The 243,793-nt window shown below is 44.1% G+C and overlaps 3 protein-coding genes and 1 long non-coding RNA gene across 11 annotated transcripts; 2 read left to right on the top strand and 2 right to left on the bottom strand.

Moving 5' to 3' along the window:
* Nucleotides 1–566: 566 nt before the first annotated feature.
* On the bottom strand, nucleotides 567–107,738 carry ATAD2 (ATPase family AAA domain containing 2). 3 transcript variants are annotated; one of them, XR_012637969.1, is made up of 29 exons: nucleotides 107,192–107,738; nucleotides 93,242–93,384; nucleotides 92,073–92,122; nucleotides 90,754–90,916; nucleotides 88,717–88,819; nucleotides 87,401–87,488; nucleotides 82,177–82,290; nucleotides 81,322–81,439; nucleotides 80,422–80,532; nucleotides 79,302–79,410; nucleotides 78,908–79,023; nucleotides 72,742–72,916; nucleotides 71,703–71,791; nucleotides 68,760–68,919; nucleotides 64,225–64,315; nucleotides 63,368–63,682; nucleotides 53,787–53,913; nucleotides 52,418–52,604; nucleotides 48,014–48,199; nucleotides 44,725–44,860; nucleotides 44,393–44,589; nucleotides 41,310–41,469; nucleotides 40,807–40,929; nucleotides 40,558–40,710; nucleotides 32,712–33,146; nucleotides 29,488–29,621; nucleotides 20,895–21,023; nucleotides 7,346–7,457; nucleotides 567–705 (listed from the first exon to the last, which is right to left on the bottom strand). XR_012637969.1 is itself a non-coding variant. In XM_074943886.1 (28 exons), exons 1-28 carry the CDS (start codon nucleotides 107,417–107,419, stop codon nucleotides 14,232–14,234), a joined length of 4,194 nt encoding a protein of 1,397 aa, XP_074799987.1. In that variant the 5' UTR covers nucleotides 107,420–107,738; the 3' UTR covers nucleotides 14,093–14,231. The 3 variants fall into 3 exon arrangements, 2 of the variants coding, with proteins under 2 accessions (XP_074799987.1, XP_074799988.1); XM_074943886.1 differs by lacking the exons at nucleotides 567–705; nucleotides 7,346–7,457 and adding an exon at nucleotides 14,093–14,285; XM_074943887.1 differs by lacking the exons at nucleotides 567–705; nucleotides 7,346–7,457 and adding an exon at nucleotides 14,093–14,285 and having other exon boundaries at nucleotides 90,754–90,907.
* Nucleotides 9,138–19,604, top strand: LOC141982123 (uncharacterized). 2 transcript variants are annotated; one of them, XR_012637970.1, is made up of 3 exons: nucleotides 9,138–9,227; nucleotides 9,889–10,057; nucleotides 19,357–19,604. It is a non-coding gene; the product is annotated as an uncharacterized LOC141982123 (long non-coding RNA). The 2 variants fall into 2 exon arrangements; XR_012637971.1 differs by having other exon boundaries at nucleotides 9,141–9,227; nucleotides 9,996–10,057.
* A 2,488-nt stretch (nucleotides 107,739–110,226) lies between the features above and the next one.
* NTAQ1 (N-terminal glutamine amidase 1) lies at nucleotides 110,227–132,408 on the top strand. Of its 5 annotated transcripts, none has more exons than XM_074942958.1 (6): nucleotides 110,227–110,456; nucleotides 112,586–112,685; nucleotides 113,144–113,194; nucleotides 121,974–122,122; nucleotides 122,518–122,642; nucleotides 131,549–132,354. In XM_074942958.1, exons 1-6 carry the CDS (start codon nucleotides 110,368–110,370, stop codon nucleotides 131,653–131,655), a joined length of 621 nt encoding a protein of 206 aa, XP_074799059.1. In that variant the 5' UTR covers nucleotides 110,227–110,367; the 3' UTR covers nucleotides 131,656–132,354. The 5 variants fall into 5 exon arrangements, with proteins under 5 accessions (XP_074799059.1, XP_074799060.1, XP_074799063.1 ...); XM_074942959.1 differs by lacking the exon at nucleotides 131,549–132,354 and adding an exon at nucleotides 131,328–131,406; XM_074942962.1 differs by lacking the exon at nucleotides 131,549–132,354 and adding an exon at nucleotides 127,448–127,741.
* Nucleotides 132,409–170,102: 37,694 nt separating this feature from the next.
* On the bottom strand, nucleotides 170,103–201,834 carry FBXO32 (F-box protein 32). The gene is made up of 9 exons (XM_074942956.1): nucleotides 201,623–201,834; nucleotides 195,352–195,464; nucleotides 193,130–193,179; nucleotides 192,300–192,392; nucleotides 183,844–183,937; nucleotides 180,778–180,962; nucleotides 176,093–176,275; nucleotides 174,716–174,859; nucleotides 170,103–172,679 (listed from the first exon to the last, which is right to left on the bottom strand). Exons 1-9 carry the CDS (start codon nucleotides 201,736–201,738, stop codon nucleotides 172,590–172,592), a joined length of 1,068 nt encoding a protein of 355 aa, XP_074799057.1. The 5' UTR covers nucleotides 201,739–201,834; the 3' UTR covers nucleotides 170,103–172,589.
* Nucleotides 201,835–243,793: the final 41,959 nt, after the last annotated feature.

Raw genomic sequence — 243,793 nt, 5'->3', positions numbered from 1 at the left:
CAAACCTCAAATTGTATCGTATAACATCTGATGTAAAATAATCAAATCAGTTTTAATAAAAATCACCTTGTTAATGTTGATGTTTATACTTGCCTTCCAAACAGAATACACACTAAAAACATTCCATTAAATTATATATTACATTGTTGCTCCATATGTCAACATTAAAACTACTATTCTCAGTAACATAATTGAGGATTATTTTAGAATAGATGAAGCATCATTCCTATATTGGACAGGTAAATAATAATCTCAGAGTAGAGGGACAGTGTGTTTAAATCAGGGTGGATCAAAATAAAAATTAAATAAGTACATTTATTTTTAACATTTAAATTATTTTTTCCCTTAAAAGTAAACCAATTTAAAATTAAATGAGATTATAACAATTTATGTTAAGGCCTAAACTTTAAATTAATCTATTAAAATAATGTAAATTAATTAAAAAATATTCAAGCAGTACCTGTTTGCTGCTGAAATTTTGAAGTCAAACCACTGCACTGGTAGAAGTCACTGGCTAAGCACTTGAGACTGGTGTTCAAAGTGCTAAACCAGCTTTTGACAGAAGTAGCTTCTTCTGCAGACGCAGAATGAATATTTTCTTCATTTCAGTTTATTCAAGTAGTTCAGTTCAATGACTAGGTGATTCAAAGTTGAGAAACCAACTGGGAGTCGAAAAAGCAGAAAAACTCATTTTCCTCTTTCAATCTATTAAAAAAAAAGAATGTGAGAGGAGGAGATCTACTAGTTCTAAAATCTTGAAGAATACGGTGACGAAACTATCAGTTCAATTCATTAACTACAGATATTTCATTTGTTTAATACATCAGTTTTAAAAGCAAGTAATATATTGATAAACACACTTCTCTTGTGAATCCATCGTATTTAATATAGTTTTTAATTAACAAATAAAAGCAATTTTAAAATGCTGTTTTTGTGCATTTTAATTGAATTCCACTTTCTATCCAAGTGCAGCTTGACACAAATCATGAGTAAAAAAATTAATCACTTAGTAAACAAGATATGGATCATTCATCATTCTCTATCATAAAAAAAATGGAAAACTTAAGAATCTGAATAAATTTATGTTAGGCTACATAATTGCTTAAATAAATGTGTATAGATATAGTTAGGGCCCTACCAAATTCACAGCCATGAAAAACACGTCACAGACCGTGAAATCTGGTGGTCCCCTGGGAAATCTGGTCTTTTGTGTGTTTTAACCACGTATTATACAGATTTCAAGGAGGGGAGACCAGCGTTTCTCAAATTGGGGGTCCTGACCCAAAAGGGACTTGCAAGGTTATTTTGGGGGAGGACGGGGGACACACGGTATTGCCACCCTTACTTCTGTGCTGCCTTCAGAGCTAGGTGGCCGGAGAGCAGCGGCTGTTGGCTGGGCGCCCAGCTCTGAAGGCAGCGCCCTGCCAGCAGCAGATCAGAAGAAAGAGTGGCAATAGTAAGAGCGCCATCCTTACTTCTGCGCTGCTGCTGGCGGCAGCTCTCCAGCTGCCCAGCTCTGAAGGAAGCGCCGCCATCAGCAGCAGTGCAGAAGTAAGGGTAGCAGTACTCCAACCCCACCCCCAATAATTTTGTGACCCCCCCCACCCCCCACAACTCCTTTCTGGGTCAGGACTCCAACAATTACAACACCGTGAAATATCTGATTTAAATAGATGAAATCATGAAATTAATATTTTTTAAAAATCCTATGACCGTGAAATTGACCAAAATGGACCGTGAATTTGGTAGGTCCCTAGATATGGTGTATTCTTTTTGTTAGAAAAAGGAAGTACCAAATTATACCAACCAGTGAGAATCAGCCTCTCTTTGGGAAAATAATAAAAAGTACAAATGCAAAACAAGATTAAAATAGGTTATTTAAATCAAGGTTTCCTGCTTGCTGATTTAAATAATTATTTAAACAACTGATTTAAATCAGTCCACCCTGGGTTAAATGTACTTGGCAAGTTTCTATACTACTGTATTAAATAGGTGATTTTGGGGGGTGGGGGAAGAGGTGGTATGATTGGGAAAGGGAGAAGTAAGGCAGAGAAATCTAATCTCATTATTAAATCAGCCCAAGTTAAATCATTTCAGGATAAAACAGGGGTGTGGTATTCAAAGAGAACATTTAAGAGACTGTCCAAAAGTTTACCATAAGAAAACAGGCAGACTGTGGGAACCTCATGGGAATAAGATGCATCTGTTGTTGAATGTAGCCTTGCAAAATTCTACTGGCTCACTTGCCTAGGGTGAGTAATTTTTTTTTTTTTGACAGCCAAGTACAATATTAGTTTTTTCCACCATCATCAAGCTAAGGGTGGGTAAAAATATTTTGTACCTAGACTAAAAAACGTTCATGAAGATTTCGCAAGTTTGGTTTTATGGGAACAGAAACCACTTTTTTTGGGGGGGAAGGGGTTAATAAACAAAGTTTAACATCAAATGAACAAAACCTCACCTTTGTTTCAAACTGCATATTGCAGTGCTACTATTTTATATCCAATCAATACACAATTCAGAAAGATTGCTTTTAAAATTCAAAGCTATTTGCATATCCCTGCACAGCTAGGGATTTCTTGGAAAACTGAAGAAATCAAAAACTGAAATCTCAAATTTTTCTTCTTTTGTTTGAATCCTCCATTGGGGAAGGCAACACACAAAATGCTTTGAGGCAGCATGAATCATTTAAAATAAAGGGTGCCCTCTTTCCCTCATTTATATATTACATACAAAAACTGAACGCAGGACAAAGGTAAACTTTTAAGATCGACTCTGTTCTCCCGCACATGTTCACAGGGGTAATAAAAATAAGTAGTAAAATGACTTTGTAACTCCCAAACTTCCACTTGTGAAATTAAATGCAATTTTGCAAAAGCCTGGCTCTATTGGATTCTAGAGAGAAGTGTCAGATCCATCAGTGGAAACTATTGCATACTGTATGAATGAATCCTACATTTTCATTTTAATACAGCTGAAGGGGGTATTTAAATGAAATGTTCAGTAATTTCGACATAAAACAAGAAAATAAAAAGCTTACTCAAACATCTCCATGCAAAACAGCACAGAAAAGTTACTCCAGCCTAGAGTGGTCTTCAGTCCCGATCCGCCAATAAGATCAACACTGATGCAGTGGTCCATCTGCATGAAGCTCATTGCGGTATTGGGACTTAAGTGCTTACAAGCGAGGAGACAGACTGTCCCCAAAATCAGAAGTACAGTCCATTCACCAACCCAGGAGTAAAAATTGGCAAGCACCTACACTTCCCCTCTGTACCAGGTCACAGATAATTTCAGCTGGATCAAATCCATAGAAATTAAAATATTTGAAAAGCTTTACAGGTGACTGCCAAAGGGTGGGGAAAAAAAGTCCATTTTGCATCCTTCTGATGTGTGAAAAAAGTCTGAAAAAGGTTACGGGTTAAAATTTTATTTTTTTGCCTTTAAAAAAAATTAATCAGGTCTTATCTTCCTTGTTTTTGCTGGAGGACTTTGAGAACCAGAGGACTGGGGAGCAGTTTGTCAAGATTCTGAGTTAAATTTAACGCTTGTTAACTAAAAAATACAAATCCCTAAAGTTTTGAACTGCAAATCTCTTCCCCTAATAAATTGCTCAGGTTTTGATTTCTTGTGGTGCTTTATTTTCACTAGTTCTCTAGTCACCCATAGACTCCTCCAGCAAAAGCAAGATATATAAGTTATCCTATGTAAAAACAAGTTAAATATAAACATCCAGGCCGTCTTTATTTTATATTTTCGCCTTTGTAGGTCCCCTTCGGGGTGTGTGTGTCTGTCTCTCTCTCCAAATACATATACATACAGGGGACCTACAAGGGCTTAAAAAAATACACTTGTTTGTTTATGATGTATAAAGAAGGTCTGGATATTTATTTTTAACTTCCACTTGTTTTTACATATATATTCCAAGCAGATACATGTTATAGGTGCCAAACCTGCAAACTGCTCTATGTGTGAAAATCCAGATGCTCCACCCACATGGAATGGCAAGACTTCTTTGTGTGGGTAAACCTGTGTCTCCATGCAGAGTTCCACTGAGCAATTTGCAGGATCAGGGCCTAAATAAGTATCCAATCCTACTAACAGTTACCGTTGGGTTTAATACAGAGCTAGGCCAACGCTGAGTGCTTCTGAAAATCTCACCCATAGAATTTAACAAGTTATCAGTGGATGCTAATGTAATCAGTGGGCTGAGAACACAGTTGGGAGTCAGGAACGCCTGAGTTTTGATTCTGGCTTCACCTAACTAAGGCCATGTCTACACTACAAAATTATATTGACCTAACTTAAGTTGGCATACCGACACCACAGTTATTAAATCGCTTGTGTGTCTGCACAGTTGGCTCAGTGTGTCAGCGTCCTTACCAGGAGCACTTGTATCGATTGTATTGTCAGTGTGGGGCGGTTCCTGAAAGCTAGTAATAGTTCACATAAGCAACACAGTGACTCCTACATTTACACTGCATCAACCTAATTACATCAACTGTGACTCGATGCCACTCAGGCAGGTGGTGTTACTACATCAGTGTAGAGAGGCACTTACATTGGCAGAAGCCAAATTTAAGTGAAGACACTTCCACAGCGAGGTTGATGCAGGGCAGCTTACATCAACCTAACCCTGTAGCATAGGCCAGACCTCACTCTGTGATCTGTGCCAAGACATTTAACCAGTGTGCTGATCCACCTTGGGAGATGAAGAGTACCCTCAACTCAGCACCATGCATCATTAGCCCCCCCCTTGCTAGACTTTCCTCCTATTTGAACAGGAAATAGTTCCATACCTTATAGGTATTTTAAGGATTAACTGGTAATTTGTACAGGCCTTTGAAGATGTATACTGCTGCAACAAGCCTAAACTGTACAATCTTATTACTATACTACAGGCCCTTCCCTACCCCTATTCTCTCCCCATAAACCTGACTCATAGAATATAATATCAAGGTTGGAAGGGACCTCAGGAGGTCATCTAGTCCACCCCCCTGCTCAAAGCAGGACCAATCCCCAATTTTTGCCCTGATCCCTAAATGGCCCTCTCAAGGATTGAACTCACAACCCTGGGTTTAGCAGGTCAATGCTCAAACCACTGAGCTATCCCTCCCCCCTTATATGGAACATTATTTGGCCCCATTCCTGATCCCTTATGCCCATGCACGAGCCCCTGGGAACAGAGCCTTGGTTAGAAAGCTCTTTGGGGTACAGACTTTGTCTTTATTAGTTCTGTGAATCAGAGCACTTTGGGAAACTTTAACAATAAAATAATGATGAGGGTATACACAAATAGCAAAAATAAGGACATAAGGATTCAAGTTCAGGTTAATTTTTAAATATACAGAAAAAAAGTGTTCCTAATTTTCAGGTTTTACTCAAAAACTGTACCATTATTACATTTAATAACATGCTTTGTAACATGCTTTGACGATTTAGAGTGCTATGCAACTGCCAAGTATTTTTATTTCTATTATTTTGGAAGGTGTCTGAATTACTGTAATGATTATAAAGTTCCAGTTCAAAAGCCTGTTTCTACCATTCCACAAACTGTGTTAATATAGTGCTCATGACACTTGAAGAGCAACGCTGGCTATACCAAAGAAAGACAATGCTATGCAAGCTGTCTCACTCAGTTCTGTCCATCCGTATTGACAGACATTACTTCCAGTCATCCATGCCCCACGACTCTCCTGAATAGTGACTACAAGCTGTGAATTTGATCCGCAGCTTGTTCAACTCCCACTGAAATCCATAAATACGGAGAGTGATTACAGCAGATTACAAGACTGGATCCTTCATGATGCAATTTTGCAATATGAACATGAAACTAAGTTAAGATCCAAATACTTTAACTGAAGATCTTAAACAAAATTTGAATTCAGTTCTTTTGAGGGGAACGTTAACGTGGTACTTCATCGCTACTCTGAATCATAGCACATATTAAATAGACTAAAAACTGGGTAACTGACAGGTCTCAAAATGTAACTGTAAATGGGGAATCTCTTCATCATCAAGCGGGTGCGTTTCTAGAGGGATCAGTTCTTGGCCTTAGATTATTTAACATTTTTATCAATGACCTGGAAGAAACCATAAAATACTTACTGATTAAGTTTGCAGATGACACAAAGATTGGGGGAGTTATAAATAATGAAGGGTACAGGTCTCTGATACAGAGCAATCTGGATTGCTTGATAAACTGGGTACAAGCAAACAATATGTGTTTCAGTACAACAAAATGTGAAGTCATACAAAAACAAAGAATGTGTTCATACTTCCAGGATGGAAGATTCTATCCTGAGAAACAATGACTTTGAAAAAGTGGTTGGGGGTGGATCATGATGCATAATCAGCTGAATGAGCTCTCACAAAAAAGGCTAATGTGATCTATAAACAGGGGAATATCAAGTAGGGCTAGGTAGGTTATTTTACTTCTGTATTTGGCACTAATAATAATCACTATTAGATTATTGGATCCCCTTTGGGTTTCTACAATTAAAGAAGGATGTTAATAAATTGGAGAGGATTCAGAAGATCCATGCAAATTTTTAAAGAATTGGAAAACATGCCTTCTAGTGAAAGGCTCAAAGGGCTCAAGATGTTCAGTTTATCAAAGAAAAGATTAAGGGGTGATTTAAGTTAGGTCACAGTCTGTAAGTATCTACATGGGGAATGGAAGTTTGTTAATAGAAAGACCCTTCACTCTAATAGACAAAGGTATAACAAGGTCCAATGGCTAGAAGTTGAAACTAGACAAATTCAGACTGGAAGTAAGACTTAAAGTTTTTAAACAGTGAAGGTAATTAACCACTGGAATGATTTACTACGGATTATGGTGGATTCTCCATCCTTAGCAATTTCTATATTAAGCTTCGATGTTTTTTTAAAAAAAAGATACGATCTCATCCAAACAGGAATTAATTCAGAGGAGTCCTGTGGTCTATGTTGTACAGGAGGATCACAGTGGTCCCTTCTGGTCACACCTATGAATCTACTTTAAACATTATTTTTTACCATATTAGATTTTGTAAAATCCTTGTAAACAAAACAAGTTTTTGGTCTAAATGGACTGTAGTTTTAATGCCTCTTCATCACAGAGCCTTTAAAAGAAGATTTAGATTGCACTTCACAGCTTTTTTCATGAAATTCATGTTTCTGAATATCTCCAACATGCTCCCTGCGTACTGGTGCAATTATTTTTAAAATAAGGGCTATTTATTTCTGGTTGCAAATCCATTTACATCCCAGCTTCTTACGTTTTAAATGACAAACAGAGAAAGGTAAACTGTAATTGTCCTCCCAGAAAGATGAAAGTGCTCAGAGGAAAAGCATAGGTACCTACCAGTTAGTGTTCACTACTGCAGGTGTTCTGACCCCTTTCAGAGGTCCAGCACCTTTTCGAAGTATGTGGTTTATTGACGCTGCTTTGGATCTCTATTACTGTGCATCCTGATCTGGGGAAGAGTTGAAAATCAGAATGCAGAACTGGGTCCCAGAAAACAAAGTAAAAATGACATTTCACAAACTTTGCCTGCAAACATTGCTACATGTTCCATCTTTTCAAACTGAAACTCATTTTACATTTTAAGATGATTAAAGAAAGCTAAAACTAGAACTGTATGATCTGAGCCCATGACCACAATTAGTTAAATAAAAGACCCACACAGGTAAATTAAAAAACACACACATATTGGGTTCCTCAAATTTATGAAAATTTTAAGTTCATTATGCTGCTTTTCATCTGACTCGTCCAATTTTCCTCCACCATTTGCGAAAAACAAAAACATACACAAGATCCCCTCTACACAGCTGCCAAACTCTCATATTTGGAGGTGGGAGGGAAAAGTGGGGAAAGAAGAGAATCTCCCTGGTTCTTCAGCAATTTTACAGCAGTTTTAAAAGAACCAAACCAAACCAAACATTACCTCATGATGAAGGATTTTACAGCATGTTCCCAGGAGATTTAAAAATCTCATTGGCCTGGGACAGAGATCATCAGGTTTGTACATTTCAAAACTGTAATTAGTTTTTAGGTACTATTCCCTCCCCACCCAACACAGAGCCTCCCACTCTCCCAAAAAGCTGCCCCCAACAGCATTTAGGGCCTCCTCTAAATCACCATAGGGAGAACGCACAACATAGGTCTCATCAGCTGCAGACAAACAATAGGGAGGCGAAGAATACACACTCAACCCCTCCCATCGCAAAAATCTTAAAAGTATCCAAACATCTCCATGAAGACATCCCCTCTTTCCTGTCTTCGGCGGTTAGGAATAAACCAAGGGGGAGTTCTTTCTCCTTGCTTCTGGCTAAACCTTGAGGCGACGTCTCTTTCCTGTAAAATTTCCCCACACTAATCCAGGGTGTGAGGAGTTTGTTGATCCCAACACACTTCTCCCATATTATAAGTGATTGAGAACTGAAAGGGAGAATCCCTCACAAATTTCAGTTACAGAAGCAATGGCTGGAGATGTGTGAATGTGTATGTGAGAGAGAAATACCTCCCAGCTTCCACCAGAGATATTTCGCTCAAGTCTTTCTTTCACCCACTCCAATCAGCCCCTACACGCCCCCCCCCCCCAGCTGAGAAAGCAACGAATGCTAAAATCCCTACCTTGAAGTGCTGCTCTCTGCCTCTCTCCCACTCAGCCTGTGTCAGTACCTCCTCCTCTTACTGCCTCGTCGCCATCTTGCATTTAAAAAACTACTGCACTTTTTTTGGGGAGGGGTGGGTAACTGAACTTTGAACTCACACAGCACTTTAAACCTACCCACCCTAAGCACACAGACCCTGATTTTATCCCTAAATTAAAACTGAGTTTTCCCCATAACTCTGTATCTATGCTGTGATCCAGGCGTGGGAAAGCAGTGTGACAATAGGCAGAGTGTGTGTGTGTGTGTGTGTGTGTGTCTCTCTCTCTCTCAATCATACATGAATTCAGAGAGCAGGAGCAGCAGGGAGGGGAGGAGCTGCTCCAGCAGTGATACAATCTCCTCTCCTCTGCGTGTGAAGCTGGGGAGTGGTAGTTGCCACCATTTATAAAGCTGGCACAACAGAAGGCTGCCCTGTGATTGGTCCCGTAAGGTTTCATTCCAGCCATAGGGATCAGGGCAAGAGATTGGACAAGAAGGCTAGTGATCACATGGATGACTTCCACACATCTCTCACCCATGGAGCTGCTAAGCTAAGACCCCAAAGCCTATCCTGTCCCAAGGCTCTGCGTGTGCGTTTCTCTCTCTCTCTCTCTCTCTCTCTCCCTCCTAAGGTTACAATGTAGTTGTGTTAACTAAGGAAGCAGATTATTACAACTATTTTTAGTCTAATTTCCTTTTCACCATTTGTGCGGTTTGTGTCTGAAATGAATAAATGCAATCAAGCCAACTAGATAGTTTCATTTTCCAGTTTACACATTAGCTGGGTGCTGCAATGTTTGGGTTTCAAACATCTTTTTTCTTTCTGTGTTGGAAACACTGAAAAGAGTGGACACTACTCTTAAAGGTGACCTTCAAGGAGGAAAAAGAATGGGTCTGTTCTCTTTTTGTTTCTTACCAGTGGAGCTGGGAGCAACCATAGTGAATGCAAAAAGAAAAGGAGGACTTGTGGCACCTTAGAGACTAACAAATTTATTTGAGCATAAGTTTTCGTGAGCTACAGCTCACTTCATCAGATGCGAAAGCTTATGCTCAAATAAATTTGTTAGTCTCTAAGGTGCCACAAGTCCTCCTTTTCTTTTTGCAAATACAGACTAACACGGCTGTTACTCTGAAACCTATTATAAGACTGTTTTTCAGTTACTTATAATTTTAACACATTTCAGCTGGTTGGACAGAAATGTCTTATGCCCAGTGTCAGCCTCAGACGGATTTTTTTTTTTAACATTTCAGAAAAACTGGTTCAGTCGTTCTCAGAATGAGGTGAGTGATAATTTTCTGTTTCACCTTCTCTCCTCATTCATCACAAATGGGTAATGCCGGTCATCTGTGGAATTCAGAGGTGGTCCAGTATTGTTGCTGGAGGCTCCAGGACTCCGCAAGGGACTGTTTCTCCGAACAGGTACTGAGTGTGATCTTGTCCATGAATGGGTTTAGATTTGTTACTCACAACCTAAGCCTTGCTGTCTGCTAACAGCCATTTAAGACTTTGGGTGCAGCTGGTAGGGGGTGAGGGGGAAAAGGCAGTCTTGCACAGGAATTGTAAGCTCTGACAGACTCTCATTTTGTCTGGTCATATTGAGGATTGTGTTGGTTTGGGAAGAAAATGCATCAGGATTTCTTTGGCGATCCAGCTCCAGATTTTTTCTTTTGTTAGGGGATTAGTCCCTTCTTGAATACAATTGCTGTTGAGAGAGACCAACAGATTGCTATGCTGGCTTTGATAGTGAGGGATGAGGTCTCTTTGTATTCTCCACTACTAATTTCTGTGATGTTTCTCCAAACATCCTCAGACCTGTGCATTTGGATGAACAGAATATCTGGTTGTTATGACTGGTTGCTACTGATTTGTTTAACACAGCTTTCTTGTAGCCTCTGAGGTAGGAGCCATCCCCCACTGCCCATTACATCAAAGATTTTACCACAATGTGAACCTGAGGCCTGTCATATATTCCTAAATGTTAAGCCACTTGCTTGCCACCAAGTAGGTTTTCCTTACTAAGGCCATGTTTACCCTACAATCTTTGGTTGTCAGTTATGTCAGCATATGGCTGCTGAAATTTTTATAAGCACGTTTATAAGTGCTTGCTTCAGCACTGCAAGTACTCACTAGAAGTGCTTGGGTCAATGCAAAGTCGAGGCACTATGGGTAGGTATCCCAGTGTGCCATGCATTGCTGCATAGTGCAATACCTTTTGGGATAGAAATGACTTGCCCAAGGATGTCTGAGAGTAAGGGGTTAAGTTCCCAGCATGCAACTTTCTCCATCCCATAATGCCACTCACATACCATAATTACTGTGCCTTTAAAAAAAAAAAATCCACAAAATCCACCCGGCACTTTTTGGTCTCTGCCATCTCTGACAGAAGCGAGGAGCCAGCAGAGATCTGCACTACCATCATGAATGTTGCAAATACAGGATGCACAATTCTCTTGTATTTACAGACTTGCAGGAAGTACTGCAACAACAGGGGCATGCCAATTTCTTCTAGGACAGCTTGCTAAGGGACATAGCAAAAACAATACAAGGCTGTTGGTGGCGTTCATGGAGCAGTTGCAGATGACGGTGCACCACTTGTGCGTTTGAGAAATGAGCACTGCCTGGTGGGATCATACCATAATGCAGGTTTGGGATGACAGGCACTGGCTGTTGAACTTTCCAATGTGGAAGGCCATATTCCTGGATCTGTGTTCTGAGCTCGCACCAGCCCTCCACTGCAAGGACACCAGAATAAGAGCAGCATTGACAGAGGAGTGGTGATCACATCTAAATGATTTCCCACTGGCGTTGCAAGCTTCCACAGTTTGAAAATCCACAGTGGGGGCCACTGTCATGCAAATGTGTAAGGCCATTAATCTTCTCCTGCTACACAGGACAGGCAGCGTGCAAACATAGTGGATGGACTGTAGCAATGGGGTTCCCAAACTGTGGTAGGGGGATTGACAGAACACATATACCTACTTTGGGAATCAGCCCACTTTGCCACAGAGCACATAAAACAGAAAGGACTACTTTTCCATAGTTATGTAAGGGATGATGAATTGGGAATTCACCGATATCAGTGTGGACTGGTCAAGGAAGATGGATGAAACTTGTAGGTTTAAGAACAAAGCGCTGTTCAGAAAGTTGAAAGCAGGACATTCTTTCCTGACTGGCAGATTACCATTGGTATTGAAATACCAATAGTGATTCTGGGGGACCTAGCCTACCACTTGCTCATGAAGCTGTACACTGGCTACCTTGACAGCATCAAGGAAAGAGTCAGCTACCAGCTTAGCACGTGCAGAATGACCACTGAATGCATTTTTGGAAGACTAAAGGAACGCCGTCAACGTTTACTCACAAGATTGGATCTTGGTGAGAAAAACATCCCAATAGTTATAGCTGCTTGTTGCATTCTGTGTAATATCTGTCATGCAAAGGGGGAAAGCTACTGCTAGGATGGAGGTGGAGTGGCTTTGAGTAGCCAGACACAAGGGCTGTTGCAAGAACCCGACATGGAGCTATGCAGTTGACGAAGGCTTTGAAAGAGCACTTTTAACAGTCAGCCTCACTAGCGTTCTGTGCTAGACTGTTCTCTGGGCCTGAAGCTTTGGGTGCTGTTAGTAACTGAGCATTTATAAATATTAAACTGTTTTGCTGAAGCTCTGAATTGTCGTGCTTGCTGTACATGGTCAGTTGCGCATAACAAAGGAGAGCTCCTAGGTGCACTCAACAAGGTGGAAAAATGAGGAAAAAGGATTTCAAAAATACACAGGGGACTTGGGGAAATAGCTTCCAGTCTCCGTGAGCCCTGGGCAATAGAGTTTAAAATTGTGACCAGAGTGATCACTGTCGCAGGGAATGGGGACATTGTGGGACTGCTGCTACAGGGTCAACACAGGTCATGCCCTGGCTATACTCACACAGAGTTCACCTCAGTAGGTCAACCATAGCTCTATGTCATTAGGGAAGGTGCTTTTACTTTGTCACCATCATTGGGTGCTTATGCCACCCAGAGACAAATTTTAGTGCACAAGTAGGTTGATGCAAGGCGACTTACGTTGAGCCAACTTTAGAGTTTAGACCAGGCCTAAGCGTAGGAAACGGCTATAGTTGAGGCTTTGAAATTTCTGGGGGGTGTCTTCACTTTGTGTGGTCTACAGGAGTGTCTCCAAAGTGGGGTGCGCCAGACCATCTGTGGCCCTGGGGGTGTGCGATTCAAAAAGTTTGGAGACCCCTGATTTACAGGGTCTTTGGGAAATAAATCCTTTTCTGAAGGTGTGATGTCTTTCACTGGTGCAGCTACTGCTGCACCAAACTTGGGTTTCCAAAACCTAAGAAATGTTTTTTGGTTTTATGTAACGCTTTTAATATTTGGTTTTATCCAGAAATCTCTGTTTAGATCTTATAACATCCTCAAATGAGGCATGTGCAGGAAACCTTGTGTCTAAATAATGCTTGAAAAACACAGTATTTTAATTTTTTTAAAACAGAGTTCCTTGCAAACCACAGGCTTCCTGCCCTGAAGAGTCATGCAGGGTATTTTTTGGATGCTGTGTATAGGATACTTCCCTTGGTTGTTTACAGAAGAAAGGTAGCATCCCAAGCTGGCTGCCACTCATTTGAGTGCTAGAGAATCTGCATGTTTCTGCTTGAGCCTTCCCACAGTGAAGTCATGGCTCCAAGCATATGGGAGAGGTATGTCAAAGCCTCAGCAATGCCTGTCTTACTCAAAACCTCATACTCTGGTAGAGCAAGGGTCAGCAGTTTGTGGCAGCAGGCCATAGCTCACCTTCTCCCTCTAAGGCTCCTGAAGAACTGGATCCACCACATACATGCTTCCCCCGCTTCCCCCCCCTGCATCATGTCTGCTCTTTGCCACAGAATTAATTGATGTATAAGTGCTAAATAGTTATTCTAAATTGTGAATGAATCACAGGCTTATGTTTTCAGTCTTAAAGAACCGAGATTGTAACATCAATTTATCCTGTGGTTAGAGTACAGAAAAATCAACTAGATGATCCAACTTCTAATACAGCACCAAACAATACTGATCTATATTCTGTAGGGTGAACCCCCTCCCCACAAAAAAACTTCACACACATTAAGGCTGAATAATTAAGATCTCAAAATCATGAGATGCTACGTCAATTTGCAAGCAAATCTGTGACTGCCCCTTTCTGCTTGTGCATTACACAACTCCGTAGTTACATAATCAAATATTACTCAGATATTTTGCACAATTTTAAATACATTACTTTGTATTTTTTCATATTTTTTATCATAATTGTACAGTATATCTTAATTGACTTATGCAGCTCTTTGAGTGAACACGTGAGAGGGGACTGCTGGGCAGACTGATCTCAATAGACCAAAAGCCCTCCTGCTCTTCCATTTTACTATTTATCATACTAAAGGTAGCATTAAAAAAACCACAATTAGACATAAGGAGTTTAAAGACTTTACTTGATCTTGTCTCAATATAGTTTAATATATTTATACATGTATATGCACTCTGATATTGAACTATGCACAGGTAACAAAGGACCATAAAATTAAAGTAAAAGATTAGAAAAGTAGAAATCAGTTAATTTTAGATATTATCATCTTCAGTTTGCTTGAAGACTGCAATTTCTTTTTTCATTTCCTGAAAGAGAACAAAAAACAACAAGCATGAGTGGAAACTGTTATTTTATTTATATTATATAATGATTTCTATAATTTTTCAAGATTTGTAAATATCACTAACCATTGTATATATTTGACAAATTCAGCTAAAATAACTATAAGAAGAAAAAGGTTACTCACCAGTAACAGTTTTTCTCCAAATGTATTGCCTTTGCATATCTACACTGTAGAGTTATGTGCCCTGCCACGTGAGATACACAGTCCTTTCTGGACACATTCACATTCAGGATTCTAGAATCAATGGCATCAAAGCCACCTAACTGTCCTTTCCTCTCTAGCTTCAGACACATCCTTACATATCCAGAATAAAGGGAAAGATGGAGAGTCAAGGGTTGATCTGCAGAGGCAATACTTTCAGTGACCATGCAACCAACCAGTTACAGGTAGAACAGACCAGAGCTGAAGGAATTAGTCTATTCAGATAGTATCATTATTCCCAGACATTCTGCCTCGACACAAGAAGAAGACAGCTTTCTCCTTGCCTGTTCAACCACCACATTTTCCCAAATAATACTAGGGCAATCTGCACTGCCTTTCCTTCTTTGGATTAGAGGAAAACATAAAACAACCCGATAGCCCTAAACTCCAAAAGACTTGTGCATTCTGCATTCCTTGGGTTCCATGAGCCCAATGTTCTAAATGAGTTCCCCTCTCATGCTCGAACCATATCACTATGGATGGATTCTGGGTCGAGAAAGGCATCCATTTCAGGACATTGTTTGGATCCAAGGAGGCCATCTGCATTCTTGCACAATCAGAACAGAGGATCCTTTCTGATCAGACGTGGAAGACTGGATCTGGAGGACCAGTGCGTGGAGGAGGAAATCTTTCTTTTAAGAGAAGTTGTAGAAAGATCAGCAGAGCAACTGGAGCCATTCATAGATGAACAGCTCAAACACTAGGACAAACATCCATGCATTTTGGATCTAAAGACTAGATTTCAGACCACCTAAGAGTCTCAGTGTTGGAATTGCCTGATGTGGACCTTTGATGCCTCCTGAAGATTTCAGCTCAAGTCTGAACATAAACCCTCTTCATGAGAAAGAGTTTGAGAATCATGCTCTCTGCGTAGTTATTGTAAATCTGCACAGGCAGAAAACATTCTTTAAGACAGACATTAAAGATGTTCAAGCATTGGACACGTTAGCCCAAAATTGAGAGAATTTAGTGGAAAAAACGATTACCTACCTTTCGTAACTGTTGTTCTTTGAGATGTGTTGCTCATGTCCATTCCGAGTAGGTATGCACGCCGCATGCATGATTGTTGGACGGTTTTTCCCTAGTGGTACCCGTTGGTTCAGCTGTGGAGCCCCCTGGAGTGGCGCCTTCATGGCAGTGTACCTAGGTCTCTGCCAACCCGCCGCCTCTTCAGTTCTTTCTTGCCGGATACTCCGACAGAGGGGAGGCGGGTGGGTCTTGGAAAGGATATGAGCAACACGTCTTGAAGAACAGTTACGAAAGGTAGGTAGCCATTTTTTCTTCAAGTAATTGCTCATGTCATTTCCAAGTAGGTGACTTCCAACGAGTCCCCCGGAGTAGGGGTCAGAGTTCACCAATTTGCAGACTGCAGCACTGCTCTCCCAAACGTGGCATTGTCTCTAGCCTGCTGTGTGATGACATAGTGCGATGTAAAGGTGTGAACAGACTACCACGTTGCCACTCTGCAGATGATATCCTGAATGGGGACCTACACTAGGAACGCTGTAGATGAAGCTTGCACTCTCATGAGGTGCATCGTCAATGCTGGGGCTGGTATCTTTGCCAGGTCATAGCACGTCCTGATACAGGCTGTGATCCAAGAAGAGATTCATTGGGATGAGACTGGCAGTCCTTTTAATTTTTTCAGCAATGGCGAAGAAGAGTTGTGTTGACTTCCTACATAGCTTTGTCCGCTCAATGTAAAAAGCCAGTGCCCGTCTAACATCTAGGGAATGGAGCATGCGTCAGGGAAGAACACCACCGGTAGAAAGATGTCCTGATTTGCATGAAATTGTGAGACTACTTTAGGGAGAAAGGCTGGGTGCGGCTGCAACTGCTCCTTGTGCTTACAAAACAATGTGTAAGGGGGCTCAGACATTAAAGCTTTGAGCTCAGACACTCTTCTGGCTGCAGTTATAGTCACAAGAAATTCCACTTTCCAAGAGAGAAAAAGCAGAGAACAAGTTGCTAGAGGTTCAAAGGGGCGCCTATGAGCCTTGAGAGGATCAGGTTATCGGGCCGGTTGCTGCACCTGTGGGTACAGCCTGTCTAGCCCTTTAACGAAGCGTCCAACCATGGGGTTAGCAAATACTGACCGCCCTGCTGCACCCAGGTGGAAAGCAGAAATAGCAGCCAGGTGCACCTTGATTGACGAGACTGCCAGCCCTGGCTGCTTTAAGTAGAGTAAGTAGTCCAGTATAAAGGGGATTGAGGACTGCAGTGGAGAAGTGCCCTTCTGTGAGGACCAAAGAGAACCTTTTCCACTTGGCCAAATAAATGGCACAAGTGGAGGGCTTTCTACTGCCAAGGAGAACCTCTCTAACCAAATTGGAGCACTAACAAATTTAGGTCACATAGTTTCCACGTGGTGAGGTGGAGAGACCCCAGGTTGGGGAGCTGAAGGCAGCCGTGGTCCTGCGTGATGAGGTCTGGAATCATGGGCAAGGTCACTGGCGTGTCCACAGAGAGGTCCAACAGCGTGGAAAACCAGTGTTGGCGGGGCCATGCGAATCAGCGATGCCTTGTCCTGCCAGACCTTGAGGAGGACCTTGTGGATGAGAGGAAATGGTGGGAACATGTACAGCAGGCGCCCTTGTCCACAAGAGGAGAAAGGCGTCTGCAATTAAGCTGGGACTGAGATTCAGGAAGGAGCAGAACTGCTGGCACTTCCTATTGCTTCATGTCGTGAACAGGTATACCTGGGGAGATCCTCACCTCAGGAAGATATTGCTAACAACACCCGGTTTTAGAGACCATTTGTGGCCGTGGAAGGATCTGATGAGGCAATCGGCCAGTTCGTTGTGTGTGCCCAGCAGATACGACGCCTCCAACTGTATTGGGTGTGTAATGCAAAAGTCCCACAACCTGAGGGCTTCCTGGCACAGGGGAGAGGAGCGAGTACCACCCTCTTTGTTTATATAGAACATCGCTGTGGTGTTGTCCGTCAACACCGATACACATTTACTCTGAAGATGGGCACGAAACATCTGGCAAGCTAGACGCACTGCACGCAGCTCCCTGACATTGATGTGGAGCGATAGTTCCGCTTGGAACCATAGGCTTTGAGTTCTGAGGTCGCCCAGGTACGCTCCCCACCCCAGTGCCAGTGCATCTGTGACTAGCAACAGCTGAGGTTTGGAGAAGGGTAGTCCCGCACAGACTGCCTGTGGATCGAGACACCACTGGAGAGACTCGAGAACCCAAGGAGTGTGTGTGACCAGTCTGACTAGATGGTCCCAGTTCGGCCTGTACACTTGGGCCAGCCACGCCTGAAGGGGACATAGGCGCAGCCTTGCATGCTGCACTACATAAGTACACGCTGCCATATGTCTGAGCAATTTTAGGCAATTTCTGGCTGTTGTGGTGTGGAACCGGTGGAGATGGTGCTCATTGCCAGAAAATGAGACTCTTGCAGGAACACCCTGGCCTCCGTGGAGTCCAAGAGGCCCCCAATGAATTCTATTCTCTGAGTGGGAGCTACAGTTGACTTTACCACATTGAGGATGAGACAGAGTTTGAGGAACAGAAGACGTACCAGGTTCATGTGTTCCTCCACCTGGGCTCAGGACTGGCCCTTGATGAGCCAGTCATCTAGGTATGGGAAGACTTGCACCTGACTCTTTTGAAGAAAGGCCGCCATGCACTTGGTGAACACCCAAGGGGCCACCAATAGGCTGAAGGGGAGGACCGTGAACTGACAGTGTGTGCTGCTGACCACAAATCGCAGAAACTGTCTGTGGGAAGGGATTATGGAGATGTGGATGTACACGTCCTTCAAGTCAAGGGTGGCATACCAGTCCCCCAGATTCAGAGTGGGAATGATGGAAGCCAGGGAGACCATGCGGAGCTTCAATTTCTTCATGAATTTAGACTGGAGGTTTCGCAGTCTAAAATGGGCCTGAGCCCACCCTTGGCTTTGGAGATTAAGTAGTAACGGTGGTAGAATCCCCTGCCCCTGAACTCCAGAGGAACCTCCTCTACCGCCCTGAGCTGTAGAAGTGTTTGCACCTCCTGCACTAGAACTTGCTCATGAGAAGGGTCCCTGAAGAGGGATGGGGATGGGTGGGAGGGAGGGTGGAAGGAAACAGAATTGGAGAGAATATCCCAATTCTACCATCCTGAGGTTATTTGAGCCCAGGCATGCTAGAAATGGGATAGATGGTTCACAAAGGGAGGGGGAAGGATCTGGGCATTGAACTGGTGTTCCATCCTCAGGCGCACCTTCAAAAGTTTGGCTTTGAGCTCGAAGGCTGCTTAGCTGAGCCCTGGCCTTGGCTGGAAGAGGACTGAGATGGGCACCTCCTGTTACTTCTGCCCTACTTTCTGCTGTAGTCCTATCTAGGATGGGCAGAACAGAAGTGTGGAGTGGCCTGGGGCTTAAATGTTTCTTTGAGGGGCCAGCATGTGCAGCCCCAAAGACTTGAGGGTCACCCGCGAGTCCTTAAGGCTATAAAGCCTTGAGTCTGTCTGTTCCCGCTAAAGGCCAGAGCAGTAGAAAGGCAGGTCCCGGATTAGAGACAGGTGTGTGCCACAGCATCTTGGTGATATTCTGAATAATTCTGATGCGGGGCAGAGCTACCCTCGAGGGCCCTTTAAGGGACATAATATCCACCATGAGATCCATGTCCTCAGAGACCTCTTCTGCCTGCAAGTTCAGGTTCTGGGCCACCCTCCTGAGTAGGTCTTGATGGGCCCTGGTGTCCACAGCGGGCAGGTGTGGTGGAGGTGCCTGCTACCAGCTCATCTGGGGAGGACCCTCAACTAAAACTTAACTACTGTACTTATCAGTAACTATAACTTTATTACTAACTATACTTTCAAACTATTTACAGGGAGAAAAACAGAGTCCACTAGGGAATCGCTTGCTAATGCAAGAGGGAAGCTGCTCCAACGACCGTTACTGGTGGTAAGAAGGAACTGAAGAGGTGGCAGGTCAGAAGGGATCTATATACACGGCCATAAAAGCACCACTCCAGGGGGCTCCACAGCCAACTCGATGGGTACCGCTAGGAAAAAAACCTTCCGACGATCGTGCGTGCGGCGTGCACATACCTCCTTTGAATTGACATAAGCAATCACTCGAAGAACAAGAGGAGCACCCCTTTCTGCTCCATATCTAATAAGTACAGTAACTCCCCACTTAACGTCCTCTTGCTTAACGTTGTTTCGATCTTACGTCCCTGCTCCATTACAGAACATGCTCGTTTAAAGTTGTGCAACGCTCCACTATAACGTCGTTTGGCTGCCTGCTTTGTCCACAGCTGGCAGCCCCCCCATCAGCTCCCCTACGCCCCCCATCCCCCAGCGCCTCCCGCCTGCTGACAGACCCCGCAGATCAGCGCTTTCCCCCTGCTCCCCCCGCCTCCTGCCCGGAGCAATCAGCTGGTTTGCGGCATTCAGGAGGCTGCAGGGAGGAGTGAGGATGCGGCGCGCAGGCTCCCCCTCCCTCCTGAATGCCGCAAACCAGCTGATTGCTGCAGGCAGGAGGCAGGGGAGGAAGGGGGGAGGCTGTGCGCCGCATCCTCGCTCCTCCCCCCAGCCTCTTGAATGCCGCAAGACAGGTGATTGCCGCGGGCAGGAGGCGGAGGGACCAGGGGGAAGGCGCTGATCCGTCGGTGAGCAGGAGGTGCTGGGGGACAGAGGGGGAGAGGGAGGAGCTGATAGGGGGGTTGTCAATCTGTTTAATACCTGTATTAAATTGCTTGTTTAAAATGTATATAATGCCTTTTGTCTGGCAAAAAAAAAATTTCCCTGGAACCTAACCCCCCCATTTACATTAACTCTTATGGGGAAATTGGATTCGCTTAACATTGTTTCGCTTAAAGTCCATTTTTCAGGAACATAACTACGTTAAGTGAGGAGTTACTGTAGATGAATCCTTCATGAACACAAGCCTAAGCACTACACAGAAAACAAGCTTAAATGACTATACTTGCAAAAATAATAAGATCAATCCTCCACAGGGTCAGGTTGGATTATATGCCTGCACTGGCAGGCTAAAAGAGAGGAAATAACAGAGTGGGGCCCTTTTTGTTCCAAAATGCTGGCTCTGAAGAGTACATATGTGGTTTAACGTTTTGAAAAAAGTTGTGTGGGTGAGACTGTCTCCATATTCAGTCAATTTTTTTGTCTGCTGAATCTGACAACAATTGTGCCAAATATGATGGTGGTTTTGTGATATGGATACATGTCCGTTAGATGGAGATCAATAATTTATTTCAGACAGGCTACTAAGGTGTGGAGAGATTAGTGAAAATGAAACAAGATAATCTTTACATTAGGAATACTCATAAATATCAGTTGTATAAGTAGAATGCAGATTATTATCTAACATTTAAAAAAGTGATTTAATATTTAAATATATGTTTACCTGTATTAATTTGGTCTTGTCATAGTCTTTGCGATGTCGATAAATACATTGGCTGAGTATTGCATAAAGTTTTTCCAAGTGAAATATATTGTAGTCTCTACTTTTTTCGGTGACAATCTTTAACAGTTTCTGGGGGGGAAATGTATACATTTAAAATTGTGTTAAAAATCTGCATAGGCTTTTCACATGTCCAGTATCTGAACATATATAATAAAGACAAGACATTTCAATGGCAAAATAACTGGGGACTTTTGCATCATTAACAAAAAAGTAATACACAAGAGAATAGTTTTCAGAAAGAATTGAGATATGCCTGTTAGTGTTAAGCAAATAGTTAATTTTTTTATGCTTCATAGAAAAAGGAAGTCTAAAAATTCTCAGCCAGACCAGCAATAGCACAACACTGTCATGTGAAGGATTACTGTTACAAGTTAACTCTTCTCCCAGAACAGCAGGAAGTGACTCTTAAATGACTAAGCCATTCCAGCAGTAGCTACATCTTGCCTCACTTGACAAAAGGAATGGATGTTGCAATGCAGGGCCTTCAGGAGTGGGTGTCAGGCCATAAGATACCCTTAAGTCTCATTCACCCCAAGGAAATCTAGCCAGCTAACCCAGAGAGTCAGTGGGCTGGGAGCAGTTACAGCCTACAGACACTTTTCCAGCGGAAAGGGGCTAAGACAGAAGGAGCTCACTTAGGAGGTCCCATTCAGGGCTGAAGAGCCCCAGAAATTTTGGTTCCTCATAAGAGGAGCAGAAGGAGGAAAGATTCTTCTCACTGCTGCATCACCCCCAAAAAGCTTTAGAAGCTGGGATGGCAGGGGTAAGGGAGGAGTGATGAACTGCAACTCTTTGGAGACGGTGGCAGATAATCTGAGGTGAGAGCAAAGGGCATATGTCTGAAAAAGCTATGAAGAACTCCATTAAACTTTCCTTTAAGTTTCTATGACAGAATTCCCACATAAAAATGATTATAGTTCCTGAAGCACCTATGAATTGTGCCCCTTAGTAGGTCCTTAAGGTTCTAGGCCTACTATGAAAAAAAGAAATCCTCTTTCTTGGAGAGATTCACTGAATGTATTGAATAATCTGAAACAAATAAATTTGAAGGGATTTAGTCTGTTTCATATAAAAAAAAGTTATTTTACCTCTACAAATTAGGTCTGAGCCTCAAGATAGAGGAAAAGTTGTAGTAGGGTGAAAGTAAAAAGAGAAAGTTACACCACAAGGTGAGTAACAACGGTTCTTCGAGATGTGTTCCCCTATGGGTGCTCCACTGTAGGTGTATCTGTGCCCCTGCACCTCTAATTGGAGATTTTTGATAGCAGTGTTCATTCAGCCTGCACATGCGCTGTCCCTCCCTTGAGGCTATCTAGCACTGCACAGACAAACCCCCTCAGTTCCTTCTCTACCGCAGAGTCCCATATTTACTCCTCGGGGAATTCTGCGCCACTGCATAATGCAGAATTTGCACAGAATTCCATGTTTCTCATGTAGAATTGGGACCACAGAGCTTCTGGCTGCCACTAGACTCTGCAGAGCCCAGCTTGCAGTGAGCAGAGCGCCCAGCTCAGCAGGGATGAAGGCTCTGCACGCTCTGACTGCCTTGCTTGATCCTCATTCTCTGGGGGATGGGAGAGGGCCCAGGAGACGCAGCTGTGGCATGGCTACACCACACATCCCCAGGGGAGACAGTAAGGAAGCTGTGGGGGAGTAAAGGTTCTTGGGGTGCCTCACAGCTGGGCTCTGGGGGGAGAGGGGTGTAGTGTCTGGTCTTTGGGGCCAGGGAGTAACCCATAGCTGGGCTCTGGGGGAAGGTGAGTACCGGTGTCTGGACTCTGGGGGCCCACGCATCCCCTCCAGCACCCCTCAACTGGAACTGGGTTGTCATAGGGGTTTCTTTAACTCTCTACTCCTGGGGGAATCTTTTCTGTTGTGTGTATTGTTGATATACTTGTTGACAGGTATTTTGAAATAAATAACCAAAATAATTGAAACTGGAGGGATTATAGTGTTTTGACAACATATGCAGAATTTTGCAGAACTTCAAAATATATTATGTGCAAAATTTTTATTTTTTGGTGCAGAACTCCCCCAGGAGTACATATTGAGAACTCTGAAGTAGAGGGGAGGAGGGCAGGTTGTGAAGCACCCATAGGGACACGCATCTCAAAGAACCATTGTTACTGCACAGGGTGAGTTTCTTTTCTTTCCCTTTCTCTCCTTCTTCTTCTAGTAGTGTCCCTATGGGTGCTCCACTGTAGATGACTTCACAGCAGTATCCCCCATGGAAGGCTTGGGCTTTGGAATGGAGTCTGTTACTACAGAGAGTACTCAAAGGGGGGTCTAGTCAAAGCTCTAAGAATTAGGTTAAGATCCCAAGTTGGAGTATGTGGTCTCACATGTGGGAAGAGATACCCAGTGCCCTTAAGGAATGTATGTATCAATGGGTGAGTGATCACATAATATCCAGCTACTTGATGGTGGAAGGCTGTCACAGCTGTGAAGTATACCATAAGGGAGCTGGGCGAGTTTTGACTTTTTGAGGTCTAAAATCAGAGAGAGGGAGGATGAGGCTGGGTCTACGTGCTTAGAATGACACCAAATTTGGAATCATTTCCATTTTTGTAGATAAGTATGTTGAGTGGTCAACTTTCATCTGTGTAGCAACACATCTTTCACCTTGTCAGAGCACTCAACCTCTAAGTCTTGGAACCAAGAAGGAGCCAAGCATGGAAGTGGAGGATCTGCAGGTTGGGGTGAAGGATCAGGCAGTCATTTTGAGAGAGTAGGTGAAGAATGGGCCAAAGAGGAATACCGCCATCTGTGCCACGTAAGGGAACCAGACTTGTCTTGGCCAGGAGGGGACAATCAGAGTAACACTTGATTTGTCTCACTGAATTTTCAACAGGACTTTGGCTAGAAGAGGAAACCGGGGGAAAGGCATACAAGTACCACGTGTCCCGCAGGAGGATGACGGTGTCTCCCAGTGAATGGTTCCACAGACTGGACCTGGAGCAGTAACAAGGACATTTCTTGTTCTGGTAAGTAGCGAAGAGATCTGTAGTCAGGATTCCCCAAGGGGCGAATATGTTGCAAAGCACCTCTGAATTCAGTTCCCATTAGTGGTTGTGAGAAAAGTTTGGACTGAGACTGTTAGCCACCAGGGATACAGAACGTGACAGCCGATATGAGCACGTTATGAAGGATGCACCAATTCCAAAGTTTGAGTGCTTCTGTGCAGAGGGAGAGAGATCTGGCGCCCCCCGTGGAGATTTATGTAAAACATACAGATCATATTGTGTGTCATAACCTTTGTGTGGGTATTCTTGATGAATGGCAGAAAGAGTGCACAGACATTCCTGACAGTCCTCAGCTCCAAAAGACTGATATGGAGGACTGATTCTGTAGAGGACCACTTGCCCTGAACCTTGCAGTTGTGTAGGCGGGCTCCCCAGCCTATCAGGGAGGCATCTGTCATAAGAGTCAACGGTGGTGGTGGTTGCATGAATGGAACGTCTGCTCGAACATTGGATGGGTCTTTCCACCAGTCCAGGGAGTGCCATATTGTGGAGAGCATTGATAGCAGTTTGGTTAGTCTGCCTCTGTTCAGGGACTAGACAGAATGGAGCCACATCTGAAGACACCTCAAGAATAGTCGAGCATTTGGACTGACCAAGGTGCATGCTGCCATATAACCTAGCAGCTGCAGGCAGTTCCTGGCCAATGTTTGGGGGCTGGCTGGGACTGTCTCTATGAAATTCGTGAGGGTGGTTAGCCTGTGCAGCAGGAAGAATGTTCTCACTTGTACTGCGTCGAGTTTGGTACTGATAAACTCCAGTCACTGTACAGGGATCAGTGTTGATTTCTGTATGTTGAGTTGCAGGCTCGGCTGTGCAAGGTCATCTGGGTGGCTCGTACTGTGTCCTCAATGAGGAAGCCCTAAGGGAGCAGTCATCCAAATATGGGTAGGTAACAATACCCAATGTTTGCAGGCAAGCCGCCATGACAGAGAGAACCTTGGAGAATACCCTGGGTGTGGACGAGAGGCCGAATGGGAGCACTCTGTACTGATAATGATCCTGGACAGTAACGCTGTCCTTCCGAGGTGACAGACTGGGAGCCCCTGGAGTAGGGACAATGGGCCTAATGGCACATCCGCACGGTCCAGAATGGCCACTGCGCCGGCTGCAGCACCATGGGGGGGGGGGGGAGAGGGGCTTGAGCTGCCTCCTGCCTATAGTGGCACCGTTCCGACCAGTGCCGGCGGCGTCTCAATAGTAGGACTCCACCTCTGAGTCCAATGACTGAGACTCCAAGCATGGAGACTACAGCAGTGCCCAGTGGGACAGTGCTGGGGAATGGTGCCGAGGGGAAGGCGAGTGATGCTGCATCCTTGCCGGTTTGCCTCAGGACAGCACCGCGCTCACTTGAGGTGCCAGAGGTCTGTCTTGCCTGGCGGGGGACTGCTGTGCAGTCATGGCGATCAGGTCCCTGGCCGCCTTGAATGTGTCCAGGTGGAAGGGAGCTCCAACTCCTCCACTTGACACTCCTTAACAGGGGAGTCCACTGGCACTGGACTCAATGGACCCTGGTGCTGGCCTGAAGTCACCGGTGCTGCCTCCTGTGAGGTAGGGCCGGGTGCCCCTGCATGGGATGCACATCACTAGCGCTGTCTGTCCCAGCTGCTCTAATCGTGGGTGAGCGCCCTCTATCAGTCTTCTTGTGAGGCACCAGTGAGTGCCAGCCGCTGAAGATGCGAACTTCAATGCCGGGGAGTGTGTTGAGGGTTTCTATGCAAAGAGTCTTTCCTTGGTGCCGTAGCCTCTCTAAACAAGGCTGCTCCACTCTGCACGGATGTGCTGAGTGCCGGGTCCAGCTGGCTGGGGGCCGGTTGGGGGACAAAGGGCTGCCTTCATGAGGAGTTGCTTAAGCCTGAGTCCCTTTCCTTCTTGGTTCTATGGTAGAATCCCTTGCAAATCTTGCACCGATCTGTTTGATGGGATTCCCCCAGGCACTTCAAGCAGGTGTTGTGGAGACAGCCCTTTGGCATCCATTTGTGGTAGGTCACACATGGTTTAAAACCTTGGGATCGAGGCATGCCCTGAACCCCAAGAGGGGGAAACAAATGGGGGGAGGGCCCCAAACACAAACTAACTAAATGAACTACAACTAGTACTATCTAACTATTTACAGGCTGGAAGAACAGAAACCACTCGCGGAATTCTTGCCAAAGCAAGAGAAGAGATACTCAGCTCCACCGACCGTCACTGGCAGAACTGAGGAGGTGGTGGGTTGGCATATGCAGCGCCATAAAGGCGTGACTCTAGGGGTCACCTAAACCGACCCGACTGATACCACTAAGGGAAAAACCCTTCCAACAACTGTGCACATGGCACACGCGCACACACACCTACCCCCCTCTACTTGGAATGGATATGAGCAATTACACGAAGAACTACTGAAGGTTAAAACATAGACCACTCTGGTTAGCCCAGAGAAGCTGTAATGAACCTCATTGTTCAAGCTGTGTGTGTGTGTGTGTGTCTCCATCTGACCTCCTTGGCCAGATTCCAGATGAAAGCCCCAACTCCTTCCAGCAGCCAACTCTTATCCCCCACCTCTCAAGTCCTTTGTTCTCAAGCTGGTGAACGTTGCTTAGCTCCTCTGCAGAAAGAGGGTAAATCTGGGGAAATCTGAGTCACGCCTTTATGGCGCTGCATATGCCAACCCACCACCTCCTCAGTTCTGCCAGTGACGGTCGGTGGAGCTGAGTATCTCTTCTCTTGCTTTGGCAAGAATTCCGCGAGTGGTTTCTGTTCTTCCAGCCTGTAAATAGTTAGATAGTACTAGCTGTAGTTCATTTAGTTAGTTTGTGTTTGGGGCCCTCTGAGTCGTTGGTTGCTAGGTGTCTATGTACAAGTGACTGGATTTGTCATTGTCTTCTCAGATGCTCCACTGATCCGGGGACTAAGGCTCAGACAGCTAAGCAACACCCCCACCTATGTCTCTCAGCCTGCCAACAGAAAACAGCCCTTTCCTCCCTTTTAATGGGTAACAATGCAGCATATAGGGGAAACTGAGGCACACAAAATTATTATAGAAAATTCCCACTTTGTCACATTTGGCATAATTGGTAAAATCACATTTAGCTAGGAGAATCTGATAGTTTCAGATCCTGAAAAGGAGGGAGATGAAAGAGAAGACTTCTTCCCAGGAGGTTGAGCTGCTTGTGTCCCTTATTAGACAGAATAGCCTTTGGGTGTTGCTGCCTTGTTCTTTCGGTAGCCGCTTATATCACCGAAGAGTTAGGTGGTGGGTGCGAGAATAAAATGAAGTGGATGGAACAAAGTAACACTTCTCAGCCCTCTTTTTTTTTTTTTTTTTGGGGGGGGGGGGCGCGGAAGAAGCACAAGAAGCAGAACTGTGCCACACCAGCTTTGCTGGGTCCCTGATGGCCTTGTTGATTGGGAGGCTCATCCAGCTGAAAGGGACTGAAAGGCTGCACAATGTCCAGCAATTGTGCTGAGGCTCGTGAACTTCCACAAGCTGAATCTGGAGCTTGGATACCACCCTGTGCATGAGCATCTGCTACTGCCTCATCCAGTGAAAACAATTAAATCGTCCCCAGAACTAACTTGCCTTCATCTTCCATATACTCCAACGGGCTGGTTTGTGTTGGCCTGACATCAGTAAACAGGGCTCATGTATCGATCCCCAGTGTCTAGGGTAGGGCTCCCACAGCCCTCAGCAGTGCCAGTACAAGAGATCAACTGGCACAGGAGAAGGACCCCATAGCACAGGGTACCACCTGTCCCTTGCCAATCGTGTCTGGCCCAAGGCCCAGACCTTCTAAAGGCTTCTGTGCAGGGCTAACTCTACCTGCTGCTACAGAGATGCCTGAGGCACTTCCGACTCATCGGAAGAAAAGGCCGGATCCTGAGTTACTGGTGGGACTGACAGTAGCAATGTCAGCATACCAAGGCTGACAGGTGGGATGGGAGAATGACCTGCATCCTTGGGATAGCCTCTTCCTTTGGAGTAACAATGGCCCAGAACAGAGATGGTCCCAATAGGAGAGATGAATGAGGACAAGGCAGAGCAAAAATGTTCTCTGCGAGACATAGGTCTCAGGCTGCCCTGGGATGAAGGGAGAGTCCATTGGTGGACCATCAGATCTGGGGACACATTATAGGCGCCATGTTGACTCTAGATATGGAAGGGTACACCAGAGGCTGTTTGTCCTTAGCCACTGGAACCAGTGCTGGAACCGAGAGATCTGTATCCTTGAACACCACTTTCTCTCGCCAAGACGATTTACTTGTGCCGAAGTCCCTAGCGCCCATGTGCCCAGGGTCTCCTGACTTTGACATGGCCAGGAAGGGATCCTCTTTCTTCAGGGCAGTCTTTGAAGACTGTTTATCCCTATGCCTATGAACATGCCTCTTAATCTCATGGGAAGCCTTCTTTTTAGGCTTAAAAGTCTTAGCCTCCATTCCTGCACTTGTGCTTAATGAGGCACTGACTGTTTGATAAGACTAATGTACTGGGGAGAGGGGGTGGGGGGAGGAGAGGAGGCCCCGGCCCAGATCTGACTGGGGGTCTCATTGCTTTCTACATCAAGTAATTAAGCCCTGGTTCCTGACTCTCTCAAATTCTTGGAGGAAAAGGAGCAGCACACGCTGCACTTGGCTGAGACGTGCGCCTCACCTAGGCAGTAGACGCAGCATTGACATGGATAACTCAGAAAAGAAGTGAGGGCAAGAAGCACAGTTCTTGAATCCTGGAACCCTGGGCACAATCCCAGCCTTCTCAGAGGGGAGAAATTCCCCAGAGTGGGGAACAAAGGGGAAACAACACTATACCAGAAAAATATTAGCACACACTATTTATAATATATTTATAGAAATGATGCAGTAGACAGGAGATAAGTATACTGAGGATTCAGGCTCAGACCATGCAGCAGTAAGAAGGAACCGGAGAGGAATCAGCCCACTTTTTATGCGCTCAGTTTGGAGTACGAGGACAGCTATGGCGCATGTATAGACCAATGGCCACTGCTTGCCAAAAATTCAAGACTCAGGAGCACGGTACACATGCATACCCATGTGTGAAATACACATAGGGACCATCACTCGAAGAAAAATTGTAACATCATGTTTTGAAATATATCAGTTAAGTACATATTACCACCTTATCCAAACAAACTTGGTGTGAGAGATAACTGGAGCCTGAAGCTAACTTACTATGTTTTGAATGCATTCCTACCAGAAATAAGGTCTTTATATTAGGAACCTACGTTTAAAAAGACTTTCACGATCATAGTAAACACTGTATTAATAGCTAACACTACTCAGAGCTTTTAAATATGTGGTTCCAAAATTTAACAAGCCCTTTTATGAATTAAAATCTGGGCAGAAACTGATCTTTTCTAGAATTTAATGGAAAGCAGAAATAGGCCACTACCATTTTCAACAAGGAAAAAGTAAGAGCTATAATTATCTCATAATCTTCAATTAACCAATGCCAGTTATAGTAAATTATTAGCTTATTTAACCCTACTTCAGTTTCAGAAAATAGAAAGTATACATACTTTAAGATCTTCGTAGTCCACAATGAGAGGGGAAGCTGGCTCAGTGAGGATCTCTATGGCTCTCTCAGCACTGATGAGCTGCTGCTGTTCTACTTGAGAACGTCTACAACGGGTCATACGAAGTACACACACATCTAGGATGAAAAATTAAACTTTAAAATCAGGATTTCTGTCAAACTATCTGGATTAATTCATGGACCAAAGATCCAACAGTTCTGTTGAACTAGACTAGGGTATCATCTCTCTCTGGAGTGCCAAAGGCAGGATTTCAAAACGGAAATTGCATTGCCCAGTGATTTCCTGTTCTTCGCATTTCCCAGTTTGCGATGTTTGGTTTGTGCTTCTTTTCCAGTACACACAAGAGGCAGTTCAGACTTCACCATGCCATGTCCCAAAAAACCCTCTCTAGATGAAAGCATCTAAAGCTGTAATGAAATGCTAAAATCTTATTAGCTGATTAAGCATAAAATTCTTAACTGTAACATCCTACAAACTTAACTATATACATGGATTTCAAAGCAGGCAATATAAAAATCACTCAAATGGTTTCTCAGAGGGAAAAGACTGGGGAGAAAATCATAATTAGGTAACATTTATAGGCACACAGAAATTGCCATATTGAATCAGATCCACAGTCCATCTAGTCCAGTATCTAACACTGGATACTTCAGAGGAAGGTGCAAAAAACCTTACATGAGGCAGATGTGCGATAAGTTAGACCTCCCCCACCCAATTAATCCCTAGCAGTTAAAAGATTTAAATACTGGAGCGTAAGGTTTAATATCTCTTCCAAGAATTGTTAGCATTAACAACTCTGGATATTCCTATTATCCATAAGCGTGTCCAATCTCTTTGAATCTAGCTAGATTCTTGGCCTCAACAACATCCTGTGACAATGAGTTCTACAGTTTAATTGTGTACTGTTTGAAAAAGTATTTCCTTATACTAGTTTTGAATTTGCCATCTCCTGATTTTATTGAATATCTCCTTGATTTTGGGTCAAAAGCTGAAAACAGAAACTCCCACTCTACATCACCTCTTAGTCTTCTTTCAAGGTAAACAACCCCAGTCTCTTCAACTTCTCTTTATATAAGAATTTTTCCATGCCCTTACTCATTTTCATCGCCTTTTTCAGAACCCCCAGTTCTATAATTTTTTTTTTTTTTTAAAGATGGCATGACCACGACTACACACAGTATTCTAGAGCAGTGTTTCTCAACCTTTTTGATACCAGGGACCTGCTTGCTGCTTTTCTAAACAGTGTCAGGGAAATCTCAGGGACCGGTGCTGGTCTATGGACCAGTCGTTGAGAAACACTGTTCTAGAGGAGACTGCACTGCTGAGTTATATAATATTTTCCATGTTATTCTCCACCCCATTCCTAATGCATCCTAATATCTTGTTTGCTTTTCTGACTACAGCTATACATTGAGAAGAGGTCTTCACTGAGCTGTCTACAATGACGCCCAGGTCCCTTCCCAAGTTGACACAATTAATTTAGAAAACTATAAGATATACGAGTAGTTAAAAGTTTTCTCTCTGATATGCCTCAATTTGCATTTATCAACAATGAAGAATTTCATTTACCATCCTGTTGCCTACTCTCCTTGCTTGAGATGGTCCCTCTGAAGTTCCTCATAATCTATTCTCAACTTGACTAACCTAAATAACTTGTCTTATGTGAAAGATTTGCTACCTCATTGCTCACAAACATTAATAAATATATTAAATAATATGGAACCAGGATGCACCCTGCAATTAACCTTTCACCATGATGAAAGCTGACCTTTTATTCCTATTTTGTTTCTGGTCCCTTAAACAGTTTTTGATCTAGGACCATACTTTCCCGCCGACCCCCTCGCTATTTAGTTTCTTCAGTAGACTTTTGTGCGGTACCTTGTCAAAAGCCTTGGAAAATAAAAAACTACGTCAACTGGTTCCACTTTATCCACTACTTTATTGACACTATTTTTTTTTCAAATTATTTTTTCAATCGATATACCACCTATAGATCTAAGACTGGTCTGAATTCCCCAGATCACTGCTAGTGCCTCTTCAATGTAGACACCATTTGCTATCATTCTCTGGATTTTGACCAGTCAGACATCTGGGATATAGCAACCAGTTATGGACAAGAAAGCAGGGAAGGAAAAATTTTTTTAAAAAAAGAGGGAAACAGTCAGTCCCCCCTTCTTCCTAAAAATTAGTGCTGTTGCAATTATCATTTGGAACATTGTACTTCCAAGGATACTTCTGATGAGAACTGCATGCTGAGCCTGTTATATTTTGTAAAGATGTTGGTGCTGGATATATAAGAAAAATAAGGGAGGAAGTAACATATGTGGATTTTAGTTAAGCATTTAATTGAAAACTCTGAGAAACCTCTGAATTACCACCACTTGCCTGGATATGAGCAATATTGCATAAATTGGAATCTGGCTGAAGGACTACACACAAAGGACTATTACAAATGACCAGTTATCGGGATGACAGAAATGTTTCTAATGGATACTGAACCATTAGAAACTGAACCAACTTGAAGAAACACATGCAAATACATCTGAAGATGCTAATCTGATGGTAAAGAATTAAGCCGCAGAAACAGAAAAAAGAAAAAAATAAAACCGGATGCCTCATAAAAAGGCAAACTAGACAAAAGTCTAGAAAACAGTAATGTCGGGAGAGGCAGGGTAAGAGTGGATGGTAAATTAGACATGAGTTTGCACGGTGATATCACAGCATAAGAAAGGCAAGGCAAGTTTGAAAAGAATACAGAGGCATCATATCACATGACAGAGAGATAACAGTCCTATCTCTGGTACAACTCCACCTGGGTTATTTGATTTAATTCTGGGCACCGTGTTATCAGGAAAATACTAATATAGTAAAAGGAACTGAGTGAAGAGCAACAGATGATTAGGTGCAGCTAGAAGGACTGACTTAAGAGGCAAGATTTGAAAGTTAGCCAACTAAGTTTAACTTTGTTTAAGTGATGACAAGAGATTGGTCTGGTTGGAACATTTATAAAAATATTTGAAGGATATCAATATTAAGAATGGAGAAGCATTATTTAGAATAATAAAAACTATAAAATAAAATAGGATGAAATTGAGAAGTTTAAAATTAATAAATGTACAATAGAAAACAATATTTCATTAATAAGAAGAAGGGATCAATGAGCTATTAAGTCTTTTCATCTCTAGATTCTGTGATTGTCCACTTACCATTGCAATCTCTCTCTTCAGAGTTTTCCATTATTTGAGAATTGGGAATTTCTCCATTACATCCTTCACTTTCCTTTCTCAGTTCTAAAAATACAGGAATCTTATTGGTTTCCTTTTCAGATCCATGCTTAGCATTGTCACAGATGGCTCTCTCTTTCCCACCTTCTGCCTCAGATTTGTTTTCACAACCATTTGTCTGCCGTTCCTGAAGAGCAGTTTCCTCTTCTTCCACTGAAGAATCACGTGTGACCTCAGCTTCAGTTTGATCCACACTAGAATCTTGATTTTCCAGCAACACTTCTCCATCACTCTCAATTTCATCCTGCTCTTCTTCTGGAATTTTGTTCTCTTTATTGAACTGAAAAATCTTCCTCCTCTTTTTTATACGACCCAAGGACCACCTATTCTTTCTGCGAGGTTTTTTCTTTGATAAAGCTACAAAAGAGAGTTACAAAAAAACCCAGGAGTAACCCAAAAATATTTGTCAAAATCATTTTTCAAAATTTTTATCTACATCCCAAGTCTTTCTTACTTGATGAGCAAGAAAAATGACCAGAGAAAGAAGGTTACTCACCATGTGCAGTAACTGAGCGTCTTCGAGATGTCTCCCCCTATGGGTGCTCCACTGAAGGTGCGGCAGTGTTCCCTGTGTCTGGGATCAAAGAGATCTTCGGTAGCAATGCCTGTTGGGCTGCACACTTGCTCCTCCCCGTCTCGCGCTGTGGATATTATCTATATATAGCACTGCAGTCCAATTGCCCTCAGTTCCTTCTCTACCACAAAAATTATTGAGCTCTGAAGCAGAGCAGAGGAGGGCAGGTAGTGGAGCACCCATAGGGACACACAGCTTGAAGAACTTTAGTTACTACACAGGGTGAGTAACCTTCTCTTATTCTTCAAGTAATGTCCCTGTGCGTGTTCCACTGTAGGTGACTGTAGAACAATGCCACTAGATGGAAGGCTGGGGCTTCAGAGTGGCGTCCATTAAGGAGGAGAGGACAGTGCATCCTAGTGGGGTATCTGATGCTGCATCATGGGTAATTGCATAGTGTTGTCTAAAAGTGTCTGCGGATGCCCAGGTGGCCACTTTGCAAATGTCAGTAATCAGTACATTGTTGAGAAGGGCAATCTAGGTGAAGAGAGTGAGTGGAATGCGCTCAAGTTCTGGGTGGAGGTAGCTGGTTGTGCAGTTGATAACAAAAGGCGTATGCACTGAGAAATCCCCTCAGAAAGACGTTGTTGGGATACAGCAGCTCCCTTCAATCGTTTGGTGGTTGAGAGGAATAAGCATGGCGTTTGTCTGAAAGATTTTATTCTATCAATGTAAAAGGCTAATGCTTGCCTAACTTTCAAGGTGTGTAGCGTCGCTTCATGTTGATTGGTATGTGGCTTTGGGAAGAAGCAGGGAAGGTGGACAGGTTGGTTCAAATGGAAGGACGACAGCAGCTTAGGTAGGAATTTTGGATGTATGCATAATGTGACCTTGTCCTTATGAAAATGTGTGTGGATGGGGGGGTTATACCATGAGAGCATCTATTTCTCCTATTCGTCGTGATGACTACGAGAAATGCTGTTTTCATGAAAGGATGAATGTAGGTGCATGTTGCCATGGGCTCAAACAGTGGTCTGGTGAGAGTGCAAGACAAGGTTGGGATCCCAGGGTGGGACAGGATGTCATACGTGAGGGTAAAGGTTCAAAAGGCCTTTAAGGAGTCTCGTCACGAGTGCGCGCGTGTGTGAAAGAATACAGAATAGACATTATCTTGGGGTGGAATGCTGTGATGATGGCCAAATACACACAAACGGAGCTTGTAGATAGGCACAATCTTTTTAAGGTCTAGAGTATAATCTAGAATGAGAGGTAATGGGGAATTCATCACTGAGACATGATTGGCTATGCACCAGGATAGGAATCTTTCCCATTTTTGGATATAAGTAGGGCGAGTCATGTCACGTGTGCTATTTAAGATAATCTCTTACTGTCTCTGCTGAACAGGTCATATCTGAATTCCAAAACCATGAAGGAGCCATGCCTTCAGATGAAGGAGACATAGACTGGGATGGAGGATTCAGCCCATGTCCTGCAAGAGGATGTGTGGAATCAATTGCAGGGTTATCGGAGAACATACCATCATATGTAGGAGGTAAGGATACCACATTTGTTGTGGCCATGAGTATGACTCCAGCTCATTCCACCTGTATTTTGTGAAGTACCTGGAACAAGAGGGGAAAATGTGGAAAGGTGTAGAGTATTAGAGCATCCCACATAATGAGAAAGGCGTCTCCCAGAGACCCATGGCCTAGACCCGCCTATACAAAGATCTATGTGGGGAAATCCCCAGCAGTTGAATATGTGCTGAAGAACTCTTGTATCTAGGTCTCATTTGTGGTCTTGTGAGAATCCTCTGCTCAGCGAGTCTGCTGTGGTGTTCTGGTGTCCAGGCAGATACGTGGCCAAAATGTTGATGTCATGGTGGATATACCAGTTCCACAATTTCAGTGCTTCTGAGAATAGCAAGTGGGACCTCACTCCGCCTTGTCTGGGGATGTAGAACATGTAGGTGATATTCTCTGTCATTACTCTGATATTACTCTGTCATGCCCGATGTCTGATAGGGTAGGAAATGTCGGCACACATTGTGAACTGCTCGCAGTTTTAGGTTAACGTGCATGGAGGATTCTACCGGGGACCATCTTCCCTGCACTGTGGGTGTCTGAAGGTGTGCTCCCCAACCTATTAGGGAAGCATAGGTTGTTAGAATCAGGGATGGTCCAGGTTGGAGAAAAGGGACCCCTATTCAGACATTCTGGGGTTGTGCCTAGTGTAGAGTTTCCTTGGTTTTGATAAGCATGGTTAGGAGTTTGTGAAGACTGCATCTGTGAGGTACGTACACTGTGTGTAGCCACACCTGGAGACAACGCATGTGCAACCTGGTGAGTTTTACCCCGAACGTGGCTGCTGCCATATGGCTGAGCAGCTGTCTTGGCCGAGATCTGCAGGCTGTTTCTCACAATGGATACGAGGTTGACTATTGTAGAAAATCTGTGAGCTGAAAGGAAGGCTCTGGCCTGTATCGCATCCCGGTGTGCCGCAATAAACTCCAGATGTTGTACTGGTGACAGTGTCGATTTTTGTACGTTTATTTGAAGGCTGAGGTTTGAGAAAAGGTCCGTTATCTTTCACATTTCATGAATTGCGTTGGATTCGGATGAGCCTGGAGAAGACAGTCACCTAAGTATGTGAATATGATGATGCCCTGTTTGCAGAGGTAGGCCGCACTGTGAGGACTTTGGAGAATACTCGGGGGGCTGTAGAGAGTACAAAGGGTAATACAGTAGAACCTCAGAGTTACAAACACCTCGGGAAGGGAGGTTGTTAGTAACTCTGAATAAAACGTTATGGATGTTCTTTCAAAAGTTTACAATTGAACATTGATTTAATACAGCTTTTAAATTTTACTATGAAGAAAAATGCTGCTTCCCCTCCCCCTTTTTTTTGAAGTTTACTTTTAACACAATACTATTCTATATTTCTTTTATCTTTTTTGGTCTCTGCTGCTGCCTGATTGTGTACTTCCGGTTCCAGATGAGGCATGTGGTTGACTGGTCAGTTCGTAACTCTTGAGGTTCTCCTATACCTTGTATTGGAAATGATCAGTCCCCAGGATGAATCTGAGGAATAATCTGTGAGCAAGGTGTATGATGTGAAAATATATGTCTTGGAGGTGAAGGGCTGAGAATCAGTACCCCTGTTCCAGTGCTGGGATAACGGTTGATAGCGTAGCCATCTTGAAGGGTTGCAGTTTGATGAACTTGTTGAGATTTCGTAAGTCTAGGATTGGTCTCCATCCTCTGGATTTGTGTTTGATCAGAAAATAGTGGGAATAAAAACCTTTTCTATGTTGGGATGGGACTGGTTCTATGGCTCCCAGTCACAGAAGGTGATTTATTTTTTCTCGTAGAAGGTGTTTGTGAGAAGAGTACCTGAAGGAGGATGCAGAGGAGAGGTGGGAGGGATTGGAATGCATTACCCTTTGATGATTATTTCCAGGACACTTGTCCTAAGTGATTTGACACCATGATGGATAAAAAGGGGCTAAATGGTCACCAAACTGGTGGGTTATTAAAGATGGCTGCAGCAACTGGAACAGGGGAAGGCTTCTCGGGGCCTCAACCAAAACTTCAAAACTGTTGTTTAGAGAGAGGTGCATGAGAGGTAGGCCCTTGAGGCAGCATTTGTCTGCACTTCGGTGAGGGTCTCATCTTTGTTGCATGTCATACTGACGACGAGTGGTGAAAGATGGAGGTCGGGGTATGCTGGTATTCACCTGACATCTCTTCGGCGCTGATGTATATATGCCGAGAGAGTGGAGAGTCACTCTAGAGCCCTTTAGAGAATGTAGGGACTCATTCTTGCATTCGGCAAATAGCTTGGAACCCTCAAGGGTAGCTCTTCAACTGTACTCTGCACCTCTTTAGGGAATCCAAAGCGGTGAAGCCATGACGCTCTTCTTATTACCATGGCTGTTGCAATGGAGTGGGCAGCTGTGTATGCAGAATCCAGGGAAGTTTGTACTGCCATGCGGGCCAGAAGATGTCCTTCAGACATGAATGCCTGCAATTGCTCCTTCTTATGATCTGGCAGATGGAGACAGAATTCCTGTATATCAGAATAGTTCATATTATTGTATTTGGCCACGAGAGCCTCATAATGGGCAATACGAAACTGGAGTATCACAGAAGAACATGCTTTGTGACCGAACAAGTCTAGTTGCTTCCAGACCCTGTTGTGGGGGATTGTCCTGGGGTGGTGTTGGAGTCCTTTCTTGTGTATGGCATGGATGACCAGGGAGTTTGGAATAGGATAGGGAAAACGTTTCCAGATCCTTAACGGGGACATGGTATTTTTTGTCCACTCACTTGCAGGTTGATGGGATGGACACTGGAGTCTACCAGAGCACCTTGACAGGGTCCAACAGAGCCTCATTAATAGGGAGGGCTATCTTAGCCAACGTGGAGGTGTGTAGGATATTGAACAGCCTGTGTTTTTGCTTTTGACTTCCCCAGTGGGATCTGGAGATATTCTGCGATTCTGTGAAATAGTTCTTGAAAGCGTCTGAAATCATCCGCTGATGTAGAAGATGGTGGCATGATGGCCTCATCAAGGGAAGAGGAGAAGTGGAGTGGTGGTGTAAGTTCTTCCTCCGTTTCTTCCTGTTGTTCCCCCATCGGTACTGGATCAACATCACATGGTCAAGATGGATGAGAACGGCGATCGTGCATATTTCTGGCTCTGCTCTATGGGTGTTTTGGGAAACTGCGCCCTGTACATAACCCATGGGTCCCAGTAGGGCCAATGCGGAGGAACCGGCATGTGGGGTTGCATCCATGGGGGACTGTACCAGGGTCCTGGTTTGGTTTCAGGCTCTGGATAACGTGGACGAGCAGAGGATTGTCTGTGGGGGTGCTCTGGAAATGTGGGTAGAACGGAGTACTCTTCATCCTCACCTGGGAAGGGTGGTACGGTTTTTGGTGTTGAAGGGGAGTAGCGTTGTGACTCCGAGGAAGAGGCATAAACTATCAGGAGCTTGCTGTGGAGGAGCGGAAACTCAGGGAGTATCAGAGATGACTAGGTCCCATGGATATCTGTACTCCTGTGGAGCAGGCAGGAGCATCATCGGCACCGGTGGCTGTTTGGAAAGTGAAGGAACTATCAGTGCCAAGGGTGGAGTGTATTCCCTTGAGTGGCCAGTAGATGGTGTAGATGGTTTGCCCGGCGCCGAGAGCCTCATTGGTGCCAAGGATTTGGTTGGTGCTGAAGCACCCAAGGTTGTCTTGGATGAGGCACTTGGTACCGTTTCGGAAGCTCTTGCACTGTGGTTCTTGGTCCCAAGAGACAGTGTGTCCATCTGTGGTCCTGCCCATTTAGACTTGTGGTCCTGCCCTCTGGACTTCTGTTCATCTCCAGTACCAGACATACCCGGACAGTCATGGGAGCGAAGTTTCACCCCGATGATGTTGAGGCTACTGACCTCATAAGAGATGGCTTTCTCTGAGGTAGCTCCTTCGAAGGCAATATAGTGGCCTGTTTCTTCCCGTCTAAGCAGGAAAGAGGATTTCCTCTTGGATGACTGGTGAGTGGGGTTCAGTTGATGACCAAGCCAAATGAGAGAGCCATGCCAGAAAGGTATCAGGGCCGGGGCTGGGGCCTGAAGCTGGCAGGAGAGAACTTTCTATGAGGAGAAGTTTCAGTCTGAGTTCATGGTCCTTTCAGGCCCAGGTGGTCAAGCTGATGCGGTGGGTGCACTTCTGTGCGACGTGGCCCTCACCGAGGCAGTGGATGCACCACGAGTTAAACATCGCTCTGGGAAAGGTCTCCCGAAAAGAGAGGCACCTCTTGAACCTGGGAGATCCCAGCACAGTCCCAAAGGGATGGGGGAGAGCTCTCATTTGGGGAGGACGGGAAACATGGAAGCATAAGGTAATGGGGAGGGAAGAGAAAAAAAAATCTTTTAATTATTATTATTATTATTTTTTTAAGGGGAGAAAATTAATGGAAATGGCTAAACTACTAATGTAAGGTAAGTTAATGAGAGTATCTCTAAAAGTTAAGGAGGTAGAAGGGCTCTGCTCCTGATCTGGTCCCAGACCAAAGGCTGTTGAGAAGGAACTGAGGGTGGTTGGACTGCACAGTGCTATATATTGATGGCGCCCATGGTGCAAGACAGGGAAGAACCAATGCATATCCCAACGGGCACTGCTATCAAAGATCTCCAATTCCAGGCACAGAAGGTGCTGCCACACCTACAGTGGAGCACCCATAGGGACACTACTCAAAGAAGAATTTAAGTATTTTAATGCTAGACCTTGTCTTGACAAGTCACAGGTTTGCTATTAGATTTAAAAGCATTAAAAGTTAATTATGCAACAGCATTCACAAAATGTTATCAACTTAAAATTTGTGGGGAGAATTCTTATGTTATTAAATTATATATAGTGACAAAAAAACTAAGCACTTTACAAAACACTAAATAAGACCATTCTCTGGCACAGACCATTAAGCCACTGTGAAGACAAAATATTGGGACAATTATTCAGGTAATTGCAGATGTAGATAGATTGTTAACAAGACAACCAAAATCAGAACATCTCATGAAGTAGGTGGTTTTATGGGCGGATTTGAAGAAGTGACTGTAACTGTACAAGGTTTAGGAGTCCTTCTACTGGACACTTTCCAGATTGTATATGAAACTATACCCAGAGCTACTTAACTTGCATGGAATAGAGTTTGCTTATGTCTTCCACAATGGAAGGACCCTTTGTTTTGACTGAGTGCAATACCAAAGAACATGGGTGAAATCCTGGTCCTAGTGAAATGAATGGGAGTTTTGCCATTAGACTTCAGTGGGCCCAGGATTTCACAATATATCATCTAATCTGGTTTACACCTAAATTGAATTGGAAGCTAAACTTATTTGTGCTTCAAGTCCTTTTCACAGTGTAGGGAAAAGGTGGTGAATATGAAACCGTTTTCCCTTCAGATATCTACAACTTATGATCCCACATTCGTTTGCTTATTTTGCAGCTGTTTAGTCATTCTTGTTTGGAGTTACAGTAAGAAGCGGGGATTTGCATTACAAGGAGTATTATGGCTCAGATTTGGGGGAGCTTTGGGTGAGGAAGGGAGGGAAAGGTCATGGCAGGGAAGAAAAGGATTAAGGCGGTCTCCAACTGAAAGAAAGATTTGAGAAGCTAAGTCTTCAGAAACTGTTAAAATGGAAAATTTTGTTTTAAGTATTCACAACTTGACCAAGCATGTCCAAAGTCTTATTAAGAGACCACTTGCCATTAGAAAGGAAAGGTGAGCTGGAATCCACAGGCATAGCAGGTATCTTCATTTTTTCACTACACTCAAGATCCAATTTCTTACATTCAGATATAGAACTCTGCTTTGGCATCACATAATAGTAAGATGGAGCATATTTTGAAGAGCTGCAACCTTGAAATGAAAAACAGTTATACAGTAAAGGATTGTCTGTGTTTCTTGATATAGATATTTAGACAAACTTTATTATCCCTGGCATTAAACACACACCTCTTTTCTTGCGAGACTCCTGAATTTCTTCACACAGTTGTTCAAAGTCTTCATCCATTTCTTCCTTGACTATTGCATACGCTGTATCTCTCAGAGTACAGGCTCGATGTCTGATGAGACGATCTGAAAATTAATGGGCAGAACTAAATACTTTCCAACAATGTTCTTTGCTTTTATCACAGACAAAAGTTCAGCTCTTCACTATTAATTACATTTGTGTTTTGAAAAGATTGTTTCAGTTTATAATTTTAGCATAACTTATTATGAAATAGGGTGACATAGAAAGGATAGTAATAATTAAACCAGAAGAAAATGCTAAATATCAATTTAAATTAGCATCAGATAATTCAGGCCCAAAGTTTAATACAACAATACTTAAAATCTAGTGAGCAATGTTCCCTAGTGGATACTAAGTTATTTAATCCACAATATTAAAGATACAGTATTGTTACCCTATACATTTTTAAAGTTGTTTACAATAATGGAATAAAATGAATCCTCACCTCCTGGGTCTCTATCTGGATTGTACTCTAAAGCATTGCTACAAATTAGATCAATATCTCTCAGATAGTCTCTTGCAGTCAGATATTGGTGCAGGTCAATTTTACAGATAACTGTTGAAAGATCCATTGGCTGTTTGATAACCGTGACATAATCAGGTACCTACAAATGAAATATAAAAATGTGTTCAAAAGTTTTGTAATTAAACTTTCTTCACAGCTGACAAATTGAGGATCATACACCCTCAGTTAAATGAGTTGCCCCAAACAATGCTGGGTATATATGTTGTTTGCCTACAGAAGTTCTTCAGATTTATGATGAGGTTTCTTGAAAATGGAAGTTTGGATATCATGTTATATACAGTTTCCAAGTTCTTATTTACACTGAAGATGAAATCCAATGTTATTTTGCCATATATTCTTGTTATAATGGATTCCTAGTTATTTATTTCTAAATAACCTATAGCTGCTGCATCTCAATTCGATGCCATATTTAATCTGACAGATTTTATCAGACATTCAAAGTTTTAACCCTTCTCTCCCTCTAACAATATTTCTAAGTTCAATTTTCTTCTGTCAAGAGTTGCAAGTGGTTCCCATCATTTCATAAAGTAAAAAAAACAAAAAACTAAATCAATTACCTTCATGGCCCTTGAGGGAAACTAGACATTGTACTACCTAGCTCAGCAATAAGATTCTCCTCAGCTTCTCTCATAAACTCTAAGGCTAGAAAGGACCATAACGATCATTTAGGCTGATTTCCTGCACAGAACCATACCCACCCACTCTTGTAATGGAGGACTCAACCTCTGGCTGAGTTACTGAAGTCCTCAATCTATATTTGAAGATTTCAAGTTACCGAGAATCCACAATTTACTCAAGGTTAAGCCCGCAAATGACCTAGGCCCCACGCGCAAAGGAAGGTGAAACCCCCCAGGGTCTCTGCCAGTCTGACCTAGGGGGAAATTCATTCCTGACCCCAAACATGGTGATCAGTTAGACTCTGAGCATATGGGCAGGACCTACCAGCCATACACCTGGGAAAGAATACTCTATACTAACTCAGAGCCCTCCCCATCTAGTATCCCATCTCCAGCCGTTGGGGATATCAGCAGTCACAGATATGCCTACAATAGCATATGGCCTATCATCATACTATCCCCTCCATACACTCATCAAGCTGTCTTGAAACAAGTTGTTTTTTCCTCCCAATATTCCCCTTGGAAGGCTGTTTCAGGACTTCACTCTTCTGATAGTTAGAAATCTTCATCTAGTTTCAAGCCTAAACTTCTTGATGGCCAGTTTATATCCATTTGTTCTTGTGCCAACATTGACCCTTAACTTAAATAACTCCTCTCCCTCCCTGATATTTATCCATCTCATGTATTTATAGACAGCAATCATATCTTCCCCCCTCAGCCTTCATTTGCCCTCTTATAAGGCAGGTTCTCCATTCCTCTGATCAGCTAGTACCCTTTTCTGAACCTGTTTGAAGTTTGAATTCATCTTTTTTAAACATGGGAGACCACAGCTGCACACAGTATTCCAGATGAGGTATCACCAGTGCCTTGTAGAATGGTAATAACACTTCCTTATCTCTACTGGAATATCTCATCTGATGCATCCTAGGATTCCATCAGCCTTTTTCACAGCTGCATCACACTGGAGGCTCAGAGTTATTCTGTAAATCGACTAATACACCCATGTCTTTCTCCTCTGTCGCTTCCAACTGATACATCCCCAGCGTATAGTACAAATCCTTGTTGTGAGTCTCTAAGTGCATAGCCCATCTGGAACGTACTCCTGGGGGAATTCTGCACCATTATGCAATGCGGAATTTGTGCAGAAATTAATAAAAAGAAAAGGAGTACTTGTGGCACAAGTACTCCTTTTCTTTTTGCAAATACAGACTAATACGGCTGCTACTCTGAAACCTGCAGAAATTAATGTTATGTACAGAATTTCCTTTTCCTCCTGCAGAAATGGGCTGCAGAGCTGCTGGCTGCCACTAGGGGACACTGAACCAGGCAGAGCCCAGCTCATGAACAGACGACTCTGCTGGGGGCAGGGGGATGGAGCTGCAGGGTTGCCTGCAGCTGCAGTACCCCAAGCACACCCTGAAGGAAGGAGGCAGCATGCAGGAAACTCCCTACAAGCCTGGGACCCAGCATCAGGCTGTTTCTCCTTCTGGATCCTGAGCTCTGGTGGGGAGGAGGTGTGGGTGTCTGGGCTGGGGGTGGGCAGGTTGGCTCTGGGGGATGGACGGTGCAGGTGTCTGGGCTGGGAGGCACCCCACAACTGGGCTCTGGAGGGATAGGGTGTGTGCGCGCGCGCAAGTATCTGGGGTGCGGGAGGCTCCTACAGCTGGGCTCTGGGGGCAGAGGGGTGTGGATGCCTGGCCCTCCTGCTGGTCTCTGAGAGGGAGGGGCAGAGAAACAGGAACTAGGTTGTCGTAGGGGTTTCCTTAACTCTCTACTCCTGGGGGAATTTGTGTGTGTCTGTATTGTTACAGGCACAACTGCTGATAGGCATTTTTGAAGTAAATTACAAAATAATTGAAACTAGTGTGATTATAGTGTTATTTTGACAAATAAAACATGCAGTATTTTAACATTGTGCACAGAATTTCCCCAGGAGTAGGAACCATATCAAACGCCTTACTGAAATCCAGGTAGATTAGATCTATTGCATTTTATTTAGTTGTCTAGAAAATAGATTATCTTCTCAAAGGAAGATCACGTGGTCTGGCATGACCTACCTTTTGTAAAACCATGTTGTATTTTATCCTAGTTACCATTTACCTCTATGTTCTTAACTCCTTTCTCTTTTAAAATTTGTTCCAAGACCTTTCATTAGTTTGACCTGAGTTTTATGCGCCTGTAGTTTCCCATATAACTCCCCCCCCCCACCACTTTCTTAAATGTTGGTACTATATTTAAGAACAGTATTAACAACTCTCCTCTAAATAAAGAAAGCTATATTCTTTTTCTGCTTATCAAACTGTGGTTGCAACCAATTTGAATTTCAAAAAAGCAAGGAAGGGTCTTTTACTGAATGCTAAATGTTTAGATCAACCTTAACTTTACCTCATCGAGGTCAACAGGTTTTGTAAATGCTCTGAAACGTTTGTCAATGGCAAGTCTGTGTGTAACATTCCTCAAGAAAATCCTAAGTTCACGTAACGTATCCTCCTCTTGCTCCTCAAGCCGTTTCACCTCCTCTACTGTCAACTGTCGTGGCTCAGGCGGTGGTGCTATTGGAAGGACTTCTAATGCCTGCAAAACTTAAGTCAAACAGAGGATTTAAGCCAATTTACAGGGTTTAGTTTTTCAAACAAATGCATTCTACAACACTCCAATATTTATTTTAGTGATGTGAGAGCACAGCTGGTAAACTAATGTTTGTAGCACATCCTAACCTGCTTTCTTTTTTGATACAGGAGGCTTAGCAGCTTGATTCAGAATTAAATCTTCAAAAAATTTCCTTCTTTCATCATTGTTTGGCAACTGGACATTGAAAACTTCTCCATAATCATCAACAAATAATTCCTGCACCTAAAGGGGGGAAAAAGGATATTTATAAAATACACGTCACAGGATTCCTGTGATATCACACACACAAAACAAAGTGCATTTTATGTGCATTTTTATACTAAATTGAAGGACAAACTGAAGAGCACTATACAGAAGCATCAGTGATAAAAATTAACTTCTTGGCTCTAGAAAGCTAGATTTCCTTAATGACTTAAAATTAGGCCTTCATGGAAGCAGCCACATGTGGAATATGAAATAAATTCATTTCACCTGGCCCCCCAAACTGAAGACCATTGTATTAAAGTGCCTGAGTGAACTGCAGACTGCACTACACTGACAACTAAGTAGGAAACAACTGGGAATTCTGCACTAAGATAGATTTTTTTTTAAAGTTCTGATTTAAAAGAATATATAAATTAGATTTTTTTTAATTACATGTGTGACGTTGCACTCCAGAATGTTGTGTATAAATATGATGTAACCGGAATATGCTTTACGCAAAAGGTCTCTTTAAGGCATCATTACAAAGGTTATAACCTACTGAATACATTCATACAAATAGGATGAATATATCATTCTTGTATCTAAAACTAGGAATATGAAGAAGAATTCTGAGGTCCTATTGTAATTATGCAAAGTGTGGGCCATTAATGGTGGTTTAGAATCTTGATAGCTCCCATTGACTAGGAAAATTGGTTGTAAATGGTTTATTTACCTGCAAGCCTTCCTGTATATGTGCGGGCCAGCCCTGGAAGAATGGAGGGCATCTCACAGGACAAGTAAACACGTCACCTGATACTGGAATCCATCTTAAAACTGGTGCTTTTCCTTATAGAAGGAGGGTTGGGAACCCAGAGACACAAAAGATTCCCGCCTTGTGCCAAAGATATAAAAGGCGGTAGAACTGAACAAAGTGGGTCCCAGTCATGAGAAAGCCCCTGCTTTTCACCTAAGATGCCTGCTGGAACTAACAAGGACTGTACCAGGGGAAAGGATTGGGCCCAGACTAGGAAGGAGTCTAGTCTGTGAAAGAAGTCTATTGGAACATCTCTAGGGGTGAGATACACCTGTAATCAGTTACTTAATGTATTAGGCTTAGACTTGTGCGTTTTGTTTCATTTTGCTTGGTAACTTACTTTGTTCTGTCTGTTATTACTTGGAACCACTTAAATCCTACTTTTTATACTTAATGAAAATCACTTGTTTATTGATAAGCCCAGAGTAAGTGATTAATACTGGGGGAGCAAACAGGCGTGTGCATCTTTCCCTATCAGTGTTATAGAGGGCGGACATTTTATGAGTTTACCCTATATAAGCTTTATACAGAGTAAAACGCATTTATTTGGGGTTTGGATCCCATTGGGAACTGGATGTCTGGGTGCTGGAGATAGGTGACCCGCTGAGCAGTTTTTGGTTAAAGTCTGCAGCTTTGGGGGCGTGGACCAGACTTGAGTCTGTGTTGCAGCAGGCTAGCATGTCTGGCTCAACGAGACAGGGTTCTGGAGTCCCAAGCTGGCAGGGAAAATGGGCTCAGAGGTAATCTCAGCACATCAGACGACAGTCCCAAGGGGGTCTCTGTGACCGAACCCATCACAACATGTTACTAATTTTTTACTTTTTCTCCATGTCAGTCTTAAATTGCTAATGTGGACATTTTGCACTTGTTTATTTAGTTTCCTAATTTGTAGAAATGCAGATTCTACATAAAGATATTTCTTCTACTAAAGAGAGAATTCTAAGTATGAAACATTTTCGCTGAAAGACAAATCCAGGGCCTCATCATCATCTGAGAGATCACCACAAACTCAAAAAGACAACATTGATAAGCAAATGGCCTACACTATATTTGCAACCAACACCACCTTCTACAAGTCAAGAAAGCTGAAATATTTCAACAAGGCTGTAGTTTTCCATCAGGGTTTGCTGTAATAAGTAACACGATTTTTGGCCAGGATATCCACAACACTGAAACACACGCTTAACTTTAAGCACATAAGTAGTCCCCTTGAAGTTAATATGATTGTTTATATGAATAATGTTCCAAACCTGTCTGAGTGTTTTCAGGATCAGGGCCTTCCTTAATTTTCAATATTTTGGTTGTCTCCCCTATAGCAGCAGTTTTATAAAATTCAAGTAGGATACCCTACCAGTAGGGGCATAAAAACTAAAGCAGCATTTCTAATTCAGCTACTTAAATTTAAATCAAAAGTTGCAATAGCACAAATTTTCAAATTAGTTTTCACAAAACCTCAACATGATTTAAATCAATGATAAACTGCTTGTAGTTTTTCTAAAGCTTCTTGACTTAAGTCACTCTACCCTGTTTGGTATACAAGATTTGGTAGGCTTTTTGGAATTTTGTTATCCAGAAGACATTTGAGTCTTTTAGTACTGGGAAGGGGCTGCCTCTCCTTTGAACAGGGCAGATGCCACTTTAAGTTTAGCGAATGTCTGAAAAAGTTATCTTTGCCTCCTCACTAGTCCCAGACAGCAATTAGCTTCCCAATTCACTTTGTTCAACAACTTGCCACTACAGCACATCCAAGAACAATGGATAAGCACATTAGTTTGATGATTCTGGTAAAACCAGTACCAGGATAGTTTACACTGGTATTTTAAAACTGTAAGAATTCAGTGTTAACACTACATTGCGATGAATGGGAGGACTTTACTTCTCTCAGAGATACTGTTTCAGAGTATCTACAGGCTCAGGCACACTTCATTACATTTGTTAACATACAGGAGTTTTTCTTCTTAGCTTTTTAAAACACCGATTCTGGAGCACAAAGGTGTGTGTGTGTGTGTGTGTGTGTGTGTGTGTGTGTGTGTGTGTGTGTGTGTGTGTGTGTGTGTGTGTGTGTGTGTGTGTGTGTGTGTGTGTGTGTGTGTGTGTGTGTGTGTGTGTGTCCTGCAATTACGGAATTAAAAAAAATTGGAAGTGTAAACACTTAAGTCCACTTACATAACTTCTCTCCTGACATCTACCATGAAGCAGTATTTTTTTTTACAAGTGAAATCTACTGTAAGCAAGGATATTTGTATCTGCTTCTTGTTATGTTTGACCAAAAGGTCACAATCTTGACAGGTTTATAAACCACCAGAACTAGATTATTATTAAGAAGTCATTTGAATTGAAGAGATGAGGATTATATTAAATGCACTGACAAACGGTACCTCTTCTGGTAGAGCTGGATGATGTACATCTGATGTTGCAAGCAGCAGAACTGGAGCAAATGATGGAATATTCTGTAATAATGTTGTAAATGTAGCTTTCAAAGTGAATCCAACAGTCTCCCACCATAAGTGAACATGTGGAATGTATAATATACTTGGTGCTGTTCTTTTGGCTTCATGGATCAACTAGTAAAAGAAAAGTATTAATTTGGGAATACTGAGAAACACATGAATAGGTCACTAATAAATAATTAAATATCAACTAGTCACTCCTATTTCACAGTTGATATACTAAACAAGCAACAACTGGGAAAGAATAATTCTTAATACTGAGGCAAACTTCTACCTTGAGTCAACTATGAAACAAACCCAGTTATAAATTATTACAGGTGATTTTGTCTAATTTTATTAAAATTAATGTCTTGCCTAGAGTAAAAAAAAAACAAACAAAAACACACACACAACAAAAAACAGGATTGAAGCCTATTTGAATATTACTATAGGAGTGACTTTTCCAGAGAAAGGTAGAAACATTAAGAAAATGTGCATTGATGTACGTCAAGGAATTTAAAATTCCAGAAAAAAGTGTTTGTTTTAAATTACCTTCTTATTGTGCACTGTTTACCAGTGCGGACACCAAGAAAGTGGTAGGGGGGAAAAAATTAATTTTGATGGGATGAGGATAATCCCTGTTAGCCTAACAGCACAGATTCTAATGAAAGATCAATGTGTATTTTGGAAAACTGTCTCCTACCTTCCTTCTGGAAAGATAAAAAACTGGGAGCAAGAAAAGATGCATTATTTTAAGATGAGAACCTATGCTGCCAGAGATCAGACAGGGAGGAAGGATGGCCAGTTCAGTGCTGTCTTGGTCCATGGAATACCTAGGTTCAATTCCCTGCTCTGCCACAAACATCCTGTGTGATCCTGGGCAAGTAACAGTCTCTCGAGGTCTCAAGTCCCCATCTGTGAAATGGAGATAATAGTGCTTCCCTACAGAGGTAGATTAAAGATTACAAGGCACTCAGATATTACTGTGATGGGAGGGCCACCTAAGCGAAAAAACAGACATGACCACAAATTCAGTCAGCAAAAATCATGGTTTTAGATTTCTGAAAGCGGCACTTTTATAACTATACTAATAGAATTGTTGGGGAACAGCTAAACACGGTGCTACCTGAATAAGGCCCCCAAAATGCAACAGGTGAAATTGCTGATAAGGCTTGCTAAATTTTGAGCAAAAAGTCCCCTGAAAACCCACATTTGGAAAAGATAAGAACATGCTGACATTAGGTAGGGCATGGTGTTTTCTATAACTTTCCTAACTCTCATAAGCAAAATAAAGGTTATGTTACATACACCTCTACCCAGACATAACATGGTTCTCGGGAGACAAAAAAAATCTCACCGCATTACAGGTGAGACTGCGTTATATTGAACTTGCTTTGGCCCCCCATTCCTTGTTCCCTGACCACTCCCTCCAGAGACCCCCCCCCATCCCTAATCACCCCCAGGACCCCCCCCCCCGCTCCGTCCTGACTGCTCCAACCCCTATCCAAACCCCTTGGCCCCTGACAGGCACTCACTGGCAGCGGCTAGAAGTGAAGCAATGCAGTCCCAGCCCGCTCCACTCCGCCACCTCCCAGCTGCAGCGCTCTGCTTTCCGCTGCTGGTGAGTGCAGGGAGGTTGGGGAAAGGACGCCCCCTGCACTCACCAGCGGCAGGAAGTGAAGCGATGCGGCCCCAGCCTGCTCTGCTTTCCTTGCCCTGGCCCCAGCCGTGTCGTTTGGGGGAGGGGGGGAGCAGGAGAGGTGTTGGGGAAAGGTCCCGCACTCACCTGCGGCGCGAAGCAGAGCGCCACAGCTGGCAGAGTGGAGCGGGCTGGGGCTGGGCTGCTCCGCTTCCGCCGCTGCCGGTGACTGCGGGAGGGATCCCTTCTCCCAAGCCCCCTCCCCTGAGCGACATGGCCGGGGCCGGGGCGAGGGAAGCAGAGCGGGCTGCTCCCAGGCCCCCCATTAATCCCCCGGGCCACTCTGGGACTGCGGGGCCCCCAAAAGTGCCCGCCCCACAGCTCCTGCCTCCCAGACCTTCCGGGGGGGGGGGGGGGAGCCCTTGACCACCCCTGAGACCCTCTGCCCCTTATCCAACCCCTCGGCCTCGGCCCAGCACCCTTAACACGCTGCTCAGAGCAGTGTGTCGGAGCTTTACCACGTTGTATGCGAACCCACATTATATTGGGTCGCGTTATATTGGGGTAGAGGTGTATGTACTGAACCATAATATTAAAAGATAGAAAATTGCTGAATGGTTTAAAAAAAACCCAAACAAACAAACAAACAAAAAAACCGTTACTAACCTTCCATAATTGCTGTTCTTCAAGATGTGTTACTCATGTCCATTCCAAATTAGGGGTGTGCTTGCCCCAAGCACCACCAGCCAGAAAGTTTTCCCCTCAGTGGTATCTGTCAGGTTGGCTCTGGTTGCATGCTCCTGGGGTTGCACACTCACAGCACCAGTATGAAGGGTCCCACCAACCCGCAGCCCCCTCACTTCCTTCTTGCTGGCTAACTCCAACAGAGGGGTAGGTGCGGGAGGGACTTTTGGAATGGACAAAAGCAACACATCTTGAAGAACGACAGTTATGGAAGGTTAGTAACCGTTTTGTCCTCCTTCACATGTGTGCGCATAACCATTCCAAAGTAGGTGACTCCCAAGAAGCTGCGCAGATGGAGGGTTCAGATTTCATCGGCATGCTGATTGTAATACTGCTCGGTCAAAACCCATGTAATCTCTCACTTGCTGGCTGATGGCATAATGAGATGCAAAGATGTGGACTGACAACCACACTGCTGCTCTACCAATGTCCTGTATAGGAACCTGAACTACAAACGCTGCTGGAGATGCTTGAGACCTTGTGGAATGCGCCGCCAGCGCAGGAGGAGTGGGGACCTTCACCAGGTCATAGCATGTGCGGATACAGGAAATGATCCGCGAAAAAATTCTCTAAGCTGAGACTGGAAGGCTTTCATTTTGTCTGCAAAGGCTACAGAAAGCTGAGTAGATTTCCAAAATGACTTAGTCCTTTCTATGTAGAAGGCTAGTACACATTGGACATCCAGTGAGTGGAGTCTCTGTTCCTATCTGTTGGCATGTGGCTTCAAACAGAAAACAGGTAGGAAGATATTCTGGTTACTATGGAATTGTGAGACTACCTTTGGAAGGAAGGCCAATTGTGGCCACACTGGAAACTTGTTTTTGAAGCAGACTGTATAAGGTGCTTCCGACATAACGGCTTGGATCTCAGAGATCCTTCTAGCAGAAGCAACGGCCACCAGGGAGGCCACTTTCCAGGATAGTTAGAGCAGACAGCACATTACCAGTGGTTCAAATGGAAGACCTGTTAGCCTTGCCAACACCAATTTGAGGTCCCAGGGAGGGAGTGGCTGCTGTACCTGGGGGTATAATCTCCAGGCCCTTAAGGAAAGGACTACACACAGAGTTTGAGAAAACAGAACGGCCATTCACCCATAGATGGAAAGCTGAAACTGTCACCAGATGAACCCTAATACATGACAATGCTAGGCTTTGTTGTTTCAAGTGGAACAAGTAATCTAAAATGAAAGGTAGTGTCAACTGTGTAGGTGAGGCCCCTTCTGCACAGATCAGATCAAGAATCTTTTCCACTTTGCTAAGTGGCTCTAGTGGATGGTTTTCTGCTCCCTAAAAGCACTTCTTGAACCAGTACAGAGCATGCTAGCTCTGCAGTGTTGAGCCATGGAGCTTCCGGCTGTGAGATGAACGGACTTGAGGTTTGGATAACAGAAACAGTTGTGGGAGATCAAGTCTGTTTGGGAGTTTTATTAACAACTTATCAGTACAACAGGGCTTCTTTCAAATACATGGCTAGAACATGTCAAAACATAAAGACGTTTTATGTGTATTAAGGAGGAAGAGAAAAGCCGCCTTTTTCTTTGGTAAATTCAAGGGTATATTAGAATGTGTTCTCAAAACTATTCTCAATAACTGGGGTGGGGGTGGCAGGAGAGACGAGAAAGACAGAAGGAAGGGGAAAGGATTGAGAGAAAGGAGTTGCTATGATGGAAGATTAAAAAAACCCCAAAACCTCTTACTGTTCTTTTATAAACAACTTCATTGCAGAAGGCTAAAAAGGACAACGTTCCATTTTATCTGTATGATCATTACCCAAAGAAAGGAGTGGCCTTTCCAACAGAGATGAAACAGGACACACAGACAGACACAAAAAAGTTAGAAGACACCCATTAAAACTGAACCACAAGTCATAGTTTTGCTAGTCTCACTTGAATCATTTTGCTCCAAAACCACTCTGGAAAACAATGTATTATTCTTAACAGATTTAAAAAATAAATAAATAAATAAGAATACCTGTGCACATGTTTCTTCAGGTGATGTGGTACTGATTCCAAACAGAACTGAGAGATCTAACGTGTACACAGTGAACTTTTCCAAAGCATGTATTACTGCTGGTGCCAAATGAGAGCCCTGTCCAAACCCGGGCTCTCCAACTATCAAGAGCCTTGGTCTATAAGATGTTGGCTGACGACAAGCACTTCTAAAACAAGAATTGTGAAATCAGGAAGTTTTAAATAATTAAAAAAAACCCCAAAAACAAGAACTAAAAACAACACAAAATAATTTCCCATCAATGTATGAATGCATAGGTGTTGTCGCTCTCTACCATAATTTTAGAATACAAATAAAATAAATAAATAAATAAATAAAATCTGTACTGTCAACAATTCTGCTTATTCTCTTACATAAGGCATCAGATATACCAGAAAAAACAGTAAAGCTGTAGTAGTATAGGTTATGGATTACAGTAAATACATATACTTACATTACATCTACCACTGATTTGTTTTTATTTCATTCATTTCACTTGTTCAGTCTTTCCACACAGTTTGGTCGTTAATCTAATACAGTGAGCAAAGTCTTTCCAGTTTCTTAATTGTTTTGTTCTTATGAACCATGTTTCTGAGTGTAGTACTGGTTTTTGCAACCATACTATTACAATGCACTTAATGGCTAGAATCTTTGACGTGAAATAGGCGTACGTCTTTAAATTCAGTAAATTAGAACATCTCCTCAACCACCACAGTAATAGGAATTTGGCAGTATCTCTCACTGCAATAACTGGTGGTCCAACCCAAACTAAGACTCCATAAAAGTATGACTTTTCAAACAAGTTTTTGAGGATTCTCATAATAAATCAGTAAAATTTATTATTATTATTTTAAAAAGATTAACGTAGCTATTGTCAAATTAAGTAGCAAATTACATAACAGCGGGGGCGGGAATAACAATCTGTTAGTTACAATGGAATACAAGTATGTTCAAATATATAAACTTTGAAACTAAAAGTATAAAGGCATCAAAAATGTCTAAAAGAAAAATACCAATGTGATTTAGAGACAGGCCAAACTACATACTTTAGATCTCAATCCTATAAGGTGCTCTAAGGGGTGGGTGGGATGAATCTCCCAATCTCTGTGCCCCAAGCTTGAGAATCTCCTTGAAGGATTAGGGCCTTTTTCCCTAAATTTTGTCAGTTCTAATCAGATACTTTCACAACAACAATTTTATCTGCTTGTTTCTATGTTTATTTCTGGCAAAGACTGGTGCAAGAAAGCAAAACCCTTCCCTTATCCAAAAAAGGAAACAAAACCCAGAACATCTCTCTTGCACCAAAGGATCCAGCAGCCTAAATCAATTTGAAGAACAAAAAGACAAGTACCTGTTAAAATTAAGGACATTTGCTTTCTGTTTATTAGATGTTTTCTGGGAAAGTGGATTTTCAAACACTGAAGGCACTTCCTCATCACTATATGTTAAGTCACTTTCTAAAATATGACTTGCAACATCTGAAAAAACAAAAAGGTTCGTTAATTCTCCTGGGAACTTTGTATCACTCACTTGCAAAGAAAAAAAGTTTTATTTACAATTCAACACGCTAGTCTGTGGTGGTTTATTCAATCCAAAGACAATTTTAAAACACTTTAGAGAAACAGCCATTAGTCTGGGAGCACGTGTAATTCTGTGGGCAAGTCAATGATGGAAAGAAAATTAGTAAAAATCTACAGAAACAATTTCAATGGTGTCGCCCTCTGCTGCATGGCAGGCGGGGCTTGCTGCCCCCCTGGCTGCCAGCTCCAGGTCTTCTGGTTGGTGGTAATGGGTCGAGTTTCGTATCATGCAAAAACCCTTTCTACACAAAAACAATGGTACCAAACATGACAAACCTAGAACTGTGTAGATATATATTCAAAAAAAATGTTAAAAAAAATTAAAATTGTACTTTAATACAAGCCTGTCAAACATTTAGCCCTCACAAAGTTAAAATGTGGCCCTTGACTGACAGTACTGTGTTATCAGCTAATGCTCAGAATATACCCGATTAATTTTTTTTAATGATACATATTACTATAAATGGAAAGAGTGCTTCAAGGTAGGGCAGTCAAGCAATTAAAAAAACTCAATCGCAATTAATTGCGCAGTTAAACAATAACAGAATACCATTTATTTAAATATTTTTGGATGTTTTCTACATTTATGTTACAATACAGGACACAAAGTGTACAGTGCTCACTTTATATTTTTTTATTGAAAATATTTGCACTATAAAAAACAAAATACTATTTTTCCAATTCACCTAATACAAGTACTGTAGTGCAATCTCTTTATCATGAAAGTTGAATTTACAAATGTAGAATTGTGCAAAAAAATAGCTGCATTCAAAAATAAAATAATGTAAAACTTTAGAGCCTACAAGTCCACTCAGTCCTATTTCTTGTTCAGCCAATCGCTCAGACAACAAGTTCGTTTACTTTGCAGAAGAGCATGCTGCCTGCTTCTTGTTCACGTCACCTGAAAGTGAGAATAGGCGTTCGCATGGCACTGTTGTAGCCGGTGTCGCCAGATATTTACATGCCAGATACACTAAAGATTCATATATCGCTTCATCCACCGTTCAAGAGGACATGCGTTCATGCTGATGACAGGTTCTGCTCAACAGCAATCCAAAACCATGCGGACCAACGCATGTTCATTTTCATAACCTGAATCAGATGCCACCAGCAGCAGGTTGATTTTCTTTTTGGTGGTTTGGGTTCTGTAGTTTCCACATCGGAGTGTTGCTCTTTAAAGACTTCTGAAAGCATGCTCCACACCTCGTCCCTCTCAGATTTTGGAAGGCACTTCAGATTCTTAAATCTTGGGTCGAGTGCTGTAGCTATCTTTAGAAAGCTCACATTGGTACCTTCTTTGCGTTTTGTCAAATCTGTAGAGAAAGTGTTCTTAAAATGAAGAACAGCTGCTGAGTCATCATCTGAGAGTACTATAACATGAAATATATGGCAGAATGTGAGTAAAACAGAGCCGGAGACATACAATTCTCCCCCAAGGAGTTCAGTCACAAATTTAATTAATGCATTGTTTTCTTAACGAGCATCATCAACATGGAACCACGTCCTCTGAAATGGTGGCTGAAGCATGAAGGGGCATACGAATGTTTAGCGTATCTGGCACATAAATACCTTGCAATGCTGACTACAAAAGTCCCATGCAAACGCCTGTTCTCACTTAGTTGTGACACTGTAAATAAGAAGTGGGCAGCATTATCTCCCGTAAATATAAACAAACTTGTGTGTCTTACCGATTGCCTGAACAAGAAGTAGGACTGAGTGGACTTGTAGGCACTGAAGTTTTGCATTGCTGTGTTTTTGAGTGCAGTTATGTAACAACCACAACCAAAAAAAACCCTACATTTGTAACTTGCGTTTTCACGATAAAGAGATTGCACTACAGTACTTGTATGAGGTGAACTGAAAAATACTATTTCCTTTGTTTATCAATTTCACAGGGCAAATATTTGTAATCAAAAATAATATAGTGAGCAGTATACATTTTATATTCTGTGTTGTAATTGAAATCAATATATTTGAAAAAGTAGAAAACCAGCCAAAAATATTTAATAAATTTCAACTGGTATTCTATTAACAGTGTGATTAAAACTGCGATTAATCACGATTAATTTTTTTGAGTTAATCACGTGAGTTAACGGCAATTAATCGACAGCCCGACTTCAAGATGATTTGCCATTATGGCCAAAAAAAGCAGTGATTCAGGATATTGCTTACGATCTTTATTAGGTCAAGAGTTGTCATGAGGCACTGGTTAAGTAAGACATCAGCATGCAGCCTGACATTACTGGAATCCACCACAAATGGTATGCACATAGTTACATAACATAACAATTAATTACAATCCCAAAGAAATTTATAACAAATGGATGGAATGGCTAAGTAGCAGAGGCTAAGTACAGATTGGTTGGCTTTGCTTTGATTGGCACTGAAGAGGAACAAATGGCTGGCAGAAATGCTCCTAAAGCACTTATCGAAGATGAACTGTGGGACACGGATGTAGTTTTTAGTAATCCTATCTGCAACAATGAATCACCTTATGTCAAGGTTCCTTCCCCACTCTGAACTCTAGGGTACAGATGTGGGGACCTGCATGAAAAACCCCCTAAGCTTACTTTCACCAGCTTAGGTTAAAACTTCCCCAAGGTACAAACTATTTTTCCTTTTGTCCCTGGACTTTACTGCTGCCACCGCCAAGCTGCCACTAACAAATATAACAGGGAAAGAGCCCACTTGGAAACGTCTCCCCCCCCCCCCAAATCCCCCCAAGCCCTACACCCCCTTTCCTGGGGAAGGCTTGATAAAAATCCTCACCAATTTGCATAGGTGAACACAGACCCAAACCCTTAAGATCTTAAGAACAAGGAAAAGGCAATCAGGTTCTTAAAAGAAGAATTTTAATTGAAGAAAAAAAGTAAAAGAATCACCTCTGTAAAAGCAGGATGGTAAATACCTTACAGGGTAATCAGATTCAAAACATAGAGAATCCCTCTAGGCAAAACCTTAAGTTACAAAAAGACACAAAAACAGGAATATACATTCCATTCAGCACAACTTATTTTATCAGCCATTTAAACAAAACAGAATCTAATGCATATCTAACTAGATTGCTTACTGACTTTTTACAGGAGTTCTGACCTGCATTCCTGCTCTGGTCCCGGCAAAAACCCACACACACACAGAGAGAACCCTTTGTTCCCACCCCCTCCAGCTTTGAAAGTATCTGGTCTCCTCATTGGTCATTTTGGTCAGGTGCCAGCAAGGTTGTCTTAGCTTCTTAACCCTTTATAGGTGAAAGGGTTTTTTCCTCTAACCAGGAAGGATTTAAAGGTGTTTACCCTTCCCTTTATATTTATGACACCTTAAAAGCCCCAAAAACCATGGTAATGAAAGTGCTGATGTCACCAGTAATACATAGTTTTTTCCTGACAAGAGAAGACTGTTTGCAGCTACCAAATGTTTTATGGAAAAGCATTTTGTCCCGCAGTTTGTGGGAGTTTTAGGGATCCACACTGAATGCCAAGCCTGAAAAAATAAATACATTTGACCTGTACTGCTACTTTAAATGGTGCATCTGTGATTGCAGTGACTTCAGCACCTGCAAAACAGAACAGTAAGCAAGGGGAGTACAAGGGTTTCCTTTTAGCACAAAGCCTCATGCACGAGCGCTTCAGTGAAAGACAGGTTTCCAAACACACACACACACACACACACCCCCCCCCAAGGCATATGCATAATCTACCACTACAAGTGGCCATTGGTTTAACAATTAATTCCAAAACCTATAATAAATTCCTTGTGCAGTTTATGCACAGCATTGCTGTAGTCTGTGGAGGAACCAAAGTACTCTGTCTGGAGACTGCAATTGCAAATGAGGTTCTTTGCCATATGGAATTCAATGAAGGGTTGTACATTCCTCTAGACCTCATCAAGGGTAGTTTTATATTTTGTCCTGCCAATTACTTAGACTTCCTTGAAGATACAGCAGATAGCAAAGGTACCCTTCATGCTACTGTTATGATCTGCTATCAGGAGCATATTAATGGGGATCAGTCCCTCAATTTCTCTCTGAACCAGCAAAGAACCATTCCTTGAAGGAGCTTCCTGACTTCATGACTCACTCACTTTCCTATCAAGGTCCAAAAATTCTGAAATCCAAGAAGTCCAGTTTTCAATAAAGCAGCAGCTAAATCAACTACAGTAGAGCTTTCTACATTCACTAACCTTGTTAACCTTCCCAAAATTATTGCGAATGTTAGTGGGAGTGCATCCCACTAACAAAGAAGTGCTACAGTTACACCTTTTGCCCACCGGGAGTTGCTGCGGCACTAGAACAGAGAGCAGCTGTGGATAGGAAAGAGAAGAGGCTACGTTCCTCATAGCGTCTTGCCCATGGGGCCAGTAAGGAGGCACAGGACATGGGAGGAATGGACAGCATAGGACACATGGAGGAGAGGGGGAAAAGAGACAGACTGGGTGAGAACATTTCATTCTGAGGCTACAGAGAAAATACTGGACTGTGAAGAAGTCTACCTCATGTTTGATATGTATGCAGAGGAATCAATTAAAAAATATCATTAGAAAGAAGTGACTCCATGGTATTGCATCTGTCCAATACAAAAAATCAATGACTCCATGAACATTTCCAATGTCACAGTGAAGAAGCTAGTGTCTCGTACTTGCATGAAGGACGAGTTAACCACATACCTTGCAAGTAAAATGCTCCAACATGTGAAGAATTGTTTGAAAAATTGTGTCGTCACATGGCATAATGAAGGTGCTGCCTTGTGATGTTCAGTGGAGTTTCTTTGTTGGTTCCCATGAGGAGGATGACACTAAAATTTTCTTGACTGCCGTCAATGCCACAGAGAGGTGTTCTTCTAAACTCCGGATGTTTGCACAAGACAGATGTTCTAGTGCTCTCAAGACCTCTGTAAGATTCTGTTTTTGTGCTGCTGGGGAACGGAATTGCTATATATTCCTCAGATGTGTTCCTATCACTCGGACCATTGAGAGCCGCTCTTTCCAGCCAGCCTTCCAGTAGTGTCATATCCTGAAAGACCATGTTATCCTGCTGGAAAGCATTTGATTCAGCCTCTGTAGAGACTCTCCTCACTCTGAAGGTGCTTGTAATGGCAGAGACTGTCGCTGATGAAATCATAAATGCACTGGAGGAGTTCATATGCTGAGTTTATCATTTGAAGACCAACATTATGATACATGCAGAGCTACATTGATGAATGTTTTCTAAGAAGCAGACAAATGGAGAAAAACTACCCCCTACAAGAGGAGCATTAATACCTGCTGTTACAAGGGCAAATGATCAAGCAATGGAACGGCTCCGGGATGACTAAGAACATCCAAAACTATCCTCCTTTATCAGGCATGGATATGTCTGCTCACAACAGTTGTGTGTGAAATACCATGTACTCCTGGAATTAATTCTCCAGCTACTCAAATGCTTGTGTGAAAAGAACAGATGCTCACCACCCTGCAAATGTTTAGTCAGCAGCCTACCTTGTACAGAGATATAGAATCATAGAACTTGAAGGGACCACGAGAGGTCATCTAGTCCAGTACCCTGCACTCAAGGCAGGACTAAGTATTATCTAGACCGTCCCTGACAGGTGTTTGTCCAACCTGCTCTTAAAAATCCCCAATGATGGAGATTCCACAACCGCCCTAGGCAATTTATTCCAGTGTTTAACCACTCTGATGGTTAGGAAGTTTTTCCTAATGTCCAACCAAAACCTCCCCTGCTGCAATTTAAGCCCATTGCTTCTTGTCCTATCCTCAGAGGTTAAGAAGAACAATTTTTCTCCTTCCTTCTTGTAACAACCTTTTATGTACTTGAAAACTTATGTCCTTTCTCAGTCTTCTCTTCTCCAGAGTAAACAAACCCAATTTTTTTCAATCTTCCCTCACAGGTCATGTTTTCTATACCTTTAATCATTTTTGTTGCTCTTCTTTGGACTTTCTCCAATTTGTCCACATTGTTCCTGAAATGTGGCACCCAGAACTGGACACAATACTCCAGTTGAGGCCTAATCAGCGTGGAGTAGAGAGGAAGAATTACTTCTCATGTCTTGCTTACAATACTCCTGCTAATACATCACAGAATGATGTTTGCTTTTTTTTGCAACAGCGTTACACTGTTGGCTCATTTAGCTTGTGGTTCACTATGACCCCCAGATCCCTTTCCGCAGTACTCCTTCCTAGGCAGTCATTTCCCATTTTGTATGTGTACAACTGACTGTTCCTTTCGAAGTGGAGAACTTTGCATTTGTCCTTACTGAATTTCATCCTGTTTACTTCAGACCATTTCTCCAGTTTGTCCAGATCATTTTGAATTTTAATCCTATCCTCTCCTAGCTTGGTATCGTCTGCAAACTTTATAAGTGTACTCTCTATAACATGATCTATATCATTGATGAAGATATTGAACAGAATTGGACCCAGAACTGCAGGACCCACTCGTTATGCCCTTCCAGCATGACTGTGAACCACTGATAACTATTCTCTGGGAATGATTTTCCAACCAGTTATGCACCCACCTTGTAGTAGCTCCATCTAGGTTACATTTCCCTAGTTTGTTTATGAGAAGGTCATGTAAGGCAGTATCAAAAACCTTACTAAAGTCAAGATATACCACATCTACCGCTTCCACCCTATCCACAAGGCTTGTTACCCTGTCAAAGAAAGCTATCAGGTTGATTTAACACTATTTGTCCTTGACAAATCCATGCTGACTGTTATTTATCACCTTATTATCTTCTAGGTGTTTGCAAATTGATTGCTTAATTATTTGCTCCATTATCTTTCCGGGTATAGAAGTTAAACTGACTGGTCTGTAATTCCCTGGGTTGTCCTTATTTCCCTTTTTATAGATGGGCACTATATTTGCCCTTTTCCAGTCTTCTGGAATGTCACCCGTCTTCCATGGCTTTTCGAAGATAATTGCTAATGGCGCAGATATCTCAGTCAGCTCCTTGAGTATTCTAGGATGCATTTCATCAGGCCCTGGTGATTTGAAGATATCTAACTTCTGCAGTTTCCACGATATGCTATGCATCCGATGAAGTGAGCTGCAGCTCACGAAAGCTCATGCTCAAATAAACTGGTTAGTCTCTAAGGTGCCACAAGTACTCCTTTTCTTTTTTCTTTTTACGAATACAGACTAACACGGCTGTTACTCTGTAACTTGTCTAAGTAATTTTTGACTTGTTCTTTTCCTATTTTAGACTCTGATCCTACCGCTTTTTCTTTGTTTGTTTTTTGGCCAGTGAAAGAGTGCAGCACACATGAGGATCAGTGTAACAATGTGTCTAGTAGTGGTGCCCTAGACAGAGACTACTTTGATAAATAAATGTTTTCAATCCTATACATCAAGGCTAACCTTCCTAAGAGTATCAATGTCTTTTTTTTTTTTTTTAATTGTAAGCAATGCACCCCTGTGTTAAAATATAAATTTTAAAAAGTTTTAAAATAAACATTTTCTAGAATATATATCTACATAGTTGTTCTAAACTTGTCATGTTTGGTACTATTGTGTTTGTGGATGAAAGGGCTTTTGAAGGATACCCAATTTGGCTGATTTCCATGACACTATTATCAAAATTTCCACCAGCCAGTGGACCTGGAGCTCGGAGGGCAGGGAGTACTGCCTTCCCCACTCCCCACCATACCACCGAGGGTGATGCTTGTATCTTTTTACAAATTAAATGTCACCTCTCTTACTTTTCGATCACTAATTTGCCCAAGGAATGAGATTTTACTACATCATGTTCCCAGACTAAATATATAAAAGTGCAAATAATATACAGCTGTTAGAACAACATGTTTATTCTCAAGAGGCACATATAGACTATGTGAGGGATTGTCACTTACAGTGCAAATACTAAATACAATTATAAATTGGATTATAAAATTCTTCAGGGTAAAAATTCTGTTGTTTCTATGCCTGAAAAGAGCCATGCATACTTGCAGACAAGTACAACCTGTGCACTCTGCATAACATGAACTCTAATTCTGCAGGAGAGTGATGCTTAATATAATAGCTCGGAAATGCAAGTTGTAGTGTAATTATTATTTGTTTTGTATTAAATTAGATATAAATCGTAATTGTGAAATGTTTTACAGTTTACTTTATGCTTTTTTCAAATGCACTACAATTCTGTATGCTCATATTCAAGTGCAGCGTATATGTCGTAGGGCAAAACTAGAGGTTTTAGCTTCAGAAAAAAGGGCAGAAGAGGAGCTGGATATATGGCAGTTGGAAGGAAGGAATTTTCTCACCCTTAACCGCTGGTGGGCAGAGGTTTGCACATGTCAAGACACGATTGCTAGCCATGACTGAAATCAGGACTATTAATTCTCAGTAAAGACAAAGTTTTGAAGTTGTTCAGAGAGGGATTGGATATTTATGTATAAGTAGAATTTCCAGAATTATAACAGTTAATGTTAAAAAGGGGGGAGGGACATAAAATCCTCATACTTTAGGTTTTGCAACCAATCCCTACCTATTAGGGATGATGAGGAGACTTTACCGGGCATCTAGATTATTCCATGTCTGCCTACTGGGGGTTTCTTGCACCTTCTCTGAAGAATCTGGTGATGGCCGTTTTTGGAGACAAGCTACTACAGTAGATGAATCACAGGTCTGCTCCAGTATGGCAATTCCCATGTTCTCTGGGCTTTAGCATTACCACACTGAGATGAATGAGTGTAGTTCACACCTCTCAGATCTATTATTTCATGCTATCTCAGGACAAAGGAATACAATTACAGTAGAACCTCAGTTATAAACACCTCAGGAGTGGAGGTTGTTCATAACTCTGAACAAAACGTTATGGTTGTTCTTTCAAAAGTTTACAACTGAACATTGACTTAATGCAGCTTTGAAACTTTACTAAGCATTTTTCTTCTGCAGCTTTCCTTTTTTTAATAGTTTAAATTTAAACACAGTACTGTATTTGGTTGGGTTTTTTTTTTTGGTCTCTGTTGCTGCCAGATTGTGTACATCCAGTTTCATGTGAGGTGTGTGTTTGACTGATCAGTTTGTAACTCTGAGGTTCATAACTCTGAGGTTCTACTGTATGCACTATTTTACATATGGGATGTTCTTGTAAATGTAAGGAATGAAGTTAAGCCTAAATTTCTTTCAACAAAAAACTCTATCTGGGGTAGATTCCATGGCCACAGAACCATGGAAGACTCAGTCATCACAAATAACCAAAATTCTACTGTCCAAAAGTTTACATGCACACACAAAAATTGGGAAATGTAAATACATTTAGTGTGTTAACGTCACAAATTAATAAAAAGCTTTTACCGGGACAGAAATATGCAAGAATTCAAAATAAATTAATAAAATAAAAATAATAATAGAATGTTTTACCTGTCTTTTGTCCTTTTTTTATTCCAAGCTCCACATGTGGAAACACTCTTTGTAGGGCTCCTAAAATTCTGTGAAGTGTTTTTTCAAGCAGTGGTTTCGAAACGGCTGAGAGTGCTTGGCCAGGTGAAGTCACAGCTCTTTGAGAAGCTGGTATAGTCTTCTGCATAGCCACAACAAAATCCTTAGCTGTTATTTTAATAGAAGAGATATCCAACTGCAACTTCTCACTGCTAGTGTATATCTGAGGATAACGTCGGCGCAAGGCACACAAAGCAGCTTCAGAACATATGGACTTAATATCTGCACCACAATATCCTATGAACAAATAAGTGAAATTTAGTTCTTTGTCTCAGACAACCAAAAAAGGTCTAGAAGCAGCATATGCAAAGCTAGAGTATGTAACTATCTGGCCCAGCAGGAGATGAAGCCTAACAGAGGCAGCATGCTCAACCTTCTGGGAGAAAAAGGAAGGGATATAAGTAAGAAATGCCTCATACTGCTATCGCCCAACTACTCTGCTGGTGGTCTTCTCTGCCTGTGCAAAGCCTCACTGAGGTAAGTGGGGCCCTGAGCAGACTCATTACAAGATTGCGTTCTTAGTGGTCTAGATGGACTTCTAAAAGAGAAGTGCATCCAGCCCCCTTTGCCAGAAGAATGGTGAAAGTGAGAGTGTGGTTAAAAATAAATGTCTATATTCATATAAAAACAACCTCTAACAATTAGTGGATGAAAAAAAATCAAAGAAAAATAAGTATTTTAATTAAATAAGCTTAGTATTAAGCTTTTAGATGAGAATGTGCTAAACTATAAGTTAGTCACTTGTATTCTCTGATAACTCTTTTGGTTCTTAATCTTACCAACACATTTTTCTGCTAACTCTTCAAGAAACGCGTCCAATGGCTTAGGGGTCCAGTCTCTTGTGTGAATCTTGAGAATCTCTTTTCTAGCCTAGAAATAAAGACTTTTTTTTTTAAAAAAAAAAAGAGCACATCCTGTTTTTCCCTGTAAAAATCTTTAGTTTAAAAGTAAATGACAATATAATCACCTCTTTTCTTAAAAAGGAAATGTTGATATATTACCAGAATTTACTTTCCTAAAATAGTGACTATTCTTTTCAACAAATTTAAGGTTTTAGATGCTTCTTAAATTGGACACACTTCTTTTCAGGTGTTCCTTTTAACAAGGAAAGCCATTGAAAGCTTCCAGGACAAAAAGTGAGTTCTCTTAAGTTTAAGCCTAATGATCTTGGAAGAATTCTCTCCACTTCTAGCTAAGGTTGGTAACGATATATTTTTCCTAAGGAAAATTTCCCAAATTTATAGAATCACAAGTTCAAGATGGGAGACCTGTTAGTTCAGCTACCTTCCCGGTGGATTGATTTAAAATCAAGGCAATGTAAATGATTTTAATCAAGATGAAAGCCTTAATTTAAATCATTAATTTTCCATCAACTTTTCAATTTTTACTTCAGGTTTTTTTGTTTTTTTTAAAGGAAAATAAGGTGCATTCTTCTTGCTTGATATAACCATTAAACCTGTTGATTTATAGCTAAATAGAGCCATTATACTAGATTTGGTACATCTTTGTGCAACCTAGAAGGGTACACTATAAACTGTACACATTTATTTAAACAACTATATAGCTTAATATTTTCAGTTTATTAATTGTACATTTTTAGTACGCTAAAAATGATGAACAATATATTGCCTGTTTACTAGTACCATGCCATATTTATAAGGCTTGACTTCAAAAGTTAGATTTTTTCCCTCATGATTTTTTTTTGTACAGCAAAAGCAGACTTTTACTCAGTTTTGGATAGTGGCTCATGGATTCAGCATATTTAAAATGTTTTAAGAGATAATAGGAAGTTTAGGCCTTAATATATTTTGTATTAAATTCAGATTTCATTTTAAACACATTTATTTTTAAAAACAAAGTGGCCTTGGCTTTATGTTTTATGTTTAGACTAACAGTAGCAATTAAGACAAGTTTTATAATGGTAATAATTGCTATTACCTGGCCTAAACAACTGTCACTGAACCAGAAAACCTGCAAGGGATGCTCTGTCCCCATTCGGTCTTCAAAAATTGAATCTCTGGCTAAATACAATGATTCCTGAAGTATTTCCTGGCATTCAGATTAATAAATTAGATTAGGGGTTGGTAGAATTCTTCCACAGTGCGGCTCACGTAAAATAGAAATTAAATTTTAAGACCACCTCCTTTCCCATTCATAATCACACCATCTATGCAGGAACTATGGCAATTATTTTAAAGTAGTAATTATGTATTTTTACCAGTCTTTAACCCATTAACCTTTCTGGCCCTTCTCAAAAACCGTCAGTCACAGTGTATTTTTTGCTTTTGATTTCATATCCCCTCGTCTCCACTTTCTTCTCTTCTCCCCGCCCTTGCTTTGGCCACATGTTTCTCTGTTACCTGGTCTTCCACTGCACATACTTCCTTCCTCTCAGTTTGGTTCCCTTCATCCCCTGGACATTCTTCTTCCACTGCTAGTTGGTAGCCCTTGTTTACTGTTGGCTGCATTTCCTTCTCACAACCACAATTAGTGTAAGCAGATAAGCTAGCTCCTCCAATTTTGCTTCCAGTTATTTTCACAAGCCTCCAACATGCTCTTCACAATGAAAACCTTGGACACTTAAGGAAGCAGCTGGAAACTAGGATGACAACCAGCACAATATAACTAGCCATCTCTGTGCACAGAACCAGTATCTGCTTCAATGACAACAGTCTGGGAACTGCCAAGTTAGTTCAAAATAATTTTCAGTATGCAAACACTACTTTGCCTCTCACATACTACTCACTTTATCCATCTAAAAGTTTGAAGTCATTCAGTCAGCTTTATCTAGATCTGAAGTTCTCTCCTTCATAACAGAGATTCTTCTTAACACATTAATAGAATCATAGAATCATAGAATATCAGGGTTGGAAGGGACCCCAGAAGGTCATCTAGTCCAACCCCCTGCTCGAAGCAGGACCAATTCCCAGTTAAATCATCCCAGCCAGGGCTTTGTCAAGCCTGACCTTAAAAACCTCTAAGGAAGGAGATTCTACCACCTCCCTAGGTAACGCATTCCAGTGTTTCACCACCCTCTTAGTGAAAAAGTTTTTCCTAATATCCAATCTAAACCTCCCCCATTGCAACTTGAGACCATTACTCCTCGTTCTGTCATCTGCTACCATTGAGAACAGTCTAGAGCCATCCTCTTTGGAACCCCCTTTCAGGTAGTTGAAAGCAGCTATCAAATCCCCCCTCATTCTTCTCTTCTGCAGACTAAACAATCCCAGCTCCCTCAGCCTCTCTTCATAAGTCATGTGCTCTAGACCCCTAATCATTTTTGTTGCCCTTCGCTGGACTCTCTCCAATTTATCCACATCCTTCTTGTAGTGTGGGGCCCAAAACTGGACACAGTACTCCAGATGAGGCCTCACCAGTGTCGAATAGAGGGGAACGATCACATCCCTCGATCTGCTCGCTATGCCCCTACTTATACATCCCAAAATGCCATTGGCCTTCTTGGCAACAAGGGCACACTGTTGACTCATATCCAGCTTCTCGTCCACTGTCACCCCTAGGTCCTTTTCCGCAGAACTGCTGCCTAGCCATTCGGTCCCTAGTCTGTAGCGGTGCATTGGATTCTTCCATCCTAAGTGCAGGACCCTGCACTTATCCTTATTGAACCTCATCAGATTTCTTTTGGCCCAATCCTCCAATTTGTCTAGGTCCTTCTGTATCCTATCCCTCCCCTCCAGCGTATCTACCACTCCTCCCACTGATTATCTATTATCATTATTTTTTATTTTTAAGTGTTTTACAGTAGCTAGAAATTATAGAGGGGTAAGGTTAGGGTTAGAACAGTGCTGACAGCATGGCTGCAGGAGCTCCGAGCACTGCCAGTGATCCTGCAGGTGGCTGCCTGCATGGACATGGAGCCCAAGATAAAGTATGGAAGCAGAAACTCCAGGCCAGGACTGAAAGGAGAATTATGAACACTCAGCTGTGGGGTTCTACTGAACCATTCCCGCCTGGGGATGGCCCCCACATTACTGGCTGGTGGGTGAGTAAGTGGGGCCACAACAGTGGAGCTGCAGAGGGTTCTTTGCATGGCTGTGGGGTTGGTGACACCTAGTTCCCGCAGGTGTGAGAAATGCTGCGATCCTGGTGAGACAGAGCAGAGACCCTGGGCCTGGGCTGTGAGGAGGAAGACAAATCCCCGGCTTCAGGGGAAGCTGCCCCACTGCTGAATGGCTCTGTCCCCATCCAAGAGCCATTCAGCAGTGGGTGGCCTCCCCTGTGTGGCTGGAGGCTCGTTCTCCTGGCCAGGGTGTCTCTGCTCTGCCACACCAAGACTGCAGCCTTCCCTGCACCTTCTGCCTACAGGGACTGGGTGTCACTAGCTGTGCAAGAAGCCCTCTGCAGCCCCGCTGCCATGGGAGTGTGGCCGTGACAATGGAGCTTCAGAGGGCTCTCTGCACCTGCAGAAATCTAGTGTCACTGGCCCTGCAGCAGTGCAAGGAGGGTCAGGGGAGTTGCACTCCCGCTGACTGTCACCAGTCAATATTTTTTACTGACATACTTCAATTACAATAAAATGCTGCCAAGCCTAAACACAGAATGTTAATGATGAATTCAAATGTTTAAGGCACTGGTACATCGTAGCACTTTAACTTTAACTGCGCCCAACTTTACCATGTGACTATTCACACACTTAAAAGATAAACGTGTGCTTAAATACGTTACTAGATGGGGATTTAAAATACACACCCTCCCCCTTCCCCAAACCTCAAAACAGCAGAACTGATATCATATCAAAACACAAAACTTCAGACTAAAACAAGTCTAGTGGGGTTGCCCACCACCCAGATGTAAACACCACAAAATTAATTTTTCACAAAGGCAACTTTGAACCAGGCTAACATCAGAAGTGTTAAGTAAGCTGGAGCACATTTAAAATGTTAATCCAAGGGTGGCTCATAATTAAATGTAGTTATCTGTCACATATACCATTCTCTCATTTTCAGGTTCTCTCTGCTATATACACTGCCATATTTTACAGCTAATTGCAGGCCACTGTAATTGCGTCATTAAGCATCATTATTTGGGGACATTCAACTTTTCTGCATGGTCAAAGTGGAACTAGTGCTACAAAATTGATGGTCAATGAAAGGGTTTTGTACAAGTGGTGTTTTCAGTACCCTACCTACACTCCACAAGAAACAATTACCTCACCTCTTTATCACTCAAGTAGTAAAGCACAAAATCCCAACTTCACCATTCCCAAACGTCCTTCATTACTCAACAATACACGGTGGCTTATGCTATAAAGAAATAATTTGACACCTTATTGTTAAGGTTGAATCAAAGATTTTACCTCTTTATCTGGCAAGGTGAAAAGGAATTCTCTGTCAAAACGTCCAGGTCTTCGTAAAGCAGGATCTATTGAATCCAGTCTGTTGGTAGCTCCAATTACCACAATCTCTCCTCTGCTATCCAAGCCATCCATAAGTGCCAGTAGCGTAGATACAATAGAACTGACAGAGAAATGCTTTTATTCACTCAGTTTACTAAGCCTTTGTTACATTGAGCGTGACCTCTCTTCCCAAGTTTCAATCAAGAAAGGAAAAGATTTTGTTGCTGGAATTATTTTTTGGTCAGTAAAAGAGCCTTTTATGATATTCTGTGTAGAACATTCCCCCCCCCCCCCCCCCCAAGATAAGCAAACAAAGACCACAAACACACCATGACAGAATCAAAGTCTTGAACAAGCCTTTTTGAATCCAAAAGGTAAAGATCGTACTTGCAATTTAAGTAACAAGAGGATACCTACACCAAAGAGGGCATGTCTGTACAGAATCTACCACAATATGAATAGGGCCTCTTGGCACTACTCAATACAAACAATAGTATTACTTGTAATAAGCATACTATGGTCAAGCCTAACTTAAACAGCAGAGAATCCCAAGTTATGCAAATACCCCTCTCTGAGCTCTAAAGGGTTAAAATCCATTGCTGACGTAATAACCTGGTATATGGATTTGTGTACAGGCCCAAAGTCCAGAGTTTGGTCAAGAGGTCAGAGGCCTAGCAATAGCTAAGAGAAGGCAGAATAACCAAAGAAAACCTTGCTTTTGCTAAGATATGCCTGATCAGCAAAACACCAGATGTTGGGGGCAATAATTGTGTCTTATTTAAAGTTGCAAATAGAACAAAGAAGCCCTGTTTCTGTTGTGTCAGTTTCTTCTGCAGGGAGATGTTCTTCCCACACATCCAACCTTGAGTTTATGAAAGGTTCAAGTATGTCAGTATAAGATATGGCCTCCTCCCACCTCCCTTTCCCAGGGACCAATGCCTGCCTTAAAATACAAATGCACAACTTGAAAGACAATCTTTACTGCCATATACTTTCACGGTTTCTTTGGTTTTACTCCTAGATATGTATCTGTTGGACAATCAAAGGAGCTACTTCATTCCTTTGGACCCCAAATCAGAATTCAACGTATATATTTTATACTAATACATTTATTAAAGTACTAATTAAATGTTAAATTGTTAACTTGAGACCATGGGCGGAGACATTATGTAACCTTTGACCATTGGCTACTGTGCTATCATGTCTTGCTGCTAGACCTATCCAGGGAAGTGGGACTGCCTACCCTGTCACTCTCCCCCGCCCATGGAAAATCCATATATTCCATTGTGATCAATTAATTGACAGTGTCTCTGAGCCTAATAAGCAAGGTGACACTCTGTCAGTGCTGTACATAATAAACTCTCGTGCTTGAACTCTACACGGTGTGGATTTATGTCCTTCAAGCTCTCTTCTATTTATACCTGTGCTGGCCTATATGTCATCCATTGTTATTTTTTAATGTTCTTCATTTTCATACTGGCGCAAAGTTTCAATGTATTCCCAATTTCTGTACTAAAAGTGCCAAATGGTAAAGTTGTTGCAGGAAAACTAGAGATGTTGACAGCTGGAGCTTTTGGCACCCCAGAAGACCTGGGGCTTGTTTACAGTTAAAAAAGCTGTAGTGCTTCAGTGTAGACACTACCTACGCTAACAGGAGCTTCTCCCGTCAGTGTAGGTAATCCACCTCCAAGAGAGGTGGCAGCTAGGTAAACAGAAGAATTCTTCCTAGTGCCGTCTATACAAGGTGTTAGGTTGTTACAGCTACAGCTCTCAGGGGTGTGAATTTTTCACACCCCTGAGAGATGTAGCTATACCAAAGTAGAATGCTAGTGCAGACCTGGCCCTGGTGGTGCTTTTTTTTTTTTTTTTTTTTTTTTTAAAGCAACCAGGAGGCAGCTGATTCTCAGTGCTATGGTGAAGATATACCATGTCTTTCGGATTGGGGGACATGCAACTTCAGATGTGGGGGATGTAGGACTGAACTTCTCATAACTCTACCTCAGCAAGCTCTGACAGTAACTTCACGCTACCACAAAATACACCCAAGGCAAAGTACATTAACTTGATGGGTTTTGGACTTCAAAAGATGACACCCTAAGAGGTCTAAGAGGATGAATGGAAGCAAGTCACACTTCTCTCAGAGCTATGGTTTCAGGCTGCATACTGAGACAGCAGACATAACTGCACTGGTTCACACTTGGTTCTCATTTGAAGGTTCTCATTGCAACCATAAAGGCTAAAGACTTTGTTTTAAAATGAAGTTTTGGATATTGCAACAAAATTATAAGGAAAAGGAGTACTTGTGGCACCTTAGACACTAACAAAAAATTATTTATTTAACAATTATAAGGCAGATTCAAAGAGAATTTTGCAGTTCAAAGGGCAACAACTGATTTTATATATATGGCCCTGACGATGATATTGCTTGAAAAGGGTTAAATCCACAAGGAAAGCAAACAGACAGACTGGAAATATAATTTCATTTGGAGGGTTGTACAAACATAGGAGCGTGTCAGAGAAACTAAATTACAAAAAATTAAAACACCACACTGAGCTTGCATCCGATGAAGCGAGCTGTAGCTCACGAAAGCTTATGCTCAAATAAATTGATTAGTCTCTAAGGTGCCACAAGTACTCCTTTTCTTTTCACACTGAGCTTGGTATCACTACAAGATCTACTTACTTGCAACTTAATACTACTCAAGTTTAGAGAGGCCTCCCAATGCTGATGCCCATATATATATATATATAAAATAAAATAAAATAAAATAAAATAAAATACACACACACACACACACACACACACAAAAGAATAAAAGACTACTAACACTATAGCCTCCCCCTCTTACAAGGCTCAAGGAGATTTTAACTCTCTTCGACTTTTTAAAATATAAAGTGTAATACCTGTGAATTTGATCTTGTCTACTGGATCGTACAGGAGCCAAACCATCTATCTCATCAAAGAAAATAATTGAAGGACGCATCTGATAGGCCTAAAAGGAAAGGCAGACTCAGGCATATTGAAACAATAATAGATGTAAAAAATAATGCACCCAAAAAACTACATTAGAAGAACAATAAGCACTCAAAAGTTAAGAAATGCCAGAATTAATGCCACACAGATTCCTGGACGTTATTTACTTTCAAAAAATCCCCCAAAACAAAAAAAACCCTACCCTTAAAAAATAAGTTCTATCATGTACAACCATATTGACCCTCCTACCCCACATGGAGTCATCAGGAAGGTTCAGGCTTTTATAGCCACAGCACCGAACTCTACCACTTGAGGTAACTGAATAACTGGTAGCAATAGTAGGCAGTTATTTTCTATATGGACCAGCCACTATGAGCAGATGAGACACACCCCTTGCCAGTCAGTTCACAGCTATTTGCTGACGAGAGAGAAATGTAGAGACACATGACTCCTGGGGTACAGCACCAGGTCCTGGAGGTGAGCATGCCCTAGTAGATATAGGCCTGTCAGACTCCATGTTCTCAGACTGTATCCTTCTCCCTTTGCTCCCCATCCATACCAACCCAGCTCCTGCAACCCCCCTCTGCACCTTTTTATGTCCTCCCCATGTGCCTGCCAAATTTCAAGTATCTCACCAAAGCATGGAGGCACTAAAGCTTCTCAATGAAACACCTGTAAGACTAATTTTTTTTATTATATATATTAGATAAAAAGACAAAAATAAATTTCCTCCCCATCTTACCCTAATCACGTTCCCTGAAACATTTGGACAATTTTTACTAGAACTTTAAAAAATTCAGACAGGCACCACCATATAAAATTTCAGCCCCAAGAGTTAAAGCCTTGAAAAGTTATAAGCAAGTGAAAACAGAGCCTTATAATAGAAAGTGTTTGGCAACCTTAACTACAGATATCAATACCAGCTCCACATAGAATAAAAAAAAGTGTATAGTCTAATTCTAATATTACCTGATCAAATAATAAACGAAGCTGTCGTTCAGATTCTCCCACCCATTTACTGAGGCAATCAGCACCTTTTCTCATAAAGAAGGCTACTCTTCTATCACCCTGACTGCACTCATTAGCAAGTGCCCTAGCAACAAGGGTCTTTCCAGTACCAGGTGGACCGTAGAACAGACAACCCCTGTAAAATACAAGAGTTCCCATGTTTCAGTTGTGATACACTGGAAAGGAACAGTACCTGTTCCAAAGAGCTTTAGGTCTAAGAAACAAAACAGCAATATATGAAGGTTGATGAGGGTGGGGGGGTGGGGAGGGGAAGAGAATAGAGAAGGGGACATAACAGATTAAAAATCAAAATATATGTACAAATTTGATATACATATATACAATTTTATTTAACAAAAATATGTTCATGTATTTTGTTAGATACACAGATTTAAAGGCTTGAAGGGATTACTATGATCTAAGTCTAACCTCCTGCATAATAAAGGCCATAAAATTTCACCCAGTGAAGAGGAGGAGAGGTTAGTTACCTGATAGTAACTTGAGTTCTGAGATGTTTTGTCCAGACCATAGGATGTGTGTGTGCCCGTGTGCTCTCAATGGGAGACTGCAAAGTACTGTCTGCGTACCCATAACTTTGCAGAACAGCACCTTGTGCTCCAAATGAGGGCATATAGGGAGGACCAAGCTTGCCACCACTCAGTTCCTTCTCGACCATGAAGCCAGAACTCCATAACACAAGGAAAGGAGAATGGCAAGTGGAGCACCATAGAGAGACAAAACATCTTGAAGAACTCAAGTTACTGTAAACTAAGTAATCTCTACTATTTCTTATATATGTCCCTATGGGTGCTCCGCCATAGTAGACTCCCAAGGAGTAACTTAATGAGAAAGTGTGTGCTGAGGGTGTAAGTCCAGGACAGTTTGAAAGACTACATTGCCAAAGGCAGCATCATCTCTGGAAGCAGGTATGATAGTGTAATGTTTAGCAAATGTATGGATAGAAGACCAATTACCACAACTGCAGATTTCTGCTGTTGCAACGTCCTTCATTAGAGCTATAGACGTGGACTAGAGCGCTGGTGGAACGTGCTGTTACTTTGTGAGGAGACTGCTCCCCAGCATTTTCATAACAAGTCAAGATGCAACACCAAACCCACTTCGACACTCTTTGCATGGAAAACTGTTGGCCCTTCATCCTATCTGTAATTGACACAAATAGCCTGGGAGATGCCCGGAATGGTTTAGTTCTACACAGATAGGAGGCAAGGGCACTTCTGACATCCATGCATGAAAACTTTATTCTTCTCTGGGTACATGAAAGACAGACAGACGGAAAGAGGATATAACATAATTGTCTTTGTAGAAGGTGGTGTACGGTGGGTCCACCAGGAGTGCTCCCAGCTCCCCCATCTGTCTCACTAAGGTGATAGCAGTAAGGAATTAAGTTTTGAGGACATGGTGGAAGAGGGTTGCAGGTCACCATTGGTTCGAATGGGGGTTTCTCCTCAGGGTGTTTAGAACAAGGTTGAGGTCGCACTGGTGGGCTGGGTGTCAAATGGAAGGAAACAAGTTGCATAGGCCCTTAAGAAATCTGGTTGTTGTAGCATGGGCAAAAACTGAGAAGCCCTGGATGGGTGAGTGGAAGACTGTGAGGGTGATCACATGTATCCTGAAAGTTCATTGAGAAACCCTGTTTTTTTAATTCTAATAGGCAGTCCAGGATCTTAGAAAGCAGGACTCATGAGGCTCGAGACGATGGAGGGAGCTCCAGGATTGGAAGCGCTTCCACCCTTAGAGGTAGGTCTTGCAAGTACTGGGTTTCCTGTTGGATTAAAAAAAAAAAAAAAACCTGACTCAACTCAATCCAAACAGGTTAATTCCAAGCTTGAGAGCCACTGAGTGGCCATACCTTCATATTCAGAGAGGAGGGGTTTGGATGGGTGAGGGTTCCAAGCTCTGTATCGGAAGGTCCTTGTTGATAAGATGTCTGAGGGGTTATGACTCCATGAAATTCAGGAGGTTTGACTCCCATACCTGTCTAAGCATGCAATATAAAGATATGCTGAGAAGGAATGAGAGCTATCTTGAGAAGGGTCTTGAGAAGGGTCTTGAGGTACAAGTGAGTAAGCATAAAGGATACAGAGACATGGTATTATCAGGCCATCCCTGAGAGAGTTGCAACAATGACCTCCCTTGGAGCAGAACAGGTGACATTTCACCCCTTCTATACCCCACGTCTGGCAGATACTGCAGATGACAGCCTCTGATCCCCCATTCGTGATCTTGCCAGAAGTGTCTACTCAGGGAGTTTGCAGGTGTATTCTGGAGGCCTGGTAAACTGACCACTGATATTTCTTATGGGAAATGCACCAGTTCCACAGCCTTAGTGACTCTGCACATAAAGACTGGGGTCTTGCTCCTCCATGCCAGTTGACATAATACTTTGTCACCCTGATGTCCAGCATGACTGATTAACTGATCTTGCATGGCTTAAAGGAAGTGTTGGCATGCATATCATACTGCTCTCAATTCCAGAATACTGACACAGAGCGTCTACTCCTGTGTCAACCATTTGCCTTGTGCTGTCTCTCTCTGTAGGTGAGTTCCCCATCCTAACAGACACACATCTGTTGTGAGGGTCTTCAACAGCGCTGGATGCAATAATGGGGTTCTAATGCAGACCCTCCATAGGTTCTTCACCATGTAAGAGAGTCTATTACCTTCTGAGATACTGACACACATTTGGAGAGGCTGTGTCTGTTTAGGAGATATATTGTTCTTATCCATATCTTGAGGCATTTGAAGTTCATCCTCTCTGGGGAATCACATACATGGCAGGCAACATGTGGCTCAAGATCTGTAGACAAATCCTCATTGTTAGTAGGCTGCATTCTAATGTTGAGATTAGGTTGGATAGGGTGATGAATCTTTTCTTAGGTAGGCAGGTTCTTGCTGTTGTGGAGTCAAGAGTAGCTCCTATAAAGTATATTCTCTGTACTGGAGTTTGTATAGATTTTTTGAGGTTGACAGAGGCTCAGAAATTGGAATAGCATTAATGCTCTGGATGCTGCCAACTGAACTTCTTGGGGTGACCAGACCCTGCGAAGCCAGTCATCTGAATATGGAAATACTGATATTTCCCCTGATGGCACTGTGCCGCTACCACTGAGACAATCTCTGAACACCCTTGGGACACGGAGAATCCAATGTTGGTGATGTTGATAGTGATCTGTCCCTATTACGAAGCATGGAAAATGCTTGTGGGAGGAGTGGATAGATAAAAGTGTGTGGGTGCGGGCCTTCTATGTTCTGACTGGTATCGAAGTCTGGAGACTTAAGCAAGTCTCAACTTGCTGCTTTCATAGTGGTACTGGGAAGGTGGCACTGTTAGATCTTTCCAGTACTGGTGACTCAGGTTTATCAGAGATAATGAGATCCTCTGTAGGAAGGAATCTGGAACAAGGTAGAGTTCTGACAGCCTTCACACAACGTCTGGGTCAGTACCATCTGGTAAGATGGAGGTTGTTGCAGTATCACAGTGATTGTGGTGTCATCTCCTCTTTCAGAGGTATGGTGAGATGCTGGTACTAGGGCACAGATGGTAGCCCTGTGTCTCTCACAGTGCTGCAAGGTGTTAGATGGTGCCAACAACAGGCGGTAGTTGCTCTGGTGGTAGGCATCTCTGAATGGGGTTTCTTTCCTGTACTGATTTGGTGGTACTGGACTCCTACAATCAGAGGGACAAAAGGTCTCCCAACAGTGGGTCTTACAGGGTGATATACCTCTCCAAACAAGGAAATGAAGAAAAGTTGTATATTTCTTCTTCTTTAGAGTTTTGTTTGTTGCAGATGAGGCAGCAAGGGCTGTAGAGGCTGATGGGGGGAGGGAAGAAGACCTCTCTGTAGCTATGGCATGGTGCACTAATAAGAGCTTAAATCTAGTCTCCCTGTCTTTCTTGGATCTGCATTTGAAACCCTGACAGACTTTGCATTCAGAAGGGTTGTGGGAGTCTCCCAAACACTGAAGGCAGCTGGAGTGTCCACTACAGAGTGGAAAAGACCTGTGGCAAGTCTCACAGGTCTGAAATCCTGGATCATAACAAACAGTGCTCTGACATAAACAAAAAATCCCTCTTCTACCAACACAAGTGTTCTATAAAGTAAATAGGTACTGAATGAAAATAATGAAAAAAATTACTAAAAAACAAACAAAATAAAGAATTCACACTGTGAAGGCAGGAAGCTGAATACAGCAGACAGCTGACCTTTCCACCTGAAGCCGCATGCAGTTGAGAAGGAACTGAGTGGCAGTGGGCTAGCACCTTCCTATATGTCCTTGTTCGGAGCACAAAGCGCTGCACTGCACAAGGGAAGATTCCACAGATGCTGCTCTGCAGACTCTGATTGAGAGTGCACGGGCGTGTGCACATCCTACAGTGGAGTACCCATAGGATATACTCCAAGAATTATTCTTCCCTAATATGTGAGTGAACATTATTGAGTTCAATAACTTGTGATTGAACTAGATCATATCTTTTATAAAGACATTCAAATCTTCATTTAAAGACTCCAACTGATGACTAATTAACCCACTTCTCTTGGTAAGCTGTGCCAATGGTTGATTATGCTCACTGTTAGGTTCCATCTTATTTCCAATTTGACATTTTCTATCATCAAAAAATGGAAGTCTTAAGACAGGTCAGAAACTGAAGAGATTATATATAGACATGGTTTCTTGAGAAAAAGTCTAACAGCCATTTGTTTCAAGCAGTGGTGGGCAACCTGCGGCCTGCATGCGGCCCATCAGGGTAATCTGATTGTTGGCCGCGAGACATTTTGCAGACGTTGACCGTCCGCAGGCATGGCCTCCCGCAGCTCCCAGTGTCCGCAGTCCCAATGGCCTATCAATACAAATGATATTATGTGTATTAGAGTAGCTAATAGAGGCCCCACCTGAGATTAGGCTCCATTGTGTAAGGCACTGTTCATACACACAGTAGACAGTTCTTGCTCCAAAGAGATTACAACCTCATTAGATACAGGGGGGAGTGAAGTTAGAGGAAGTATTATTAGCCTAGGATAAGTGACTTGACCATGAGCAGGATATGCCCAACATTCAGTCCAACCCCATAAATCAGATCCAGATTGATTCAATTTGAGGCCCTTGTTTTCAAAGAATTACAGCTTGGTAATAAAATGATTAATTCTTCCTCCCCTAAAAGACTTAAATTTCCAGGTCCTGATTCCAGAATCTGCTGACAATTGTATCAGGAGGATGTCTGAAGGTGACCAAAAAAGCTCAACAGATTTCCAGATACTTTTAGAAGTTTTAGAGTTGGCAGTTAAGTCATTTTAAAGAGACATTCAAGAAAAACAAATAAAAAACAAAACAAAACAAAAACAAAACCAACCCAACACACACATTTGAGGTTTTTAAAAATTATGTGTGAGACTGTAGACTAAGTTATATTGTGGTAGGTTTTCATGCATTTCATTCAGCAGGGTGGTTTGTTTTTTTATTTCAATTTATTGACATTGTTTCCTGTACAAAGTAGTAACACTATATAAAAGCGGCTCCTTCTTAAATCACATCTGCTAACTGTATTTGTCTAAAGTCATATCCCAGTATTTCAGAATTGCGGAACACTTACTACTATATCTTACTATCTAAAAGTAGTCACCTTATACTGCATACCAGCTAGCAATGCATACAGCTCTCAGAGGGGAAGCTAACATTTTTATTTTGTTCCATAAATAAACAATATTGCTAGTATTCCAACTGCAGTTTCTTCAGCACTGACTTGCAGATGTCAGAAAAGTTTGCAGAGCTGGTAGCTAGAAAGTCCCTCTTCACTTGTAAACTGATCAAATTGTATATGAAATATAGAACTCAGACCGTAAAAATGCCATTTTCACTGGATCACTTTTCAGGATATACCTTTACCTTAAAGGCCAGACACTATGTCTCTGGTTTTGGCTAGACACTATATTAATCTTGAAACTCTGTACATTCTGGGTTTTGTCTGTTTAAAGTCTTTGTCTTTAACTGTTACTTCAATAAAGTTTGCATATAAATGCTTTAGGACATGAAAAAAAGATATTTAAAATGCAATATTCTTCTGTAAACAAGAGCATGAGTTTTCAAGTTGCAATACATGCCACATTACCTTGGAGGCTGAATTCTGAATCTCTCAAATACTTCTGGGTAAAGCAATGGAAAAACCACCATCTCTTTTAAAGCTGAAATATGGCTAGATAGTCCACCCACACTATCAAATCGTACCTAATTCAGAGAGAGTTAAAACAAAACCAATCACTTATGTCATACATGGTTCAAATCGGGCAGGGTCAACAACACAACTATACTGAGCATCTAATAATAGAAGACTTCATATGCAACTCCAAAAGAAAACGTATTGGCAATCATGGCAATTTTGGAACATGTTGAGGGGAGGCTTATGTGCAAAGGTAGAGGTAAACAGATTGTTAACTTAATACAGTTTTTCCATAACTCTCTTTCAATCAGTGGGTAACTGACAGTATTTGAGACAAAGAACTTACTGAAAAATCTATTTGCATTGGATCAACATCAGCCAGGCTTGCTCCAATTTTCATCCGATCCTTGTGAACTCCTTTTAATTCGTCTTTCCGAAAGTTTAGTGGAAGGCACCTGATTTGAAAGTCAAGGAAATGGGAAGACAAACACTAAAGTAAGATATAACCAGATTTTTCTTGGCAAATTATACAAACTTATGATAAGCACTCCTGCACTACCAAATCCCTCAACTGAATTAAGTTCCAATGTCCAAATATGAACAAAAGAGGGTCAGTTATCCTAAATACCACCAGCTTCCTTGGGGTGCCTACAGATCTGCGCTTCTACATACTTGGGCACTTTTGAAAATCCCACCCCAAGGAAGTCTGGCAGTATCTGGAATAATTAACCTTCTCCCTTTGTTCACTTTTGGACATTGTGAATTTAGAATGATTTTCATCCTTAAAACTAAACTTTCACAGATTGGCTATTTCTATACTCAGAATTGGAACAGCAACATGATAGGTTCGTTATTTCAATGTTTTCTGTGGATCAGGCCTGCAGTTGCTGCACCATCCCAAGTTTGTTGTGTAACAATGGACCTAAATTCTGTAGCAAATCCCCCAAAATTTATGTTACATGCTAGCTCTGTGACAGACTGAAGAATCTAATGCACACAACAATACACAATTTTCATTAAAGTAACACCATTCTACTTGGACATCACACCTGAGATCTGCCTGAAAAATCTGTACCTACGATGGTTAGAAACAGTATTTAAATAATTTAAAAAAATAATGTTCTTGATTTTTTTAAAGTTTACTTTTGCATTTTACAGTACAGTATCACTGTTTCTCTCTTGCTAAAAACACCCTTGTAAACAGGGCAGCAGAAGAACTGTATACACTACAAAATAACTTAAATTCAGTACATGCTATGTAAGACGTTCTTTAAAAAACAAATCCAGTTTCTGATAGTCAATTCCAAAAGTCAAAAATTGAGTCAAATATATCAATAGATTTGACTACAAGTTGTCACAATGCAGAGAATCTGCAGTATAAGAATTAAGAGACTAACATTTTACGTATGTGAAGATGCCATTTCTCCCAAAAGCGGGAAAGGGAGAAGCTACGTAATTACACTTACCGGCTTAATGCTCTGTTACGACTGCATTTCCTACGCCTTTCAAAGCATTGCTCATCATCAGATGAAGAGGAGGAGGATGTGGAATCACTGTTATGGATTGCATGCTTTCGTCTGTATTATAATAAAATGTTTAAAGAAAAACAGTAACAAGCTTAAGTATGTGCTCACTCTGAAAAGCTAAAGGTCAAGTTATTAACTGTTCATTCCAAATTCCACCTCAGAATTTACATAGGGTAAAGATCCATTAGGTTATCTAGTCCATTCCCTGTAAATGTAGGATTGCTTCCCTACTTGTTATTTCCCCCCCCGCCCCAGGGAAGGAAGAGAGAGAATAGGAATCCTCAGTGGAACAGAACTGGTTTTGTTGTTTGTTTGGTTTTTTTTTTTTTTTTTTTTGGGGGGGGGGGGTATATAAAAAGGTTAAATGTTTACTTAAAAAACACATGAAATTACACGGCCAAGATTTCAAATGCAACTACTGATTTTGGTTACTCAAATTGACATTTAAAACAGTGATGGGCAACCTGCGGCCCATTGGGGTAATCTGATTGTGGGCCATGAGACATTTTGCTGACGCTGACCGTCCGCAGGCACGGCCCCCGCACAGCTCTCAGTGGCCACGGTTTGCCACTCCCAGCTAAAGGCTAGATTTACTTATAAATTCTCAGAAAATTAATTCTATACCCAAGAGCAATGCTGCAAATTTGAGGAAGATAGACTGTATATTTCATATGTAACAGAGGTTGAATCCTTGCTTTACGTGCAAAATGGAAACCAGCCTTAACAGAGTCATAGCACCTCCATAATTACTACTATTCTGAAAGTCATTTTAAGCAACATTCCATGATGTGACTGCCGCCAATATGGATAAATGAGAATGATCCCCATCCATATACCAACCTGTTAATCCTTTTACAGTAGGGACTTCGTGGTCCTGCAGGGCTAAAAGGATATCTGCGTCTCACAGGAGAGGACGGACCAGTATAAAATAGGTTGGGCTTTCTTTGGTGCCTTGGCTCTGTTAAAAGCAAAAAAGTTTAATTTAAGATAGTTCTAGTATATCTTTTAATCAGAGTAAACACCACAAAGAGCAGGGAACAAGTGAAATTTTATCGGACAGATGAAAGTCATAACTAGGAATTACATTGCTTTTGTCAATGCATGCCAAATTTGTTTAGATTTAAGAAAAGTCATGAAAAACTTAATGGTTTTCAACTGCTTTTTAAATGTAACACTGAAAACTGATTGGCAAGTCATTTGTATTTGTTATTGTTTCTTCAGGACTATTTAGGGTGACTTTCTTAATGAAGATTTTAGATCAAGATCAGGAAACAGCAGGCATACGTAGAATTCATTTGTAATTTATTAGAAGTTTATAAAATTAAGTTGAAGAGCAATCGTGTTGTAAACTGGAAATACCTAAATATATAGGTTGAATTATGCAGTGATCTTAAACCACAAGATCTTTTGTAGGTTAACACCATGGAAGCGAATACTGAACAGATAATGCAGTATTTAAATCCTTTTGGGACATACTGGTGTGTCACAAGATTAAAGGACACAGAGTGGTGTGCTACTAGCCTGTTGAGTGCAAAACAGTGGAGAAGATGCAGGGGAGAATAAAAGAGGCCAGATAGCTCTGAAAAAAGGAGAGAAAGCTAAGAAAATGAAAGTTTGTTTTGCCAAAGATGGTGTTTCTGTAGCCTCTAACCACAGACAAGAAACAAGGCCACCAGAAAGATCTATACAACCTACTTTCCAATGGGGCTTGGTAACGTACAACAGTTTTCCTCTGTCTAAGGTCATAGCGCTTTTGATTATCTTCTCCATCCTCATCTTCCTGGTCTTCAGCTTCTTCTTCAGAAGACTCTATAAATTACACTTACCCTTAGTTCAATGGAAAACAACATGGTACATATACCATGAATACCACCAACCATACTTAACGTTCATAATAAACCTAGCTAACTGATATAATAGAAATGCCCTCTATATTCTGCAATGTTAAGGTTCAGAAGCCCTTTCTGTTTAAAAGATGAGCCTTCCAAGCGCTCTAAAATCCTCATGCTTATTCAGATTGCATTGAAATTTGGTGTGCCTCATGGGAGTGCCAGGTAGAGTTAGCGATGTAAATATGGGGTCATTTGCATACAGGATTCCCAAGATGCAATTTTTGGTGGGAAGCTGTATTTCTTAAGGTTGAAAGACTCTACCAACTTTTTTTGCACATGCCTGGTTGTCAAACAAGGCTCTGATCATCGCCCAAATGGTCTCAATCATTTGATTGTTATTCCAGAGAATGCATGGTACTACCTCCCTCTTTGGGGAAGCAACACTGAAAATGTTAAGGAAAGTGTTGAACTCTCTAACTTAGTATGTGGTAAACATACATTACATGGACATGTGCAGAAAGACTAAGCAGGAGGATTTCCAGCCAGACAGTTTCACTTGACCTGGGGGGCTCAAGGGGACATGCTGTGGCCATGAAATCTGAATTACACTGAGGCATCTTAAGTTTGAAGCCTCTTCTTTGCAGATATCTGAGAAAACCGTAGGCATGTTAATCAATCTGCCTCTGTCAAGGGCTTTTATTTTGGGAAAACGTAAACTGAGTACAGCAGATAATTCAGAAGGCAGTCAAACTAATTTTCAAACGAAAAATAAATTACACATGTGAATGCTATGCTGGGAACTTGGAATATGGGGAGAAGGGTTTGGGGGATTTGAGGAAAGAAGGGGAAAGGGTCTAGGGGCTCAGGCAGATTGGGAGGGCGAGATGGGGTGGATGGCCAGTCAACACCACAGTCTCCCCCCTAGGTGTGTGCCAGGATCTTGGCACTGGGGGAGGGGCGAGGGGAGAAGGACCCCTGACCCTATGGGTGGGTTGGAACTCCTCTCTCTGCTACATGGGCTCCGAGGGCTATGCCTTTCTACGGGGATCAGAGGTCCTCTCCATTCCTCCAGTGTGCGTGCTGGGCTCTAGGGAGCTCCTAAAAGTAGATCAAATTAAACTTCTGAAAAGCAGTGAATGAAGAGTTAAGGACATGCCATTCTCACACAGGGGAGAGGGGCTTGCCAAAGTGTGGGAGAAAGCAGCCAGCTTGAAGGGGGGCAGACTGGGTGGGCCTGGGGCACGGCCAGGAAGGCCTGGCTGCAGCAGGGGTGAGGATCCTGGCTGGGGTGGGACATAGTTAGGGCTTGGGGCCTAACACAGTGTGCACACAGGTAACACACAAACCTCCAGTGAGCTGCTGCCAGTGATCTGTGTGCATCAGCAGAGGGCACCAGACAACAAGCAGCAACTTTTTATGCGCAAAGGGCTTACTAGGACGGAAAGGGAAGGCTGAGCTGAGCTGAAAAGGCTGGCAAGGAGGCTATATGATACGGGAAGGGAGAGAAGAATGACGCCATGCCAGGTCTTCTCTCATGCTCTTTAAGTTACTGTTACCAACACAAAAATAAAAAATGTCAAGACTTGGAGAAACAAATTAATGTCTGTGATTTCTCTCTGACCTGTCAGCACCTCCACCCTCCAAACATTTCAAAGCACAACGATTACACCATTCCACTATAACAAACTGAACAGGAGGTTGGGAGAGCCATTAAGGAATCACCATTGTTTAATCTTTGGCTAGCCACAGTAGCACCTCAACTGCAAAAACAGTGAGAACTACAACTGCCTAAATGACCACTAACGCCTACAAAGCACACTTCTCTTTCAGTTAAAGAAAAAGAAAATTAGGAAATTCACTGACAAAAAACTTGGTTAACGAATAGTTATGGTTGCCAAGTAGTATTTCGTGCCCATCCAGAACGTTAAGTTCTGCAAAATACAAGTTAAAGGTAGATGACAATGCAACCGTAACTTTGCCCTTTTTAAGCAATGCCCCAATATGCCCATAACACATACTTACACGCTGCCTTTATAAATATTGCAGAACACTCATGTAATAGGACATGTGACCTATATCTGCCCTACTCTCAACCACTTAGCCTACTGCACAGAACCATCACCACACCTGCTAAATTTCACAACGCTGTTACCCTTTTGAAAAGAGTACCGTTTAAAATATTTTATTAAAACTAATGTTAAAAAATTATATAAGGCATAGGTTGAAAAAAATGTCTGTACATCTGGGCAGTGGTGAGCTGGAGCCGGTTCGCTGGAATCGGTTGTTAAATGTAGAAGCCCTTTTAGAACCAGTTATCCCTTGTGGGACAACCGGTTCTAAAAGGGCTTCTACATTTAACAACCTGCTAAAAGTGGTGCCTTAGGCACCAACTCCGTGGGTGCTCTGGGGCTGGAGCACCCACTGGGGAAATTTGGTGGGTGCAGAGCACCCAACGGCAGCTCCCCGCCCCACCCCCAGCTCACCTCCGCTCCGCTCCCACCCCTGAGTTATGTTCCACCCCACTCTGCTTCTCAGCCCTCCCAGGCTTCCCGTGCAAATAGCTGATTCACGGGAAGACTGGGGGCGGGGCAGAGAAGCAAGCAACGGCTTCGCGCTCAGGCCCAGGGAGGCGGAGCAAAGGTGAGCTGGGGCGGGGGGGGTGTGAGGAGGGCCGGTAACTCGGGGGAGGGGGGGAACACGCACACAGGGGAACCGCTCCCCGCCCCAGCTTGCCTCCACCTCCCTGGGCCTGAGTGCAAAGCTGATTCATGGGAAGCCGGTGGGGGGGGGGGGGGGGGCAGAGAGGCAGAGCCGGGCGGCGAGCTGCACAGAACCACAACCACACCTGTTAAATTTCACAACCCTGTTACCCTTTTTCCCCATGGGTGCTCCAACCTCGCACCCACGGAGTCGGCGCCTATGGCGCCACTTTTGATGAGATCAGTGGGAGGAGCGGCCGCTCCCTCTGTTCCCCCCCTAGCTACGCTACCCCACCCCTCCCCTAGGAGCCAGAGGAGGCTGCCGGATGCTTCCCGGGAGCCGTTCCAGGTAAGCATCGCCAGGACTCCTCCCCTTGCCCCCGAGCAGGTCCCTCTGGCTCTCAGTGGCACGGTGGGCACCCACTACGGTGGCCCACAAGGCCCTCCTGCCCGGTTCTGGGGGCAGTCAGGGGACAGGGTTGGATGGGGCAGGGGCGGGAAAGGTGTGTCAAGGAACGCGGGGGGTTGGATGGGGCAGAGGGCGGGCCACAACCACCTCGTGGGGTGAGGAGGGAACCGGTTGTTAAGATTTTGGCAGCTCATCACTGCATCTGGGTATAGTGCTTAGATTATACACAAATATAAAGTTTGTTTTAAAAAAGTCATAAGATACATGTAGTGCATAATCAGCAATAACCCAAATTTAGGTGAATAAATATAAGAATACAGTTTAGATATTGGCATTCAAGTATTTGGGTACATCCCTCATGAAAAGTTATACAGAGAGTTGGTTGTGGAAAGCAAATATAGCAATGAGTGAAGATTGTCCCTCAGTAACTGAGCATTTAGGGTAGGTTGCCCATTTAGAAAATACTATACTCCCACATACTAACATTAAACCGACAGACCATTCCTATCCTACTTCGCTCCTGACAATCCCGATGAGAAGAAAACACCCCTGTGCACTGCTAGTGACAACCTTCAGATCTCATTGCTGAAGTGAGTATAGACAGGATACACATGCACCTCTTTCCTTTGATCGCATACTGAAGTGAGGAGATGGGGTCAGGGAGAAAGGTTCTGTCTCTCTGAGAGGCAGAGTCTCCAGATCTCTTATCACAACTCAGCCAACCTGCTCAATCTAATCTATCCACAATTCAATACAGCTATATTTAATACAATGAATCCAACAGCAGGTGATGCATATAATTCCCAGGAGTTATTGCCTGTTCCAGGGAGGCAGAGTTAAAGTTGCATTTGTGCATACCTTAACTCTGTATTTCCTGGTTTTCAATCAGTTCTGCTGAACTTTACATTGCAGAAGGGCACAAGATACTACAAGGCAACCTTAACTCTGACTTAATGAAGCTTTTTGCCAGTGAATATTCAAAAACAGGCAGCAAAAGAAATGCCATCAGTTATGACAGGACTAGTTTCTATGAGTTAAAATCAATTATACTAAACCTAAACTTCTCCCTGCATAGATTTCTAAAATTGTGTTACATTCCACTACATACTGGACCTGAAAGACTGCAGACTTCCAAGAGCAATTTATGCAAGATAGTGTCCAGGGTTAGGAAATCAGTAAAGAGGGACATTCATATAGAAACAATGGGTTACATCTTGGCCTCATTAAAGTCAACAGCAAAACATGCACTGACTTCAGTAAGTCCAGGATTTCCCACACTGTTAACTGTCTCAGATGAAATGTCAATGCTATTAGAATACTTTTGCGGTGATAACTGTATTTTCTGCTTTCAGTGTTGGCCTCTGGATATTAAGAGACAAGGTGGGTGAGGTAATATCTTTTATTGAACCAACTTCTGTTGGTGAGAGAGACAAGCTAGAGCTCTTCTTAGCCATGGTATTTCCTGTTATTCCAAGACCAAACCGCAAAGAAAAAGCTCTTGTGGCTAACAAAGCTCAGGACTGGGATTCAGGAGATATAAATTATTCCTAGTTCTGCTGCAGATTATGAGCAACAATGGGCAAGTCACTAACTTCTCTATGGCTCATTTTCCTCCATACATAAAATGGGGATATCTACCTATAGGAGAGAGGCTTATTTTATTAGCCTTCGTAAAGTAGTATGTGGTAATCTGATGAAAGGCAGTAAAAGGGAAAAACCAAGTACAGTTATCTAGTATCTTATTTAAAAATATCCTCATCTTAAAAGACAAGCTTTATTTGGAACATTATTTCTACTTTGTTCAAGGGACATCTCTTGCCTCTATTAGCTTGTGACATCAAGAAAAGATAGAAGCTTGCAACTGCAAACAACACAGAGAGCCATGTTTTATGAAAAAAATTTCTGTAGTGTAGAACCCTTCAATAGACCATATTAGAAAGTTTAAATACAAAACAAAGAAAATTAAGATAAATGGTGACCTGCACTGCCATCTGGATTATCAGTGGTTTCTTCATCAGTTCTTTGCTCTCTCTTTTGCTTTCCTCGAGCGTACATATCAAGATTTTCCTAATTACGGGACAGGGAAAAACAACAAACAAAAAAACCAAAACAAAACAAAAACACACACAAAAACCACCCAATTATATAACAAATTTGCACATGCTCCAGTCCTTGCAGCATGAACATCATATATATACAGCAAATTTATCAAGGTATTGCACATGCATAAAAGGCTAAATTAAAGTGTGGTTGTACTTAGCAGAAGAACTAAAAGTGACTTTGGAAGGCCAAGTTTATTGTGTCTTAATATTCACATCAAGCATACGCCATTTCAGTTTATGTAACAAATTAAACCCAATCAGAAAACTATATATCAGAATACCTAATATTGAGCAGAATAAATGTTAAGTAATCTAAGAATTAAAAAAGGCCCATCTATTTAAAGTCAGTTCACTATCTGCTTTGCCTCTGTCTTCTCAGCTAGCACCTTCATTCACGGACAATAAAATTAGGAAGAAGGATAATCAGCACCCTGAAAACTTCTTCCAGCACCAGTGAAAAGTACGGAGCTGCACACATAAGTTGCAAGTTCCTCAACTGTATGTATCTATCTTAAAGAGACTATTTAAGGTGGTAACATATCAAGATGTAGCTGGCAAAGAGGAACTGAAACCATAGCCATAGCAACACACACACAGGAAGAAGGTGGCTTTTTAAAGCTATAAATTTTCCAGTCCAGCACCATTCTCTATGTTTGCTTTAACGAGCAAAATAGGATAGAAACTGACAGCTGAGGGTCAAAGCTACAACCAGTAAACATATTGGTTGCGCTTATGCACTGGAAGCCTGATCAGCTAGCAAATCTTTTAAAGATTTCAGTCAAGTTTATTTTCTTTTAGTAAGAATCAAAGTTTTAAAAGATTGAAACAATTGTTAGTAAATATAAAATATCCATTCAAAAGTGGTAATAAGGCTATTTAGAAGTTAGAACATAAAATACTGGCATATGGCTAACAACATCTTAGCGTGATAACATTACATTCTCTACCCCTCTCAATATAGCGAATATGAAATGTTAGACACTGTGGCTGAAAAAACAGTCTCTGGTTACTGAAGATATCATGTATTATGACCATCATTATAGAAAGCAAAAATAAAAATGGTATTGGATTATGTTATTCTCTTTGCAACACTTCAATTATATTAAAAATAAAGTACAAACAAACAAGTCATTTTGCTGCCTAAAAGACAGCCCCCTTATACATCTAAAGAAACAATATGAGTGCATATTTACTTCCTCGGCATCATTGAACACCCCAAGGTCTTCCAAGTCTATCATTCGACGTCTACGCATCTTCTTCATGTCATCCATTTTTTGTAATACTGCTTCTGCAGTGCTGATATAAAAAGTGACACATATGTAAGGTCAGACAGTATGAAAAAAATGTGTATCAGTATGAAATTTCAATATGATGTGCTTAAAGTGACACAGTCAAACTGATGCATAATCAGTTTTTAAAAAATAGGTTTTTAAGAAAAAGTTTCATGTGCTGCACCTGCCCCAACTGTTTTTGTCGATTTACAATCACATTTAAAAAAAAAAAGAAAAAAAAAAAAGGTTTTTTTCCTGTCTACTGTGTGAAAAACCCACCTAAATGGGAAAAAACAAACTATAATATAGAGAAATATTTTTCTAATGTCTTACAGTTACAGTAGTTTTTAGTGCTAATTATTCACTTAGTGCGATCACAAGTTTCAGTCAGAAGCATTATTTTAAATTGACAGTGTCCCTTTAAGAGACAACAGGACAAAATGTTTACTCACCCATAACTGTACTTCTAGACTTAGTATTGTTTTTCCATAGTTTAAATTTACTGACATGCACCCTATTGCTGTTGAGCTTTGAGAATCTTCAGGAGAGCAATGCCCACTGGGGCTGCACACGTGCCATCCTATAGCACCAAACATTCACAGGCTATAAAAGGAAGAAAACTCCAGCACTAATATAGTCACTAAGCAAACCAATTCTTTCCTCAGCCAAAAGAGAAACTCCATCACTTAACCCCCCACTTGTACATATGTGGCATGAGATCTATTTAGTATATAAGAAACTCCTGACACCAAGGAAGTTGCTGCACCAATCGATTACTGTCTGGATGAATACTTCTTTGACGCCTAAGATGGTGACAGAAACACTAGGGTCCCAGGATCAACCAACTCCTTTCTTGGAATGGTTTATCCCTAAATCAGAACAGATGCGAGACAGTATTTGGTGTTTTGGTACCATGAGACTGGCTTCCTCATAACTGGCATTTTATGAGCTGAAGAGGATAGTGGAACCAGTTGTAGATTGCAAAGCGGACTGGGGCCCTGGCTCATAAGACAAACCTCGAGCCACCTCACCTTATAAGCAAGGGTTAGAACAGTGGTCCCAAAACTTGTCATGTTGCACCCCTCCTTACCCTTGTCTGGACCCCCCCAAACGCCCAAGGTTGGGGGTGTGGGAAGAAGGGCATGTGGACAGGGTAAGGGGGCAGAGGCTGAGGCGGGACAGAGGCTGCAGCCAGGGGCCGTAGGCCAGGGGTAAGGCCAGAGCAGAGCTGGGGGAAGAGCAGGGCTGGGTGGCACACCCTTCTTGTCCCCCATGGAGGTTGGCTCGGGCCTGTTGTGCCCCCCGAAACGTTCCTCTGTGACCTCTAAGGGGTGCGCCCCCACAGTTTGGGGACCACTGGCTAGAGATAAACAGGCTTTACATCAAGCAACAATCCAGGAACAGGGTCTCCAAGGCAAATTAAACAAAAGATGTATGCATCAGATTCTAAGGACATAAACCACACCTTTGAACTCAGTCTTGGTAGACCTTTGAAGACTGGATTAGTCATAACTCTCCAGGGGCTAAAACCAGGGTCAAACTGGCCTAGCTGCAAAACAGCAAAGACTATAATAAAATATTAAATTAAAATGTCTAAAAATACTAACCTCAGGCCAAGAAAAGTTATCCCAACAGGGAAGAAAGGCCCTACCATTTACAACTGACTACAGACAGGAAGGAAACAATGGGACTGGGACCACACTGTCCTTTTATAAGCTTGGTTCTCAACACGCGGTGCCATGAGCAGGTGGTTATGCATTCCAATGGGTACTGCATTATAGAAGGCTCCTGGAACTCAGCAGTATCGTAGAAACATAGATAAAGAATTCTCATAGTTTAATCTATTTTTGGCAAATATTTTTAATAAGTTTAGCCCATATGGTACTCAAGCACATGCTTGTAAGTAAGCCTTTAAGGACCGTTTTACCATCTTTGAAGGACAGAAAAAAAAAAACTTACTTCGTTATAAGTTTGTCAAACAAAACAGACTGGTTTGTAGTACTATAACGGCTTCGCCTGATTCTGCAACTGCGACGCACCTCCACATCCCCACTCTCTCCATGGACTTGTTCAGCAGCTTTCACATCAGCTCTGGTTTTCAAAGATCTAGTGACTGGAATTACTATGTTTATAAATATACAATATTGAACATATTATTTTCCCTCAAATATGGAGAAAAAAAATCTTACAAATATCCACCAGTGTTGGACTTTTATTTAAACACATGATTATGTGAGATACTGTTATGACTGCAACTTTCAACTTTAAATTAAAATAAGTGGTAAGTACTTCTACACATTATATTCTATTCTTAGAAATATAATTTGTATCTGAGTGATTTTAACAGATTTTTAAAAATGTAACCAGCCAAGGTAAGTATGCAGTTTATATTCTAACTAAGAGCAAACTAGAATAATTATTCCTATCTTGCAAAACAGAACTGTGCACAATTTTAGTCTACATATTTTACTTTTAAGATGTTGTTTTCCTTCACTGATTTATACAAAGTTGTATCATACAAATACTTTTAAATACCAGAGGCAAGCTACTCACAAGTAACTAGCTATTTTGGGTGGGTCAATCTTTTGAGTACTCAACTTTACAGATTAAAAGGGATCAGATATACAGAGGGTCAATATTCATGCTTTCAGGAGATTTAATTTGTCTCAAGTTGCATACCCACATACAGACATATTCAGAATCTCAAGTCACTTTTGAAAAACCTGGCAAACATTTATACATGGCATCCTTAACCTCACACTAAAAAGGCGTGCTTTAAAAATAGTTACACACAGACACACAGAAACACACACACACACACACACACTCACTACTGTATCACACAGTTAAAATTGTGCACAAAACAACCACTTTGATCAAAAACACTTTACAAAACCTAAACTTGATTATAAACACACAGGTTTTAATTACAGGATTACCAATTTACTTTAAACAATGAGAAGTTGATTGAAAAACCTATAGGTTTACATATTCTAAGTGCTGTTCTTGGCTTCTATCATCATCATAAGGATGCATATAAAATTCAGACACCCTAGTACTGACCAACCAGTAACTTTCAATGACTGATGGAACACTGCATACAGTGTATTTTAGTTCTGCTATTAAAGATAGTTGCCTGAAAATGAGCTAATAACACATAATTCATTCAGCACTGCAGGTTGATTTCAAGTGAAACAATTCAAGTTAAACAAAAACACAGGCATTTTAAAACCTACCACTAACTAAAAATTGGAAAGATTTGTATTTTCTTTCTTTACCTGCTTTACAATCTTCATTTTTTTGGTCAGCCTGCAGTTTAGCCAACTGCCTATATAAAGAAAGGGGAAATATAAGAGTTATTGCACCTGCTTAATCTATTTGGGCATCAAGTTCTAGATTTCACTAGTTTAAAACACAGGCTTATGCAGACAAAAGATCTACTATTTTTATAGTGCCCAAAGATCACAAAAAGGATCGGGGTACTATATGCACATACATAGGTCTGGGAGAGCATTTGTAATTCCAGACTTGGAAAAATATCATTGATTTGCCCCACTGAAGTTTTAAAGTCAAAAAAGGACTGATATGTGAAGCAAACATATATAACTGTGGAGTTTTTCTTGGCTTGACTATGGTAGGTAAGGCAAAGAGGTAGTACACCCTCCTTATACAAGCAACAGTAGTTACAGGCAAAAAAATTTAAGTTATTCAATTGTAAGGTTATTTTTGAAGTGAACATTAAAATCCACTTGGCCATGGTACACTCATCTTTTCTATTCCCTTTTTAGTTTTAAGTGTAAAAATTTAACAAAGCATGGTTCAAGCCTTATATTGCTCCATTCCCTGGTCAAATGAAGCATAAACTGACCAGAAAGTAGATGGAAGAACCAGTTAGGCAGGAATGCATAAGCCAAGTCAACTTGCTGCTAGCGAATGGGGAAGTCTATTCTCGGCCACCGACAAGGACACAAAATGTGACTGTACTGAGAAGGCAAAAAACTTCAGCACTGAAAGTATTATCCCCCAGGAAGTTAAACATTTGACTGTTAGAATAAAAAAGTCTGCCACCTTAAAATTAAAGGGACACTATCAGCTTATATACCACTCTTATGTCTGAATAATTTGAAACAATGGTAGGTTAATTTCAGTTAATACTACCATAAGAAGATGATTTGAAAAGAGTATCTTTATTTTCTCTTGCTGTGTTCAGGATAACATTGCGTATAATTAGTTCCACCTTTCCCTGTTTGCAGAGATTCTTAACACAGCAATGGAAGACATTTCTCCCCCCACAAAAAAAGAAATGCGCTTGTAAAAGAGCAAAAATTAGGAAGACTATTTAGAAGCTGATGGAATATTTGAAGTTACTTTTACTCCTCCCCTGCTTTAAGTGACTAGATTTCAATTTAACAGTGATTATTAAGAGACATGGAAAGAGAGCACTTACCTTGTAAAGTGCCTTCCATTAACATTCTCATTTAACATTTCCATACTTTTGTCAAAGCTAGAGTCCGAAGAGTGCAGGTTACTTTTTCTCATTGGTCTTAAGGAATGTCCAGTAAAACATTCAGCTTTGCCAGAAGAAAATTCCTAGGAAGATGAAGAAAAAGAAAAATGCTCTAGTTAAAGCATGTACATTCAGTAAAATGGGAAAATTACTTCTTTCCTGCGATTTTTCATTCTAGGACCCTCCAAGTCAGAGAGTATTCACAGTGGAGTATTCTACATCGCCATGATCTTTATTCAGAGCCTGGGTTTAAGATTGCTCCTCAGGAAGAGCCCTCTAAAACGACAGTATTTTTCCATTTTGGAAGCTATGAGTATGTCACCGCTACAGCAGCGCAGCTACGGTGCTGCAGCTGTGCCATGGTAGCACTATGGCGTAAACGCTTTTTAAATTGCCAGAAAGGATTAACTCCATTGATGGAAAAATCCATGTCTCAGAGAAGCAGTAGCTAGGTAAACAGAAGAATTCTTCCATCGACCTAGCTGCATCTACACTGGGGGTTAGATGAGCAACATAGGTAGGTCAATCTAATTTTTAAAATGTAGACCAGGCATCAGAACTATTCAATTCAAACCATTTGCAGCAGAGCCTTGACTTGAAATTTAGGGATTTCCTGGAGGAACACCTTCTCCCTTTTCAAAATACTTAAAGAAGCAACAGCCAGGAGAAACCCTAGACATAATGCAATACTCTGAAGGTCAGACTGTTGGACATGGAGGCTCCTAGAATGAAAATTCACAGGTAAGACAGAATTTTCCCTTCTCTCAGTCCCCTCCATGGCATACAGTCTTCACTATGGGATGTAGAATGCAGTAGGGCATCCCAAGGGAGAATTCAATTTACCCATGCAGTTAAGGTTACTAGAATACCTTGTTTTGTAAGCGCCTTCTATAAAATGCTGCATCGGCAGGGAGGAGGATGTCTCTTGTTAGAGAAGTGTGGATGGAGGTCTCTGTGGGAGCCTTGCAGGCCTCCTCATAAGATGTGTGAGCTCTGCTCACAAAACTGCTGCTTTTTTCAGAATGCATAGTAATGTGAAGTTTTACCTGAGACGCTGAATAAATAGGTACATCTAACTTATGCACTTCTGACTGAATCCAAACATCCTCAGAAAGTAGAAGGGCAATAATACCACTTCATATTATATGACACTGTGGACACCTTGGTGATGGAGGCCTGGTTAGTTCACAGAACTACCATCTTTGACAGAAAATTTGACTGAAGTTTCATTAAGAGCATACCAAGCTCTGAAATCCCAGTTGGACAAGGAGACGGTAAGCAGGCAACTTATTTTCAGTCAGAAAGAGACTTACCACCAACGTGGTTTTATTAGGACTCACAGGCCACAGATCAAGATTATGACAGGAATATGCATATTGCCAAAGGACTGAAGAGTGGTGGTCTTCAGGAATGTGTTATGTAATAGTGATGAGGGGTTGGTTTCTTATAATGCAATATGCCTGGCTGACTTGCCCGTCTAAGAAACGTTGACCTTGAGCCCCAGGGTCAGTCCACCTTATAAAAAAACCAAACATAGAATGTCCTTTGTTTCAGCTGATTAGATGTTGGCATTACAAGGACACCAAACCTCAGATGACTCACAAAATAACGTCTGAGATGCTAGGAGGGCTTTCTATCACTTTCTCAGAACAACTACAGCTCCTTCCTCGGAGCTTCCCAGCTGATGGGTTCGTGGATACTACTTAGGATAGGTCCCTGTTGGCACTCTGTTGTGTGTGCATGGGTTTGCTGGGAGTTTGAGAGGCGGTTCCAGTTACACCTAGTTCAGGTCTGAGAACCCAGACCTGAGAGTTAATGAGAAGTTGATTATATTCACTGTGGCCTGTTCCTTCATAATCTCCTCTACCATCTTTACTCTCAGTGATTAAGGGGGGTGGGGGGGGAAGGGAGGAGAATAAAGGAGGTGGTCACAGAGTGACTGGCACTTAAGGGTGAGCTAGGGCTAAGTGCATCTGTGCCTTATTAGTACACCCCAGTTTTGTTAACTGATTGGGCCTAGGAGGAGGGCACCTGAATCTTATAACAGGATGAGTGCCTTCTAGGAAAGGGAAATGAACTCCTTCTCTGAGGAATGAAACAGAAAGAGAAATAAGCATAGCTGGGAGCTCAACAGCAGCTGGAGAGTACTCCTAGATCCAGACAGGACCAGTTCAGGGCTGACTCAGCAAAAGCTGAACTCTAGAAGAGGGACTCTGTGGAGCAGCCTGGAATTAGGTGAGACTACATGAGGAGAAGGGTGCTGCGAAGCCCCTACACCTGAAGAGTATTGTGAAATATCCAAGGAGGCTGGAGTTTACGTCCAGATGCTTAAGGAAGGCTGACCCAAAACGGAGCAAACTGCTCCCTTAAGGAGAAGCCTGCAGCTGTAAGAGAAGAGTCCTGGGAATCCTCCCATCCCTCTACAGGAAAGAGGGCTAAGGAAATAACTGAGGAGGCTGGAGTTCATATTCAGCATTGAACAACATAAGACTACCTCTGAGAAGAACTGTATTTGCCTAGAGAGGGCGAGACTGTGAAAGACAGTTTGTCACCAGCGACCTGTAGGAAATGCTGCAGAGCAGCTCCATACCCCTTGACTGAGGACTTTTTGCCAACTTCATGAGATTAGATCACCCTCTGATTTTGGGTGTCTGTCTCTCTCTCATGTAGTACCTATTGATTTTTTTCCAAGCTGGACTTAAATGTCTGTAGGTGATTAACAGGCTTTCAAACTGGTCTGTAATCCAACAAAAGGCTAAATGATCTAGACTGCATTCCCCTGGTTCTAAGTGCCTCTTGGTGAGACAGCTGGCCTGGATTTTCTTTCTTGGTGTAGAACTCTGGGGAATAGAGCATCCACTTCTGGATCGAACAAGGCTGCTTCTCGTAAGGAAGATGGTATACATACATACCATGTTCCTGAAAATTCATCTGCTGAAAGTGGAGGGGTGCACCTGACAGTTCATAGTATGAGACAGATTATACTCCATATCTACTTCTTGAGCTACATGTCCCGCCTTGCCTTGCCCCACATCATAATGGGAACCAGGTATGTTCCCCATGCACAAGGTCTGGACCCAACATCACGTAGTTGTTAAATAATTAAGAATTAATTCACCAAAGATGCTAGTACTAGACCTCTGATGAAGTTGTTTATATATTGATTTGTTGTAATTACAGGCTAGATGCAAAGCTAGAATTGTGTTGGGAATCCACACAAGGATAACCTGGAGTTGAATCTGAGCCTTTTCTCTCAGCCCTGGTATACATTAGGAGTTGAGGTTGAATTTAGCAGCGTTAAATCGATTTAACCCTGCACCCGTCCACACAACGAAGCCCCTTTTTTCGACTTAAAGGGCTCTTAAAATCGATTTCCTTACTCCACCCCTGACAAGGGGATTAGCACGGAAATCGGCCTTGCTGGGTCAAATTTGGGGTACTGTGGACACAATTAGACGGTATTGGCCTCCGGGAGCTATACCAGAGTGCTCCATTGTGACCACTCTGGACAGCACTCTCAACTCAGATGCACTGGCCAGGTAGACAGGAAAAGGCCCGCAAACTTTTGAATTTCAATTTCCTGTTTGGCCAGCGTGGCAAGCTGCAGGTGACCATGCAGAGCTCATCAGCAGAGGTGACCATGATGGAGTCCCAGAATCGCAAAAGAGCTCCAGCATGGACTGAACGGGAGGTACGGGATCTGATCGCTGTATGGGGAGAGGAATCCGTGCTATCAGAACTCCGTTCCAGTTTTCGAAATTCCAAAATCTTTGTCAAAATCTCCCAGGGCATGAAGGACAGAGGCCATAACAGGGACCCGAAGCAGTGCCACGTGAAACTTAAGGAGCTGAGGCAAGCCTACCAAAAAACCAGAGAGGCGAATGGCCGCTCCGGGTCAAAGCCCCAAACATGCCACTTCTATGATGAGCTGCATGCCCTTTTAGGGGGTTCAGCCACCACTACCACAAACACGTTGTTTGACTCCTTCAATGGAGATGGAGGCAACAAGGAAGCAGGTTTTGGGGACGAGAAAGATGACGATGAGGTTGTAGATAGCTCACAGCAAGCAAGTGGAGAAACTGGTTTTCCTGACAGCTAGGAACTGTTTCTCATCCTGGACCTGGAGCCAATACCCCCCGAACCCACCCAAGGCTGCCTCCTGGACCCGCCAGACAGAGAAGGGACCTCTGGTGAGTGTACCTTTTTAAATAGTATATATGGTTTAAAAGCAAGCGTGTTTAATGATTCATTTGCCCTGGCATTCACGGCTCTCCTGGATGTACTCCCAAAGCCTTTGCAAAAGGTTTCTGGGGAGGGCAGACTTATTCCATCCATCATGGTACGACACTTTACCACTCCACGCCAGTAGCACATACTCAGAAATCATTGTACAACAAAGCATTGCAGTGTATGTTTGCTGGCATTCAGACAACATCTGTTCTTTATCTCTCTGTGTTATCCTCAGGAGAGTGATATCATTCATGGTCACCTGGTTGAAATAGGGTGCTTTTCTTAAGGGGACATTCAGAGGTGCCCGTTCCTGCTGGGCTGTTTCCCTGTGACTGAACAGAAATGTTCCCCGCTGTTAGCCACGGGGAGGGGGGAAGAAGCAGGAGGGAGGAGCTAGCAACGCACTGGGGGGAGGCAAAATGCGACCTTGGAACGAAAGCACATGTGCTATGTATGTAATGTTAACAGCAAGGTTTACCGTGAAAGAGTGTACCCATTGTTCTATAAAATGTGTCTTTTTAAATACCACTGTCCCTTTTTTTCCTCCACCACCTGCATGTGTTTCAAGGATCACAGGATCTTCTCCTTCCCAGAGGCTAGAGAAGATCAGAAGGCGAAAAAAAATGCACTCGCAATGAAATGTTCTCTGAGCTCATGCTGTCCTCCCACACTGACAGAGCACAGATGAATGCGTGGAGGCAGACAATGTCAGAATGCAGGAAAGGACAAAATGACCGGGAGGAGAGGTGGTGGGCTGAAGCTGAAAGGTGGCGGCAGGGTGATGAGAGGAGGCAGGATTCAATGCTGAGGCTGCTGGAGGATCAAACTAATATGCTCCAGCATATGGTTGAGCTGCAGAAAAGGCAGCAGGAGCACAGACCGCCGCTACAGCCCGTGTAACCAACCACCCTCCTCCCCAAGTTCCATAGCCTCCTCACCCAGATGCCCAAGAATGCGGTGGAGGGGCCTCCGACCACCCAGCCACTCCACCCCAGAGGATTGCCCAAAAAAAAAAAAAAAAAGAAGGCTGGCATTCAATAAGTTTTAAACTTTTAAAGTGCTGTGTGGCCTTGTCCTTCTCTCCTCCACCACCCCTCCTGGACTACCCTGGTAGTTATCCCCCTATTTGTGTGATGAATTAATAAAGAATGCATGAATGTGAAGCAACAATGACTTTATTGCCTCTGCAAGCGGTGATCGAAGGGAGGAGTGGAGGGTGGTTAGCTTACAGGGAAGTAGAGTGAACCAAGGGGCGGGGGGTTTCATCAAGGAGAAACAAACAGAACTTTCACACCGTAGCCTGTCCAGTCATGAAACTGGTTTTCAAAGCTTCTCTGATGCGTACCGCGCCCTCCTGTGCTCTTCTAACCGCCCTGGTGTCTGGTTGTGCTTAACCAGCGGCCAGGCGATTTCCCTCAACCTCCCACCCCACCATAAACGTCTCTCCCTTCCTTTCAGATATTGTGGAGCGCACAGCAAGCAGTAACAACAGTGGGAATATTCGCAAAAAGAAAAGGAGAACTTGTGGCTACAGCTCACGAAACCTTATGCTCAAATAAATTTGTTAGTCTCTAAGGTGCCACAAGTACTCCTTTTCTTTTTGTGAACACAGACTAACACGGCTGCTACTCTGAAACCTGTCATTATGCAAGTAGGAATATTGGTTTCGCTGAGGTCTAACTGAGTCAGTAAACTGCGCCAGCGTGCTTTTAAACATCCAAATGCACATTCTACTTCAGCCTGTAGTTGAACAGCTCCTGACTACTGTCCAGGCTGCTTGTGTATGGCTTCATGAGCCATGGCATTAAGGGGTAGTCTGGGTCCCCAAGGATAACTACAGGCATTTCAACATCCCCAACAGTTATTTTCTGGTCTGGGAAGAAAGTCCCTTCCTGCAGCTTTTGAAACAGACCAGAGTTCCTGAAGATGCGAGTGTCATGTACCTTTCCCGGCCATCCCACGCTGATGTTGGTGAAATGTCCCTTGTGATCTGCTAGTGCTTGCAGCACTATTGAAAAGTACCCCTTGCGGTTTATGTACTCGCCGGCTTGGTGCTCCAGTGCCAAGATAGGGATATGGGTTCCGTCTATGGCCCCACCACAGTTAGGGAATCCCATTGCAGCAAAGCCATCCACTATGACCTGCACATTTCCCAGGGTCACCACCCTTGATATCAGCAGATCTTTGATTGCTTTGGCTACTTGCATCACAGCAGCCCCCACAGTAGATTTGCCCACTCCAAGTTGATACCCGACTGACCGGTAGCTGTCTGGCGTTGCAAGCTTCCACAGGGCTATTGCCACTCTCTTCTCAACTGTGAGGGCTGCTCTCACCTTGGTATTCTTGCGCCTCAGGGCAGGGGAAAGCAAGTCACAAAGTTCCATGAAAGTGCCCTTATGCATGCAAAAGTTTCGCAGCCACTGAGAATTGTCCCAGACCTGCAATACTACCTGCAACACTATGCGGTCTCACCAGTCTGCGCTTGTTTCCCGAACCCAGAATCGGCGTTCCACCACATGAACCTGCCCCATTAGCACCATGATGCCCACATTGCCAGGGCCCGTGCTTTGAGAGAAGTCTGTGTCCATGTCCTCATCACTCTCGTCACTGCGCTGACGTTGCCTACTCGCCCGGTTTCGCTTTGCCAGGTTCTGGTGCTGCATATACTGCTGGATAATGCGTGTGGTGTTTAATGTGCTCCTAATTGCCAAAGTGATCTGAGCGGGCTCCATGCTTGCCGTGGTATTGCATCTGCACAGAAAAAAGGCGCGAAACGATTGCCTGCCGTTGCCCTGACAGAGAGAGGGACGACGGACGACATGGCTTACAGGGTTGGCATACAGGGTATTAAAATCAACAAAGGGGGTGGCTTTGCGAGAAACAGAATGGCCCCCTCAAGGGCAGAACTCAAAACTAGGTTTAGCAGGCCGTTGATTTCATGGAGGGAGGGAGGAGAAAATGAATGCAAAACAAATCTGGTCTATTTCTTGTTTTGAGCCACTTCTTCTATCTTTATACATCTTGCTGGCAGCAGACTGTGCAGTACTACCACTAGCCATCGCCATCTCCTGGGTGCTTGGCAGAAGACGGTGCAGTATGACTGCTGGCCCTCGTCTTCTGCTGGCTGCTGATTAAAAGACAGTGCACTGCCGGTAGGACTGAATCGCCATGAGACGAAACTTAAAAGGGAAATGACCTGGCTGCGTCACTCCCGTTTGCCCAGGCGCCCCGACCTCATCGAGGTCAGTTAAAAGAGCACCCAGGACTACGTCGACGACGGCTACCAGTCATACTGCACTGTCTGCTGCCAAAAGGCAATAAACTGCTGCTGTGTAGCAATGCAGTACCGCATCTGCCAGCACCCAGGAGATATACGGTGATGGTTAGCTGAGCGGGCTCCATGCTTGCCGTGGTATGGTGTCTGCACAGGTAACTCAAGAAAAAAGGCGCAAAACGATTGTCTGCCCTTGCTTTCACAGAAGGAGGACCTGATGATATGTACCCAGAACCACCTGCAACAATGTTTTAGCCCCATCAGCCACTGGGATTTCTACCCAGAATTCAAATGGGCGGCGGAGACTGTGGGAACCGTGGGATAGCTATCCACAGTGCAACGCTCCGGAAGTCGACGGTTGCCTTGGTACTGTGGACACACTCTGCTGACTACATGCACTTAGAGCATTTGTATGGGGACACACACAATCTACTGTATAAAAACGCTTTCTACAAAACCGACGTCTATAAATTCAACCTAATTTTGTAGTGCAGAGGTACCCTTAGTCTGATTTGCCAAACGTTAGCACACCCTCCTATCTTCTGTCTCTCTCCTGAATTAAAGATGGTGTTGGCCAATGACTGAGCTGCTAGAATTTTGTGAGGGCTGTAACTGGCCCTTCCACTTGTTCATTCAAAGCCATGCTTCAGAAAGCTTTTAGCAATGGCTGCTGCACCCTGTAATCCAGGCAAGGACAGACACATTTCCCTTTCACTTATGGCATTCCTCAGGGACATGTATTTGGAAGTTTTAAATGCACAGCAAATCAGAAACTGGTGAAACATCAGTTCTGGAAAAGTAGGCTAGGGAAATCTAGTTTAAAGAAGATTTTATGTAGGTTTTTTTTAATGCATGCTCACGGGGGTCCCAGTTGAGCAGAGACCTCTACAATCAGATCACTGCAAATAGTCTCAGAGCTGAAACTACTCCAAAGTTTTCTCTCAGTGAAGATCTTATTCGCCTGTCTGGGGAGTTGGCAGAACACTTCAGCTGGTATAACTATGCCCTTCACTAAGGAAGCCACAGCAGGCTTAACCTTAGGTAGAAGTAGGTCTTGATAAGGAATTTCCAGTCCACCTTAATCACATCTTCAAACCAGTTGAGGAAGAATTACAGAGCTTTTCACCTTTGAGGTTTGTGTTTCATTTTCTACACATGTATCTGTAAAGTTAGCCCTTCCCCTTCATGCTCAGTGCTGAGAAACTTGGTTGAAAGTCTGAGGTATCTAGCTCAGCAGTTCTCAAACTGTGGGTTGGGACCCCAAAGTGGGTCACAACCCCATTTTAAAGAGGTCACCAGAGCTGGCTTAGACTTGCTGGGGCCCAGGGCTGAAGCCCAAGCCCCACCACCTGGGGCTAAAGCCCCAGTGCTTCAAGACTGGGCGGCAGGTCTCAGATTATAGGCCCCTTGCTGGGGCTGAAGCCCTAGAGCTTTGGCCCTGCACCCAGGGAGGCGGGGCTTGGGCGGGCTCAGGCTTCAGTCCCCCCGAATGGGGTAATATAGTAATTTTTGTTATCAGAAGGGTTCACAGTGCAATGAAGTTTGAGGAACCCCTGATCTAGCTCAAAGCCCCAGCTTTAGAGATTTCTCCTGTTCTTTAGAGCTGTCCTCCCAAACTTCTTAGTAGTGTGGCTCACTGCAACCAAGTTTTTCCCCCCCACTAAAGCAGGGCATTAGATTCAAGATACTAGAGTTTGGATGGTTTTGAGACTCACCAGGTGTCACCTGACAAAGGTATCTAAAAGTTATAAAAAGATCAGTTCGCTCCATAGATCCAGTACAGGAAGAGAAACATGCTGGAGGACTCAAGTTCAGGAGAATGGACTCTGACCAATTCTCAAAGAATGCTCAAGAGTGGTGAAGATACTGGGCAGGAATTGCATACAGAATTTTCTTATTTTACACAGATCTGTATTCCTCTCATGCTGTCTAAAGTAAAGTGTGATTGTTTTTGGAAAAGCTTGTGTCTGTTGGCTTCAACTTTCATGTCCCCCCAAAGAGGTAAACTAGAAGCCAGAGTATCCACAGGAATGGAGATCTGGAAAAGGGTGTACTAAAGTGCTGAGGTGATATCGTGGGAGGGGAGATCAGCACTGGTTCTCAGGGTCAAGGGCAGCTGGACCATGGGCTCCCACTCCTAGGGAAGGATTATGAGACAGTCTGTGTGCTGGAAATGTGCCAGAAAGTCTAGAACCAGAGTTGGTGACTTAAGCCTGTGCAGACAAAAGGGAGCCTAAGACGACTTAGGCCCTACATATGGGTCCAAACAGAGCAGCCTGGCAAGTGTCCAGCAGGGGGAACTTGACCAGGACTGAGAGAGTCTGCAAGCATGTATCCACGTGTCACCCTTACAAAAATAGTAGCCACTTCATGACCTTCTGTAGGATCACTTGAAGGGGAGAGGAGGTAGGCCTATCTAACAGGGAAGGGAATCAGGAGCATGGAGTGAAGTGATTCTGCGTGGGGATTGACTGCACAGAATGGAGTGAACCAGAGCCATTGGAGACAAATGACTCATTAGTAAGGCTGCAAGTTTGTCACGGGTTCAGTGACTTCTGCAGCAGCCGGTGCACCTGGCTCAGGGGCAGCTCAGACCACCAATGCACCAGCCGCGCCAGTCACTGCTGGGGCAGTCTCAGGCCACCGCTCCCTGCCCCAGCAGCAGAGTTAGTGTGTGGGAGGTGGCAGAGGATGGGGCACAGGCTGGGGTGAGGCGGGCTCTGGGCAGAACTTACCTGGGGGACTCCCCGGAAGCAGCAACATCCCCTTGCTCAGCTGCTAGGCAGAGGCGTGGCCAGGCAGCTCTGCGCACTGCCTCTGCCCAGAGTGCTGGCTTCACAGCTCCCACTGGCTGTGGTTCCCAGCCAATGGTGCTGCGGGGGCAGTACCTACAGGCGGAGGCGGCCATGCCTCCGCCCAGAAGCTGAGCAAGGGGATGTCGCCACTTCTGGGGAGTCCCCCAGGTAAGCACCGCCCAGAGCCCCCCTCACCCCATCCCGTGCCCCAACCCCTGCCCCCTCCCTAACTCTGCTGCTGCTTGGGGCGGGGTGGGGCGGGGAAGGTATGGAGCCATGTAGAGACCTACCAGCCCCACCAACCGCCCCTTCCCGCAGGGGTCCTTGGCAGTTGCCCCTCCCTTCCCAAGTTTTAGTCACAGATATTTTTTAGTAACAGTCATGGACAGGTCACAGGCCATGAATTTTTGTTTACTGCCCATGACCTGTCCATTACTTTTACTAAAAATACCTGTGATTGAAATGTAACCTTACTCATCAGTATCAGAAAGTTTACAGAAGCTAGCACCTTTCATGCAGCTGAGCATTTGTAGGTAAAATAGCTTGCAGAAACAGGAAATGCTTTGCAGCCTTCTCAGTAATCTCAGCATGAACATTGCCTATACAATGGCTGGAAGCAGGAATTTCTTCCTCCTGGTTGTTCTAGTGGACCTTGCCTTCCCCTGAGATTCAGGAGGCCCAGGTAAGGCTTTCCTACTTGCTCTGCAAACTGAGAGAATACAGATCCCATGTGTGGGAGGGAGGTTGTGGGAAAAAAACAAAAACCACCACCACCACCCCTCGAGTTTCATGCCACTGATAATGGCCTGGTCTCAGTGAGCACAGCTTTCATGCAACTTGCTCAACTATCTCAGCATGGATCTTGCTCCCATGCTGAGTTTTGCTGGAGCCTGGTCAACTGTCTCTGCATGGATCTTGGCTGCATGCCATCTGGAAACTGGGTTCCTGCTGTCTATGACTGCCATTTCTAAGGGGAGGAGAGGTTGTGTCTTTCTCACCCACCTCGGAAAGTTTGTGTGTGGGGGGGATTTTTTTTTAAGTTTAGAGGAGAAAAGCCTTGAAGTCACTGAAGAAACTGACAGTTTGTTAAAAGTCCTGCAAAAGCTCTGCTACAAAGGGAGACCTGAAATCTCTCGTGTGCTGCTTGGAGGCAGAGAATTCTGGAGAATTCCTCCTGAGGAACAGGACAAAGCCCAGGCTCGGAGCAAAGATCTGTTCTGCCTCCAGCTGCTATGGAGACAGGGAATGCCCCACTGAAAATTGTTTGCCACAAAGGGGACCAAGAACTTAGTTTTCAAAAGATACTCAACCACAGAGGCCTAACATTTCTCAAACTAAGTTCTGACATGCAAGTCAGAATTTCATTCGGTTGTGATGTTTTGTTAACTGGTAGCGATCATGGAATTTAGTTAGGCACTTCAAATCCCTTTGAACAGCAAACTCCCAAATGTTCCTTCTGGGCTGATCTCATACTTACTTTGCTGGGGAAAGTTTAAAATTTAGTTCTGCCTTTAAATTATGCAAATATGAAGCTTTACAACTATTTTGCAATTAACTGAAAAACCCTTTGTTTTGCACTTCAGAAGTGACATGACATTCCCACATGTATACCAGAAAGGCGTTTAGTTGTGAAGTAGTTTTGGACATTTGAATTTCATATACTGGCGTGTACCAGTGAGACACCTAATGTTCTCTCTGTGGATATGGCAACATTTAAGTGTAAATTCCTCTGGAATACGAGGAACAGATCTGGGTGGAACATTTTGACCTGGTTTAACTTCGAAACCTAGAAAGTCATTTGGTCAGAAACAGCTATATTCTGAATAACCAATAAAGAGCTTAGATATTTTATTTACGATAAACCACACACATCATTCCCCACAATAATCCCTTAACTTTTCAATTTGTTACCTGTGAAGTGGTCTCTAAGTAATAAACTCAGAACATACTGCTGCAGCAGCAGTAAAACCCCATCACAGGCTGATATGGGAGCGCAGAAGTTGCAACTGAAGTACAGTAACTCCTCGCTTAACGTTGTAGTTATGCTCCTGAAAAATGCTACTTTAAGCAAAACGATATTAAGCTAATCCAATTTCCACATAAGAATTAATTTAAATGGGGGGTGTGTGTGTGTGTTAAGGTTCCAGGAAATTCTTTTGAGCCAGACAAAAGATGTGTATACACAGCAATGATGATTGTGAAGCTTGGTTGATGATGTAGAGTCAGAGGGTGGGATATTTCCCAGGGAATGCCTTGTAGCTAAATGATGAACTAACACTGGGCTGAGCCCTCAATTGGATTAGCTTAACATCATTTTGCTTAAAGTAGCATTTTTCAGGAACATAACTACCATGTTAAGTGAAGAGTTAGAGTATACATAGAGTACAGTGTCAATTGTTTTTAACAGGTAAACCAGGATGAGCGTGGCCAGCTCTGGGATCTGAGACATAACGAGAACAGGGGTGGAGGGAAAAAGACATCTAGTGTGTGGCGGATGGGAATATTTTAATATAGTTTGTGTTCAGAGGAAGCAGGATATGCCTGTGCATTTGTCACACAGTTGGAACTGACAAGATTTACCCTTCCTAGTTTCCAAAAGTTCTCTTTTAGATAAGAGGCTCAGGTCTATTCTTAGCAGTTCCCTCCCTAGCAGGGAATCCTTCCCCACTCCCATATGCACATGAATTAAATTAAGATGGGCTCAGCAACCTGGTACTTTTTAGGCTGCTACAACTTTGTGCTCCAGCAGCTTCAGTCATTGTGTAAAATCAATGAGGGCAGATCATGTCTTATGCAAAATGTTAACTCTGAAGGCTAATGACAATTAACAACATTTTAAACTTTCATTGCTGACTACATGTTAATCTGCACAATCCACTACAGTAACATCTCACTGCAGTGGCCTTGTCTTCACTGCTAAAAGAGTTCTCATCTGGGGTGACTAACTCATGAACTAGCCTGCTGTTTAAAAAAAAAAAAAAAAAAAAGTGGAAACAAGGAGATAAACTAAGCAGGGCCAACCACAGGAGGATAGTGATGACCTCACCAAGTTTACATCGGAGTGAGACGGAAGTGCTTTATCTCCACTGTGGAGCCCATGATGTTACTCAACCGCGCGCGCACACACGCACACACACAATTAAAACTCTAAAGACAAGGCCTAAGGCTCTGACCCTCAAACGGTAGGTGCGCAGGAGGCTCTGGAGCCAGCACGTGGGGAATGAACACAGCTTCGCGGATAATCCGGTTACCTAAAGCCAGAGCAGAGCCGCCCCCAGCAAAGGGGAGCCAAGCCGGACGTGTCTCACCACAGGCTCCCGCTGTAGAGTGCCCTCAGCCCCTAGACCCCGCCACACTATGGGGATGGGCCCCGTTTTCTGGGTGGAGTTCAGAACGCCACCCCCGATTTCCCGGGGGAGGGGGGTCACCACCGCCGCTCGCCGGCGCCAGGAGGGCTCGGGCCCGCGGGCCCCGCCGCCGCAGCCCGTGGGGACAGTCACCGCCGAGGGCCGGGGGGAATCGCACTCTTCAGGCGGGCCTGGGAGAAGGCATCAGCATAGCTGTCAGCCGCAAAGCTGCCCCAGTACTCACGTTGCCCGTGGCCTCCGGCGCTCTCCCGGCTCCTCTGCTGCACTTGCTGCCGGAGGCGGCTGCGGCCGAGCGGGTGCCCATCCTGCGGCTCCGGGGCGCCGGGGAGTTCAGGGATAGGAACTCGGAGCTTGAGTCCATCAGGTCGTAAAGGGACCCCTGACCGCTCGGGGCGGTGGACGGGACGGGGCGGCCGCGCCCGCTACCCGTGTTGCTCCGTAGCATCACCATGGCCGGACCCGTTCCGGCTCAAGCGGGTGGGGGGGGGGCGGTGGCGTCTCTCCGAATTCTGGCGCCACAAACCGCGGGCTGTCGCTTCACCGCCCTGCCGTCGTATCTCTCCGCCTCCGCCCCTCAGCAGAGCCGTGGTGCGACTCCTGAGAGACAGCAGGTCGCGTGGTACCTGCTGCTCCTGTTCCCCTCAATCACTGAGCCTGCGGCCGCACCGGCGGAAATCGTTCCGCCCCCCTCGTCCTGTGGGACTCTCTTTCCCCTGGTCGGTTAGTCCCGGACAGGGTGCGGAGAGACACGTACTGGTACTGAGTCCCTTTGGAATTTTTGGCGCGTGCAAAGTTGGGGGGGGGGGGGGGAAAGTGTTTTGCCCGGCTCTGATTGGCTAAGAGAAAGGCGCTCAGCCCGCCTGCTCCGTCGCTTCCCGCGAAAAGGAGATTCAAATGCCAGTCCCTTAAAGAGCCACTGCCCGAGATCTCAGACAGCTGTTCCCCGCGGAGCCAGATCCCCGCCAGGCAGGGGCAGGTGTTGCAGGAGCCTGCCGCAAAAGGCAGGGCTCTAATTCAACGGGTCCTTGCCACCCTGTCATACCCTCCCCCCCAGGGGAGGGGCGTTCAGGGGCAGGGCCCCACACACACGCTGCACCCCAGTCAGGCACGGGGGGGGGGGGCGGGGACGTGCACACACGTTGCAGCTGGACAGGGCTCAGGCCAGAGGGATCTTACTGGCAGCAGCTGCTGTCTCAACTTGCGGATATACTTAAAAAGGCAACGTACTTAGAGTGGGGTCCGCATACGTAAAGGGGCAATGCGCACCTCTCTCTCTCATACACGATCATCATCAAGTTTCCGCAGGGAATACTTGCAGCCACTGCCATGCATCTGTTGTGTCTCCTCCCTCCATTTGTGGTGCCTTGTAGAGTGTGAGGCTACATTAACAACCATGTGTTAACCCTTGAGGGCTCAGCCGAATGCTAGTTCATCATTTAGCAGCAAGAAGGGTGGGAAATATCCCACCCTCTGATTCTACCACCTCAACCAAGCTTCACAATCATCATTGCTGTGTACAGTATTAAACTGTTTGTTTAAAACGTATACTGTGTGTCTTTTGTCTGCAAAAAAAATTTCCCTGGAACCTAACCCCCGCCCCCCATTTACATGAATTCTTATGGGGAAATTGGATTTGCTTAACATCATTTCGCTTAAAGTAGCATTTTTCAGGAACATAACTACAACATTAAGCAAGGAGTTACTGTATTTACTTAGTAGCCTATCTGTACCTTCTTATTTTAGAAAATATTCGCCTTTGGCTCTCATGGGCCCAGCTAAGATGGGGACATAACACTAATAGCCAGCACATTCCATCACAAAAAAAGTGCAATAACATTTTCATTCCAAAATAGACTGTTTAAGCAAAACAGGTTAATTTTTCATTAAAGTCCCTCCCTTGCTTCCTCTATTTTGCTTCCATCCTTCTGAGCAATAAAGCAAACTAAAGTTTCAAATATGAAGGTTTCATTCTCTCGAAAAGTTTAGCACATTTCAGTTAAAAGTCCATTGTCAGCTACAAAGGTCATATCTAAACACCGCAAATACTGGTGTATTCTCATCCACAAAAAATTGAGAGCCTGCTGTAGTTTTGATGTGACACAGCATTTTGCTCAAGTGTCATGGCCTGGAAATAAATTAAGGATTTTTTGTGATGTCTGGCACAAAAAAACAAAAAAAACCACACCCCCAAACTTTCCACACAGTCCTTCCTAATGTTAGCTCTACCCATCACCAAACTCTGGGGCAAGACATAATAGCTACTAGAGAAGTGAACAGCAATGAATACAGCTTTAAATTAAAAAAAAAAAAGTCTTTTACATGATTAAACCTCGTGACTGTGTGGTGCTACCTGTAAGCACCTTATAAAAATAAACTGTTTTGTGTATTTTATGGCCCAGGAGATGAAAGGCCCTTGTGCAGCCATTAGTTTTGCCAGGTTAAGCAAGCTTCTGCCAGTTTTCAGGGCTTAAAACTATCTCAAGAATCTCTTCCTGCTGATTTAACAAAAAGACAGCCAGAAAGAAAGGTACTGTATTTAAGTTCAAATATCTGTTTGGCCATGTACAATTCAGATGGAAAACACTTCTCTGGGGAGGTTTTCCATGCACGCTGTGAACAGTCTTCTTTTTCATCCTCAACATCTTCTTCCCTGTGGCTCAGGGCCAGTCTCTCCCACATTAACAGCTCCAGATTCCATTCCTCTGCCCTTCTTGATTAGTAGCAGCTCACCCTACCCTCTTGCTAAGGCTCAGCCTCTGTCCTGGCCTCTCCCACCCCTCCATTGTAAGCTCAGGATCTCTCCTTGGGTGACCAGATAGCTAGTGTGAAAAATCAGGAGGTGGGGATAGTAAGAGCCTAGATAAGAAAAAGCCCCAAATACGGGGACTGTCCCTATAAAATCGGGACATCTGGTCACCCTCCTGATATTATCTCTCTCCCCACTCAAGCCCTCTCTCTCCACCCCTTGTTTTGGCTCAGGATCCTCCCACCGTCTGAGCTGGGCTTAAGCTACCCGTTTTGCCCACCTTGGCTCAAACTTTGCCCTTTTTCTGGTTTGTGTTCAAAACTTCCCCTTTCCCCACTCTTCTGGCTCAACCTACCCCCTCCTTTGATGCAGCATGCTGGAGCTTAACAAAGCAATAGAAATGATCTCACTTTATATCCAAGTTAAAACGCCTCCCACCTGCCTGAGCTCCTAATAGTCATGCAATAACAGCCAGATTTCCTAGGGGAAGAAATTGCTTGTAACTCACCCATTTCCTGCACAACCCACAAACACTTCCTGAGCAAACTGCTGCTTTATACAGTTGGGGGAAGCTTTAGTGCTGCCTTCTGGTATATGAGGCTGTTAAACCCGCCCCTAGCCAGTACTCCTATACACCTGGATGAGGGTCACCTATGGAACAGCCAAGGGTAGCAGCAGCAACTGCTGGCTATCAGCCAGCTGCCCCTGCTCGGCACTCCTGTGTGTACACCAGCTGCTATTGGTAAGGAGCAATAGACATGTAAGAAATGTGGCGTGCTGGGTACATTTGCTTTCTTCTTCACTAGTCAAGTAATAAGTGCACCAAGAGAGGATGCACCGAGGACCAGGGTTCCCTATTGCCATCTCTCATGTTTCCCTTTCTCTTTAGAAATTCTGCACGTATTCTTGCAGGAGGCAAAGTGGAAGAAATGAGATCGTAAGAGCCGAGAGAGAGAGTATTCTTCTTACAATAACATTTGGTATTATAGGATAAAAGGGTGCATTGGTTAGAGAGTACTATAATTTACAGTGTCCAAATCAGGATTATTGAAGGATGATTTACTGGGGAATAACAATATACAGGGTCATTGTAGCCTCCTGGATAGTTTATCACTTGGAAAATAATTTGTGATTCCATTAGTATTTATTGTGTGTCATATGCAGTTATTGTTATCAGTGGCATTGTTTATTTGGAATTATACAGAACTATTACAATAGTAATATTAGGTAACAATGATTTTATATACAGGGACTGTTAATACTTTCTGCTAGCATCAGATAGAAGTCTATTTAAAAATTACAAATATTTTTAAAAGCTGTTACATACACTGGATAACATTTATTTTTACAGTTAAGATTTTTACAGTAACTCCTCACTTAATGTCATCCCGGTTAATGTTGTTACGTCGCTGACCTATTAGAGAACATGGTCTTTTAAAGTTGCGCAGTGCTCCCTTGTAATGTTTTTTGGCAGCTGCCTGCTTTGTCCACTGCTTGCAGGAAGAGCAGCCCGTTGGCGTTAGCTGGTGGGGGCTGGGTGGGCCAGCATTCCCCTATCAGCTCCCCTAAGTTCCCTATGAAGCAACCATGCAGCAGGCTATCAACTGCTGGGCAGTTCAGGTGTCTCTCCCCCTACTGCCATGTGCTGCTCCTGCCCTCTGCCCTGGAGTTGTTCCTGGAAGCTTCCTGATTGCTGTGCGGGGGCAAGGGGGAGATGGGTGCTGATGTCAGGGTGTGCCCCTTCCCCTGCTCCTGTACCCTGCCTTCACAGAGTGGAGGGGGGTGGGAGGGTGGACACTACAGGTCTCAGGACAGAGGGAGCTTGCTGTCAACAGCTGCTGTCTCAACTTCCTGATATACTTAAAAAGGCAGTATACTTAGAATGGGGTCAGCATACTTAAAGGGGCAATGCGCGTCTCTCTCTCTCTCTCGCTCACACACACACAAACGGTGTGTGTCTCTGTCTCATAGACACATTCACCACCCAGCACTTTGGAAAGTGGAGGGAGTGATGCACTCCAGTGGGATTGCGTGGGTTCATCCTTCTGTTCAGTTTCTGCAGGGAATGTTTGCAGCCACTGCCATGTCTCTATTGTGTCTCCTCCTGGCTCCCTCCATTCGTGCTGCCTTATAGAGTGTGAGGCTGCATTAACAACAATGTGTTAACCCTTGAGGGCTCAGCCGAGTGTTAGTTCATCATTTAGCAGTAAGGCATTCCCTGGGAAATATCCCACCCTCTGATTCCACAACCTCAACCAAGCTTCACAATTGTCATTGCTGTGTACAGTATTAAATTGTTTGTTTAAAACTTATAGTGTGTGTGTATATATAATATATATATACACACACACACACTGTCTTTTGTCTGGCAAAAAAAAAATTCCCTGGAACCTAATCCCCCTATTTACATTAATTCTTATGGGGAAATTGGATTCACTTAACATAGTTTCACTTAAAGTAGCATTTTTCAGGAACATAACTACAACCTTAAGTGAGGAGTTACTGTATTTAATATAATTTGTTGATACTTGAATCAAAACTTTGCCATAGACAATGAGGAAAAGACTAAACACTAGATACACCAGTCATTTGGTATTACAAAGCATTTCTTGACAGAGTAAACCAAATGATGCTTCCTCTTGTCTGTTAAACAGTAGTTAAGCCTAAAAGTCTATGAAGTATTTGTGGAAACATTTTTATAAGAGCTTGGACCTAAATTTTAGAGATTAAAAACAGATGTGTGAAGGGGAGTTGGGAAAAAGTCTTCAACAGAAAAATTAATCCAAAAGTGGAAAAATCACAACATCTATCCTGTTTTTATTGTATAAATCAGATATAAAACAAGAACTGTAAAAAACTTGTATTTTACAGTGAGGAAAATGTTTGGAAACTTTGTGAATACATCAGAAGTTATGATCAATACCCTTTAGAAGAATTTTATGCTGTTTTCATATCCAATGAGAGAAGGATGGTAAGTTGATGAGTTGTGATATAGAACAAAGGTCAAAACAGATTCACTGTGAAGGAAAGATGGGAAACCAGGCATATAGGTAACCTGAGCCTGGTGCTCAGCTGGGCCCCATGGTCACACAGATACTGGAAAAGATCCTAAAAGGCAGGTCTTTTAGTCATATATGGCAGTCTGGGCCTTGGAGCTGACATTTGGAGACGTATCATCTCCCTGAGGATGGCAGGGATCCATTTGCTGCTATCAATCAGCTGAGGAGACTGAATGGTCTGTGTGGTCCCCAACTAAGAGCTCAAAAAGACCAAAAGACAATCTGATAAAAGCTTAATTATTGCATTGCAGATATAATGCAAGCTGACTAATTTTATCATTCAGTGAAGACCGACCTATCTTGTATTAGACTGAAATCCTAGATATTTCTTTAGTTTACTTAAAATTAGCTTCTAACTTGTAATTTGCAGATACCGCTCTGGAAGCAGCAGTCAGGATGTGGAGATGAACCTGTGGTTTGGGTAAGACATTCTATTCTATGTAGATCCTTATAGCACGCTCATTTCCCTAGTGTATCTAGCACATTAAGCAATAAGGGGAATCAGGCCTCACCAACCTATTAGAATTCTTTGAGGGTGTCAGAAAACATATGGAGAAGGGAGATCAAGTGGATATAGTGTACCTTTCAGAAAGTCTTTGACAAGGTCCCTCACCAAAGGCTCTTAAGCAAAGTAAGGAGTAATTGGATAAAAGGGAATGTCCTCTCATGTATCAGTAACCTGGCCGCTAAGAACGCTATTGCTTGGCTTAGCAAATAGTCAAACGCTAAATAAAATAAATAGTACCTGGTTAAAAGATAGGAAACAAAAGAAAGGAATAAACAGTCAGTTTTCAAGTACAGAGAAGTAAATGGCAGGGTTCCCCAAGGATCTCTATTGGGACCAGTGCTGTTCAACATATTAATAAATTAAAAAAGGGTAAACAGTGAAGTGGCAAAGTTTGCAGACAATACAAAATTACTTAAGATAGTTAAGTTCAAAGCTGACTGTGAAGAGTTACAAAGGGATCTCACAAAACTGGGTGATTGGGCAAGAAAATGCCAGATGAAGTTCAGCATTGATAAATGCAAAGTAATGCCACTGGAAAAATGAATCCCAACTATACATACAAAATAATGGGGTCTAAATTAGCTATTACCACTCAGGAAAGAGAAATTGGAATCATTGGATAGTTCTCTGAAAACATCTACTCAATGTGCAGCAGCAGTCTAAAAAAGCTAACAGAATGATAGGAACCATTAGAAGTAAGATAGATAATAAGGCAGAAAATATCACAGTGCCACTATATAAATCCATGATACACTTACACTTTGAATACTGTGTGCGGTTCTGGCTGCCCCATCTGAAAAAAAAAATTAGAATTGGAAGAAGTACGGAGAAGGGCAACAAAAATTATTAGGGTTATGAAACACCTTTCATATGAGGAGAGAGTAAAAATACTGGAACTGTTTGGCTTAGCTAAGAGATGACTAAGGGGGGATATGATAGAGGTAAAAAAAATCATGAACTGTGTCGAGAATGTGAATAAGATAGTATTATTTACCCCTTCACATAACATATGAACAAGGGTCACTTGATGAAATTTATAGGCAGCAGGTTTAAAACAAACATACAGAAGTACTTCTTCACACAACACACAGGCAACCTGTGGAACTCATTACCAGGGCATGTTGTGAAGGCCAAAACTATAACTGGGATTAAAAAAAGAATAAGATAAGTTCATTGCAGATGGGTCCATCAATGCTATTAGTCAAGATGGTCAGGGACACAACTCCATGCTCTGCGTGTCCCTAACCCTCTAACTGCCAGACACTGGGACTGGATGACAGGGGATGGATCACTCTATGAATTGTCCTGTTCTGTTCACTCCATTTGAAGCATCTGGTAGCGGTCACTGTCAGAAGCCAGGATACTGGGTTAAATGGACCATTGTTTGACCCAGTATGGTCATTCTTAGGTTCTTAACAACATCCCATGTGTGCTTTCTAAGGTCAGGTCTACACTACAGACTTCTATTGGTATAACTACATCACGTAAGTCACTACCCGGATTGGTGGGTAGTGATCGATCTATCGGGGATCCATTTATCGCGTCTAGTGTAGACATGATAAATCAATCCCCGATCGCTCTGCTGTCGACTCCGGAACTCCACCACGGCGAGAGGCAGAAGCAGAGTTGACGGGGGAGCGGAGGCCGTCGATCCCGCGCCATGAGGACGCGAAGTAAGTGATTCTAAGTTACGTCGACTTCAGCTACGCTATTCTCGTAGCTGAAGTTGCGTATCTTAGATCGATTTCCCCCCCCCCCCCCAAGCCCCGTGTAGACCAGGCCTCAGACTTATATTGGTATAACTACATCAGGGGTGTGAAAAATCATGCCTGAGTGACATAGTTATATCGACCTAACCCCTGGTGTAAACAGCACTATGTCAGCGTGTGAGCTTTTCCCATTGATATAGCTACCACCTCTCGCAGAGGTGGATTAACTACGCCGATGGGATTCTCCCATTTGCATAGGAATGTCTTCACTTAGGCACTTCAGCGATGCAGCTGCACCAATGCAGCGTTTTAAGTGGGGTAGACCACTTATATAGTAAAAGAACAATGGAACATCCAATGAAATCAAAAGGCAACACACTTAAAACTTCTATCACAATACATAATAAACCTGTGGAACTTATTGCCACAGGATATCATTGAGGCCAAGAGCCTAGTTGGATCCAAAAAAGTGTAGATATTTACATGGATAATAAAAATATCAACATAGGATAGAAAAATGTAAGGGTTATACAGCTTCATGTGTCAGGGCATATGACCTATGGGATGGTATTAAGGGAAAATTTCTTTTTTGGACATAATTATCACTGAACTTTTCTCTGAAGTGTCCAGTACTGGAGCACTAGTCCAGTTTTGGTGCGGCAATCTTCTATTCTAGTAAGTGAAGGTTAAGATGGCACTTTCAGTATAAATGCCCTATTCAGGTACCTATAACTCTGTTTTTTTTAAAAAAAACTGGCAGATGCCAGCTTAGACTGGGAATGAATTGTTTGGGAAAATCAGAAAAAAAAAAACTGTTTGAGCCATTTTAATTATATCCTTGCATGGCCCCTTCTCCACCCTGCCCCCAAGTGTAACTCAAAAATAACTTAGTTTAAAAACAAACCAACTTTACAAATAATTAGTTTTGAATGAGATCTAAGTGGTATGAGAAGGAAGGTAGAAGAGGGATAGAGAAGGCCATTACAGATTTTAAGAGTTTTCCCACCAAAATGTATTGAATTCAAGTTTTTTTGGTAGACAATCCAACTAGAAATGCAAACTTGCATAAGCATATAGTTGGTTTCCCGGTTCTCATCGTCACTGTTCCGTCCCTTTTAAATTTTGTTGTTGCACACAGCTTCACTTCCAATACATGTATTAGTATGGCAAAATAATTTGCCTAAGAACTTTACAATTTCTTACACCAAATAGCTAGGCTTGTTTACCACTGAAAATGTTATATGAAAGCTCCTCAAACGCTTTCCATAAGTGGATTTTGTATTCACTTTACTAGGGTACAGTTATCAAACACAGCATTAAAATTACCTGGTAATCACTTCACAAAGAGGCACGTCTTTTATCTGTGCCAGCCTTTGGTTGGGATTGAGATGAACACAAAGGACATTTATCCAATTCAAATATTTTATTGTATTAGGGTGTGGAAATTAAGAAGATATCTGTATTATTTTGTATGAATACTATGTGTCTTGGTTTCCCTGTTTTGAGATTCTGTTTGACTGCCTACAGTTAAATCAAAGGGAGGGGGGAGGAAGGAGGGAGGCATTAGGCATCAGCAAACAGGAAATGAAACTGACAAAGATAAGGTATCTCTAGGGATCAGAGTAGCAGCCGTGTTAGTCTGTATTCGCAAAAAGAAAAGTAGTACTTGTGGCACCTTAGAGACTAACCAATTTATTTGAGCATAAGCTTTCGTGAGCTACAGCTCACTTCATCGGATGAATAAAGTGGAAAATGCAGTGAGGATGTTTTATACACACAGACCATGAAAAAATGGGTGTTTATCACTTCAAAAGGTTTTCTCTCCCCCCACCCCACTCTCCTGCTGGTAATAGCTTATCTAAAGTGATCACTCTCCTTACAATGTGTATGATAATCAAGGTGGGCCATTTCCAGCACAAATCCAGGGTTTAACAAGAACGTCTGAGGAAGGGGAAGGGGGGGTAGGAAAAAACAAGGGGAAATAGGTTACCTTGCATAATGACTTAGCCACTCCCAGTCTCTATTCAAGCCTAAGTTAATTGTATCCAAATTGCAAATGAATTCCAATTCAGCAGTCTCTCGCTGGAGTCTGGTTTTGAAGTTTTTCTGTTGTAATATCGCAACTTTCATGTCTGTGATTGCGTGACCAGAGAGATTGAAGTGTTCTCCGACTGGTTTATGAATGTTATAATTCTTGACATCTGATTTGTGTCCATTTATTCTTTTACGTAGAAACTGTCCAATTTGACCAATGTACATGGCAGAGGGGCATTGCTTGCACATGATGGCATATATCACAGTGGTAGATGTGCAGGTGAATGAGCCTCTGATAGTGTGGCTGATGTTATTAGGCCCTGTGATGGTGTCCACTGAATAGATATGTGGGCACAGTTGGCAACGGGCTTTGTTGCAAGGATAGGTTCCTGGGTTAGTGGTTCTGTTGTGTGGTATGTAGTTGCTGGTGAGTATTTGCTTCAGGTTGGGGAGCTGTCTGTAGGCAAGGACTGGCCTGTCTCCCAAGATTTGTGAGAGTGATGGGTCGTCCTTCAGGATAGGTTGTAGATCCTTGATAATGAGTTGGAGAGGTTTTAGTTGGGGGCTGAAAGTGACGGCTAGTGGCGTTCTGTTATTTTCTTTGTTAGGCCTGTCCTGTAGTAGGTGACTTCTGGGTACTCTTCTGGCTCCGTCAATTTGTTTCTTCACTTCAGCAGGTGGGTATTGTAGTTGTAAGAATGCTTGATAGAGATCTTGTAGGTGTTTGTCTCTGTCTGAGGGGTTGGAGCAAATGCGGTTGTATCATAGAGCTTGGCTGTAGACAATGGACTGTGTGGTGTGGTCTGGGTGAAAGCTGGAGGCATGTAGGTAGGAATAGTGGTCAGTAGGTTTCCGGTATAGGGTGGTGTTTATGTGACCATTGCTTATTAGCACTGTAGTGTCCAGGAAGTGGATCTCTTGTGGGGACTGGTCCAGGCTGAGGTTGATGGTGGGATGGAAATTGTTGAAATCATGGTGGAATTCCTCAAGGGCTTCTTTTCCATGGGTCCAGATGATGAAGATGTCATCAATATAGCACAAGTAGAGTAGGGGCATTAGGGGGCGAGAGCTGAGGAAGCGTTGTTGTAAGTCAGCCATAAAAATGTTGGCATACTGTGGGGCCATGCGGGTACCCATAGCAGTGCCGCTGATTTGAAGGTATACATTGTTCCCAAATGTGACACCATTACAATCTACATACCACACAGACTATGCTGACAGCTTGTGCCACATGCTCTCAAAGAAACTGCGGAACCGCCTGATCAATATCCTCTATAGCAAACAGGGAAAGATTAAGAATGAGCTCTCAAAACTGGATACTCTCATAAAAATCCAACCTTCCACACAAACTTCCTCGTGGCTGAACTTTACTAAAACTAGACAAGCCATTTACAACACACATTTTGCTTCTCTACAAAAGAAAAAGGACACTAAACTTTCTAAACTACTACATGCCACAAGGGGCCACAGCAATGGTTCCCTCAACCCACCCAGCAATATTGTTAATCTATCCAACTATACTCTTAGCCCAGCAGAAGAAGCTGTCCTATCTCGGGGCCTCTTCTTCTGCCCCTCCACCCCCACGAACATGATACAGTTCTGTGGTGACCTAGAATCCTATTTTCGACGTCTCCGACTCAAGGAATATTTCCAACACTCCTCTGAACAACATACTAATCCACAGAGACCTCCCTACCAACACTACCAAAAGAGGGATTCTAGGTGGACTCCTGCTGAAGGCCGAGCAGCAGACTGGACTTCTACATAGAGTGCTTCCGCCGACGTGCACAGGCTGAAATTGTGGAAAAGCAGCATCACTTGCCCCATAACCTCAGCCGTGCAGAACACAATGCCATCCACAGCCTCAGAAACAACTCTGACATCATAATCAAAAAGGCTGACAAAGGAGGTGCTGTTGTCATCATGAATAGGTCGGAATATGAACAAGAGGCTGCTCAGCAGCTCTCCAACACCACTTTCTACAAGCCATTACCCTCTGATCCTACTGAGGGTTACCAAAAGAAACTACAGAATTTGCTCAAGAAACTCCCTGAAAAAGCACAAGATCAAATCCGCACAGACACACCCGACCTGGGATATTCTATCTACTACCCAAGATCCATAAACCTGGAAATCTGGGCGCCCCATCATCTCAGGCATTGGCACCCTGACAGCAGGATTGTCTGGCTATGTAGACTCCCTCCTCAGGCCCTACGCTACCAGCACTCCCAGCTATCTTCGAGACACCACTGACTTCTTAAGGAAACTACAATCCATCGGTGATCTTCCTGAAAATACCATCCTGGCCACTATGGATGTAGAAGCCCTCTACACCAACATTCCACACAAAGATGGACTACAAGCCGTCAGGAAAACTATCCCCGATGATGTCACAGCAAACCTGGTGGCTGAACTTTGTGACTTTGTCCTCACCCATAACTATTTCACATTTGGGGACAATGTATACCTTCAAATCAGCGGCACTGTTATGGGTACCCGCATGGCCCCACAGTATGCCAACATTTTTATGGCTGACTTACAACAACGCTTCCTCAGCTCTCGTCCCCTAATGCCCCTACTCTACTTGTGCTATATTGATGACATTTTCATCATCTGGAACCCATGGAAAAGAAGCCCTTGAGGAATTCCACCATGATTTCAACAATTTCCATCCCACCATCAACCTCAGCCTGGACCAGTCCCCACAAGAGATCCACTTCCTGGACACTACAGTGCTAATAAGCAATGGTCACATAAACACCACCCTATACCGGAAACCTACTGACCACTATTCCTACCTACATGCCTCCAGCTTTCACCCAGACCACACCACACAGTCCATTGTCTACAGCCAAGCTCTATGATACAACTGCATTTGCTCCAACCCCTCAGACAGAGACAAACACCGACAAGATCTCTATCAAGCATTCTTACAACTACAATACCCACCAGCTGAAGTGAAGAAACAGATTGACAGAGTCAGAAGAGTACCCAGAAGTCACCTACTACAGGACAGGTCTAACAAAGAAAATAACAGAACGCCACTAGCCGTCACCTTCAGCCCCCAACTAAAACCTCTCCAACGCATTATCTAGGATCTACAACCTATCCTGAAGGACGACCCATCACTCTCACAAATCTTGGGAGACAGGCCAGTCCTTGCCTACAGACAGCCCCCCAACCTGAAGCAAATACTCACCAGCAACTACATACCACACAACAGAACCACTAACCCAGGAACCTATCCTTGCAACAAAGCCCGTTGCCAACTGTGCCCACATATCTATTCAGTGGACACCATCACAGGGCCTAATAACATCAGCCACACTATCAGAGGCTCGTTCACCTGCACATCTACCACTGTGATATATGCCATCATGTGCAAGCAATGCCCCTATGCCATGTACGTTGGTCAAATTGGACAGTTTCTACGTAAAAGAATAAATGGACACAAATCAGATGTCAAGAATTATAACATTCATAAACCAGTCGGAGAACACTTCAATGTCTCTGGTCACACGATTACAGACGTGAAAGTTGCGATATTACAACAGAAAAACTTCAAAACCAGACTCCAGCGAGAGACTGCTGAATTGGAATTCATTTGCAATTTGGATACAATTAACTTAGGCTTGAATAGAGACTGGGAGTGGCTAAGTCATTATGCAAGGTAACCTATTTCCCCTTGTTTTTTCCTACCCCCCCTTCCCCTTCCTCAGACGTTCTTGTTAAATCCTGGATTTGTGCTGGAAATGGCCCACCTTGATTATCATACACACTGTAAGGAGAGTGATCACTTTAGATAAGCTATTACCAGCAGGAGAGTGGGGTGGGGGGAGAGAACCTTTTGAAGTGATAAACACCCATTTTTTCATGGTCTGTGTGTATAAAACATCCTCACTGCATTTTCCACTTTATGCATCCGATGAAGTGAGCTGTAGCTCACAAAAGCTTATGCTCAAATAAATTGGTTAGTCTCTAAGGTGCCACAAGTACTCCTTTTCTTTTTATCTCTAGGGAGAATACCAAGGGACCTTAACAGAAGGAATGGGCGAGCTATTCATTGAAAATTCCTTTCCTGCCTGTGACCAGAAAGGTGACAGGCCTGCTTTTTCAAGGCCAGAGACCAAGACCAAAAAGAACACTAAGGTCCAGATCCTCAAAGGTATTTAGGTTCCTAATTCTCACTGAAATCAATGGATCTTGGCCTAAGCAATTACAACCTCAAGCCTAGAGGAAAAGGAGCGGGGAGCAGGCAGCAGCTTCTTGGGGAGACAAAACTTATTTTGGTGGTGTATTCAACAGGGCTCTGGAACTAAGGCAGGGGCTCTTCAGGCTGTGCCTGAGATAGCTCGGTTGCCTAAGCTTGAGAGAGGTGATGACTTGCAGGCAAACCTTGGGTGTGCAGGACTGTTGTAGGTTTAACCTTTTCTCCCTGTGTACTGGCTACCTTTGGGTGAATGGACACAAGCTGTTTGGAGTCACTTTAATCAGCCCTGGGTCACAGGTACCCAACGAGGAGTGTCTTGCTGGTTCCAGTTGCAGCTGGCTCTGCGTTACAGCTGGAAACAGGCAGGCTGCTACCCTGGGATCCACTCTTAGAGTGGTAAAATTGTGGGCCAGAGAGAGGTGAAGGCAGTGAAACTTGTCACCTGAGCAGCATGAGAGGCTGCTAGAGGGTATAAAGCACTGTTTGCACTGTAAGTGTGGCAGGAAGGTAGGAATAGACGGCATTTCACCCTGGTGATCCAGGCTAAAGTGGGGTAAGCTGTGGAATGCCACTTGGAAAGAGTATCCACTGGACAGACTGGGGGAGACATCACAGTCGCAGCCCATCACATATGGATTATGCTTTGGGGTGATTTCTGTCCCCTTTTCCTAATATCTCTAAGGTTTGTCTATGATCATTTACAACTGTCTTGTTAACTGTCAATGACCTTTACTCCTAGGATTACCATGTTATTTTACTTCATGTTTCAAGTGGAGACCAGAACTTCATTTACGATCTCGACACAGTGTTGCCATTTCCATGTCCATTTGACACGTACATTGAGGAGGCCTTTAAATCAGATGATATTCTTCTTCCAGGATTCAGAAGGTGAGAAAATTAAAACAAATGTGGTACAGAATATTTTACAAAAGCCAAGCCTCAACAATTGATGCAGTTGACATTTTTCTTTGTATGCATAGTCACCTATGTATAATCTGTTACTATGCAGGAAATTAAACACACCACACTGCTCTTCTAATGATCCTGACCTTAAAGGTACAATCGTTCATCCATCAATAAAACTTTCTATTTCCTTGCATTGCTTCCTGTTAGTCATTCAGCTACTTGACACTATTAATATACAACTAAACTATATGAATTTGATTTAATTGCTCAGAGTCAACACCCAATGAGGGCAGGAATAGGCTTTGGGTTAGTAATGTTTAACACAGTATTACATGACTCCATCACTTAGTATGTTCTTGAATTATATGTTTGTTTAGAAAAATCAGACTGATTCGAGCAGATTTGTATCTGAAGACATTTGCTTCTGACCGATCCCACATGAAAGATGCCAATGGACACTGGCAGAAGCCTCCTCCTTCCTACCCTTGCATTGAAACTGCAGGTAAATAGCATTCCACACCCAAAACAAAAAAATCCTGTTCCTTTTGATTCAAGAAAATGAAACAAAATAAAACCAAAGAATTGCATAAGTGATATTTATGCTTCCATAATATACTGTGAAAGCACTGCCACCTTTCCTTTCAAGACAAAGTACTTTATTATTTCATCAGAAAAAAGTATGAACTCACATCTTGCATGTACCTACTGGATTATATAATGTTCAACACCGTTTTTGGCATTTATCAAACATTAACTAGCTAATCCTCACAACACCTTGTGTGAGGTTGGCAAGTAAGCATTAATGTCCCCTCATTACAGGAGCTGATGCAGAGAAGATAAAGGGACTCATTCACAATCACATAGTGATTCTCTGATAGACTTGGGATTGGAATTTCGGAGTTCCTGGGTCTCAGACTTGTGTTCAGATTGTGCCTCTCATATGCAAGTCAGTCTTCATAAGGAGAAAGTATATGTCCATGTGATCCACAGGGCTGAGTTCAGATAACCCAGGACTGTAGGCACATCCCACATGTTGGCCCCATGGTATGGCCCTGCCTCTCCTTGGAGTGGCACAGGTATCAGAGTTAAGAAGAACAGGACAGTTCACACCTCTCAGAACCAATGTTTTAGGTTTTTCTGCCAACCAGACAGGCATCAGTTACACTCAGGTCACATCAAGCTTTTCCTTACATACATGAGGGGTAGAAACATAATTTAAAAAGAAAGCCAAGGTTCTGACCTCATCATGGGACTCCAGGAATTGGGACTTTGTGAATAAGCCTATAGTGCCTATGCTTTGATTTGGTCCTGGGGCTCAAAAAGCACAGTGGGTATTTTTTTGTTTTTGTTTTTAAAAGATCATTCAAGCCCCGATTCAGGAAAGCACTTAAACATGTACAGATGTTCATCCCTATTCAGAATGGTGCTTAAGCACATGCTTAAGTCCCACTGTCTTCAGTGAGGCTTGGCATTTAAGCATGTACTTATGTTGAGTAGGGATGCTTTATTGAATCGTATCCCATCAAGCTTGATCCTACAGGCTGCTGAGCACTCTGGCCCCACTCCAGCTAAGCACTTAAGCACATGCTTAACATTAAGCACATGAGTAGTCCTGTTGCAGTCAGTGGGATTACTAATCTGTTTAAAGTTAAGCACATGATTAAGTAGTTTGGTCCTGAACATTCTGACCCGGATCTAGTAAACACTGGATATTTTTCTTTTTTTGTTTTTCCATTCCCTTCCACTCTTCTTAAGTACCGTATATACTCGATCATTAGCCCATTCGTTTATAAGCCGACCCCCCCCCCCCCCAAGATGGATAGGTAAAAATAGTAAAAACTGTATTACCCTTTCATAAGCAGACCCTATATTTCAGGGATTGGCAAACTTTGGCTCCCGGCCCGTCAGGGTAAGCCGCTGGCAGGTCGGGACATTTTGTTTACCTGGAGCATCTGCAGGCATGGAGCCCCTCAGCTCCCAGTGGCCACGGTTCACCATTCCCAGCCAGTGGGAGCTGCGGGAAGTGGCGCCACTTCCCGCAGCTCCCATTGGCTGGGAATGGCGAACCGTGGCCTCTGGGAGCTGAGGGGCTCCATGCCTGCAGATGCTGCAGGTAAACAAAACTACAGTGTATTAGATATTCAATTCAATGATTTCATAGAGGTTTTTAAAATCATCAAATTTTGGTGTAGACCTGTTTATAAGCCGACCCCCAGTCTTTGGTGCATGACTTTTTTACCAAAAATATTCAGCTTATGACCAAGTATATATGGTATGTGCTATCCTGATACTACTTTCTTTTCCTTTCCTTTCCAGCCAGGTTCAATTTCTTCTCCTCCAGCCTTATTCCTTCATTCACTTGAGATATTCATATACATATGTGTTTGTACCTCAATAGCTACCTAATGTTCTTAAGCTTGACTTCAGTGGAACTACTCACGTGTTTAAAGTTAGCGACATGCCTAACTACCTTGAGGCCACAGTCACCAATGATTCAACCCCTAAGCTCAGCGTGAACCCTATAAATCACTAAAGTTCTACAAATAATTTGTTAGAGTTCACTGTAGCTCAAAGTTTGTACTTTGAAGATAGAAGTGGGACAAGAAACTGAACTCCTTTGCTACTGGTCAATCAGTAGGTGGCACTCTTCCCTCAGTCAGTAGTGAACTAATATTTCAGCACTGTGTTCCAAGGGAACTGTTCTTCTGGAGGGGTCTTTTTTTCCCCCCAAATGAGAAAGAAAACTGAGGGGTTTGACCTCCTGTGATCAGTAAAGAGCTAATGGGTGTTCGCCCCAGTATCCCAACCAAATTCCAGTTGCAGTAACTACATTCTCTCTGCCGAAATTCTCCATACAGTTTCAGTTAGCTATGGTATTTCACTTGCTTCGTTAAATTGCTAACACATTTCACTCTAGCATTTACTGCATTGCAGTGGTCGGCAAGTGGATCCTGCTTATTTGTTTTATATCCGTTTATTTGTAAGGAACCATACCTGTTTTTCTACTTTTTTGTATTAGTGTATTCTTTTTCATAATTTAGAGTAGTTGATTTCCTTACAAAGTCACAGAGAAGACATTTTTATATTAGTACTGTTTGCTGCATGCTCTGTATTTTCCCTTGGGATGTTACTAAAGTGAGTACCTTATATGTTTTAAAATACATTTCGAAATGTATCAATCTTTTAAATATATCAGTATTTCTAAAGCACTTATCACCATAATATTTAGGAATTGTTTATACTTATTAAAGATGAAGATCAACATAGTTTTGCTGCTCTGCTCCTACAAAACATTTGTATTTTTCAATATTAATTACATTATTGCTCCTTTCATTTTGAAGGATTCAAAAGCTTTAATAAAACTTGAAAAAGACAGGAATTTGTTTTTCCTGTTACTGAAACGTTTCCACTTTAGTGTGGAACATAGCAGCTGCTTAACGGCTCTTAGCACTTCAGAACAGGAAGTGACCCAAGAATATCAAATGGAAAAGACAGTGGAAATGTAGATACAGTAAAAGCAGTTATCCAGTTTGACTAGGCCAGGACTTTGGGACTACCACCATCACTTTTATGGAAAATGGCATGGGATTTTTAGGAGTTGTTTTCCATCTCTTCTGAATAATGATACAGTGCCTTTACCTAATGAGGCATTGGTTCAGTAATGACTCAGAAGGCAGAGGACTGCCTACAGCCATTACCAATATAACTTCCTGTACCATTTTCAGGATTGTCAACTTTCATGATTTTATCACAAGCCTCATGATATTTCAATTATAGCCCCAGCTTAATTAATTAAAGTTGGAATCAGGCAATTATATGATAATCTCACCTTCAGTTTTTAAAAATTAAAGTTTCTAATCCTGATGGTTGCACAATAAAGGCTTGAAAACATGAACAAAGTAAATTCCGAAAAGTCTCAAAGCCCAATGCAAATAAAAAGAACCCAAAATGTATTGGTTTAAAAATCATGATTTTTAAGAATGCTTCCTAATTTGGGGTGGATGGGGAAGGATAACATGATTTTTAAAAACTTGGGGTTGGCAATACTGCATTTGGGTTATCCTTTGGAGTCTATCATATATATATAATTGATCAGGCCTGATCCTGCTTAGCTTGTGAGCTCTGATACGATCATAGTTCTAACTGCAGGACAACATAAAATATATCTTCCAAAAAGCATTTCAAAATTTCCTGGACCAGATGGCTTTACTACTTACAGCTGCTACAAACAGTTGAATATTACATTGCAAACCATGGTTCAAATCTGAAGTCTTCCCAGGTGTTGGGTAGCACACCAGCAAGATTGGTGCAGCAGGTTTCTTAGTTATAGTCGCTGGGTGGTTGTAAATGATGCATTTTGTTTTCAAAAAGAGTGGATAAGACAGCTGAGAAATAAAAGCTGGAGGGCACTGTATCTGACACATCTGTTAGACATGCAGGCTGCTAGACTGAAGCTATGTAGATATCTGCAGCTTCTACCTTTGTCTTCTCACAAAAGTGGTGGTAGAATCATAGTGAACCCAACAAAGAAAGCATCAGTGAGAAAAAGAGCAGCACATACACGCTGTCTAACCTGCTGTTATTTTTATCTAAGGAAAAAAATTGTTATGAGCTTTGTGTGAACAAAGGAGAAAAACAGGATAAAAGCAACCAAGGACATAACATTAAACTTTCTTTACATGCTGTAGAGCTTATTATTAAAACTACACAGTTATAAGTTAAAGGAGACTGAAAGGTTCAGTGGTAAAAAAAACTACAAACTTCCTGGAACAAGCCCTGCTGAAGTAAACCTGAACACTGCAGGGTCAAATTTCATGTGCAGTTTAATAATTCTACACCATTATTGTTATCTAACTGCCAATTCTCTTCTCCCACTGCTCTCCTCATGTCTCCAGAGCCTCCCTTTTGAATCTCAATACTTGGCTACCCATAATCTACACACTGTAATGGTCAAGCTTCCCACTTTCAAAGTGTAACCTTTGGGTGGACTAGAGTTTACTTCATTGCCTTTCTCCTAATGCCTAAAAACAACTGCCATAGAAAAGCACATGGACACCCAGAATTCAGTGACTGAGGATTTTCAACAAGGATTGCACAAGGTCAACCTCCCCACAATCAAGTCCAAAAGAACAAAAGGAGTGAACTTAATTCTTAAGTATCAAATTTATAAAATCTTATGATAAAGAAAATAATTAATAATAACTTAATTTCTACAACATAACATGGATACTTTATAACCACATCCATTATCTTCACAGTTATACATAAATAAAGAAAAATTAAATCTAAAAAGGTCTGTCCCCACAGAAATACAGTGAGAAGAAACTCAAGAGTTCCCAAAATCTTAGGTTGAGTTCACCTGTCTCAGTTACAATCGTTGATCACCAAAATCTATACAATCGGCAGAGTCAAAAGCAATATCTTCCCTCTACTTGCTTGTAGAAATCTTCAAATGGAATCCATGCATACTCTTCCTCCTCCTCTGCTAAAATCACTCAGGTAGGTATATAGATTTTAAAATAAACCCATTACAAGAAAAATACAAAACTGAGAATAGCAAAATATAAATGACTCTTTACCCATGATCACATTTAAACAAGAGAAAAATAGGTCCATCATAGTAGTTGAGAGAACTTAACTAAAAAAACAATTTGGCTAAAATCAAGCAACATTCCAAGCATATAATTAAAATGAAGGAAATTAGTTTTCCCTCCCAAATTTCTCCTCTCTGTAATTAACCCTGCCAAGGCATCCCTGTTCGAGGGTTAAAAATATCAGTAACCTAAAAGCTTCACAGTTAGGGTAAAACAGCCTGCTTTCTGCTCCTGTGGCTCAGCTTCTCTCAACCCACAGAGGGCCCATGGCCTTTTGTAAAGTAGCTGCCTGACTGCTTGCCTTCAGGGAGTCTTGAGTCCAGCTACATCAATCCTATTGAGCATATCCAAAACTATCACACCCAATTCCAGAAACTTCTGAGTGTTGAGTGCTAATTGTACATTTGCCTAGCAACAATGACTCATTCCTACCCACTCCCCATAAATCTCTTAACGAGATATCCCTATGAAGCACATGGGTTACAAAAGCACCCAACATCTCCTTTATAGCCTACATCTAGGCTCCTTGGAAAATCACAGTCTGTCTTTGTAATTAGTATAAGGATGTACAGCACCTTGCATCCAGTGCTTGTAAATGCCTGGAATAGCTATAGCATAGGGTTGTTAAATCTGGAATAAGCTCTTTAGTTCTGGTTCAGCTGAATCATTGCAATCTACCCACTATGGACGGAAACCACAAGCAGTGCAGCTGTATCAGTTACTAACTCCATCCCACAGTGCATGGCCTAGTATTTGGAAACTACCCATAAGCCCCTGCTCATAGCAAGTGTGTCAGGCATAATGGACAAGTGCCTTAAGAGTCCCAGAATTCACAGCATGGCTGCAGTAATAAAATGTATTGTGCATGGCTCTACTAAAATGGTTCTGTCAGAAGAAGTGTTGCTATGTGGATACGCAGAAACAAGCAAATCAAACAGCCATTTCATTCAATCAGTGTCTCGGCAACAGTTTCCATCCTTAGGGCCTGGTCCTGCTCCTAAATAGGATTAGGTCCAGAATGTAAACACAATTTTGTCTTCTCTCACCCCTACTTTCTTCAGTGCCACCCCCTATGCTTGGAAGAGCCTTTCTACTTGCTCTCACTCCAGTCCCTTTTGAAAAACCAACTGGTTTGTCAGCAATAACATCTGCACTCTGTTCTTATGTGTTAGCTCTCCTGTTCCACTGTAGGCCTTAGAACCTCAGATGAAGGACTTTATCTGGATTATGATATCTTTTGCCTAGCAATTTTTTAAAGTTGTAAGGCACTATGTAAACTAACAGGCCTGTAGTTTCCCAGATCACTTTTATTTCCCCTTTCTTAAAAATAGGAACTACCTTTGTAATTCTCCAGTCATAGGGTACGACCCCCGAGTTTACAGATTCATTAAAATCCTTGCTATTGGACTGGCAATTTCATGTGCCAGTTCCTTTTAATATTCTTGGATGGAGATTATCTGAAGCCCCCAATTTAATCCTATTAAGATGTTTGAGTTTGACTTCCATGTCAGATGTGGTAATTTCCTTGTTCCCATTAGCCACCTTGCCACTACCTCTAAACTCTTCATTAGGCTTATTAAAAACAAAGGCAAAGTATTTGTTTAGGTGTTGGGCCATGCCTAGATTATCTTTAATCTCCAACCCATCTTCAGTGTTTAGCAGTCTCACTTCTTTCCTTGTTTTCTTTTTATTTATATGGCTATAGAACCTTTTGCTATTGGTTTTAATTCCCTTTGCGATGTCCAACTCTGCTTGGCTTTTGGCAGTTCTCACTTTATCCCTTTATCACTATCTGACCTCCAAGAGATAGCGTTCCTTGCTGGTCCATCCCATCTTCCATTCCTTTTAGGCTTTCTGCTTTGAGATGCTTTCTCATCTAGGTTGGTCTGCAACCCTTCCCTATGTATGTTTTCCCCTTGCTTAGGATGCAGGCTTCAGATAGTTTCTGCAACTTTGACAAAGTAATTCCAAGCCTACTCCACATTCAGATCCTTGAGTTCTTCGATCCAGTCCACTTCCCTAACTAATTCCCTTAATTTTTTTAAAGTTTGCCCTTTTGAAATCAAGGACCCTAGCTGCAGATCTATTTTTGTTTATTCTTCCATTTAGTGTAAACTGAATTAGTTCATGATCACTCAGACCAAGCTTGTCCCCTACAACCAGTTCTTCTATGAGGTCCTCACTGCTCACCAATACCAAATCTAAAATGGAATCACCTCTTGTTGGTTCAGCAACTATTTGGTTAAGAAATCTGTCAGCTATCACATGCCGGAAAATCTGGGCCCTACTATTATTAGTAGCACTTGTCCTCCAGTATATATCTGGGAAGTTAAAGTTTCCCATAATCACACAATTCTCAGTAGTATTTATTTCATTAAAACATTAAAGAGGTCCCCCTCCATATTTAAGTTGGATCCTGGGGGTCTGTAGCATACCCCAAGCACTATCCCAGGGGAACCTCTGGTAGCTTTCTCCCCCAAAGTGATTTTGGCCCAAATAGACTCTGTCTTATCCATTTCATCACTTCTAATTTGCTTACAGTCTACCTCATTATTGATATACAATGCTACACCATCACCTTTATTTCTGTCCTGAACGGCACATATCCTTCAATACCTCTACTCCAGTCATGACTACTATTCCACCATGTTTCTGTTATTCCTATAATATCTGGTTTCACTTCATGCACCAGTAGTTCTAATTCCTCCATTTTGTTACCCAGGCTCCTTGCATTGGCGTACAAACATCTTAATTGTTGCTGCTTTGCTTTGCCCACATTCCTCACCCTACTGAGTACTGTCATTCTACTGCCAGTATCGCCTACTTGACTGACAGCGCTGATACCAGTGAAGCTATCTTTTCTCTTAAACTCCATTCTCCTACCCACAGCTGTTCCTTTCTCCGTTGCTGTATTCTTTCTTACTTGATTTTCCTCCCTCTCAATGTTAATCAGATGTAGAGATTACACGAGCATCTCCCAACTGTCTCCCCCAAGTTATCATGGCTCTGGTTTCAGAATTTACGGCTTGAACCAAAGCACTCAAAGTCACTGGGAGTCTTTCAAATAAGTCCATTGGACCTGATGAAGTCCATTAGTTATTTTCCTAGTTGGGGCATGATCCCGAGGCTGATCAGCATCTCATAGGAAGTGATCAGCACCTTCTAATTCCTATTAATTGCTATGTCCCTGATCTAATGCCCCATTGAAGTCAATGGGAAAAAGCTTCCATTGACTCCAATGGGCTTTGGATCAGGCCCTTAAATAGGAGCAAGGTTTCGCAGGACCTTGCAGGATCAGGCTCTTTTTGAATAGAGAGATGCCGTAGGACCCATAGTTTTTACTATAGCAGTCCTTTTTTTGAATTCTCTAGTTTTGGTCACCCTTTATCCTGCACTACAACGCCGTGGCATGATACAAGTGCCTTCTGGGACTGCTGCAAATCTCTAGTGTATTCCTTCATACTCTTTCTTTCAATCAATGAAAATGCTGGTCAGGCAACAAAATTATTGACATGGGCAGAAAGGGATCAGAGACAAATGCTACATCCTGAAAACAGGAAATGAAGACTCTGATGGTATATTACAATTTGCAGGATTCCCTCTGAATGGTATTTTCCCTATGCAATGGCTTTTCATGACGGGGAAGTAGCTCTTGACATGAGCTCTTTGCTGGTATGTATATGTGTATATTAATCCCTACCATCAAAACAGGTTTCTGTCTGCATTTGATTGACAAATAATGTTCATGTATTCCTGTGCTAAATAGACGCCTTATCTAGGACTCTAATATTCTCTATTTATGCTCCTTATCTAGACTCCAAGATGAACCTGGATGATTTTATCAATATGAATCCCAAGGCGGGATGGGGCTCAGTATTTCTGCTACCTGACTTTGTGGATCGGTATGGCAGACAGAGCTGATTTCAGGTTCACCTTGAAAGGACAGTGATGTAAACAAAGGACACATCAGCTTCCTGTTTTTGTTTTGCTGCAGTTGCTCTTGTCATTCTATTTATAAATTGGTTTATTTCGATGACATTTATTGTTTTGTCAAATACAAGAATTGAACAAAAACGCAATGAACTGAATAAAATCTTTTGACTATATAACAAGAGTTAAAACTTATATAATGGATCAGACTAATTCTATAGCATCTGTATTGACCCTACTAAACTTAAACTTCAATCTGTCAGCTGAGATTACTGGACCCCAGTCCTGCAGCTACATCGTTACAGGTAGAAGCTTGTGCCTGTATGGAGCCCATTGACTTCAATGAGAGTCTGAGCAATGTAAGGATCTTCCTGCATGGATCCAACTGCAGGATCAAGGCCTTAGGTATGAGAACATTGTATATTCTGAAGAAAATATTGAAAGTTAAATAAATCAACTTGGAAATACACCACCATAATTTTCCTCTCTAATTCGTCCAGAACAGATGTTTAGTTCCATATAGAGCATGATGGATATTAGAGATGATCCCTGTTAACCCTTATAGAATAAATAATCTGCCTATTCCTGTAGCTCTTATAAAAAAAAAAAAAGTCACTCTGTTGAGATAAAGGCCAAGGAACATTTTCACTCAGCATTGAATGTACTCAGATCAGCGTAATATTTATATCTGTGGCACTTGAAGCCTGACAGCATTTCATCAACATTTCCAGAATGTATGCTGTTAGAATACCAACATTTAGGGCTAGAGTGAGCCTTTGCTCAATGTTCTAAATACAGTGCTGGCCTGTGAGAAGGCCAGGGAAGGAACTGCATGCATCTCTCAATTTCATCCCTGCTCAACCCATGTTTCCTGGGTGCAGTAATGTTTGCCAGTCCTTTGACTGTCCCTCTGCTGGTGTGTGTGGTGCAAAGTCAACACCACATGCACTCCTTGCTCATCTTCACTCTCTCCCTACCAGCTTGTTTGCAGTGGAGTAAAGGTTGTGTGAGACCTGTTGTTCGCACCACATGTGGAGCTGAAATGTAGGTGCCCACAGCCAGGCATCTTACTCTCTTGCATGGCCATATTTGAGCAAGCCATTGTAACCAGCTAGATTGAAAACCACAGATTGTTTGGAACCATTCAGTAAGATACTGGGAAATATCTACACAAATATCTGTCTCTAAGTAAAAATGGAGAACTGCACTGGTTATTCTAAAAGTGAGGAGAGGGAAAATAGTCCAAAGGACATCAGTATTTGTTATATAGTGGTCATCACTGTGGTGTCTGAGCATCTAAGATGCAAGAGGCTTTTCAGTGTGGACTACTGTATGTACTAAAGAAAAATTCAAGGGCCAGATTCTGTGACCTTACTCCATAAGTAGTGCCACTGAAGTCAATGAAATTACTCACAGAGAAGGGTCTACACAACATGAGTAAGTGGTAGAATTGCACTCTAAGCGGCCTAAAGCTTTTAAATCTCTTCTTGTACAGAAGATTCCACATTGCCTAATTTCTTTTTTCATTTTTACTCCTTTTTTTGGGAAGCAGGGGAAGAGATCTTTCGTTTCTGCCATGAGCTTGTTGAGAAGGTATACTATCAATTTACATGACTCATTTTCTGTATTGCTCTGTCAATACAGTTTAAGATTTTATTCACTTTTCAGTGTGCATTGCCTTTCCTGTTCTATAATGAAATCCACCTGCCATTGTGTGGCCCTACTATTATTATGTAGCACTTAGGAGCCTCGGTCATGGACCAGGACCCAGTGCAGTAGGTGTGGTACAAACAGAAGATCTCTTCCCTAACAAGCTTAATTGCCTGACTTTGTAAGGTCCTTGTGAGTGCCTCACAATCCTGTTTAGTTTTAATTAGACTAAGTTATGTTAGTACATTTGGATTTTTCCAATACTTTTATCAGTAGAAGTTATGGAACAGATTCTGGTATCCTTATATTTGCATTGGCTAGCATCTAATGCCACACGTAATCCTGTGATAGCATGGAGGTCACATTAATCATCTCAGGCTCAGTCCCACTAGCAATCTCTGGCTCTTTCCTGCAGGAGACACTTTTTTTTTGTGCCTGTGAACAGTCTCTGTTCCTGGATCCCTTCCCGGTTCTTTCCCTAGGCTACTCCTTTTCAGTCCCTCTTTACACAGGAGCCCTTAGCTCTCCTCTCTGGAGCCAAACTATATTAGTCCCTCACTCCTTAAACAGGGTTCTCCCCTCCACTCTGGAGCTGGGTTCTGCTAATCAGATTCTCTGGTCCTTTTTAAGCAGGAACCCTGAGCTCTCCTCTCTGGAGCTGAGCTGTGGGTTAAGCAACTTTGCTAGCTTCTCCCTCAGCTGGCCTCGGCCCTTTTCCTTCATGAGCCCTGAGGCTGCAGGGTGCTCAGCAGGCCAGCCTTTCCCTGCTGATGCCTCCTGGTGTCTGACCTGGTACAAGGGAGGGGGCAGCCTTTATAGTGGTCCCCTTCTCCCCAGTTGGCTGGAGAGAGGGGAGCCTTGCCCTACCCTCCCTGCCAGGCTCTTTGCCCCAGGCTCTTAAAGATACAGTGACAGGTTTGCCTCCTATGCACCATTCATTCCCAGGACCACTTCCTGTCTATCCATATCCCCCATAGGCCCTTATATAGCTATATCTATTAGCCCTAACAAAACCCTTAAAGGGCCATGCCATGCAATGGGTTGACCACTAGGCCCTACAACCCTTAAAGGCTGACTATCCTGTCACAAGTCTCATTGGCTTGGATGAAAACTAGTGTCTTTCCTACCTTCTCTTCTTTGCTTCCTCTCAATCATTGGTGACATATGGTGTTTAGTGAATACTTATATAATTGCTTTTACTGTAGCTGTTCAGGGCCCAAAAGGAGAAAGCTGGTTTCCTGGAATACATTTGCCCTATCGTTACTTTTCTGCGAGTTTATAAACATTCTGATTTTGTAAAATATAGTTTTTCAGCTGGCCAGCAGGGGGAGCAGGTGCCATTCAATAAACATGCATGTTCAGGCACTTAGCTAGAGAAAGTTTGTTTGTTTTTTCTATTTGTTCCTGCAACAGTTAGTAGTTTTTAAATTCTGGCACGAGTACTGATGTGAGCTGCATCTTGCAAGATCATTCTTCGTCACTAAGGGGTATGTACTGCCTTTGTCTGCTTGCACAACCCCCATTAACATCAATAGGAGTTCTTTCTAGAGATCAAAGACTCTAAGGCCAACATTTTCGAACTCCATAGTTTGGCACCTAAGTAAGAGACCTGATTTTCAGAGGTGCTGAGCACTCAGAGCTCCTATTAAAACCAGTGCTCACCACCTTTGAAAATCAGGCCATTTATTTCGGTGCCAAAATATGGATTTAGGTGGCTAAGTCGGCACTGAGAGCCCTGCCCTTCAATCTGATATGCACACAGTTCCATGGGCACAGAGGTCCACCTGTATGGATCAGATTCCAGGATCAGGGACCAACGTTGATAATTTTAACCTTTTTGGCCTTCCCCTTTTACCTATTACCAATCTAGCCCAAACCTGATGCATGTTTTCAAGTGCTGCTTTGCTCTGAGCACTGACTGTAAAAATGGCATTGTGGGGTCCCACTCTTCCCCTTCTAATAACTTTATACTGAATTTTCTCACTTTACAGGTAAAATTATGTGGTTTTTCTACCTGTCAGTCCCGCAAATTCCAGCTGCAATCTGAATGGCCAGCTGAGAAAACTTGATCTGGGAGTCACTGATAGACAATAGATGTGAAACCATAGAATGCCATTGTTAGAGTCAGTTTTCACTGTTAACTCCCACCAGGTACCTTCTGCAACTGTTGCTCAGCTGCCATAGTTGACCCAGCCAGTGACCTAAAAGAGCTATGCTGCAATGGGTGGGACCAGCATCAGCTCATTTACCACCATTAAGCCTAAAATTTTGTCATGGTTATTTTTAGTAAAAGTCATGGACAGGTCCCGGGCAATACAAAAACATTCATGGAAGCCATGACCTGTCTGTGACTTTTGCTGCTGCAGATCCATGGTTTCCCCCACCACCGTGGTGACTGGGAGCTGTGGGGTTCCCCCTCCGCCCACAGCGGCTAGGAGCTGCAGGGGGACCATATTTCCCAAAGAGAAAATGGGACACCCCAGCCGCTCACCTGAGGCATCCCGCTTCCCCCCTGCCCCCATGTGAGGCTGTTGCCTGTCACTGGAACCCTGAGGAGGGCCCCCTCAGGAGTCTGTCACCCATAACTGGAACTTTGCAGGAGACCTCCTGTTGCTGCTGTTGCCTGTCACAGGGCCCCACTGGCTGTCAGCTCGAGTCCTGCAGCTCCTGGGCTGAAGCAGAGACTGTCACAGAGGTCTCTGGAAGCCAGGGATGGATTCTGTGACTTCCATGACCTCCGTGACATAAATGTAGCCTTAATCACCATCCATGCAGATTGCATCTGCCTCAGCAACGGTGGGGATGCCCTTCCAATGACCCCAGGATTTACAGGGTTGGGAAACCATACCTCCCCACTATGCATCACTTTCCCAATTCCCTCCCTTTTGTGGGGATTCTGTACAAGAAATTCTAGCAAGCTTGTGAAGTTTTCATTCTCCTCTGGCCCCCTGTTGTCAGTTTCTCCATAAGCAGGGGTGACCTGAGCCAAAGTATTGATCTAGTTCAATAAAGGATATCCAGGAATTCCTGAAAACACATGTGCAGCTTTGTATGAATTCATAGTGCTTAGCAGCTGGATGTGCTTCTCAGGTTGGAGTTTAGCTGAGAGTGAAGATGTTTTCAAGTATCATGGAAGTCAGCAAAGAAATTCTGCAGATAAATGTAGACTTTTGCAGAATTAAGTGTAGCTGCAGTGGTGATACCAGGAAAAGCTCTCCGTTTTGACCTAAGGTAAATACAGTTATGTCAGAATCTTCATTGTTTCCCTATAGTTACAATACGATATACCTTGAACATTTCAAGTACATAAAAGGTTGTTAAAAGGAGGACAGAGAAAAATTGTTCTTCTTACCCTCTGAGGATAGGACAAGAAGCAATGGGCTTAAGTTGCAGCAAGGGTGGTTTAGGTTGAACATGCGGAAAAACTTCCTGTCAGAGTGGTTAAGCACTGGAATAAATTGCCCGGTGAGTTTGTGGAATCTCCATCATTGGGGATTTTTAAGAGCAGGTTGGACAAACACCTGTCAGGGATGGTCTAGATAATACTTAGTCCTGCCCTGAGTGCAGGGGACTGGAGTAGATGACCTCTTGAGGTCCCTTCCAGTTCTATGATTGAAGGTAGCTAAATGCAAATCTTATTGAGTTATCCAAGGCAACTGGCAAATTTCTAAGAGTCACCATTGTGATCTAAGAGTTCCAGGGATGGGGCATTCATTTTATAGCGATAAAAGCATTCAACATAAGGGTTTGCTCACATGTGAAGTCAGTGGAATCACAGGCGCTGACTCCCTGGGTGCTCCGGAGCTCAAGCATCCACAGGAAAAAAAAAAAATAGAGGGTGCTCAGCACCCACCAGCCACAGCTGTTTGGTGGGGCCACCTGATCAGCTGTTTGCCGGCTGGTGGGAGGCACTGGGGGAGGGCCTAACAGCAGTGGGAAGAGGCGTAGAAAGGGTAGGGCCTCACTGGGAAAAATAAAAGTCAGCGCCTGTGAGTAGTATTACTCATCTCAGGAAGGGTTTGCAGGACTGGGCTGTACGTGTGTGTAAAATATTTGCCATTTGTGCTAACCAGGGAGTGAGAAGAGCAGAGAGTTTCCAATGAGCTGGGCTCCTGTAATTATGTTACTTAAATGCAGGAAATCCTCATGTGGGTTGGTCTATGTAATACCAATCTTCTCAAAAGAAACTATATCTGGAATGTTAACATTGCAATAAGGCAGGCGTTATTATATGTAATTTTTTTTTAAAAATGGCCTACACAGTAAGAATATGGTAGTTATCTCAGCCTTCCCTTCTTTTTAATATGTAATTTTGGTGGCACTCTTCCCATCATCTCAGCTCTTGTTGTTTAAATGGCAGTGCACCAGTTTGTGTGTGGAGCCGTCCAAAGAAAATGTTCTGGTGTAGCAACACAGCTTTTAACTATTGCTTCTACAGCTCTAGATGCAGCTATTACTTCTAACTTGTGGGAACAAAGCAAGGACTTTCCAGCACATGTTTACATCTAATCCGTTTAGATATTTGTACTGCACTCATCACAGTGCACCTCTCTAAATGGAATAGACACATTAATATTTATACCCACACTCTCACAATAAGAATAATAAAGTAGGCACAACAGAATGACACAACGTTTAGAAATAGTATTTTTCTTTTAGATGACAGGCTATTTCTTCCACAATTCAAACTTTAACTGACAAATTCTACCCCTGATATAAGTAGAAACAAGTTGATTGATGTCAGAGCCACATCGGCTTGTACCAGAGCTGTGTTTGGCCCTACACTTCTTGCACAGAGTAAATGTAGTTGCTTTTGCATCAGTTAGTTAGTGGGAGAAGTTCTAATCTCAGTTACATAAGTGTGAATCTAGAGGAATTACAGTGAAGTCAATAGAGTTACTCTGGATTTACAGAGTAACTGAAAACAATTTACCCACTGTGCAGAGTCTCTAAGAGTACCGCTTAATATTTTTAAGGCACACAAGTCCAGTCAGAATTTGTCTTCAAAATCATTGTTTCATGTAGCTGCTGCAAACTCAGTGGATCTCTAATAGAATGAAATTTTACGATGATCATAGAGCTTCATAGTAGCTAGAGCTGGGAATGGCTTATTAGAGTGAATCCACCCCTTGCCTGGCAGGGTACAAGCCTTCCCCAAAAATACAGTATTAGATAGAAAACTGACCCTATACCTGTCCTGAACCAAAAGGTTGAGAGAAAGGGATCCCTGTTTTTCCACTGGGGATTTGCAATGTTCCACTCACTATCTTTAGCACTAGTATTTTTGTTATTATTTTGCTGATTAGTTTAATTTATTTGATTTGATTTAAAAAAAAATAGTTTGGCTGTTTTTTTGATAACTTAAAAGCCAAGCTAGGGCCTTAGTTCTCTGAGCCATGCATTGCTTTATATCCCTGTGATTCTGGTAGCCACCCTCTCTTCTTTCAAGGCCCACCTTAAAAAAAAATTATATATATCACTTCTTGTGCCAAGCTCACAGCTGCCAACCCCATTCTGGTGGAAATGCTGTTGCTGAATTGCTGTCATCAGACCTTCACTCTGAGGCCTAAATCCAGGGACCCAGCACCTAGCCCAAGTAGTAGGCTTTGTGCTGGATACATCTCTAGGGACAGAAGGGGAAGTTATCCTCCCCCTACAAGCTGTGGAGTGGTGATGCAAACACACTGACTTAACCAGTAAAATCACAGCTATAATCAGTAATGTAACTTGCTCTGTAGCCAACTATATTCTTAGGATCCACAGCACAGATCGGAGATCCAAACTAGCTCTAGAATCTTTCCTGTGGCTCAGCTTATGTTCAGTACTGAAAAAAAAAATGGAAAAATATATTTATTGATACCCTTAACCTTCAAACTCGGGTCTCTGTTTGTACAGCACCTAGAGTAATGGGGTCCTGGTCCATGACAGAGGCTCCTAGGCGCTACCACAGTTACCACAAATAATAATAGATGATTTTTGCAGGTAAGCAAAATGACGGGCTTGGAGCACTCAGTTATTCTTCACAAAACTGGACAACTAAAACCTTGCCAGGTGGCAGGACAGAACTCATTTGGTTAACAACATTTGGAGAGTGATTTATAAGGGTCAAACAGTGCAGCCATCAATACTGATGGACTTTATCAAGGCAAACCTTTCAAGCTTTCCATCTGCTGTTTTGCTACATCACTCAGACAAGCTGCTCGTTCATTGTTAACTTAGGAAAATAATGAAAAAAGCTGATTAAGTATTAACCAGGATGCAAGATCCTAGCTGGTGTCATTCCTTTTGTAACATGATACAGGATATGGATTAGGGGTTGAAGGAGAAATACACTAGGTAGATGAGAGAATTACTCAATAGGGAGAAGGGGAATTACTGAAACTTTTACTCTGAAGCAAGTGGTGTATATTTGGCTTGCCTGCACGGCTGTCATCTCTGACCATTGAACTTAGAGGCTATATAATAGTACAAGTTTAGTGTCACATTTGTGAAAACTAATTTGCACTTGCATAGCACTTTTCATCCACCAGTTTCAAACTGCTGTTAACGTCCTGTGACATCAATGGGTTGTGCATGTCAGGGCAGCTAAGACTAGCATCCTGTTTTACAGGTAGTGGTCTTGGTGATAAGAGAACTTGGACAAGATAGAGATGTTCAGGAACTGAAACGGATTTAGTTATAAAAAACAAAAACCCTTAATTTATCTTAAAGGAGGTCAAAGACTAGATTCCTGCAGGAAGATAAGCAGGTAGTATAAACACTGACAAATATCTGCAAAATACAATAATGCTTTAAGACCTTGGTTTGAGCTGTTCTATCTCAATTTTTTTTGGATGGCCTTACTGAAGGTGCTGTACAGTTAGCTACAATATTATTCCAGCATACTGTACACCACAAATTCATATTCCTTAGAACTTAAAAAATAACAACATGAAATAAATGAACATGCTTAGTCAGGCTATAATCCTTGCCTTCCACACTCAAATCAAATACTGGAGCCAGTGGGCTGCGTAACAAAGGCAGGATCGCAGCCTAAGTGTGAAACTTGGCAAATCATTTTGAAGACTTTGTTGCTCTATTATGAGGATATTCGCTTTGCTGACAAGCACACGCTGTGTGCTTACATTGTAAACATTTGGCTCTAGTAAAAGTTCCAACGAAGAAGATGAGTTTGATGAAAAGATAAACATGGATTTCTGTGATGTTGCCTAACAGCACAAGGGCTAATGCCTCCCAAAGAGCTGCATTTCAATCAACCAGCCCCATTTACCTCCAAATTCATTATAATTATACTGATGTTAGTGAGAATGAGTATGGAGCTCCCAAAATGGCCCTAAGAGATAACATAATATGTTCTGAAAGATATAGAGTCCGTGGCAGAGGAGCCATGTTCTTGCACCCACCAACCACAATGTTCACTCTGTGGAGGTATCTCCCTCCAGAGGCCAAGTTCTTCAGCCTGTCAGTCCCAGCTAGTCCTTCCCAGAGTCTCTGGAATTCAGGGAGGTCTCTGGCTTTGTACAGCAGCAACCCAACAAGGGCCTGTTCCACCTGCCAGCCAGCTCCAGACTCCTTCCTGCCTCACATGTAACCTAGCACAACATGGTTCCTTCCCCCTAGGTGGAGCTGCAGAACACAGGGTTTCCTCTTGAACGGGGCTGTGTGCTGCAATCCACTGTCATTATATGGTTCGAAAATTGATATGCTGCAATTTGTATATATTAAAGATGCTGTTGGGACTGCTTGCCTGTAACCAATTCATCTGGCCCTCCAGACAGTTCTCTCATTCAAACACACACAATTTTTTGCCACAGATAAATTATTCAGACTTGACCAAAAAAACACAAACACACACACACACACACAAACATCAAAAAACCCCAAGCCAAAAAACAAAAAAAAGACATTTTGATTGTATAAATAGAAATATATAAAGACCCTATGTAAATTTTGTGATGTTTACTCATTTTTATGTGGCATTCATTTATCTTTCTTTTATATTGCATTGCAGTTATGCCATTTAAATATAAATATATATATAATTGAAGTGAAACAATATCAGATGAGGAGACATCCCTATCTCCCTACCCTCAAATAAATCCACCTGTCACTAGAAACCCCTTCATGTAAAAGCTTGACTATACAGCTAAGCCATGCATCATACACTGCGGGCCTACAAACTACAAAACACTTAAGCACATAGGTGCTCTCATTGAAGTCAATGGAACTGCCCATATGCTTAACTTACCCCACACATGCATGTATTTGCAGGATTAGGGTGCAAGTGAGCGTTCATAGGGAAAAGGAGTTCCAGAATTGCAGGTCTTCACAACTCTGGTGATTTTGTCACAAATCTCACAACATTTGGTGTTTCTGTGAAAGCTCCAGCTGCTATTTCACTGGACGCTCGCACTATTCACAGTTTAGCTGCTTCCAAAGAAGCAGTACACCCCAGTTTACCACAGGGGCTCACCACTCTGCATAACAGAGCAGTCACATGAGATCACTGCTCTGCATAACATACAGCGCTCACATATGTTTATAGTGAGAACAAGTAAAAATTTATTTAACAAAACAGAGATTCAAGTGATATCAGTGTAGAAGTATTGGAAACAAGTGGTTACATATAAAATAACACGCATTCTAAAAATCTAGACTTAACTAGATACTTTCCTGTCTTACAGAGTAATGTTCACCCAAAGTTCTTCCAGTGTTTTACAGACAGACTTGGCTATGATCTTCTGTCCATGAGACAAGTCAGGCTGTCCGCTCTTATATCCTCGATGGAAGATCCCAAACACTTGTTTGCATTCCCAGATATATCAGAACAATCCATTGTCCTTATTCATAAAAAGGGATGCCCCCAGGCTGGTTGTTTTTCCTGAATACTCCTTTTTTGTGGATTTCACAATCTCTTATTCAGCATCCGGCTCTGTATGCAAATAGGCCTCCATGGAGACACACAATGACCCAAATGGGAGATTAGCGTCTGTTACCCCTGGACTGAAAGGAACATGTCACCTTCTGGTTACCTGCCATAAGAACATAATTTCCAGTATAGGTACATGTGATGGGGTGCACTCGCCTCTCGTGAGCACCCCCACCCCCCCGGCCGAGCACATGTGCCTGCTCTCTCTGCCTGTTTGTGGTGGTTCTTTGCTGACTCAGTCTTCCGGCCATGTCACACACGGTCTGTATGTGAAATAAAAACAAAGGAAACCCCTTCTGGGGTACAAGTCCAACAGGGGACTCTCTCAGTGCCCTCTGTAATGCCTCTCTCAAATTGTCCCTGCTCCAGTATGGAGAAGTGCCCCAGGGCTCCCTCCCTGGAGGCAATGTCTTTTCCCTCTCAGGGTCTTTCTGGCCCCAGCTCTTCAGCTGGGCCACTAAAAGAGTTTAGTTCCCCCTCTGGGTGTATTAAAGTCCAGGCCACTTTTCCAGTGGCCGGGGGGGCGGGGGGGGGAAGAGGGTGTGACAGACCCAGGCTCAACTTTTACTCCAGGTCCCAGCCCAGGGACCCTATCGATAGCAGCCATCCACCATGTCCCTTTCAATAAACGGTGTTGCTGCTACAAATTCCCTGGGCCACTTCCCCGTGGCTCCACCACATTCTTCACCCTGACCTCAGGGCCTTGTCCTGGTGGAGTCCCAGCTGTCAGCCTGGAGCACCATCTACTCTCCTCCAGCTCTAGCAGGGAACTGAACTCGCTCTGGCCCTGCAGCTCTTCTTATACTGACCTGCTGGGTGCTGACTGGCCACTTCCCACACAGCTGCTGTAGGCAGCTTGGAGGACCTCTCTACTGACCTTTTCTGGGGCAGGGTGTGGCAGGACCTCCAGCAGGTGGCCTCAGGGACTAGTTCACCCCATCACAGTACATAACTCCTTAAATGTTCTCCTTACATGCATTTCAGAATGGTTATGACCACCACTGTGTTACTGGCTCTCAGTAGCTTCCTCACATGCCACCATTTAGGGAATTATTATGCTTATAATTGTTCCAGTGGATCCCTGTAAAATTTTATGCACACCCCTTGCCCTCTGCCAGTTGGCAACAAGAGGTCCCCAGGTCATTGGGGTTGTGTGGAGGGGAGGGTCCTGGCTGGTGTTTCTGTTGGGGAGGAAGTTGGGAGAGGTCCTGGCTGGTCCCAGTCTCTCCAGTAGGAGCAGAGGGGGGACAGTCCCAGTCTCTCTGATGGGAGCGCAGCAGGGGAGAGGTCCTCGTCTCTCCAGTAGGAGGGGAAAGGGAAGATTGGAATGTATTTGAGACAATTTTTTATTTCAGAAGGTGATCATTTTTGAAAGTTTGTGGAAGCAGAGAATGATAAAAATGCAGCTTTTCCTCAGGGGCTGAAGGAGGAGAATCATCATAGGGGTGTAATTAAGGGCACAATTTGGCTCAGCATTTTCTGTGAAATAATTCCCCGTGGAAAAGCTGCCTTTTTATTGCTCTTTATTTCCTCAAACTTTCAAAAATTCTCTGCAGTAAACCAATTTTTTCCAAATGGTCACATGCTATAGCTAGAAGAGAAAAGGTTAAATTCTCCTTTCATACTATAATGTAATTCCTTTTCTGTTTTTCTACAACCGTCTAGAGATAGACCTAACAGGCATTAACCCTTAATTCCACCATTGGGTTAAAGTGGAGGGTATAGTTATAAAAATTGTGTGGTGAAAGAAAGATTGTAGGTTTCCACTTAGATCCATGAGCCAGTTATTTTAGAAAAAGAACCAAATAAAACTGCTATTTCAACATCAGAAGTTTCAACAAAACAACAAAACAAACTCTGATGACCCATTGCATGGAAAGTCCTGTCCCTTTGCAGGAGTCATATTTATCTGGATTTAGACTTCAAGATAATGAAAAATAAATGAATAAATTACAATTTTGGAGGAAGATCTGTGAAAAAACTGGGAAAAGATGTAACCGCTGAAAACAATGGCACACCTGTTTGAAGACCTTCTGGATCTTTTCAGAGTAGGGAGACCACTTGCTCAGTTTTATCTCTTTTTGACTGGTCTGTCCCCCATCCAGTACTGGGCCAAAACTGGATGTGGTTTTGTCCAGTATCAGACCAGGGATGCCATTTTGAATAGCGTGCTGTGCTGCTCCGCCCCCACCAGCAGGAACTCATACACACACTGCATGCAAGGTCAGGTCGGTGGGGTAGGGGAGCGCCCTGTTGAAAATGGCATCCCTTGTATGGTCTGACTTCGCATGTAGTGGTAGGGTTATGCAGGCAGGGGTAGGTCCATGCTGTTCCCAGATGTGCCGGAGTGTCCGGTACTCTGGGAACATGTGAGTGGCCACCCTATTTCAGAGGTATGCTGAGTAGATAGATCTCTGTGTATTGTATGCTGGCTTTGAAGGACTGCAAGGCCCATGATGCAGTTGTGGTGCCCTCTGGGACTGGACTGAGCTTCCTGTGTCAGACTGCTGCAGAGGGTTGGCGGCCTCCATCTTGTGGGCTGGGAGCTGGAACAGAGAGCTGCTGCTCCCCTTTGAGTCTGGCCCGAGGAGAAGCTGTGACGGAGCCCTGTTGTTGAGTTGCCGAGGTTGAAAACACGCAACCAGGGTTAAGATTACACTACATCTGATGACTTGTTAGCACTGATGCCTAGTTCATAGATGCCTTCTCCACAGCTAGCCATTGAGAGAGGACGCTGGAGGCTGTCAGTTGTGTAGCAGGTCTGACTTTGGCTTACAGACAGTTGAGGGAAGGGTGGGTTACATTAGAGAGCTACAGCCCAAGGGTAACAACTGTTCCTGTCAGTTGTACTGTGCAACCTAAGCTGGTCACAGTACAAAGTTGCCTCACTCCTTGTTTCACCTGGACTGCCTTTGCCATACTTACAGAGTGCTGGCCTGAACTCCTGCATACCCAGCACAGCCCAATGCAAGAGAGGGCCCAGGACTACAAGCTTAAGGAAGAGTGTGCACTCAGGGCTGAGGTGGATCTGTGTATAATGCCACGAGCATCAGTGACTCAACTTTTCCAGACTACAGTACCCCTTTAAGGAGTCTGATTTAGTCTAACGTGCCCCAAGATTCACTTCACTTAAAAACTTCTTGCTTACAAAATCAGACATAAAAATACAAGAGTGTTACAGCACACTATTACTGAAAAATTGCTTACTTTCTCATTTTTATCATAGAATTATAAAAAAAAATCAATTGGAATATAAATATTGAACTTTCATTTCAGTGTATCATATAGAGCAGTATAAACAAGTTATTGTCAATGTAAGCAGAGTCAGGATGAGCTCCACCCTGACATCTGGTGGTGAGGTGTGGCAAGTTGTGGAAAAGAACTTCAGGGGCTGATCTCATTTGCATAGGCACACCCACCCTGCCTAGAATGAGGCCACAGCTGCCCAAATGGTCACTTTGGCTGCTGTGGGATCCCCAGTGTCTCTGTTATTGGGGCAGGAAGAATAAATTGTTATTACCCTGATTATGGGAATCAAGGACAGTGGAATTGTACTTGGCCTTTTGTTATGATGGAGGGACTCGCCATCAACTAAGTAGCATTCGCTAGGCAAGGGACATGGGTTCCAAAACTGTGTGAATTGAGAGAGAGGCTGGGGACAGGTATTAATACTTGGTGGTATAGGTCCCCTGATGAGGGCCTTACATGCTAATTGCACTCTCTTCTCTGCTGTGGACTATCAGAGCTAATTTTGATTCCATTAGGAGTCTAGTTATAGGCTGCTGAGCTGAATTCACTTTGGGCTAATAGTGCACTAGCACTGAGGTTCCCCTACTACAAGCTGAAATGACAAAAGAGCTAAACTTACTAAGAGCTGAAATCACTGAGTGTTGTGTTAAGTAGTGGGGGAGCCTGAAGATATATAGTGGAGCAGTTTGTGGGGTGGCGAGCAGAGTGGCTTGTGGCGCAGAGCAGTTTGTTGGATGCCTAGAGCAGCTCATGGGGCGGCTGGCAGAGCGGAGCCCCATGGAGAGGTGGGGCCATCAGCTTTGGACCACGTAAGGTGCCCCTTAACCACCCCCAAAATCTCCACCCAGGTTGGGAGGTAAAATGCTGCAGATAAACTTTCGAACTCCGGGGCTGCCCTGACCAGGGACAGAGACTTTGGGGTCGTTGGACTTTTGGGACCTTAGGTGATTTTGGGTTGCTGGACTCAAGAACCAAAGGGAAAGGACATGCGCCCAATTTGCTTGGGGTGGGTTTTTTGCTCATGGGTTGTTTTATGAATCCTGTTGGTGGTGTTTCCCCAACATAATGCCACATTGTTTCTCTCTGTTATTAAAAGGCTTTTTGCTACACTCAGACTATGTGCTTGCGAGATGGGAAGTATTGCCTCTTGGAGGCGCCCAGCGGGGGTGGTATATATTTGTCCCAGGTCACTGGGTGGGGGCTCAAGCTGGTGTTGTATTGTATTATTGGAATGGATCCCCTAGATACTGAACCCGGCCCTTGTTGCTGCCAACTCTGACAGGCAGAAGGGTTACATCTGTATGACATTTTAGTTTTTACTGACTTCGCTACTGCTTTTTATGTAACCAGTTGAAAAACTAGGCAAATATCTACGTGACTTGATATACGCCTGGAGGACCTCTGTGTACCCCCCAAGAAATACATACCCCTGGTGGAGAACCACTGGGTTAGGTTTTTGTTGCAACTTGCTGTTGAAAGCTGCAGCCATTAGCTGAGCTATTGCAGTGCCACCTACTGATTGGGTATAGAATCATAGAATATCAGGGTTGGAAGGGACCTCAGAAGGTCATCTAGTCCAACCCCCTGCTCAAAGTAGGGCCAATCCCCAACTATATCATTCCAGCCAGGGCTTTGTCAAGCCTGACCTTGAAAACCTTTAAGGAAGGAGATTCCACCACCTCCCTAGGTAACCCGTTCCAGTGCTTCACCAGCCTCCTAGTGAAAAAGTTTTTCCTAACATCCAACCTAAACCTCCCCCACTGCAACTTGAGACCATTAGTCCTTGTTCTGTCACCTGCTACCACTGAGAACAGTCTAGATCCATCCTCTTTGGAACCCCCTTTCAGGTAGTTGAAAGCAGCTATCAAATCCCCCCTTTCTTCTCTTCTGCAGACTAAACAATCCCAGTTCCCTCAGCCTCTCCACATAAGTCATATGCTCCAACCCCCTAATAATTTTTGTTGCCCTCCGCTGTACTCATTCCAATTTTTCCACATCCTTCTTGTAGTGTGGGCCCTGTCATAAATATAAAGGGAAGGGTAACCACCTTTCTGTATACAGTGCTGTAAAATCCCTCCTGGCCAGAGGCAACATCCTGTTACCTGTAAAGGGTTAAGAAGCTCAGCTAACCTGGCTGGCACCTGACCCAAAGGACCAATAAGGGTACAAGATACTTTCAAATCTGGGGGCGGGGCAGGCTTTTGTTTTGTGCTGTTTATGTGTTGTTCTCTCTTGGGACAGAGGCCAGACAGAAATCCATCTTCTCCAGCTCATCCTAATCCAAGCCTCCAATATTGCAACCAGTATAGGTAAGCCAGGCAAGGCGGATTAGTTTATCTTTTGTTTTATGTGAATTTTCCCTGTGTCAAGAGGGAGGTTTGTTCCTATTTTCTGTAACTTTAAGGTTTTACCCAGAGGGGGATCCTCTGAGTTTTGAATCTGAATACCCTGTAAAGTATTTTCCATCCTGATTTTACAGAGATGATTTTTACTTTTTTTTTTTTTAAATAAAGTCCTTCTTTTAAGAACCTGACTGTCTTTTCCATTGTTCCAAGATCCAGGGGTTTGGGTCTTTGATGATTTTGTAACCAATTGGTTGGGATATTATTCTCAAGCCTCCCCAGGAAAGGGGGTGTGTAAGGCTTGGGGGAAGATGTCTCCAAGTGGTCTCTTTCCCTGTTCTTTGTTTAAAAAGCGTGGTGGTGGCAGCATACTGTTCAAGGACAAGGCAAAGTTTGTACCTTGGGGAAGTTTTTAACTTAAGCTGGTAAGAATAAGCTTAGGGGGTCTTTCCTGCAGGTCCCCACATCTGTACCCTACAGTTCAGAGTGGGGAAGGAACCCTGACAGGCCCAAAACTGGACTGAGTATTCCAGATGAGGCCTCACCAATGTCGAATAGAGGGGAATGATCACGTCCCTCGATCTGCTGGCAATGCCCCTACTTATACAGCCCAAAATGCCGTTAGCCTTCTTGGCAACAAGGGCATGCTGCTGACTCATATCCAGCTTCTCGTCCACTGTAACTCTTAGGTCCATTTCTACAGAACTGCTGCCTAGCCATTTGGTCCCTAGTCTGTAGCGGTGCATGGGATTCTTCCGTCCTAAGTGCCGGACTCTGCACTGGTCCTTGTTGAACCTCATCAGATTTCTTTTGGCCCAATCCTCTAATTTGTCTAGGGCCCTCTGTATCCTATTCCTACCCTCCAGCATATCTACCACTCCTCCCAGTTTAGTATCATGTGCAAACTTGCTGAGGGTGCAATCCACACCATCCTCCAGATCATGAATGAAGATATAGAACAAAACCGGCCCCAGGACCGACCCTTGGAGCACTCCACTTGATACTGCCTGCCAACTAGACATGGAGCCATTGATCACTACCCGCTGAGCCAGATGATCTAGCCAGCTTTCTATCCACCTTATAGTCCATTCATCCAGCCCATACTTCTTTAACTTGTTGACAAGAATACTGTGGGAGACCGTGTCAAAAGCTTTGCTAAAGTCAAGGAACAACACGTCCACTGCTTTCCCCTCATCCACAGAGCCAGGTATCTCATCATAGAAGGCAATTAGGTTAGTCAGGCATGACTTGCCCTTGATGAATCCATGCTGACTGTTCCTGATCACTTTCCTCTCCTCTAAGTGCTTCAGAATTGATTCCTTGAGGACCTGCTCCATGATTTTTCCAGGGACTGAGGTGAGGCTGACTGGCCTGTAGTTCCCCAGATCCTCCTTCTTCCCTTTTTAAAAGATGGGCACTACATTAGCTTTTTTCCAGTCTTCCAGGACCTCCCCCCGATCGCCATGAGTTTTCAAAGATAATGGCCAATGGCTCTGCAATCATATCCGCCAACTCCTTTAGCACTCTTGGATGCAGCGCATCTGGCCCCATGGATTTGTGCTCGTCCAGCTTTTCTAAATAGTCCTGAACCACTTCTTTCTCCACAGAGGGCTGGTCACCTCCTCCCCATGCTGTGCTGTCCAGTGCAGCAGCCTGGGAGCTGACCTTGTTCGTGAAGACAGAGGCAAAAAAAGCATTGAGTACATTAGCTTTTCCCACATCCTCTGTCACTAGGTTGCCTCCCTCATTCAGTAAGGGGCCCACCCTTTCCTTGGCTTTCTTCTTCTTGCTAACATACCTGAAGAAACCCTTCTTGTTACTCTTAATATCTCTTGCTAGCTGCAACTCCAAGTGTGATTTGACCTTCTTGATTTCAGTCCTGCATGCCTGAGCAATATTTTTATACTCCTCCCTGGTCATTTGTCCAGTCTTCCACTTCTTGTAAGCTTCTTTTTTGTTTTTAAGATGAGCAAGGATTTCACTGTTAAGCCAAGCTGGTCGCCTGCCATGTTTACTATAGACATTATAGAAATCTATATTAACTTGTTGCATTTTCTATTGTATGTTGTTAGGATAATTTAAGTAAAATTGTGTTGGTTTAATTTTGCGTGTTTATTGCCTGCATAAGATCCATTACTTATATTTTTGTTCTTGGAGGCAACCAAGGTACACCAACAGGTATATACAGTGCCTCCCCAGGTGGGGGCACCACCAATTATAAATATTTATAGGAGTAAGAGTCCTGCTGCAGAGGGCTGACTAGAGGGATTCCTACCTAATTGCCCATTATCCCTAATGACCTAAGGTGCCCAGGCAACAGGCGAGAGTTGCCTCCTCCTAAGTAACCTGGGAAGGAAAGGGGATTATAGTCAAATTCTGAGAGGCATTGCACATGGCCACCCATTTAAAAAAAAGAGCGCTCCCAGACTCAGCCTTGGGAGAGCAAAGTAGGTGTTTGCTTCCCCCACGTTTTCCATACCAACCTCACACACGCAAGAGGGTGCTCTGCAGGATTACCAAAAGAGCAGCCCTGAAGAGCTTTTCCAGGGCAAGGCCAAGACGACAGAGTCATGGTGTCCTAGGACTCTGATTTAGCAATGAACTTGAACACAGGCTTAAATTTAAACAAGTGAATATCCCATTGAAGCCAATGAGAATTCTCGTATTCTTAAAGTTGGGCATCTGTTTGCTGAATCAGGGTAGCTCTTGGACTGTACCCTTGCCAGACTCATTTCAACAAACCAGACTCTAGTATGCAATAGACAGATCAGGGAGGGATTTATGACCAATGTCACATGATGAAACCCTCCCTATAGCTGATGTTACCATTTTGCCATTCAACAGTGAGGCAGCAGCGGGGGGACCAGGAGGAGAAAGGAGGAGGTGGGGGGGGGAACTCAGATTTTTATACCTACAGCCTTGTTATTGGATAGTAAAGATCACAGGCGCTGAGTTTCTAATCTCCCCCCCAACTCTGCCCAGGCCCCGCCCCCACTCCACCCCTTCCCCCAATGCCCCAACCCCACCCTGCTTCTTTCCACCCCACCTCTTCCGCACCTCTTCCCACCCTGCTTCTTCCCCAACCAGTTCTGCCCTCTCCCCCAAGCACTCTGCGCCCTCGCCCTAGCTCCTCCCCTCCCCACCAGCACTTCCTGACACTGTGAAACAGCTGATCCTCAGCAGGCGGTAGGCCCTGGGAGGGAGGGGGAGGCATCGATTGATGGGGCCTGCCGGTAGGCAGGAGGCACTGCAGGGAGGGGGATGCAGTGATAGGGGGGCTACCGGTGGGTGCTCAGCACCCACCCTTTTTCCCTGTGGGTGCTCCATCCCTGGAGCACCCAGAGAGTCGATGCCTATAGTAAAGATTATCAATAGCATGCTCATTTTTTTGACCAACCCATGTGAATGCAACTTTCATTAACTATATGATATCTGATTAAAATAATAAAGACTAAAAATGTTTGTAAAGCTGGATGAAACTCACTGTGCTTTCAAAATAGAGAAAATTCAGTCTCTGGGACTGATGGAGTTAGTTAGACGCACAGGTTTTTGTATAATCTGCTATCATTTCACTATATAATAATCTGTCACTAAGTGGTTGGCATGTAATGTATTCACCCATGTTTAAATTTCATATTAGTTGGTACATTTTCTATCTTAGTTTCTTCTCAGAAAGCAAAGGGTACATGTACACTGCAAAAACAACAAGTCTCACAGCCCAGGTCAACTGACTTGGGCTTGCACTATGGGGCTAAAAATAGCAGTCTAGACAGACCTGCTCAGGTCAGTGCGTGGGCTCTGATGCCCACAAAGGACAGCAAAGATAGAAGTCAGTCAAGCAGACAGTATGATGAAGGACTAAAGAGCAGTTGGTATCTAAGAATGCGGAGGAATATACATTCTATTTCAATCTCAGAATTCCTGCTTTCCTCCCACTTCCTTCCTCCCTGCTTTTCTGCCATCGGTTCAAGGCCAGTTATGACCACAACTTAAATGATCCAAGTAAAACATATTAACATCAGATTGTTTATTTTACAAGTACAGAATAATACACTATAAGAAACAAAATGGATGCAATTCTGTCTTTCCAGTTAGAGAAGGAATTTAAACCCCCAGGATTTACTTATAGAGCTTTATGGACCTTTTTTCCCCCCCCTGCAGAAGATTGATGAAAACTAGGGCTGTCAAGTGATTAAAAAAATTAAATCGCAATTAATTGCACTGTTAATAATAGAACAACATTTATTTATATATTTTAGATGTTTTCTACATTTTCAAATATATTGATTTCAATTAAAACAGAATACAAAGTGTACAGTGCTCACTTTATATTTACTACTACAAATATTTGCACTGTAAAAAGATAGTATTTTTCAATTCACCTAAAACAAGTACTGAAGTGCAATCTCTTTATCATGAAAGTTGAACTTACAAATGTAGAATTATGTACAAAAAATAACTGTATTCAAAAATAAAACAGTATAAAACTTTAGAGCCTACAAGTCCACTCAGTCCTACTTCAGCCAATTGCTCAGGCAAACAAATGTAGTTACAATTTGTAGGAGATAATGCCTGAAAGTGAGAACAGGTGTTCGCATGGCACTGTTGTAACTGGCATTGAAAGATATTTACATGCCAGAAGCGCTAAAGATTCATATGTTCCATCATGTTTCAACTACCATTCCAGAGATAAAAATAAAAATATAAAGTCAGCAGTGTACAGTTTGTATTCTGTCTTGTAATAGAAATCAATATATTTTAAGATGTAGAAAAATATCCAAAAGTATTTAATACACTTCAATTGGTATTCTGTTGTTTAACAGTGCAATTAAGCACGATTAATTTTTTAAATCAAGATTCATTTTTTTAGTTCATATGAGTTAACTGTGATTAATCAACAGCCCAAATAAAAACAAAAAATAGTTACCAAAAATTTCAGTGGAAACTTTTGCTTTGTTGAAAAAAGAATTTTGGTTTTCTGATTAAAATTAATTAAAAGTGTTCAAGGAAGGGCACTTTCTATTAAAATTTTAATTTAGTTGAAAACCCAATTTTCCATGGAAAAAAGATTCAGCAAGTGGTCTACTAGCTCTACTTATTTATCTGGAATAAAATCCCTATGAAAGATACCAAAGGCTTCAAATAATTTCAGTCTGAGTCTTTGGCTCAATTCAGGGTCTGATGGGACCCCCAGGGTACAACCTGAAATTGTGGGACTGCTGTGCCCCTTAACTCTCCAGCCTGGGTTGTCTCTTATAAAGCTATGCCAGTGACAAATAGCAAACCTCTTGAGGTGCTGTAATCATTTAGCCATCAGCATGTGGAGACCCGCATCCAGCTAAATTGCGTGAAGGCTCTCCAAGCCACTCATGAATTATACAGAGAGAGGCACCAAGCAATCACCCCAGTCCCCAGCATTTCACCCTAGAAATATATTGTCTTACACTGCTTAAGACTCCCTTGGACAGTGCAAGCTCATTAATTAGTTCACCACTTCAACAAAGGGTAGTGGTTATTCAACAGCCCTTGTTAAGCTGAGCTGAGAGTCCCCAAGCATTTCAACCAAAACCACACTGTTTTAGATCAAATATAAAAACAGATTTATTAACTACAGAAGGATAGGTTTTAAGTGATTATAAGTAGCAGGCATAAAGATCAAAACTGGTTATTGTGACAGGGTCAGGCAAGATGGCTATAGGAGAGTAATTTTTTTTTTTGAAGCAAAAGATGTTTTTATTTGCATAACACACTTACAAAGTAAAAACAGCAGCATATGCAATGTATAACACAGCAACCAATCACAATTGTTTTCTCATTAGCTTCAGGGGAGGGAAGTGTTCAAGCTTGCCTGGGCCCAGAGTGGGGGGCTTCCTCGACTCTCGTGGTCTTCCACCCTTCCGAGTTACCTGGTGGCCCAGAGCGAGGGGGCTTCATCGACTCTCATGGTCTTCCACCCCCTCGAGTTACCTGGCGCCACACCCGAGTGTCACCAACAATTCCCTCCTCTGAAAGCACCCAACAAGAGGGGCAGGCTATGGGGTGGACAATCCGGGGGGGGGGGCACATGCACCCACATGTGAAAGGACTCCTCTAAGGTGGTGGTGTCCGCAGCAGCAATGGCTGGGGCTGGGGTCCCTTACTCTCTCCCCCAATCAAAGGGTCAGACAAAGGGACCCGGATGGGGACACCAAGCAGAGAACCTCGGACCGCTCCTCAAAAGCATCAAGGGAGTCTGTGGACGCCGCCCAGAGGAACTCCGCCCGGATACGTAAATGGACCGAGGATCGGAAAACGGCCCCACAGTCACAGGAAACTCCATCGGCCAACCTCCTCTCTCTGGTTTTATAGATGGCCATTTTAGCCAGGGCAAGGAGGAGGTTAACTAGGAGATCCCGCGACTTTGTGAGGCCACGGATGGGGAGTGCATAAAAAAAGGTGAGGGGAAAAATGCAACCAAAAACGTAATAGGAGATTTGTGAGGAGCTAGAACAGGGGCTGCAGCCTGGTGCACTCCAAATATACGTGCGCCAGGGTTTCCCTCACTCCACAAAAGGGACAAGTATCTGCGACGGGGGTGAACTGCGCCAAGTACGTGCCCGTGCTCACAGCTCCATGAAGGAGCCGCCAACTGATGTCCCCGACGGGCCTCGGAACCAAGGTGGAACAAGTGCACCGGGGCTGCTCACCCTCCAAAGGTGGCAGAAGGTCTCGCCCCTTTGTGTTGGGGCGGGACACTAGGGTGAGGGCGTGAAGGGTGTGGAGCACGAGCGTGTATGGATGTTTCCTTTGTGCGGTTTGGAAGTGTACCTGCTGCAGTTCATGCAGCTGGCTCGCAGTGAAGGGGTGAGGGGGTCGATTGGGTCTGCGGGGCAGGGGTCCAATTAAAAGGTCCGGCGGGCCTGGGGTAGAGGGTGGGCGGGGCGTGCCCTCGAGCAGGACCCGGTCGAGGTAAGCTCGAGCAGCGGGCGGCAAAGCGGCCTTCACCTCCTGAAGTACGCGCCGGGGGATGCGAGGTCTGGAGAGCCCCATGCGCCGGGTGAGCGTCAGAGGATCCAGCCAGTCTCCCCGGTCATAGTCCAGGAGGTCTCCGACTCTCATGACTTCTGCCAGGATCAAGCTCTGGCACACCGAGCGGGACTCCGCCACCTGCACATGGAGCTGGGGGTTGCGTAGCAGGGGCTCCGCGAGGAGATCTACCCCCTCGGTGGCCGCCATGGACCTGGTCATTAAAAACAGTTTCCAAGTCCGGAGGACGTCCTGGTAGAAGACCGGCAGCCCTGAGAGGTCTAGCGGAAGACCTCCCGGACGGAGATAAAAGAGCTGCCGGTCATATCGGAGCCCTCGGATGCGGCACAGGATGGCGTGTGCCAGTGTGCTCCCCGCCGAACTGCCTGCACCATAGAGGAGCCTCTGTAGGGCCTGGAGGTGGAAGACACGGACCTGAGTGTGTAGACACTTCAGGCCCTGTCCTCCTTCCTTCAGGGGTAGATGAAGAACCCCTACAGGGGCCCAGTGCGTTCCTGACCAAAAGAACCCCAGAATCGATGTCCGGAGGTTGGTCAGGAAACCCGGGTCTAGGACCAGGGTGTTGAGCTGGTACCAGAGCATGGACAGGACTAGTTGATTAAGCACCAGCACTCTCCCTCGGAGGGAGAGACATCGGAGTAGTCCCGTCCATTTCCGGAGCTGCTCTATCACCCCGCCCTCTAAATTTTCCCAGTTCTCCGGCGGGGAAGGGTGCGTGGCAGAAAGGTAAACGCCGAGGCAGAGCAGCAGACCCACGCTCCACCGGATGGTCTGAAGCGCGGGTGGGAGGGAGCTTGCCTGCCGCCAGCCTCCTACCGCCAAGCCAGAGCTCTTGACCCAGTTGACCCGGGCGGAGGAGGCTGCCGAATAGATGGCCTGGCAAGTCTCCACCCGCGCCAAGTCACTGGGGTCCTGGATCACGAGGAGCACGTCATCAGCGTACACCGACAGGACCAGCTGCAGCTCCGGCTCCCGCAGCACCAACCCTGTCAACCTCCTGCGGAGGAGACAGAGGAAGGGCTCGATCGCCAGAGCATACAGCTGGCCCGAGAGGGGGCACCCCTGCCGTACTCCTTGCCCGAAGCTGACCGGTTTGGTCAGGGTCCAGTTGAGCTTAACCAGACACTCTGTGGAAGTGTACAGCACCCGGAGAAAACCCACAAACTGGGGTCCGAAGCCAAACGCCCGCAGAGTGCTCAGGAGGTATCCATGGTCCACCCTATCGAACGCCTTCTCCTGATCTAGGGACAGGAGGGCGAACGACAGACCGTCTCTACGCCCGAGTTCCAAAAGGTCCCGAACCATAAATAGGTTATCAAAGATACTGCGGTCCGGGACGGTGTAGGTCTGGTCTGGGTGGATCACGTCCCCCAGCACAGACCCTAGCCACAGTGAGATTGCTTTCGCTATGATTTTGTAGTCCGTGCTGAGGAGCGAGACGGGACGCCAATTTCGTAAATCGCGGAGGTCCCCCTTCTTCAGCAATAAGGCGAGCACAGCTCGCCTGCACAAAAGAGGGAGGGCCCCACTCTGCAGAGACTCGGCCCAGACGGTGACTAGGTCTGGGCCGAGGATGTCCCAAAACACGCGGTAGAACTCCACGGTCAGCCCGTTCATGCCTGGAGACTTATTAGTGGGCATACGACGGAGGGCTTCGAGAACTCGGCCAGAGTGAAAGGCAACTCTAGCCGGTCTCGGTCACTCGCACTGACCGTAGGGAGCTCCTCCCAAAGCACTCTGCAAGCGCTAGGGTCGGTCGGATCCGGGGAGAAAAGACTTGCGTAGAAGGCTCGGGCCCTCCCGCACATCTCCACCAGTTCCGTGAGGGGGGTGCCGTCTTCTGCCAGGAGGCAGGTGAAGTGTTTCTTGGCTCCCCTTGTTTTCTCCAGGGCATAGAAGAAGCGGGAGCTGCGATCCATCTCCCGAAGGAGGCGGATGCGGAATTGAACAAAGGCGCCCCGGGCCTGATGGTCCTCGAGGGCCCGGAGCTCCTCCTGCTTCTCCCAGCACGCTCTGCAGAGGAGCGGGTCTTCGGGGCTGGCGGCCAGACGCCTCTCCAGCTCTAAGACCTCTCGTTCCAACTGCTCTATCACCGCATTTCTCCGTCGGCTGGTGCCCCGGGTGTAGTCGCGGCAGAAAAGCCTGGTGCGCACCTTCCCCACGTCCCACCATCACCGCACCGAGGGAAAGGCACGCTGCTGCCCTTGCCAGGCCAGCCAGAATTCCCAGAAGGACGTCACGAAGCCCTCATCCTCCAACAGGCTGTTGTTAAAATGCCAGTAGGCCGGCCCCAGCCTCTCCGCACAGAGGGAGGCTGTCATGGTGACTAGGTGATGGTCAGAAAATGGGGCCAGCCGAATGCTGGAGGAGTGGGCTCATGAGAGATGGAAGTGTGATAAATAAATGCGGTCCAACCGGGAGTGGCTCGACCGATGGGCTTCCACCCGGACAAAGGTGAACGTGGAAGTGTCATCCGGGTGGTGGTCACGCCAGATGTCCACTAGGGAGTGATGTTCAACTATCTCCTGGAGGGTGTCCGCGGCGGCCGGGCTCTGCTCGGTCCCCAAGCGGTCTTGCTCCTTGAGGGTGGTATTAAAATCCCCTCCCAGGACCAGGCACTCGTGAGAATCTAAGGTGCCGAGGAAAGTGGACGCCTGCTGATAGAATTGCAGCCGCTCTCGGCCCGATGTCGGGGCATAGACATTAACGAGGTTAACCACGAGCCCCTCTATACGGACCCGGAGATGCAGCAGGCGACCCGGTATGGCCTCGGCAACCCCTAGCACCTCGGGCCATAGGTCGGGGAAGAACAGGGTTGCCACTCCAGCCTGCCGAATCGTGGAATGGCTGAAGTAGACCCTGTCCCCCCACTCCAGCCACCAACTATCTTCGGCGGTCGGATCCGTATGGGTCTCCTGCAGGAAAATCACAGAGTACCCTCCCTCCCGAAGGAAGGAGAGCACCTGGGACCTGTGGAGAGCCATCCTACAACCCCGGATGTTCAATGTTGCGATGGTGAGAGGTGTCATGGGGAGGGCCGGGGGAGATCCTCACTGGCAGGGACGCTCGCATCCCCCAGCGGGCCACGCAACAGTCCTTGACCCATCCCGTAGGTGAGTAATTGGTCATGGAAGACACGGACACGCCAGTAGGCCGCGGCATCCTGCTTCCCCGTCCCTTTACCTTCCCCCATGAGGGCCCTTGTGGCCCGGAGGATTTGAAAAAAATCCCCCCATTGCTGGAGAGCAAGCTGTACCTTGTTGCGGGAGCCACGGACGTCCTCTAAAAACTTCCGCAGCTCTCCTCGCAGCTCATGGGGGGGTGGGGTTATGGTTTCCCGGTTGTTCCCCGGCGGGGCCCTTGGTGCAGCCCTGTGGTCCACTAAAACGGACAAGCAGGGTGCGGACCCCCGACGGGGTGCCTGATGGGTTGGAGCTTCTAGGCCCGCCTTAAGCTCTGGGGCGATAGGGGGCGGTGGAGGGAAAATAGCAGCTCCTAATGGGTTGGGGCAGGAGAACACAAAGGCCGCTCCCTGGGGGTCATCAGTTGGGAAAGGGAAGGAGACAGCTCCGGGGGCAGCAATCATATTGCAGGAGGTAAACTGGATAGGGGCAGGGGCGGGGCGAGGTTCTGGGTTTCGGGAGGCAAGTAGCTGGATGGTGGCACCTCACGATCAGGCTTAAGGGTTAAGGGGGTGGGGAGGGAGCTCTCAGTGACACTGGGCATGCGCTCTGTGGTGGATTTAGCAGCCACAGCATCAGGAGGTGGATTATCTTCTGTAGGTCCCCCTCCCAGGAAGGAAGTCGATTGCTCCGCACCAACGGGGGATGCCCCTGGCGACTCGTGTCCCAGCCGCGTGGCGCTGGCTGTCACCTGAGCAGGCTCGGTGGTCGTCAGCAGGGTGCCATCAGTGGCTGGGTTGGTGGAGGAGTCCAGGGGCTCCTCGGAGGTGGGAGCGGAAGCAACAGTTAGGGGAGGGAGCATGGGGAAAAGAGGGGTGGAGTGAGGTCGCCCAGATTGAGATTTGCTGGCAAAAGATCATCCTCCCCCTGGGCAACCGGGGTCAGATCTAAGGCCTCGATCTCCTCGAACATGGAGGAGAGGAACTTTCCGCCGCCTCGGGGTTCTCCCCGCCGGCACCCACCATGATGGTTGTCTCGGGGTTCACGGGGGCTTCGGGTAGTGTCAGGACAGAAGAGGCTTCCTCGAGGGTCTCGGAGGGGAGGGTCTCCCATGGAGGGGAGACACTACCCTCCGGTGCTGCCACGTCTTTCCCGGCTGACACCGGTGGATGGGACGCACTTGTGGGCAAAGCGGAAGGTTCGGCATCAGTGCCCCCCTTCCTGGTCTTCCGGGGGGCCTCCACCTCGGGTAAATGAGGCGGAACTTGAGCCTTCCGCTAGCCTCGCTTCCCCTGGACTAGGGCCCAGCCCTCCATGGCATCATCTGGGGGCTGGTTAGCAGGGGTCGTGTCAGGGGGTAAAGGCGATGGCTCAGGGACTTGGGGGGGGGCGGTGGGGCGGCATAAGGGAGGGAGGATTCTGCCTGGGGCAGGCTCTCTCCCATGCCTGGTGGTATCTCTGCCACACCCTCCTCCATAGGCCCCGCCAGATTGTCAGCAGCGAGGGCGGGGCTCTCCTGCTCAGCTGGGCATTGTAGGGGAGGTGCCCCTTGGGCCTGAGCTGGAGTAGCGGTGGTCCGAAGAGGAGGGGGGCGGATTCGGGTACCGGGCGGCCAGGGGCGTCGGCAATGACGGGGCCGATGTCCAGCCGGGTCTCAGGGATCCCAGGTGCCCCTCCTTGCCGGGCTAAGGGCAGTCCCTCCGGACATGCCCTGACGCCCGGCAGAGGTGGCACTGGGCTTCCCCTGTGGAAAAGTACACCAGGTAGGGGGTCCCCTGATGGGGGACTAGGAAGGACCCTTCGAGCGCCACTCCGTCGCACGCCACTGACGGCAATAAAAGTTGTACTTGCCGGCAGAAGGAAAAAATGTGACGGAGGGTGGGGTCCTTGCAGCCCAATGGGAGAGGGCTGATGACAGAAACAGGTTTCCCCAGGGTGGAAAGGATGGGTAGCAGGGTAGCACTGGGGAGAAAAGGAGGGACAGAGGTCAGGACCAGGCGGATGCCCAGGTCCTCTAGTGGCTCTAGGGGGACAAACACCCCCCCCCACCGCCAGGCCCCTCTCCACCGCTTCCTGGGCGGCAGCCTCTGATGCTAAGAAGAAGACGACCTTCCCGTACATTTTGGAGGCCGCCACAATGGCCGAGGGCCCCACCACCCTTGCCAACGCCCGCACGTAGGTCTCCACGTGGGGCGAGGGGGGCACCAGGAGGCATCGGACACCGTGCTTCCTTGTCATGGTGGGAAAGGGGCCCCGGCCGCTATTGAGGGTGGCGGAGGCGGTGGGGGGGAGAGATGACGAGGCGGTGGGGGGGGGGGCTGCCACCGCCCAGCATACGTCCTGGGGGCTGAGGGAGGGACATCCGCAGAGCTGGTGAAGGGGGCAGCGGGGGAGGACGCCGTGGTCGGTGGCGGGGCTGCAGCAGTGGGGGTGGCCCCTGCCATGGAGGGCCCGGTGGTTTTAGCGGGGCCCTTCCCCTTCTTCTTGCCCTGGCCTTTCCCGCCGGCTGGAGGGGCTTCCCTAGAGTGTGGGGAGGCGATGGGCATGGCAGCGGTGGAGGTCACCGTGGTGCCCTCCATTGCTGATGCCCCAGCGGGGGCGGTGGCAGGTGGTTAACAGGAGTTGGGAGCAGATAGAAAGGGACAAGCTGTGGGGTGGACAATTCGGGGGGGGGCACATAAACCATCGTACGCTTGTCCAGAGAGTCCTGTTTGGTTGACTGGTGCTTCTGGTCCACGCGGTGGAATCAGGGCGAGCAGCTGAGTCCAGAGGCAGATGTTAGATAGCCAGCAAAAATGGCGGGGCGGAGGGGGCAGTGAGGAAGGTCATAGTGTGGGGGTTGGGAGGACACAGATGGATCGGGGGGCAGCTCTGTGCCACACCTCCCGTGTCCCTACAAACACAATTAAGACACAGTCAAGGCCTTTAGGCCCTTTCCACGGCGATTTGTAGATTCCCCGGGCAGTGTTCCTCTGGTGGACGGCTTTTTCTCTGTCTATTCCAGGTTTTCTTTTTTTCAGCAACAGCATTCCGGAAATGCCGGAGTAAGTGATAAGAGTCCTCTCGACCGAAGACGGGTCCGCAGACAAACAGCAAGCGGCTGGGGCTGGGTCCTTCCACTTCCCCCCTCTGGGGAGCGGGCCGGCAGGCCCCCCCTCTCTCAGGGGGGGATTTCAGTTGGAGCGGCAGCAGTGTCCAAGGGCGGGCGGGGGGGGGCTAACAGCCGGCGGCAGCCGGCCAGCACTCTCGCAACAGCAGAAAATAAAAAAAACAACAAAAAGAAAAGAAAGGGAGGAGAAGGGGGGAGAGCATGCAGGTGCAGTGGAAGCGGGGGTGTGGGTGGGGGGGGGGTGAGACCAAGACCCACCCACTACTCTGGGTCCTGGTCCTCTGGCCGCAGCCATGTCCTGCCCTCCTTTTCTCCCCTCTACTGCTTGCGTTCCCTGGGCCACTTCCCTTTAGACCTTGCACCTTCTCAGCCCTTTCTTTCAGGGGCCTCAGCCTGGCAGGTATCAGGCTGGCGCTTTCCCTCTGCTCTCCTGAGCCTGCCCAGGACTGCTCTATCAAAGGTACTATCCCTGGGAGCCAGTCCTCCTCTCTTGCTTGTCAGCCTCTATATACGGCCCAGCCTGGCCCTGATTAGCTCCTTCTAAGCCTTCTCTGATTGGGTGGATTCTGTGCAGCCACTCCAAGGGCTGCTATTAACTCTTTGTCTGCCAAAGTGGGGCAACTGCCCCACTACAGGCTGATACAGGACTTGATTCATAAAGAATTAAAGGATGGTAATATAATTAATGCCAATCAATCTGGGTTTATGGAAAATAGAGCCTGCTAAACTAACACTTTTTATTAGATTACAAGTTTGGTTGATAAAGGTAATAGTGTTGATGTAATATGCCTAGATTTCTGTAAGGTGTTTGGTCACATATGACATTTTGATTAAAAACTAAAATGATATAAAATTTACATTTTTACACATGGATTAAAAGCTGGCTAACTGATAGGTCTCAAAATGTAATTGTAAATGTAGAATTGTCATCAAGCAGGTGTATTGCCAGTGAAGTCCCAAGGGGTTAGTTCTTAGCCCCATGATATTTAACATTTTTATCAATGACCTGGAAGAAAACATCAAATCATCACTGATAAAGTTTGCAGATGACAAAAAAATTGGGGAGTGGTAAATAATGAGTAGTAATAAATATTGGGGTAGTGGGTAGTAGCGCTGTAAGCTGCTCTGCTTCAAGGTGTGGTCATCTTCCCATGCAAGCCTCAGGTCCCATAGGCCCCTGATAAGGGCTGCTGGTCAGGGTAACGAGCAAAGGCCAAAGATGGACCCAGAGGATGAGAGTCAGGTTCCCCAATGGTGGTGAAGGTGGAGGAGCCAGGACTATGGATGTGTGAATCACATCAGCAGAAGGAAAGCTAGATCTTTGTAAGGGTCATCCATGCTCTCAGGAACCAACAGCATCTGGCAGAAAAGTTCCTGGGAAGGGAGATGATGTCCCCAACAATAGAACGCCTCTATGTCTCCCCATTCCCAAGGAGGCACAGTGAAATCAAGGGACAATTGACCATGACAACAGCACCAGGATTAAAGCCCCCATTATTACCAACTTCAGGATGCGGACCGTGCTCTGCATGCATGGGACAGATGTGACCTAAACCTCACTTAGGGAAACTGCAGCCCCTCCACCCCCCGATCCCAACTTCCTGAAGTCAAAACCAGACTTTAGAGATGCATTCCATGTTACCACACGGAACGTGTTAACACTGAGTGGCACTGGATACAAGACAGCTCTTGTCAAAGACTCACCCATTACAAGAGCATAATCACCAGCATTACAGCGGCTGGTCTGCCACAAAGTAATCAAGTTCCTGTTGAAGGAGCAACATTCCTCCACACTGGTGTTCCACCCGAAACTCAAGGTGCGGTTATTAGACAACCTCTGGCACAGCTTTCAGCCACACGGAACCCCATCTCTCCATGCTTGGCTTCAACCTGTTGACACTTACCTGTTGTTGTGGCATAAGTGCCGCATCACTAGCTGGAAAGGATGCATTCTACCATCAGCTAGCAGCAAAAATCCAGTCAGCTACACCACATGTCACATTGCTAGTGGTTGGAGATTTCAGTGCCATGACTGGCTGTGATCGAACTGGGTACGAAACCATGATCGGTCCCTTTGGAGGAGAACAATAGGGTTCCTAGGACGGCTGTGAGGCTTGAGGCAGTGGGGAGATTCAGAGTGGTGCAGATCCCTCTGCCTTGTTCCCCAATATGGTAAAATAATGGTTTTAATTTCCTGCTATTGTCCTCCTGCATGGCCAGCGCTCTGTATAGCTCCAACTTCTTCTTCCACCGGGTACCCTCTGGGCTAGGTTTTGGTCTGTAAAATCTAAAGCTCTGGGGACTTCAGACTGAGTTCTATGGCTCATACTGCCAGCTTCTGCACTTCAGAAAACTCCCCCTCAGATGCAGCCACCATGTTCCATTCACAAAGTACAAAGCTGACTGCAGGTTAAATTGAACAAATTAAACTTTATTAAACCCTGTGGACTGTTCTGCCCATGTGGCTGAATTGCTTCCAGCCTAAGTCCCCATATTCCCTGTCCCACTGGTGTCTTGTCAATAATAGTCCCTCCAGGGAACATTGGCCCTCTGATTCCAGGTCCACTGATCATGAGACATTGTTTAAGAACCTGCAGGGCTAGAAGCAGGGCCCAGGGGGTTTCTGGGCCACTGATGCCTCCACATCTCCCCAGGAGGCTTAGACTGGTTTCCCGTGGGAGGACCCTATGAGGCTGAGCTCAGCAGGAAATATGGTCCAGCAGGATCTGAATGGCAACTTCTCACAGCCCACTGATTGGCTGGCACCACTATATAAGTCACGAAGTCATAACAGGGAGCTGTCTGAGCAACAACATAGACTGCTTGCCTGGCTCTGTTCCAGACCCCGCTTGTGGGAGACCCGAGACTCGGGCTTCTGAACTTGCCTGCCTCCTGATTCTTGGTTTGCTCTTTGGCCCGTCACGGACTCAAACCTCCAGTAACCTGATCCTACCTGCTTCCTGATGCCTGACTCTTGGTTTGCACTCTGGCCTATCCTGGATTCTGACTTCCTGGTACCTGACTCCCGACTCCTGCTCCAACCACTAGATCTGACCACCCACATTCTAGTCATGACAGTTTGCTCAGACATCTTCGTCCTCCCAACCCCTCAATCCCACCCAACCCCTCCACAGATGATGGAAGGGGCAGGCTGCCCTCCAACCAGCGGCCAAACCTCTTCAGATTCCCTTCTGGCTAAAACCCACACCAGACCTTGTGGAGACAATTGGGGGGGTCACCCCTATCTTTGGGACCAGTGACACAAGAGCCGTAATGTAAGGGCACTGAGAAACAGTATTCCTTGATGTGATCCGTTCCCCATTCTACCTGATAATTCTTGGGGGTCCTTGGTTGGAGTGGCATGGCCTGTGCATCTCCTGGTGGTGGAGGAGATTTGGAAAAATGGTGAAGCATTAGCTTCTCCTCTGAATACTGTCAGAAAGTAACAAAGCAATCAATCAATCTCCAACTGACCTGCAACCAGGGCTCCAGGATGTGTGGAGACCCTTAGAAGCAAAACTGTGGACAGCAGGGGCTGGCCAGTTGGGAGCGGCCCTAGACCAGAACCACAAGTATCACAACTACCTGGATGTGATTAAAAAGAAAAATACAGACTCACTACCCCCACACAGAAACTACGACTGCCCAATAGACCTACAGCCAGGGCAAAAGTGCCCTACGGACAGGTATACTACATGTCTGAACGAGAACTGGAGGCGCTCTGTGGGTATGTTCAGGAAAACCTTGCCAAGGACTTCATTCGGCGGTTTACCTCTCCAGCAGGGGCACCAGTTCACTTCGTGAAGAAGGATGGGTCACTATGCCTCTGTGTAGACTATCGCACATTGAACTGTCTCCACCACATATAACCCCCAAACAGTTGGGCAAACTGAATAGGTGAACGAAGTACTGGAGCAGTACTTAAGGTGCTTTGTAAATTATCATCAAGATAACTGGTCCATGTTCCTGCCATACGCAGAGTTTTCTTACAGCAGGGCTGACTATGCCTCCCCTTCTTCACTAATGATAGGTTCCATCCATTTCCACCCAGTGTTACCAGGAACCTTCCTGAATCCTGTTGCCACTCACTGCGTCCAACAGATCCATCTCATTCAGAAAGAGCTCAAGAACCACTGAGAAGAGGAGAAGGAGGCCTACAGGAGGCATGCAGACTGTCGGCAACAAGAAGCACCAACATTTACAGTAAGCCAAAAGGTGTGGCTTGTTGCCAAACACCTCCAGACTAGGTGACCCTCCCACAAATTGGACCACCAGTTCCTGGAATCTGTCCTGATATGCCAGCAAATTAACCCAGTTACCTTCAAGCTCCAGCTTCCCCTGTCTCAGAATACACCCATTTTTCCAAATCTCTATTCTGAAGCCCTAGACTGAGAACCCCTTCCCCAACTTAACTACATTGCTGCCTCCACCAGTAGAAATCCAGGGTCATGAGGAATACAAAGTGCATGCCATCCTCAACTCCTGATGGCAATACATCCGTCTGTACTATCTGGTGGACTGCGGAGGCTATGGCCCTGAAGAACACACTTGGGAGCCTGCGTCCTATGTCCACACCCTTAACCTGTTGGATGAATTCCACAATACTCACCCAGCCAAGCCTGACACCACCTCAAAGGGGGTGGAGTCGGGAAGATGATGTAAGAACCTGCAGGGCTAGAACCTGAGACTATGGGGATTCTGGGCCATTGGCACCTCTACATCACCCTGTGAGGCTGGGCTCAGCAGGAAATGCTGCTCAGCAGGACCTGAGTGGCAGCTCTTCACAGCCCCTGATTGGCTGGCACCAGTATTTAAGCCAGGAAGCCATGATAGGGAGCTGTCTGAGCAACAGACTGTCTGCCTCTGCTCCAGACAGACCCTAGACTCTGACTCTCAGTTTGCCCTTTGGCTTATCTTAGACTCTGACTCTCACTACCTGATTCAGCTTGACTCCTGTTCCGACCACTAAATAGGACTGCCCACATGCTGGTTGTGACAAACTGCCTAGTATACTGGCTTTCATGGATCCCATTCTCAGGCACCTCTCTCTCTCCATTCATTGCATAGGGTGCCTGGGCACCTAACCCAGGCTTTGTGGGTTCCTTTGTTGTTCCAGTGATTTTCTGGGTGCCTAAAAGTCAGGCTTTGCAACACTGAGCGTTGCAACACCTACATCCCTTTGAGGATCTAAGTCCTAGGCCCCAGTTAAGTAAAACACTTACATACTTAATTCCATTGACTTTAATGGGGAACTTGAGCAAGAGATTTGCTGAATCAGGGCACTAAGCATGTTTTTCCCTGCCTCCAATTTAGAAGAAATCTGGCACCTGGAAGACTGCTACCTGTGGGGCTTTAGCTACACAGCCCCTGCTAACTTAGTACAGAAGTCTTAGGGTAAGTTTTCCCAGTCTGTCCAAAGTTAATTGTAGAGTTTCTGGAGATGGGTTTCAGAAACCTCTGATACACTTGCTCTGAAACTTGTTAACTAGGTCTTAAGTCTTTTTGTGCACAAAACCCCACTCTATATTTTCTCCCATTTCCTAGTTTATTTTATGAAACCTAGCCAGGCATCCTCTTCTATATAATCTTCCTGTCTTAATGACCGTTTGTCATTCAGTTATTTGTCTTCCTGAAGAGTTAACATGTCAGGCTAAGGTATTCCTTGTGTTTAATTCCCCATCATCTGATCAGACACCTTTGTTCTGATCATGCAGTCACAACTTGGGCTAAAGTCCTTTTGATTTCAATTGCAGTTTTCTGATTAAAAGTCTTCAGGTTCCCAGGGCCAGAAGATATATTGCTTATGTAATCCTCCAACTTGGAGTACCAATGTGAAAACTACATAGCTTAGAAGCAGCTGGATACATGTGAATCATAACTCATTTAGGGTGAAATATGCTCCTTTGCAAGGTCTATGCATCACTTAAGTCCCATTTAACCATTGACCTTTTATTGGCCCTTACTGAAGACAATTGCATTAACCTTCTTTTCTTTTGATTTACAAGAAAACAGTGGATTTATCCATTCTGGGTATTACCAAAGCACCTGTTGCCATGGTATTTAAGCTCTGGATAGACTTGCAGGTGAGTCTTTCAATTTACATTTGCGAGAAGCCTACTCACTTGAAAGCAACAAACAACTAAATACCAAGGTTCACATTGTTTGAATATTTATTGCAATTCAGTGTCAAAGACAATTTACAAAAATACATCACTGTTTGTACCAAACCGCTGTAAAAATCGGAATTGAACATGCAAAGAAAAAAAAAAAGTGTGCAAATAATTTATACAGGATTTTAATCACACAATAATACGAAATAGGAGTCTTAATACACAAGGTATGCTTTTCACTTCATACCTTATCTAGTTACAGCTTTATTTAAAAAGGAAAAACAAGCTTCCTTTTCACATATAAGCAGGTATTCATTATTACTGTAGATTAGCCCCTAAAACATTAGTGCATTTGCAATTTCTAATTAAAATGTTAACTCTGGAGCTGCCCTGTTGGCACTATACACAGCCAGTGATAGCCAAAAAGGGCCAGACTATCCTCAGTTACAGCAGCGGGGTCACACAGGTGAAAGGGCTATGTGTGCTCTACAGAGTGCCAGAACAGGGGTGTTACTTAGGTATTCAAGCTATTAATATAATGGAGACCGTCAAGAAGAGGAAAGATGTAGTGTCCTTGGGGCCAGACCCTGCAGAGAGCTGAATGATCCAGAGCAATGAAGTCAATGGAGTGGTGAATACTGATGAGGTGCTGAGTACATTGTAAATTAGGCTCCACTTAGGAACTTCTCAACCTCAGAGGCAGCAGAGGGCTAGTCAGTTCAGAAGAAGGGACCTTTACAAGAGCCATTACATGTAGAAGGAAAGCCTTTATAAAAAGCTAGCTTGTCTGTACACATTACTATGCTAGACGACAAGCAGAACTCCAAATGCTGTTGCAAAACTTTTAAACTGATTATGCATCAAATCCACAGGGAGGGTGTGTTTTTGCCAACAAGCCAGCAAGCAAGACTAGCATTTTAATTTAAAGCCATTTTTTGGCAAGGTGCTGACCTGTGAAAAGAAGCAACAGGTTACTAAGAGCCCCCCCAAAAGTACATGATGGTTTACTGTAGCGAACAGAAGGTTTAAGCATGAGACATCATCCAAGATTTATTAGCTACTCTACAGTATTTGAAATGTTCCTGGTCTATTTCAGTTGTAGCTACTGAGGGCCAAAGAAGTGGCTGGGCAGAAAAAGCTAGTTTACTACCTGCGTATGTTCTAGAAGGAGTTGGTTGTGCAGCCAGACGGAAATGGGAACACAAACATTAGTCACTACAGGAGTTCAAAACAGGGGGACAGCAATCTTCCCATTTACAGAACGTGGCATGGTGCAATTAAACGTTTACATATGAAGCATGTCTGTAGAGCAGTACAAGGTTTCCTAACGATTTTACAAAACAGAAGTAATAACACACTTAAAAAAACCCAAAAACAATATAGGATGAGGTGCACACATTTTATAATCAAACATTAAAATACCAAACCATCATTAGTATAAACTGCTCAGCTTATGTACAACTGAAATTCAGCCTCTTGAAGTGATGGTCACATTCAAATAAAACTCAAATACTCCCCTCTAGGAAACTGAAATGCAAAATTCTCCTCTCTTCCTTCCCATGCCCCCTCCACTGTATGGGGTGGTTTTAAAATATCTGTATTGAGCCATATTCAGCTCTGTTGCACTGGTAAATGGCTTCAATGGAATCACTCTGCATTTATGATGCTAAAGGCAGAGCACAGACCTTATTTCATAGTATTGAAACCCTAATGGCAACCAAGGTAAAAGGCTGTTTGGAAAGATCATCACCAATGTCATGTTCAAACACAGAAAGCCTGTTTTCAACTTACAGTAACTTTGCCAGAATTACCCTGAAAATAAAGAGGTCCCTTTTATGCCAGAGTAGCCTTGCACCCTCCTGCCTCAAACCCACTGTTACCACTCAGTTTTCATTCTCCTGTCAGCCCAAGTCACGCAGATGCAAATAATCTACTTAAATAAAACTGATGCCGTTGTAAGTGGTCAGGCTAAGGTATCTGGGCACAAACAGTGGTTGTTAAAAAGGAATCATTTGACAGTAATTAACCATTTTGGGAATAGGAAAGACTCACGAGGAGATCGATATCAGTAACCACTGCAGCAATAAAACAACACTATGAGGCAAGTTCTATTTCTTTCTCTAGCAGACTCATTTAATGAGTTACACTCCTTAATAGCATGCATTACGTTTCGTTTCATACTGTAGGTCTCTGCCTCTGGTAACCACATAAAAGCAGGTTCTCTCGAAACACCACAATCTGAAAGTGTCAACGTGTAGACAAATGTTTCTCTTAAGGTCCATGTAGTGCTTTCAGATCAGAACCTGCACTTTAAACTTCAACTGCTTTACCAAACATTAGCTAACGGATCCTTACAGTGGGGCACTGCAATAAGTAGTTATTATCCCCATTTTACAGACTGGAAATGGAGGCAGAGAGAGTGTTTTCCCCAAAACTACAGAAGGAAATGGTTGCACAGCCAGGACTAGAATTCATAAGTTCCTGACTCAGAACCCTGTGCTCAGACTATATCTATTATATATGGAATGGTGAACATGCTGGGCCAGAGTCAGTCCTGGAGTTAAATTCACTTGATGTCAGTTACATAGAAGAGGAACTTGCTCCAATAAATACAACCTAAAAGAAAAGAAGAGGAGGACTTGTGGCACCTTAGAGACTAACAAATTTATTTGAGCATAAGCTTTCGTGAGCTACAGCTCACTTCATCGGATGCATTCAGTGGACTGTAGCTCACGAAAGCTTATGCTCAAATAAATTGGTTAGTCTCTAAGGTGCCACAAGTCCTCCTTTTCTTTTTGCGGATACAGACTAACACGGCTGCTACTCTGAAACCTAAAGTAAGTATTTTACAGGTTGAAACACCAATTGCTGGTATGTCAAATTTGACATTGCAAATAACAACTTCTCTTTAGGTTGGTTCACTGGGAGTAGATGGGGCAGATGGATGGGGAAGGGGGGTGGGAAATCAGACCTCCAAGTAGAGGGCACAAAGGTTATAAGGGTACTTTTAACTGCTAGAGAAAGGAATAACATGGATCTTGACACACAACATCACTACTTCAGTCACTTCCAAATTACTGCCCTTAACACTCCCTTCTCACCAAGTCAAATTCCAGTCTCATTTATACCCACACAACCTCACTGACATCAACAAGGTTGCATGGGTGCGAATGAGAATAGAAGCTGGCCTCCCTTATTCAATGACACTAACACCCACAACTAGAGTTTCATTTCTCCAGGTTAACTACCTCTGAATCACTTTCCACTCACATGAACATACCTCCTCTCCCCCCCTGAGACCAAATTTACTTTTTGAGTTTGAGTTGAGAGCAGATGGAGGGAGGGAAAGGTCCCTGTCTTCATTTTATTCCCTTCTCTGCATAATACAAAATGATTTCTGATGGGAGTGTCTCTTGCCCTGCCTCTGAAAGAGATTTCTGGAAGAACCAAACCTTCTGCCTTTGGAATGCAACAAATGGCAGTTACTGTCAAAGCATTCTCCTGGATCTCCCCTCACCAGGGCTGCAGTCCCCAGCCCCACTATTCAATCTAAACTACTGAAAGAGCATGCAAAGTGATTTAGTTTGTAAAAATGCAAACACTGTTGCAAAAACATATATAAACAGCTGCAGAAAAGTGTTAGAGATCAATTATAAAACCTGTAAAAAAAGGAACAGACTATTTAATAATTAAACTCAAGTAGTTCTTCCTGATTTATCCTGAGTATTCCTCTTCCTCACAACTCTTTTGTCCATACCATACAACCTACTAATGTTTGTCTTTCTTAGTCACCTTGCTTACGTGCTCTGCGTACAGTGTTGGGAAAGTGCTGTCTGTGAACTCTGCTGTAGAACAACTGCAAGTATTTTTCCTATGTAGGCTTTACAAACTTTTATACATGGACTGGAATCTGCCAGATCAAGTTTGTCACATTCATGAGTTATACATAATAAAGGAGATTAGAAGTTTGGCCATTAATTTCAGTGGGACCAAGATTTGTAAGCACTAATTCTCACTGTCTCTCTGTCAATCTGGCACTGGCAGGGAGATGGATGAGATAGAAATGATCAGGGATGTCAGGTGATTAGAAATCCTATTTACCCTAAGGACTGACTGTACCCTTATTACACTAGGACTCTATGGCTGGCTTTCCTCGCTGCTTTTCCTGTTCCTTACAGCAGTTACAAACAAATGGTACTTATCTTATATGTTATGAGCCAGATCCTCAGTGAATGTAAACTGGCACAGTTCCACTGGCCCCAGCGGAGCTTTACCTAGTTAGACCTATCAGGAACCTGGTCCTATGGGGCTGAGTCATCTCTTAGTTACACCAGTTTTGACTTTATTTCAGTGGAGTTACACGGGGTGGAGGGAGTCTGACCCAGTGAACCAGATGCTGATCTCAGACAGGTGTAAATCCAGAGTAATTCCACTGAAATCAATGGAGTTATGAATTTACACTAATGAGAGGTTAGCTCTGGCTCCTTATCATTCATCCATCATGCACCTGCCTTAAATACAAATCCTCACCCTTGGTTTGTTTTTTTTTTTTTTGGCTTACTCTTTTATAAAGACAACAAAATTAAAAGAGGAGGGAGTAAAATCTTAGGTATTTCTAAGGTGCTCATCATCTGGGCATTCAAGCACTGAGTACAGCAAGAAAACTAATTAAAAAAGTAAGCAGTAACATAAGAAGAAGTTTGCTTACGGTCATAAACATCATTTCCCTTTAAATCATTGTACAAAGTATAACAGTTCACATTGCATAGTGGGTTATTGTTTCAAAGGTACTCTATTTATTCGAGGTAGAAAATGGCGTGGTGTGTTATTTTCAGTTTTAATTAGGATCAAACCCTAGATGTTTTGCATATTTCTGAATGCATCCAATTTTATTCTTTTTAACATACAAGTATGATTAAAACTCGTTGCAGGGAATTTTTCCCCATAAATATTTTAAAAATGTCGTATTTATAAATAAAACCAGATGGAGGAGCAGTTAAACAGTCCTACTCTCATACGTCTTTCTTTTCATTTATTAGAAACTGAAAAAAATATAGAGTTTTCAAATGGCCATGGGGCAAATTCAGTTTTAACTTCTAAACAGAAAGAAATTTCTGTCCTGTATCTTGTACTCTGATAATAAAAAGGTGACTTTTTACAACATTGCCTATACACGCCAGTCTTGTTAGAAGTCCATATTTCTTAAACATCAAACGTCAGCGAGCAATTTCACCTTTCGTCTCGAAGATCCTCTTGTTTGCTTGACTCAGGAGCTTCAAACAAACAAACAAACAAACATCGACATTTACACTATTTACAAGTTCAGTGTCCAAGCTGAGCCCTATAAAGTGTCTTGTAAGAATACGATATGCTGTGAAGAACCAGGGTTCAGAATCTGAACAAGTTGATAAAGTCTTGGGGTGAAAGAGAAGTGGAGCAGCTCTCTGGGTTGTTGGCTGTGCAAGGATGATCAGTACCCTGAAAAAAATAATCCAGTCAGAGAGTGGCCACAGAACTAGCGTCACAGCTTTAACTGGTGTACAATGCTCTGTGTGCCACATGCTGCACATCCCATTTGCAAACTGATAGATTAGAGTGCAGAGCTGAGAATACTATAAGGTGGGCGTACAACTGGATGTAAAACTGTACCCAAAGAGTAGTTATCAATGGTTCACTGTCAAACTGGGAGGATGTATCTAGTGGGGTCCCACAGCCCAGGGCCACCACGCTCTCTCTGCCCCATGTTACCGGGTGTGTGTGGAGGGGTGCTCTGTCCTTCTCCCGCTGCGCCACCCTCCCCCCCCCGGCACGTTTGGCCACTCTCCCTGGCAGCCAGGCCCAGGCGGGAAGTGGGAAGGAGCCACTTCTCATGCAGTTCAAGCTGGCCAGTCCGGGTCACTGCTCCGTGCAGTGCAGCAGCTGTCTGAGAGAGCCTGGTTGGGGAGGTGGCAGTGGGCCACTCCCTGCCTGTGCCCGGCTTCTGGAGACAAGGGCCGAGCGAGCCAGAAATGTGCTGGGGGGTGGGGGAGGGGGTTCTGGCTCGCTCAGCCCCTGTCCCTGGCACCCAGGCCTGGGTGGGAAGTGGCCCACCTCTGCCTCCCCAGCCGGGCTCTCTCAGGCAGCTGCTGCGCTGCACAGAGCAGTGACACAGAGTGCTTCTCATGAGAAGTGGCTGGTCCCGCCCCCTCCGCTCCCCGCCCAGACCCGGCTGCCAGGGATTGGGGCTGAGCATGCTGGGGGGCAGGTGCAGCAGGAAGACAGCATCCTTCTCCCTAGCAGGCTCATCTGGGGGGCAGTTGACCCCGCATGTCCCCCTATACATTGCCTCTGCTGGGGCTCGTAGTGGATCACAAATTGAATATGAGCCATCAATGTGATGTTCATACAAAAACGGCTCATGATCTGTATCTAAGACATGGGAGGTAGCTGTTCCACTTGGCACTGGTGAGGCCTCAGCTGGGAGTACTGTGTCCAATTCTGGGTGCCACACACGAGGAAAGACATGGACAAATTGGAGAGTCCAGACAAGAGCAACAAAAATGGTAATGGGTTTAAAAAAAATCTGACCTATGAAGTAAACAAAAAAACCCAAAACCCACAACCCTGGGTAGGTTTAGTCTTGAGAAAAGATGACTGGGGGGTGGGAGGGAGAAGGACAGACAGGAGAACAGTCTTCAAATATGTTAAGGACTGTGATCAGTTGTTCTCCATGAAGGGAGGACAAGAAGTAATCAGCTTAATATACAGCAAGGGAGATTTAAGTTAGATATGAGGGAGAAGTTTCTAACTATAAGGACAGTTAAGCTCTGGAATAGGCTACCAAGAGAGGTTGTGGAATTCCCATCTTAAAAACCTCCAATGAACAGCTAAGACAAACGCCTGTCAGGGATTGTCTAGGTTTACTTGGTCCTGCCTCAGCACAAGGGGGTGGACTAGATGAGCTCCTCAGATTCCTTCCAGTTCTACTCTTTATAGGAGTCTATAACAAATGTTATACTCTCCTTTGGCAATGAACAGGTCAAGGCTGGGCTTTAGATTTCAGGGACAGTTATCAATTCAAGGGAGAAGGGTGACAAGGATTCAAATTCACTCTCCCACTCATCTCCAAGGGACAGAGACCTGATTTGGCTGCCAGTTAAATTAGTGTCAGAGCAGAGTAACTCTGAGGTCAATGGAGTTATTTCAGATTTACACCACTGTAGTGGACAGCAGAATTTGGCCCCAGGTTTCAGTAAATGCCTCAAATTTGCTGTAACACTCCAGGAGCCCTCTTCTCCCATAACAGGGTGAGAAAGCCCCACTAGATCCTGTAGGGGAAAAGATAAGGCCCCAGAGAGTAACAGGAAAATGTGAAGGAACTTGAATTGAGAGCAAGCAAGTTTTAAGTGGTGGTGGACTGATTTTTGGAGCAGGTCAGCACTTGCAACTCTCATTAACTTGAATTAGAGTTGTGGGCACTCAGCACTTCTGAGAAATCAGGCCCTCAATCAATTCTACCAGCAAAATACCCATACCTTCCAGGAGAGGATGTGGCAATGTCTGCAGAGCTGCAGTGTGTCTCCATACTGCTCTTTCCTCGGGTAACACCTTATAAGTTTAAAGTACATCTTCTTCCAATCCAGCAACCCCTTCTCAGATAAGATTATCCGTTTACGAATCTAAAAATCAGAGTAAGAGTGGACTGAGTGTACATGAGGGCTTAGTTTTGTTTGCAATATCACTTCAAGACCTTCCTCCTCCTCCTGCACATAGTAGCCAGCATGTAATTCTGGCTGATTGCCACATGATCTCATCTGTAGTAGCAAGAGAATCTGTTCTGAGCCTCTCCACATTAACAGTCTCCTTATTCTAAATACACTACACAATATCAATACTAGAGACCAATCTTATCTTTTACACAGATTCCTTCCTGTTGCACATTGCTATACAATGGCTCCAAGGGCTTCACCATGATTCAGAAACTCTAAAAATGACTATCGGGGTAACAAATTTATCCCATGTAGTGGTTTCAGGAATTAAACTGCGTTTCTTTTCTGCACAGATATATCTTTAAACCTGGAGTTGCAATATTTGCTTGTGAGACATTCACTTTTAGGACATCGTCATTAGTGGTGGAGATCAGATTTGGATCTATTTGTCACACCATGTGACATATAGTCAATATAGGAAAAAAAATATCTCCCCAGAATCCAGATCTTCAGCAGACGTAAATCTGTGTAGGTTTGCTGACATCACTGGAACAATGCTAATTCACACCAGCTGAAGATCTGGTCCCCCAGTTTGTGTGTGTATATTTAGTGCCTATGAATGGTACCAGACTGGCAGCCCTAGAGACTGAAAACCTTTACCCTCAAAACAGATACAATATAGCAACAGGGTTAGCTTCCCACCAGTGGTTAGCAACTCAGACTGGGAGGGATCTTCCCACTAAAGGGCAAGAGAGGATAGTTCATGGTCCAGTCAATCCTTGGCTACTCCATGGAGACTGTCAGCAACGCTGCCAGTTGCGATGATGGGTTGTTTGAGGTGGGCAGTTACTGTTGGGAACTACACAGACACAGAACTCCCTAAACCTATGGTACAAGTAGCAGTGGTACCATCCTAGGCCATGCGGGTTGGTTAGCAGCCTAGATTGGAGGAGGTGCGTGTGCATGTTATTGATGCTACAGCCCTCTATTTCAGGCACCAGTATGGTGGCATTTACAACACTATCAGAACTTCCCCTCAGGGACAACCTTTATCGCCATTGTCTTGTCAGCCCATATGAGGGACTCGCAGCATGCCCCTCAGAACCAAGAAGCAGTCAAACAAGGAAGATCTGTCTGTGTGTGTTCAATCACAAATGGGTTACAACAGGAGACTGACTGAGGTTTTAACTTTCATCCCATTACCTGTCGGTCTGTGAAATGGTATTGGCAGAGCTTTTTCCACAGCAGCCGGTCCTCACTGAGCACTTGCAGTTCAGGGGCCACTTGCCCAAGGCTGACAAGGTCTCTCCCATCAGTTAGCCGCTGCATGATGTTTAATTGTAAACACAATGGCAGGTCTGTAAAGGTCATTCCTTTAAAAGCAGGCTGGAAAAAGAGTGTAAGAGCTCAGTTATGAAAAGCAGGCAATTCTAAATGGGAGTAATGTACTACTTGCTAAATATTTTATATACACAAGATACAGTGACACTGGATAATTTCCCATCCAGGGGACAGATCAGTTTCCCTAGGAGATCCTATGGTGGACTGTGGTGTTGTTGAGCCATTATTTCCAGTGTGAAAAGTACTCGTATCCACTGTTTACTGTGGCAGAGCAACAATTGTGATGTGCTATCAAACGCTGACTGCACGGTTTACTCCCCTCACCACTGGAGGGGAGGTTTATGGTGCCAAAGCTCCACTATAGTGGACCAGGGCATTACAGTCTCTGTAGGTCACTTCAGAGAACCGGAGGGGCAATACTGTTCCCTAGCAGGTTAAACCTCCAGTCTATACAGTTTAAGTCCCTTGGAAATTTCATGTTCTACTAAGACAACTGTGTTTTACTTTGCAGGGTCGCATGATCCTTATATTAACCAATTAAGAGATGTTCACTAGTAATGGTACCAATGAAGATTACCCTATAATTGTTTCCTACAACATTGCTGGCAATGCTACCTGTTACTCAGGAAATATTTAAGAGTATTTTTTTTTTAAATTGTTTCCTACAGAGAATACTTCTAGGACCGTGTCTGCATTGTGGATTTGCCTCAGTTACAGTCATCATTGCCTAGGAACCAGTTTAGCTACACCAATGCAAATCCCTGGTCTAGACCCGTGGTTCCCAAACTTGTTCTGCCGCTTGCGCAGGGAAAGCCCCTGGCGGGCCGGGCCGGTTTGTTTACCTGCCGCCTCCGCACGTTCGGCCGATCGCGGCTCCCAGTGGCCGCGGTTCACAGCTCCAGGCTAACGGGAGCTGCTGGAAGCGGTGGCCAGCACGTCCCTCGGCCCGCGCTGCTCCCAGCAGCTCCCATTAGCCTGGAGCAGCGAACCGCAGCCACTGGGAGCTGCGATCGGCCGAACATGTGGAGGCAGCAGGTAAACAAACCGGCCCGGCCCGCCAGGGGCTTTCCCCGCACAAGCGGCAGAACAAGTTTGGGAACCACGGGTCTAGACAATGAAAGTCACTATCTCTACCAGTAGCCCTTACCGCTGGGCTCCATACAGTGGCTCTGTCGGTCACACTAGAGGTTTGCACCTGTGCAGCTACATTAGTAACAGGATACAGACTGTTGAATTCAGGGAAAATCCCCAGTGCCATCAAGACCCCAAGAACCAGGAAATGGGCTCCAACTGCTACACTAGTGCCCACTCCTTACTCATGTGAGTAAAGGTTTGTAGGCTTGGGCTCCAACAGTGAAACAATGTTAAGAGTCTCAAATAAATGTGCCAAGTCTTTAGTTGCCCTTCCCCGTGATGCCTCTATTTTAAGTTGCAGTCATATCGCCCTACATGCAACTGGCAGGGCAGTTAACTGTTTAAAACAAAATACAAAGTGCTGATCAGCTGAGGAAAATTGTGTGGGACTATTTTTAAAATATGATCCCATCTCCAGTGTTTGGATGGTGTGTAGCAATTCAAAGGCATAATATAAATATTTATTGAAACACAAAAGCTCCCACTTCGTAACCCTTCAGTAAGCCACAGTTATTAGTCTATAACAGGGCCCAGTTTACTCTGCAACTCCACAGCAGCAGCATATGCTGCACAGCCCATCCATTGTGACAAAACTCTGCTAATCTTTCCTTAATAATTAATTTTCTAGCTCTTCTGGTCTCCAAGAAGACCATAAACAGACACAACTGCGTCTGTCAGTAGCCTGCAGCAATAGCTCCAAAAGGAGTGAACAATCCCACTCATCTCAGTGGGGTGTTGACTCTAAACTCTAAGGGTGATAATTTAGGATAATTACTGTTAACTATTTTGCTGCTAGTCATTGTAATAGGGACATCTAGCCAATATTCTTATCCCAGAATCCCAAGCAGCCTCCCACATACCGCCCCCAAACCTAAACAGTTTCTTACTCAACTTCCCTCCGACAACTTCTACAACGCAGTTTGGCATCCTCAATACAAAACTCTGAAGCACACTACAAATTAAAAATGTAAGTGCGTTGCATAACTAAATTCCATATTGAATTATAGAACACAGAGCATACTGTAAAGATTGCATCATTCGTGTATTTCAATTAAATTTAAAAAACAGCAAGGTTTTTATTGACCTAGAGTTGGTGCAACAGTCTCCAATCTGCTCCATTGCGGCGTGACAGAATCTCTGTCCCGGGCTGCAGAATTTAGGTCAAGTTTTCTGTGGATAACACAGAAGTCTTGTATATAATTTACTAGTGTCCTCAAATTCCATTTACTAATAACGCTGCACTTTTTACAAATGAAACGCCTATGTAAGTCAACAGGAGTAAAATGTGCAGGACTAGGCTCAAATGCCTTGAACTTAATAAAACACCTGTGCAGCTTACTAATGAAGTCCATGTGACTCAAGCACATTCTTCAGGGTTTTGCTGAATCAGGGCCAAAGACTTATCTGCTACATTGCAAACATTTAAGAACCCACTCTAGATCAGACGAGTCCTGTGTTAAAAAAAAACCTGTCAAGAAAATGAAAGTTAAGCTAGTAAGTACTACACATGCTCAGTATATATTTTTCAAGCTTTAGACTCCTTGGCTGTTAAGACATTTTTTCTCCTTCTGAAATACCAAAAGCATTTGGTCCACTTGCAGTCAGTGACCAACTGCCTGTAATACTGCTCTCCTCCTCCTCCCCCTTTAAACACAGCTGCTTTTGTTCAAGCTTGACAAGAAATCATCTTCAATGGTGTGAAAATTACATTTTTTGCAAGCTCTACAGCTTGAGCCATTAAACAATTTTGTAAAAGAAAGATCAGCCAACCACATTTAGGCCAATAAGTAAATAAATGTATGTAACACATTCACGCACACACACTTCAGTTCCCAAGTGGTGCTATGATAGAACCTTGGCCAGGATTGATAGATTTTTTGAACTGGTCTTCAGGATTTTCTAACCTGGCGGTATACTGGCCCGGTGCTGAGATAAAATAGTTTTAACTATTGAGTCAAGCAGCTGGATCCTGATCTTGCAGTCAGCTCTGTGCAAGCAGAACCCTGCACCCTCAAGAAGCCCCACGCACAGGCACCAGCTTCCTCTGTGCTCAACCCCCCACCTGACCCCTTATCCCAAGCCCCCTGCCCTGCCCTGCCTGCCTGCCTTGCCTGCCTCGCCTCGCCTCGCCTGCCCAGTTCCACCCCCTCCCCTGAGCATGCTCCATTCCCACTCTGCTCCTCCCCCTCCGTGCCTCCTGCACTCCGCGGAAGAGCTGATCAAGGTAGGTGGTGGGAGGGAGGGGGAGGAGTTGATTGGTGGGGCCCCCGGCAGGCAGGAGGTGCTGGGGGGGGGGGAAGAAGGGGAACTGGCTGCCAGTGGGTGCTAAACATCCACTAATTTTTTTCTGTGTGTGCCCGAGCCCTGGAGCACCCATGGAGTCGGCACCTATGGTCCCATGGAAGTCAGTGCGTGTCTGGTGGCACAGAGATAATTGCAGGATTGGGGCTGTAGGGCAGAGCCCAGAGAAGCCTCCTTTCCCAATTGTCCCTTAACTTCCCTCTCCCACCCCAAGGTCCTTGTACTGCAGCTACGCTCCTTCAGGGTTCCCTAGATAGTGCTTACCCTGCACACATTTTGAAATTACTGAGGCAAGCACAAGCACCTCTCTTGCCTATTAGCAGCAGCCAAGCATGATGCTTCTTTAGCAGCCTACTGGGGAAAAATTTGTTTTTCCAATTAATTTAGGCCCATGTCCTGGTGTCACTAAGGTCAATGGGAATTTTGCAATTAACTTCAATGTGAGAGTGGGATTATGGGCAACAGTGGAAATTAAAGTCCAGTACTGAGTCACAAACAAGACAATACCAGTACAAGTGGTATTTGAGTCTCATCATTCTGCCTTAGCCCCGACTCTGACCCTCTGTTGAGACTGCTAGTAGAAATTTTTGCAACATGAGCATCTATCCAAAAGGAATTGAAGTGAGACCAAACTCCACTCACACAGCATTTGATGACCATTTAGAGGCCTAACTGCTTTTGGTTACTACTAACAGCAAGGCCTGATTGTGGAGTCAGTGGGTGATTTGAGTACACAAGTAATTCAGGACTGGGCCCTTGAAGAGCACTTGAAGATGCCAGGCTTCATCATGGCGGTCAGCTTTTCTAAATGAAGCTGTTTTTAGAGAAACTTGCAATGTTAGGCATGTAACTCCGAAAAACATTTGGCATCTTGGTTTAATTTTCCACTTGGAAGTCAGAATAAAAGTAATAATTAAAAAAGCCTCCCCCTGTCTAATCCAATTGAATTCAAATCTTAATCCAAATTTTCTCCACCAGCAGGCTGTGTGTGAAGCCTAGGAATGCTCATTATGATCCAGTTACACAGGCAGGAGCTGCAGCTGCATGATAAGGTTGCATGAAAGAGCCAATGTATCATTTGCCTCTAAGTGAGGGCCTGGATTCTTGCTTACTCTTGTGATTTGGATGCTGTTCAGTTGCTGTTGCCAGTGAAGAATAGTCTCCATTCTGTGTACCCACATGTTGATGTTTCCAACCAGAACAGACTTGCCAACCCTTTGCACCAGGGTGCACAGTGACGTGTAGAGAGTCTGCAGCAATTCCCTTATTAGCCTGATGTTCTGCTGATCTTCAAGGACTTTGGAGGCAGAGAGAAGAGGAAAAAAATATTTTAAAAAGGGACTATAATGTTTAAATACATTCTCAGTATCTACTTTCTTTTGCAGGCTTTGTAAGAATCACTCTCTATGATCTTAGGCCAAAAGGTATCAAATCTCCAACCATGGGGGGAACGAGGGGGTAGAGGAGGACTGCTTTGTTTAGACATGACAGGTTATCAGATAGGAAACATTTGTCAGAGATGTCCCCTAATAACTGTACCAGAGATTGGGCTGAGGGACAATGTTCCCTCTAATTTTTTACATATGGAGGTGATGTGTGGCAAGGGTGGGGCCAACAGGTTCGGAGTGTGGGAGTGGGCTCAGGGCTGTGGCAGAGGATTGGGGTGCAGGCTCTGGCTGGGGGGTGCGGGCTCTGGGGTGGGGCTGGGAATGAGGGGTTTGGAGTGAGGGAGGGGGCTCAGGGCTAGGGCAGAGGGTTGGGGTGTGAGGGGTGAGGGGCTACAGCTGGGGGTGCGGGGTTTGGGGTGCAGGCTTCCCCTGGGCTGTGGCAGATGAGAGAGGACTCCGCCCAGCCCTCTCCCCTGGCTGCGGCAGCTCCGAGGCTGGGACTGGGGAAGAGGCGTCTCTTCTCCCAGCCTTGGAGCTGCCGCGGCTGGGACCGGGGGAGAGGCACCTCTCCCTACCTGTGCGGCCCTTGATAGCTTGTTGCGTAGCCCCGCAGCTTAGAGGGAATTTCGCTGAGGAAAGATGTTTGGCCTTTCGACAGTGCTTCTAACTAGGAACACTGGCCAGCTTGTCCCCCTTAGATCAGTGCATGGAGGAGACCTTCCACACGCAGCCCTTCTCCTGCTTCCAAACAGTGCATGTGGAAACAGGGGCTCAGCCACCTCTATAGCTCTTCTTGCCCCACCCACCTATTCCTGCAAGGGTGCTCTGAAGGTCCAGGGTCCACACAAGGAGAGGGGGTGGACACTGGGTTGACCAGGGAAGGGGGAACTCCCAAAACACACATACACTGAATACACTGTGACCCCACAGAGATTCCCAGAAAAAAGTAATGTCGGCCCTGAAGCACTCCTTCATGGTGGGCAGCCATGGCCAGTGGGAACCCTTGGTGGTAGAGCTGCTAGGAAGCCTTGAAAGTGACTAGGACCTAGCATTAGGAAGGAAGCACAGGGCCTTTAGGCAGCCAGCCTTGGCCTCCTGCAGTTCGTCTCCAGTCTGCCAGCTTTGGGGGCAGGACCAAACAGCCTTGTCTACAGATGGGAGGAAGATCAGGGTCCCTCACACCCCTAATAGGATGATGGAGAAGTTACTCCTGACAGAATTCTGTGCCGATGCAGGGGCGCAGAATTCATATGGCCCACATACTTCTGTGCCCCCACACAGAAAAACACAAATCTATGGGGGGGACACATCTGTTCCCTGGCAGCCCATCTGTTCCAGCATGCCTGGAGCAGCTTCAGATGCAAATCACTGTGGAGGGAGGGGGGCTGGGCCTGCGTGCCTGCCGGGGAGACACTGATCACCATCAGGGGGCAGGGCTGGCCAACAAGTGTGAGAGACTCTGTCCTTCTCTCCTGATACTGTGGCTCGAGGGGCGTGGAGGAGGGTAGGTCTTTTTGTTATGCAGGAGGAAGGCTCTGTCCCCAAGGCAGAAGTGTAGCAGCCTCCCTGCCTAGTAAAGTGTAATTTCTTGAAAAACACTTAATTAAATATTAGTATCATGTCACTGAAAATTGTTTTTAAGTTAAAGAAAATAGCTTTTGTATTTAAAAAAAAAAAAAGCACATTTTCTTAACGTTTCGGTTGATGGTTAATTGATCTCATTTTCTGAGGCAGAAATGGAGCAACCTGTCTGCATAGTAACATTGTTAATTATTCTACTGTTAGTTAACTGTTCCTATTCTCAGTCAATTCTCCAGGAGCATAAAAACCTGTAAAAGTTTTGCAAAAAGAAAAGGAGTACTTGTGGCACCTTAGAGACTAACAAATTTATAGTCTCTAAGGTGCCACAAGTACTCCTTTTCTTTTTGTGAATACAGACTAACATGGTTGCTACTCTGAAACCTGCAAAAGTTTTAAGGCCCCTACATTGCCAAAGTGATGTAAAGCTTTATAAATGCCAGCAAGGGAATCAGCTAGGAAGATCTATGCACTGTCTCTCTTTTTTCATATGTCAAAGTGGCACAATGAGGTTAGATTTTTACTTACCCATTTTAAAAAAACGAAACAAAAACCAACAACTTTTGAGGGCAAATAAAACATTTACCAAGCAGTCAATAAAATGTCAGGACAATCAGAACAAAGCACTTCCCAAAGTACCCAGCTAGGTCCAGGACAATAATTAGCAAAACTGTATGACTTTCATGTGTGAAAGTCTGAGTAATTTAAAATGACAGTCTACTCTTTTTTATTTCTTCCTGTTTGGTGTTCTGTAATGTAATTTAAATGAAAATCCAGGATTATAACTGGATGCAGGGTATTAGTTACCAAGTATCTGTAACTTAACTTTCATGTGTTTAGGAAATGCTGAATAGTTATTGGGACTTTTTTCTGTATTGTAGTTTAAATAACTTATCAAAACAATTGAAACTGGTGTGATTATATGGCATTATTTTGACAAATAAAATTTGCAGAATTTTTAATTTTTTGGCATAGAATTCCCCCAGGAGTAAGAGGAGGAAGACTCTCCACAAGGGGAATCCACTATGATCTCTATTCAAACCCCCTCCTGCCCTCAGAGTCCCTTTCCAGAAGGGGACAGAGGAAAATGAACCAGCCCAGTGTTTTGTCTTCATGCCCCTCCTTGCAAAAAAATCTTGCACACTGATCAGCGTGGACATGGTGATCATTAGGCACACTGGATACAAACCATGATTGTTACATTTCTTTTACCTTTCTGCACCACTTTTTCCAAAATGTTCATGAAGTTTTTCTGGGCGATTCCACTCAGCGATGTTAGCTGAGACTTTGCTATCAGCTCCAACAGCTGTGGATAAAAATAGAAGTTGCCAGCTAGAGTACAGAGATATTTTTCTAATCTTGACTTCTAGTCACATGACACAGCAAAACAGTTCAGATACTTGTTTACTGCTGGAATAAAAGAGGGCATGCAGAACCACAATGAAGACTGATCCAAGGGGCAAAAAAGAGCCACACAATTAAGCACACAGTGGAGGAAAACAGGTTGTTATTTAACTGCTTTCTTTAAACTGAAACATCACTTCATGGTTCAAAGGTGTAGGGAAGCCACAAATTACTGTTCAGACTGACAGACAATGACTATTCATACTGAAAGAACAATGGTAGTCAATGTCTTTCACTAGTACATAAACAAATAGTGTGATAAGAGAACAAGAAGCAGAGACTCATGTTTGAGAGAATCTTATTTATAAGACTAATCCTACAATTTATGCATAATAATCCAATTCAGTCTTTTGTTATGTGTGTTTTATATTGGAGTTTTCATTAAGAGGAAAGATGAAGAGTCATGTTTAAAAAAATAAAAAGACAAACCAAGGTTCCTTCATTTTTATTAAGTTTGTTACTAGATCTGAAAAAATGTAAACAATTTAGTTCACTTTTCCCTATTTATGCTGTTTGGTTTACTTTCTAACTCGCCAGTGGATACTGTCTCAGTTTCCTTTTTGATTAAGATGCACTCCAAGTCAGTGTGACTTTCTGGTTCCCATATACACTCATTCAGTGCTGCAGTGTTTGGGTTGCAATTACTGAAGATGTTCCTCTCCTTTTTTTATATTTTTTACTTCCAGGAGAAAAATAGTTTTATAGGAAGCTTTTCTGTTGGCTTTAGGATTTGTAAAATTGTGGGCCAAAGTGCTATTTGGCAGTAACCCTTTATGCCTTTTTACTGTATTTTATAAAAAATACACCCTTTCTACATACCATTCCACTTATTTAGATTCCTTTCTAAATTAGAACAGAGTAAGAAAACCTTTATCTTACAATCAATCACAGGGCTAGCCAATTTATCTATTATCATCAGCAATTATGCTATCTCATTGCTGGCAAAAAAGGAATTGCAACTTCTCTGCACTCATCCTATGTCAAATAGCTAAGATGGTTACTGACAAGAGCTGATAAGTCTTGAGTTGAATTGTTTGCCTAGCTATAAGAATGACAGGAATGTAGCCATAAAATTATTGGTACTTTGCCATAAACTGTGAGCTCATAGGGGTATGATTGCAACCATTTGCCCATTTTACTCAGCTCTGTTACCAGCATGTGACTGTCACCTAGGAGCTGCAAAGTGCCCCGAGCGACTGGTCTTCTCTTCCATTTATCTTCCGGGCCAACTTTAAACGTCAGATGGCTTTCTGAGTTTACTTTCTATTAATATCTTAAACCTCACATGACTGGTATAAAGTAAGAAAAAAAACAAAAACCCTACCGAGTCTCACATTTTTCATGGAGGGCAGTCTGCCTTCTATCATGACACATCATTTGGGGGTGGGGAGAAAATATGTAAGAATAGTCTTGTGAGGTAATATTTAGTACATATATTGTAACAAAATTCTATGGTGGCTCTCACTTAAACAAGAGGGTCTGGTGTATTACATGCTCTGAAGCATAAATTAATTAGCAAGATGTTGGAAATATTTTTAAGTTTTCCCAAGATTTCTTAGAACAATGGATGTACGAACAAGAATGTCATTGCCCCAAAATAGCCTTAGTAATAATCTCCTAGTACTGAACTGTTTAACTTTGTGACCTTCAATTATCATGATCAACTTGCCAGACTCCATTTGTCCACACAGTAATGTGAGCACCCAGATCAGCTTCTTTGGATTTCTTTATGTATATGCAAATTATGTCCCCAGTTTGTAATGTTCTAGAACTCCCAAACAGGACAGTTTCCTCAAGATTATGTGTAATCAAAACTGTGCTGATATTCAAAAATATGTTCAAAATCAGCTGTCTTTGCACAGGTGAAAAGCACCAAGTGGTGCAATACCATAAAAAAAAAAGTTAAGAAATTGTGGCTGATCTTTCAAATTAAAATAAAAGTTAGATTCTTTGTGTTACCAACATTTTGTGATTTGGTATATAGGAAATTAAAAAAAAATTAGGCAATCAAGATGAATTAGAGTCCATTCCTTTCACTACGTTTATCAAGGGTCAATTACATTTAGAAAGTCAATTAGCACAGCTTTAGCGTACCACCTTTTCAACAGCAATAAATAAAGGATGAAATTCTAACTGAATACTATGACTACCTTCTGGGTATTGCATTCCATAGCAAACTGCTATGCCAAGAATGAACAGCAAACACACAAAAAAGACCAACCAAAAACAAACCCCAGATGTGTGACCGAAACTAGTTTTTTTGTCCAGTATAATGTGTGTACCAGGGCAGTAATAAAGGTGCATGTAGAAGGTCTGCTCACAGTTACTCCAGTCATTCCTTCAAAGCCAATGGTGTTATTCCAGATCGGAAAAAACAAAACAAAAAAAAACACCTAAAATGTCTTTGAGTGATGGATTGTGCAAACTGTAAAGCAAACAAAAAAAGACTAGAGCACTCTGAATAATGCCTGGAATTAGGAGGTATTAGACCTGCTAGCATTTTGTAACTGTATATGTGGCGGTGTTAATTCCAGACCATGCTCCAGTAACACTGTTTGAAGACAGATGGTAGGAGGGAGTGCAGGGGGAAAGAGGTTAGTAACAGCAATCTTAGGGCCTGATTCTCTGCAATGCTAAGTACCTGCAGCTCCCATTGATTTTAACTGGAGTTGTGAGTGTTCAGCACCTCTGAAAAACAGGTTCTCAGGACCAAATCCTAAAAGACAACACTAAACACCTACAATTCCTGTTGACTTCAGACTCCTAGTGATAGGGGAGGGGGAAGAGAGGCTTGGTGACTCCCCTGCCCCCCCAGTCTAATGTCTCCAGGGAGAGCCCTCTGGCCTCTTTGCCCCATTCTGACCCTTTTTACTTGAGGGGATTGTGGAGGGTAAAAGGGGTAAATGAGAAGCTGCAGGTAGCTCCACACCCCCTAATCTCCCTAGTCTAGGATTTTCTGAGTAGGTGGAGGAGAGTAACTGTCCTGTAGCAGCACAACAAGATACTTCAGCGTTCCTTGGCTATTAGGTGGTGGAGAAAGAAGTTACTCCAGCCCAACAACCCCTGAGCTCCAACTAGAAAGTCCCAGACTGGAGTGTTTAAAAGGGAGCAGGCCAGCTTGCTGCTGCCTCCTGAAGACCTGAAGAGTGGGAAGGCTACTGTGTCTCCTTCCACAAACGGCAGCAAAGGCTGAATGTGTGAGGGGCCACAAGTGAAGAGACTTGTGGGTTGGGACTGGGAACAAAATGTGCTCCAAGGGTGAAGCCCGGCAACTTTTGGTTTCGGCCAAAAAACAAACAAAAAAAAGGGCTGCCCAGGACTAGTCAAACCTTACTTTGGGGCTCCTATTAAAGCCATTATGGCATATGCCAGAGTACAAACCACAGCATCAGCAATGGACATGTGAGAACAGAATAGCTACTTTTGGAGCCGTTTTAATTTCCTGTAGTGACATATATGCACTAGTGCCATACTCTAAAACGCTGCTTAGCTAGAGCTCCTAAAACCTTCGCTGCTGAACTGCACAGGTAAGTGAACTGAACTCATTAAAAGCACAGTTTTCATGAACTACGTATGTATTACGTGGTTCTTAAAGGGCAGCTTTCTGGAGTTATAGACGTGTGAAAACATGTCAAACTAAAAAAGTCAGAGTGCAAAATTAAACACCTAGTGCCAGATCCTCAGTTGGTGTAAATTAATGGAACTACACAGATTTCCCCCAGCTGAGTATCTGGCTTTTAACATCCAACCTACAACAAATCTCCCCCACTCCCAGCACTTCTATTTACTCGGTGGCTTTAGCCTCATATGCCAAGTTTCAGCTTGAAGTGAATGTGACAGTGGATATGTCAGTGTCTGTACCATGAGTTATAATAATTTAACTAACAGATGCTGCTATGTGGCATAAATCCAGGACAACCAATACTAAGTCTAACAGAAATTTAAAAATACATCAATTGAAGAGTGCACATTAGGCTAACTATGAGCTGTCCAGATCATACAATTCTACCAATCTGTACCCACGTACCTGAGGTCAGGATCAAGCCCTGAGCTTTTATGTGCTGAAATACAGTGTTACAGTGACAGCTTGTCATCTCCTACAAAATACTGCTATGAAACTATCGCATGGTAAACCCTTCTGAAGCAAGGAAAGTCTGCAAAATCTCACTGTCATCCGATAAGTGAACAGTTCAGAAAATGGTCAACAGCTTTGGAGGCTGCTGTGATGTTTAAAGGTCTCATCTCATTTTACTTGTTTACATGGCATGTACTTTTGTGCCTTTTCCATTTTTAATAGCACTGTAACCATGACCACATCAAGATTAAAACACTGGGCCCAAATTGTTCTCATTACTATGTAGACCCAACTAGCTGAAAATGTGCAGGGTTTACTCTGAGCCTAAATAATGTATAGCAAGACCTGGGTCATTTTAACATGACACTTGCAAGAATTTGTTTCAGGCATTAATAGTAACACCTGGCACACTGTTGAATATTTCCAAACCACCTCAATCTAACAAGTCGCTAATAATCCTGTAAAACCTTCAAATTTAGCAAATCAATGCACTGTTAGGCTTTTTAGTCCAGGAGTCTCCTAAATAACACAATTCTTCTTTTGTAACCTACTTATCTAACAAGATCCAGCAGACGCAAGTAAGAAGTCTTAAGACTGTATACGTTTTTGATGCTGACTCTTTGGCATAAAATTCATGCAAAGTAAATATGTTAGAGGCAGTCCATGAGCATGTTGGACTGTTAGGATGAGAGCCCACTGAGCTATAAACAAATTGATACATTTTAGATAATTACAAGAATTGTGGACTAAAAGTTAGAGATACAATAGTAAAAATGTTTTAGGCCTATCACTGTTTGCCTCCCCATTCCTTCTCCAAGCTCATCTGTGGCTTTCCTCCCCTCTACTTTCCAGCTCCAATATGCAAATGCTACTACTTGGGAAGCACTTCCACATGCTACCATGGAATTAATCAGACTCCTGTAGTTCCATGGACATTTGGGGAAAGGGGTAAGAGAGGACATTAGCCAGCTGTTAGTCAAGGCATATTCCAGGTAATGTATGGCTCATTTGTGTGCTCTACAAGTCCTCATCCTGTCTTGCAACAGACTGTACGGTGGATCTAAAGAGGAAATCCATCTCCAGGAAGGGCCTTTCATGAGCAACTCCAGTGCACGTGGTATTTTATCCACCAGAGACTTGGCTCATGAAGGCTTTCATTGAAGAAACCAGTTTTACATTTGAACCATGGTCCCATATTTAAGATTGGCAGATTTAAAAAAACAAAAATAAAAACAAACCTCATCTTAAATCAGAAAGTTTCATACTTTGTTAAGACTACTGGAAAAACTTCATAAAGCTCAGGTGGGAGGTAATTCAGACTAATGAGAACATGCACTGATTTTAGTCTTGAATGTTGCTACTTCCACTGTAAAAATGCCACAGTTCATTTTACTTATCTCCTGGTCAAAGCTTTAAGCTGTCACAGAGCAGAGCCCTGCAAAATTAAATTAACACGATCTAAAACTTCATGGGCCAAGCTGATTTCTGGTGCAACTCTATTAATGAGCTTAGCCTCATGTCAGAAAGATGCTTTCCCACTGTTTTAGGCCTGACTCTCATTCACACCAAGGCCCTCTTTATGTCACTCTTGTACTGTGAAGAGGCCTGTAAATGAGAGTCAGGCCCTTTTCTCTTTACCAGATGGTATCTCAGACCATGTAGAGCGTTCTTTGAAGTGCTAAAGACATTTCTAAACAGGAGGAACAACCATCCTTTAGGAAGTCTGTGTCCCACATATGGGACTTAATTTTCAGAACTCCTGAGCACCCACAATGGCAACTCAAGTCAGCAGGAGCGGCAGGTGCTCAGCCCCTCTGAAAAAAATCAAGCTGAGGGTGCTTCGTGAATGACTCATCAGTAGCTCTGCCTACTAAGATTGCCTCTGGAGCTTACCTTAATCAAAGGGTACAAAGCTACATGTAATGTGAGACATACAGCATTAGACACCACCTGGAATACTCACTGTACCAGAGTTTTTCCATGGAAGCTTTAGAAGACAATATCTGAACTTTCAGTGATGAATCATAAGTGCGTAACAAGGGACGTGATGGGCAGCAGGAACTGAGAAGCGATTCCCTTACTCCCCTGCCCATCATCAGTCATCAACACAAGTGAAAGAGGGTGGCAGGGGAAAGACATCAGGTCAACCTCCCATCCCTATTCCAATCTACATTTAAGATGATATTTGAACGTCCTTTCTTAAAATCTCAAGAGACTACCATGCCCAACATCCAGGCAATGAAAGATTATGATTATGTTGGAGGAGTGGCCATAAAAGTCTGCCATGAGTCTAGAATTGCATTTGCATTTGACCCGATTCATGGTAGCTTGCACAATAGCTTAACTAGTTCCATAACTGGTGTTTAAAAAGAAATGCCACTTAAACCCTTCATTACATAGGTGGATGATAGGTGGGTGATAGGTAGTATACTACACAAAGGGTAGCACAGAGGGGTTGATTATAAAATGAGATAAAGAGGACAGAAAAAAAAAAGAGGGGGTGGGGGCGCTAAATTACGTTTCATGCCACTGGGCAGCAAGAGGTTAACCGCATGGTGATTTGAGTAACAAAGACACCGCTACCCTACACTGCGAGGTTTTGATTGGACGTTTGGTATGCCTGACCTACATCTGACTAGACAACAGGTGAGGGATCCAAGGCTAGCCTAATGGGTATCGTCTTTTTGGCTGACTCTTTTGTAACATTTGACTCACTGGGGAAGAGCAACATGCTAGCAAAAACTCTGCACCAGAATCTAAAACCTAACAGCTGGTGCTCCCCCAGTGATTAACGGCTGATGAAATGTGAAAAGGAGCTGTTTATAGACAACCTTGAATTTTTAAACAGATTTTCTAGCTGCCTTTTTGCCATTAAAAAAAAATAGCTGATAGAATTGTCAGTCTCAATGAGCGTATTCTGAAATTACAGATCTATTTGTGGATAATGTGCACATAAACAGGTTACTGGACACAGAATCATGGAATAAAAGTGACACCCTTTGAATGCTGCAAATGTCAGATGAACTCTTGGTCTTCTGTGAAAAGCCAGAGTAAGAGGGCTTGGCATGGGGAACCTACACAGAAGCTTGGGGCTAAGTTATCCTTCGATCAAATAAGAGGCTATGCAAGGGCAACAGAACAGCTGGTCTGTTGAAGCTGCCATAACATATGGGGCTGTAATAGCAGCTCTGCTTCCTCACAGAGTTTGTAGCCAGGACCCTATACACCCCACTCTCAAAACTTCTCTGATCCCATAGTGTGTCACTGCAGGTTTAGTGTCCATGGCATTCAGGGAACTGTAACCTTCACCTGTATTTCAAATGCGCCATGCAGGGGAACCGTGGGCCCTCTGCGGTGCCCAGGATTCTAAGGTGCCACAAGTACTCCTGTTCTTTTTGTGGATACAGACTAACACGGCTGCTACTCTGAAACATCTCATACTTTGTAGCCTACACCAAAGGTGGAATTATATCAACCAGAACTCGAATTTAGCTTTCAGTAAGGGGCCGGACTGGCAACCCTGAAGCGCTCCAAGAGCGGATACAGCACAAGCATCAACATTACAAAGTTCTTCCACAGTTTCCTGCCCAAGGTCTATTCAGCTCATGGTTGAAGCACACCTCCAGAAGCAGGTACGTAGGCAGTTCCTGTGACTATTGCACACCTGGCCACTCTGCTGAGACTGCCAAGAAAACTGCTACCTTATTTATCAACTTGTGACATGGAGACCTGTTCATTAGCAACACAGCTGAGATGACCATCTCATTTCAGAGAGGCCACTGAACAGATGGCAATAACTTTACTTTAAACAACAAACACTGCCTCCCTCCCAGTCACATACAGACTTAACACCTAAGAAGTTTCAAAATAAACAGTTTGATCAGGAAAACTGGAGGAAGTGTAGACCTTGTTCCATGCCCCCACACTAGCCCCCATTTTCACTGGATCTGAAGGAAGGCTATGTGTGATCTATCCTGCCCATGCCGCAATTTCAAACAGATGGACCCTCCTTTTCACGCATCAGAAAATGCTTCATTAACTAGTTCTTGAAGCTTCCCTCCTGCACTCACGGAGACCACAGCATAGTCTTGCAGATCTCTTCCAGTGCAGAATTTGTTCTCAGCTCAGTTAAGTTAAGCAACTGGTGTCTGCGCTAGAAGTTATAGTGAAGTTATGGCCTTATACTCACCCTTACAACATAGTTGAACCGTCTGGAGTCTAGGATAGCATTTGAGAAGTCAAGTCTGTTAAAAGCTTCTCCCAAGGTGCAGTAACCGTGACGCTGAGAGTGAAAAAGAACAAAGCTGCGTCATGTTTTGTGGTACAGTAGTCTGAAGAGAGAGTCCCGGGTGTACGTGGTCCAGGCCAGCATAGCATCTTAACATATGTATGGGGGCATGCTACGGAACAAACTCACTGCTGGTGTAAGCGGGCACATCTCCAATGACTTCAATGGAATTGTGTCTATTTAGGTCCCCAGGGAATGCAGCCCAATGGGAGTTATGACTGTTTCTAAGAAGAGAACTGAGCCCTATCCATGACCTCCAAATAGCTCAATTTGATCTCTTTCAATAATTTCAAAAAACGGGAAAAGTAATACATTCCTAGGGCTCAACATGAAGGGCTTATGTACAATGTGGTTTCTTACAGCTGCTCCTCTCTATACACACAATTGAACGGCTGAGCTGAACTGCAGTGCTTTTCTTGCTAGGACTCAACGGTGGGAAAGCCTGCAGTTGTGTCGCTGCTTAGTTTACCACTAGATTTTGGTAGAAGCAAGCAAACAATGTCATCTTTTTGTTTTACATATGTACAGAGCCTAGCCCAATGTAGCCCTAATTGGGGCTTGTAGTCACTATTGCAATAGTAATCATGGGCCAGATCCTCAGGTGGTATAAATTAGCACAGCTCCATTTATTTCAATGGAACTATGCTGATTTGCACCACCTGAGGATTTGGCCCCATAAATAACGCTGTTTGGACAGATGGTATGGGGGAAATAAAACAGTGGGTACTTACTTCTTTTGTGCTTCCCTTGTGGACATAAATCCATTTTTCTTGATGGAAATCTGTGTGGACAAAGACAGATTTTCTTCACTTATATTTTATATATAATAAAAACCTAACTTTGTAGAAAGATTAAGCCCAGTTCTACCCTCAACAGTTCTATACTGGCACTACTCCACTGACCCTTGTGGAGTTGCTTCCGATTTACACCAGTGTAACACAGATCAGAATCAGACCATCAATGAATTGCTTTGTTTCCACATTCATTTATCTAAGGCAACAGCCAGGATCCTAGAAAAGGTTTGTGTTTCAGTGACACAGTCCAAGACTGTAGATATTTAATCTATATGCTGTGAATATACTACAGCCCCTTGTTTTCTTTGCTCTCTGACAATAAGCGTGCTGACAGCCAGAGTTTGTTGTTATTGATTTCATTAATTACTCATTACCTCAGTTACAGAGTTCGGATTAACGTGTCACAAGACGCTAGACTAACAGTCACTACAGCGTTTATAACAGTGAGTGCTAGAGTTAGAATTATATAGGCAGTTCCATTAGAAATGGCTTTCATCACTTGCATGACCCTTTCGAAAACAGAAAAACAAAAATCTCCTTTGGGCCTGAAACATTCCATGTTTTGTGGGAGGGCCCTTCCCAAAAGCTTCCCTTTCAGCCCTCTGAACAAGAGGAGTTATAAACACTTTTCCTCTCCTCCCTAGTGTGACACCACCACCTTCCCCCCCCAAACACATATTACGCTGCTGTATTGTTAACCCAACTTTCTGCAAGGTTATCTCCAGCTATACAATAGCTGATCCAAGAGATAGGAACCCACGCAGCCCTCTCCCATCCCATTCACCTCACTGAACTAGGACATTCAGTGTATTACACAGTGGCCATTTACCAACTAACATTATTAGAGATGAAAAGTTCCCGCACTTCTCTCCACTCCCAGAAACACACACCTGATTTCCACAGAGAAGAAAATGAATGCAAATATATATGCACTCAAGTCTGGAAACAAAAGTTACACATGTACACAAGTGCAGATCCTGAATCACTCCATTTAAGTCAGTGACTAAGGTCATATCTGGCCAAAGGCTGTCACAGTAACAACTTGTTCACATTGCACATTTGACTACAATCATATCAAGGACTAAAGCAGGGATCGGCAACCTTTGGCACACAGCCTGTCAGGGAAATCTGCTGGCAGGCCGGGACGCTTTGTTTACCTGCAGTGTCCGCAGGTTCGGCCGATCGCAGCTCCCATTGGCCGTGGTTCGCCGTTCCAGGCCAACAGGGGCTGCGGAAAGCGGCGTGGGCCGAGGGATGTGCTGGCCGCCGCTTCCTACAGCCCCCATTGGCCTGGAACGGCAAACCGCGGCCAGTGGGAGCTGCGATTGGCTGAACCTGCGGACGCTGCAGGTAAACAAACCGGCCTGGCCCGCCAGGGGATTTCCCTGACGAGCCGTGTGCCAAAGGTTGCCGATCCCTGCACTAAAGTCTCACATCAGCTGTTGAAAAGATCCTGGGGGTTGCATGGTAAGCCAATAATACAGTGAGAATCATAACCTATTTCACTTCCTCTCTATGTATGTTGATGTTTGTAGCCTTCACATGCACTAAATTTAGGTATAAATCCTGCAATCTGATCCACACAGACTCTTGTATCTCTGCAAAATACCATGGATCCATCCACATGAAGCCAACAGAGATAAGGGCCTTAACTCTGCATATAACAGAGTTCAAAGCATCCTCTGTTGAGAGTGAGTCTGAATCCTAGATTTCATTTTGCATGCATTTTGCATAGCAAAGGTAGGATCAGAATTCACACTCAGGCTTGGAACCTCCATTAACATAAATGGATTTTAAGTGTACATGTGGAAAGGAGAATGCACCCTTCAATCTGTTGTATACAAGAAAGTCTACAGGAGGAAAAAAACTGGAACTGGTTCACTTGAATGTACCATAGGAAAAAATTACTCTTCCTTTGCCAAATACAAATGACAAAAATTTGAACACAACAAGTACAAACACTTGGAGAAGGGATTAACACAGGCATATATCTTCATATTAAAATGTATCCAACTTCTCTACTTAGGTCAAACATGGGTGCAGAGACTCAAGAGACTTCTGGAAGTGTCTCATGCACTTTCTGAGACATATATGTGTGGGTTTTTTATAATCATCCTCAAGCAACTTTGGTTTTAAAAGTCCCCCATTTGCTGCCTTACACTGAATCTTTGTCTTGTTATTCAGCAGGTCCTTCTTTCTCTTCTTGGCAGCAACATCATAGTTCATGCTGTTGAAGAGATTCTCCTTGTTGTAATCCTCCTTTTTGCAGTAACTGTGAATGACACAAGGCAGATAGTCTGTTTATTCTGTGGTCTGGGGAACTTTTTACTGTGAGAACTATATTTTACTCTTTCCACGTATCTGGTTCCAGGAACCCATGTTTGTTTGCTGTTAAACAGCTCATTCTAGTGCTGTTCTATAAAAAAAAAAACAAACTATAAGCAGTTTTAGAGTCCAATAATGAAGACTTTTTTTCATAAAACATTCAAATACCTCACCCACCCAATTTTTGTGCTGGATTACATACATAATTATAGTGAATAGGAGCATGCCCAAAGCATGTTACACAATCAACTTCATGACCTTGTAATAAAGCACCCTTGTCCTTCCTTTTACCTCTGCCTGCTTGTCTGATGTCATCAATTCCTACCATATGCTCTATCTAACTTAGATTGCAACTCCTTCCGGCAGGGGTTTGCTAGGTTTTATAAATCACAAGGCACACTTGTGAAGGTGCATAGTGAATTCTTCAAGCATTCTGGCTATCTAGTTGCGAGTAAGAAGTGTTTCCTGCCAATTAGTGGAAGGGCTGGGGAGAAAACTAAGCTTTAATTAAAAACAAAAAAACAAACAAACAAAAACCCCCATAACTTTTAACTTTTATGATTACAAAGATAACACAACCCTGATTCATGTTTCGGTGGCTGTCTTCCCGAGTCTGTAGACAAGTGGGTGATATGTATGAAGGGTTGGGATCTGTGGCCAGAGTGTATTTTTCCTCTTCCTGCATTTGGAAAGGCTGTGCATTTCTTTTTGTTTGAATGTATAATATCTGGCAAAGGGACCTACAGCTCTTTCTTTTTCCTTTTAAGAGTATAATCCCAAACTCACTGAAGTCAGTGGAAAAAGACTCACTAACTCTAAGAGCTTGAACCAAAGCCCAGTGATGTTTGCCCAGCTCTAAATAAGTAGTGGGGAGCTGTAGAGTGAAACTGAGAAGACTCTGGTCAGTTTCATTGCTGTTGTTCAGAAACCTGTGGAGAGCAAGGAAAGGCAGCCTATGTTCTTGCTGCTAGGGAGAGCTGTGAGCAGCAGCAGCGGAGGAGACACTGCACTGGAGCCATTTATATAATGGGAGGGTTGCGGGCGATGGGGAGAGTAGCAGAGACCCACACATCCTGGCAGGAATCAGGTGGCTGGAGGACAACAAGAGAAGCATCACATCAGGGGACTCTGGGGTTGGCAACAGAAGTGGGGGGGTGGGGGAGAAGAGTGTCCTCCTTTCTAGGAGCCTGGAGGAAGAAAGGAGAAGGAGCTCTGTATTGGAGGGGCCTGGTTTGAAAGTCTGGTCCTGTGTTTTCAGTTTTATCATCACTGGCTTCAGTTACACTTATGTGGGCCTGTAAAGTACCTGTTTCTTGCTTTCTTCTTTCAAGGGAGGGGCCAACCTCATTACACTCCTGGGGCTCAAAAAAATGCTCCAATCTACTGCTTTGTACACTGCATTGAGAGCTTCCGGTCTGAGATGTGTGCACATAAGAGTCTCTTTCGGCATGATGTTAAATAGTTAATCTGTTTCCCTTCCTACCGAGCTCACCTTTAACCTTAGCTGGGCACTTGTGTGCTGTTTATTTGTTCCAGTTTTTAAATAACATTTTTAAAATATCTGATGCTAGATAAATAAAAAGGAAAAGCCCCACTAAAGATAGAATTTTTCTCCCCCCTCTCTCTGTTGCAAAACAAAGTAACTTAAAGAGATCAGCTTGCTCAAAAGCAACTGTAGACAAAGGATACATAACTAACAAAAGACAGCGTATCCCAGTAATGTGTGGAAGGTTAGTTATCAGCTTTTCCTGCAGTGGCACTGAGAGTGTGGGGCGGTGCAGACAAATTACATGACAGATCCTTACTCTGACATTCTGAAGTCTAGTTCTTAGTCATCTGACTAATACTGTACAGAGTTAATGACTCTGCTCCTGAAGCAGCGTCTTCCTGTAGTAAGCCACACGAGGTGTGTTCTGGTCTGATGCATATAAGTGGGTCCACAAGACTGGGACTAGAGCTAGAGAGAATGAAGACCTCCTCCAGAGCCTGGGGACATGGAGGTATTAATGGGGTATAAGGAAGGATAATTGGTGGCTCCCCACACATCTTCACTTTCTTCTCTACCTTCCCATTCACTCTATTTGCTCCCCACAACCACTCTTATCCATATGGCCCCCTACAGCAGCACCCCTCTGGGAGCCCACCTCTATGTCCTTTGCTGTCTAGCTTGCCTCCCTGGCTTCCTACCTCTGTAAGGAGTGGAGCTAGTGAGTCAGGCTGGCAGCATCGGAAAACGGAAACAGCTGACGGAACTTGCAGTTCCGCTGGGTATTACCGGTGCAGCTCAATTAGAATGTTCTGAATTAGGAAAATACTTCTCTAGGCACTTGGTTTTCGAAGGTTAAAAGTGGTCTATGTCAGAGACGGAGGCAGGTGTGTGTGAAGTTTGGATTTTGTGGTAACTGTGGTTGTTTAACTAGAGGAACTAAAAGAAGAGTGAGACAATGCCAGAATAAAATATCAAGAAGGGAACACTGTAAGAAAATTCCTGTGCAAAAGTCAAAGCTTTACTAAAAACAAATTCCTCAAAACATGTAATTGTCCTATGATGAATTACTGTGCCAGATTCAGAGATTAAATTCAAATAATTAAACTGTGAAAGAGAGGGATCTCAGTTCTGATTTAAAACTTGAATCTCAACAACCCTGACTGTGAACTCACTGATGACTCCATAATCTAAAACCTTTATTACACCATTAGTGGATGAGACCTAGTGCATGGGGCAGATTTACACCCCCGCCAATCTACTTACTAAGGGGCTCTTGCACCTTCCTGCCAAGCATCTGGTCTGGCCACTATCAGAGACAGGATACTGCACTAGATGAACCTTAGAGAGGAACTGTTGTTAACTGGATCAGACCCTTTCTTTCAAAGTGAATTTAAGAACAGCACCAATCTAATTATTTTGCAGTTAACAACAGTTATGTCTATCAGTCCAGACATTCTTCCTATTTACATTATAAACTATTTTTAAAAGCTTGTTAAAAAAAAAGTACGATGAAAACCACCACTGCAAAGAGATCATGTTCCCTTTGCAATTCATTGCAAGATCATGTTTCCTTCAAGTCATCTTTAGTTGTTTCCATCACGACAGTGTGTGCGAATGCATGTTATTGTTTCATCTGCAGGCCAGGTCATCGGCCTACACAATCCTTGCTCTGTGCTCCTTAAAAACAAGAATTGGCCTTGCAAGAAGAGTCTGCCCAATCACTTGTTTCAAAGCCAGTTGGTCATCATCCCACAGTAGCAACAAAGTCTTCCTGCCTACAACCTATTCAACACTGTAAACAGCTTAACTGCCTGCCTTCCAATGTCTTTGAATGCAGCGTAATCAAGCCACCCAGTCATGAGGAATATTATTTATGATCTGTGAAGAATTAATGGCTTCAGGGGTATCATATTTCTTAAGCTCAGGAACTGGGAAGCCTTAGGAAGTGTTTGCTTCTGGAAAAAGGGGGGTGGGGAGGAAGGCAGTTCCCTGGAAGTTCTCCAGGGGCAGTTTGGCAGTGGTTCAGAAGATTTTAAGTGGCACTTGTTAAGGGCACAATCCTGCACCACTGAAGTCAATGGTAGTTTTGACACAGTCCTCAATGAGCCAAGATCAGGGCTTACTTCTTGATGCTGCCATGTATAGTTCTAAACTACAGTACATCAAAAAAATGTGATCAACCCCACCCTCAGACGTAAGTTACTGTTCACTCTCTCATAGGAAGGCAGAACCACACACACTTGGGTGGCCAGCGAGAAATGGAGTAGCTCTCTAGTGCCCTTATACTTACCGGGCCAAGTCCTGCAGCTGGTAAACACAAGCACCTCTGAATGGGAAGTGCACACATGTAGCAGATAGAGAATTAGGCACACTGTGCTTAGCCAGAGTCAGAGTCTTACTAATCCCTCTTTTCAACAGAAGCTGTGTCTTTGTTTACATGCTTATTTTATTAGAACACAGAAACGTCAGCAGACCAGATGACCCACTGGTGCTCCACAGAATGGCAACACATAATCCAAAATTGGCTACAATAGAGGTCTTAAGATTCCAGATCCAGGTCTATGCTGTAAAGGTGGTGAGGCTTTAAAGCCCTGGGATAAAATTTCCCGTCAGTAAGTATTCTGGATCCAATTTCAGCCCTGACATGAGCAGGTACAATTCCAGTGAATGGGAATTATGTAAGTAGTGAATTTGGCTGTAGATTATCAACCTTTCCTTTAAATCCATGAATGCCTGATTTAGTAGCTAAAGGAAAGGCCCAAGACCCAAGCAGATCTTGGGTTCTAGAGTGGCATGAGCCACTGACTGACTACATGACCCTACAAATAACACTGGACCTTGATTATTCAACTAGGAGAGGACCTCACAGACAGTGAGATGCTGTATATGAGCCAACCCTTCCAGGATAAAGAAGCTCCAGATGTCTCAGTGCTTCACTATCCTTACATGCTTTTGCTTGGTGTTATCTATCTATCTATCTATCTATGGTAACGGAGTTTAACTTCCCCACTCAGACAGAGCACAAAAGGCACTAGTGCCAAAGGCTGCAAACATCAGAGGCTAGGAAGATCATGAAGAATTAATAGAATCTATTTAGAAGGAAAATAGGCATTAAACAGATCACTAAGAAGGGGTAGAGATACTAACCCTTCAATAGCTTTACATTTATGGCTATAAAATAAAAACATGTTTCTTTACTTTTAGAGTTAAAAGTGACTAGACATCTTCATGCATCAGAGCATCTAATGAACAAAAAGCAGATCTCTGTTTAATGGCCCATGTTCAAGGATATGCCAAAGCAATAAACCAGGAGAGCCTGCCATAACAAGCCTACGTCAGTCATTTTTACAAAAAAACAAAGGCCCCTAGTGTTTAAAAACAGAACCTGCACATTTTGTTTAACTTCAGTTTTTAAATATGGTATGCTCTGAAATTACAGAAGCCACTCAAATTAGTTCAGATTGCTTGTAACTCAATTGCTGTGGTACAAGTGCTCCAAATTGGACTCTGTATTCATAGTTGCCAATGTCTACTATAGAATAAAGGATTGTATAACTAATCCTCAGATTAAATAACTAGCCTTTTTTTTAAAAAAAAAGCAGAGATAAAGGGGTGATGCCTTACAAACAATAAGCAGATGAGGGCTCCAGAGGTTAAAACCTTCAAAAATAACCACACTTTCTGCTAGTTTTCCTTGTAGGCTAATATAGTACACTCATCTAAAAACATTTCAAAGGCTCTAATAAATTGGAAGACTGGCTGGCAGAGTGAAGCCATCTTAGGACCATCTGACAGCTCACTGCCAACTTTAACCAGACATAATGGAAGACCGGCTTTTGCCAGACCCAGTTCCTGCTCCTCAGCCAAATGTGGAGTAATTTAGATTCCCCCCTCTCCAAGGAGCTCCCCCTGCTGGCCAAAGGAGATCTTTAGCCTAAACCCACAACAAAAACAAACCAACCATCTGCAGCCTGGTGTTTCAAAACTCTCCAGCTCTCACTGGGAACGTTGCAATGAACTCAGAAGTCTGACAAGGTATTACAGACTTCAGCAGCTTTCTAAAAACAGCGCTGCTTATTAAACACACACGATCAAGTTTTACTGAAACCACAGTTAACAAGCAGAAAATAAAATACCAAGCAAAAGGATGGAGTTTTCGTCTGGGAATGTATTGGTTTGGTCTCCCAAACCTTAACCCATTAAAAAAAAGGCAGAACTCACACACCACGCGGATAAGCGTAACCCCCATCTGGAGCTAGGAAGCTTTCGGATACATCGGGTCACCCCCTACCCATGCAGCCCAGCTGCTCCTTTCCTCTCTGCTTCTCTGCTTCATATTATTGCAGGGCTTTAGTTCTGTTGATGAGCCTCCTTCTCCTAATGACGCACCCAAACATAAACAAAGGCACTGCACGCACGCACACAACGGGCAGCTGGGCACCAAGGGCAAAATAGGCTTTTTTAAAAACAATCGTTTGTAGAGTGGGACATCGCAACGCCTGCAAAGACCGCGTCCCCTCCCCGCGCTCGTCCCCCCCCCCCATAATGCAATAAGCCCCCCCGCTCACCAGCAGCGTTTCCAACTCCCTCTAGTGCAACGCCCTTGTGCCACGCACCTGCTTAGGTCGCTGACATAGCCGCTGTGTCTCTCCTCCAGGAACCTGGTCCAGCCATTCGCCGTCTTCACCCAGTTCTGCCCCGGGGACCTCCAGTCCTGCCCCAGAAAAGGCATCGCGGCGCGGGCAGGCTGAGCACTCCGCCGCGGAGCCGTCCCGCTCCCTCCGGAGCCTGCAAGGGGCGCGCCGGGGAGGGGGATCCCGAGCTGCGGTGGCTAGGAAGGGGGGGGGGGGGGGGATTTTGTACGACCGTCGCTCCGGTGCGGGTCCGCGTCCGTGTCCTCGCAGCGGCCGCGGCTGTATTTATCCGAGGGCTCTTTGTTGCCGGAAGAGCGGCGTTAGCCCGGCCCCTGGATCAGTGGGGAGACACGTGGCTTTGTTTATTGCTCGCGGCGGTCTTCCTGGGCTCCTCCTGCTTGTTGCACAATCCAGCGCCAGTGGAAACTTCAGACCTGGCCTCTGTGCTCGCTGGGCTGCCAAGCGTCGCTGAATGTGCCGAGCGCGAGTGTGAATCACAAGAATAAAAATGAATATCTGTCAATAAACAGCTCATCTAATGCCACCGTTTCTCCCTGCTTCTTCTGCGAGGCTTTGCGGTCTTTATTTCCTACGCTGGGCAGATAGCTCGATAGATAAACTGGTGGGACAGATGGATACGCTGCTGAGATGCGGAGCTACAGGCAGCTAAATAGATTGATTGGATAGATAGCTATGGGGATTAGATACCTATGGAAGAAAGCTACAGAGACCAACAGATTGGATGGATTTGGAGGCTAGATAATATATTAGATGGTGGGAGGATGGCATAATAATTTAGAATACATTTTCCCATGCTCCAGTGTGGATTTTCAGACGATGCCAGTAATTTGGGTACTTGTGGCACCTTAGAGACTAACAAATTTATTTGAGCATAAGCCTTCGTGAGCTACAGCTCACTTCATCGGATGCATTCAGTGGAAAATACAGTGGGGAGATTTATATACATAGAGAACATGAAACAATGGGTGTTACCATACACACTGTAACCAGAGTGATCACTTAAGGTGAGCTATTACCAGCAGGAGAGCGGTAATAGCTTTCCTTTTTGCCAATACAGACTAACAGGGCTGCTACTCTGAAACCAGTAATTTGGGTATGTCATCTATATTTGTGAACTTTTGATTTGGTGGCTGACCTGGTTGTTGCTCTAGAACTTGACCTCTATGATCACAGACAGAACAATTGAACAATTGAACAATTTCTTCTTAAAAAATAAGTCCTGCCAGGGGAGTTTATTTTATAGAGATAATGATTTGTTTGAATGTTAGTTAAAAAACAAGCACCCTGAACGGAGGATGAATCCTTGAACTCAGTGAAAATAAATACATTAGTGAATGAATTTAATTAAACAACAGTGGATTGGAAATAATTTTCTAGCTGCTGCTTGTTGAGCTTCAAAAAGATGCAGTCTTGGTTCTGTGTGTGTTTGCTTTGAAATTCTGCCAGTAAAAGAATCTGAAGTGTCAACTGAAAAAAAAAATGTGAATAACTGTCCTTGCATTGTTGTTTGTCAGGTGTTCCATGTTTCTCCCTAGGTTGGGAACAGCTGCTGTTGTATGTTAAACTGTACCAAGCAGGCAAGTGCTCTGATTCGCTGATGAATGGTTTCACTCCACTTCAGTGCTCCGTGGTAAATACATAAATAAAGGAGCTAGGCTGCTTGTATAAGTGTGCGAGAGAGATAAACACCCCCACAGTGGCCTAGCTGTCATAATCCAAGTCACACTGTCCACCTTTCCTGAGGGGGCTGAGCTATGTGCTGACTTGTGGGATTGCAACAACTGATGCTTGCTAGCAAAGTTGTTATGTGTTCTCTCTCTCTCTCTCTCACACGCACACACAGAGGTTACACAAGAAATGTTTGCAACTGAGGAAGCTGGAATGCTGAAGTTAAGAAAAAAATCAAGCCTTGAATACCAGCTAGTTTGAGCAACTCATTTAAAACCCCAAACACCAACTGTAAGTCTGCCCTGAACCCAGGCCCATGGAGAGAGATTTGGGGCCCCTCCCCCTCCCATTTCACTGTATTTACACAGATGTTACAGACCCTGAGCTCAGGGCCCTCCCTTTCCCTGCTCTTGTCGGCCCTGCCTATAGCTTTGCTTCTGCATCCCAAGAATAAATCCTGGGGCCTTGCAAGAGACTCAGTTGTACATGGCGGAATGATGGTCTTGCTGTTAAGGCAGTAGCCTAGCTCTTGGAGAATGGGGGGGATGTCAATTGCTGGCTCTGCCACAGACTTCCTGTGTGACCGTGGATGATTCCCTTAATCTCTCTGCCTCTGTCCACATCTGGAAATTGGGGATAATAGTACTTCCTTTGTCAGTCTGTTCTATTTAGATTGGAAGTGCACCAAGGCTGGGACTGCTTTGCTATGTGTTTGTGCAGGGGCAGTACTGTAATAGTAGTTATAACAACATGGTGTCCCAGAAACAAAGTGGGGGGGGGGGTCTTGGGGCTTCAGCCCTGTGGGGCACACCTGCAAGGGCTCGGGGCTTTAGCAGGAGCCGGCTGAATCCCTGAGCCCTGGCTCCCGGCAGGTGTGCCCTGGCTCGGACTTCTGAAGATTGTCATATGTGGCTCAGAGAGCCAGTAAGTTTGGCCACCCCTGGTCTAGATAATACTAGTACTGCCATGAGTGCAGGGGACTTAACTAGATGACCTCTCAAGGTCCCTTCCAGTCCTACAATTCTATGATTCTATGTTGTGTGGATTGTGCGCGTGCAGGATAACATGTGAGATGTGATGCTCTGAGCCCCCTCATCATAATTTGTTGGCAAAGTACATTTTTAATCATGAAAATGTTTATCAGCCATTCTATGTTACAAATAAATCTAGTGCAACAGAAATCAACCTTGAGACCTGCCAGTTTGTGTGTTTTTAAATTACATGCCTTTGGAGAATGAGGAACTACACACATAACAATGAATACAACTCTTGTAAGGGCCAAGGGGGTGATTAACACTGCAATGATTTGCAGATGACCTTAAACCTCCTCCAGGGTGAGGCCATCTTCTAATGGTGTTAAATTTAATTTAGGTGTATTTGAACAAAGACTGCCAGCTGTATGTTATTTTGGTGTCACTGGCTGCAGTGCCCAGCCAAGTAAGTTAAGTCGGTCAGACATATGTCACTGAAAATATGTTCATCCTCTTAATGAGAATCATTTGGCAACTCTTACATGCAAGTCTGATCTGTGCTGTAGAATGGGATAGGGACAGAAACTAACAATATATACTACAAGATCCATTCCATTCTCATGTCAATTATTTTGCATTTAGATCTGAATTTTGAGGCTCAGACTCACCTGTAATGTATTTTTAAATGACTCTTTGAAAATATTTAATATTCAGGGATAGTAGCTAAATACAAAGACATTGTAATTAATTAAAAGGAAACAACAAATTTGTGCTAGTTAATAGTTCCTCGGTTTTCCAACTGTGGTGCGTGAGCTGTGATCAGATAATATGCTGGCTGATTTAAGGTATAGTATCAGCATAAGAATCCATTATAACTACATTTATTAAAATGAGAAAGCTGGTATGCCAAGTGCTTCTGAGTTCTAGATGAGGCATGGCTGGAGAACTGCTGTATTATCAGAACTGTTCCTGTCCCTGAGAATAGCTGGTCCACCAGAACTTAAAACATAAGGTTATTATAATATTGTTTTGATCAGAAAAAAATGTTAAATCAAGCCCTCAATCCATGTGCATAACTGAACTCATGGCTTGCACTGTGCTACACACCATGGCCATTCAGAACTTAGTGGCAACAGCATGGATAGAAGTCAGAGCCACTTGCTCCAAAAGCATGATCCCTTCCATTGAAGCCAAAACAGAACTATTCACAGCTGAGAAGCTCTGAGTCCATCCAAGTGAGGGCAATGGTATAGATCCATGCGGCCAGTTTGCATGCTGGTCTAGCTGAAATTTGGTGGAAAAAAGTTTGTGTGTTTGCAGGATAGGTGCCTAAATGTATATTTTCTTTTATTAAACACTGTCACTCTTTGGCCTTCAAATACAGTAGCTATTGAAACTGCAGGGCTCTGCTTCTCTGTCTGGATGTTGATGTGCAAAGATAATAAAAAAACCTGTGCAAAGGAGAGATAAGTATAGAGATTACCAAATGAGCTATGCAAAGGTATTGCTTTTAGTGACAAAATTTATGTAGGTGTAATGCATGCACCTCCACTGTTGTCAATGGGGATTGAACCTGGGATCTTCAACACCAAAAGAAGGCCTTGCTTGAACTGAATGAGCAACTGCCTAAGCTAGCTTTACATCCCAGATTTTTATTTTTGTTGGGGTTATCTGCTAGAAGGCTATGTGATCACATAGAGTAGGTCAGCGAACCACACCTGCACCCAATGCTCTGGTGGGTGCATTTTAAACAAATCAAACTAAAGAAAATAAATGGCATCCTGTACCTTGTTGAAAAGAGCATAAGCAAGGACCTGACTGGCTCAGATTTTAATGCACACATACATCTGCACTGTGTGTATTTGAGAGCTGTACGTATTATGGAGTGAATCATGCTGTAATGGGGCTTTGAGGTCGAGCTGTAGCAACAAGTTATTCTGCAGAGGGATCTCAGCCGGGTAAATGGAGATGTGCAATATGTGAGATTTCCTCATTTTGTCGCATGGGTAAATTAACATGCCTTTTAGCGCTCTGCAAATGCTGATGACATAGCTACCAAGTCACCTCAGGTGCTATGGCTGGATTTGAGATTTCAAGTGGAGTGTAAATTTGCGGACCTTATTATTAGAATCGAGGACATCAGAGGGGCCTGTATTCACATATCATGTTACTGAGAAATCTAGGAATTCCATCTCCCTGTATTGTAATGAACAGGATAGTGTATATTGTCCTCTTCTGGATGGACTCAGAGCTACTTAACTGTATGTCATAGGCCTTATACTGCTAACTTCCAAAGCTGATTCCCTCTTAGCGCATCTTGTAGGGGTCTGTACTTCTGGAGAAAGAGGAAATCAGCCCTGCTATTGCCTTCAATTCCATATATCCATGGTGACAATCAGGAAGCTGAAATTCCTTGAATCCCTGGCACTCAAGGATGAGCTATATATAACTAGGGAGCATGTGAACTGGTCAATGTGGGGAGTCCCACTTCCCACAGCCAGACACCATGAGAGCTCTACAATGGAGGGCAGATCTACTCTAGCTTCTGTGGTCAGGGCCCATGTTTTTGGAACTGGTGGCTCTGAGTTCTAGCTCTGCTGTTGCCATTATTACTGAGTGACCATGAAATGCAATATAGTGACAGCCATGAAGTGCTAGGTGGCCACAGATTGTTTTCCTTCGGTAGCAGTACAGGATTTCTACAACCACGACTGTTTAGGACTATGTGTTCTACTGATATGTTAATTTTGACCTGTGTATGTGAGAGGTCATGAAGTCTCTACACAGTTTTATGCTACAATATCCATATCTTCTGACTAGCAATGAAAATCTTAAATCTCTAATAGTGAAAATCACTTGTGAAGAATGCGTGTTACATCAGTGCATTAGTTAACAAATAATAATGGGTTACACCACTTTATAGCAATGCTATATGCAGCTGCCAGTCATGACACATACGTATCCCCAATGCCCAGTGTAATAATGGAGAGATATTTAAGTGATAAATACCTTGCTGTGTTGTACATGTCTCAGTCAAAAATGCTTTTCTAGTGTGTGTATAATGCCAAGTGCATCTTGCCTCTTTCATATCAGAATGTGAGAGAGAGCTCTTTGCAAGAAGCCCTCCCGCAGCTATAAACCTGTGTGGTGACCCGATGGGAAAAAAGGTAGGTCCCTTCACCGTCTAGCTATCATGTTGGATCCACTGGTGCCTCTCAGGTGAGGGTAGTTGTTAATTTTACAAAGCTTTCTATGTCACAAATTTAGGCTATCCCAAACGTGCTCCATCATTGGGTTATGAGGGATCTGCAATGCCTACAGCACTTTTGTGGAATTGTGTGATCTGCTGTGCCACTACCTTGAACCTTAGACGTGGACATGCCTGCAAATGAATCACTTATCACTTGGGAGAGATCTTCCTAGAAGTACAAGACTGAGGTAACCTCCATGCCCCAGTCACCCATACTGGAGCAACTGAGTCAGTTTATGTCGACAGTGCAGAGGCGCATGGGGAAATCCATCCTTTCCCCATCCACACAGGATCACGTGCAGTGTGCGAAGAAGGGTTTCTATCTGGTGAAGCAGCATGGGACTGGGAGCCAGGGGCTCCTGTCCTGCGTTCTGGCATGGGCGCTGTCACCGATTCACTGTGTGGCCTGGGCCCAGTTACTGAACTTTGTTGTATTTTTGTTTTCTTATGTGTAAATATGAGGATAATCCCATTTATTCACCTCCCGGGGTATTGTGCTGATTCATGAGTTAATGTCTGCCAAGCACTTTGAGAAGGCCTAGTGCTAGGTAAATGCAAATTATGATTACTGGTGGCTGGTTTTCCCCAGTGTTCTAGAGACTATCATCCCTCTTCCGGCAGCTGCTGTCTCCTCCTGTGGGAGGTGGGGCCACCAATGGCTACCTCCTGCTGACATCCCCTCCCTGAGGGAGGAGGAAGCTCCTGACACCTCTCTTGGCCCGTCCCTCCCACTGCAGAAGAAGTTGCTGTCTCTGCTAGTGATCCTCACAGCTGTTGTGGCCAACGCTTGAACAGCAGAACAAGCCCCCTCTGATGTACATATCAACTGCCTCCTGGAACCATCCCTCCTGAGAACCACTCAGCATCCAAATCCCCCCTCCAAGGTGTGAATTTAAACTGGAAAACCCCTTATTCTAGATTCTAGACCTGGTCTAGAAAGTTTTGCCATTGTACCTACGTCAGTTAGGACTAGGAGTGTTTTAAAAAAAATCATTCCCCTAACTGACATAGCTGTACCAGCAAGAGCCACAATGTAAATGCAGTTACACTGGCAAAAAAGTCCCTTTGCTGGGACATCTGATTCCACTTGGGGAACTGATTTCAGCTATCCGGGCAAAAACATTCATTTGCCAGTGTAAGCTGTGTCTCCGCTTGGAGGGTTTCCAAGTATAGCTACACTGGCAAACCCTTTCTAATGTAGAAAGGGCCTAAGATGCCTTTTAAAAAAAACAAACAGTTTAGTTTATGTTGCTTGGGAAGAGATTTAATCTAAAGCAAAACCCCCCAAAAAACCCAAACCAAAAACATACCTATTCTTATACCCGAATAAGAATTTCAACACAAACGGTTATATTGATATAAATACACCTGAATAACTATATCAGAATAACTGGTAAAACTTTCCCATACAGGCAAGGCCTAAGTATAATCCACACACTTTCTGGGTATGGTGTTCTGTCTAGTGGCACTGAGACCACTTAGCTAAGGCTGTAGAATAGACTCATTAATCCTTCTCTCTCTCTAATGGCCATATGGCTTTTAGCTCATGCACTAAGCTCCAGAGGCCCCAGGTTCGATTCTGCCTGCCGACAACCACGGTCTGTCGGTGTTACATAAGCACCTGGGCAATTACATTCACCCAACCTGAAATATGTCCCTATTTAGTGTTCTTTAATCCCCCACCCTCAAACCACCTCCATCTCCAGTGACCCCTTCCTCACTAGCTCAGTGTTGCTCACATTGGCACATAATGGCTGCTGCTTTTTACCTCAGCAGTGACTGCATTTTACTGGTGGATGTAGTGATCTCTATATACGCAGTCGGTAAGTCTCTTAGGGATCCTATGGCATGAGAGGAGCTACATAAATGTCATTAGATAATATCTCTGATCATAGACTTCCAAGCTATTTTACTGCAAATGTGTCAATAAAGTGTTCATAATATGGATTTTTTTATACCAGATAACAATAATACACTTAGCACTTTATATTATACTTTTCATTTTCAAAGCATTCACAAACATTAATTAGTCCCCACTCCAGGCAGGTGAGTAAGTATCATTATCCTCACTCTGCGGATAGAAAGATTAAATGATTAATCCAAGGCCTCTCAAAGGGTGAGTCAGTGTCAGAACTGGGATTAAAGCTCAGGAGCTGCTGGCTGCCTGTCCTGTGCCCACATGTAGTCATCAAATAAGTGGTGAGAATCCTCATGTGACCTAGGGTCACAGTCAGCTTAGTGGCTGAAATCTTTCAAAGACGATTTTGTGCTAGCAGGCAGGCAGAGTGGAACTGCTGGAATATTAGTCACTTTTTAAAGTATGTGCCCGTGGCATTGCTGGAGTGGGTTGCCAGGGCCTCCTCTGTCAGCTTCCTCTCAATCTCTCTCCAGTTCAAGGCTTTCAATTAGAAAATTAGTTAAGGATAGTATTTTCAAAGGAGGCTAAGGGAGTTAGGCACTTAGGCTCAGATCCACAAAGGCATTTAGGCACCTAACTTTCATTGGTTAGAGAATCTGGCTCCCAGTGAATTTCAATAGGATTTGGGTACTTAACTCTTTGTCTCCTTTGAAACTCCCAGCCTAAGCTCTTAAATGGCTCATTTAGATCCTGTAAGGCACAAAGATACTATGGTGATGGGGCAATAGAAATGTTAGTAAAAATACGAATACAGTAGAACCTCAGAGTTACAAATACCTCGGGAATGGAGGTTGTTTGTAACTCTGAAATGTTTGTAACTGAACAAAATGTTATGGTTGTTCTTGCAAAGGTTTACAACTGAACATTGACGTAATACAGCTTTGAAACTCTACTATGCAGAAGAAAAATGCTACTTTTAACCCTCTTAATTTATATAAACAAGCACAGAACAGCTTCCTTACTGTGTCAAATCTTTTTAAAAAAACTTTTTTTTTTTAGTAGTTTACATTTTACACAGTGCTGTACTGTATTTGCTCCCCCGCCCCCATCTTTGCTGCTTCCTGATTGTATACTTCCGGTTCCAAATGAGGCATGTGGTTGACCAGTCAGTTTGTAACTCTGGTGCTCATAACTCTGAGGGTTCTATTGTAGTGAATCACTAATGATTCAGGCTGCAGCAGGAAACTGGGCTCTAAGTCTATCTCAGGCACACGCTCACCCTTTGACCTTGGGCAAGTTACTTCATCTCCTTCTGCTACAGGCAACGCAGAAGAGAAATGAGAGAAGTTAAAAGTAGGCACTCTTTGGAAATCAGATAGTGTAGAACAATGTTTCTCAATGACCAGTCCGTGGACCGGCACTGGTTCCTGAGATCTCTCTGACACAGTTTAGGAAGGCAGCAAGCCGGTTCCTGGTATAAAAAATATTGAGAAACACTGGTGTAGAAGATTAAATATTCCTGGGTAAACACCTTTCAAATCAGTTTGGGTGTAAAGGTTAAAATAAGATTAACTTTTTTTTTAAAAAAATGAACCAACTGCATATCCCCATTATAAATACCTAAGAGAACCCCAGACCACACCTCCCAACACAAACAACCAGGTTGAAATAAAAATACTGACAGCCTTAGTTGTACAGAAAAATAGTTACACTCCTAATATATTGCCAGCCCACTGTGTATAAAGGATGTTGGAGAAGCACCTTGTCTCTAGGCCCATTTCAGCATCTGCTGTTTGGAACTGACAGGCTCATGTACCCCTCCTGTGTGTGCTGTAGGCAGCTTTAAAGGAGAAAGTAGGCTAGGAACAAATGTAATATGAGCCAATTATAAATAGGTGGAGAGGTGCAGACTGCAGGTCTGGTGCATATTGCAGAAGGAATTAGAAGAGAACCCGGGCACTGTTTGCTGTTTATACTAAATTCTCATACATCATTGCAGACGGCTCACTCAAGGATTTAGTTTTATAGAAAGTGTACATTTTCTACGTCAGCAACTGTTAAAGGCTATCTCCTCCTCCCTTTTGTTGGGTTTAGTGCAGGACTTTGGAAAATATGGTAACAGCCAGCCAGCAATTCCACATTCAGTTTAACCATTTGTAAGATCAAAAGTTTAATGCTGCTGTAAGTAACTCAGCAGACAGATTCCTGCCCCTGATATCAAAGGCAAAACTCCCACAGACGTCAATGGGAGCAGGAAGCATGGGACTGAAAACTAATCTGTTCTTGATTCTGCTGTTTACTTGATACATGGCATTGGACAAGCTATTTAGGCCAAAATGGTCTAAGTAGGGTGCCTAAAAAAACCCCCATGCATCCAAATGTATGGAATTCAATGGGAGCTATGGGTCCTCAGCACTTTGAAAATCCAGATACTCATTGGGTTTCCTAAATATTTATGAAGGTGCCAAACTTTAGGATCCCAGAATTGAAAATGCTGGCCTGGCCCTTAACTTCTCTGTGCCTTAATTTTCCTATTTCAAAATGGGTATAACACATGCTTTCCTCACATGGTGGGGGTTGGAGGCATCATTCATTAATGTTTGTGTTGCACTTTGAGGTCCATGGAAGAAAGGTACCATAGACTAAGGAGGTACTTATTATAGAATAAGTAGAGTATATTATGAATTCAACTGCAATACATTTTCCCTGTGGGAAATGAAGAATACAGACTCAGGTAGCAGAGTGTGAAATTTCTACCTTCAGGTCTCCCCACTCCCCACCTACTGGAAGAAAGCAGCTGTGTAAATCAGGCTATTTGGTGAAAAACGGTTACTTTGTAGAGAAGTCTCCCACACTGTGGGTTGTGATCCCCAGTGGGGTCACAGAAGGTGTCCTCGGGGTTATGGAATTTGCATGCTTAAAATTCCCAAAGACATTCTCCTCCCCTGTCTTCTAAGCAACCTGTCTTCCTCTGAGCACCTGTGCGAGGGGAGGGGGAAAGATGAATTGAAGTTAACTCCTTGCTCACCAGTAACCAAGTACAACACCTACCCACTGTTTCACAGTCTCTACAGGGAAAAATAACTTCTCACACACGTCAATCAAAGGTAGAGCCACAGTAATGCTATAAACATATCGGATTACAAGGAAGCAGGTTTAGAATTAACTTATTGATTTGATTTGTTCATAACACATTTCCTTAGGGTATGTCTACACTACGAAATTTGGTCGAATTTATAGAAGTTGTTTTTTTAGATATCGTTTTTATATAGTCGATTTTATATAGTCGATTGTGTGTGTCTAAGTGCATTAAGTGCATTAATGCGGCAGAGTGGGACAGTGCAACACTCCGGAAGTTGACACTAGCCTCGGTACTGTGGAAGGTGTCAACTTCCGGAGTGTTGCACTGTGGGTAGCTATCCCACAGTTCCCATAGTCTCCGCCACCCATTGGAATTCTGGGTTGAGATCCCAATGCCTGATCGGGCAAAAAACATTGTAGCAGGTGGTTCTGGGTACATATCGTCAGGCCCCCGTTCCCTCCCTCTCTCCCTCCGTGAAAGCAACGGCAGACAATCGTTTCGCGCCTTTTTCTCTGAGTTACCTGTGCAGACACCATACCACGGCAAGCATGGAGCCCACTCAGCTCACTGTCACGCAATGTCTCCTGGGTGCTGGCAGACGTCGTACTGCATTGCTACACAGTAGCAGCAGCCCATTGCCTTGTGGCAGCAGATGGTGCAATAGGCCTGATAAACATCCTCATCATGCCCGAGGTGCTCCTGGCCGCCTCAGTAAGGTCAGTCAAGAGCGCCTGGGCAGACATAGGCGCAGGAACTAAATTAGGACTAACTCGACCAGGTCATTCTCTTTAGTCCTGCTGGCAGTCCTATTGCATCATCTTCTGCCGAGCAGCCAGGAGATGTGGATGGCTAGCAGTCCTACTGCACCGTCTGCTGCCAGCCAAAGATGTAAAAGATAGATGGAGTGGATCAAAACAAGAAATACACCAGATTTGTTTTGTATTCATTTGCTCCCCCCTCCCTACCTCGGTGAAATCAACAGCCGACAATTGTTTCAGTGAGGTCTGTCAGGGGCACCTTGAAAAGTTTAATGGAGATTCAGTCCTGCCTGAAATACCGGGGGGAGGGATGGCTCAGTGGGTTGAGCATTGGCCTGCTAAACCCACGGTTTCGAGTCCAATCCTTGAGGGGGCCATTCTATGTGACAATTGTTTTTCTTTTTCCTTGATGTAAAGCCACCCCCTTTGTTGATTTCAATTCCCTGTAAGCCAACCCTGTAAGCCATGTCGTCAATTGCCCCTCCCTCCAGCAGAGCAACAGCAGACAATCGTTCCGTGCCTTTTTTCTGTGCAGACGCAATACCACGGCAAGCATGGAGCTCGCTCAGATCACTTTGGCAATTAGGAGCACATTAAACACCACACACATTATCCAGCAGTATATACAGCACCAGAACCTGGCAAAGCGAAACCGGGCGAGTAGGTGACATCAGCGCGGTAACGTGAGTGATGAGGACACGGACACAGACTTCTCTCAAAGCACGGCCCTGGCAATATGGGCATCATGGTGCTAATGGGGCAGGTTCATACGGTGGAACGCAGATTCTGGGCCCGGGAAACAAGCACGGACTGGTGGGACTGCATAGTGTTGCAGGTCTGGGACTATTCCCAGTGGCTGCAAAAATTTTGCATGCGTAAGGGCACTTTCATGGAACTTTGTGACTTGCTTTCCCCTGCCCTGAGGCGCAAGAATACCAAGATAAGAGCAGCCCTCACAGTTGAGAAGTGAGTGGCAATAGCCCTGTGGAAGCTTGCAATGCCAGACAGCTACCGGTCAGTCGGGAATCAATTTGGAGTGGGCAAATCTACTGTGGGGCCTGCTGTGATGCAAGTAGCCAACACAATCAAAGATGTGCTGATATCAAGGGTAGTGACCCTGGGAAATGTGCAGGTCATAGTGGATGGCTTTGCTGCAATGGGATTCCCTAACTGTGGTGGGGCCATAGACGGAACCCATATCCCTATCTTGGCACCGGAGCACCAAGCCGGCGAGTACATAAACCGCAAGGGGTACTTTTCAATAGTGCTGCAAACACTGGTGGATCACAAGGGACATTTCATCAACATCAACGTGGGATGGCCGGGAAAGGTACATGATGCTCGCATCTTCAGGAACTCTGGTCTGTTTCAAAAGCTGCAGGAAGGGACTTTATTCCCAGACCAGAAAATAACCATTGGGGATGTTGAAATGCCTATAGTTCTCCTTGGGGACCCAGCCTACCCCTTAATGCCATGGCTCATGAGGCCGTACACAGGCAGCCTGGACAGTAGTCAGGAGCTGTTCAACTACAGGCTGAGCAAGTGCAGAATGGTGGTAGAATGTGCATTTGGACGTTTAAAGGTGCGCTGGCACAGTTTACTGACTCAGTTAGACCTCAGCGAAACCAATATTCCCACTGTTATTACTGCTTGTTGCGCGCTCCACAATATCTGTGAGAGCAAGGGGGAGACGTTTATGGTGGGGTGGGAGGTTGAGGCAAATCACCTGGCCGCTGGTTACGCACAGCCAGACACCAGGGCGGTTAGAAGAGCACAGAAGGGCGCAGTGCGCTTCAGAGAAGCTTTGAAAACCAGTTTCATGACTGGCCAGGCTACGGTGTGAAAGTCCCGTTTGTTTCTCCTTGATGAAACCCCCCGCCCCTTGGTTCACTCTACTTCCCTGTAAGCTAACCACCCTCCCCTCCTCCCTTCGATCACCACTTGCAGAGGCAATAAAGTCATTGTTGCTTCACATTCATGCATTCTTTATTCATTCATCACACAAATAGGGGGATAACTGCCAAGGTAGCCCAGGAGGGGTGGTGGAGAAGGGAAGCACCGGGAGGGGTGGTGGAGGAAGGAAGGACAAGGCCACACAGCACTTTAAAAGTTTAAAACTTTAAAACTTATTGAATGCCAGCCTTCTGTTGCTTGGGCAATCCTCTGGGGTGGAGTGGCTGGGTGGCCAGAGGCCCCCCACCGTGTTCTTGGGCATCTGGGTGAGGAGGCTATGGAATTTGGGGAGGAGGGCGGTTGGTTACACAGGGGCTGCAGTGGCGGTCTGTGCTCCTGCTGCCTTTCCTGCTGCTCAACCATACGCTGGAGCCTATTAGTTTGATCCTCCAGCAGCCTCAGCATTGAATCCTGCCTCTTCTCATCACACTGCCGCCATCTTTCAGCTTCAGCCCTCTCTTCAGCCCGCCACCTCTCCTCCCGGTCATTTTGTGCTTTCCTGCACTCTAACATTATTTGCCTCCACACATTCGTCTGTGCTCTGTCAGTGTGGGAGGACAGCATGAGCTCAGAGAACATTTCATCGCGAGTGCGTTTTTTTCACCTTCTAATCTTCACTAGCCTCTGGGAAGGAGAAGATCCTGTGATCCTTGAAACACATGCAGCTGGTGGAGAGAAAAAAAGGGACAGTGGTATTTAAAAAGACACATTTTATAGAACAATGGGTACACTCTTTCACGGTAAACCTTGCTGTTAACATTACATACATAGCACATGTGCTTTCGTTCCAAGGTCGCATTTTGCCTCCCCGCAGTGCGTGGCTAGCTCCTCCCCCCTGCTCCCTCCCCCTCCCTGTGGCTAACAGCAGGGAACATTTCTGTTCAGCCACAGGCAAACAGCCCAGCAGGAACGGGCACCTCTGAATGTCCCCTTAAGAAAAGCACCTTATTTCAACCAGGCAACGATGAATGATGTCACTCTCCTGAGGATAACACAGAGAGATAAAGAACAGATGTTGTTTGAACGCCAGCAAACATACACTGCAATGCTTTGTTGTACAATGATTTCTGAGTATGTGCTACTGGCCTGGAGTGGTAAAGTGTCCTACCATGATGGACGGAATAAGGCTGCCCTCCCCAGAAACCTTTTGCAAAGGCTTTGGGAGTACATCCAGGAGAGCTGTGAATGCCAGGGCAAATTAATCATTAAACATGCTTTCTTTTAAACCATGTATACTATTTAAAAAGGTACACTCACCAGAGGTCCCTTCTCTGCCTGGCGGGTCCGGGAGGCAGCCTTGGGTGGGTTCGGGGGGTACTGGCTCCAGGTCCAGGGTGAGAAACAATTCCTGGCTGTCGGGAAAACCAGTTTCTCTGCTTGCTTGCTGTGAGCTATCTACAACCTCCTCATCATCATCTTTCTCATCCCCAAAACCTGCTTCCGTGTTGCCTCCATCTCCACTGAAGGAGTAAAACAATATGGTTGGGGTAGTGGTGGCTGAACCCCCTAAAATGGCATGCAGCTCATCATAGAAGCGGCATGTTTGGGGCTCTGACCCGCAGCGGCCGTTTGCCTCTCTGGTTTTCTGGTAGGCTTGCCTCAGCTCCTTAAGTTTCACATAGCACTGCTTCGGGTCCCTGTTATGGCCTCTGTCCTTCATGCCCTGGGAGATTTAGACAAATGTTTTGGCATTTCGAAAACTGGAACGTAGTTCTGATAGCACGGATTCCTCTCCCCATACAGCGATCAGATCCCGTACCTCCCGTTTGGTCCATGGTGGAGCTCTTTTGCGATTCTGGGACTCCATCATGGTCACCTCTGCTGATGAGCTCTGCATGGTCACCTGCAGCTTGCCACGCTGGCCAAACAGGAAATGAAATTCAAAAGTTCGCGGGCCTTTTCTTGTCTACCTGGCCAGTGCATCTGAGTTGAGAGTGCTGTCCAGAGTGGTCATGATGGAGCACTTTGGGAGAGCTCCCGGAGGCCAATACCGTCTAATTGCATCCACAGTACCCCAAATTCGATCCGGCAAGGCCGATTTCAGCGCTAATCCCCTTGTCGGGGGGTGGAGTAAGGAAATCGATTTTAAGAGCCCTTTAAATCGAAAAAAAGGTATAGTGGCTTCAAATGGAATATAACCCTGAATACATCTTTAATTGAGCAGAGGTGGCCATTTGGACGGAGAGGCTAGGCTCATTTCAGGAAAGAAGCAAAGCCTGGGCTATTAGCATTGTTATAGGTCAGGTCTCTGCGCTGTTTTGCAACTATCATTTATTCGTTATCTCTCACATCTATTACTTGAAATATTACTAGTCTTTCCATTTTATTTTCTGCATGATTTAATGTACTAGCAATTACTCATATATGATGGACTATGCATGCCCTCTATGGTATGCAACATCAGATCTGCTAAATTGTTTGTCTATTTCACGCTCCAATGGTTGGCCCACTGAGGGCATGAGCTCTACTAAAGCTAACAGGACATTCTTCTTGGGTTAACATGGCAGAGGCTTGTTTTGGTGTAGCCAGGGGCAATGGGTTCTCTCGCTGATGCTGCAAATTTAAGGTTCAGCTGGTTGCTTGTAGCTACAAAGAATGTTCTGTGGGAATAAGTGTTGCCAACTCTAGTGATTTTAGCACAAATCTACCAATATTTGGTGTTATTCTTAAAAAGCCAGCTCCTGGATTATGAAGTTTGGGTATCTCAGCTTTCCGATACAAAAAAGTGCAAGTTTGTAGCCCTCATAGTTGCAGAGAAAACCTAGAAAACATGACCTGAGGGCACCCTAGAGGCTCAAAATCCAGAAGGCAAATAAACCAGAACCCCAAATGTATTATTTTTTAAAAATCTCAGGATTTTTAAGTCAATCCTATAATTTTTTAAGACCTGACTCATGATTTTTGAACACTTGGAGTTGGCAACACTCAGAGTCTAGCAATATGTGGAAGATTTATGTCTTAACTTCCTTTAAGTTCCAGTTTCAGGATTCCAGGAATCCAGCTCTCCAGAAAATTTATTAAATCCTCCCTTTCTATTTCAGGTTTTAGCAGTGATCTGACAGCTCAATATTTCAGTCCTGTTCTTCTAGAATGGTCATTCCAATGTTTGCGACTCAGTCCAATTCCTTCTTGTGGCTTTGAAAGTGGATTTCCATATGCAGCCTTGACCTCAAAACCTTCAAGACATTCTTCTGGATTGCAGTCTTGGTCATCAGAGAATCCACCTTTTCATCTCAAATGAAATGGTACTTTCCAGATGAAGATTGTGGTAACTTTGAATCTCTTTCTTATAGTAGGTCACATACAGACCTGTGTGGGTGGTGTCTGCTTTGTCTCAGCCCTGCTAGGTCTTGCCTCAGTAATGAGGGCCATGTGGCTCAGTGAAGATAGCTTTCCTCCAGCCTTCTGTGTCTTCACTTTGCTGTGTGTGGACAAAATTACAGTGGGCAGTCTTGTCTTTCTGACTGCCCTGTAATGATTACCATATGTGCAATGTTCCAAACGCTACAGCGAAACATCAGTGAAAATCAGACCTCTATCAGAACCCGTCTTGTTTGCAGTAGGAACTGCCAGAGTCAGTGATTACTGGACCTCTGCCATGTCACAGGTGTGTTATCCTTTGCAGCCCTGACTCAGGAGAGGTGACTGGTGCCAGGAATAAAGATCAATATCTTCCCAGAATTCATAGATTCATAGATACTAAGGTCAGAAGGGACCATTATGATCATCTAGTCTGACCTCCTGCACAACGCAGGCCACAGAATTTCACCCACCCACTCCTGCGAAAAACCTCTCACCTATGTCTGAGCTATTGAAGTCCTCAAATCGTGGTTTAAAGACTTCAAGGAGCAGAGAATCCTCCAGCAAGTGACCCATGCCCCAATTCCTGTGTGTTGTACTGTTACATTGTCTCAGTCATAAATTAATTACTGTACAAGCATAAAGCAAACAAAGCCTCCTGAATCCCTCATTCTGGGTGGGAACAAGGCGGTGGTTTAAGTGCTTCTGAGTTTCCCTGGAAGCAAGTGGATTTGCAAAGAAACTGGAAAGAGTTTACTGTGGTGTCACATTTATTGCAGGGGTCCGGGCTGGTGACATGTATATGGAGTCCTCACCCCAGCCCTGCAGAGATTACCATGGAAAGATCTGAAGCCCTATTATCATTTCTTCTGGTCTCCTCCATGCTGGCAAGCCCCACCTGTAAAGGAAATTCTAAGGGCAGCTGCAGCCTGGAGAGTCCCTGGAGTGAGGCTGCTTGGGGCAGGATGTGCACCAGGGGCCCAGAGCTGGGAACTGCAGGATTTGGGGGCAGCATGTTTCAGCAATGGAATAAGGTGGGGAATCTCTGTGAGGGGAGCATAGCAGAATTCTCCCCGGCTTTAGTTTCCTCTCACTGGGATTTTACCATGCAAGGATGTGATCTGCCCCATGTATATTAGAAGGGTAGGGTACTACCAGAGCTAGCTATATATTTACTAACAAAGATTTAAGCATATTTAAAAATAAATGCTTAAAGTGGTTAAGAAAAACTTGATACTTTTGTTGTTTTTGGTGAACCCGGCTGCTGTCTCTCTGTGTGGGCTGCTATTGCAATTACACAGCACTGCACTTAGTAGTGTTCATCCCACAGTTTGGCTGGGCCACAGAAACATTTTTTTTGGGCAGTGTTGAAAGTTCCTTTCCTAGAGATTGAGGCATAACAGCCTAAATTTTCGGTTACACTAAGGCCCCTTTACACTTCTCTGACAGTGCAAAAGGGCCTTGGGTGGGTGGAGATGTAACTTATCCCTTCTTTAGTATAACTGAGATTTTGGGCTGGAGAGTTGAGTAATTCAGCAAGCCCCATGGAATCCTAATTCAGAAGAAACAAAAATCAGGCCACCTGCATGGCGGGAACAGATTGTCTTTTGGAGATAGCTGTTCTGTATTAACAGCCTCTGAACAGTTGCTAGGTGCTCAATTGCCAGCTGCCACAAATCATTCCTTTGAAGAAAAAAAGAAAAGTCTACCTGTCCTGCTGTCTGGGGTGTGAGGGGAGATGTGTGAGCTCCTTTACTTGAAGTGCAAGCCCATTCAGGAGAAAATATTGCCATTCACTCATTCTGTAATTTACCCAAACAACCACAACACCTGCTTGAAACTTCTGGGCCTCTGTCGGGGGGTCCACTCACTGCAGGTGGTACCTCCTCCTGGCCACTCTGGGGATTAGCTCTTTCCAGGCCCAAGGCCGCCTTCTGCTGCTGGCTGCATATCCTGTTGCTGCGCTCACTCTCTCTCTCTCTCTCTCTGCAACTCAGGGTGCTCCCTCTCAGTGACTTGGCCCTCTGGCAAGGTTACTATGTGTGTTCCCCTCTTCCAGGGTTTCAAAGTCTTTCCTCACCAGCAGTCTTAGGCAGTCTGCTCATTCACTACCCCTATGGTACTACTTCCCCAGTGGCTGCCAAGGGAAACCAAGCCCACCCTCTACTCCGTCTATCAGCTCAGGGACCCGCTACTTAACAGCTAACGTCTACACCACCCTGAACCCCACTGCCTTTTCCCTGAGCCTTTTCTACTCCTCCTAGCTCCCCACACACTGGGTTTGCCAGCCCAAACTTCCTCCTCCCAGCAAATAACTGCAGACTAATGTCTATAGCCCCCAACACTCCTTCCTTCCTCCACAGAACAAAGCAGACTTCTCCCCTACAGCACTTTTCTGCTATCCGCTCCCTGGCTTTATAGATGCACCTCCTGTTCTTGCACAGTTGAGCTTCCCCTAATTAGGACTCTCCTCTTAGCCTTAATTCCCCCATCTTATAGCCTAACAGATCAATTGGCCCCTCTGGCCTACATCTACCTCTTCAGGGTTACTGTAGGGCACACACCCTACCATAGCCTCTCAGTGTGTTTTGACTTGTCTTTCTCTTTAGATTCTAGGTTCCTTGGGGCAGGAGCTGTGTCTTCTGCATCTTTTTCAGAGCAAAGTATTCTGTCACCGTGGAACCAATATGGATCAAGGGCTCCATATCTTCAGCACAAAAAGAAATAGAATCTTCAAATGTATTTGTGGAATTTTAAGGTTCTTCCCATTTTATCTATCAGAGGTTTGCCAAGCAGAGTCACACCTTAGTGGAGCTATAAGTGGACTGGGTGAGAGTATTCAGTGGGGCCCTTCACATGCTCTCAAAAGGCTCAGTGCTGTCTCCAATGCTGTCAGTAGCAAAAGTCCCATTGACTTCAGTGGGAGCAGGTTTGGTTCCCTAGTTTGCAATGCGTGGTCAGAGGGGACAGCGTGGTTTGAAGCACCACAGCAGTGGCGGTTACTGCTGAAGTCCAGATTGTGATGGGACTGGCTCATACAGGAACTACTGTACAAGAATAGATTAATGGTCCATCTGTCTCAAGAAGTGGACAGTGCTGCAGTACCTGTGGGCAGATGTGGTGGCCATTCAAGAGGCAGCATTTACCAATAGATACCACAATTATTTCCTATTCTAATTCCTGGAGGGGAAATGGTGGTGTTTCAGCTAGACCTGTGCAGAACATGCTGACTCTTAAATGGTGACCACTGTAAATATGCAATACGTAAGACAGGGAAGGAAAACCTTTCCAACCCCAAGTTGGTGACCCGCTGTTGCCCTGGAGCTAGCCAGAATAAATGCATAAGCTAGTCAGTCAGTGCAGTTTGTAGACCAAGTGACTGGTAACCAAGGCAGATTAATGCCTGAAAAATAGACCTCAGAATTAGTGTAACTGGAAAGTAAAAAAGTCCATTCTGCCAAGGTCATCACTGAGCTTTCGTGCTGGTGACAGTGTCAGACAGATGAGGCCTAACTGAAGTCCTGTCACATGTGTTTGTGGAAAATAACTCTGGCCTAAGTTACTGTTTGTAACATATGAGAATTATGAAACCATGAATAGATCACAGCTGATTGAACAGCTGAATTATTAAGCCCCCAAACCCTTAGTAACAGCAAAGAGGCATCATAAACACCAGCATGAACTGAACTGTCCTACCCTGCAGTTCTACTCAAACATTTTCTCCTGTTTCTGTGCAATGTAACTTAGCTTGTGTAACCACTATAGTTGTGTAGGCTATGCTGAAGCAGCTTTTACCATTGTATTTTAACCCTGGTGTATGCATGTTAGAGCTTCTATTCCGAATACATTAGATCACTGTAATAATGTTAATAATATGCATCCTTCAGACTCCACAGTTATGTTAGCAGAAGCCAGATTGTAAATTATCACTTTCTCCACAAAACTAATTTTGTAACATTTCTGGAATGAGTATTCTTACCTTATTTTAAATGCACAAATAAGTATCTTTGGTCTCAGTTAGAGAAAAGGCCAAAACTGGAAATCGCTTTGAATGTAGGTTATGGGGCTGAGGGTCAGAGAGAAGGTAGGTTTTGAACTGAAATCCCCAGACCCAAACACACCCCTATGCTTTTGGTACCATCCAAAACTAGGAGAAGCCTAGTTTTCGCCTCTGGCTTCAGCCCAGCTGAAATCTTGCAAGAATGGCTGTCCCTCTAAGAACAGCTGAGCCCATTAGACACACCAGGATGCGGAAATCGTGCAAGATCAGTTTTCTGACATTTTAGGCCAAAGTTTCATAAGACCAGCCAGCACGATTTCAGCACCATTGAATCCCTTTCCCTGAGGTGGCCTCAAAGCCAACCCCCAGCTCAAACCTTAGCTGGATGTAAACACTGAATTCTCAGTCCATCTTGTCTCTAGACTCTGTTCATCACACAGTCAAATGGTGTGAAAATCAACACCTTCACCAGCAGGAGTTAGGGTGAAAATGTTGCAAGATTTGTAAAGTGTGGGGAAGTGGTGGTGGAGGGAATATAACACAGACAGAGGCTAGATTACATTGCCAACAGAATTTCCATGGGCCTGTGGGGGGATGATGCACGTTCCCCTCTCCTGGTCCAACCACTGTTCATCATCTTCACCCTTATCCCCCTCAGTGTGCAGAACATTTCCCCTTCCCCACTTTTCTCCCTTTCCACATGTCAACAGCACAGGGAGTCCTCTCTGGAGTCTGAGGGAAGTGATTAGTACTACTGAAAAGCAGTCTGAGCCCTTCTTCTGTGTGGGAGAGGGAGATTTGCCAACATAGGGTCCTGCGATGTATGGCTCTCAGGGTTAACATGACTGGGCCTTGAATAAGGACTTCAGGATTTGGCCTACACTTAAAATAGAGGTTGACCTAGCTACGGTGCTCAGGTGTATGATAAATCCAACCCTCTTAGCCCTGTAGCTATGCTGCCCTAACCTCTTATGTGGATACAGGTAGGTTGACAGAAGAATGTTTCCGCCAGTACAGCTACTGTTGGTGTTCCTACAGCAATGGATAAACCCCTTCTGTTCTTGGAGGCTGCATCTACACTACAGGGTTATGCTGGCATAGCTATGGTGCTGTAGCTATGCTGCAATTGTCCCTATAGTGTAGACATGACCTAAGTCACCTATGCCTGGGCATCACTACATACATTTAGAAGGAGAACAGTTCCCTTAAAGAAGGGGAACAAATCTCCCTTCCCACTCAGGTTTAAAAAAAGTAGGCTAGTGCAGTGTACTGGTGTAATATGCTGCTCTAGCAGCAGGTAGGCTGGTGTGCAGGCCAGCCGTAGTGTCTGAATGGCCTTCAGAGGGAGGTCATGGCAGTAGTGCCGTCTTGAGGGTGAAACACAAATCGGTCTGGCTCAGCCTGAATCTGAGAAGTAAAGGCATTGTGTTCTTGGCATGGCCTCCCGTTTTGTAATGTGGGCTACTGTGTGACAAGGAGAAGTCTTTGCCAGCTCAGCTCCCACTGCATGTCAGAATCACCAGATGAAATGAAACTGTATACCCTGAGCTATTTAAAATAATCTTCCAAAAATATCCGCCTGTTTCCCAGGCAGGAAAAGAGCAGGGGAGGACAGCGAGGCACAGCTAGTTATAGCACAGCCTCTTCCAGCTGTAATCCAGAATTGTTCTGAGTGTCCTTAAGATCGGCAAAGGTTTAAAAAATGCATTATTTTTTTTATCGGTCTACAATAGGGCAGGTTGAAAATTTTCCATTGAAACTGGTTTTTCCAATGGAAAATTGGATTTTTGACTAAATACATTTTTTCACGAAAAGTGTCTATTTTCTGTGGAATTGTTTTATTTTCATTGAAAAACTGAACAGTTTTTAGTTTTTGCCCAAAAGTTCAAAGATTTTGATTTAGTGCCACAGTGCCTCGCAGGGTTATAGTTTGAATACCTCATGCCCATTTTCCTCTCTGGGCCAGGCTCCCCAGCAGACTACATCTCCCATGATGCACCACAGCCAGGGACTCCCAGGCTGCACCTTCTCCCCTCACCAAGAGGGAAGACTGCGGTGCTTCACACGACATGTAATCTAACTGGTGAGGCTGGTCTTTGGAGGGGAATATGAGCACGAGGCTCCTGAGCTACAGCTCCCATGAGGAATGGTGGAAGCATTTGCAAATCAAAATATTCCAGTTTTTGATTTTTTGCTGAAAAGTCAAAAATTTCAGTGGACACCCCCCACCCTACCTGTTACCTATGTGTTTGCTCTGGGCACAAAAATCCAGTGCATTAGTCAGAACACAGATGGGATCAGGGGATAAGATCAGCTAAAATCAATATAAGCCAGGTTTAAACCTATGGAAAAGTGTCCACACACAATGTTGCACCAGTTTAACTACATAAGTACAAAATCACACCTTTAGATAAATCAGGGCAACTTGGTTGGACCAGGCCGTTGATAGCTGCTGGAGTATATGAAAAGGATAAGTGTACTAATTGGTAGGTGGAAGATCCTTTAGTAAACTCTTGGCTCTCAGAATTTCCAGGCTCAAGCTTTTCATCATGCAGCCCCAAACACACAGGTAACAATAAAAAGAAACCTGGATGTGTCTGTCTATAGCTGCTACACATTAACTGCCGTTCTTTTAATCCAGTTTCCCATGGTGTTCCTGATACAAATGCAGGAACTGTGAGTTACACTCCCCTTAAAGGCATCAGTACATATATCTGTGATGGGGTATACCAACCCCACACTGGGCAACTATGGGTTAAGGAGCTGCTCTGGGCTCAGCTAGCCCACCCTGCCACATCTGCAAGAGATGCACAGGCTGGGGGAGGAGATAAAAGGGAGCAGAACAGCTCACATGAGGGCAGGCCAGGGAAGAGAGAGGATTTTGCCTCTCCTGAGGAAAGGGCTGAGCCTGGGGAGGCAGGATCTCTCCCATTAACAAGTGTCTGAATGCCCCTTCCTGAGGGAAAGGGGGGCTGCTTCTGACAGACCCTGCTGGGAGGCATCCCCTCCCCCTCCACATGCTAACTAAGTTTATTTGTGTTGATTCTCTGTGTTTTGTTTATGGACTACCCCTGAATGGGCGAGACTGGAAACTGACCTGGTTGGAGGACCAAGGCATAAGAGGAGGCAGCTGTTGCTGCAGAAGGGAGAGAATTACCATGCCATGCCTGGCTGCGAAGAGGTGCCATGGGTGAGCTGACCCCGCTTCACATCCTCCTGTTACAGATGGCAAACTCTGGACAATAGCAGGGTGGTAGGAAATGACCCAGGGAAGCCAGCCTTAAGGGGCTCCTGGCTGTCAGATCCTTTTGTTGCCCTCACAGGACCCTGGTCCAGAGCCTGGTGGAGTGGGAGGGACTGGGCTCCCCTACCAATCCCCCCTCTGCAGGTTGAAGGTCCTAAGCCCCTCACCACTGGGCAACGCTTTCCACAAGCAAAGAGCATCACAGTCCCTCATGGCAGAGGACTGGGAGTAGTTCATTACAATAGGAGCTGGGCCCAGGCATCAAAGTTCAGATCTGGAACTGAACTTTCCCAAAGTTCATGGGTGTTTGGATCTAGGGTATGCCTTCTGGCCCATCTATAACTACGGTTTAATTCTTCTAAAAGGCTGAATACTGTAGCCGTTCCACTGGGCGAGATATTGCTTCATTGTGAAGTTATAGAAGGAGATTACTTTTACTGGGCAGATGACAGGGATGCTCTTCTTTGGGGTTGAGGGGATAATAGGAATCTTATTCAGACTGTAAGCTCCTTGAGGACATCACCATGTCTTATGTTTTGTGCAGTGCTGGCCACCCTACTAAATTCGACAATCACAGAGTCTGCCTTTGCACTGTGCTAAAACTGCCCCCTTTTGGCCAAACCACAGTAAGTATCCCAAACACATAAATGGCATTGATCCAGTGGAAAACAGTGTTTGGAACATGCAAGAATCCCATGGATCCTCACTTACACGTTTCAGCCAAAAAATACTTCAGCTTAAGTGCTTATCTGAGATCAGCCCTGCAGATCTGATGGTAGAGTTTGGCTCTCTGTGCTGTAAATCTCTGTAATTGTGGCAAAGGTGATTTCCCAAAATAGAAAGAAGAATGAGAAATCACAAACTTGTTTTGTTTCTCTTGAAAGTTTAAAGAGGGAGCTAACAGCAGAAAACCACCAACAGTGGCTCCCATCCAGATGCCTCCCCTGATCCTGTAATCCTGAGCCTGACCTAAGTGTTTGATGAAGATCAGAACACACTGAGGGCCTAACTGTGCCCTCAGACATGCACATACAGCTCCTGTTGTCAATAGGAAGGACACTCAGGCATCTGAGGTCAGGATATGGTCCTTCTGCATGAATAAATTCTTAAGGGAACCTTACAGCTCCAAATTCCCTCATTTATGTCATGAGAAGCATGTTATGAGAAACAGTCTGAAAATCTATATTTAACAATTGATTTCACCAGGAACATGCACTTTTACACTGTAAACAAAAACATCTGGGAAGACTACTTTGCAGTTGATCTATTCTTTGAATATATATTCTTTGAGGAGATATATTCTTCGAATGCTGAAAAATTAACCAGAAGAGTAAAAGGGAACAGTTATTTAAAAGACTCAGAATGGATCCTGACCTCATCTTAGAGAAAGACATATGGTACTGTGCTCATCAAAGTGAACAGTAAATGCAAAAACTGGTACCAGGAGCCAGTGGGCCGCACTCTTATTGATTTACACCACTCTAGCAGTATAATGAGGTCATAACATGGGTGTAAGCATAATTTACACTACTAGAGAATGTAAAGTGGCCGAAATGTACAGGAGAATTGGGCCCTTAAAGTGCCAAGTCTACTCCTAAAAGTGACAAATGGCATCTTCTTAGGCCTGGTCTACACTTGGGGAGGCGGGGGGGAGGAGAGGCTCGATCTAAGTTGCATAACTTCAGGTACGTGAATAACGTAGCTGAAGTCGACGTACTTAGATCTACTTACCACGGTGTCTTCACTGCGGTAGATTGACTGCTGCCAACTCCCCCGTCAACTCCGTCTATGCTTCTTGCTCCGGTGGAGTACCAGAGTCCACAGGAGAGCACTTGGCGGTCGATTTATCACATCTTCAGTAGACACAATAAATCAACCCCCGCTGGATCGATTGCTCCAGAGGTAAGTGTAGACATGCCCTGACTCAAGAAACCTGCTCCCCTGTGTATTTAGAATGAGACCTGCTCTCAAAAAATTCTCTACTGATTTTTACTCCTGTTAGTTATGTTGGATCTGAGGGGCTAAGTGACCTGGATTCGGTTCCTTCTTTGTAAGTCAACAGTTCATCAAGTTCCATGGTTACAGTTGTGCAGACCCTTTGGATAGGGTGACCATATTTCCCTATGCTGAATACAGGATACCTGGTAATTTACTCGTATTCAAGCGAGTTCAATGGCAATCAGTCAGAACTATGCAGTAGAAAACATTCACATTAACATCAAGTTGACTGAGCCCCTGTTAAAAAGAAATACTGCGTGGTTGGATTCTTTTTATTTACCTTTTTATCTTTAAGGCTTTAGGGAAGGGACAGCAGCTGCTTCCAGGGGTGGGGGATGACCAGGCCTGTGTCTTTGCAGAGCTCATCTCTTCCTCCCCCGCAACCCTGTGGCTGGAAGAAGCTTGTCCCTTCTTGCCTGCAGTGTTGAAAGGCAGTTAACACTTCCAGGTTGCTGCTGGCCACCAACATAACCCAGCCGCCTCCTGTCCCCTGGCTACAGTGCGGGCAGGATGGGGTTAAGCCCTAAGGGTGCATTGTGCACCAGGGCTCAGGGAACCTGATTGCAGGGGCTTCAGCGAACCTGGCCAGAAAGGTGGCGCAGCAGGGGAGGGTGCCTAGGAGACGGAGCAGCCCCACGCTCCCTCAGGGCAGGACCCCCAGGGCAGGGAGGTGAGGTGATGAAGCGGGTGCTAAGCCCCTGCCTGCGGGGATGCTGTGGAGCCTGCAGGGTCAGGGCATGCACAGACTGGAAATTGCTTCTTGCCTGCCACTCCAGAGCTTAGCTGAGGGGCAGAGAGGCTTCCCCATGCCAGTGCTGTGCAGGGCTTTGGCACATGCAGGCTTAGCTCCTCCTTGCCAGCGCTCCAGGCTGGAGGGTCTTGGGCTTTCCTGGGGCGCTGGCCCAGCCAGAGGCAGTGGGGGAAGGAAGGAGCCTGCTGGCTAGGCTGTTGGTGAGCGAAGTGCTCTGACCAGGGGCTGGTTCTCCACACAGCGCTGTGAGTGGGACATGCCCCGCTGGGGGGCAAATGGAGGAGCAGTGGGGTTGGGGAGGGGGCAAAGGGGCAAAGCAGGACGAGGACAGCAAGAGGGGAAGCATGTTAGAGGGTCAATGGGTGTGCAGCAGAGGCAACAGGTAACCGACTACTGCCTGGCACCTGCCCGCACGCACCAGCCACCGCAGCACACAGCCAGTGCTGGCCGGAAACAGGACGGGGTGGGGTAGGGCCCTACTGGTTGAGAGCTGGCACGCAGCAGGCACTGCACTGACGGATCAGCAGGAGGAGTAGCCGGCCCTGCATGTAACCCGCACACCTCCTGGGTGTGGTGTTCTGTCCCACCTAGTGACACCGAGACCACTTAGAGATTAATGAGTCTGCTCCACAGCTTTAGCTAAGGGCCAGGGCCATCCTTACCCATAAGCAAAGTACGCAGCTGCATAGGGTACCAGGAAATTCGGGGCACCAAATTTCCTGGTGCCCTGTGCAGCTGTGTGCTACTCCAGCCCCTGCTCCGCCCCAGCCCCACTCCACTCCTTCCCCAAGTCCCCGCCCCTGCTCCGCCCCACCCCACCTCTTCTCGCCCCTGCTCCGCTCCAGCCCTGCCCCCACTGCCCTGAGGAGTGCAGCAGGGCTGGGCCAGCACTCACGGGGGGCGGGAAGTGCAGCAGCCTGGCCCCAGCCATGCCGTCGGTGAGTGCTGGGGGGTGGCTCCCCCCGTCCCCCAAGCCAGCCCCCCCCATGGAGGCCTGCCCCCGCCGGCGGGGAGGGGGCTGCGTAGGGCCGCAGAATAGCTAGGGACGGCCCTAGTAAGGGCCACATGGCTTTTAGCTCATGCAGTAGAGGCTCATGCATTTAGCTCCAGAGATCCCAGGTTTGATCCCGCCCACCGACAACTGGGGTCTGTCAGCGTTACACGTGCACTGTAGCTTTGCCCTGCCACCAGCCTTGCACACCCACCTCATCATTGGCCACTAGACCCCCGACCCCACTCACTGCGGGCGGGCGGCCAGTGAGCAGGGATCCAGCCAGCACCACGATCCTCCAGTACTGATTGTGGGGGTGGGGGGAGAGACAGAAAATATGGGACAATTTGCTCATTTTTAAGAAAACATCAGGACATGCGCTGGAGGTCTTAAATACGGTACTGTCCTGTTAAAAACCGGACGTCTGGTCACCCTACCTTTGGAGATAATGGGATCACACACAAAAAATGAGGAGTCCTTGTGGCACCTTAGAGACTAACACATTTATTTGGGCATAAGCTTTTGTGGGCTAAACCCCACTTAATTGGATGCATGCAGTGGAAAATACAGTAGGAAGATATATATACACAGAGAACATGAAACAATGGGTGTTGCCTTACCAACTGTAACAAGACCAATAAATTAAGGTGGGCTATTATCAGCAGGAGAAAAAAAAACCTTTTGTAGTGATAATCAGGATGGCCCATTTCAAACAGTTGACAAGAAGGTGTGAGTAGCAGTAGGGGAAAAAAATTAGCATGGGGAAATAGTTTTTACTTTGCATAATGACCCATCCACTCCCAGTCTTTAGTCAAGCCTAAGTTAACGGTGTCCAGTTTGCAAATAAATTCCAATTCTGCAGTTTCTCGTTGGAGTCTGTTTTTGAAGCTTTTTTTGTTGGAGAATTGCGACTTTTAGGTCTGAAATTGAGTGACCAGGGAGGTTGCAGTGTTCTCCGACTGGTTTTTGGATATTATAATTCTTAATGTCTGATTTGTGTCCATTTATTCTTTTGTGTAGAGATTGTCTGGTTTGGCCAATGTACATGGCAGAGGGGCATTGTTGGCACATGAGGGCATATATCACATTGGTAGATGTGCAGGTGAACGAGCTGATGTGATTAGGTCCTATGATGGTGTCCCTTGAGTAGATATGTGGACAGAGTTGGCAGCAGGCTTTGTTGCAAGGATAGGTTCCTGGGTTAGTGTTTTTGTTGTGTGGTGTGTGGTTGCTGGTGAGTATTTGCTTCAGGTTGAGGGGCTGTTAATGTTCCCTCTAATTTTTGACAGGTTGTGTGTGCAAAAAATTTCTTCTGTGCAAATTTTTGTGCTTTTGTGCAAATTTTTGTGCGCGCGGTGTTTCGTCGTGTGCATGGGATTTAGGATCTGTGTGCGCGCGCACACGCGGACAGCTGAGAGGGAACAGTGGGGGCTGTCTGTAAGCGAGGACTGGCCTGTCTCCCAAGATCTGTGAGAGTGAGGGATCGTCCTTCAGGATAGGTTGTAGATCCTTAATGATGGGCTCACAAGTGTCCCTGAAGGCATGATTTTAAGACAGTGGAGTTACACAAGTAACACTCAGTGGTAGCTGTGTTAGTCTATATCTGCAAAAAAAAACCAAACAAAAAAACGAGGAGTACTTGTGGCACCTTAGAGACTAACAAATTTATTTGCCACGAAAGCTTATGCCCCAATAAATTTGTTACTCTCTAAGGTGCCACAAGTACTCCTCATTTTTTTACAAGTAACACTGCGAATGCAGAACCTTTGATATTGGTGATGATAGGTGTGAAGGCAAGAATGTAGCTTGACTCCCAGATCTCAGGCAGAGTTTGCAGGGCTGGCAGTTAGAAAAAAATCTTTGTACTTGTGAGCACATTGGACACAGATCATTAGGAGGCAATAAATGTGGAACCCTTTACAATGTCCATTTTACACAGCCACTTTTCAGAGTAGCATCACACTTTAAGACATGCTGTCTATGAAAGTTCAGAGAAGCCACAAACAGCAGGGAAAGGAATGACTTTGCAGAGTTTTGAATAACTGCTGTCTCTGGAAAGAGTGACAGGACAATTAATTGGCACTGACCAGCAGTAGGCTTCCTTTTATGGGACACAGTGAAAAACAAGATAGACCAGTTGAGGTAAGATGAACATTCCACATGGCAATGAAATGGCAGAGGATATCATCCCGTGGCAACCCCCAATGATAGAATATCCATTATATGCCACACACATCTCTTTTCACAAGCATTTCCCTGATTTCACGGATTCATAGATTATAATTCCAGAAGGGAATCACTGGGATCATCAGTGATCCTAGTTTTCTGTGATAAAAAAAACTCAGATAAAAAACCCCATTAAAATCCATGATTAAAATGAAACGCTGAACTTTAGTTTCCCTAGCCACAATACAGTGGAACCCCATTTACCGATCTAATTTGGGAATGGGGCCAGATCGGATAATCAAAAATTCGGATAATCTGGAGAACTTCAGCCCCGGGCGGCGCGGCTCGGCCTGTCAGCCCCAGTTCGGTTAATACAGAGAGCTGGATAATGGAGGCTTGGATAAACGGGGTTTCTACTGTATATGTTTTTTTTTTTTCACAAAATGTAAGACAAAGATTCTCTGTAAAAATGCAAATTCCATGTTTTTCTGTGGCAAACAGATTTCTAGGATCCCTGGTGATCATCTTCTCTGACTTCCTGTCTAGCACAGGTCATAGAAATTCTCTGAATTAATTCTTGTTTGAACTAGAGCATATTTTATAGGAAAACATCCAATCTTGATTTAAAAGTTGCCAGTGATGGAGAATCCATCACAAGCTTTTGTAAGTCTTGACTTTATGGCTTGCAACTGCACTGACTGATAGTCTGAATGATCATTCTCATCTCTTCTTCTTTGCTGCTTTAGGCTCAGTGGCCAATACTCACCCACCCACAGGGAATCTGGAGCCTGTACAGCACTAACTCAGAAACCAGAGGATGAGCAGTATCTCGTAACGATACCAAGTTCCTTTGTTCTGCAGCTGCATTCAAAAACAAAAGGCCAGGACGGGAAACTGGCTGTCCACAAACAGTACAGAGCATACAGAACTTGTAACTTTGCCGCCATCTGGGACTGGTGCAAATGAGAGTAACCCATGTTGAGAATAACTAAAAGGGACTAAAAATTGGTGAAAATGTATGCTTACATAGGAGGTAGAGTGAAGTGCTTTCTTGCATCATTCGCAAAGATGGTTGCAAACCATAAACTAAGAATCTGGATTGCAAACACCACAAAATTTGGACATGGGATCCAGGTGTTTGGTTCAGTCCATTATAAAGACAAAGAGACATCTGCAAAACCTGACTCTGGATCTCAGTTTTGATTTCCAATGCCTCTCTCCTTGACTCATCTTGCCTAGTCTCTTCTGGCAGTGATTTTGACCTACCATATGAATGGTCATCCTGGGAACATTTTGCAAAGAAGAACCTTCCTTTGGATCCAGAACTGCGCAAGTAACTCTCATAAAAGTTTCCTCCTCAAAAAGTGATGATTTAAAAAATGTGCCTAACCCTGGGAGAAAATTATGTGGCGACTGGCCACAGGCTGAGGAATCGTCTATACTGACCAATGGACACAGAGGATCAAACTCCAAACACCGTGTACGTGGATGGTGTTCGCTGAAAGGCTAATTATTCAATATTTCTTTTTATTGTCATTATTCAATATATGGCCCCCAACACATATTTACCACATGCCATCCAAACCCTGCACTGGATACAGTTATACATTTCCTAATGGATCTTTCTATAGAGTCCTCACCACAGAATTTGAGTGATTCACAAACATAAATGAATTTATGTTCACAACACCCTTATGAGATTAGGTGGTATTATCCCCATTTTACAGCTGCGGTGGTGAAACAGCGTGATAGGGCCAAAATTATGAAAATTGTCCACTAATTTTAGATGTTCAGCTTCAGACACAAGACCCTCATTTTCCAGTACTTATCATTTTATACCTTTATCTTTATATGTTCAAGCACAGCTCCCACTGACGTTAGTGGCAATTGTGAGTGGTCAGCCATGATGAGGTGTCACCCCATACCAGCCCTGAAGGGGTTAAGGTGGCCCAGAAGAGCCAATTAACCTTTACAAATGCACCTGAAGGGAGGCCCAGGGATTTATAACTACTAATTGCTGATGAAGCCCATCTGGAGAAGCTGGCTAAGGAATAGACAGAGAGGAAGTTTGTCTTGGGGGAGAGTCTTCAGTCACTTTCTGGGAGCAGAGAGGTGGGGAGGAAGAAATTTGCAGGAATATAAGCCCTGGGATCCTAGCCCTGGAAGAAGGGTCAACCCCCAAGGAGTTGTGGAAAAAGCCTGAGAGGGTAGGGTAGGAAGAAGCCCAGGTAAACAGCAGCAAGGAAGGAGACTATGTACACCAGGGGTGGCCAAACTTACTGACCCTCTAAGCCACATATGATAATCTTCAGAAGTTTGAGAGCTGAGGCACACCTGCTGGGAGCTGGGGCTCGGGGCTGCAGCCCCATTCCTGCCGAAGCCCCAAGCCCCGGCAGGTATGTCCCACAAGGCTGAAGCCCTGAGACCCCTCCCCCTGCTGGACAGAAGCCCCTACCCCACCATCCCATTGCAAGGCAGTGATCCAGAGCTCCCCCCCCCGACCCCCAATCTGGTAGGTGGAGAATTGGGGTGGGGGTGGGCGGACACTGGATGGGCTTGTGAGCTGCACTTTAATGGTAAAAGAGCCACATGTGGCTCACAAGCCACAGTTTGGCCATCCCTGGTGTAGACCTTGGCTGCTGGTTCTAAGATCACTGGATTGGAAGTCAGTGTAGAGGGAGGGCGCAAGTTCCCTTACCAGCCACTGGGAAGTGGTGCAACACTGTTGGAGGTACAATCCGGACAGCTGGTCTGGAGAGACTTTGATACCCCAGAAAGGGGGACTGTATAGTGACCTAGCTGGAGGGCTGAGTCACAAAGAGGGAGCACTGTGAATGACAGAAACAGAGACCACCTGTGGAAAAAAGTAGTATGTGATCATGTAATTAATTATTGTAACATAATGGTTACACATAAGGGGGGTGAATTAAGGTTACATAGGAAACTGAAGCCCTCTGGGTTCAATTCCAGGTTCTCCTCCCACTAACTCAACTCCTGTCCCTGTGCTTGTCCCCAACCTGCGCTCCTCATCCCTCTGTGTCCTAGTCAAAGCTGCTTCCTCTTCTCCTCCTCCTCACCACCTGGGCACTGGAGGTGGGCATTGAGAAACATAGGAGAGGTATCCCCGCTCTCAGTTCCAGCGCCTGACGCTATGGCAGCCCCAGCTAGCCTAGAAGAGGAATTGCAGGGAAAGTCCTGTTCAGTCCCTGCAGCCCTGGGCTGGAGTAAGCTCAGTGTGTCTGTGGGAATCTCACATACACACACCCACACAAAATACAGTCACATGTAGGAGCTGTGCAGGGATCGAGCGTGCTTAGCGCAGATGGAATCTTCAGAGACTTTAGTTGCCAGACTCTAACAAACCTCTACTGAACATGTGTGAACTGAGATTTCCCCCCCGAGGTTGACAGGTTGGCAAAATGTGGGTGGATTTACATGGGGACAGCAAAAGGCACATCCCTGACACTGTGGAGACCCCCTTATCAAATTTCAAGTCCCTGCTCCAAAGCATGGAGGTGCTAGAGCTTCTCAATTCAAAGGTTGCAAGAATTTTTTTAACTTGGGGAAAACCATGTTTTCCCCTCTAACCTCATTCTTGGAAATGGCTAGACTGCGTTAGCTGAAACTTAAAAAAACCAACCAACCAACCAAACAAAAACCAAACCAGCATAAGTCAGACACTCAGCAAGCAGACGCTTGGCATTGAAAATTTCAGTCTGAACAATTAAAGTTGATCATAGTTATAAGCAACTGAAAACAGGGTCTTATAATGGAAAGTGTTAGTGAACCTTAACCATAGGTGTAACTACCCAACTTCACCTATAATTAATAAATTCAATGTATCTGGAATTCTTAGGACTTTACAATCCCTTTAAAATACACAAACATTGCAAAGGAACAATAACCAAAAAAGAATCTCCGAATGCACCGCCCTTCTTGTAACACACCACAAACCCTAATCAATCCTGTGCTTCAAGGGAAGGCTGGGAAAACAGCTGCTTGCAACATACTCTGTAAGCATGTGAATCCAGATTCCATTGAACCAAAGGTGGGAAGGGCAGAGTTGGAGACCACTCACTAAATATCCCCTCCCATTTAAATCAAGGGCCTATAAACATGCCTTAACTGTGAGAGATTGACTTAAGTGTTTCAATAGCCTTCTTTGATTTGCCCTTTCTGGAAGGACGTTGCGTTTGAACTGGCAGAGTAAGTGATTGACATCAGACATAAGTCCTCATTTTGTCAAGGCACTGGCGTGTCACTTGTTGGAAAATCTATTCTGATAGGGGCCATCTACAGCTATTAAATGTGTCATTGAAAGATGGACTAGGTCTCTGCCAAAGAACTGCCACTGTGCACTTGTTTACACTGTACCCTGTACATGCCTTATGCTAGTCACTAATGAGGGAAAGGCTATTGGGTGGGGGTCTAACTAGATGCAATTTTCAAATTGTTAAATAACCAGACATAAATATAGCCCAGTGCCATTCTTTAACTTGAATATGTAAACTTGAATATTGGCCCAATTCTCCATTGTCTTGTGCAGTCATTTATACTTGAGAGTGCAGAGCGGGTGTAAAATGTTACTAACTCAGAGTGGCAGTGTTTAATACCACTTTGCATGTCAATGACTCCACAGGGAGCATGGCAGTGGAAAATCAAGGTCTGTGTACATGGTCTCCATGTGACTCATCCCTTTTGGCTGTGATTCCCATTCTATGCAATGACCCTACATTCTTGTTGTGTACCCTGTGATTACCCATTAGAGAAACTAAAGCTGCAATCTGTTGGAACCTGTTGGGCCCCTGTTACTGTGCACGGGGACCAGGAAATACTATAAATGTAGGCTATTCTCTCAAGGTGCTACACTTGAATGTTGAGGGCCAATCAGCTGCAAAATGCTCTGTTCTTGAAAACGTTGCCTCCTGATAAAGGTCAATGTCATCTGCCTTCAGGAAACCCGGGTTAATTCCCTTATTGTCAGTCAGTTCATCATCTCTGGTTTTGACCTTATAACTATCGCCTGCATGGAAAAATGTAAGAGCATTTATGTAAGATCAAATTTAGCTGAGGTGGAGAGTGACTGTTTTCATCTGACTACATCATAAGGATCAGTCAGTTTAAACTGACTAATGCCTATAAGACTCCTAATCAGTTATGGCCTGCTCCTGGTCCGCCATCACTCCAGCATCCCTCCAACTATGCCAGAGACTTTAGTAGTCACCACACACTTGGGGCTATAGAGAATCAGATCTAAGTGGGATAGACTCTGAAAACTGGGCCTTTCTCAATGAACTACACTTTTTTCATGACACTGAGCAACCATCAACTTATTACTCAGTCTGCTGGAACCAGGGCTACTCCTCTGACCTCAGTTGGGTCACTTCTGCTGGAGACTCCCCTTTACCAGCCACCTGCAGGGTGCTTGGAAATTTCCCCCACAGCTAGCATTGCCCTATTCTAATCCAAATAGGGGTTACCATACCTATCGTGACCACTAGCCCAAGGCTACATTGGAATGAAAGGAAGGCAGACTGGGACAATTGCACTAAGATCATTGAGCAATACTCAGGGTTTACCAAAGCAATCTTTACAGCCGCCTTCAAATCCATCCCATGTGGCTGCCAAAAAACCTACATACTATGTCTGGATAAAGAATGTTCAGACTTCCTTAAACAGTACAAAATTCTGGTGATCCAGAAACAGCTAATCATGTCAGAGAGAGAGCCTGAATGCAGCGTGAAGACTATGTTGGGAAGAAAGCAATTTTAGAAATGGACATGTCAGGATCCAGCAGGAAAGCATGGACACTCATCAGGAAGTTTGGCGCAGTAGAAAATCCACCAGCTACATGGCAACTGAAGGTCTCTCCAGCAGTATCGCTGCATACCTGACCAAAATCACTAAAGCAGACAAAGATAGAATTTTCGAGCTGTCAATCAAACAAAGTGGCAACAGTACAAGCAATCTCCACAGCTCAACCAAGACGAAAACTTTCAATCATTCTCTAGGGAAGCAATAAAAAAGGCACTGAAATCAGTGAAAACAGGGAAAGCCTGCTGCTTTGATAACGTAACACCAGACCTACTGCAACATCTTGGGAAGAAAAGCTAACACTGGTTATTCATCTTCATGTCCTGTGTTACAGAGGAAAACATAATACCTAAGATATAGTGAAAAGCAAAGGTGATAGCTTTACCAAAGCCAGGTAAAGATGACTCTTCAGCAGCTAGCTATCATTCAATATCACTCGAATTGTAGCTACAAACTCCTGGAGCAGATGATTTGACGGACAATCAGGCCCATGACAGAAGAACTTTAGAGTGATGATTAGGAAGGCTTTCAACTACATTGAAGCACCTATGACCAACTGCTAGCATTCGTTACATATATTGAGAATGTAGCTGTCTCTTCTGACTTACTGCATCTTATGGTACCCTCTGGCACCAACTTTATTTAATGTATTCACCAATGACCTACTGAACACCATCTCTAGGCAGTTAATGTATATTGATTATATTTTTGCTTGGCTTTAAGACTGTGACTTCCAAATGATTGATGAGAACCTGAATGGTAATATGGTTGCCATGGGTAACTAATGCAAGAAATGGAGACGGACACCAAGCATATCAAAGACCGTGTCACCATGCTTCCACGTATACCATGCTGAGAGCCAATGTGAGTTTAACATCTTCTTGAATGGTCAACAGTTGGCACATGATCTAAAGCCAGTATAGCTAGAGGCCACCCTAGATAATACACTCACATATAAATGCCGTCTCACTACAGTAGCTCAAAAGATCAAGAACAGAAACTGCCTCCTGAACAAACTTGTAGGGTCAACCTGCATAGTTCACAGGGCTCTCTGCCACTTAGTTGGTGACACTGTGTCCCTGTTTGGTTAAACCCTGCCCACACGAGACTAGGAGCTGCACAGCTTAATCATACCATAAGATTTATCACAGGCAGATTCAAGCCAACAAAACTTGTATGGTTATCAGTCCTAGCCAATATTCTTTCACCTTATTTCTGGCATTTGAATGCAGCCAATAAGCTGATCATCAAGGTACAGTAAATGCCACACTTGCCACTGTTCAGGATGCACCCCCACCACTGACTTCATAGTAGAAATTCTGCCTGGACAGTGCACACTTCCATCCAGCTGATAACGTAATCAGCTTACGGTGGCAGTCAGATGGGAGAGAGCTGCTGCCACTAACAGGAACTCTCATGTCATCACCAGGCTGGATGAATGGCTACATGGCTTTTGGCACACCATGGCTCTGGAGCCAGCTTAACAGGTTTGGATGTGGCGTGGTTCACTGTGCCCAGACCTGGGGCATCTGAGACAGCTCACTGTGCATCTGTGGTACTGTGGAGATTGCTGCACACACAGTGGATAGTAGCTCTTTTCATAGAGGGCTCCCTGGAGATCTTCTCAAGCTGAACATTGCTAACTCGGGGCCATTGATTGGCTCAAGACTCTTTGGTTGGATTTATTTTGTTTTTGATTTTACTTTGTTTTCCCTAAAATCTAGCCTTGCTTGTCTTGTCTGCACACAGTCACTTATATTTACAGCAGGCAGATAAGGGATGTGTATGGAAGGTCCTTGGAATTTGTGCTTTAAGCCTCACCATGTGTTATCTGCCTCATTACCTACTGCAGAAAAGATCTGGCAGCTTCATACACTTTTCTGATGATACCCAATGACATGGAAAAATTGACAATGGCTTATCCATTGTTGGTTTGATGGGCCTATGTCTGCAAAGGGCTGAGCACTTGCTTAGGGGAGGTGAGAACCGTCACCTTCCATTAACATCAGTGGAGTTGAGGGTACTCAGCTCACCATCTACTACACTTATGTGGCCCCATCACTGTAGCAATTGGGCCCCTCACAATGTTTAAAGTATTTAAACTGTAAGGGACAAGGGCATAGGTGGTCTGGCCTAGCGGTCACAGCCGGGCTGAGGTCTGCCCACCAGGAACGGGAGTTGGTAGGAGTTGGAGGAGTTGCAAGACCAGGTCCTGTAAACAAGAGTCAGGCCAGGGTCGGAGACTGCAAATCAGAGGGTAATAGCAGGTTAGAATCGAGTGGCAGGAATCAGGGTCAGAGTCAGGGACCAGAGATTAGGAGACACTGCAAAGTCTGGCACTGCAGTAGGCCAAAGTCTCTGTGATTGCCCAGATAACTTGCTGGGGTAACCCCTGGGGTTAAGTAGGGGCATTCGACCAGTTAGAGGGCTGCTGTTACTCTGGATCTCTTGGGTGGCACTTTCTGCGGTGCCTACTCTCCACTGTGCTCTCTGGTTGTGCCTCTGCATGGCCTCCCAGTGACACTGTGGGAACATGCCACCCCAGGTGCTGAGGTCCAGGTTCTAGTCTCCAGGTCCTTACGTTAACCTGACAACAGCCCTGTTAGGTAGGGGAGTACTGTTACCCCATTTTACAGATGGGGGAATTGAGGCACAGAGAGATTAAGTGACTTGCCCGAGGTCATACAGAGAACCTGTGGCAGAGCAGGGAATTGAACCCAGGTCTCCCAAGTCCTAACCATTCGACCATCCTTCCTTAAAGCTTACTGAAGGGCCAATGTAGGTGGTGGGCTAATGGTCCCAGTGCTGACTCTCAAACTTACTTTCCAAGGTGCCTCCAAACACCCAATAATTTACCACTTTGTGTTGCTAGGTTCCTCAGCAGCAGTAGCCCTGTTAGTCCCAGCCTTTGTTATTCCTCTGTGGGTGTGATTGAGTACTCAGCCACCTGTTGCTGTAAATCTGGCTGGATTTCATAATCTCCTCCAGCCCCCTGCGCTCTCTTTGAATTTCTGTAAGTACATCTGCGTGACCTCTTGTTTTCTGCTCTGTAGAAACTTGCACAGTCACACGGGAGACATGTGGCACAGCCTGTATTGCTCTGACCCTATAAATATAGACAGCTCAGTTTATTTCCAAAAAGTGTGGATTACATAGTTACCCTTAATTGTTATTGACTCTGGCAACCTTTTACCCAGCCTGGATCTAGCACAGTTCACTTCAGCTAAACAGCAGTAGGTAACCAGCCTGCCTATTTTACATAAATGTAAAGGAAACTCTAAAGCCCTGCAGAAATATTTTATGTAAACAACATACAGAACTGTGAAGAGAAACATTAGCTTAAAATATTAATGAATGTTATTTAGCTGAGATTGAAAAAATTACTCAGAGAGAATATACGATACTTGAAATTCTGAGGTCAAAGTTTTCCTTGCAGTCAAACTCCCATTAAAACGTGGCCCAGGTTAAGGTCCATGAGAGTTTGCAAGAGTATGGACTGAATGAAAACCCAGGGCCTTCAGTATTTAATTAGAGGTGCTCTCTAATTCCGGTAGAGAGCTGCACTTGATAACTGCCATAGGCCAAGATTTTCAAAAGCAATTAGTTGATTTGGGGCACCCCAGTTTTAGGGTACTCCATTTGAAACACCTTATAGTGGAACTTGCAATCAGGCCCCTTTAAAGTGCCTCAAGCTGGGGCTCCTGAAATCACAAGTCACTCTTCAAAATTTTGATCACAGTCTGGAGCAAGGACCTCAGGCTTTGATCCACATACTGTATGTTATGTGCCACCCATAACGAACTCCAGCAGGCAATTTAGAGGCTGGCAATATTAACGTGCATTAAACTATGGGCTTTAAGATTAGTAGACCTAATAAAGAAAAGAGAAAATGCAAGTGGTATCTCTGGTGATCCAAGCAATGGCTTAGAAGACAAGATTAAAGAAGTTCTGCAACATACAAGTGCTTTGGAATGGAGTAGTTAAGTACTGCAAGTTCCAAGAATCAGTTTAATGTTAAGGGAATGGTGGCAGTTATCCAAACATCCTTGCAATCCCCAGTTCATAAGCAGTTTTCATCATAATACAGACAGCATAAATTAAAAACAAAAACAAAACAAAACAAAAACCCTATCCCACAAGATCTCTGCAGTTACCACAGTGCATATGAAATTCAAGCTACCAAGAGGAGAAGAATTGAATGGATTCCCATAAATAATGTAAGTGGAGAACCTTAATTGCAACAAGAAAAACACTGATGCATTTTTGTCCTTTTAAAATAAACCAGATGCCAAGAAGAGGGTGAGAGAAGGAGTTCTCAGAAAAGCTGGCACAAAAACATGGAACGAACAGAAAAAAAAAAACGTGCTTGCTTCTTGACTTGTGATGAACAAACTATAGGACCAATCCTGCAGCCTTTATATGTGTTGACGTGTGTTATGTAAATACTGGGTGCTGTTTTTGTAGGGTCTGAAGCTGCTAACTTACAAATAAAATGAATGTATGGAGTTCTAAATCGCCATCATTAGTTTTAATTAAAAAAACTAAGTTTCATGGTGACATCAGTGTTATGGTGACGTCAGTGTTACAACTCGTGTACATTTCTATCCAAACATATGATAGAACTGTATGGGTTTGGTTGCTTGTTTACTGTCCTACCAGACGGAGGAACTGTTGCTGAAATGAAAGTACTTATGCTGCATGCTTTGTGCACGTATTCCATTTGCAAACGCAACATGCAGCCTATGTACTTAAATGTATGGGTTTCACTCTATTTATACAGGACTTATAACCATATAATCAATTTATTCCATTTTTACATAAAGTATCATTATATACACAATACAGCAAAAGCATGTAGATATATAAGCTAATTGCACCCAAATTGTATTATTTTAATAGACCTTTTCTTTTAACTGGTATTTCTTTAAAAGAGCTTTTGCTGTTTTGTGAAATACTTTGATTTGGGACATGGAAACAGAGGCAGATTAAGGTTTGGGGGGCCCCGGGCCAGAGGGTGGCCCCCTTCCCACACCTTCCACCTGCAGTCCCGTCCCCATTCTGTTCCTTCCACCTGCTGCCCTGCCCATAGCCCCACACTCTTCTGCCCCTTTCCCCATGGCCCTGCTCCTGTTCCACCCCATTCCACCCCACCACTGCAACCTTCCCATTGCTCCTGTCTGCCTCCCCGCACGGCAGCCCCAAGACCAGAGAAGCTCTGTACCCCCCGGCCAGGGCCCCAGGGCCACAGTGGGGAGTGAGAGCTGCTCCAGTCCTGAGGCCGAGACAGGGAGCGAGCACTCCTCCAGTCCCAGGGATGCAGCCGGAGTTCGGGCCCTGGGGCTTCCCCCACCACCCAGCCTGGCATTTCTGCCAGAGTCTGGGGTTGCGGTTTGGGGGCTTTCCCTGCCCCACCTGGCGCTTTTGCCGGGGAGCAAGATCAGGGCGTGGGGGCTTCCCATACCCCGCCCACCTGGTGCTTTTGCCAGGACTCTGGGCTTCCCCTCTCTGTGGTGAATGTCTCTGGGGGTGGGGTGCCCATTTTTCTGGGCCCCCCCACCAATTGGCTAATCCGCCAATGCATGGAAAAGGCATTATTCCAACTAATCAGTTTTAACCAAGTTAAATTTGTATGGCATTTTACCTTTTGTAATATTGCAAATGTATTCATTCACAAATGTTTGTATTTATTAGGTATTAATGAAAAGGGTTGCCCTGTATTTCAGTGGATGCTTTTGCTTGCTGAACAGAAAATACGTTCTTTTAAACAAGTGTCTTGAATGAATAGCAGTAATGGAATTTTGTCATGGCTGACTTTGGCAGTTTATGGAAGATAATACTAACTACAGTACTCCGTAGAAATCTTACAAACTTTAACAGATTTTTTTCTCAGATGAGGAAGTGAGACACAGAGAGGAAAAGTGATTTAGCCATGGTCAGCCAGCAAGTCTTTTCAAGAGCTTGGATTAGAATTTAGGAGTTCCTGACCATACTCCTTCCACTGGGCATGCTGCGTAACTCTGTGGAGTTCAGCAGAGCTACATCCATTTACACTAACTGAGGATCTAACCCTAAATGCTATTACAAGTCAGAATGAGGAACAAAGAAGAAGGGGAGTCAAGAGACATTTGGAGAAGATTAAAAAACCCACTAAAAAGAGAGGTCATGTTTTACTCACAGGTATGCATCTGAAACCCCAATTAAAGTCCGTGGATCAGACTTTGATCTCATTTGCACTGGTATAAATCCAGAGTAACCCTGCTGAAGTTAACAGAATTACACCAGCGTATCTGAGACCAAAATCTGTTTTGACAGGAGTTCCTTGTGCTTA

Source organism: Natator depressus, chromosome 2 (genome assembly GCF_965152275.1).
Source record: "Natator depressus isolate rNatDep1 chromosome 2, rNatDep2.hap1, whole genome shotgun sequence".
In the NCBI taxonomy this organism is placed as follows: domain Eukaryota; kingdom Metazoa; phylum Chordata; order Testudines; family Cheloniidae; genus Natator; species Natator depressus.
This window is presented reverse-complemented; position numbering and strand designations above follow the sequence as displayed.

Coding starts and splice junctions, on each gene's coding strand:
- ATAD2 (XM_074943886.1), bottom strand. CDS start 107,419: ATGGTGATGCTACGGAGCAACACGGGTAGCGGGCGCGGCCGCCCCGTC. Junction 44,861..48,013: donor ATCCAGCTCTACCAGAAGAG/GTACCGTTTGTC, acceptor TCCCCCCTTTAG/GTGCAGGAATTATTTGTTGA. Junction 40,930..41,309: donor TCCAGATAGAGACCCAGGAG/GTGAGGATTCAT, acceptor ATTAATTTTCAG/ATCGTCTCATCAGACATCGA.
- NTAQ1 (XM_074942958.1), top strand. CDS start 110,368: ATGGAACAGCCAAGGGTAGCAGCAGCAACTGCTGGCTATCAGCCAGCT. Junction 110,457..112,585: donor GTGTACACCAGCTGCTATTG/GTAAGGAGCAAT, acceptor TGTATTTTACAG/TGAGGAAAATGTTTGGAAAC. Junction 122,643..131,548: donor CCCTTGCATTGAAACTGCAG/GTAAATAGCATT, acceptor CTCCTTATCTAG/ACTCCAAGATGAACCTGGAT.
- FBXO32 (XM_074942956.1), bottom strand. CDS start 201,738: ATGCCTTTTCTGGGGCAGGACTGGAGGTCCCCGGGGCAGAACTGGGTG. Junction 193,180..195,351: donor TAACAAGACAAAGATTCAGT/GTAAGGCAGCAA, acceptor TTGTCCACACAG/ATTTCCATCAAGAAAAATGG. Junction 172,680..174,715: donor GCCACATCCTCTCCTGGAAG/GTATGGGTATTT, acceptor TATTTTTTTCAG/GGTACTGATCATCCTTGCAC.